At 39.2% G+C, this 288,358-nt stretch overlaps 13 protein-coding genes, 8 long non-coding RNA genes and 1 other non-coding gene across 34 annotated transcripts; 8 read left to right on the forward strand and 14 right to left on the reverse strand.

Annotated features, from left to right (window-relative positions):
- Positions 1-11,624: 11,624 nt before the first annotated feature.
- On the reverse strand, positions 11,625-36,118 carry LOC144192481 (uncharacterized). Its single transcript, XR_013325140.1, has 6 exons — positions 36,073-36,118; positions 35,898-35,952; positions 35,596-35,808; positions 32,113-32,166; positions 20,138-20,207; positions 11,625-11,748 (listed from the first exon to the last, which is right to left on the reverse strand). It is a non-coding gene; the product is annotated as an uncharacterized LOC144192481 (long non-coding RNA).
- Positions 36,119-37,777: 1,659 nt separating this feature from the next.
- smek1 (SMEK homolog 1, suppressor of mek1 (Dictyostelium)) lies at positions 37,778-46,147 on the reverse strand. Of its 5 annotated transcripts, none has more exons than XM_077711392.1 (16): positions 45,153-46,147; positions 44,992-45,047; positions 44,785-44,883; positions 44,009-44,626; positions 43,624-43,701; positions 43,434-43,550; positions 43,125-43,241; positions 42,841-42,972; positions 42,203-42,334; positions 41,200-41,302; positions 40,956-41,114; positions 40,711-40,880; positions 40,298-40,437; positions 39,838-40,028; positions 39,434-39,684; positions 37,778-38,912 (listed from the first exon to the last, which is right to left on the reverse strand). In XM_077711392.1, the coding sequence occupies exons 1-16, from the start codon at positions 45,292-45,294 to the stop codon at positions 38,787-38,789; spliced, it is 2,631 nt and encodes an 876-aa protein (XP_077567518.1). In that variant the 5' UTR covers positions 45,295-46,147; the 3' UTR covers positions 37,778-38,786. The 5 variants fall into 5 exon arrangements, with proteins under 5 accessions (XP_077567518.1, XP_077567519.1, XP_077567515.1 ...); XM_077711393.1 differs by having other exon boundaries at positions 39,473-39,684; positions 40,298-40,440; XM_077711389.1 differs by having other exon boundaries at positions 40,298-40,440.
- Positions 46,148-46,901: 754 nt separating this feature from the next.
- efhc1 (EF-hand domain (C-terminal) containing 1) lies at positions 46,902-52,713 on the forward strand. Its single transcript, XM_077711397.1, has 9 exons — positions 46,902-47,250; positions 47,763-48,041; positions 48,125-48,412; positions 48,517-48,666; positions 48,874-49,066; positions 49,258-49,484; positions 49,771-50,146; positions 50,231-50,374; positions 50,440-52,713. The coding sequence occupies exons 1-9, from the start codon at positions 47,185-47,187 to the stop codon at positions 50,451-50,453; spliced, it is 1,737 nt and encodes a 578-aa protein (XP_077567523.1). The 5' UTR covers positions 46,902-47,184; the 3' UTR covers positions 50,454-52,713.
- On the reverse strand, positions 50,985-54,936 carry tram2 (translocation associated membrane protein 2). The gene is made up of 11 exons (XM_077711398.1): positions 54,709-54,936; positions 53,725-53,788; positions 53,489-53,598; positions 52,835-52,951; positions 52,707-52,765; positions 52,536-52,620; positions 52,356-52,426; positions 52,168-52,272; positions 51,936-52,079; positions 51,690-51,847; positions 50,985-51,604 (listed from the first exon to the last, which is right to left on the reverse strand). Exons 1-11 carry the CDS (start codon positions 54,826-54,828, stop codon positions 51,528-51,530), a joined length of 1,110 nt encoding a protein of 369 aa, XP_077567524.1. The 5' UTR covers positions 54,829-54,936; the 3' UTR covers positions 50,985-51,527.
- Positions 53,967-60,702, forward strand: LOC144192360 (uncharacterized). 2 transcript variants are annotated; one of them, XR_013325106.1, is made up of 3 exons: positions 53,967-54,006; positions 58,558-58,758; positions 59,298-60,702. It is a non-coding gene; the product is annotated as an uncharacterized LOC144192360 (long non-coding RNA). The 2 variants fall into 2 exon arrangements; XR_013325105.1 differs by lacking the exon at positions 53,967-54,006 and adding an exon at positions 54,019-54,279.
- Positions 55,224-55,297, reverse strand: trnai-aau (transfer RNA isoleucine (anticodon AAU)). Its single transcript has one exon. It is a non-coding gene; the product is annotated as a tRNA-Ile (tRNA).
- Positions 55,949-61,007, reverse strand: xkr5a (XK related 5a). The gene is made up of 7 exons (XM_077711396.1): positions 60,774-61,007; positions 59,307-59,490; positions 58,840-59,024; positions 58,544-58,756; positions 58,202-58,371; positions 57,895-58,006; positions 55,949-57,810 (listed from the first exon to the last, which is right to left on the reverse strand). Exons 1-7 carry the CDS (start codon positions 60,904-60,906, stop codon positions 56,873-56,875), a joined length of 1,935 nt encoding a protein of 644 aa, XP_077567522.1. The 5' UTR covers positions 60,907-61,007; the 3' UTR covers positions 55,949-56,872.
- Positions 61,008-62,051: 1,044 nt separating this feature from the next.
- Positions 62,052-71,660, reverse strand: prdm1c (PR domain containing 1c, with ZNF domain). 3 transcript variants are annotated; one of them, XM_077711552.1, is made up of 7 exons: positions 71,573-71,660; positions 67,778-68,026; positions 66,522-66,641; positions 65,490-65,742; positions 63,276-64,234; positions 63,067-63,195; positions 62,052-62,980 (listed from the first exon to the last, which is right to left on the reverse strand). In XM_077711552.1, exons 2-7 carry the CDS (start codon positions 67,997-67,999, stop codon positions 62,402-62,404), a joined length of 2,262 nt encoding a protein of 753 aa, XP_077567678.1. In that variant the 5' UTR covers positions 68,000-68,026; positions 71,573-71,660; the 3' UTR covers positions 62,052-62,401. The 3 variants fall into 3 exon arrangements, with proteins under 3 accessions (XP_077567678.1, XP_077567677.1, XP_077567679.1); XM_077711551.1 differs by lacking the exon at positions 71,573-71,660 and adding an exon at positions 70,510-71,467; XM_077711553.1 differs by lacking the exon at positions 71,573-71,660 and adding an exon at positions 68,995-69,073.
- Positions 71,661-75,862: 4,202 nt separating this feature from the next.
- LOC144192462 (uncharacterized) lies at positions 75,863-77,938 on the reverse strand. The gene is made up of 3 exons (XR_013325132.1): positions 77,647-77,938; positions 77,447-77,563; positions 75,863-76,568 (listed from the first exon to the last, which is right to left on the reverse strand). It is a non-coding gene; the product is annotated as an uncharacterized LOC144192462 (long non-coding RNA).
- A 1,021-nt stretch (positions 77,939-78,959) lies between these two features.
- Positions 78,960-83,481, forward strand: prep (prolyl endopeptidase). Its single transcript, XM_077711589.1, has 14 exons — positions 78,960-79,140; positions 79,349-79,423; positions 79,615-79,748; positions 79,815-79,945; positions 80,013-80,222; positions 80,433-80,554; positions 80,631-80,736; positions 80,824-81,015; positions 81,094-81,291; positions 81,466-81,569; positions 81,642-81,873; positions 81,952-82,083; positions 82,164-82,320; positions 82,817-83,481. The coding sequence occupies exons 1-14, from the start codon at positions 79,099-79,101 to the stop codon at positions 83,109-83,111; spliced, it is 2,130 nt and encodes a 709-aa protein (XP_077567715.1). The 5' UTR covers positions 78,960-79,098; the 3' UTR covers positions 83,112-83,481.
- A 5,449-nt stretch (positions 83,482-88,930) lies between these two features.
- lin28b (lin-28 homolog B (C. elegans)) lies at positions 88,931-100,345 on the forward strand. The gene is made up of 4 exons (XM_077711520.1): positions 88,931-89,083; positions 89,480-89,646; positions 96,193-96,380; positions 98,008-100,345. Exons 1-4 carry the CDS (start codon positions 89,074-89,076, stop codon positions 98,330-98,332), a joined length of 690 nt encoding a protein of 229 aa, XP_077567646.1. The 5' UTR covers positions 88,931-89,073; the 3' UTR covers positions 98,333-100,345.
- A 10,199-nt stretch (positions 100,346-110,544) lies between these two features.
- On the forward strand, positions 110,545-112,951 carry LOC144192447 (uncharacterized). 2 transcript variants are annotated; one of them, XR_013325123.1, is made up of 6 exons: positions 110,545-110,663; positions 110,856-110,947; positions 111,973-112,257; positions 112,419-112,485; positions 112,550-112,706; positions 112,784-112,951. It is a non-coding gene; the product is annotated as an uncharacterized LOC144192447 (long non-coding RNA). The 2 variants fall into 2 exon arrangements; XR_013325124.1 differs by having other exon boundaries at positions 111,973-112,020.
- Positions 112,952-113,868: 917 nt separating this feature from the next.
- Positions 113,869-115,574, reverse strand: LOC144192355 (uncharacterized). The gene is made up of 3 exons (XR_013325104.1): positions 115,443-115,574; positions 114,119-114,196; positions 113,869-114,022 (listed from the first exon to the last, which is right to left on the reverse strand). It is a non-coding gene; the product is annotated as an uncharacterized LOC144192355 (long non-coding RNA).
- A 706-nt stretch (positions 115,575-116,280) lies between these two features.
- On the reverse strand, positions 116,281-182,989 carry LOC144192354 (glutamate receptor ionotropic, kainate 2). 2 transcript variants are annotated; one of them, XM_077711388.1, is made up of 16 exons: positions 182,375-182,989; positions 159,570-159,737; positions 159,080-159,337; positions 154,803-154,984; positions 152,517-152,570; positions 149,927-150,100; positions 136,993-137,136; positions 136,272-136,379; positions 135,666-135,779; positions 135,378-135,584; positions 134,373-134,596; positions 128,422-128,540; positions 127,478-127,695; positions 126,892-127,117; positions 119,554-119,804; positions 116,281-117,329 (listed from the first exon to the last, which is right to left on the reverse strand). In XM_077711388.1, exons 1-16 carry the CDS (start codon positions 182,496-182,498, stop codon positions 117,165-117,167), a joined length of 2,736 nt encoding a protein of 911 aa, XP_077567514.1. In that variant the 5' UTR covers positions 182,499-182,989; the 3' UTR covers positions 116,281-117,164. The 2 variants fall into 2 exon arrangements, with proteins under 2 accessions (XP_077567514.1, XP_077567513.1); XM_077711387.1 differs by having other exon boundaries at positions 159,074-159,337.
- A 6,276-nt stretch (positions 182,990-189,265) lies between these two features.
- LOC144192410 (uncharacterized) lies at positions 189,266-225,899 on the reverse strand. The gene is made up of 3 exons (XR_013325114.1): positions 225,752-225,899; positions 215,048-215,119; positions 189,266-189,346 (listed from the first exon to the last, which is right to left on the reverse strand). It is a non-coding gene; the product is annotated as an uncharacterized LOC144192410 (long non-coding RNA).
- On the forward strand, positions 224,527-233,871 carry LOC144192409 (single-minded homolog 1-like). 2 transcript variants are annotated; one of them, XM_077711494.1, is made up of 12 exons: positions 224,527-224,710; positions 225,604-226,051; positions 227,232-227,314; positions 227,397-227,486; positions 227,591-227,699; positions 228,159-228,244; positions 228,433-228,632; positions 228,803-228,909; positions 229,010-229,157; positions 231,236-231,392; positions 231,497-231,884; positions 232,239-233,871. In XM_077711494.1, exons 2-12 carry the CDS (start codon positions 225,877-225,879, stop codon positions 232,964-232,966), a joined length of 2,271 nt encoding a protein of 756 aa, XP_077567620.1. In that variant the 5' UTR covers positions 224,527-224,710; positions 225,604-225,876; the 3' UTR covers positions 232,967-233,871. The 2 variants fall into 2 exon arrangements, with proteins under 2 accessions (XP_077567620.1, XP_077567621.1); XM_077711495.1 differs by lacking the exons at positions 224,527-224,710; positions 225,604-226,051; positions 227,232-227,314 and having other exon boundaries at positions 227,435-227,486; positions 227,595-227,699.
- Positions 233,872-252,624: 18,753 nt separating this feature from the next.
- On the reverse strand, positions 252,625-253,452 carry LOC144192457 (protein ripply2-like). Its single transcript, XM_077711557.1, has 3 exons — positions 253,162-253,452; positions 253,020-253,075; positions 252,625-252,917 (listed from the first exon to the last, which is right to left on the reverse strand). Exons 1-3 carry the CDS (start codon positions 253,273-253,275, stop codon positions 252,713-252,715), a joined length of 375 nt encoding a protein of 124 aa, XP_077567683.1. The 5' UTR covers positions 253,276-253,452; the 3' UTR covers positions 252,625-252,712.
- A 2,341-nt stretch (positions 253,453-255,793) lies between these two features.
- LOC144192450 (melanocortin-2 receptor accessory protein 2A-like) lies at positions 255,794-257,559 on the forward strand. Of its 2 annotated transcripts, XM_077711550.1 has the most exons (5): positions 255,794-255,885; positions 255,956-256,022; positions 256,110-256,231; positions 256,454-256,553; positions 256,641-257,559. In XM_077711550.1, the coding sequence occupies exons 3-5, from the start codon at positions 256,120-256,122 to the stop codon at positions 257,098-257,100; spliced, it is 672 nt and encodes a 223-aa protein (XP_077567676.1). In that variant the 5' UTR covers positions 255,794-255,885; positions 255,956-256,022; positions 256,110-256,119; the 3' UTR covers positions 257,101-257,559. The 2 variants fall into 2 exon arrangements, with proteins under 2 accessions (XP_077567676.1, XP_077567675.1); XM_077711549.1 differs by having other exon boundaries at positions 255,828-256,022.
- Positions 257,560-258,134: 575 nt separating this feature from the next.
- LOC144192406 (uncharacterized) lies at positions 258,135-275,400 on the forward strand. Of its 2 annotated transcripts, none has more exons than XM_077711492.1 (22): positions 258,135-258,528; positions 260,358-261,700; positions 261,962-264,980; positions 265,111-265,284; positions 265,941-265,979; positions 266,191-266,309; positions 266,869-267,013; positions 267,243-267,382; positions 268,062-268,188; positions 268,375-268,410; positions 268,589-268,737; positions 268,828-268,951; positions 269,104-269,249; positions 269,669-269,795; positions 271,768-271,797; positions 271,900-272,012; positions 272,086-272,218; positions 272,706-272,845; positions 273,737-273,860; positions 273,982-274,140; positions 274,230-274,386; positions 275,018-275,400. In XM_077711492.1, the coding sequence occupies exons 1-22, from the start codon at positions 258,526-258,528 to the stop codon at positions 275,104-275,106; spliced, it is 6,636 nt and encodes a 2,211-aa protein (XP_077567618.1). In that variant the 5' UTR covers positions 258,135-258,525; the 3' UTR covers positions 275,107-275,400. The 2 variants fall into 2 exon arrangements, with proteins under 2 accessions (XP_077567618.1, XP_077567617.1); XM_077711491.1 differs by lacking the exon at positions 258,135-258,528 and adding an exon at positions 259,989-260,052.
- LOC144192408 (uncharacterized) lies at positions 266,327-270,350 on the reverse strand. The gene is made up of 3 exons (XR_013325113.1): positions 270,200-270,350; positions 267,698-267,788; positions 266,327-266,401 (listed from the first exon to the last, which is right to left on the reverse strand). It is a non-coding gene; the product is annotated as an uncharacterized LOC144192408 (long non-coding RNA).
- Positions 274,989-279,955, reverse strand: LOC144192407 (NAD(P)H oxidoreductase RTN4IP1, mitochondrial-like). Its single transcript, XM_077711493.1, has 9 exons — positions 279,388-279,955; positions 279,150-279,301; positions 278,728-278,796; positions 278,530-278,654; positions 278,293-278,341; positions 278,079-278,215; positions 277,702-277,885; positions 276,701-276,796; positions 274,989-276,048 (listed from the first exon to the last, which is right to left on the reverse strand). The coding sequence occupies exons 1-9, from the start codon at positions 279,656-279,658 to the stop codon at positions 275,875-275,877; spliced, it is 1,257 nt and encodes a 418-aa protein (XP_077567619.1). The 5' UTR covers positions 279,659-279,955; the 3' UTR covers positions 274,989-275,874.
- Positions 279,956-284,837: 4,882 nt separating this feature from the next.
- Positions 284,838-286,311, reverse strand: LOC144192430 (uncharacterized). Its single transcript, XR_013325119.1, has 2 exons — positions 286,138-286,311; positions 284,838-285,638 (listed from the first exon to the last, which is right to left on the reverse strand). It is a non-coding gene; the product is annotated as an uncharacterized LOC144192430 (long non-coding RNA).
- Positions 286,312-288,358: the final 2,047 nt, after the last annotated feature.

Consider the following 288,358-nt stretch of genomic DNA (forward strand, 5'->3'; position numbering starts at 1 on the left):
TGGCCTTCTTTGTCCGGTGCTGGAATGTCATGGCATTCCCAGATTTCCTGCTGATAAATCCAGGTGAGTGACAGGGATGACACAGGCTTATCCTGATGATTACTGCCAGCTAGCCCAAAAGCTTGGCTTCATTAAAGTATGATGGTTATTGATCTCTTTTAGTTTGTTTTTTTAACAGAAAACCTTTCTCGCAAAGGATATAGCTTTTTCTTGAAGTAATACCTTATTGCGGATGTTTTTCCTAAGTCATCTCAAAGTTCCATTGGTTCCAGACAAACCATATCACCACTAACACTAGTTCTGATACCAACATACTGAAACTATAGCATCAATTTGCGGATTTAAACAGCAATTAACAGAAAAAAATACTACTAAAAATTCACTGAATAGTATCATATTAGCCTACATTTTTACCATAAGTTCAGGAATAAAACTGATAGTGTTTCAAATGTGCACTAGATATTAAAACCCACTAAACTGAATTAATTTCCATTCAAGGCTGCAGGTGAGAAAGCAAAAGAGTCTCCATTTTGCGAGTGTCTTGCATGGTCAGTATTAAACCACAGTTTTGCTAAGGTGCAGAACATACATAGATGGAATGTCCCCTATTTAGCCTTTAAGAGACTCGGGATACCAATTGAAGAGGCTCCATCCCTGGGCCTACAGGTTGAGAGCTCTTTTGACCTCAAGAACAACAACAACAAGTAAATTCTCCCCCATCCGTACACTATTACTTATAGAAAATCCTCCTCCCGCCTTCACTTAGTCCTTACTAGCTTGCCTCCTTCTTCAGTGGCCCTCCTGCTGCGATACGCTTGGCCCCTTTGATCTGGCCCGGCGCTCTAATTAGAAGGAAGTGAAGTGTAGGCCAGGGAGGTCACCATTACCCACGACCCCTCTCATCGACCACTCCAAATGTCGTTAGGGAGCGAGACATTCTCACGGCGTTGACCCGCTGGCTGGGATGGCAGGGGGATCTGGATCACGTTAGGCACTCCCGTAAAAATCAGCCACAATTTACATCTAATTTGAGCCGCTTGAGAGGTCAGTGTGCGGCGACTCGTTAGTGTCCGACTGAGGGGACTAAAGCATCGCACAAAACTGGCTCAATCCTCGTTAAGACCCGCATGGCTGGCCTAAAGTTAGGAGATCAGCATTAAGAGAACTATAGGGACGATATGTCATAAAGGCAGTGTTAGGAAATAAAGGTTCATCATGAAAGGAATTAGGAAGGTCTGCAACCAACATGGCAGAGGAGTAAAACCATGAAAGCAAGTTGGAGTTAAAATAGTTTGAGACTTGTCATAAAATGCAATGATTGGCCTCATTTAGTGGATGAGAGTGATGAAACAACACGACTACTGCTTTTGATCATGACTATAAAGTAGCAGGGGCTTTACTGTGTGTACGTATGTGTGTGTGCGTTGAGGGATAATGTGTCATTACCTGAGCGATGTGAGTCACAAGAACAGGCCGGCACACATAAAACCAACAGACATCAGGAAAAAATGAACCCTAATCACATTTTGACTCTGCTTGTTAGGGGGTATTTCCTGTCCCAGACTGATCCAATCTCACAAAAGCGGCTGAATCCCAGACGCTACAGAACTCCAGGGTCGGTAAGCAAGGAAATGTCTGCCAACGAAGAGTAACAAAACCGGGCCCGGAAACAGAGTCTTCCTATGTATCAAAATGTCCAAGTTTGGTTCTAATATATGGTATGATAATGGAATGAATCTGTTGTGAAGACTATGGTAATTGATGATATACTATTACCCAAACATTTTTGAGTTGAGTATTTTTTATTTAATAAAAAGACAATATAAATTTATGTAAGATTATAGCCGCCTGCTATAATATATATAATGACTTCATCAATACTGTGAAAAGTGGTGGGATATTTTACTTCAAGTTGATTATCAGCACATCAAACATATAATATATATATAATAAACGCCTACATGAGCTACTTCAAAGATGTTGTCAAGGTATAAGGGCAGTGATTTAAAATGGAATGACATCTCTACCTACACCATCAATATCTATGTGCTTGGTCATTATTTTGCAGGGTAATATTATCAAATTGCTGGGTATGATTGCTTCAGGTGTTGACAGATGCTCAGGTGCATACAGTTGTGTAAGGGCGGAGGGTTGATTTATGGTGATAGGCATAAGTGAAAAGCCATTCCATGTAATTATCATGTCTTGACTTTTTTTCCCCGAAAGACTTCATAGGAAGCGCTCAAGGGGGAAGTGTTTAGGTTTAGTTCATCCGCAAAAACATTTGGGTTCATCTCACCTGGGCACTTGAGACCAAGATGGATTAATCCATATCATTGTGTGTTTGTGCTGATTTGACATCTGGCTACAGTGGTGGCCAACCTGACAAAAAATCTACATTTAAGTAACTAAATAAAGTGACATTCTGTATGGGCAATCTCACAACGATGAACGAGGTCCTGGATATGTCTTGCAGTTCTACATGCTCATCCTGATGGTTAGTATATGTAATCAGGTTTTCCATAAGAGTCTATATTCCAACACCTGATTGCTTCAGCAACGTAACAGCTTTCCATATCATAAAAAGGCCTGCATTTTTATATTGCATGTCCATCGTGAAGACACTTTTACAATGTTGCCTGGTAGTGAGTGCTGCCATGAAAGGAAAGCAATTCACACACTGATGAGACAGTCACTAGATACACCGGAGGGCTTGGCATCTTACCCGAGGATAAATCATGTGCTGTTATTTGATTCAAAGACAACTTGACTCATTGTTGGTGGTTGAAAACATTCCGCTATTTATCCAATAGGAAACAACTTGTGGAGTCCTCTGACCTAGTGGATTGTGAATCAACATTGCTCAAAAAGGTATATTTGAGATGATGAACCAACCTAAAAAACCCAAGAACGGAATAATATATCATTTATTAGTGCCATATTTTTGGTTGTCCAAGCCTATATGGTCTCCAGCAAGACTCAAACCCACAACTCAACAGCCTATGAGCCAAGCCTTGCCACCCTCAGCTACAAAGATGATATGCAATGGAACACCAATGTGGATTACGAGAGGTGGGTGGTTATGCTGGTGTTACCCAAGGAGCAATGAGGCAACCTGCCTCGAAGTGATTTGCATGAGTTTGCGTGGGCGAGTTCCCATTCTCAAATCCTCTTTGGCCTTGGTAGTTTTCCCTTGAACACACAGTCTTTCTGTATGAACACAATCGTTATCCCTCCAGCTGCCAATAAAAGAGCAGAGTCCTCTGTAGCCAATGCCCTCGCCGCTGTTTGATCCCGATAAAACAACACTGGGAAAACAAACATGCACACACCTCATACTGTGAAAGGTATTCTTTCATTCATTCATATTTTTTAATTACAGCTTCCTGCTCCTCCCATTTTGTGAAATGTGGCGGAAAGTTCAAGGGAGGTTGGAAAAAAAGAAAGTGTACAATTAAAAAGGGAGAGAAGGAGGCAAATTTTACAGTGCTGACAAGACTGTTAGGTTTTTTGCATTTTTTATTCAGACTATTTTCTTTTATTTATTGATTGGTGTGGTATTCAACGGCAAATCAAGATATGAGACGGGGAACTATTAAAAACAAGTTCTATAGGATGATCACTTTTGTCAAACACTTCTACCAATAGGACCCTTGTCCTATAGCTTTGGCTGGACTGTTTGAACCTCACCTGTCTCCTCAGCCTATCAGGTAGCTGCCCTAGGGTGGCTCCTTGCTAAGGACACCAGTCACCTGACAAGCGTGAAGCCAATCACTCCTGCACCCACGCTAGGTAGGCACCCATACAAAACACACACACACACACTTGTCCTCTCACCTTTAATTTCTGCTGCATAGGCAAACCTTAACACTTGATACTGTTGAGTCACAACTGTGCTGGTGTTTCATCTTTTAACTTTCCTTTCTCCCATGCATTCTTTTTTTGGTTGTTAAATGAGAAGCCTCAAGGGGCCCTGTGAGGAACATTTCGGCGAGACTTCTGACAGCTTGGGTGGGTGTCGTTAGACTTTTACGAGATATAAACATATGGGAAGGGCGCTGGGCTATTGTGACCTCGTGGAAACACACACGTGTGTAGAGGATACGTTTGATGTACACCGCTATGGCATCATAAAATACCTTAACTGTATAAAAGGTTACCCAACATCTATTACTCTATTATATAGATTACGACACCCATTGAAATACATTATTTTTTGACAGGGAGCAAAATTTTGTGAGCTTGTGTCGAGCAATGCGTTCAAACACAATAATGCAAAGAAACATGGTTCATTTCCGTGTTAATGATTAGGGGAAAAAGGTGATTTGTAAGCGATGGGAATGTGGGCAGTGGTTTCCTAAGTGGTGCTATCTGGGTCATAGGGCCAAGGCTACCATGTCGCTATCAGCTGGCTTGACACTCGCACTGGCTGCATATGGAAAAGATGATGATAGCATGTCCAAAAGCCAAGTATTTTGATCACATTTGGGATTTTTTCCAGCCTCTTGCTAAAATATTCACATAACAGAAGTACAAAGTAATGGAGCATCGATATTGCTGAACTTTTTATGCACGAAAATATTTTTTTTCCATAAGTTGAGGCACACAACTTGACAACAATACGATACAAAGACTGTGAGTTGGAAATAACAGAACAATAGAAACATTTACAGCCTCAAACTACACAAATCAAAGGATACTAAAATTCTAAACCACACATCCTCTGCCACATCCAATCTCAATTTATCCGAAACTGCTATACAAAATAAAGGTGTAACACTCTCCAGATCAATGACAATTTCAAGCGTCCATTTTTTTCTTTATATCCAAACCCTATTTTCCCAATCCAATTGAAAATATTTCCAAACAATTTCACCAAATGGGAGATGTAATGAATGACTCAAGCGACCCTTTTTTGAAATAAATCTTTTGACCCCGTCTCTCTGCGTTACGGTACTGCCTCCAATAACACAGGGTCACTGAGAGAATGAAATGAAAGAAAAGAGTTCCTTTGTCCTTTCTGGTGCTATGGTTTTTAAGTAGTCGAGGGGCTGCCAGTGGTCGTATGGCTCTGCCAGCAAAGCATATGTAAGCACATTCACACGCATGCAAGCGTAAGTGACGGCTGTGTCGGGACCTGCTGACAGGGACCTGTGGGACTGGCGAATTGTAGTGACAGTGCGCTGGGGATGAAGGAGTGCGATGGCTCCAGTGGATGAGCGACCCTTGACCTTTGATGTCAGGAACAAGGTCTCCCTAAACAATAGCATGAAGAGTTGCTGAAGCTAGAGAAGAATTTAGAAAGAAAGAAGGGGGTGCAGGGGCATCTTGGTTGTATTCCTTGATCCAGCGGCAGAGCCATATCACTGTGTCCATCTCTGACACTAATGCTGTCCTAATGAGCCTCACTGAAAATGCTGGCTTAAGCAAAGGGGATATGCCGGGAGGCGTGAGGTGACGGGGGTTAATGGGGAGGAGGGAGAAGAAATGAGGGGAACATCCACAAGATTGTAGGAAAGGTCGTTCAGAAAAGTGAAGACAAGTTGGAAGTACCTACAACCTGTAATCTTTTTTAATGGTCAACACAGGACCACTTGTGTCCGTTTTTATGTTCACTTTCCCCCTAGAAAAAAAAACTACATTGTGAGGATGGCCAGGAAGAGAAAGATGGTAAAAGCAGGAATGTATAGCCCATATAGAAATTTAACTGTAGTTATTAAATCAGCTTCCACATCTGTTGTTGAAAGCAATTCATTTTGTGTCAGTTTTTGCATGCACTAAACTAATTAAATCAGGCTTTTAAAAATTTCTAACATGTTCCTATAAAAAGAAAATGAAATTGAAGGACATTATGGACAAGTACCACTTAGAAGAAAATGGTTTGATGTGTCCTTTGTGAAAATGACAGCTAAAGCTGACCTGAAGTTCGTTGTTTGAATGATCCTCAACCTGTGAGGCAATTTTATGAGTTGGAGATTGCAATAAGTCTGCGTTGGGAACAGTTCACCTTGCAAAGAAAAGGAATAATGTGTCTTTCTGTCATTTCAAGACCGAATGCAAAGACGTGGTAAGGTAAAACTTGAGATGACATGCTTACAAAAATCGAAGTGAAGTAATTGGCAGCAATTGCGGACTTTACCACCAAAGACACCATTTAAAAGGTTTTTTTTCCACCTGTCTTTCTGTCTATCTGTTGTGTGCCTAAAGTAAACTCATTGCTTTGGCTTGGAATCTACTATGTCCACACCACAGTGCCTCTTTAAGCAGGGAGAGGCAGTCAAAGAACCAAAGGCTGGAATATTGACTCAACGGCAGGCACCTTATCACGGTGAGAAACTACACAGATGACGAACGGGTCTTTGGGTTTGCAGATAAGACAGGGCGGTAAACGGAAGGGTCTACCATAACTTATAAGTTCAATATAAAAAGCAAGTGCGCTCTGTCTCAATCTAGTTTAGACGGAGCTCAGACACGCCAGCCTGACAGGCAAGGAATGGAAGCTTTAACGGTTTAATCTCCATTTTAAGAGTCTGTTAAGCACATACAAGCTGTCAAAAACACATCCGGGCACTCTGCACCCGCACATGTGTAGATGAGGGGGAAAAAAGCACATAAACACACAGGTATGTGAATGCAGACATACATACACACACACTGAGTTCAAGGGGCCACTGAGTACAGGGCAGTAGGTGTTAGATTACAGGAGCAGGGCCATCCAAAGCACCGCCTGCTCCTATCTTTATTTAACTGCTGATTAGACGGGCCCTTTGAAGGCCCCTTTAATTGCCTGGGCGATGGAGCTCTTAAAACCGGGAAGCTTTTTGCACCTCTTTATTGATTTCTCCTCTCGTGACACCAATAAAAAACACCCACACTACCTTCTGTTTCTCTGTTGTTCACCCCTTTTTTCTGCTTTTTCTCACTTTCCACCACTTGGTCACCCCAAATTCCTTCCTTCAACTCTTGTCTACCTCTCTTTCCTGAGTCAGATTAAAGTGTTGAGGCCAAACTGGGCCGGACTGACGCATTGACGAGTTCAAGTGGCGCAGTAAAAGTCCAATTTTGAGCACTGCCATCAGGATCGGAGTAGGCTTGATGGTTTGGAAATCATATAAAATGTTGCCCTAAGCCAAACGATTATATGACCATTGACATCAATTTCATTATTCCAACATTTCTTACCAGTCAAGACGTATTACATTTTTTAAAGCTTTTAACATCAGTCCATTTGGCAACGTTTTACAGGCCAGTAAATAAAGAGAGCAGCTGGTGTCCCCTACAAATGTTTTATCTGAGTAAATTATGACTTAATTTAGCAGTTCATCGCAGTTCTTTTGCAATTATCTTCCATTTTACTCAACATGGACGGTAAGATTAACATGCGCATATGAAATGTTCACATATTATGTAGGAGGAGAAAATAAAATAATATTGCTTAGGTCAATTAAGAAATATAAAAGGTCTAATAGGTTTTATAGGAAGATTGGAGCTGTGAAAAAAAACCCTAATATGGAAGCTGTGAGATAATAGTTATAATAGTACTGCAACAATTGCACATGGTTTCTCATTTGGAATACAGACGCAAGACATGAGAAAATGTATGTAAAAAAAAATATAAAAAGTAATTAGTCAAACAAACAAAAGAGTGGTATTGAAATTATAAAATATGATACGTTAGGCTTTACAGTTGCACAATAACACTACATTGCATACTTAAATAATTGACTGATGAATCACCCAAACGTTATGTCAAATAAAACAAGTTGTTTTTTGTCCTGCTTTATGCAAACAGATAGACAAGTGGGATACATTCTTTGATGATGAGATGAATGGATTGAGTCAGCCAGCAAATATTAGCAAAGCAAATCAATTCAGACTGACGGATCAACGCTTTTAAAACTCCTGAATAAACATTCATTGACACCCACGTCTTACATTCCTGACAATTATTGGCATAAGTCATCCTCTTAACGAAGGCTAGCATGTCTGATTAACAGCATCGTGATGCTTCTTTTTTTTTCACCTTGCCATCCTTCCTCTTGATCGTGACCCCTTAGCTGAGTCAGCTGGTGTTCTCGCCTGGCTGCTCGATCATTTGCCCGTGACCTCAGTCACGGCTCAACGCCACGGCGTCCAGGAACTCCCTAAGCGTCTGCCCCGCTGCTCAACAAATAACATTTGCAGCGAATATTCGATGAAGCGTCAACGTCACGCACTGGCAACGCAGCAGCAGATGTGCTTAGTACATACTGAGCAAGGCCTTCTCTCCAGAAACCCTGACCTACATTTACTATATAACCTAAAACCTAAAAACCAATGGCATGTCAGTGTCTTTTATTTCATTCACACAGTATATTCAGTGTGACAGAAAAGGTTACTCATACATAAAAGAGCTACATCTTCTGAGATCAGCACTATGATTTCAAGCCTGTCTGGAGTAAGAGACATCTTTTCTTGTCTGGCAACGTCAGCGCTGGTATTTTATAGATTTCAGCTAAAATCGACAGACGTCAATGACACTCAGAGTATAAATGCGGGCCTGCAAGAAGTCAATACCAACTGCAAGTTAATGTTAATACTTTTTAAGGCACATTCAAATCAATCAATTCACAGTTCACTCACTGCTTATTCATTTTAAGGCTTAGGGCAAACCCATTGAACTGGAAACTGGAACCCTGACACAGATTAGAATTGTGTAATTAGGGATTTGCAATCAACTAATTTACAAGCCAATCCTTTGCATCTAACATGACCTCTGACCTGACCTAGAAAGCTACAAACTGGCAAGACGGCGACAAACTATTTAAGGAAAAGGAGCCTTGGGATGGCGTTAGTAAGCACTAAGGGCAAAGACAGACATTTTTGAGAGGTTGTTTAAAAAAAAGAAGGATTTAAAATATTTGAGAAGGAAGCGGTTATGTAAAGATGTGCAACATGTGCAATAAAGTATGAAACTAAAATACTATACAATTCAGACGTGGATATTCAAAATATTGTTTAAGAGTATTTACTCCACAAAATAACTGCACAAATGTTGATAGTAATACAGTATTCAACTGGGCATGATTTTTAGTCAATGTGGGTAGCCATTGTCAGGTTCGCCAGTGATTAAATAATCCCACTGACCTGTTTCATAAAGTCAAATAACGGCGAATGATGTTATGCCAACTGACTGTTTGAGCTACCCCCATGGCTTGTTGATACCATCAGCTGACCAGCCCACCCCACCTCTACTAAATCAGCTGAGGGGTGTCACCCCATACCACCTCCCTCCCCCCTCTATAAACCCTGACAGCTGACAGTCTGGGTCCTACCACCCCCACACCAACTGCTCGCCTGACACGACTTCCTCTCATTCACCACTTGGAAAAATGCAAAAACAACCCTAGGAGCATATTGGACGACAACTAAACAAGTCATGCATCTCCCGTCTGAGTCAGAATTGCACCTAAATGTTCATTTGGTGTCACGCCGAGCATGCAAAGTGGACATTCTTGCAGTGAAGATGAGATTAGAGAGGTAGAATCTGGGTTAAAGACATACACAGTCCATCTGTTGTTTTGTTTTTTCCCCATCGTTGATTATTGGTGCCCATCCTCGACCCCCCTCGCAATACTAAATCATTACAATCAATGCATTATTTATAGAGAAAAGAGTAAAATGTTTTTCAATCATCATAAAGCTTTACAAATCTACTTATTCTATATCTGAGGAACATAATGTCCTAATACTGTATGTTATGGGTAACTCTATTTTCCCTCTTTGTACACTTTATCTTGCCTGCTACAGTTTCCCAGGGTTCTAAAACTGATAGCCAAAGCAGAGCCATTCCCAACACTTAACTAGTGACTTTCATACACATATGTTACTGCCATTTTACTGCAGAAGGGGTAGGTAAGTTAAATTGCTTTACGGATTATTAAAAAGTTTGGTGTCTTCCATTTGTTACTGGCATTATTGCATGAGGATTTTCATACAAATATAACAAGAATATCCTTAGAACTGCTTAAAAGCCTATACATCCATTTAGTCGGGACTTTGGAAATGACATTAGGGGGAAAAAATGCCATAAAGTTCTAAACAATCCCAAATTAAACATGCCTGGAAGCATAATAGTCCTGAAATTAGTGGCTTCAACCTCATATGAAACAAACAAATCCTTTACATTCAACACCTTTACAACAAAGGCTGGTAGGTGATCTAAGTGTAAAATTGCTTACATCTGTCTGTTTAGGGCCTAAACAAGAACGAGCTAGGAAAAGAAAGCAAAGTGGCCCTTAAGCAACGTAACTCCCCCCACCCAAATGCATTCAAACTCCTAGGACCCAACACAGAGGCAATCTTATACCATTGAGCAAAAAAAAACATAAAACAGTGAGAAGAAAGGATAAATCAAGGTCGTAGAAAGACAAAAGCAACTGGCCGATGGGGCCCAGAGTGTCATCTTGCCTCCACTTTGGCTGAAAAGAAGGGCGGGCGTAAAGAAAAAAGGAAGTCTAGAATTTACCAGAGGAAAGTTCTCTTTCTTTTCCCGGACAGCTGAGCGTCTTATTATGGGATTAGATTTAACCAGTGCCCCCCTTGGAATGTGGAACAGAGGGGCTTGGTGGTAAAGGGTGTGCGTATGTAGTAAAGGAAGGGGGGGTTTGGGGTTGGGGTTTAGTCGACTGCTTAGGTGTAATAAGGGTGGCCCTGTATGCTTTGGGGTGCCACTTGGTTGCAGTGGTGGGACGGGTCAGGGACATAGCGTGCGGGAGGGCTTGGCAAAGTGCCCAAGGGAGGGGGCGTTTGGCGGTGGCTTGGGGCGGAGGGGTGTAAAGCCACAGCACCGGGGGCCCGCGTGGTGGAGTCATGCCAACAGTGCAATTACTCCTCATTCTGAACAGCTGGCACATAATGGCTATTCAGGTCCATGTGGTCTTCGAAGAGAACACGGAGCTCGCAGGTCGTCCCCCCTCGTGCCGTGACAGCCAAAGATCGGGCTTTTAAAGCGCCGCTTTGGCCGTCGTGCCAGTAGTGGCTCTCGACACGTCAAGGTGCGCAGGGTATTGTGGGCCTAACATAAGGGGCTGTTTATTTAATGGGCTTTTGTTATTTTTAGCAAAAAGAGGGTTGTTTTGGCGACTAATGAAAAGGAGTAGGGAAAGCCTTGTTGGCGCAAAAGTGGGCCGTTCCACGCTCTATGTTATTTTCAGCATTTCTACTATAACAATGATTGATTATCGTTGTCGCTCGTCCTCGTGGGGGTACCGTTTCAAACGTTAAGGCAAAATTAAAATACATTGAAAAAGGCGGAAACGTAAATTACAGAATTTCACAAAGGCTTGAATGAATAAGTAACAAACTTGTTATATTACACATGCACAGAGTTGAAATGTACACAGAGAACTTTTTTTTTTTAAATTGAGAAAAACATGTTGCATTACTTTTATCATTAAGGAGAAAACTGAGTATGTCTCAGACATAATTGATGTAATTTTGTCTTAAAACTAACTCAACTAACACAACTTTTTCACATAAATATCCTAAATTGAATTGGCTCACTATGCATGGTGGATATAAATTATTAATAGGTTATGTGAAATAAGTACCGCTACAATCTGGAGTAACCTTTAACCTTACATAAGGACATAAACACATACCTGTTGATTGCAGAGATAGCAGCAGAGAAGATAATGATGACTTTCATCAAGATCCTGTTCATCAACTTGACTGAAACCAACAAGTGGGAAATCTTCATTGTAGTCTCTGTAAAAATGAGGCACACATCACACCACCAATTAGTTTCATGAGTACATCAATCCTGAAGAGTTTCACATAATAGTCCTATTTTGCACTCACTTTCAAGCACTATACATTCTGAAATAGAAATAATGGGTGCAGATCTGTTTTAAAGTGGACTTCAAGAGCGCCATAGCTTGTGATTGGCACATTCTGCATGTAAACAATCATTAGGTTGTGCAGCTTTGACAGATTCCGAGATAGAAAGGCCGCTTGTAGACATGGCTTTATTTTTGTCTGACCCGCATTTGAGGACTAGATGATATGTTTTAACTCTTCACATACCCCCCCAAAAACATCTGTACACTTACATTACTGAATACTATTAGTAGTGTTTAGGTTCCCATTGCTAGAGTTTGTTTTACTTGGAGCTACACAACTCTTGTCAATGGCCTGTTGACTGCACACAGTGGCGTAGAGTGATTTGTCAGCCGGAACATGCACTTCAGCCCGCTGTTACGCATATATTTGTGACAAGACTAAAAACAGCATGTACGGTCTGTAATTTTTGAAGCATGGGGAATTTTGACAATCATTTTTAGACATTGGAGATCTGTAAAGACAAAAAACTATTCAGGAATACACACCACACCATCTAACTTTTTCCATACACAAAAGGATGGATAAACTTTGCTACTAACTAGAGTTACTAGACCATTGTCTTGAATCAGAGTGCAAAACATGATCAGTTCCGCTACTTTAAAAGCGGGAATGACGATAGGCGCAAACTCAAGGCAAGCAGACACGCATCAAAGTGCAAAGTTGAGCCTCGTCTGGGTTTGATCCAAAGTAATATGTGAGCAGTCAGTGAGTTAAGAGTGTGTGATGGGAGGAATGGGGGGTGTTTGGGTGGGGGGGGGACTGGGATTCTGTGTTTATAAGTTCACTCCGTTTGAAACTCGGTCCAAGTTTATAATCTACCCACTGTGCGGTAGCTTTGTGCTTTCCCCTCAAAGCACTCACATAATGTAAACACCACATTTAAAAAAGGGGAGATTTTTTTTCTCCCCCTTTTAAAATATACGCCCTAAAACAAAGGGAGCACAGGAAATGGACTCCATCTAAAAGGGGAAAACAAACAGACGGTCTGTCAGTCAAGCTCATATGGGGCCGTGATGTCATGAAGGACAAGATGCTGTGTGTGTGTGATCCTGGCCACCAGAAGCCTGCTCACACATGGCCAAGGCATGTGTGCTGTAAAGTCCGCAACATCCGTTAGCCATACAGCTGACTTCCTATGTACGACCGCTTCTGCTTAGCAGGTGCGGCCGATGATGGAGGAACTGATGCGCAGTGACGACCTGCCGCGTCAACTTCTACGATGCCTCGTCCTCCACTTGTTCCAGAAAATGCAGCCCATCTAACAGCAGCTTAGATTGTGCCACTAACATCAAAACACATTACGCCTGTACAGCTGTGTGGGGTGCAAAAACAGATGATCACCTTATGCGGAGCAATACTTGATAGTTTAAGTGGCAGTGTTCTCGTTACCTCTGCGTCCTGCGTCTGATACGCACAGCTTTTCTTCCAGACGCACAATTTCAAGTAATGTGCTTTTTTCGGACGCAAAGAAATTTTTATCAAAAAAAAAACCAAAACACATATATCCGATAGCAAACCAATTTATTCCACATAATCTTTGCGAAATAATTCTCGCGAGACTAGCAGACACTAGCAGACGAAGGAGAGAAAGCGATAGCAAGAGTTTCGTAATAGTGTAAGAAAGATAAAAAATGTTTCAGAAAAAGCAAAACAGTCTGGATAGTTATTTCGCAGTTAAAAATACAACTAGTAAGAAAAGAACTGCAGAAGATTCGATCGATGATCATGAAGCAAAACGGGGGAAGCAAGGAAAAATACGCACATTTCAAAAGACTTTTGGCTGCAAAGAGAGGAGGATCTACGAGCTGAAAGACTGGTACAATGATAAATAAACCCTAACCCTAAACCATATAATAAATAAATAAAATCTGAATGTTTATATATCGTTGTTTATGTTTTATTTGCATCCGTAGTATGTTGGGACTCGTGACAAGTTTCCTGGGACGCACAGTTTTCAGACAAGCGAATCCCTGGGACTCGCACTGTGCCAATTGTAAAATTATCACTGAAGTGGTGTCTTCCGCTTTACAGGGGCAAGGAAATAGCAAGCTCAAAGTGTTGCAAAGGCAATGCAATCTGGTTGTTTAGATATGACAGCCAGAAATGTTTGGGTGTTATGTATCTGCTCTGAATTATGGAGCAAAAATTAAATTGTGTCTGTGTTAATTTGTCCTTGAAATAGCCTGACAATTCTTAGGTCTAGTGAAGGCAAACTAAGGAGATGTAACAATAAATCGATCCAAAGCAATACTGATTCATTAAGCAATGATCAAATTGAATTAATCAAATAGCACGTTATCAATCAACATTGTCTATAGGATATGCCATTTGTCAAAATTACTTTAATACTTAAAAATACACATTTATGAAGTGTTTTAGCAGTGAAATGTACTGTGTTCAATGTGTACAAATACTATAGAAAACCAAATGAACCCCACCTATTCAAATAAAAAAACTAATCTGAATAATCTATAAATTGTAGTGTCATGAAATTGCTTATTCTACACTCATATCCAATATTAAAACTTGATAAAATGACCCAACGGACACTTAAAAAAGATGATATCCCCCCCCTCTCCAAAGATTAAAAAAGGACCATCATTCCATCACTGGGGCTTTGCAGGGCTGCGGAGTCAAAAGAGGCGTGTCAGAAGGGACCGTGCCAAGAACACGGGCTTTCGGCAGCTGACTGTAATATGATTAGCAGCCCACAACATAAGTCACCGCCAGCCTCGGAGAACAACCATGACTCCCGTGCTCGCAGGCAGGATTATGATAATGTTAGGCAATGTCGGGACTGAGGTAGTAGTGGTGGGATCTGTATTTGCAATTGGAAGGAGAGTATCATTACCATAGAGGGGGGGGGGAAGCCACAGAAGGATTTATTTTGGGCTTTTCCTTATCAGGAACATAAAATGGTGTTCTGTGATTACAATATGTTTTGATGCTAACAAGTACCATTCATTCTGCAGCAGATGCCCCCCCGCTTATGCATCTGCCCTTTTGGCGAGGGTGCCGGTTTATAATTGGCCACGCCCCTTACCAAACATGCCTGTATGTGTTGTTGAACGCATCTTGCCCCCGCAGCATTTCTCCAGTTAACACAATGTAAATATTTGAGAAAATGTGGCCAAACACATTTTGTTTGAGTATTGGGATGATCAGGACGTCTATATAAAATAATGATGGCTTTGAATTGTTGTTCAAATAATTGTTTTCCTGCTTATTTTTAACCGTTCCTTATATTCGGACAACTATTACAGCTTTAGCATGAAAAGACTATGTTTATGTTATAGACTATACAATAAAAAAGCTGTTTATATAGTTAACCCATATTAAAAATTGACATTTGTTCATACTGAAGATCATTAAAATTAACATTATAGCAGCTCACGACCATATTTCTAAATAAAAGGCACAATAAAACAAACTAACAGAAATGAGGCGACATAATCCAAATTTGTATCTGCACCACATTGTATTATATCATAGATGCGCATATATGCCAGATTTGGCTTCCCATTAAGATTCATGCATTAATCATCAGGGAAATCCGAGCTCCACCCTTTAATCCAGGCCATGCCAGAAATGAATTCATTCATTCTCCACTCCAAGTATAGTAGAAATAGCTTCAGGACATTTTGCATAATCTTTCAAACTAATGACAAAAACTTAATCTGCTCAACTGAAGATGTTCTACTCAAAGCGTATATTTTTCCATGAGAATTGATCATGACGTTGGCGTACATAGCGCATTCGTTCCAAGGAAATGACCCTGGAACTATGCAATCAAAAAAAGGTCCAACTTAAGGTCGGTATGTGGCATCAAGATGTTTCCAATGGGGCAATATTTACATAAATCAGTAATGATAATGGCTCATTTCCATTGAGGTTGATTAGTGTAACTCAAGGACACGTCTGCTTATTTAAGGTCGTGGGGACTCGCTTGGACGGGGTCAAGCTGTGAGTGCACGCACCGGCCCGCCACGGCACAGCTGCTCCCGTGCACACGCTCTCAGATATCAGCATCTAAAACAAAGCCCCGACGGGCTTTTAACACCCGACGTGACAAACAAAGACTGACCTCGGAAGCCATCTAACTACATTTCCAACTGCCCCGGAGACGTTGAACCCGGGGTCAATCGGGCCAAGCCCAAGACTGGCTCTCAGTGTCTGGGGACATTTATGACGTCTGGGTTCCCCCCTCCGAGTGGCTGCCGTGACCCACAACGCTAATCTCAGGGGTTATTCTAGACCTTGGAGTTTACGACGCCACAAGCTTTGATGTCCGATATTGTTATGGCATCTGACTGCTTTCTAAGGTGCGGGGAGACGTGATTGGATTGTGGTATCGGAGGGCACATCTGTGGGCTGCAACGGCTTGGATTATTGGATTGTTCAGTGGGACTTGAGTCTGGTGCTCTTCGGTTTTTGCACTAACCAATCGATTGTATGAATATCTGTCTGTTGCAGAACTAAAATTTATTTTTTTTTGTGCAGGGAGATGTCTAAGGTACAAAATCAACCCTATAAAACTACCCTATTTTCACGACTAGGCGCAATTAAAAGTGTGAATTTTTTCTCCAAAATAGACAGGGTGTTTTATAATCCAGTGTTCTTTATATATGGAAAAGAAATACAATGCGTCATTCGTTGAGGGTGCGCCTTACAATGCAGTGTGCCTTTTAATGCAGTGCGCCTTATAGTTGTCAAAATGTGGCATTTAAATTAACCAAAAAAAGGTTTTTAGACACTAGCATAAATGTCTTTGAACATTCATTTTTTTTAAATTTGAGTTCAACAATGCAGTAATGAACAAAAACATTTTGTAAAGATGGCAGAACAGATTTATTTTCTACAAAAACTGACAAGTTCAAAACTGTCAACTGTTTTTAACACTTTGATAATATTGTGTAATGTCATCAGGGTTTCTCACACTCCCAACCTCTCTCATTTCAGCACCTGGCCACTCGGAAAGTAGGAGCTCATTGCCATGTGACTCCCCGAGGAATTGTAATTAATTTTCATAATTACTTAGGGGAGCTTAACTGGGCCAAAACAATGAAGGGAAAGTAGGCTATTGTGTTCCTAAACGACGGCTGCGTTGGTGTGCGAGTCATTTTAGTTTTTTAGGTTTTAGAGAAGCAAAAGCAATTTTGCTCTCACTTCCCTTTCCTGTCAATTTTATTTGTACTCCCTCGCAGGCAAATAAACCCATTGATCTCAGGGAGTTCCCCTACTTTGCCGCATCCCTGGCGTTTCATTGCTCCCCATTGTGGGTACAATCTGCGGGTCAAAGTTCGTGACGGGAGGTCATTACGCAGTAAAGGGGTCCAGACAGCTCACTTTAATGCTATTTTATTGGGGGTCAAGGAGTCCTTACAAGACTTATGTTGGAAAAATGACGCATCATTTGTGGTCGCAATGGCTTTGTTATTGCCATTGACGCGGCTGGACTTTTATGGGCATGTGAAATGATACGTTAACATAAACTTGCTATGAAATTTTGACAGAAGTGTAGATTAACGGTTTGAAATACAGAATGAAAGACTACCTATTTTTTGAAGGGTTTTACAGATTCTCTTATTTTAGTTCTTTATTCTTTTTCATTATCTATTGACAATTTCCTCACATTTCAATTATATTCTTTTGACATTAAAACTTATTTCTAAAGTATTTTTTTAAATCCATTTTTCAACATATTTATTGATCAGATATGGGTTAGTTTTGATGCTAATGTGATCAATATTCTTCCAAATGAAATGTTATTTACAGAATACTATTTAATCACTTACTGAACAAATACACACATTTTTTCACAAATAGAAATGAAGAAAATGTACACTATTCAACATACTTTCATTTCATATGCCCAACAGTTAAAACAAAAAAAACTCAGCTCATCACACCCCTTTGAACGTTAAGATATTTATTGTTCCAGATAAGACCCGCCGTTGGATTAAAGATTGTGTAAATTACTAACCACCCGGAGTCCTGCTGCAGCTGGCGCCGCAGAGGTGCCAAATAGGGGAAGGGGAAGCACTGCAGCACTGGCACAGGTGGAACCCACCACTACCACCACCACCACCCCCTCCATTTCATTGAGGCCACAGCACCGAGGGAAGTGATATAATCCCCTGGACTTTGGCCAACGTTTTTCCACCGTGTACTTTGGGCATTGCGAATGAACACGAGTGAGTGTGCATCTGCCTGTGCCTTCCTCTTTGTGCAATAGATGCTGTTGTATTGTTAGGTCATAAAAGAGCCATGTGGTGTCATGGGGGGGGGGGGGGCACATGGCACGGGGGAACTGCTCAACTCAAGGGATGGAGAGGAATTCCAGCAGTTTTTTTTCCCTTTTCCCCCTAACGCTTTTCCTCTTATTCACAGGCGCCCGCCTACTCACTACACACACCCACACACACAAAACGCCAGCACACGACAGGTGCAGGCTTAAGTGGCGCTTTCCTTCCGCCGAAACGCTTTCACAATATAAACTACCGCAAGCCTTCGGAGCTGAGATTTTGGCACATGGATAAATACATAAAATAGTTGAAATAATGCCAAAAAATTGTGATTTTTAAGTCACAAGAGGGAAAATCCATCAAATTAAAAGAAATAAGCCAATTTTGCTAAAAGTGAGGCTTACTTATTCATCATATCACATTTATCTTTGGTCAAAACACCATTTTTTTTTCATTTTTACTTTTCAATGTGATCCAAACGCTCTTTTTCATAGAACTAGGTGTCCATCCTTAAAACCATATTCCAAATAATGCAGCCTAATTACCCCCTTATCTCGATTAACTCAGACACATAGAAGCAAATTTAGATGTAATCCTCTATGTGGGCCCTTTCATCCCTGTCTATTACATTCCCAGCACATCTGTCTTTAAATCAGTCCTGCTCTCTCTTTGTTGTTCTATATTTATCTCCTGGCTTTGTCTACTTTTTGCCTGGTCTGTGGTTTTCACTCATTTTCTCGAATCCCTTTCGAGCATCCTATTGTGTCCGTCTCCATCGTTGTCTCTCTTGCTACCATCGTTCCATAAATACCCTCCCTTCCTTTTCCTAATGTCTTTTCTTTGTCCTTTTTTTTTCTTTCTCCGAAGCTCTCATTCTCCTTCCCCTCCCTCCATTTCTCTCCTCTCTCGCTCCCACTCTTCTCTACCTCCCTGGTGTATCTTGTTGATGGTCGATGCCAGACTGTAGCGAGAGCTGTGTAGACTCCAGGCGCTTTCTGTTCCTGTCAGCCGTTAACACACACACACACACACACACACACACACATATATATACACACCCTAACTCGGAGTCAACGAGGACAATGTGTCTGGTTCTGGGGAGGACGTGCTTGCCTGGGCTGCCACCGCGAGGAAGCAGTCGGTACCGCAGAAACATTGGGTTGGGGGCTATTCATCGAGATTGTGAGGATGATGAAATACTGGCAGCTTTTCAGCAACGGCTGGATCTAAGTGGGCGTGGCAAGAGCCTGTGAGCTCACCGCTACAAGCTGGGAGCATCAGCAGCTATTATGCAACAGAAAAAGGGGGAGAGTAGGGTGGGTATAGTGGGCTTAGGGTGGGGGCGCCATGTGAACAACAGGAGGCTTAGGGGAGATGGAGCTGGGTGCGATGATGCGCCGAATGTCCAAAAAAATCGGCGCCTAATACGCGCTGCCACCTCTGTTTCTTTTGTTTCCAAAAAAAGAGGAGACACCTTGTTTTCGTCCTCATTTTGCTGTGAAAGACGATCATGCCAAGACAAATGTAAATGTCCGAAGACCCAGCAGGTAGCGTTGGCAGATAAATGGCTTTAATTAATCTCACCGAAAGGAGCTCCCAGATAGGCTACTTGATGAAATATGATCCTTGTTTAAATTGATATGCAAATCGTCGGGTAAATGTATTCAAAAATTTGGACTCTGGGACAAAGGCGATGGCGTGGGGTCGAGTCATTCCACGTGAGAAGGAAAACACAAGGTGACCCGGACGGCGGGGCAAGATTAATGCAGTGCTGAAAGGACGACGCAAGGAAAAAAATAGTCTATTTTGAGGGAGTCAGTGACAGTCGAGGGTGAGCGAGCGCCATTTGGTTGCCGTCACACAACATTGGAGACAGCGGGAAGATTTGTAGGCAACTGTAGCCTATAGAGCTGCTTCTCAAAGTCAGAGCCCAACTTACCTTACTCATAACTCAATTTAACTGTACATCAAATTCAGAAAAATAACACGGTAGTGTAAAATAGACATACCTTGATGTGGTGCCTTGATTTAGGAGAGCCTCGACTTATGGGGGTAACAAGCTGATGAAGTTTCACCATCCTGCAAGGGGAGAAAAAAAATTGAGCCGGTCATTTACAGTAATGCCTTGGCTTGGAGAGCCACATTTTAATACTGTTTATAACCTCATCTTTATAAAATTAGAGCTTCAACAAGAACATTTGTATTTATATTTATTAGCACTGTTTGAATTATTGATTCCTAAACCATCATATTCCCGTTTTCTATACAATCCTCCACAAGACTGGAGGAATATTACATGGTTGGTTGACTGTTACATTTCGGTTTTACGGAAATATGGTCAAAGGATTAACTTTGAAATTCTTAGCTCATGTCTATTCATGAATCTACTTTCTCTGTTTCAGTTCAGCTGGCTAGGGCATAAGTCCCAGCATAGAGAGGGGGGAAAAAGAAACATACACAGTGATGGAACCAAAACTCAAACCGAAACGTTGGTTCTATAAGCATGCCAACTGCGATTCCACTGTTCTGCCAATGTCACTTTGTGTCAAATCCAAAGTCTCGGTTTGTTTCTGTCCGCACCTTCCCAGATCCATCCAGCCAATCACTAGCATGGGAAAATCCCCAATGAATTTGAACCTCAAAGCGCCACCCATTAAAAGACAATCAAGGAGCGTGAGGACAAAAGGCTGAAAACTTAAAAAAAGGGAGAAACATTTTTCTTTTCACAGCCATTTCTAAGACGGTTTAGATGTTCCCGGTTTCTGGGAATTAAACCTGACAGGCTTCCTTGGGCCCAGTGGGGTACTTATAATTTGTTGGGGGATTGAGGGAGGGAGGGATTTAGGAGAACAATGGTATTGTCCTGGTTGTGCGAACCTCTGATCGGCCACCTCTGCTGGCAGATTGTTAACAGTAATTTGCTTTATGTGAAGTAGAAGGAGGGTCGGGGTTGAAGTGAGGCTTCCTCTACAAGGATCACATGCCCTTATCAGTCCCCAATCAAGGGGTTACATCACCCCATCATAGCGACCACCCAAGGATGTGTCTGTCAGCGGGCAAAATTCCAAGCAATTGGCATCTGCGGAAGCAACGTTTAAATCGGGGGCATACGTTTCAGATTAGTCGACGCTTCTTCCATCCAACACTCGTGTGACAGAAACATCTTTCGCAAAGCGGGGCATTTGCAAGATTGATTCGGGCTCGTGGCAATCAATAGCAGACAAACAAGCTTGGCGTGCCCTACACAAAGCCTTAATCCAACATTTCGTTAAGGGCAAATGAATCTGAATTTGCGTATTTTCCGGACTATAAGGCAGTTTTTTAAAAATCCTCCATGGTTTATTTCAACCTGCAACTACCAACTAACTCAACTTTTAAGTTTTTTCCATCTTAATTGCGCCTTTTTCGCCAGTATGGCCTCAGGTGAGTCTTCTAGTCCAAAGTTCACATAGTGTCAGATCCATAACTGACGGACTGACAACTCCCATTTAGCAAAATTATGAAAAAATAATGTTCCAGTAGCGCGCCAAGAGTGATACAAGGCAGAATGGAGAGTTGGAGCAAGTAAAAAGGAGAAAAATTAGGCACAACTAATGCAGCAGGACAGTAGCATTGTACTGGTCATTGTGTTGTCCCTCCCTTCTGATAGCTTCCCTCAGTTCTCGGCGCCCTTCGCTGGCTGTAATTTGCTATTGTCACATCGGGTTCATATCAAGTCTGAACTATAGACCATATGAAAAGACTTCCACGCTTTCCCTCAGCTGTCCCAGAGCTACCCGGTCAGAGGCCTTGTCGAGGAGTTCAATGGCTGAGGGTGACAGTTATCAGCTCGCCGTTTGAGGAGGGTGGCTTGGATGCTGTAGAGGTTCGCAAGCCATGACCTCAAGGTACTGTGGAACAGGCGGGGGGGGCGTAAGGGGAGCGTAACATTTTTGGGTGAAAGCGGTATTGTCACCAGCCATCATCTTTCATTGCCCCAACAAGAGTTGAGGAGCTCGCTCCGCATTTTTTCTTTTCAACTGCCTTCCGTGAACCCATGAAAGACACCGTTGTAGATCTAAAAGCGGTGAAATTGCTCCCGCAAATGCACGACTGGCGCTGGAATCAATCAAGGCGCATCCGCTTTATCTTCACGTCCACTCACGTCTCGGTTTCTACGTTGGCGATGCGATTGGATTGATATTCACTTCATCCTCCCTTCGGCTTTGATCTTCCATTTTCTCATCTGCCTGTGATTGATGTTTACATTACATTACCACTGATACACACGCCGGAGGGACCATATGCGCTTATATGCACACACCATCAGTGAGTGGTACTGACACCTCCCAGAGGGGTCCTAGCTGTGCAAGACATCCTGCTCATCAGACCACAGGGTCATTATTAGTGCACTCTGGCTACAGTAGTACTCATGTTCAAGCTGTCTCTTTAGAGGGATATGTGCTTGTCAAGAGAAAGTGGGGTTAAGGTGACACAAGTGGTGATGGGAGGGGTTTGCCTTAGAAGGAATAACATCAACTCAAGTATAAGGAAAAACACCATAGTGTACATAAAATGTTAAATGGTTTACTATTGTGGTTTGGGTCTCCAGTACAGAGTATTGTCAGGATGGAAGGTAAATGCCTGTTTTTTTCTGTGGTTGCTATTATAATAAATATTTTTAAAAGGGGAATTAAAAATCATTGTTCAAACCATTTGGGCAAATCAAGCTGGTATGCCAGACTGATTGTTCCATATATTTGGAACAAATATACATTAACAGTGATGACAAACTCATGCTCATCATAGACCACAGTTTAGTTATGGTGATCCAAATTGAATTGTATTGGAGTGACAGGAGGAGAAACAAGAGAGAAAAAAGCTGGACAAAGGAAGATGATCCACTCTCTACTTGTGGTACTTTGACAGTTACTGGAAAAGAAGATGTCTGGCATCCCCTCCCTTTAGAGAGTATACTGAGCTATTACAGTAATGAGTTCACCATCCAGAGCAACGTCATGCATCTATTCTGTAACATTACCGCATCTACTGATGTAAAGAACAAAGGATGAGGAGTAGAAGAATCAATGGGAGTCCCCCCCACCCCTAAAACCCTTCCCCCCAGTTGACTGCAGGTGTAACAATCACATCAGATATTAGATAACAGCAGTAGCCAGTTGCCCACCTCCCCCATTTGCCCAACGCATTCAATTTCCCTCCACGGTCCAATTGAGAGAGACAATAAAACGCTTATTGTGCATGTTTGGTGGCTCCTCCCCAAGACATGATTAGGATAATCAACAACAACGATAATTAACTGCATCTCCATGCATAATTGGCCAGAGATCACTATCACTCTCTTGCCGGATGCACAACAATGCACAATAATGCTTGCAATGGTGCAAGCACTTACAATTTGTAGGCAATTTAGTGCTTAAAGCCTTTTGCACTAATCACATGACTATTAAGACACTCGTATTCAAGAGCTGCACGAATGCCACACAGCATAACTCAGCTATTGTTGAATAGCAGAAGAGAAAGTGCTTAGATCAAGGACAAACTAATGGTTTCCTTCCAAACATGAGGAGATAAACACAACCCCTTGACGAAAACAGAAATTGCTAAATAGTGACTCATAGATTGATGTCATTATAAATTATTTACTTGTGATCAAGCAAGGACATGCCAGAGAAACTGGAAAGAATGGAACAAGTCATACATGTCCTTAACCTTCAAGTCTTAAGCAAGTCACAAGGTCAAAGTCGCCTTAGTAATGCAATCCTTGCTGCAGTTATTGAGCCCGTACTAATCAGTTTTGTATTACAGATTCTTACTAAAAGTCTCCATATGAACAAAAGTTGATCACAACAAAATAGCCAGAAAAAAATGAACACTTAAAATGGGGAATAATACTTGTAATAATACGAGTGAGTACAGAGGTTGATACAATGTTCAGAAAAACAATAGTTGCTGATATATTTACATAAACAGCTGGGTGTACATAAACAGAACACCTTTAAATCAATCTTTAACTGCAAATTATTTTTAAAAAGGAAAGGCATAACAACCATATGGTGCTCTAATGTGTCCTTCGTTTGCACCTCTAGTGTTAAGAACGGTGGTTGAGAGACCATCTAAAAGGCCTTGAAGCAACCCAGGCAACGCCCTTCCCTCCCCCACGCCAGTGCAAATGTCCCACATAAATACATTGTGATTTTGCTATTAAAACACTTTATCCATCCCCAAGGGGCACTTCGGAGGAAATGAACAGCAACAGTAAAGGACCAACAAAAGCATTAAAATAAAATGAACACCTTCCCCAATCTGTATATAGTGCTTATAAATAAAACAATAGGGCTTCAATTCAACATGTCACATAAACATTTTTTGATAAATCAAGTTGCTCGGGCATCTTTTACACATTCTTTTTGTGCAAATTTCATATAAATATGAAGTAACAGCCAATATAAATAAGTAATGACATGCAATTTTCAATGTAGATACTACATAGGTAAGTTAAATACGAAAAATAAGTGATAATTGCTATCTCAATCAGATGCAGATTAAACCAGGTTATCTTGATAAAATGTGATCTTTGTGGAATATCATATCTCGGGCGAATGGAGAGGGAAAAATGACGTATGAGAGAGAATCAATAGGATTGAAACGATTAGTGCAGATGCAAACAAAGCCCTCCTTGCATGTGCACCACAAAGGCCTCTGTTGCAAGCTGAAACACAAGCTACTTGACTGAAGTATATCACTAATGTTTCCAGAGCACAAAGACAGAGAGGCTCTTTATTTCCCCCACCCATGAAACTGGGGGGCCTCTTGAGCACGACCACCCCCAAAGACGGCCCGCTGTCAAGCGTTGACACCGTGAGAGGCACGCAGGAATTTACCTCGGAAACGGGTTCTCCTCAAGCGGACCTTCTGAGTAGCAGAGAGGGCACACACACATACACAAACACGCAATTCAGACCTTGGCGGTGAACCCTGCCAAAGCGGGCCGCCCCTTAGGCTTCCTTGGGGGAATGCTAGAAAAACATCAGCTTTTCCGCACCTTTTGATCTGTTGGATGTTCTCAGTTTGCCTTGCACGGGGAAACTTTCCAGGATTTGAGGCAAATCTCAATTTGGGACATTCATTTCAAAGTGTATGTTACTCAGAAGCGCAACAGTAATGAGTATTTTTTTTTTGTTTCTGCAAAATGGTCTACTATTAACTCATTAAATGATAAAGGCCACCTTTTCTATACATTAGTCCAGATGCAAGAAGAATATGAACAAGTATCTTGCTGGTATAGTCAGGCGTGTAAAGACTGGCAGTGAATCCATGCCTAGTTTTGATGAAATGGGTCTACTCCTATATCTCGACTACATAAAATTGCTCATCCAAACATGGTTTGAGACCGAGTGGAAACGCATCATTAATGCACAGAACTGCAGAACAAGTCTTTATTTCCGATCCAAATAAAACAAAGGTCGGCTAGTAAGAAAAGTGTAATCCCTGATGACCTAACAGGGATGAACACAACATAAATTGAAGGTTTACAGTGCAAGAATTTCCAGAGTTCCACCGAATTTACAGTAAAACCATAGATCAACTAAAAGCATGTCTCGTTATTCCCATCACGATTTGCACGTGTGCCCGTATGACATATGTGTATCAATATGGATCTGCATTTTAAATAAAACTAATGGGAAGCAGAGCAACAATAAATGAAGGAGGGGGTGGGCGAGACGGTATAGGTAGCGTTACGGTAGTGGAGAGCTCGGGGGTGCTACATTCCTGAGGCCTGATGTAGGAACGAAATTAAAAATACTCCCGGCTTCTTGGAGGAGCTCCAGCTTGGCGGATATTCCGCGCTTAGTCAGGAGGCTGGGCTGCTGATCCAGTAAGCGCTCACTCATGGCCAATTACGCTCCTTGTGATGTGTATTCCAACCCCCCCAAACCGCCGCCTTTGCCACCTTTTTACCCCTCCGGCGACACCGACAAGAGAGAAAGCCCCAAGAATCAAACTTCCAATCAAACGGCAGCTGTCACCCAGCCAGGTGATGATTAATGGCTGATATTCCTGACCCGGAGAAAGAAAGAAGAAGAAAAAGCTGCTACAGATGGGAGTTTTCAACTCATTACAAAAGCATTGTAACATGTGTTGGCGTCCTCCCCTGCGAACAACGTCAGGAGATGAAAGCTACCCGGCGATCACACAAAGGGCTTTGCCAAGGCGCTCTTTGCTCTCGGGCATATTAACAAATTAGATACAAGGGTGTATGCTATTCACCTGTGTCTCATTCGTCCATATTTACTTGAGAGCAAAGGTCCTAGAGCACGCACGCATAGAGGCACACACACACATATATTGAGAGAAAGTCTCGCCACTGGCGTCTGACCGAGCTCTGCGGTGGAAACCAAACACAGGCCTGTTTTGACTGGATGCGATCCCTGTTTCCGGGAGGAGCGCTGCCAGACGAGGATTAATGACTCTTACCCACACAAGAATGTTTACAGGAAAAGTGTTCACCTTGGAATTTAGTTTTTTTTTGTTGTCCTTTTAAAATAGCAGTACTTTGACTTACGAGTGCCGCAAAAAGACGATTTTCCGGCTACTAATTGTCATTCGACCATTATTTTTAACTGTTTTGTGAACTGTATATTGACTTTAGTATGAACAGTGTATATAGACTATATGAAACTCTTTTGAATGTTCTTTGTGTTCTTATTTGTAACCTAGAACAGATCATTGCATTTGACTGTTGTATTTATTTGTCCTTTTGTCATTTATATTTAATCCATTCCAAATAAAGAGCTTTCTGTGTCAGTGACGTGGTTAAATTGGAAGGAAAGTCAATTGCTCGCAAAAGAATGGCCAGGATTTTGAGGAATTTAATAATAGCTCAATCGAACAGATATTGGTCAAGAGGTTTTGGAATGAAGTTTATTCTCTTTCTTACAGTAGTGATAAATCAATTGGTGTTAATACAATTGCGCCTTTCTTATACTAGCTCAGCAGTAGTACGGTTGCTTGGGTTTGCTAATTTGAGGGGATATTGAGAGGAAAAGAAGAGTAAAAAAAATAGTGAAGAGGAGACAAGCCAAGGAAAAGAAGCCGACAGAGTGCCGAGGCAGGAAGACACGGAGACGGCAAGTGGTGACAGTGATCGAGAGCGAGCGGACTCCTGGGAACGCAGCGGAGGCCAGTCTATCGATCCAGTACAGAGAGCCCACTCTTATTTCACATCCTCAGCAGTAACACCAGCGCTCTACATTGGACCAATCTGGACAGGGTCACCTCTACTGAAAGCAAATGTAATTGTCGGTACTATTGAATTCTATTTATTTGTGAAGACTGTACAACACTGCAGATAACACATGGAAGGAATGTGGTCAATTTAATGGGTTTCCCTCATTCCGGAAGATTGTTTCTGTAATGTATCATTAGTAAAAAGAAATAGTGTGAGAAGCTTCTGGTTGAAAATAAAGGAGATTTATTTCAACCAGTTGAAGTGCTTAGTCATTAATTGTTTCACCATAGCTCTTTAAATTAGAACGTTGTATCTGATGACTGCAGTAATTTCCGTTTCTAATGTAGTACAGCCTTTTTGACTGATGAGTACTTAGGAGTAAATGGATTTCCACTTCATCCACTTGTTATTAGGAGGTCTTTTTTGACAAATGTATCAGTTATGCAACGTCTCACGACTATACAGTATCTTGAACTAACATCAAATTGCACATCACGGTGTAACATGGTTACATTTTGTCCACCTTTGGTGCATCCCCAACCAAACTGACGTGCCACTTTCCTCAAAACTTGAATGAATCCCACACATCCCTGAAGAGGCTTGAGCATTTTAGTGGGAGGTGCCACGTCCTGCCTCTCAAAGCCGTACACTGTCACCAGAGAGGGTCCGAGCATGTGACAGACGACCGAGCATGTGGCATCTCTCCGACCCCTGACCCAGAAACCTTTCCCCCTATCAGGCCCCTGCTGGGGCTAACGGATGGACCAGAACCCTTGGTGAACACAGACCACTGGCTCTCTTTTGTGCGAATGGTCAGTCACATCAGAGGAGGTCACGCGGGGGTCACATTAGAGACAGGCGAACTTTAACCTCCGTGCGCTGGCCTTAGGTTGCGGTATTTGGATAGCATGTGTAAGACCATTGATAAGATTGAGCCTCATGAAGGTGATGAAAGATAAGACAACAGTTGGTAAAGAACGTGGAGGGGGGAAAAAACAGCACGGACTCAGGCATGATCTACGACCAGAACTCAAGTATCCTGAAGCAGTTCTAGTCTCTTATTTCATGGATAATGATTCAACTTATCCACACACACACATTCACTTCCATTGGCCCTACCCCATTTCCTGCTCAGCACTAAAGTGTCTCACATTTTCCTTTATGAAACATACCAAGTGTGATTTAACTGGAGTAGAAGCCCCTCATGTGTCAAATAAAGTCAACTATTAATGGAGTGTCAAGGAAAATTAAACTCTGTATTTAGAGTATAAAAATGTCACCACCAGAGGGAAATAAACACCTGGGAAGTGATATTTATACGCAGAGCATCCAATCAATTGGCTATGACGGACAAGAATGTCACAAATTCTACATTGGCTGAGGATTGAATGTTGGACTTGAATCAAAAAATGTTCTCAGCAGCACTTGGGTTCATGCGCCACCTGATGAACATGACCACCCAGCGGGTCGCAGCGGAGCCGCTTTGGGCCGCATTAGCGTGCTGCGATACCTCGTGAGCGTCACGACTAACAGAAGGTGGATTTAAGAGAAGCCACGCCTTCTCATGCAGCTATTGGGAGAGTAGCACAAGCATGTTTTCTTGTTGCTTTTTTCTCCATCAGTAGTCTCTCCTAAACTCATGTGAAGTGAGCATATGACATTTGAATATATACAAGTCGGATCAGCGATACCTGGATGCATAAACTGGAACACAAATCTGAAAACACTAAAAAGCAAGGATTTTTTTTTCGTGTAAGTGTCTTATAACATTTTTTCTTTAATAATAAGGTTGTTTTGCTACTTTTCCAATATCAATCCTGATAAAATCTCCCCAAAAATGTAAGAAATGACTTTTATCCTGTGTCGACAAAATTGAGCGAAAGGCCCAAGTGCTTGACAAAGATGAGATTTCATCACTTATGTTTAGACTGCATCAGAGTTCACCTTCTACAACTGAAACCTTGAACTTCGGAACTGACACTAGCTGTAAAAACACAGAGTGTCGACAAACCTAACAGACCTCTTCTCGTCCCTGGAATCGGCCTCACAGCTCTAGGGACAGACGTACAGCAGTGCAAAAACCAACACTGTGCTGGTCGCGGGTCAGCTATCAAACACAAGAGGAAGGCAGTCTGTACAAAGACGATGTTAATTGGCAGCTTATTTTTGTTCAGGGCCTGAGGACATAACTACATTGCTAGGGAATATGGGCTTTTGCAGTAGCAGTACTTTTAGTTAAAACTGGCTTTAGATTTACAAGTAAGTGGGGGCATTAAGTGACTTTTCTATTCATAAACAGTGAGAATGTCACTTTGCCATGTACAGTCAACCTGGCTTAAAAATGTTTTTTTTTTCTGTAAAGATTGTCTTAATTTTTCTTGGATGGTTTCTATAGCTCTGTCAAAATGCCAATATCTGAAATAATAGTAAAGTAGAAATTAATTTATTACTAGGTTGCTTGTGGCTGGACATTGTGAACTATGTGCCAGATTTCAAAGTAATCTGCAAGGCATTTATTTAGAATAATAATGATCTGAGAGCCTGTTTGGTAGTCAAAGGTTGTGTTAAATATACATCTTAAAATATCAGTAGAGTAACATTGACTTACAAGGACCACAACCTTTTAAATTTTGACAGTTGTGAGCAATTGTATTGTATTGCTGCACAAAATTTGACTAGAGGGGAGGATTAAAGGCCATTACAAACATTTCAGTAAGGAGTCACGTTACCTTTTTGCTCTTTTACAGCTTGGACCAGTCCCCAGGCCCCTGTGACCCTCGTCAATACCCCTGCACTTACTGTATCTGTAATGTAAGACACTTTGCCAGACCGATCAGTTCAGGGGGGTGGACGAGTTCATGGAACTACTGCTATATTTGTCTTTCTATTTGTATGTGCCAATAGTGAGAGGGAGACAAACGGGGCGAGGTGAGATCGCCGCCACCGCGGTGCCCTTGAAATGTCGGGCGCATGAAGGGGCCCGAGTGTTTGAGTGCTGAATGAAAGGATAAGTGTGTCGCCTGACTGGGAACTATTACACCCGCAGCCCTTGACACACTGAGTGACTAACACAATGTATGCAGGAGCCTATAAAAAGCCTTGCTGGAATGGAAGTGAGGGGACTGTCCTTCTAGTAGTGTGCTACGATAGCCCAGCAAGATAATGATGAAACGCAGGAGACGGGTGGGGGCCAAGGAATCGGGCCTGTGAAATAGTCGGATAATAATAGCAAAATGAAGAGCGCTATTCCCAACACTGCCTGAAGACCATCTTAACACAGTGGGTAGATTCTCACCCCTCAATGATTTAAGCAGACTATTTCACCAAATGCCTTTGATTGGATAAAAATGAATCAACCGCAAGCAAACAAGAAATTCCTTTTTGCCTGAAATTCTTCAAGAGATATGTAGATGTAAAAGTATGATGAGCATCTGTGAAAGTGGGCAATAGAAAGTTCCATTGTCTTCTTTCATTCTTAAACTACTTTAACATTATACATGACTATAAACACAGGCCCCTGTAAAGTCAAATTTCAGACAAGACAAATTGGATTGAATTATCGGTTAACTCCTTGACATCAAATGGACCTGGATCTCATCCAAAGAATTGACATTGTATCATGTTGCCATGAAACTGTTGTTAACCAGTACTAAAAGGATGCATACCTCTGGATCAATACATCAGTGGGTCAAGCAAAGTCCCAATTACAATCAATCTATAAGTCAAGACTAGTTCTCATTCAATTATCTCAAATATCCCAGCAACAGAATTGTCAAAAACTCTAAATTGTGGCCAACATTATAATATCAACAAATGTCTCAACAGTTCCCAAAGACACCACCCAGTTCAAGAATGGAATTCCCCAATGTTCAAATTTGCACTCGATTGGAATTTCTATCATTTCAGCCCACGCCACAGTAACCCAAGCAATCAGGAATCAAAGACTACGTGCATGTGCATGCATGTGCCGTACAAATGTGAGAGTATGTGTCGAGGAAGCCGAAGATAAATGGAAGCAGAGTAGGGTGGAAACCACTTTTCTCTCCGCAAAAGTGAGCGGCAGTGCGTGGCCTCTGATGTACCCTACCAGAGAGGAAAAAGCCTCTTTCATTCCACAGAAGCAGCCGCCCTGCCTCTTCTATGTTCCCAGGGACCATCTGAAGCCCATTCCCTACCTCTCCTCCCCTCTTCGCCGTCACCCGCAAATATAACAGTGCCCCTTCTCCTAATTGTGCCCAGCCGTCAGCGAGACGGAAGAGGTGAGGAGCCGGGAAGAGGGTAACGCGAGGAAAAATAGCGGAGAAGAAAGAGCAGCAATGAAAGATGTGTTTGTTCAGTAGCACACACTGACACATTCCTCTTATCTTCTGCCCGGACTAACCATATGCCCTTGGCCCCGTGAGAAGGGGAGAAAGATGAGCTGAGAGTTTGTAAGAGTGGGTTAAATATATGACACCGGGTTTCCTAAGTTAGTGGCCGGAACCCAAAAAAAGAAAAGAAAAAAAGGGTACATTTTATTGGGCCTACAATTGTCAGATTAAAATCCTGTAAACATACAATTTCTTGGCAGGGGGAATTTGAATCATGTGTGCAGAATAATTAATCTTCATGTCTGAGGAAGTTAAATTGAAGACTTGGGGAGATTTCTTTTTTTTTTTTAGACCACTTTGATTAAATTTAAACACCACTTTGTCGTTAAATATGACCACTAGGAGAGACATGCTGTTTATCATGTATTGTATGTATACTACTTACCATGCTTTTTGTTGCCAGTCGTGACCTTCAGTTATGTTGCCGCTCAAGTGTGCTCTAAAAAAAAGCAGGGAAAAAGAAACAGAGTCACTTTTTTTGCCATTTAAAGAGTAGCCCAAACATTTTAACAATATTAAATGACATAACTCAAAGAGTTTTGTGTTAGGACGGAATATATTCCAGGAAATCACATTGATTTCAATTAAGAAATTTGATATGATACACAATGTGCAATTAGATTGGTCAATGTACATATTGATCACATAAATGAAGGCACTATTTTACTATGAAATTAATGTAGCACTTTTGTCTTGATTGGAAAAATCTAATGTAATGCAAACCCAAAAAAGTATACACTTACCTTTTCTTTTTTTAGTTCATGTTATATCATGACAATATGATGACATGGGTCAAAGTTAATTATTCTGTCTTATGTGTTGAGTTAAGAGCATTTTTTACATCCCAATAGGTATAAAAAAAATCACTATAGTCACTCAATCAATTACAAACCAATCAATCCAACATAAAATACCCAAGTCCAATGAATTGCATGTCTATGCCATTCAACATAATACAATTAAAAATATTTAAATCCAATCAATCGTTAAATTAGTTCTGTGTCATGGTTAAAAACTAAAATAATAATCATTCACATCCAATCAAATGAATTTGATGTTAACTGTCATCAATGGCAGAAAACCAGATGATAATCAAACCCTCAATAAGCACCCAGTATGGCATCGCCTTTAGGCCAAATGGACCATGATCCCATTCCCCTACAGCGCACCCGTCGCCTCTTGACCACACACGTTAACCAGTTCGCCGCGATAAAGCTGGCACGGCGCGCGCCATCGCCGCGTGACGCCCAGACACCATCAATAGTGTCAGACAGTCCAGCAGCAGGAGCCATCAAACCGAGCTGCAAAGACCAAAAAAACGAAGAGAAGGAAAAACATTTTTTTTGATTACAGAGCGATATCCACTCTGTCAAACAGAGCTTTGATTGCTACTGTATTTAAGCTGAACTTAATGTTTAGTTAGTTTTATGTTACCAGCCGTAAGCTAAGCATAAGTTTGATTTGTGTGACGGAATTGTAGCCTTAATGTACACATAGGTTTCCTGAAAAAGTGACCATAAGGCCAACGCACAAGTGACTGGACCCATATGTTCAACTTCCCCTGAACTAAGCATCCGAGCCGTGTGTTTATTGACGGTAAACCGACACCTTTAAGGACTTCATTCATGGCGGCAAGCGCGGTGACAAAGTGGATTTAATAGCTCGGGTGCTGGGCGGAATACCGATTTTGCGCTTGCTTGCATTGCCTGATTCTTCGAGGCTTTTCTTTGCAGGAGAGTTTCAATGTTTCTCTCAGATGAGCCCATTTTGAGTTAAGTTGGGTTCAAATCACAGAGCCTCTGGGACAGGGGTCGGGAACCTTTTTGACAAAGAGAGCCATAAACAATTCATATTTTTAAAGATTATTCCTTGAGAGCCATACTCCGAATTTAAAAGTCAAAATACATGAAAATGTGAGCATTTATTATTCATTTCACCAGTTTGAAAGTAAAAAAAAAGTCTAAATTCTTTTGAGAACATTATTTCACTGTTGCTAATCAATGAGTATCAATGAGAGAATGAGTCTAATGAATAAAAAAATATGATTTAAAAAGGCCACATATGGCTCCTTAGCCATAGGTTCCCTTCCCCTGCTCTAGGAAATGTGTGGCTTCACATTGCTGTGATTGAATAAGGCCGACACTAAAGTCAAATGCTACTCTCAACATACCATTTGTCAATGCATTTGTTGAGACATGAACATTTTAACTTAATTTTCACACTCTTTGTAATTCCTCCAGATCTTCCAGAAAAATCGAGCAATTGTGTGACCTTACTCGACCTTTTATCCCTGCAGCAGATTCAAATTCAAACTGTATTTTCTACAATAATCAAAGGAAAACATTATTGTAACTGACACATCACTGTTAAATATTTGAGGTACCACTTCAAAAGCCAAATCCAGGAAAACATGCTACTACTACTAGGAAGACATACATCTATAAATCATCTTTTTACAGCTGTTGCTGCTATCTGCAGTTCATAGTTTAGATTTATGGTGGGCCCCCATCAGTGTACTGTACTTCCGACCCAACTCCCATACATACAGTACATAACACACAGGGTGTGGAAGGTTCAGTCTTTATCGCTGTGACATTTCCATTTAACATGCAGCCTATAGACATCTGACACTCAAAACCTTGTTTCCTGTGCTCCCACACCAGAGCAAAATAAATAAAAAAAACTGTGAGACTTATCATTTAGTTACAGAATATCATTGCCAAATTATTCCACTTTTTAATCCTAAATTTGAAGGACAAGAGTAGTTTCCAGGTCAACAAAAACCACTATAACAAATTTATTTGACACTAACTACTGTCTTAATAGCCATGACTTTAGCGCCATCTTGCAGTAATACCAAATATGACAACAATAACCCTTTGCAAATATACAATGACTGCTTGCTGTCTATGTATTTTTGTTTTACCATGCAGGTTGAACTGTATTAGTACTCTATGCAACACTATGCAATGTCAAGCCAAAGAACACGTGACATACCAGACAGAATTGGACTCTATTTCTTTGAGAACACAACTCTTCAGGGATCTTAATATAATACTCCACCTTCCTTGTTGGTTAGGCTACTTGGAGCCAAATACAATCTTTCAACTCATTGCATATGTTCAAAGAATAGCTTATGGCTATGTTAAATAAAGCAGTACATAGTCAAGGATGTTTTTTTACTGTCTACTCAAAAATGTGTTTTGATGTGACCTATAGAAAAGTAACAATGACCATCTGTTCTGACTACGCTTCCAAACCCAACTTGGCCTGGAACCTTACATCAATGATTCCAGCCACTATACCAACTCAGTGGTTTGAGAAATGGTACGCTCTACTACATGGAATTGCTGAGTCTATCATTTCTAGCCTTTGTAGGATGCAAAGACTGCACTAATATAGAAATAGCATCCGCTGGACTGCATTTGACAAATTTGAGTGAGAAATTGGGCCAAATAATGTCATTTTGAGAGGATCGATAGAGCAGAAAAGTCCCTAAAATAAACCATTTTCAATATGCAAGTTCTTCAACAATTGATCATATTGCATGCTGCACAAAGCTGTCCATCAAATAACAATTTAAACACTTAAGTAAATAAGCACAGTGAAGTAAATTCAAAGAATCTACGACTTGAAACGGGTATGCATAATAATTACTTAACTACTAAGCTGCACCATTTTCCAAAATACCATTAGTGGGGTGTTTATTTTCAGCCAAATTGGATTTATTTGGGGAACAGGGAGAATAATAGCTTTTCTTGGCCTTTTGACTGCAAAATGTCAATTTCTTTAAGTAGTAGGCCACCACAACAGAGCATGAAGTGAAAAATGACTTGATCTTCTGTGTGCAACTGTACGTATAACTCACCTCATCTTAGATGAATAACAGATGGATTGGATGATGACTTTTCTCCTCTCTTTTGGCGGACTTTTGCCCCGGGGTCTTCCTCGGTCGACGCCCCCCACGTTCCCGGCCTCGGCTCACCGGGCGATCCGGCCAGCTTGGAGCCTCGAACGCGGTGATTAATCATGCGACGCGGCGGGCGTGCGGGACTGAAAACCCCCACGGCGCCCGGGGAAACTTTGATGGACACAGAGAAGACATTGTGTAGGAGAACGCGGGTTATTGTTGGCCACGATGCAGCGTAAAAGATGTTGGAAAAACCTCACCTGGGCTTCTGGAATGCCGATGGAAGGCCCGATCGTTGTTTCCCATCGTGAATCGCTGCAAAGATTACAAAATAAAACACTATCATCTTGAGCGGATGTTTTTGTTTTGTATATTATAACACATTTAATAGTTGTACAGTCAATTGATCATTGTTTTTGCTAAAAACAAACAAACCATGCTTGTGAAAATCGTCGACTCCAACAGGTGTCCATCCAGGAAGTACAATCAATAGATCGGAAAAGTAAAAAAAAATACAAAAGGAAAACATTAAGATCGTCATCATTTAGGTATTTTTTTTTAGTAATGCTCTGCATGCAATCGTTTGAAATGGGCCAGGAACAAATATAAAAATTGCTTAAATATGTAACATTGTAATATAATGTAACTTGTAATGTGCGTGTAAATGTTTGTTTGTGTCATTGCCTCCCTGTGATTGGCTGGCAACCAATACACGCACTATTGCCCCAAAAGGGCTGGGATAGGCTCCATCACCCCCAACCCTTGTGAGGATAAGCAGTATGGAAACTGAAAGATTGAGTGCGAATTTGTCAAACATAATCCTAAATGTGCACTGTTCTAATACAAAATAATAATAATAATAAATGAAAGGGTGCCTCAAAATATACAAACCTTTGACCCAAATAGGCAAACCACAGGATTTTTTAAAAGGTCTTCCTGTTGTAGTTCCTTAAATGCTTTAGATCAAATACATAGACATGGGCACAGCCATTTTGTCTATATTTTGCAAGCCCTCAGTCATGACAGATGATGGACAGACAAGGGACTGTTGTTTTACATGACAAGGCCAATGCCATGGAGTCAAGCTGATCAAAAAGAAGTGTCAAAGATGCTTTTCACAAGCCCAGCTGGAAGCGCCGCAACAGTGCCGTCTCTGATGGTGACCCTGCAGCCTGGCAGACATACAGGCGGGTCGGGACGGGTAACGGCGTCTTGGCGGCAGCGAGGTGGCAGCGGTTTGTGTTGGAACGGCGGCGAGAAGGAAGATCACACAAATGCATGCACGGCGGTAGGGAGGGAACTCTTCTTTTGTCCAATGATGCCTTTCAAATGGAAGGCATATGTCGGACGTCTGAGCAGTTTGTTGACTTTTAATTAATAAAACTTGGGTGAAGGCCATGAAGCACTTGAGCGTAAATACATTTGAACTGTAGAATGTGGCATCCTTTCCTAAAGACTTGGCATTTCTTCCAAAGTAACTGTCCCTTGTGTAAAACAGCACATGCAGTAAGTATGTAGTATTTCCCATTTTACTGGGTTCAAGTTTCAAAAGGTGCAGCAAGGTAGCATACTATGGAACAACTGGCATAAAATATCATAGAATTTCTGGATGATGGCACAACTTTTCTAATGGAAGACTGGCACGCCATAATATAAAAGCATTTATATTAGGTTAATGGGAAAAATAGTACAATAAGTTATGCATGTCCTCCACATTGCTGATTATACTAACTGAACATTGCAAAATACTTAATTTGCATAAAACAAACATACATGTCAGGGTAAAAAAACATGTTTTAGATCAAATTTTAGTGATTTGAATGGCAACTATGCTGAAATGCAAATGGTAGTGAATTATGGAAGGATGCACTCTATTAAGAGCAAGTTTGCCACCTAGCGGACAAGGATTGCACCTGACATCTCAACTTTTTATGTCTTAAAATGTATGTAAAATGCTCTAAATTTTTTAAAGGGTCATAAAAAAAATCCTGTGTCACCCGTGTCATCCATCAGCTATTTTAATACATTCTGGTTCAGTCAAAGGATTAATAAAAATATTTTTTTTTAAATCAAAGAAGCCTTCTTTGACAAACAGACTGTCACAACAAGGACACTTGAGGACAAAGGGTGGTAGGACAACTTACAGCAAAGTTAATTTTAATGGTCCCAAGAATTTCGGACAACTAAGTGTACAAGGAAACAAAGTGAGAAGATATGACAAAATCCATCACATCGAGAATTCCACTCAATCTTTAATCAAGACGGGATTACAAATTTCTCCAAAAAATCTGCAGTTTCAAAGGGCAAAATGGTAAAACTAGCTCACCTACTGAGGTCTTTAAAAACCTGTTCAAGTGTGACTGAAAACATCCTGAACATTTAAAGGCAGATATTTTTGTTGTCATTTACAAAAAAACGGAAAAAAGACAACGTCTTGCGAGACTAATTGAGAATGAAAATGAAATGATTAAAGAAAAAAAATGCTGGCTTTTTTCCAATCTCTTCTCAGAGAAACAAAACTCTGCAGAAGAAACGACAACACTAATGACATCATTGAACTAGAAAGAAAAAAAACAGCTCTTTGTCTGTCCTATATGCTAACTTAAAATAAAAAAGAGACAAAGCAACAGACGAGAAGAAGAAAAGAACAAAAAGTGGATTTTGGAGAGGGTTGAGTGTGTGTGGGTCTGAATTGGCTAAACCATTTGGCCAAATGATGTCCTTCCCTGAGTGGGGGGGCAGTGGGTGAGGGGCAGTGGGGTGCACAAGCTCTTGGGGGTCTCCAGTCTGCATATACAAGGTTTATTTGTTGATGTGGTCATTCCTCTTTCAGTGTTATCACAGTGAGAGCTATTTCTCTCCGCCCTGACGTGACTGACGTCCAAGTGTCTGTCCTATTGGACACGTCTCCTTATCCTCTAAATGATTGGCACTTGTTTGAATCCGGCTGGTCTTAAAAAAAAGGGGAGGAGGAGGAAAAATCCATTCAAGTTCATCTCCTCTCATGACCAGCCATTAGAGTGTGGCTTTCATTCATTGGATTTCTTTAAGGATTGATCATTCCCATGTGAAGTGGGAATTCCTGTCTTCAAAAAGAAAAAATGTCCTCAACGGGGCAAAGATGGAGGAGCAATTGACGCATGCGTCTTTTAGGAGTTCAGTTTGGACTTTTTCGCAGGCGGCAAATGCTCGTCTTTACTTTCTCCGTCCTCCTCGTCCTCGTCGTCCTCGTCTTCGTCGTCATCGGGATAGTCCACTAGTCCTACTAATCCTCCCTGTAGAATACAAGGGACACTCAATGCGTGCTATTAATTAGGACTGGGCGTGAAATGCTTTTATCAGTTAATTACATTTTTTTAATCACTTAATCCTATTTGATTATTCCTCGTTTTTTAAATCTAATTTTGTTAAAGATGTGTGATATGGAGAAAGTTTTACTAGATGGCAAATCAAATACCTTTGAGCGAAAATTGATTTTTAAAAATTCTACTTAATAATTTTGTTTCTGCGCATTAAGAATTCTTCAAAATAAAACTGCATATCCTATAGTTTACAACATTGATCTGTTTTATGTCTTAATTGACATTGATGAGATTTTTAACCAATATATCAATCCACATCAATGTATTGTTAGAGCCTGAGTAGTGATGTATTTTTTACCTGCCTCTTTTATAAGTAACAATCATATTTCTACATCTGTCAAAGTCTCAGCAGAAAAAAGGGAAACAAATTCTGCATTGGAAAACTGTCTATAACTTGATTTATATACAAACAAAATGTATGTCTTAGCACCAACCTTAAAATCAATTAAGCTTGAATCTCCCTTTTCCTGTACCTTTGTGGTTACTGCAGGGGCAGGACCCGAGCTCCGTGTTCCTGAGCTCGGAGACTCTGGGGAGCCAGGGGAACCGGGGTTCAGAGAAGGCGATGACGGGGGGCTTGAAAGGCTGCTTTTGATGGCGCCAGAGAAGGAGAGTTTGAAGCTTGGGTTCTGCCTGCCTGACAAGCTCGACTTCCCCAGAACTTCCTTATCATCTGCGTCTTTCACTGCAGGTAGAAAAGGAAAAAAAATTATGCTACTAAGCAACATAGCTCACCTCACAAGAAAAAGCATGCATTGACACTATTTGGCTGTGGTTAGGCAGTTTTTCATCTAAAACAACTAAGTTGGGGTTTAAAGAAGAAACAAAAATGACTTGCATTTTTTCCTCTCCATGAACTTGCTTATGGGCTCCATGAGGTCCTCTTCGGTTTTCATCTTTTCCGAAGGCCGTACTACGGCCTCGCCATCTTCCAGGTCCTCCTCGTCCGCGTTGAACCACATCTCCTCCTCGTCTTCAAGTGTTCGTGCGTCGCGGCGGAAGCGATGGTTCCTCAAGATGGAGCGCATACTACAAACCAAAGGTATAGCCTTTCTTAAATATTAGGAGCAAGACAAAGGTTTCCCATTTTTCCTACAGTGGCACAGAAAGGTTTCATCCACACTTAAATAAAATTGGTGCTATAAAATAGAGGCTATCTTTAATGAAGTAACCCAATGTACTAATCTGGAAACTTTTTTTTACCAATAGTTATTCCACTTAGAACAATGCATTGGGAAACACCCACTTTTCCCAGCATATTCATATTGGCGACTTTAAAACTGAAGCTGACACTTTACCTGTCTAATTTGGGGTTATCCTGCCTTTCACGTTGTTGTTCATAACGCAGCTTGAGACCCTTAAAGGTCTGAACATAGTCCACATCCTCCAGAGATTTCCAATAATTCTCAACTATGTGAGCAGTGAGAGATTTCACATCCTCCTAGGAGCAATGGAAAAGAGAAGAGGGAGGGTCGATGTGGGGAAGATGGGAGAGAAGAACATGGGAAGTGTGGAGTGCAATGTAATGAGGAGAAATGCAAAAGCAAAAAGGAGCAACAAAGAAGGAGGGGGGAAAAATACACCGAACAAATTAATATTGTATTATACCTCTTCAGCCCCTCTCAATTCTTGATGATTTTTTATTAGAGTAATTTAGATATGAATGGTTCTATGACTTAAATGTCAAAATACTATGGAACAAACTACTCACCACACGGACATACTCAAACATCTCAATGATGGCAGAATTCATAAGATTATATCGCGAGCCGTTTTTGAGGAAGGCCTTCACGACGGGCTCGAAAAGGAAATTTCTCATGATGTAGCGGTTGTAGAATTCATCTTTCAGACCGATGAGTCTCCTCATGAAGCGCAGGGCACCTAAATTGACAAAGGAATACATTTAAAGGGGGATAAATACATGTTAGATACATTTCCGCTATGCTTTTTACTCACATAGTGCTAAGAAGGCGTGTTGAGAAGCTGTGAGGACCAGGACTCTCCGAAGAATGTCCTTGTTGATAATGTAGTTCTTAATGTGATAAGTGTGCTGCTCCACGCAGAATGTTAGTAGTTCCAGAATGAGGGCTAACAACTGAGATGTTTGGAAATCATCTATGGGAGGGATAACATTTTTTTAGTTGGATGAAGAAGGAGAACATTGGCTCACTCATGTTGGTTTGTGCAAATGTTCAAATACCTTTGCTCGGCGTCTCCTCGGTGGTGTTGGCGAGGAGGGGCGCTGATAGAACATGCATACAGTGCTTGTAGAAGAAGCTGAGGAACTCGGTCTTTTCCGTTTTCTGCAGCAAATTATTTGCATGTTCAATTTAAGTGACACTCATCAAGTTTTGTTGTTTTGTTTGTGTTCTGACAGTATAAACAAATGTTTAATGTCACTTGTACAATTACTGTACTTAAGAAATAGAGTGGATTTAATGTTTGTGTCGTTTTTAAATTTTGATTTTCAAGTCAAAATCATTAGTTGCCGTTTTGTGCCTCAAATTGTATGAGTCACATTGTTAGTCAACTTCACACCATCTCACTACAGAAGCATCCACTGCTTATCCCGTTATGACAAAAACACACACAAATATGATGGGATATCTATGAGCAACTTAAGAAATAACCAATTAATAATGACAAAATATTGCCTAATAAACAATCGTGTCTCACTCCTTCCCTACCCTGAGTTCTGTACAGTGTTCAAGCCACAATACTAAATCTCAATCTTTCCTTCCTGACTCTTGACAACACCACAACAACAAACAGCACAGCATCTTGCCCTCAACTAGTAGAAAAGCAAGCGCACTGTACACTTAAAGACGTCAATTCGTCCCTGGGGCTGTCAAACAAAGACCACTTTTTCATTATGTGATTCGTATCCATTACCCATATATACATGTCCTAACAACTTGACATAACATATACGAATGGACCAGATTGTGTGTATGTAAACGTACCCATTGTTAGTCAACTTCACACCAACTGACTGCCTGAGCATCCACTGACCCATGGCTGTTGCTTATCCAGCTAAGATAAACATGACAGAAGGTGGAATATCTATGAGCAATTTAATGAATTACTAATAAACAAAAATAATGTCTTGTAAACTAATGCATGACACTCCTTCACTACCCTGAGTTCTTGATCCAGCTCATGTCAAAATACTCAATCTGGTGATCTTATTCTAACAACCTCACCTCTGAGTCTTCCGCCTCTCCATCTCCTTCTCTATCCCCTCCAGCTTCTCCTCCTCTACCTCCTACACCTTCTCCAGTCTCTCCTGTTCTACCTCCTGTAGTATCTCCTTCTGCATCTCTACTAGCCATGTCCTGACAAAAATATATTGATGCATGGCATAAACAGTGGGGCAATTTGTGCTCTAAAAATGATCTATTTTGATTTTGACATGGTTACAGAGAAAAAATCTCTGCATTGATGAGGTTCTTCTACACTAGTAGCACTTCCAAACTAAAATACAACTTGAAAATATTATTGAGGGCTTTGTAAATGATGAAGACAACTTTGCAGTGGATGCTGCAGTACTGGGAGGTGAAGTTAAAAGTATTGCCATATAGTTGTAAATTGAGGAGACCTGATTTCAATCTGAAGATGACATGAGCAAGGTTTTTGTTTTGATGCTATAAAACAGCCAAAGATGTTCCACACACAACTTATCCTATGAGTGTCTTCACAAACGTACTAAAAATAACAACTGTCCTTTTTCAGTTCTATATTGGAGCTTCTCGTAGCCTAAAAACTACAATATAAGTCTTACCCTCACTTCCTACATGAAGATAAGCTCTATTAGATAAACTTATGCGGCCTCCAAACTTACATTTGCAGTGGCTTGCATTGTTGTTGGATCCACCAAAGTTCGAAGCGGAGTCATCAGCTCGACTGCACCTGCTAACTCGGGGTCTGTGTCACAGATCATATGTTCTATGATGAGGTTGATCAGTAGAATGTCCTGGAAGGGCCCCCCGCCCAAAAAAAAAAAATAATAACATGAACATATTATGTTGAGACACAGCCCGTAAATAAAAATACTAATAATTTTCACAACTGCAGATTTTCTCTACTAAAGTTTAGACATAAACAAACTTGTGTTAAAATACTCACGTCATCATTTTGCTGAGACTCTTGCATGACAAATTCTCGTACCATGGAGGGGTTGGCGTCCACCACGTGAGAGAAAATAACCATGGCCGCGCCTCGCACCTGAACGTCATCCATTCCCTGTGCCACAAGTATACAGGTTGAGTCAGTGAGTGGAAAGAAGGTCAGCAAGAAAAATGCTCTCATCTTTTTCTTTTAATTGCCACTGAAAAACGGACAGGGGGGAAAAAGCATCTTTATATAATTGCTAATCACGCCATACTACAAGATTACAATAGTAAATTGTAGCACATGCACTAAATCTGTACTCACTAGTATGACCTCCAGTGCAGGAAGAATACCCATGTTTGACAGTGTCTTATAGAAGGCATCTTTGTTTTGAGGTTGTAATGTTCTTGAGAACACGCAGAATTCCTTCAAGAAGTTAACCTGCAGGGGAAAAAAATGAAGTGAGAAATTCAGGAAATATTTTGAACATACTCTAAATGGATCGCTTTAATACCAGCTCATGTCTTTTGTCGTCATCTGTGGCCTCATCTGTGAGCTGTGCAAAAAGATCAGTCAGGAACTTCTCATCATCCTGTCATTGAAAAAAGGGGGAGTGGTTAAGACCATGACATATGTTAAGATTCTTATTGTGTGAAATTGCTTGGTAGGAGAACATAATTGAAAAAAAAAATTGTGGCGTGCTTGATGTGTTTACTTTTGTCCTTTTTCCCAATTTGTACTAAATGTCACCTAAACCTCACATGCAAATGTCATTTTTTCCCCTTATCTCAGCATAACAGGTTTACGTAAGACTTTTTCGTCTCTATGGGGACAACTACACACACACATAATGTTGACCTAAAAGGACACCACTGATTAAATATGCGATTCAGGCTCACCTGAAGCATGCCCACAATCTCCACCTTGTTGAAAAAGATGAAGGAGTGCAGGGTGGACAACATGTTCTCCTCAAAAACAGAGGGAGTGGGCAGTACCATGTCCTGAATGTACTGCACCCGATACGTCTGGTGTATTTTCTGACGCAGTTCAGGGTCCGAGATGGGAATCACTTCCTTAAATCGGGCCGTCTTGGTGAGGAATTCTCGGTGCTGACGTGGTTGCTGGAGCGTCGGGTCGAACTCCAGACAACCAATAACGTCCATGATACACTCGTCGGAGAACATGACCTCGAAGAGAGCGGTGCGGTTGAGTAGAAAAATGCCTTTAATGATTTCGTAAAGATGGTGAAGTCCCTCCCGGTTCTCCAGATCTTCGCACACTCGGAACAGTTCCAGGAGCTTTCGGATGTAGCCCTCGTTCTCCACCGCCAGCGCCAGTTTCTCTCGCCGTAACGGCGACGGGAGCGAGGAGGCTACCAGCTCCGCCAAGTCCTCCAGTCGATTCAACTCGCACGGCGGGAGCTCCAACCCGGGAGACGACATGTCGTCAAAGCGCTCCTCTTCCAACTCATCGACCACATCTTGGGTAATATCAACTGATGGGTCTTTCCCTTGCACCTAGAGAATGGAGAAACATGTTGGATGCTCTTAGTGAAGAGTGGAATTTAACACAAAACCATCCATACAGTCCTAGTGTGCATCTTATTGTGCATTTTACCATTGATAGACTGATAAAAATGTCAAACCTAACAAACACATCAAGTGGTTTCATTCACCTGGCAAATTTTCTCCCAAATCTCATCACAGCCAGCTTTCTCCTGGAAGCTAAGAGCCAAATCGTAGTTTTCGGCCTCTGACCACACAATGAGCGTATCCTATCAAAAAAAAAGGAGGGGGGGGGGGGGGGGTAAACCATGCATGCACATGAATACATACTGTACATAACAATGGGACTGCACATGCACTATATATGAAGCACTGACCTGTTGTTTCTGGTATGCTGTGTTTGTGTTTATTTTGGACTCCAGTAGTAGAGAACCTTGAGGGTGACAATCAGAGAAAACAAATCATACTGGTGGATGATCACTGCACAGTTAGCTTGTGTATAACATGCAACAATGGTTATGGAGAAAAATGGACTTACCATCACTTTCAGCTCGCACCAGAAGAGATGTTCCTTTCACTCTGTCCACATATACAGATGAGACATGTCCAGTTCCGCGATCGTCCCACTGTCTGTCTTCGTTTAGAGTATAAACTTTAACTCGTCGTCGAGTGTCCGTCATCCTGGCGAGTGGTCGTCCACCCGACCCCTGCTGGGCTGTTACAGGGTACCTGCTTCACCTTAGTAACGCCACAACGCCCAACTAACCTCTCTCGGATCCGCTCCAAAAAAATCGAACAAGATAGTCGGGGGATCGCACTATTTTCTTTTATATTTACACTGTTATTTGGACCACGAGATTTCTATCAGAGGATCACTACTTATGCCATCAAACAAAACATGACAAATGTAACAACAAGAATGGTTGGGAACTTGAATCAAGTGCTACACTGCGCAATATGGGCATTAATTTAGAATCTATATGGGTGAGAAAAGATCGGAGGTAGAGTATTTCTCCCGCAAAGTGTCTTCGTTGTTAGTTGTTGTGCTTTGGCGGACACAACGTTAGCGAAAAGAAAAGCTAGCGAGTTGACTTGCCTTCATGTAAGCCCAACATCAGCGATTCACGTATATTCCGCGCAAAGACAAAATGACCAGATGTATAGATCGAAAGCATTTTTCTCACATTTGCGGCCAGTACTGATTGTGTGCCTGGATCCAAAACAACGTTTGTAAATAACATTGAGTAATGCGCCAGCTGGCTAGAGCTAGCTGCTATTTCTTCCCAAAGTGTACCGCCATGTTCTGGATCGGGGCCCCGGAGAGAAAACTCTCTCCTTTTGGATACTTATACATGCCAAAAATGACGCAAACAACAACCCGTGCGCGTCAAACTACTTCGATCCTTTTGTTTTACACCCGATCGCTAATGGTCATTCATTACCGATGTCTTGCACGGATATTTGCTAACAGCCCCCCGTGAGTATTCAGCCATCTTGGGCCCCAACAGACCGTACGGGGTTTCCAGCAGAAAAACAACAGGGCAGCCCGATACGTTTAAAGAGACAGTACATGACGCGTTCTACGCTCGCTTTATTACGACTGCGTAAAACGATGAATAATATGTAACAAGCAGAGTTAAAACTAACTATTTACCTAAGGTGTGTGTGTATTTTAACTTCTAGATACCAGTGCAGCTCAACATATTCTAAATATGAACATATGAATAAGCACACTGTTCTAAACAAATAACATTCATAGTATATTGGGCAAATTATTTTATTTACTAGTCCAAAAACACATTTTTGACATTGCAATATCAGTGTAATTGCATGCAGATTCTTAATTTTCATGTTGAAAGAGGGTTTTTGAAAACTAATTATGTAAAACGTTCCAATTGCTGCAAATATACCATTAGTACTTATTTGCTGTATACTTTATTTTTCCGGCAATCAGCTTTCTTATACTGTTATACTAGTAGTATATGCATAAATGTACAATGTATATAAGCGAAATATCTTATAATATCACGAGTATATAGTGTATGTAGATTATACATACGCTCTATACTATAGTGGTATTATAATATGTTTTACTAAATACCCTTGCATAATAATATGCATCAATTTTGTTGGATGTCAATATTACCTTGTCACGAGTGTATACACACTTTTGCAATATTTATTTTTATATTTAAACATGGTTTTAACAGAAAATAACTTTCGCCCTGTTCCTAGTTGACGTCGTTCAATGGCATCACGCAACAGATGACGGTTTGATTGCCGTCAACTTTCTGAAATAGCAATAGCATGTTTGAAATAAACGTTTTAAAACGTCTAAGGCGTCGCCCGTAGCTCAGTTTCTCTTCCCCTATTAGTACTGACATCATCGTCGTTTTGTAAACAAAGGTTGGATGGATTGGGAAAAAAAATGCACTGCATAGTTTTTGACAACAACAAATTATTATTATTATTATCAAATATTCACCGAATTCATATCCCGGAAACGATCAAAATATAAGCGACGTGGGGTTGTGTTATTAGATAATAATTGCTCGTCTATTCGAGTGAAAATGGCACGCAAGTTGGACAACAACGGCTTGCCGTTCTTACCAGGATTTTCCTTCCAGGATGTAACGGTAAGAAGTCTTTAGTCTTTACTCATCTAACATGGAAAAGTTATTTAATTAGTTGTCATTTTCAACATTGTTCATCTAAATCTAAAATGTACATAATTGTGTAGCCTTGAATTTAACTTTCGATGCCATTGACGGCTATAGACGTCCAAATGATGTGGCTCATTTCCTCCTTATGCTTTGACTTGAATTGAGTGTCACCAAGAGTCATCTGTCAAATATCTTATCTGCATAAAATTACAATTGCATGGTATTTTTGCACTAAGAATCCATATTTTAATGTTTGACATGTTAGAATAGATGTCATACAACTTGCATTGGTTAGATGCGTGCAATTTATAAACACAAATAACTCATAAAATACATTTGATATTTAATGTGTCATCCCTGCTAAGAAAACCAGTTTTGTGTTTTGGTACTGGTTTTGCTGGTCAATAAACTAACAGTGAAGCTGGTAGAGAAATGTATCAGTTCTAGGAATCATGTTTTCTCTTTTTATTTATTATTTTCTCCAGAAAACAGCCTTCCATCGTCCTCAGACGTTGTCATTTGCTAGAGGCCTGGCAATGGCCCAACCGCCCAGGTTGGGCATTGGACTGGAGCCTCTGTTAGCCGAGCAAATGTTGCAGGAGGAACTAAGTGGCATGGCCGATGACATGCCGGACTTCACATATGGCGCATTTGACACCAAATACATAAAAGACTTAGTTAATTTGTCCTACCACTCGGACCCTGATCCTGCCCAACCAGAAATCCAGCCCTTCATACCATCTTATGTCACTCTTGACAAGAAGGTATGCTCCAACAACTTTTGTCTCACTAAAAATAGTTCAACACTTGTACTACTATTGTATTTATAGTTTTGCTTATTTGGCAGGTGCTTTGCTTCAAAGCATACTTTAAGGAGGATATCATCAACAGCCGGGAGGAGAAGGACTGTGTCCGGCATGTAGTTATTTACTACTACCTTGAGGATGACACCATGAACATCTCAGAACCATGGATGCCAAATTCTGGGATGCTACAGGGTCAGAGACTTAAACGCCACCATTTTCCCAAAAAGGAACCTGGGAAGCTTTACCACTGGAAAGACCTCAACCTTGGCATTGACCTGGATGTCTATGGGGTCAAATATCACATTGCACAATGTGATATGTTTACTAAGGTATTACTACACACACAAAGCCAAATTTTTTTAATATTAAAAAGTGAAATGCTATTCTCAGAGTGACACAAACATGAATATATGCTTTTTTCCTCAATCTTTAGGACTTTATGCAGCGTCAGGGCATTATTCTCAATCCACCTGAAGATATGCCCGTGGATACTTACCTCATGAAGCGGAAAAAACCTACACCAACCTACACGACACCCTCTGAATTTGACAGCAGGTACCAGTTTCTTCACATGGATCGCAAGGTAAAGTCCATCTCTAAACCAAAGAGTAACATATATTCATTGAATCGGAATACAAACTGTTTCAAAGCCATCTTTCAAATGGAATATATTTTCCTTTACCTTAAAAAAAGAAAGATAGGATTAATGGTTGCCATTGAATGCTCTGAAATGTATCCTTTGTTATTAATTTGAGTTGAATCTACATAATGTAATTATTTTGCTGGCCAGGTGCTGCGTTTCTTTGCCCTATGGGACGATTCGTTGTCAGAACTTGGTGAAATCTTGCCTGTTACAATACACTACTTCCTGGTGGATGATACTGTGGAGATCAAGGAAGATCACAAGCCCAACAGTGGCCGCTTTCCTTTCCCTGTGCTGATGCAGCGACTAAGAATACCCAAGAAAATGAAGCCAGGCCACGGTAAGAAACAATAACGAGGTCCAGTCAACAGAACGATTCAGTTACACCCAAGCACAAGCATACTGAAGCAAGCCATGAGGAGCAGTTCCCTCACTAAAAAAGTACTGGACATTGTGTTAAAATGGTTCATTAAGATGGAACAATCATCCTATTTTAACTTAATTTTACCTTTGAGTCTATGGCCTTTCCAGAACAATTCCCCAGCTGCGTTATGGAAGACTCGGTGGAAGAAGTGGAAGAGTACTTCAGTCCGAAAGACTTCCAAGTTGGCGAAATGGTGAAAATACTGGGACGCCGTTTCCTATTGTACAACTGCGATGACTTCACTAAAGAATTCTACCATGAAAATTACCCTGAGATGACTATCAAAAGCATACAAGTACCCAAGAAGATGGGCAAATTTGAGGGCATGCAAAGGGTAAGATTTACAATAATCCTGTGATACATGTATTTTCATGGGGCAAGGTTCATGTACTTTTCAAAATATTGAAAAATACATGCAGCAAAGATTCCGATTTTTCACAACAAACTAGTCCAAACAATTCCCAGACATTTCTTGCCAAAGTTTTTATCACCTCAACATTCTTCAGGACATTGCATTATGTGGGTAGAAAACTATTCACAAATCGCAACGTACTAGTAAACTAGGATTGCATAATTTCAAGGTTTTTTTTTCACTATTATTTCTTCTTCTGCAATTCTAGGAAATTCCTCCCTACAATGGTTTTGGATCCCTGGAAGATTCTCTTCAGAGTTGTTTATCTCTATTGCCCACACCTCCAAGAAAGAATGTGGTAAAGATGCTGGAAAACGAACACAAAGTGTTGCGTTACGTCGCCGGGCTGGTCTCGCATAAGGACGCATCGGAGACCCAGAGACGCAAAGATGCGGATCGATGTTTCATTTTGTCCTACTTCTTATCCGATGACACAGTCTGTCTTTACGAGAATCCCAAACACAATTCCGGATTCAAGGGTGGCATGTTCTTGAAAAGGACACGTGTCCCCAAACCACACACATCTGTGGATAATCCCGTATTCTACTCACCATCCGACTTTTCCATTGGAGCAACTGTGGATGGTGGGTCTTGTTTAGCATTTTGGAGTTCCATTAAGGTCAAGGAACAACTACAATTTAAACCTTTTTGTTCCCTTGTCCTTGCAGTTTTTGGACATCGCTTCATCCTCAAAGACACAGACCTTTATGTGTTAAATTACATGGAGGACAACCCTGGGATGGTACCCATGGAGACTCTTGAAACCATCCGCCAAAAGTTTAAGGAATTCAACAAGAAAGCTGAACAAAATGGTAACTTTCAATAGGAGTTTAAAATGCACTAAAATGTGTCTGATTCTCAACTATTTGTTTTGCAGAGCTGCCATCATGATGTCAAGCAAACCGTGTTATCTTAACATCGGTTTCATGCTCATAGGACTAGGAGTTAAGAACCTGAGAGAGCTTCTTAACACAAGACTTTGGGAAGTATTTTTTACTATAGGCATAATTACCAAAAGCTTGACGAGGGCTTTGATAAAGATGAAGCAGAAGAGGACCTCATTAAGTTACACTTTAGGAGAAGAGTCACAAATATAAAATACCATTCCAATAGTTTCACTATTCCAAATCACGCTTGTACAAACACTGTTTGAATAGACATTACCAAGGTTGACACTTTTACAGAAACTTTGTATAGAGATTATTGCTATCATATGGCATATAATATAAAACGCTTCATTTTTAAAAAGTGCTTTGTGGTTTGATTACTCAGCATGAAATCTGAGTAGCTGATTAAAAAAAGATCTGATTTTTTACAGTAACAAAGTGATGAATCAACCCATTTTTGTTCAGAAAATTGCATTACTATTCATCAGTGATCAAAAAGACAATCAATGGAATGGCGTAGGGAAAGTACATGATGGAAGTGATGAATACAAGAAATGATTTACTTGAGGAAATAGAAAAAAAAAATCTCAAAGTAGTTCTCCTTGCCTTGCACAGTTGTATCAGGGCTACATTTCAAGGGCTTACAGTAAGCCTCTATCATGTTAGCATCAGTAACATTTGGCTACTCGCAATGGATCAGACTGGAAAAGAAGCAAAGCTGGCTCAACGGCAATCAGAAGAGCAATACAGTACTTGGTAATGAGGATTACATGACCACATTCAAGTTACTACACAGTAACATGTGCTACATACTGTGTTTTTTACACTTCTGGCATTTTGCACTCAACTGTGCTCATATAAAAAAAAAGCAGGATCAGGTATAAAGAAAAAAAAAGATAGTCCGAGTACATGTCTCTTAGGCTCAAGGAATTTTGTTGGATTTTATTTTCCAGGATTCAAGATGTAGTCACAGTCCCTGGAGCGGGTCAGGTTGGAACTCTACCAGGATACACCAGCAATTCCTGTTGTGTTCAGGGATCTCGGCTTAGCTACAGCACAGCTCAGTCTGATTGTTTTCTTAGTGAGATTTGAGTTTTTTGATCCTAGGAGAGGTTCCATTTTCTGCTTTTAGGACTCCATTTTCAAATTGCCCAACTAAAAAAAACAGTAAAATGGAGTTTTTTCATGAAATTTTTCTTGCAAAATCACAGCACTTATGAAAAGGAGATGTTCAACTTACGTGAGGTTCGCTTCATTGGCCGAACAGCTTGTTTGGAGGCAGCCTTCTTGCGGACAGCCTGCTCGTGTCTGAATTCTCGCCAACGCCGAAGTTGGAAGCGAATAAATTTCCAGAGGAGCCAAGATTGTGTCATACATACAAGTAGAAGAAAAGTCATCCTGAAAGATCAACAAAAAACACATAGATTAGGACCACTTTTGGGAAAATGTTCTCAATATACTAGTGATTCATTAGAGAATTTCTTACCTTATAAGCAAAGAGTTAAAATTCCCTGCCTCCCAGTCCAGCATCTGGTTATCGCTACGGGCCAAACCGAACCCAAAGACCAGAAACATGAGTGTTAGTGTCCACATACGAGTAGCCACAAAACTGACCGCCCATACGTCAAATCTAAAAGGAGAAGGACACAGTAAACACAGTCCATGGTCATTGGTTATGCTCCACTTTACACACGAGTAGTCAAATCGGGTAAACTTGCAATTTCTGGTTGTTTTCATCAGTAAAGTAGACCAGTCTGGCAATGTGGAACACCATCTCTGTCAAATACTGTAGCCCGAGCAGCAACAGACCCAATGGGGTCAAACTGAAGAGGTCCACAAACATTGTCTTTTTTAAGAGTTGTACATTTAGATGAGGAATAGTTTTTAAATTTATAGGTCAACTTACTTTAACAGATATGCTGCCAAAATGTGCAACAGATACAAGCCAATGTACTGGAGCTGACGAGAAATATCCTCCTGGAAAAGGCCCAAAATGCACTGTTAAAATTTCTATGGGTTTTCACGATGTATTTTTAACAATTCCTGGAATTTTGCAACATACAAGCGCAAATTCTTCCATACTGACCTTGCGCACTTTTTGAAAGTAGAGCTCAGGCAAAGCATGAAGCCAATAGGCTAGCTGAGTGAGGTAGAAAAACTTCACCTGGAACCTGAAACACATACAAATACATGGGAATAAGGCTTGTATACATAGTACAGTATTCTTGAGGAGAACAGGGATATGCATCCATCATACCTGAGATGTGAATGTGGATAGTTTTCCCAAACTCTGTTGAGATGCAGAATATATCCTTCCTGTGTTAAGATGAGAGAATAGTTATGATGTCTTCTAAAGAAGATATATTTAAAATCTACGTCACTCACACTTATGACAATGTAGAAGCTCCACACACTGGAAACCAGGTAAAACACACACAGTTGACCCGACTCATTAAACTTGGTGTTCTTGCTCTTGGAAAGATGAAGACGTCTGTTGACTTTCTGCGAGAAAAAATCACATGACACATTATACTACTGTGAATGCATACTCCCTAGGTGTGTCATAAAAACAACAGGGGCAAGAAAATGGTCTTCCTTTTATAGCACTTTAACAAGAAGTGGCACTTTAAAAAGGTTTCACATTGTGGTCATAGTACTAAAATTACAGCATTATTGGCATGCTTTTAAAAGAGCTGCATGATATTCAATTATGTCCTTTCCGACAGCTACTATTTTCAAAACCACAAAACTAGTCCTAAAAAGGAATTAAAATCTGCAGTCAAGTACAGGCCATCTCGGCTTGGAATAGAACATTGACATCAATTTTAAAATGTCAGCCATGTTTTTTATAGAGTGAAATCATAAAAATAAAGATCATGGGTACTAGTGAATAGCAGATTGGCCTCGCAGTTCTGAGATTTGGGGTTGAGCCCTCAGCTCCATTGTTTCTGTCAGTAAATTTTCATATTGCCCTAGTTTAACCTTTCAAAATAATGTGTTTTAAGGAGCCAGTAAACACATTCACTGGAAAGCACTCACATCCAAGAGATATTCCTGTACCAAGGCATGAAGGATGAGGGTAATAAAGAAATAGAAGAGTATGGTGGCACAGTCCTTCCATCCATAATGATACAATGTTACTTCTCCATCTAAAAAACAAAGTACAATGCATATCAGACATGTTTGCCCTTTGATACATTTCCTACTGCAAAACATAGTCTGATCAGATCATAGGCTTAAAATTTCCATCATGCCCTGCATGCAAGACTCTGTACCTGGTATCAGTGTGGTTACATTGTACTGGGGTTGAATAAACAATATGGCACTCTTTGCTGTTGCCTGAAAGGGAGAGCGGCATGTTTATTAATATATGGATCCACTTCAGCAAAGCTCATCAAGAGTTGTCATTTCTTTTAAAATAATGTATTCTACTAAATCAGAATAGGACACTCTGCAGGCAATAGTTAAGACACCTATATATATGACAGCGGTGGGGTCTTTTCAGGTGACACGTCAACTTCTACAATGAAAAAGACGAGGGAAATTCCCTCTTGCAGGTCAGCTGTCAGTCAGTACACACAGATTTTTTTGTACGAATGTCGTTTAGATTTCACGTATGAATACTTTATGAAGTAAACGTTAGAAAAAAGATAAAAGTGCATTGGAAGTCAAACATGTATTTTGTAAGGGGATTGAGACGTGGCAGTGAACATCTAATGTAGTCAAGTCAGCAGTGACAAAATGCATTTGGTTCTTTAATTAAAAAGGTTTACAAAGTAAAAGTTAAAACGTCACGACGTTTGCTCTGTTCAAAAGGAAAAGGCAGCGAGGTAAGTCTTAATTTGAAGGCTTCTGTCGCGTTGTTTCCGTCTAAATCCGGCTTCCTTGTATGAGTGACGTGATTGGTGTTATCAAAAATATAGCAGAGAACGCACTAATTTAAAGCTTTTGTTCAATTTGCGTTTAGGTGGATAAACTGCGACAGTAACCTGTGTCAAATCGCCAATAATTAATGTAATTGCCGTATTTATCTTCAATTTTAATTCCTATTGTTCCCGACTGCAAAGAACTGCAGGTTAAAGCAAAACCTATATAACAAGTCACTAAATTTGCAGAAAGTCCTGCGGTTGCATACGTCTATATTTCCACAAGAAAAAAGACATTTACAATCAATTCCTTCCATTATTTATATGCGTTCATGCCATTAGAAAGTAGCCGTCTGGTGCAAGAATAACGAAAGAGTCTTGAGTTCATCTCACCTCAAACATCAACCCAATCAAAATAAAAATCACCAAACTAAAGACGATGTCCGCATGGTTTTGGATCAGAAACTCTTGACTGAAAAACGGATAACTCTTGTTCCTTCGGCGAAATGCCATGGCAGATTCCTGCTGCTATATGTGATAATTCTAGAAAATCTGGTCCCTCTTCTCCTGACTACGAAGTTTAGTGAAACTTTCCCACTCAAATGCGCATGCGTGTCTTCATAAAGGGCGAGTGGTAGAAATACCTTACTTGGGGCCATTTACACGTTCAATTATTTTTGGCTTCTCATTTAGGATGGTGTCCTAGTTAATGTGATTAATATTGAATTTGCAGAATTAGATGTTGGATAAAAACATAACAGTGCAGTCTCTGCGCTATTTTAAACTAATGCAAAGTGTGCATTTGTCAAAATGAAAATGTATGAATGCATATTGTTCAGTCACATGTCAATTTGGATTGTGTTTATGTCATTCCTTAAAATGTACTAGTTTTGCAAAGAAAAACGAAGTGGCCCGTACGGGGATCGAACCCGCGACCTTGGCGTTATTAGCACCACGCTCTAACCAACTGAGCTAACCGGCCACGTTGGTCGAGTTCTGAAACACAGAATTTGAACGAACAGACAACATAATCTATATGTAAACATGAATATTGAATTATATCAAAACTACTATTAATGGCTCGCCAGAGTTAGATGGGATATGCTATATATATATATATGCTATATATATATATATATATATATATATATATATATATATATATATATATATATATATATATATATATATATATATATATATATATATATATATATATATATATATATATATATATATATATATATATATATATATATATATATATATATATATATATATATATATATATATATATATATATATATATATATATATATATATATATATATATATATATATATATATATATATATATATATATATATATATATATATATATATATATATATATATATATATATATATATAGTGTTGATAGTGTAGTATTATTATAATAATCATGAGAGGGTAGAACATTATGGTGTAGTAAGTGCCACTTTCCAAATTGATAATTGCAAATGACCTATCATGTTTTCAAGTATAGAAAATACTGAGATATCCGAGTTTCTGAGATAAGTGATCACCTAAGGGGCATCAGTTTCTTCTATATTTTTTCTGCAGAATAAATGTACATTCATCAAAACACAAGGTAAAAATTTTCAGCAGTACACCTTTATTTTACTCACTCAGTATCTGCATTTTATTGCTCATTTAAAGCCACATATGGCCTTGCAATTCACAGTTGAAATGTTATACAAGCCTTGAGTGCAAAAGAAATGTAAAATGTTAACTTTTTGTGGATTCCCACATTTTCACAGCAAACTAAAAAATAAATCACATTTTCTTTAGAAATAGCATATAACACGGACGAAAATCACAACAGGTTTTTAATTCCAAAGCCTCATTTCCAGGCTTACATGTCAATCCATCTCAACGCACAGCAAACTGATATGTTATATGCAACAACAAAAAAATACATATACAGTATGTTGAGGCTGAAGATTACTTTCTTTTCCCTTTTTTTAATGAACTGATTAAAAAAAACACACATACACACACGTTGTGCTTTGACAAAGTCTGTGAAGTGAAAGCTTGTGCTTAAAATTGTATTAAGATTTAGGTCTAATCTGGTTACTCTAATATCATTATGCTATAATTTAATCATTTTATATATCACATAAGTTACAAATTTTGACTTTGTGAAGGCTACGTGGCAACTGCATAAAATGTAATGTTAATTGGTATTCCCAAAGCATGTGAAATAAGAAATAATGTAACAGTGCATTTTACCACATTTCCTTAATAGTGCCATATATCTGTTAGACATATTTTCCAATTTTCTCTTTATCATAGCATCTACTTAAATTAATATAGATGTAAATTTAGCAATTGTGCAATATATAGCTATGTATTTGTAGCTATGATAATTGACTACCTCTTTAGTACAATTTAATTTGTGTATACAGTATTGTTTGCTTGCATTTTATTGCTCCATTTTGTATACATCGTATATTTTTAAAACAAGTTTAAAATGAATTGATACACTTAGCTTAAGTTACACTATCCCTTGGATTAATTAAAAATGTTCATCATCTCTTCGGGACAGTATGAGCTGCTTTCTAGGACCACTAAGATGAGGGACACTGGAGGGAGAATCCAGCACTCCCAACTCCAGTTTAGGGGTGGATGTATAGCGTGGCCCGACCCGGCCGATTAACCCTCGGATGTCCCTGTGAAGAGCCGGGTCACTTGGAATAGAATTGAGACGTGGGCCCTGTTCTGAAGCCCCAGGATCCCGGTCCAAACGGGGATTACTGGCGCTACTGGGAGACTGGGGATCAGCGCTGAAGTACAAGGTTGAACTGGACTCAGTGGGGCAAAAGTACGGCTCGGGACTGTCTCCAAATACAGACTTGCCCTCAGGTGAGCTGCGTTTGAAATCAGATACAGGTGACTCCATTGGACTCTCCATCTCCAGACTGTCATCCTCAGCTTGTTCGAAAGATGTGGGCTCACTCACGGTCTGGAATTCGTCTTTGCAGTCCGAAAGTGGCGCCAAGCCTTGGCCCTGAGACTCAGTGCTTGAGAGGCCCTCGCCGTTGCCCCCCGCTGAACTCGTGAGGCCATCGTTACTCTTGAACTCCTGGTTGTAATCTTCCAAGTCCAAAATAGCTGCTGCTCCACCTGCTCCATACGCTCGGTTGATCTTGCCCAAGTCGCCTGTTTTGAGGGCCAGCCTGATGAGGAGCCAGTGGTGATGGTAGCAGGGACAGGAGCTGTTTGGTCTCCCTCTGCACGAGCTGGGGTGCTCCAGCAGTGAACCAGCCACACCGGAGAGAGAGAAGCTACCGTGGTTTTGGACACTGCCAACCGGAAGACTTTTGTCCCCAAAAGAGAAAGAAGATTCCCCTCGTTCAATGCACGTACTACTCATGTGGTTGTGCTGGAGACCTTGGGCGATCTCTGTTGACTTTGGATGCAGAAACCGGTAGTAAACTGCCAGAGAGGTAGCGCCTGGTAGTCATGGAGACAGAAAATCAAGAGATTTTTTAAAACTCTGAATGCTATGCTTTTTCTCTGCTATTAGAAGGGACTCACCAAGGATAAAGCTACATAGGACAGTGATGGGCAGGGTGATGTTGTCCCAAGACGTTTCGCTGAATAAGTCAGAGGCAGCCAAGAGCAAAGTGGCGTTCTCAATGAGCATGAACTGAAAGACGAAGGGCAAGTCATATTATTCAGTTGATTGAACTGCAACATGCTTGCCATTAAGATTTATTACTTGTACACCGTGACTGTCCCCAAACTGAATCACATGATTTATTTGGCACACTTTAACTAACTAACTGCAGGTATAACAATACTCAAGAGTATCCGTAATGAAGGTTGAGTGAGTGTTTCTCACTGTATAAAAGCTGGCCATGCGAAAGCGTGACGGTCCATCTTTGACATTGAGAAAGAGGAAGACGTGAACTAGCCCCAGGAGGCCGTTAAAGGCACGCCAACACCAAGGCCCGGTGCAGATGTCTGGTTGTTGTGATACCAGCCAGAAAGAGGCAGTCAGCCAGTGAAAACCTGCAGGTCAGCATAAAAAGATGTGCAAACATAACAAGGAGTATTAACTTAGCACATTTCAAAAGTACGAATAAGACGGCTCATAAGACGACTCCGCAATCAGTTAATGTTGATTCAAAATAATTGAGTTTTTACAGTGGGAAATGATCTCAAAACTAATGTGTTTCCATACCTGCCACTCCACAGACCCACCAGTTGAACACCCTGGCAAAGAACATGAGACAGGTCACACGAGCACCCAGCATGCCCACTCTCCACACCAGCTGGCAGAGCAAAGCCGCCGGAGGCATAGCGAGGTGGCCCGGCCGGATGAGACAGCAGGCACGGCTGTACAGCACCAATGCCCAGGAAACCGACAGCATGCAAAGACCACAGCTACAGGCCACTGTAAGTAAAACAGAAATCCTACATTATATCTAACATGGAGGTGAGGTCCTAATCATGGAACCTGTGAGCTGGTACGCTTACCTGGGGACATGACACCCACATCAGTGGACACGACGATGTACGCTTGCAGAAGGCTCTGAGGTAGACTGACCACTAGTGCCTCCAAGAGCCAAAGGGCAGCAACGTCCGCCTGCAGCATGACGACAGCACCGAGCTCTGCAATCGAGCCATGCATGTGCGACACGTATCTCATGCAGTCCCATAGCCTACCAGCAGAGGAGAACATAGACTCTTTTTCATGTCTATGGAATAGACACTTCAGGTAGAACTAGGTGTATGAGGACGATGCAAAACGCACCATCTACAGTACAGACGACAAAAAGCAACGACTAGAGTGTATATTGGGATATTTTTTCACTATATTATCACTCATGGAGTTAAGATTTTAGACACTACATTCAGTCATGTGTAAAATGTACACATTACTACTACTAGAGTGATGCTATACTACCCTTAACACTTGTCATATTTTCTTAAAGGGGCCTTACCGTTTGAAGATACCCAAGTGAAGAATGTGTATCGTCGAGAGGTACCATCTCCTGTCATCACCGTCGTCGTAGTACCATTTGACACTTAGAAGCTGTACTGCAGTACCCGGGAGGAAAAGCCCAAGCGTGAAACCGGCCCACCGTGTCTCACCATTCCAAAGGTAAAACCCTATACAGTAGATCACTGTAAAAAAAATCATAATACATACTTGTGAGAAATGTCATGTATCATTGCCACTGCAGTTTATTTCAAAGTCTTAATCCAAAAACTGTCAGATTGACCCACATCTGGAACTCCTACATGGTTGATAACAATTTGTACATCTCTACCAGCCTATAACTTATTAGAGTACTCCAATACTTGAAAACAGCCTGACAGTTTAACCATTGTTCCAAATTTACGAGTACCCTTGTCAACTCAGCATATTTTTAAGCTTTTGAACAGAGCTCCAGTGCACCAAAGCACCTCTCTGAGGTACGCTGTCCTCTGATGTGGCAACTCTATTATGTAAGAATAGACTTGATAACATGGGGTTTTAATCATTTGCCTTTAGTCACAGCCGTCTGCTTGTCAAGGAGAATAGAATAGAGGACTCTCTTTATCATGATTAGAGTGATTGGAACTTGTGTGACACGTTGATGACCCCTGTGCAGCATTAGGTATTCGTGTTAAACCTTTGTGCCATTGACAGAAGTCACACTAACAACCACGCTCCATTTTCATGCACTGTCCTTGGCCCATTGATTTGCTTAGTCAGGGAGTCATCGGACCTGTTGTTAGCGCAGAATGATTGTTTTGACAGTAGGGCATGTTGGCATTCCTAAATATATACTAGCAAAAATACTAACTGGCCAGATAGACTCCCGATTTGTATACATTTTCCCTATTGGTTCAGTCCTTTTACTTTTTGAGATACACTCGCACACATTCACCCGCATGAACAGTTTACAGTCATCAATGAAACTATCTTGTATTTGGAATGGCACAAACACATGGCAACCACTTGATAATAATCATATTGTTAACAAATCAATACATCTAGTGGTTTCCATAGTATTTGAATGTATTTTGCTCTCGGAAAAGCAAAATGTGCAATAGATTCCATTCTTCATTTTTATTACATTATGATTCCAATGAATATTGTCTTGCAGAACAAAAATGAATGGGAACGATCATTCTGATAATACCAATGTGCTGTATGTTAAACATTCTATCTTTTCTATACTGAGCACCCCTTAAAGGTCAGCTCCTGGGATTCTAAACCAGGATCATATTTAGTTAGCATCACCATTGGCGTCGTGGTCAAAACGGCACCAGCCTTGCGACGTGTCGTCATTCATTGCAGCTCAATGTCAAATAGAAACATCAGAATCTAGCATCGTTTCGAGATGACTATTAAAGCAGAAGTATAGATCCGCGTCTCCCATGCATCCCGAGCGCGCGCCTCACGGGCATCGCACACTTACGAGCGCTCCTTTCGGCCGCGATGACCAGCGCCGACACGCCGAGAAGCGCGGCTTGGCACCAGGCGATCCATCGTTCGCTCCGCCGGGCGGACGACGGCCTCCTGCGGCCCACCGCCTCCGACGTGCTGATCATTGTGCCGGGCGGCGATGGGGGCTCCGCAGCGGCGACATTGTCCTTTGCATCCTTCACTCCCGTCACGTCCGCTCCTTTCTTCACCCGCTGCTTGTCTCCTGTCCAAAATACATGACGTCACTGCGCACTTTTTAAAGGGACACACGCATCCACGCTTCTACTTTTGTCTCTGTATCCTCATATCTTGCTCATCTTCTTATAACTCCCTCAGAACTCATGGAAACTTCATGTGTATCTCAACTTAGCATGTTCATGCTTTTTTTTGTAATCATTGAATGAAGTAATAGAAGGCTTTCATTCCATGCGCATCAATGTTCAGTCATACTCAAATTACAAGTTTAGAGGGTGTCAGTTGGCCTTTTGTCCAAGTAGGCTATCCAATGATATGTGATGGAGGGGCCTCCATCAATTCACTTACCGTGATGGTAAATACAATCTGCTAACAGATCCCCCACCTTCCATGCTTCTCCAAAAGTAATATACTCAGTGGTCACATTGTTGGATCCACTTGCACAATGTCCCGGTATTTGATACAAGAGTGTAATCAAGCATTTTGCTTTTGAAAACAATAGGTTTATTAATTCATCAATATGGTTATTATTGAGGATGTAATGTTTTTGTTATTAGCATCTCTATCTCACAGTTCTGGGATAAATACCAAGTAGATTGCACATAGTAAATGTCAGTGTTATCAAAAATAAATTCCTGTAACAATGGGGAAATTATTACAATATGTGGCTTTTCCCAAGTATTTGTCCATTCTATAAAATATATGGCGACAGCTAGATGTTATTCTCTGTATATTACTTTCCATAAACACTAACTCCCGTTGTAATTTTCATGAAAATTAGTCAGTTAAATAAATTCAACGCTGTATTTAAAAAAGAATATCCTCCTATATATTTCGTATATGTTTTATAATACCCATACTGACATAATTACAGTATGCATATTATAAAATGTATTTTTTAAAAATACCTTGAGTCTGAAGCTAGCTGCACATTCATACTGAAAGCTAGTTTGCAGACAGAAGGCTTGACGCATCTTGAATATGTCTCTGCACCCCATAACAGGAAGTTTTTCTATGTCTACAAGCCCTTACGTCAGCAGAGCTTGTTCACAAAAGGCCACCACTACACAAACAATGGGGTTTTCCTCTTCACACAGTCACACTTATGTTTTATTTTTATCTTTAATTGGAAGACATAGGAAAACATCCATCTCATTCCGTAACTGTTAAGAATAAAAGCTGTCTTTATGGGCAACCACACATTTGGCTGACATAACAGAACAGTGATGTTTAATGTCACAAAACCTTGTTCGTATACATGCGTAAGAACAATTTAATAACTTAGTAGCTTTATATACATTAAACTAACAAAGTCTTAGGCTGTGCTGGTGGAGTCTTGATTCTTCACGTGCAACAGTTCTTTGTAAATGAGGCTTTACCTCAAATAGGGCTTAGCCAGACAGCTGCTGACTTGACTTGTAAGGATTATATGGCTGGATTACCAAGGCCGTCTTCAGTCTCTGACATGCTGCCTGACTCACGCTTGATGGTGCTTAGATGTAGAGGTAAAGGAGATCCGTGGCGAATTTGCGTTCGTGAAACTCTCTTCACTGAATCAAATAGTTCAGAAACCCCTGTAGCCCTCTCCTGCCAACTGAAGGGCCGAGAATCCATCCTTTGTATGAGGTCAAGCACATCCCTTTTGTCCATTTTGGCCTCTGCTGCCATGGCCTCAAGATGCTCGGCCTCTTCGCTCACATCGAACCTTTCGATTTCTGAGTTGACTCTCTGGAGCTCCTCGGGGGAATTGAGGTGCGGAGAGGAAGGCGAGAGAGGGCAGAAACCCCGAAGATGTACCTGAAGGCTGCACTGGTGAAAATAGGCACTGGGGCAACAGGGACATCGGTATGGACGCTCTCCAGTGTGGAGGCGTTTGTGAAGCTTCAGGTGGATGAACTGAGTAAACCGGGCTGGGCACACCTTGCACTGGTATGGCCGCTCACCTGAGTGCAGCCTTTGGTGCGTCTTCAAATTACTGGTGCTACTGAATCGCTTGTGGCATACCTGGGTAAAAAGAAGGATGAGGTGATTTGATACCCTTCAATATTTATGCCATTCTTATCCACACATTGGATGAATAGAAAACTTACCTTGCATTCATGGGGCTTTTCTCCAGTGTGAACTAGATAGTGTTTCTGCAGATGAGCCAGTTGTGTAAAGTTCTTATTACAGGTCTGGCATCTGAAGGGGCGTTCTCCACTGTGCACTCGCAGGTGGACCTGAGGATGGCAGATGTTGATATTCTGGTCCTTCAAACCATACTAGTCTGCTCTAATTCATCATGTATAGTCAGTCATACCTTCAAGTTTGACAGTTGGCCAAAGACCTTTCTGCAGATATTGCACTCGTACCGGATCTTTCCATTCTGCCTGGTGAGTGGGTATGACAAGGTCTTGTAGCCACTTACATTATCCTCTTTTTTGCCCTTACTGAGGTCCATTGCATGTGTGGTGTTGCTTGGCAAGGTTGTCGTAGGTTTTGAGGGGGTGTGGTCGAAAGAAGCTGCCATACCCAATGGTGGTGAGCACTCATCAGGGATGAGAGTTTTGCATGGGTTGGTAAACAATGATGTAAGGGTGGATGTTGATGGTAAAGGGAGGTCAGCACCACCTGGATGCTTGCAGGGAATCTTGAGGTTGTCTGTTTTTTCAGATGTGAGGTTCTTTTCATTTGTGGTATCCCCATTTGGGGAAGGGATGAGGTCTTCTTTGGTATTTGATAGTGCAACTGTAAAGTTTTTGTTCCCTGAATGGTGTAGGTTTGCATAGCCATCAAAAGGCAGTAAATGAGTGGAGAGTGTCAGGTAGGATTTTAGTCGATCAGGGTAGGACAAGTAAGGGTGAGGTAGAATTCTGTCGGGGCAAGTTGTGTAGTGAGGAAGGTAATAGGGAGCGTGCCTAAAAGTAGGATAAACACGATCCTGGACTGAAAGTTCTGGGTAAGGTTTGGCTAGAACATGGCTTGGGTTGTGCTGGAAATTGAAGTGCAAATTAGAAGGAATATGATTACTCAAAGCGGACTTTTTGGCGACTGGAGGGCTACAAGATGGTAGAGGAGGCAGGGATGGATATCTATGGATGGATTCAGAATGTGGCTGAATTGGGTAGGCAATTGGCAAAATTGAGAAGTTACCCTGAGACGAAAAACTGTCCATTTGTTGGTGAATGTTAGTAAGAGGTTTTGATGGTTCTTCTCTGAGTATTTCTTTCACACTGTGTCCTCGTTTCTCTGTTGTCTTCCTTTGTAATTGATGTTGCTCTGTTGGCCAAAAGAAACAATGGGCAATATTATCTCTCTGTTTTAATTTAGCAAGGATTTTGGTAGAATAGCCCTGGATGTGTATTATAATGTTAACTGTTGTACTGCACGTTCATAATACTTTCCCACTCCAGTCCTGTAGATGGTAATACTGTTTGTCAATGTAGAAAACCTTCAAATTGTTTGTTGTACTTGAATCTCTGTCCCACTTGGTTCCATCAAGTAAACTCTAATCCCTCACATTTCCATCCTGAATCACACCACCAGGTGGCTTGGCTAAAATGTTTCAATATGCTCTGACAGATACTTGACAACTGGAAGCAAACTTAATCTGAACCAATACACCCTTTTCCATGTCAACACATAGGTTGCTGACAAGTAGTACTTTTTCAGCATCCTACCCTGCCTGTGTGTTTTACCTATTATTGTTTAACATATTTAGCACACACAAACACACAGTGCAACTCTTATCTACCATTTCCCCCTGGGTCACCCCCCTCCTTGCCTCCAACCCTGGGCAAATAAACAGCCGACACTCAGTGAGACATCATTCTGTCAACGGGTTGCCCAGTCAGGAAGTTCAAGTAGTCACTGGAGCGCTTCCTACTTCTCCTCCTCCTCCTCGAGAGCCGAATAAATAAGAAGAGTCGTGCCAGTATGCTGTCAACAACTCAGGGGACCCTACATTTGTCAATATGCTTGTGTGGGTTAGTGTATCATTGAGCATTTTGTATGGATGCCTTTCACTTCTTGAAGCACGTGCAGTCTTTGTGCTTGTGAATGGAGAAGCACATGCTTTGTGGGGTAATGAGATGACAGCTGTGTTTCTATATTGCGTTCAAGAAGAAACTGACACAAGACCAGAAATTGGTCTCGTCTTACTTATAAGGACTATGGCTACACCTGGGAACGGACCCTTCATTCAGGGGGTCTACTCTCTTTTTGTCCCCAGTTAACAAAGGGCTGTGGGCGTAACTAGTCACCTTTTAAAACATCCAAACAATAGCGCCTGTCAGTTGGTCACTTGTTTGATTGCAAGTATCCTATCTCACCAATAAGCACGAGATTAGTTCACAATTTAAACTGAGAATTTTGGAATGCTATTGTAGTGGCACCATTATATATAGAAAGGAGTCATTATTTTTCAGGGATTTCAGATTTTGAAGGGAGTTAACATAAATGTCTGTGTAAAAGTCTTAATGTAAAAGTACTCTTAACTAGATTATAACCGTAAAATTTGCAAACAGCTACTTACCAGCACAGTCCATATTTAGCTGCCCTAAGGGTGGGTAGTTACAACGCTGGGCAAGTTCTGAGCTGTACCACACCAACATCTCTTGGCCCGGAAGAAGAGGCTTAATGGTGTAGAAGTAGATGTCCAAACCACTCTGGCATGCAATCAAGTTCTGCTCATTGATGCAGCAAGCAGGGTTTACATATCGCATCCAGTTACTCTTTTCTTGGTTCAAACCATCCAGGATGTGGTGTAAAGTCCCATGGGAGAAGACCTGCAGAAGTCATACACATATTCAGTCGCTGATGACTAATCAGCTTTATGACGTGGTCTCAACCCGAAACTATGAAGTCACAGGCCACTAGATGCTCTTATGGTAAATGCGATAGAATCTCTCAGAGAGTCACCAACTGTCTTTACGGCAAAAAGTAGCGCAGGAATTTTTTTTAATGGTGTTTAGACCCCCATTTGCTTCGTCATAGATGAATCATCAATTCTCAATGTATTGACTTGTGAAAATTCAAAGTTGTCTTCACATTTTCTCACTCACAAAACATTTTAGTATTACACAATCAGGATTTGCTTTCACATTTGTCCAAAGGTGCACTTCCATGAACAGATGATTTAATTGATTCAGGCTTATTGAGTTTTACTTGTAACTTTCGAAAGAACGTGAGAAAGTGTCATGAAAGCTGTCCAAATGCTGCTATTTGGAAACACTCGGTTCTCAGGCTCAAAAGCCACTTCCTTTCACTGCGTCAGTAAGTAAGTGTTTGCTACTCTGGAAAAGCGCGGACAATAAGTACGACGTATTTACTGGCAGAGCCGACAGAGCGCAGTGAGAGTAGAAGTTCTGCGTCACTGAAACCAAACAGCTGTGCGCCTATTATTCTCCTACAGCCAGATACAGTGTGCATTCAAACCCCAGAGATGTCAGACTTCACAGGAGACAAAAGCCACAACAGCTAACCAGTCCCACCACACCACCACATAGATGTCTCAGCAAAAGGGTGTGAATAGTTTTCATAACAAACCACTTTCTCGCTCGCTTACCCTCCAAAAATACTTTCTATTGGCGTCTTTCAGCAGCATTTCGTTGGTGTATCTTTCCCCCACCAGAGGTCCAAATCGTGTCCCCTTTGGTATTAACTCCGTGCTGGTCACTCCAATCACCTGTCCAAAAGAGATGAATAGTAGTTAACAAATTGAAGGCCTGAGCAAAGCATCCAGATGAGTTGAAAAAACTCTAATTAGAGGGATGAACAACTAAAAAGATAGACATTAGTCCAGCTACTACCATGGCTTAAGGGTTTTTTCGACATTTTGGACTACTCATTGGTCATATGCCCTCAAGCCATCACGCCCCATTAAAATAATTACAATTTGCACAAACATGTGTTGATCTCTAATGGAATAGTCTGGTTAAGTTAGTGTGATTCTATTGAAATTGGACTTCTTGATTTTTTTCCACATAACTAGTGTAACATCATAACACTCCTAAAGCATTAAGACATCTCACAGAGAGTGACAGATTGCACTCCTCCCCTTACCCATGCTGAATATTTAAAAAAACAATCACACGTGTAGTCTTTCTTCTCTTTCCCTGCATTAAAATTTCACCTTCTACTCATGTTCTGTCACATCCAGGTGTAAAACGCACCACTCTGCGGCCTGCAGGGTGGAGACTAGAGATAAAGTTTCACGGGCATCCCCTTTTTTTTTACTATAGTCAACGGCACCTTGAGCTAGGCGCTCAAACCTCTGTAAGGCTGTAAGCTCCATAGCAGTTCTCTTGGATCACCGACTGTTGTAACAGATCCCACTCTTTGGTGTCAACTAGACCCCAGACAGACTTCACTAGAAAGGTCAATGTTGTATTATAGCATCTTGACTGCTTCCTCTAATCTTGTCTGACAAGATCTCTCTATACAACATCCAAGGGGTTAATCTTTTACCGTCATGATCTCGCGCCATGAGGTTAAACATAAACCGCCTCGAAACAAACACAATTGCAAATAAAATGATGTAGCTGTCCAACAAGGTGGAGCCTTGGTGCCTCTACTTTGCTTTATGGGGTAATTGAGTACTAGAACAAAAGGTCTGAGAATCTGAGGTAGCTAGTAATCACACAGACCCCAGGCAATGTGCTGAGAGGCTTGGCAATTGTCTCGTGCGTTACCTTGAGATAAAGAAGGCTGAAATTAGACAAGATGTCAAGTATTTCCCACCTGGAAATGGATGAGTGGATGCAGGAGTGACGCAAGGCAGTGCAAAACATATATGACTCAGTGATGGATGAATCGCCTTACCTGAATGGAGCCTGGGCGGCGTCTCAGCGCCAGATTCCTGGGCAAGGATCTCTCGGCTCTTGTCTTTCTGTCGTTTTTAGACACTTCTTCCAGTGGTTGGTCCTTCACAATGTATGTGCACTTCTCCTCAAAGTCGGTCTCGCTCCACGATGTCATTTCAGACTCTGCCATTGCAACCGCCATGACCTCTGTCCTGTGCGGTGACCCTTCAGAGGTTAACATGACTTGGCTGCTCTCAGAGGACGAGCCCTGCAGCAAAAGAAAGATTTAGACATGATTATTTTCTAAGACTTGAATTTGTGTGAGTGTGATTTGTAGATTTAAGACAACAACTAACAACAGAACAAGATTATGACTGAGGATAGAACGCCGTCAGAATTAGAGGAGATGGGATGGCGTGTATTATTTTAATAGCTTTCAACAATACAGAACAAGCTACAGGGCATTTTTGGTAAAAATACTATTAGGTTGTCATGTGCTTGACCCAATTCACCCGACTCATGTAAAACATACAACAATCTTACCATATAATGAATGTGACTACAACTATACTTTTTAAATTGATTTATAATTGGATTTAACTTAGTATGGGAAGAGTTTTTGATGAGATATCCAAGTTTGAAATGTATATATATATATATATATATATATATATATATATATATATATATATATATATATATATATATATATATATATATATATATATATATATATATATATATATATATATATATATATATATATAGTTGATAGTGTAGTATTATTATAATAATCATGTTTATTTATTTGATATCAATTCAGATTATTTTCTTACTTGATAGTTATTTATTGCTTAATCATTTAATATTTTGACCTCAACTCTTTCTTTGAAGCTCTTAGGGCTGATATAGGGCAATATAAATTGGTGACTGATTCATTATCCAATTGCCTCTTCAATCTTTCAGTCTTCATCATCCAGAGAGACACGATGGTGGGAATTTTAACAAGCCAATTGCGTGCAAAGTTATCAAGATAAATTCTTCAAATAAAATAAGCATTGACCACCATATAAAGAGCAGGATAGCAATGCAATAAACCAGCAAATAATGTCAATATTATCCAAAATAGATGGGAAAAAATGGTAAACAAATGTCCCATTAAACAGAGACCAAGAGAAGACATTTTACAAGATGTCACAAAGCTAAAATTACAGTGAGGAGGCAGCAGCCACTTACTTTCCCAGCCTCAGCTACTACCGGACAAACAAACTTCAAAGCGGACCCCTCATGCAGGCTGCCCCTCTGCCCCCACTGTCCCATGCATCCTGTGAAAATCCCACTCACAAACCCCGGAGCTGTAAAGGAGGTTCCTGTGCGCGTCATCCCCCCCCCCCCCCCCCCCCTGCAGCAACACCACTTTCACAAGGAAGCCAGCCGGCGTTCTCAGTGAATCAAGCAGACTTCCTTTAGACCAAATGAGTCTCTGTGCTCTCTTCCTCTCTTGTGTACTGTCTCTCCCTCCAGTTCACATGAAGATTGTAGACAGATATCTCAACCGCAACCCCACCCCCCACTTGCAACAAACCCACGACTGATGGGATGAAACAGTGAAGACAGAAGAGCTTTGATTAAAAAAAAAAAAATACAATGATGGGATATGCCCTCTCTAAAGTGCTTCCTCCTCAGGCTCATCAGGTTGCCTTTCAGATAGAGATAAGATAGTAAGGAAACTTTTCTTTTCATTTTGGACTGGTTTGTCTGAATGATGTATGTGTAATCAAATGTGTGTCAAATGTCACAGACACTATTTATAGTTTCGTCAAATTTTATAAAACACAACCCTTTCAGTCATCATCACACCAATAACTGCAATTAGTAAATTCCTATAATTTCGAAGTACAACTTTAACAAATTGTGCAACATTTAATAATCTTTAACAGTATGTATCCATCACTATTTTGAAGTAGTAAAATCGGACTACTTTTTGAACAAAACATATAAATGCATCATAGCTTTTTGCATCTCTCCATTCATTTTTATTTCAAATATATTTCAATTATTACAAAAAAATCATTGACTGTAAACCTTTATTAGCCATAATTGATTTTAATTTGGAAATAGTTACAACTTTAAGGCACTATTCACTAAACCATACAATTTCTTAGTCAATAAGTAAGATGATCATAAGGAAAAAGTTAAGCCTCTTTTTAAGTTACTCAAGGTAGGTTAAAAAAACCTTTAAAGTAAGAAGATGAATAAATGAATCATGCAGTACACAATGCCTGCGAATTGACATTAATCAATCTAATAAACATTGGCAATACAAAGCTTCATTTTATGTTAAATTAAGCAACTAATCTAACCAACTAAACCTACACAATTGATCAAACAATCTCAAACCATCAACCCACGCGCCATAATGTCAACAACCCTCTGATGGAATCAACTTTTTGTTATGCTGTCAAAAGCTTGCGCGTCGGAATTAGTTTCACATGCCAAACAGTTCAGTCCGAAACCTTGGGATGCCATCAGTGACACAGCACAAAACACCAGAAAAAAAATCAAGACATGAGTCAAATGCACTCAGCTGTGACGTGACCTTGCATGTAACGTCATGAAGATGCCCTTTGTCTATCTCTAAAAAGCTCAGGTGATGCCAAACCACAAATAGGAAAGAACAGGTCATTACTTCTGGAGAATGAACCTTGCATGATCTTCTGTATTAGATGGAAAAGGATGCTAGGCACTTACTGTGAAGCCTTGAGAGGAGCCACACATAAGTGAAGCTGAATGGCGAGCTTGAATAGATGTGAGCAACCAGTGGCTCTTGTCCTGTCCAATCCTCTCTCTCTTTCTCTCTTGTCTGTATCTGGCAGCCTCAGCCTACCTGTTTGTGACTAACTCTACACTCACTTTGCCACTGTGCAACCTCCTCCCCTTTCCCCATGACTCCTCCTTGCAGAGTGTGGAGTGTGTGTGTCACTCTCTTGCCTCGAGGCGTGAGGTTTTCTCTAAAGGTGGGGAGGACTGTGTGTGTGTGTTGGGGGGGCTGTCACCCAGCTATGTCCGGATCAGACAAATACGTCTTCATTCTTCTAAACATCTACTTCCACACGTCTCTGAGTGGAAGACAAGGCATGTGCGCTTTGTGTTCGGAAGTGAAGATTGCTAAAAGGACATGACATCATTTGGGGGCGCGATTGCATTGGGATAGCTGGCAGGCATGTGGGAAGGCATTACAGATAATATTTTACATACACTGTTAATGTCAATATCGAGATGTAGTTCATCTGTGGTGTCCTTTATGGCTATTCTTCCCTTTTGTAGTTATAGTCTTAAGTTGTGCACCAGTACTTCCCTATCATTGCCTGCTTTCTGGTCCTGGGTCTTACTTGGCTCTGCAGCCAAGGTGAAACGTAACATAATAGAAGACAGAAAACACTTCTACACAAACACGGGGTGTAAATACACAGACAGGAGTTGATGACAATAACAAACATCTGGGTCACATAAGGGAAAAAGAGCCAGAAAGGGCACAGTCGGTATATCTCATAAAATCACATGGACAGGACACACAAGAAAAAATAACCAAACACCATCAAAACAAAACATAGTAGCCTGATGTTGTCTTGAAATGAACTGACAAATAACACTGTACCTTCAGTGCTGATCATATGAGCAGAATTTACATCTCTTTGGTTCATTAACATTATGATTTGAAACTAATGTGAAGTTACATTATATATATCAATATCAAAAACATTGGAAAGATGAACATACATTCGATCACATTGATGAAATTAGCAATATTTACCTTAGGGATTTACAACAGATATTCCTAGACTTTGACTAATGAATCTTCCTTTTTCCAAAGGCACATGGAACTATTTTTTTTCTTTAGGACTTTTAAGTCTAATTCTATGTGACATCGGATTAAAAAATGTTGGCTACAAAAGCTTTATGACACCAGACAATTACCTAACAAAAGTGAATGGAAACTCTATTCATTATTTGTATGTAACATTCTTTTATTTCTATTTCCAGGATTAATTATACTGCCTATTATGAAATTAAATGGTGTCAGATAGCTGTCTGTTTTTTGTAGACTCATGGATAAATATATTCATATATAGTTGAATGTTCCAGCTATGTTTTTGGTCGTTTAAATCTATACCGTCTGTTTTGCCACTTTCTTTAGTCCTCCGGCACTACACTGTAACAATATGTGTGTTGTTCTCCATGTTGACATCTCATCCAGCTTTCACTCTCGTCTTCTTTCTTCTTGTCCTGCCGTCCAAAAGCAACATTTACCTTGGCACCTCGCCAGGCCATTCAAGAAGCATCTGGATTTCCACACACATCATTCTCGTGCTTGACACGCGACATGCTGCAAACAACCTGCCTTGTGTTTTCATTCAAACTAGTCTTAACATTTTGCTTTTCTTGCACCCGTCCGTGCGCCACACTTCATTCACATTCTACCTTTTGTGCTATTGTCCTCTTGTTTTCTTTTTTCGTTCATTTATTTTCTGACACATCCTGTCCTGCTCGCCACACCTGACTAAGCTACTAATTACAACTGCTGACATGAACCACCGTGTAATTTAGAATCCGCTTCTCCGTCTCACTATTTGGCTCTTACTCCTTGCCTTGGGTCATCTCATTCATCACCTTCTATTTATCTCCCCTCCTCTTCCTCTCTTAGGCTTCCCTATCCCCATCTTGTCTACTTTTAATAATCACATTCATTGTGTGAGTGTTCATATTTGTAGTTTTATTTTCATTGTACCTGCGTGCTAGATTTGGGAGTTGCCCCAGACGACATGATGCCTGATGATAAGTACTTTTATAGATATGTGACAAATCTTAGACGTAAAAAGTTCACGGGAATTTCATTCCAATCACGGAAAACAATTTAGTTGGCTACTGACCAAGTTGATAAAGTCATTTTTTTTTATGACAGTATAAAGACTATCAAGTGTACATAACAGTAGGGACAGACAGTTCTTTCACAGTCATGATTTTTTCATTAATTCTTAGCTTCATAAAAAGTCACAGGGGGTGCTTGAGCCTAGCCCTAATTCTGACTATAAGCAGGTGACAGGACACACCCTGAATTGGTTGCCAACAAATCGCAGGATGCATATAGGGCACCTGCTTCCACTTCCTATATGCTGAATTTGTGGATATCCACCCGCTATTCACCCCATCCTGATTGGAAAAACAATGGTGAAAGTACATCTTAGTCATCAGCTCTACTGCATATGAATGAAGCCAATTCTAATAATAAAATAGTAAACTTGGACACTTTTCATTGACATTTGTAGCTGTCCGTGGTTATGAATTTAGTCCAAACTGCAAAGTTTGACAGGTTTCCCAACAGGTTTGTTTTTGAGTTTCGTTGTCACTTTGACTTTGTAGCACTCATTCACTTTAAAGGTTAATTACCCTGTCCCCTATGTGAATGTGCTTCACTGATGTTACATTTGTTTACCAAAAATGTAGTCTGAGAATTACAAGAATTGCAACATACAGAGCAGTTAACCACTGTTACCGTTACCACTTGAATCTTTAATATTGACTTTTTTCCCTCTCATCTTATGTCTAGTATCCGTTTCCCTCCTAGTTCAATATTTGATTGGCTAACTTTTACATGTTATTTATCCCTATGTGTTTTCCGGAGGGTTCTGTAGATTGTAATGGTATCTTGACTACAATTTCCACGCTTGACTTTGTGACAGCCTAAGGTCATTTCTCGTCACTGAGATTGAAGGTGACCATCTTGTCACTGTCATCTCCCCTAAGGGTGAATCTGGTGATCTTCAGCAAGGATTCTGGTGCGTTAGCTCTCTTTTTGGACCCATGAACTGGTTGACACAAATTCCCTTTGACTTTTATGGATGACAAAAGAAATAGTTCATTTGTTATCACCTTTACAAACCATTTTTCCTATGGTTGTGTTTTTTTAAACAGTAGGACGCATATAGTAAATATATTCGAATCACCACTCACATTAGTACTACTACAAGTTCTCATTGACATTTTACTACTATTGATGATGCAGGAATGCAGTAAAAGGGTGACGGACACCTGTTTCTTTATCACGCAAATGTATTTTAAAGCTTTTATTTTGCCCATCAATTCTTTCAATTACCCTGGCTCTTTTATTCCTAATCTAATATAAAACATCCCAATATAAAAGCCATGGTGTGACTTTTTGTTCTCGTTCAAGACACCAAAACACCTCACATCATACCCCCCCACCCACCTGGATGTCCACCGACTGTCTTTTCTTCACTGGCGGATGATCTCCTGTTGACAGGTTATTATCATAGTTTGAGGCTAAGAGGAATGTCGCTGTTCTCCACATACACACGAATGCACGCACGCACACACAGTTTTAAATCTTGCCAACACCACCCACAGAGACAAGGCAAAAACATAGTGTCATAGTCCAAAAGTGAAACCTCTGTTAATGAGAGACAATGTCCAATAAAGATTTTGAGTACTTACATACTTTAATTGGCATCTATTTAAATCAATCATTCATCATCTCCAAGTTTGACTTACATCTGCCATTGACAAATTTATTTACTGTAGCTTGCCTTCCATTGAGACCAAATTAGTTTGTTGTTGGCTTTATTATTTATGAGCTGCTATGCTCATTGTTCTTCACTAAGACATTTAAAATAATGCAATAATCAGAGTTTGATGAATTATTTGCTGTGAAAAGTGAATTATGGCTATTCTACATAAGAATATTATGAAATGTGTCCAGGACTTAAAAATTATAATGATAAATTCGATTCAAATTGCATTTTTCATAATACTAAAAGATGGCTGACAGTAATACAGTAAAAACTAACATTTAAAATGAAAAACAATGATAAAAAATCCATGAAGATGCAAATTCATGCAGTTTAGGGCAGAAAGTTGCAAGGACTATTTAAAGCTGAATCGAGCAAATTCCCTTATTTTTTTTATTTTATATGGGAGTTAAATGTATTATTTTGACTTGATAGAGACTGAGATGTAAGGTCAAAAACACTGTAAAGTGTACAAAATTGGTGCATGGGCCTCAGTTTGCGCCACTATACTGTAGATAATAGCACGCCACATGGCTTCTTCCTGCAGACGGTTGTTTTTAAAGAGTTGGCGTGTGGCACTGTCATTTGTGGTTGAGCAAGAGTACAAGGGGAGAACAATGCAGTATGATTCAAGGCTTTACTGTTGGAATGGCGTGTGTTGTAAAAGGGGGAACTTTGAAGGCGCCCAGTGACAACACAGATGACATCACCAGGTGCCGCTGTGTCTGTCTGTGACACTTTTACACAATCACGTAGCGCAGACGTGCACTCTCCCTCTTCTCTCGGGAGCAGTCAGACGGCACTGCCCTCCACCTGTCTCCATGTCTTACCTGCCCTAGTCATTAACAGGGTCCTGGAGCCCCACTGTAAGTGCACATGTCAACAGCAAAATTACAGGGCGCACCTCGCCACACATATTTGTTTTGCCTTTAAAAGGGTAATATCCGTCTGCACGCAAGGCTTTATTCTCATTCTGCTCGCCGTCCAGTCCACCTTGTGATGTTCAAACGCATAAGAAAAGGGATGATGGACATATTGAAGAATATCAGGGGTCTTGTTTTGGGTCCTCATAGCTAAAGTGATTGTATATAAGTGGGAAATGTATAGGAAAATTATTGATTCATTATTGTTTAGGCTATTTTGCAAAGCCTTGTTAGACTTCCTAATGCTAATATTGAAGAAAATTTGAATAAAATATGGCAAAAGCATTTTTTGGAGGGGTGGTAAAACACTCTTTGTTCTCTATATATATATTTTAGTAAGGTAGTTCCTTGATTTATGGACCCATCTCATATTTTTTAGTTACATAACAGATCAAGGCAATACCTGTTATGTTCACAATAGTAAAACAGAAAGAAAATGTGACTTGTTACTCTTAACTATCGATATTACATTTCTATACATTCCCAAACTAACACAGAATGCCCTCAATGACAGTTTTTGCGTGGGCAGCCCGGCTGGTTTGTCGAGTAGGAAAGAATTGTACCCGAGTTGGAGATACAAATCACTCAGACGGCCATTGTCTTGCTCTTTTATTTCCAACCATGACGTAAATTGTTTCATTCCAACGTTTTAATGCAAGTGTAAATATCAATGATGCATTTGGCCCACACCTGTAAGTAAACATTCTATTTTGGAATGATGATATCTTTCAGCAGGCTGACTTTGAGTAACACGAGCACTATCTGACTTCCTTTCAACATTATCAGCACAAACAATGACAAACTTCCCTTCTACTCTGACTAATTGGCAGGTTCATCTTGTCGCTCTTGTAATGTTTTTTTTTTTTTTTTTTTAGTTCCGGCTGACTGAAATGACATTTACTGTTCCATCATTTTAACAACTTTTGGAGGCTATAAACATAACACAAAAACCAACCAATCAAGTCAGTCTAAATAAGTATTGCTGGTTAATCTAACTATTAATAGGTCAGGATCTAATTTTACCTCATAAGATCAAACATGTGCTGCTTATCAAAGCACACAATTGTGCTTTCGTTATTCTACCATTTCCTGTGGACATCCGATGGGGTGTGGGACAGGCCAGACTGACCGCATCACAAACAAACTTGACAGGACAGAAAGGAGACTATTGCACTGGGCCTTCTTTGGTGGCTAATGACAGCCGAATGCGGCAAACAGGCAGGAAGCCCTCCTCTGTGATTTCCACTTTTAAAAGCATCTTGAAGCATTGTTGTGTCGCCTTGGCATCCCCCTCAGACAACTGTTATTAGGATGAATGTTATTTTTGTCAGTCCTGTATGACTGACGCAAATATAGTGCAATACTTCTTTTTCAACGGCATATATTCATTCATTTCAATAGATATTAAAGTAATATGTACGTATTAGCAAATAGTTTTAACATGTTTTTTAGAAGTTTGGTGGAGGTTTTACAATTTTTAGAGCTGATTTTATGCACTAAAAGTTGTTATTTTAATTCTGTGTTTACTACACATGCCCTCAGTGACTACCTAGTCTTAAATATTGCTCGTTTAAGATAGATCACTGTTTGGTTTGTATTTTCATGTATTTCCTCTAAATCCTCAGAAAACATTACATACTGATGACACACATGTTGAACAAGATCCAAGGTAGTCTATTGTATTGGGTATGTATCCGGATACATACCCAATACAATAGACTACTTTGGATCTTGTTCAATATGTTTGTGTCATCAGTATGTAATGTTCATGAGTTGTTTTTTGCACGTAAACATTGGATTTTTGATTGAACATAGAATACTGATTCAAATATAGCTCATGCTCAATGGTACTATTTTAGATGTAATTTCCTTTTGCATGTGTCTTTGCAATTTCCTTTTCCTTTTGGCTCTGTATCTGTTCTCACGACCCTTTCGATTCTACCTACCAACAAGTGGCTACACAAAACATATAAAGCAATCAGGAAAGGCATCTGATTTAATTTGTTGTCCTATGTTGCTAAAATTATTACATAACTCCATTCATATTTACCATGATGTTAATTTTTATATTAATAGTGAATTTTTAGTTTTTTTTGCAAAATTTCACATATTTCAAGTGCAGTTTTTCAGTCAGTTAACAGATGCAAGTTAGTAGTAAACTCGTGGTGACCCCCTCACCCGTAACACAACAGGTGGTTGTCCTTCTTCATCCGCTACTACTTAGTCAGGTGCTTCCTCCGGTCGCCAGGCGTAGGGGGGTGCCGGGGTGGTCCCATCATTGTTGACTCCAGTTAACTGCATAAAAAACAGGGAAAGAGGAGCTTTAATTCCTACGCCTCCAGCTTATGTCAAAAGACGCGTAAATACACCCCACTTACTCACTGAATGAGAATAAAAGGTCAATTTTTCAACGCAAACACACTCATTCAAACTGTCAGTGATTGTCTCCCCCTAGTTAGAGGACAATGGTTCCCGTGAACCATATCCGACAGAGGCGGACAGGAAAACATCCTCTTTGCATAGTGGGGTATTCCTGATTTTGAGTAGGGCAAGAAGAATGGAAATGGGAGGGTCATTCTATGGCCCAAAAACACACATCTTCAAGTATTCCCATGAATAACCCCCTAACCAGAAGAAATAAATGTCTATAGGATTTTTCTGCTTAGGAATAAGAAGAGAAACATGTCTACTGCTCACTTGTCATATTTCAACAAGTCTTTTTATCCACTTTCGCTTTGCATATTTCAATACAAATTCCGACTAACATTTTTTTCATAAAAACAAGATAAATCTGAAAGTAAGAAGTGTGTACGGAATGTGCCACAAGACATCGGACTGTCTGATCAGTCGTGGTATCCCAGCAATGTGCTTTCTTTTCAATGCCGAGACACTACTGCGTCTATGGAACCTGTTTCCGAGTTCTTATCGACATAACTTCGAAGAAGCCAATGAGGCGCAGTGTAGCGTATTGAAACTGTCACTTATATGTCGCCGACAACAATATAGCCCACCTCTAGAAATGAGTCACTATAATTTTAGTGGCGAGAGCTCAACCAACTGTTTCCTTGAGGCTACCATTTTTATGTCACATCATTTTGCCTTATCTACTCACTATCGGTCTGGTGGAAGAATAGGCGCCAGTGATAATTATAGCTAAATCAAGATTGATTGATCAAGTCAGGCGAGGAAGGAAGGGACGGAAGGGAGGGGAGGGGCGGTGGAGATGAGCAAAAAGAAAGAGGAGTGAGAGGTGGAGGTCTCTCCTTGTCTGTCATGTAGATAAGAGTTGATGATGGAGATTCCCAGTGGACTCGCAATGCCTTTAGCTAGAGGTGTAAAGGTCAGCATTTACGACTGCACTCTTTATGTTGCATGGCCTAAACTAAATTAGTTCAAGCTATGTACTTGGGATTTTCACTCAAATTATATTTTAAAAAGTCTGACAAGTTTTATACTTAAAAAAATATTCCAGCACAAAATACAATTTATGGTTTGTTTGTGTATATTTATATTAATTCAGACACTTCTTCTTTTAATAATTATAGATACTTTTATATCTCATTTGGTTATTCATTTGTTTTGAATTTTGACAGCATTGGCCTCATTGTGACTTGCATTACCTTTTTATCACCGCCAGACGGCACTGTAACTTTCATTCACACTCAAGCAGACTGAACGTCACTTCTTGATAGTTCTCATTCGTGGGTGGAAAGCACATTGAAGGGAAACGATTTAGGAAGAAGAATTTGAACCTTGTCATACTACTCTCCTGACGGATCTTGGCACAACTTTTTTTCCCTTCACGCGATCTCCCGAAACTAAAGCTCAGAATGGCATTTCAGTACCCCGCTGCTTACCGCGACGATGCAGTTGTAAGTAATGCACTGTTAACCAAGCGATCGAATTCATTGAAAGCAGTGGCCTCTTTTGTTAGCTCTCCTATTAGCTTAGCTGGGTTAGCCAAGCGCCCCAATTGACAGCTTCTGCATTTCCGGATGAATAATGATCTATTCGTAGTTCCTGCTTATGATCCTGTTTATCTTCACATTAAATTATGACGATCTGTTTATCTATCCTAAGGTGGATGATTATCATGGCTCCAAAATACCAGATCCTTACAGCTGGCTGGAAGACCCTGACAGTGAAAAGACTCAGGTATATATATAGGTTATTACTATGTAGATATTTGGAGGAGATCATCTGAATAACATCCATGGATAATATAGTGCATCTATTGTTGTTGGTCCAAGTTGAACTGTTGTTAGATTATGCATGGATTGATCCATTCAGTTAAGTTGATCCTTAAAAAAATTAAGTAAATATAAAAATTTATTTCCCCATTTTAGGCCTTTGTCACTGCTCAGAATCAACTTACATTGCCATTTTTGGAGCGCTGCGACGTGCGGGATGTATTCAAGGAGCGTATGACTGAGCTGTACGACTATCCTAAATATAGCTGTCCATTTAGAAGGGGAAACAGGTAAAACAAGGCCGAATCAATGTCAGCCGAATTGTTGTTTTGATGCTCATCCATCTCCTCCTGCAGGTACTTTCACTTCTACAACACTGGTCTCCAGAATCAAAGTGTGATGTACGTACAGGAGAGCCTGGATGCAGAACCTGCTGTCTTTTTGGATCCAAACACATTTTCTGATGATGGAACAGTTGCATTACGAGGTACTGACTGAGACATACATTGAAAAGTATAACATTTATTGATGGATGTTACCTTATCTCCTCTAAGGCTACGCATTCTCAGAAGATGGAGAGTATCTGGCGTACGGCACGAGCGCCAGCGGTTCAGACTGGGTGGAAATGCACTTTTTGCGGGTGGAAGGCGCGGTGCTTCTGGAAGACCGTCTGAAACGAGTTAAATTTAGCTGCATGTCATGGACACATGATGGAAAAGGACTTTTCTACAATTCTTACCCTGAGCAAGAGGGCAAGAGTGATGGTAAGATTATTCCAAATTATCTTACAGTTTTCAAATATATAAATAATACAGTATTCAATTTATGTTAAACTTCCCACATCAACGCAAATGCAGTTAATGTTTCCCAATTCCATATACATAGGTTTTGCTAGTTATTTCCACAATGTAATTGTATTTATAGTACAGCATGAACAAAAGTATGGTCTAAAAAATTTTGTTTTGTTTTTTTAGGCACTGAAACTTCTACTAACTTGGACCAGAAGCTATACTTCCACGTTTTGGGAACACCACAGTCTAAGGATGTGCTCTGTGCAGAATTTCCCGATCACCCCAAATGGATGAGTGGAGCTGAGGTTATTTCACACCACCTAAATAAGATTAAACTTTTTTTTTGTTTTTGTTTCTGTCATTAATATTGGAACTCTGCAGGTTTCAGATGATGGCCGCTATGTCCTGCTGTCCATCAGGGAAGGCTGCGATCCTGTCAACAGATTGTGGTATTGTGACCTCAAGAAAACCTCTCAGGGAATTACAGGCATGTGTCAACTACTGTCATCTTTATTTTGCTTTAGTTTATCAGTATTCTTTTTAACCTCCATTTGCTGCATGTTTGTGACTGCAGGACTTTTGCCATGGGTCAAACTTATCGACAACTTTGATGCCGAGTACGAGTATGTTACCAATGAGGGCACAGTTTTCACATTCAAGACCAATCTGGAAGCGCCACGCTATCGTCTCATCAATATCGATTTTGCATCGCCGGCTCAAAGCGAATGGGCGGAGCTCATCCCTCAGCACGATAAGGACGTCATCGGTAAGCGGATACAGCAAGTGTGAGTTCTTAAGGTGAATTGGTTTGGTAACTCGGTGCACGTTCTGTTTACTTTTACAGTATTCGCCACCTGCTCGTACTCAAGCTACCTTTTTGTGTGCTTCCTCCACGATGTGAAGAATGTCTTGAAAATGTACAATCTCAGTTCTGGGATGGAACTCAGGACCTTTCCTCTGGATGTGGGCTCTGTGGTCGGTTTCACTGGAAGGAAGCGCGACTCGGAGATCTTTTACTATTTTACCTCTTTCCTCTCGCCAGGTAAAAATTTAAGTGTGTGATTTTAAATGGAATTTTTGCTGATCACGTTCTGTCATGACCAAAGTACAAATATGCTTTGAAAAACCTTTTAATGATGGAAAAAATCAGTTCATTATTTTTAATAGGAAATCAACTATCAAAGCAGTGTTCTTATTCCACTTTTTTTTATTCCAGCTATCATTTATCACTGCGACTTAACCAAGGAGCCTCTGCAGCCCCATGTCTTCAGAGAAGTTACTGTTAAAGGCTTTGACCCATCAGACTACCAAACAACCCAGGTAACCTCCCTAATTATTATTTACCTTCCTGCCTCTTCTACATCTTCCCCATCCTAAATTGTTCTTGTCCAGGTCTTCTACGCTTCCAAGGACGGCACTCAAATCCCCATGTTCATCGTGCACAAAAAAGGCATTAAGCTGGACGGCTCTCATCCGGGCTTCCTCTACGGCTATGGCGGTTTCAACATCTCCATCACGCCGAGCTACAGCGTTTCTCGGCTCATCTTTGTACGGCACCTCGGGGGAGTCTTGGCTGTGGCCAACATCCGGGGAGGCGGGGAATATGGCGAAACCTGGCATAAAGGTGACAATTAACACCCAAAAAATGTAACATACCCGCAATATGAGTCCATTTACACACTATATTTATTCCCTTTCTTAGCTGGCATGCTGGCCAACAAGCAAAACTGCTTCACAGACTTCCAATGCGCAGCCGAGTACCTCATCAAACAGGGTTACACCTCTCCGTCCAAGCTCACAATTAACGGAGGTTCAAATGGCGGCCTCCTCGTAGGTACATGTCACCTTCAGACAACCTCATTTTCCTATTACTGCTTCCGTTCCGTCATGTATGTTTTCGCTCTCTTTTCACAGCGGCTTGTGTAAATCAACGGCCTGATTTATTTGGATGCGCAGTCGCTCAGGTCGGCGTCATGGACATGCTCAAGTTTCACAAGTTCACTATTGGCCATGCCTGGACCACCGATTTCGGCTGTTCTGAAAAGAAAGAGCAGTTTGAGTGGCTCATCAAGTAAGTCAAACAAATTGTCGCCCTCATACGTTTCATCTTGAGATTATATTATTACTTCTAGTTAAGGCCATTATATTACTACTAGAGTAAAGGTATGGCACACAAAAATCAGCAAATAAGATGAGTAATGAGTTGAGACACAATAATAACCACGATTGACTAAAAAAGTAATCTCTATTTTGCATTAGGTAATATACCCAACTAATTTATAATTAGTTGTTAAATGTCACACCAGTTTAAATGTCATATATTATTTGTAGTGATGTTTTTTTGCTGTGGTTTAAAGAAATTTGATTAGAGTTTAATTCCTATTTATAAAATGCCCAGGCTTTTCAGGTGAATTTTCAATTGAGTTTCCTTTGTTAAGCTTCTTATCCATTTATCCTTTTTATGTATTTATTTGTTGACTAATATTAGAAATGACACTATGGCTAAAGCCAATTAACAAATATTCCCTTCCCCTCATCTCTCCCCATTTATAACCCACCCCTATTAGATACTCCCCTCTCCACAACATCCGAGATCCCGAGGACAACGGGGTCCAATACCCCGCCGTCCTCTTGCTCACGGGCGACCACGACGACCGGGTAGTCCCCCTGCACTCACTAAAATACATCGCCACCCTCCAGCACGTCATGGGCCGCAACAGCAAGCAATTCAACCCCTTGTTCATCCTCGTGGACACAAAGTCGGGCCACGGGGCCGGCAAACCCACTAGCAAGGTCATCCAGGAGGTGGCCGACACCTACGCCTTCATCGCTCGCTGTCTCAAAATTTCCTGGGTCAAATAACTCAAATTTACTATCCACTTATGAGTGTGTCCCATTTTCTCCCGCCTCCACAATATAAGGACTCCACCTGCTTCCAAGTGCAGTTGCCATAACACGACAAATGGGGGCAGGGTTACCATGATCAGCCAATCAGCTGCAGTCAGGAGAGCCAAGTGGTCACTCTTCATATGGTAGATGCGCCGCCTGAATATTATTTATTACCGATATATCAACTTGCACATTTCTCACAAGGCTGCACTGTATTCCTGTGTTGCAAAGTGAGAGCATGTTTTCATTTCCCCACTAATTCACTGATTTCTACCTCTTGAAGTAGGCTTATTGTTACCATTTGAATGGGTCAAAACACAATAAATAACATTTTCTTTTTTTAGCAGTGATACATCTGTTTAGTGGTTTTTATCCCAAATTTAAATGCAGCAAGTGACTTTATCATGGAAGAAATCAACCACTGGGAACATCATTCAACTACATTTGGTCTTCAAAAAGCTTTTGGTGAGTATAGTTAGATTAATGAAACACTTATAACAAACTTTGCTAATGTTACATATACAAAAATAACAAATAAACCTCAAGAGAAACATCTTTTGTTATAAAGTACAGTTTTAAGTAACCCAAAAAGCTGTTTTTTTACCATAGATTGAAGTTCTAAAACACAAATGTCTAAAATAATAGAGCAAATCTACTTTTTAACAAATCTATGAAATAATTCATGTCTACTTAATTTACTAAAACAATTGACATCATAATAATGTACATTTTCAGCCAGGTGGTGCTCTAGAGCAAATAATTGAATTCCTTGGATACCGCAGCATCAGCACCATTTCATATATAAAATCTGGATATCATTTATATTGGTATTCTACTTCAAGTGCATCAAATTTAGTTCACAAGACGAATAAATACTACTCAGCCCTTTTGTATTTATCCATATAACATGATATTTCCATCAAGAGTTTTCACAATGTTTTTTTTCTGCAAATCAAACAATGTGGCCAATATTTAGTTGTGGTGTATCACCATGTATTTTCTCTTATATTTCCCAATGTCCTTTGAAAGAAAGGGGGCGCTACTCTCTTAATTCCACACCAGAGCACACGATTTGTAAAATTATAAACCTGGAAGTAAATAACAACAAATCCTACACGCAAAGTATTGCTTTTCGTTAATGAGAGGAAGAATGAAGCATGCTTTTAATAAAATGTGTGGGGAAAAAAGTCCATAAATCCCAGAAAAAGCAGGGGAAAAGGCGTTTTAGGTGGCATGGGGGATTTATTTTGCAGCTCATTATCTCTTAAGTGCTCCTCCTTAAGGGACTGCATCACTGTTTAATGTTTTATCAAATTTAAAGATCTGCCATAAAAACAGGCATTGCATTTTTATTGAAACCAAACCACCACTTAATAATAATCTTAACAAATGACCCTGATGAGGCAAGCCGCTGCTCATCTTATGTTCCAAAGTAACGATTAAATATTAATGCATGGAAAATGTCTTTAATTGCAGACTGCTAACATAATGCAAACAGGGCTTCATGCACTTGTATTCATTCTGCAAAAAAAGCTGCAGGGAAGATGTCGGCACCATTTCTTGCAGGTAAGACCTTTAAATGATGAATTATAAGAAATAATTCCCCAGAAAACTGCACAGATGTGTGACGGGGCTCCCCATGAGGGCGCACTCTTGCGTGTTTACATTCTGAGGTTATTTTGAGTAACCTAATCCAACACCGGAAAAACCATTATCGATAATTTAAGGGGCTCTCCTTCGTTCCAAATAATTACAACAAAAATCATTAAAAGATGGAAATCAAGTTTAAGTTAAGCGCGTAATATTAGGAGGATGGAGTACTAAATATTAAAGAGCTAAATCTGAACGAAAATGTTTTTAGAGAGACGAAAGTGGTTATTTTGTGCAGCATTATGGCCATTCCCCCACCTAAACGCCCCTTCACCGTATATGACGTCACGTTATAGTGTTTGACCATTTAATCCTGTTAAAGCCTGCCATTACTATTTAATCTTGAAGAAAGGATTTTATCTCTGTTTTGGCCAATGTTGGTGAATTTAAATAAATCTCAGATGATGCCCAAAACTGTTAAATAACTTCTTTAATATCATTTATACTCCTATAAAACTAATTTAACTAAATGTATTGATTTCAATTGCCTATATTGGGTTGTTTTGGAAGTTATTCCCTAAATATTTCAAATTTGGGGGGATTAAATGCACTGTGCTCTTGTAAACATCCAAATAAAGCGCTTGCGTGTTCTCTAAACTGAAAACATGCCAATTTTTCGTTCAATCGAATTTGTACTAAACGACAAAACCAATGTGCAAAAATGCTGTCAATCATGATGGGAAAATTGCAAGGTCAACAAAATCATGCGTTAAGTGAGTGTTCAGCATTGTAAAGGCAAATTATCAGAGTTTTATGGTAAAACCAAGAAGATAATCCCATTTCTGTCTGGGAAAATGCTCAAATCAGATTAAGAAGTGTTTGTGTGAGAGAAGGCTACCTGCTTTGCCCCCCAACACTATCTACACATTTCATGCGATAAATGTGAGTATAGGTGGAGGGTTTGGTGACTGGAATGCATGAAATAAGTGACAAAAACAACCCCCCTACTCACTTAAAAAATGAAAAGAGAGAGACGAACCCACTGAACCCCTTTGAACTGCATTGACAGCAACTCGGGGTAGAAAAGACACATTTCCTTTGGGAGGCTAGATAGGCTTGCATGTATGCATGTGGGGGTTGGGTCGGGTTAACCAGGGTGAGGGAGTCCAAAGTTGGAATAGTAGTCAAGCAGCTCAGGAATCTCCATGTGTGCTCCAATACATAGCCACTATATATATTTTATGCATTTAAATGGCATATCTGAGGGTATTGTGGAGCACTGGAACTCACCTGGAGGAACTGGCCTTGGTGCTCGTATCATAGGAATTGGGATAAACTGAGTACATTTCCTATAAGTGGCTTTTCTTAGTAGAAAATGAAATGTGATTGTTCTTAATTTGTGAGCTCTACTTTCATTTTTACATTCAGATCCACTTCTCCATATATATTAAGGAGCAATTTTAATTATAAAAATCATATGATAAATTGCATTCTTTGTTATTAGTCTGATTCACCTATAGGATTAATATTCATTTTAATAGTAATTAAAATGTATGTTGAAATTCAGCTTTGAAGTTATTTTAAGTAATGCTTATAACCAAATCAAATTTGATTGTATTAATACAAATGAACTGTCTAGATTTCAATGTCAGTGTCATAAATTAATTACGTTAATTCACAAGTCTATTTAATTCAAGTAACACTTAAATAAAAATGAATCCAAACTATTAACATTTGTAAACATTTCACATTCTGCACTATTTGCTTCAACCACCATACATACCAATGCCTTGCCTTCTAATGTTAACCTTTTATAAGGAAAATGTTTCATAGACCTGTTCCATGCTCTATGTCACATCAAGTATGAACTTCTTGATCAAATATAGCTCGCACACCTAGTTTAAGTGTCCCCTGGTGTGTGTTTAGCCACATTTGTTAGAAGGCCCACCCAAAGTCCTCTTTTAATGACGCTTTGTCGTTAGCGTGATGATGAGGATGTGATCCCATGTGACACTGGCATCCAGCCCTGTGACCCACACCGTAATCGTCTGGCCTCCTCTACAAGCATCCTCAAAAACAGGCCTGCGCGTGCACAGGGGTCGGGTCGAGCCGGGCCGGGGCCGGGGCTGGCTGGGCCACACCAGGCCGAGCCGGGGGTGGGCCTAACCAGGCTCCGGCAGGGGCCTGAGACTATGTGTGTGGGTAGTTAGCTAGGGGGGATGAACTTGTGAATTCCGGGGGTTGGGCTTTGAGGTCTTTGGTGGGTGGAGATGGGCTTGTTGTTGTTCCACTCTCCATTCCTTGCAGGCTGTCCCACCCACTTCAGCCCTCTCATTCCTCCTCACACATCTTGGGAACGTTGCACCAATTTTAGATAACAGATAAGATTGTTTTCACAATCAGACCTCGATTTTCCGCATTGTGCTCATCCAATTTCCTGATTGACTTTCTTTCTGACAAAAAAAAGATTTAAAAAAACGCAGGTTTCTTGGATCCATTTCCCTCAGGAAGAAACACATTTTAAGGAATTTTAGGTATTTAAGTATGACTAATGTCACTAAATATATAGCTCTAAGCTACCGCTCCTCAACAAGTCTTTGCAAAATAGTTTATAAATGGGTTTTTCATAATGACATGAGTTATGGCTTGAATTTAATAGGCAGCCTAAAATGTATAATTGCTTATCATAACCAGTTTAGCATTTATAGAGGCAATATTGAATAGTTATTGTGATGTGCCAGTTTGACAGGTTTCTTTGTTTTTCCCCATCAAAGTTTTGACCAAGTTTGTTTTTCTGGGGTTTCTACTCACATTCCAATGTTGTGAGTTCAGCTTTCTACTGCAGTGCCCACTAAAAATGATACGAGGAGGTGACTTGAGCACGCTGAGCGAAAACATACGAGATATTTCAGGAAGACATTTCAAGAAAAATAAGCATTTGGTCATATTGGTTTTTTAGCCTTTCCTTCAAAACACTTTTAACCATAATAGTATAACTAACTTACATTTTCTTCCTTTACATCACATGGAAACAATAACATCTGCCTGATTTATTTTTTATTTCTTATAAGAATACTTTTAGTTGCAAGTTAGATCAAATACATTAAAGTATACTTTGTAGTAACCTATAGAGTAACCCTTTTTTTGCCAGGATTTTTATGTACTTGGGAATATAGTATCCCAATACTTTAGTACTTCAACAAAAAACTGGAATCTATTTGACCCTTAGTAAATTTGCACCAATAGAAAAAACATCTATTGTTTTTTTTAGTTGCTCCATAGATTATACATTTTCATGGCGTGAAGCTGTTTGACATTTTTTTTTTCTTAATCCCGTCATTTTTTTGTTGCGCTGACAGCCATTGTCCCATTCACCCCATTGGATTCATAGGAGAATACTGTAATCTAACAATCAGAGTTCACTACTGTGCATCAGAAATGGGTTTTATTCTTATATTTAATATAACACACAAAATATACTGTTGACATGCAAGTCCTGCATATTAAATAGTAGTGTGTAGAATCTGCATGTTGTATAATTGCTTATAGATTGTGCTTTTTATTTTATGAAAAGACCCTTCAAAAATGTAAATTTAAATACATAATATTAATTCATTTTTGATGAAATTGGCTCTAGGACACAAATCATACAAAAATCTATAATACACATGAATAATTAGTTGCATTTAATGTACTATTTGCATCATGTTACATGTTTATAATTTATGCAAGATGCAAATGTTTTAGTTATTTAAATTTAGTACTTAAAACTTTATCATATTTTTGCTGTCTTTTGCACAATGAAGCAAAAATAAATCATTTGTTGGAGTTTGATGGTATAAATTCAGTCATTTCCCACCACAACATCACCCTTTTAAGAATCTATAATTAAATTCACCCACCTCAACGAATATGTATCTCTAAAACCAAAAAAGGTTGCGAGTTAGATCTTTCTACTAGCAATTGCAATGGGCAAGGTCACATGTTTTGAGGACGTATACACCCACAGCCAGGTCCATAGCCAATCAGAACTCAGAAACTAGGTTGAAGCGGGCGGGTTCTGTCGAGAGAGAGGAAAGGAGAAGTGAGTAAGTGAGCGAGGGGGCGTGGTGGGGGGCTAGGCAGGCTTGAGAGCAGAGGTGCAGCTTGCTTAGGAGGAAAGCGGGGGCTCGAAGCCAAGCCAGAGGGGCGACATGAGACCGAACCCCGGCCGCGCCAAGCGAGCCCCACTGTGGAGCCGGGGCCATCCATGAAGACGTGGGATTCATGGTGACCGCCGCAGTGCTCGCTCGCTTAACAAGCTTCTCGACCGCAACTTGGCCGCAGAGGGTCCTCAGAGGGAAACATGGCTGAAGGTTCCCCCTCTACTTATTTTTTCTCTTTCTTAAACTGATTAAATGGAATGAGTGGGTTGAAATATTCCAAAATGCTCTCTCTTATTACTCTGTTTTGTTTTGTGTTTAAACGTGCTGTTTTTGTGTCCTACTAAGGCAAGTTCACTCTGTGTGTGTGTGTGTGTACACCTGCCTTTTGGATCAGTACCGCCCAGAAGGAGTGGGTTGTTGATCCACAACGTGTACAAACAAAACCAGATAGCAGCTTTTAACAGGCGTTCTAAAGATCCCGTAAAAGAAACATATATAAAATCAGACTAGGAATAGGAATTCCATACTTCTAATGGCAGGGATTCTCACTTGAACATTCTAATTTCAAGTGTTTTAACCACTTTGACGTTACTATTTGTTTCTCAGGAGGGCCCACTAGGACCACCGAGCAGGAGGAGCGGACTCGACCCCCCGTCCGGTCAGGAGAAGGATTCTGCAAATGGTTCAACGTCCGCATGGGCTTTGGATTTATCTCCATGACCAGCAGTGAGGGGACCCCTGTCGACCCCCCTCTGGATGTTTTTGTGCACCAAGTAGGTGGAAGCACACACACACACACTTACACACACACACACACACAAGTGCAAATTGCTGCCTTCAATTGCTTTCTGACCAACGTGCGCTCGGTGCAGCATTTGTTAGAAACTCAGATGTTTTGCATCAGGCTACGTGTGATGTGATCACGCGTTGGAGAAAAAAAAAAAAGGAGACAACACACGCATTATTTCCTTTCCCTGTCGGCCACATGCGTCGAGTTTCCTCCTCCTCCTCCTCCTCCCTCCTGCCTGCAGAGGGAGGAGAAATGTCTCCCACTTGGGCCCTGCTTGGTTCCCACGGGTACTTGAAATTCTTGGAAAATGCTTGAATTTCAATGTTGGGGAGACTATGATCTGAGCCCAGAGTTTTTTTTTAATTATTATAAAAGACTCAGTAGTCTGCTTGTTGGATGTCATACAACATTAATGTTTCTATAAAATCAATAGGGCTTCATTGAATTTGACATCCTCTTGAATTGAAAATGGTACACGTCATTTGTTATGCTTTTTTTTTGATGGAAAAAAAACAATCATTCAGCTCAGAGAATTGGTGAAAGGATGCTTAATGCATCTTAATGGTGCTTGAAACTTGGGAAATTGATTTTTTTCAGTGTGTGGTTACATCACATCTATATACACACTTAATGGGTGATTTTAACTGTTTTATTATTGTTAATGTGTTGGAAAAGCTGCAACATAACAGCCAAAAAAACTGTATGTGGAAGTGTTTGCTATTTGCCAGACACATTTTTGTTTAGTTTTTTTTAGAATATGTTAAGATAATTATTATGAGTTGGTATACAAATGAAAATATGACTTCTTATGGTGATGTGCTCAAATTATACATTTGACAGGTATGGACCATTTTTTTGTAGTTTACTATGTAATGAGCTACAGTCATATGGTAAAAAAGGGAGTAAAAGGGATACAATTACAGATAGCAGATAATTAGAATATTAGAGATAATATTCTTTGTTGTAATTGCAAGTAAAAGAAATGGCATTTAAAAAAATAACTTGTCAGTAAAATAATGTTATTTGTATGAAAATTTAATTCTATTCCATGACACAAGATTCTAGGAAAAAGGTTTTAAATGGGTGAACATTTTGTTCTAGTATTGCAATAAAAATGTATGGATTTTAGAAAAATCTAATTTTATGAAAACAAAAATATAGGTATGTATGTAAATATTTTCTCATATTCACCTCCTTTTTTATTTAGTTATTCTTTACTTTTCCTTCCTCTTATTTTAGTTTTTCTACATTGTCACCACAATTTTTTTCATCATTACACTGACTTTTCGCATGCTTGTTTTTTTCAGTGCAGCCCTTTTTCTAGAAAGATGTGGAAAAAGCTCCAAATTGATTGTGAAAATGCATGACATTTTAGAAAGGCATATGCTCATGATTGATTGGCATCCATTCAACTTCTACAACAGCACCTTGTCACGCTTCTCACCCATAGCATGTTTTTTTGTTCAAGTGCACATATGGTGTTCATCCTACTGCTCTCATCCTCCATTTATTTCCATTTATTTTTGCAGCCAATCTTACGACATCCTATTACCTCGGTTAAATTGCCCCTTTTATAGCCTTGTTTTTTAAGTGGAAATTGGAAAGCCAAAAGATGCTGAGCTAAGTTTCACCATTTACTTTTAATTCCCTTAACTTTTTATTTTATTTTTATTCCTGAAATCCCACCAAAAATCATCCCACCACACTCATGTTCCAATCAATATTATTCACATTGAGATTGCATGACTTTACTAGTTATATACTTGTTTTATACATGTGTATTCGAACTCAACATCTACGTGAACTTTGGCTGTACTTTGTGTGGGACGGCCATCTGCCTCGACCCCCCCTTACCCTATACATTCATGGTAATGCACCCCCCAGCACACACACACTTTCACGCCGTTGTCCTCTTAATGAACCGTGTGTCTAAAAATAGAAAGTGGACCCAGTGAGAGTTGCATGTCATTTGCGTTAATATATGCGATCTGCTTGATTTGCTTGCGTTGGAAAAAACGGTTTCCTTTTCCATTGCTGATTTATGAGTGTTTACACTAACTGTAGGTTTTTGGTTTTCAGGAATTTGCAATGTGTTATGGAGAAAGATGTTATTAAAATGAATATGTATTTTTGTGGAGGGATCATTAATTCCATTTGATTTTTAATACAGCGCTATAATTATGAAGTGATAAATATTGTAAACAAGGAACGTCATTCCACACATTTGCAGTAGTTCATTTATTTTTTAACAGTTTTTAGGCCTGTGTTGGCAAGTCTAAATGAATATGAAAATACGAGGCACGGATTAAAAAAAAGTATAATTTTGTGAGCATTTGTGTGCTATATTCTAGGGGTTCAATTCATTTAAAAAACAAACGGAATAGGTCACATCAAATGTTGCTTTCCAAAATAGAAGATAACATTGAGTAAAGAACTTATCAAAAATTCACAGTTAATGTTTTCATAATTATTAATTCTCTTTGTGTCTTTTTACATTTTTTTGGCTGTTTTATCTACATTCATATATATTTTGTTTGTTATTATTAGCAGACATGTATTATATATAACAGCTTCTACAGTGAGATGCTTAGTAATTGTTGAGTTGAGTATTGCTAATAGGGATGTGTGGGAAAAAGAAGCAAGGAAGAAAAGGTGTGTGTGCGTGTGTGTTTTGAGTCAGGAGAGGTTTCTTCATCAAGGTTCTTATATCTCTTCACTTCCCTTTAGGTGCATGTGTGTGTTTGAGCTCCCGTTGGGACATGAAGGGGGTGTCTGCTCTCCCTGGGAATTCTTTAGGGGGGGAAAAAAGACAGGAGGGTTGGCTGGGGTAAAGGGCTGGTTGAGATGAGGAAGTGTAGGGGGGCGCTTTGCCCTTAGTCGCTATATAATCAGTTTAAAATGTTCAACAGTGTGCGGGCCGCTCCTGCTCGAGCCTGCAGACTTTGTTCCGTTCGTCGCGCCTGCATGAGCACGCACGCTGACTCGGAACCAGGACGGGAACCGTTACGAGCCGTATCGGGGTTTTGAGCGTGCACGCAACTGTGTGTGTGCCACCGAAAAGGAGTAGAGTGTGTTTTGTGCACTGAGGTTAAAGTGGGCCCCTAGTGAGATTAACCTCTGGTCCATGTCATCGTTCGGCATGCAGGCCCCGCCCCCTTTCTGCTTCTAGATAGCCAGTGTCAGGCTTTGTCTCTTTGCTATATCACCCAGGGCCACGCCGCCCCTCTTCTTTGATGGGGAAAAAAAGGGCAAAGAAGAAGAAAAAGTGGGTCACGTGACGTCCTTTTGAGAGCACGGGGTGATAGGGAATCGGAGGTAGAAGTAGTAAGAGAGATTTTTTTTTTTTGGATGGGACTGTTATGAAGTTATCATGGTAGATATGCTTGTTTAAGCAGTGTCATGTGGATGTGAGTGTATAATTTCTATATTTTATTAATTCTAAATAATATTGGTCAGTGCAGGGTACTAAATGATCAATTAAATTCCCTTTAAATGTATTTGTATATACAGTATAGTTTGTATAGGTTAAGTATAGGTTTGTAAACGGGCTAGAGTATAACCAATGAAGTACTTGGTTGAATTGTATTGTAATAACAAAAATACTGCAATACTGCAAAAAATGGGTTGTTACAGCTTTTCTTTGCATAAATAAATATACATTTTCTACTAGTGCTATACCGTTGCAACCTTACAATCCAACCTTACTGGCAGGTGCTGTTAATTTGAGGCAGTGGAACATGAAGGCTTGGAAGTGTTGGGTAGGGGGTTGGTCCGAGTTCAAAGGTCATGGACACAAATGACAATATGCTGAGGCTTCTCAGGGTGGCTTTGTTGGTGGTTTTTCTAACGTCTGTGTGTGTGTGTGTGCTAAGTTCCCTTTCTCCTCTTTGCGTCATACATCTGCTTAGAGTGAAAAGTTATAAAACGTCAACCCCCAGTTCTACAAGTCAGGCATTGCTGCTATATGCAATTCAAAGTATCCCATAATTAGCCATGCCATAGCCTGTGGTCGCCATGGAAGGAGAGTGGTGGGGGCGTTGGGGGGAAATGGCGGTCATCTCCGCTTCTCCATCATTCCCTCACCTTACCGCTTCCTGTATTGATTGTCGGCTCTAGTGATGACGAGGACCAGGCTGGTGAAAAGGAAGGCTATTTCTAGGCAGCATGTATTGATTGTTACATGCTCCTTCCCACACACACACATGTACACATACAGGTCAAAACAGTGTATTTATTTTAGAATACGACAATGTACTGCAGGTATTCATAGCGTTGTTTTTTTCCCTCACTTATTTGGTCTTGGTTATCGAGGTTAGGCTTAGAGGCTTCTACCTCTGACCTCATGATCAAATGGAGGTTTTGTCCCCCAGGCTTAAGCACCCCCATCCCCCGCACTCTTACTACTACCGATCAGAAGTTGTTCCTCCACTGGAGCTGAACAGAATGCATTGGAGGTGTTTCATGACTGCCCTCCTCCACACTCCCTCATTCCTTCCTCCCCTACTGCTCCCGGGGCCACTCCTTCTTCCCTCCCTTTTTCCTTGCTCTGTCTTTCTCTTACTTCTTGTGCCCTTGCATGACCCCTGTACGTAAACTTCCAGAGGAGGTCAGGATACCCGCCAGGTCATTCCTTCTGGGGGACTGGGATCAGATTACAGGGTGGAATAAGTGAGGTCTTATTTAACAATTGTAGATTCCCTTCTCACTGTCCAACACAGGGCTACTAAAGAAGGCTGAGTGCATGCTATCTGCATTGATTTCTACCTTTAATGGATAAATTATCTTCTTATATAGATTAGATCAATTTTGATTAGATTTTTCCGCACAAAAATACAGTCCATTATGGCTAAAGACAAATTAATAGCATTTCAAGGTGGTGTTTATGGATGTATAGATTTAAAATACTCATATTAAGATGAGCCATAGCTACATTATAGAACGGAACAAGTTCCATACAATCAGGAAGACGAGATACCTCGCTTCCTGTATGGTGGCGCTGATGCATGTGTGCATCGCTGTAGAACAAAAGGGCTTGTGTGGGAAGTAGCTTGTGGTTTGGGGTGGGGGTTGTTGTTTTATGGGTGTTGCAGGGCAAACTACTCAACTCTGACCTGCAAAAATGAGCAACAATTATTAGTCGTCAATTAGTCAAAAGACTATATAAGCGTAAAGGGTGCTCATGCATGTGGAGCAACCATCAGTCAGTGGTGGTCAGGGTAGGTGGAACTTCCTCTGTGGTTGGGGTATTTCACAATTATAGCCTCGGTCACCAAACTGAACTAAATGTATTGTTATTCTTGACGGGAAGTGAGTTCGTTGTATGCAGTCTTCGCGCTCACTCATCAGTCTTTCATGCTTAGCCCTTTTCTTGTAAATCCAATGTGTGAAGAGTCCAAATGAATTAGTCCACTCCATTATTGATAATTCTTGGCTTAGCACTTATCCTCAAATCATAGGAAGAATTACAACAACTCAAATAGAGATTAAATGTATAAATGTTAATTGGGCTGTTCTTATATCAGTAATTTGTACAACTTTTTGAGGGTTGAACTTTTGATATGTTTTGATTATAATTTGAGGCGTACCTTAATAATTTTCTATGATATGGATTTTAATGAGCAATTCAATTAAAATAAAATTCCCAAATACACACAATTACAGATGATGAAAGATTATCTTTCATTTCAGATTAAAAGGCATTACAGCGGATTAGGTATGTCACCTTTTAGCATTCATTAAAACACATAACTATTAAGTAAGCCTTATAATAGAGGTTCTATTTTTTGTATCCTTCACCGGTGAGTCCATATGCGAACAGGCAGCATCTCGAGGACCCTTCACTTTATAGATGGCATACTGTCGTCATAGTAACGTCCATAGTGAAGAAACACCGCTGAGCATATTTTCTGTCTTTACATTTCATTCCACCTGCCCCCTAAGTACGTGTTCTACTCTCTCGACCTCACACACACACACACACACACACACACACACACACACACGTGCTCACAGCAGGCGCTTGCGGAGAGGCATCGGTCGCGTGTTCTCCACCGTTTTGCGTGTCGGCGTGGGCGCATGTTTACCTACGACACGGGCTCGTGAAGGTCACAGATCCAGGGCCCCTTTATCATCCGCCTGTTGTATGCCATCAAGAAGACATAATAATTGTTCAGCGGTTCAGCGGCAATTAAATTAGCTGCGGTGATCACGCAGATAGAATGGATGATGTATTTAACATACGTAGGCGCATTATTAAATGGCTGCAACATCCTTCTTCTGCTCCCAATGGGTGGAGGGATAGGAAGCAGTGTCTGTACTAATATCACATATACATTATGCTACAAGTTGCCAATCCATGTAGAATTACGGCATGGTGTCATAGTTACAGTAGTGGGTATTTTTTTTAAATAATTACTGGAAGGAATGCATTTTAAATGTGTATTGGAAGATAAGAGAATTTATGCTAAATGAATTATTGCAAGAAGCATCTTACATTAACACTAAAATGCTCTTTTGTTTCATCTATCAGAGTAAACTGGTGATGGAGGGCTTCCGAAGCTTAAAGGAAGGGGTGCCGGTGGAGTTCATGTACAAAAAGTCCTGCAAAGGCCTCGAGTCCTTGCGGGTGACAGGACCGGGTGGGGGTCCGTGCGCTGGCAGTGAGAGGAGGCCCAAAGGGAAGGTGCCACTCCAAAAGCGCAAACCAAAGGGAGATCGGTAAGTTTCATTCAATTGCATGTCTATGTGTGGATTTAGTTTTTGGAAATTAATATTGGGACACTGATGAGTTCACCTAAAGAAAGGAACATAGCAATATATTTTAACAGAATTATAATACAATTTTCCCAATTATTTTTTCAAATATGTTTGATAAGGGGCAGATTTTACCACCAAGACATCCAAGCATTTATTTAGCTTAACTTCCCTGTTCTCACTAAGTTGATGTCATGTCAATTTCAAAATGACAAATTGAAAAAGGTGCGTCCATAGGTTCATATTGCAAAGTCAATAAGTTCATATTGCGAAGTCTATAGGTTCATATTGCATACATTATCAACATGCAGCACCTGACTGTTGCCATGGTTATAATGATGGAATGGAACATCTTACCCTGACACGGCTGCTTCTTTAAGATCAATTTTTACCCTGTTAAGGTTGGGGGGCACTCAGAGTGATTTGCATCCCAATGCAGGACGGCACAATCAATGACATAAATCTAAATATGGGTCTCCTCGAGAGATCCTCTGAATTTGCGGGTTGGTTTCTTTCAGCCCTGGTAGTGGTTCTGACATAATGTATATATATAAATAGCATGCACATGGATAATTCATGCCCAATGCGACAAAAGTAGCATCACATCTTGTTCTGTGGGGAAAAACATGGTAAAACATCTTCTCAAAACCAGGGAGATCTGTCCAAAAGAAGGTCGTTTTACACAGTTGAATAATTCAGCCTTTTTTGGGACAAGGGATCCATTGTCAGTGGTCTAGTGTCCGTACCCCAGGTGAAGTCACATTGAGGACAGTGGGTGACCTCATCATGGTCTTCTTTGTCAAAGAAAAGCAGCAACTCTGATTATTGGATCACAAAGACGTCATGTTTTATATCGTGTCTCCACCAGGACCAAAAGGAACACAAGCATATCTATTTAGAGGAACTCTCAAGAAGTTCCATATGGAAACATATCAATGGGGTGTCTTTTATGTTTTATTATCTGAAAATAAAAGGACAATAGGCCAGGTTGGAGTTTGCAAGCCATCCGTTCACTTGTGTGGGTTTTCTCCGAGGCACTTCTGCTTCCTCCCACATTTCCACTACAAATACATAATATTTTTTGAAGTCTAAACTTCCCATAGGTGTGAACAGGAGTTCAAAAGGTGGTTCTAATGTGAATTGCTATTGGCTGGCGACCTGCCCAGTCTGTATCTCGCTCAATATTAGATAGGCCCCATTTTAGCTGCAGTTGACAAGCCCTATAGAAAATATATGTACATATGGAGGCTTAAAAGTCTTTAAAAAATCCTGTTGAGAAAATTATACTCCTAAAGGGAGCAGTTTGTTGCTGTTTTTTTACATCCAATATAAAATAAGTGATGCCTCTCAACCATATTTATGTCATACTGCCATCGAGTGGGGAATTGCAGTTGCTGCAGCTGCACATTATGATATCCAAATATATTAAATTTTACATTTGAAACTGCCTATATCACAATGACAACAAAAATAAGCATGCAGGGTCTTAGAAATGTTAGGACTTTAAATCCAATACAAATTCCCTTGCATATAATATTTCATTTTTACAGTATAAATACTTAATTTCACCATCGTGCATTTTCACCCTCAGCTGTTATAACTGTGGAGGCCTGGACCACCACGCTAAGGAGTGCAGCTTGCCCCCCCAACCAAAGAAATGCCACTTCTGTCAGAGCATCTCCCACATGGTGGCCCAATGCCCCCACAAGGCCACGGCGTCCTCGGCGGGGTCTCAGGACCAATACGCGTCTACCTCGGCCTATAGCCCGGGGTCATCGGCATACCTGGGCCACCCGGAGGAAGAAGAGCTATATGGCGCTTCTTCCCTGGGGGGTTCATCCTCATCCCCGGATGAGCCCCACCAGAGTCACCAGAGTCACCACGGCCCCCGGACCCAGAGGTGGAGGAAATACTAAAACTACGTGGGGTCTCCTCGCTTCATCTACCTCACACACCTGTGACAAAATGGGACGTTTCCATCTCCTCGACTTTTTATGGGTAGTATTTTCTTTTATTTCATTGTCTAACCATGCGGCGATGGCGACCATCACGTGTACAGTCGCTCGTGCGTGCTTTGCAGCAATGTGGCGGCGCCATAGCAACCGCCATGGGATGCCGACTGAGCTTTCATTGAATGAGCGCAGCTATGGAGGAATCAGGTATGGATCATAGTTTGAATTCCTATACTTCTGTGTTATTATTATCATTATTTTTTTTAATCATACTTTCTTCACAAATGTAATCGTACCCAATTACTCTTTTTTTTACGTTTTAAGAAGGCTTATAATGGATGTTTAAGTCACAACTCTAAAGCTATAATCCACAACTCTAAGACTGTTAAAAGCTGTCTTTAATAACACTGAAAGGATTTCAGAAGGAAGTATTATGACAAAAACAATGGCTGTATAAAAAGCACATTTTTTATTTGTATTTTTAACCAACCGTAATTTTTTCCTACACAGGCTACAACATTGCGTATGTACACTTGCACAATATAACAAGATGCAGTACAATTATAATGTTAATTTAGTTTTTTGTAGGCCAGCATTTGTGTGCGTACTTAATTGAAGAATTTTAACTAAAATTTCACTTTTCCACGCCATCAATTGGTGCAAACGACTTTAAAGTGACAAATTAAAAGCACATTACATACAATAATATGAAAATAATACCACTATGAACAATCATAATTTCTTTAAATACACAGTGTTCATACTGTTGATATTTTAGCAATTTTATTCAATTGTGCAAGTGTACCGCTATTGTTTAAATAGAAGAAAAAAAGTACAATGCAGAACAACCTTTACCAGCTTGCAAATGTCAACACAATTAACCATTTATTAATTTCATTAGATTTATTTAGACATCACATTACTTAATTAGCATAGACTCAAGCGTGATAAATCAGTAGAGTTAAGATAACCGAAATGGCTTGAAAATCATTAATATATATAAATGTAAAGTCTGGAATATATGGATATAAAAAGAGTCTATTAAGGAATGCAAATTTTATAAGGATGTAATTTAGGTTATAGCTCTGGGTGTATATGATAGGATATTTATGTTTTAAAAAAAGATAACAAATTAAGCAAGGTTATTTTGGTCATTTTCTGAAGCAATTTTTGCTTTAAAAAAACTTTCACATCACATATACATACAAATATGGAGGACATAAGCAGCCCATTTGTGATTGGCTGACACTTTGGGAGAATTTCTGACCTCACAGCTCTTCTCTGACCATATTGAATGTGAAATATGTGTACTATATGTACATTTGACTCCCTTTCAAGTCTGCTTTTGGAGTTATATCATAATGTTTTGACAGATCAAATTACTTTTGGCGTGTGCTTTTATGGTTGTTTTTTTCTAACCAATTTTTAAAACTACTTTGGAGTTATGTATTTCCTCAAATAGTGTAAATAGACACCATGCCCTAATTAATCGCAGGGTATCCCATCATTTAAATGTATTTAAATTGCCTCCCCATAAATTGAGATCTCATTTACTTATTATGAGGTAAAAAAATGTAAGTTCTACTGAACAAAGTCACATATTTTATCATTAAAAAAATCTCAGGGGACACCACAAACTAAAATATCATACATGGATTAATATACAGTATATGTTAGTAATGATTGTATTATATTAGATACACAGGTAGAAGAGTTATTATAGTAAGTTATACAGGCCTTATGAGAAAATGTGTTCTAACTAAGCTTGTTTATATATTAACATTTAAATTAGATGCAACACTAAGGGGAAAAAACATTACTATATGGGGAAATACATAATTTTCATCCCAAATATTATTTTTTTTGTCATAGAACAAATTTTCACTTGACATTATTGTTTAAGATGAGTGTTTTTATCTTTTATTTTGGAATGTATGCGTCTCTTACCACCATTGAATGACCAAATCTCACAAAAAAAACAGCTCACAATCATATTGGAAAACAACTATCCTATTTTATTATTTTTTTAAACACTTTCTTAAGCAGTGTTCTTCTCTCAGGATGATGACATGTTCTCAGGGAATTAACACCAAAAAAAAAACACTTTTTGGAGGTCATCCATTCAACAAATAGGAGAGATATATACAACCAGTTTATGTACTAATATATATTATCTACCTCTTGAGTTGGACATTTCTTTATTTTTGTCTTTTCTTTTCCCTGACCTGTTAGTTTCTATTGTATCGTGGCAGCCGAGGTTGGATTGCCACAAAACTCCCAAGGTCTTCCTTCCTTATTTTTATATTTGTTTGGTTTAGTTTACAGCAAAATACCTACCTCACATCTTCCAATTTTTATTTTCTCGCAACAATTTTCTGTCATCTCACATCTACCTCCTCTCCACAGTAGCTGGCTTTGACGCAGTGTCAAAAAGCCTTTTGGGAAATACACTTTTTGGTCTCATCCCATTTTGAGATGATGCCGTTTTATCAGAATTATATTGTATATATCTCAGGCTAGTGGCCAGCATAGAAAACTGAGGATGGCTTTCAATCACAAATTGGACATCAAACATGAGCCGTGAAAGCGCGCCCAAATAAAACTGCTTTTATAGGTATTGTTAATGTTTTTATTTGATGTTTTATTTGATTTCAATCAATGTAACTACTGACTGATTGCCACGTTAATGTCTTAAGCACAGTCCAGATAATGCATGGGAATATTGATTGCATTATACTTTCATTGTACTTGTAAATTTTCCTTCCAAAGTGCTATGCGCTTTTTTTGCGTGGTACTAATCAACAAGGACGTGGTCAGAATCAATGAAAATGAATCAGTCAATGAATGTACTTTTTTGTGGAGGTGATAACATCGTGTTGTGACATGTTTGGTTTTTATGTGCAGCGAAGTGGAGAAACACTTTTTTTTTTTGGTTTAAAGTAAGCAATAGTCCTTACTGGTCCATCAATACTTCCGCAGACCTCCCAATTCATAATAATTTATATTTTAGCATAAAAAAATCGGAATCCTTACAAATGGGTACTTGATAAAATAAGTCAACTAAAAAAAATTATTGAAAACTACACAAAATTCCAGTTTTCCATACTGTTTTTGTCCTTAAAATTAGTTCAAAACATTGACTTTCTCCTCTTATACAACTACAATTTTTATTCTTAATGCTGTTGGAGATACATGTATTACTTATGTTTTATTATTAATAATTCAAGAACATTTAAGAACCCCTATTGTGGACAAATGTAATATTTGGGGATGAGTATTCTCAGTGTCAATCATTCCAACAAATCAATCAAATTTCTTAAACAACTTTTGTGATGTCCAAATTTAGATTATTAAAACCATAGTTTTTGGTTACCTAATCTTAGCACAACTTTATATGTCATCTTAACGTTATAACTGTTGTTTTATATTCATGACAATATAAAAAAATGAATAGGGATTTTTACCTTCTAATATTTGCGGACAATGTACTGAACATAGTTTATTTCTCACTCAATAGCCTTATGTGTATTAATTTTGCAAGTACTCACCTTCAAATACCTCAACTCTGCTTTTACCTTTACAAAGAAGAATGCATTGTACGTGCAAAGTTGTTTTTTCATAGTCAAGGCCTAAATACGTACCTTTATATATGTACTACTTGCTCATAATCAGTGATGACTGCATATTTGTTAATTCTTTAATGTGACAATGTTGCCTGTTGGAGTCATGTGCACACTGTCTTTGGAAGACACATACGCTCTGATTAAGTGAGGAAATATTTTTCTTTAAGTGCAGCTCACTTCTTATTTTAACATTTAATAGAAGTGTACATCCTTTCTTGATTTCTGTAAATCTTGGATTTTTAAATATGTTCTAAATGTTTCATTATCTCGGAAAATCTGTTATTTTGTCATTAAAGTATATATAATTTCATAGAACTAAAGAGATTACCTTTTTTTTAAAAATACCTCAAGTGTTGAGTTAATTATTAATGAAAAACAACTTCCTCAAACACTATTGCTTTATGAATTATTACAATCCAAAAGCAGAAGTTGCATGACGATAGTCAACAGTAACTGTCATACATGTCATTCAGTCAATATTAAAACATGCCCTTTTTTATTTAGTTCACTGCAAATCTGCCAATTAATGTAATTTTTTTATATTTTGCACAAAAAAATAAAACTAGCATATATATTCATCATCTCCAAAATCCATTTTCATCCCTTTTCATCAGTACTGACCTCATTTTTTCATTGTCAATGATAAATAGTCCCCTTAAGAAACAAATATTTGAACACAATGCTTCAATACATAGAGACACAGAATCAATCAAAAAAATAAATCTATTAGGGGAAAGTATTGAGTCACTTGAAGGTATTTTTTTTCATTTGGCATAATACTGCTGCCAGGTGGCCAAGTTGGGACACCCGAAAGCGTAGCACTGAAGTAATAGTGATGCAAAATCTGATTCCCAGTATAACCTATTCACAAACTTTCCACAGGAGGGCAGCCTTTCGCCACATCCTCTCATCCCTTATGTCTGGAAAGGATGAGGAGTAATCACACTCTACTCACACAATCCTTTTCCTTTCTGGTTTCACATTCCCCATGGCAATTTATAACATCATTTCTAATCACTTTCCCACTCCAGTCTTCCATTTAACCATCTCTGTATGTAAAGTTCTCTTTGTTCCCCATGTACAGCTTTTTTCCCCTTCTTTTTTTTACACTGATAAAAGCATCAGTCGTCCAACCGTCAAGGTCAGATGCAAACACAGACAAGTGTGTGCTTGTTGTTTTTGTACCGCTCTGTGCATAGCGTCCTATCTCTCATTTCTAAACTGCACGTTGACCTTTGTTGTGCCGCCTGCGGGCTGTATACTGTAACCTTTTCTGCAGAAGAATTGAGAATACAAGGCGAAACATAGATGCGCTTTTTTGCAGGACACACACCGGTGCACAAACGCCCACGAGAAAAAGCGAGGGAGAAAAAAAAGAGAGTGAAACGCACGTAAACATGCAGATGGCTGCCTCTCCATCAAAGAGCCACCCTGGTTTGCAGGACTATTCCATCCAATATAGCATCTGAATTATTCATCTCTCATTAAAATGCACTAGGAGTAATGACAGCCAAGAGTCTGTTTTTTGGGGGGGCCTGTTCTTTCTCTAAAACAGAGGTCATTATGAGTCATTTTGTAGTCAATGTGCTGTGATCAAGTATACCCCTGAGTAAGACAAAAAAAGAGAGTCCATTTAGTCTTGATGCATTTTGGACGTTCATGTTTTTTAGGTAGATCAAACGTTACATCCTTTCCTGCCCAATTGGATAGCCCCAGAAAATGGGGGAGAAAATGACTTAGATGAAAGAAAAAATGGCCTGATGGAGTTGCGATGAGCGACAGGGGGGGGGGGGGGGGGGGAACTCAAAGGAACACTTGAGTAGAGAGTCTGGGGGGTGTAGTTGAGTGCTGTTTGACAGAAGCCAGCACAGCAGTCACTCAACATGTGTGAGGTGGAGGTAGTACACGTGAAAATGAAAAAAAAAAAAACGCAGTACAGGTATCGTCTTGAGAAGACTCACATATAAGGTACTTTTTTTGTATGTAACTATTTGCTTTATATGAGTACAAAACAGCATAGATGACAATATGATCATTTTGTAAAGTGTCATGTTTTGTTGGAGTTTGTGTGTGCTGAAAGAGTGAATGTTTTGGCCTCTTGTGTCCCTCCTGGTTTCCCTTTCTTCTCCTGGCCAGCTCTATTTTGTGAATTTCCGAGTATTTAAACGCAAGTAAGTGACCCCCCAAAGTGCCAAGACGCCCAAAGTTTTTCTACTAAATCCTAACATGATTTTAGACAGTCAGATGGGGTCTTTGGGCTTATACAGGGGAGAATATTTATGTTGAATTGCCTGGAACTGTTAGTAACAAAAGTCAAGGTGATGATGGCATCACCTGGACCAGACAAAAGAATGTGACAGGCTGATATGGATGTCTAAAGACCACCTGCAAGGGGGATAACAAGACCACCCAAGATGATTGATTCACACAGTCAGGCATTTGAGAAGCCACATCTTTAGAGTTTAGACATCTTTAGCTTAGTAGAAAACAGTTCTGATATTTTCCCTGTGATTTTGACTTTGCAGTAGTATGGCATTTTTAAAAAGTAACATGATGTGTCATCAGGTATTTTTTAAAACGTCATTACTATGGCATGTAAAAAATACTACCTGAGGGAAAAACAACATGAGCAAACCTATGAAAATTGCAGCCTGAGATGTAAAGTTTGACATTAATAATAATTCCAACAGACAGCCAGTGAATATTTTTGCTGTAAATGAAACGCGCATTTGCTAAGTGCATAGAGACCTAACCTAGTCCTTTTGGAGGTTACTTATCATCAATTGTTAAATATACATATATTTTTAATTATTTAGTATTTTACTATAAATATAAAATTCAACTTTTATGTCTTTGAGGGCCAATAATGGCATAGTGCTCTCACTTTATAACCCAGGCAAAGTTATAAATAAAGAGTTTTGCTCTGATTAATATGCCAGAACGGATTTTATCTAGGCTCCATATGTGTTTCTTATTCACAAGCTTCTTCTGTGATAATGAAACTATCACAGTATCCCTCCTTTTTCTGTCTTTATGTGGGAAGTGGGAGGTAGGTGGCAATATTATAGCAGGCAAAGACTCGTGGGGCAAAAATGACACCTGCAGAAGGAGGCAGAATTTCTTTCAAGAGTCTCTTTTCGACCATAGATCAGCACAGGGGGGGTTTATGGAAGGGAATGTACATTACCTTCAGACAAATTATGTACAATATAAATGAAGCATTTTATTAAAAGAGACTGGGGGTGCTATTTTTGTCCCTCATGACAAGAAAGCAAATATTGATACAAGGAAGCATTTTGTCACTAAATTTAAATGATTTAAAGTAAGATCTAAAATATGAACACTATTGTTGTTATGTTGTGTTGGAATTTGTTTGTCTGTGGGATTATTGTTGTTTTTGCCTCTTTTGTTCCTCTAGGCTTCCCTTACCTTGTGTGTACAGCTGCATTTATTTTCTAATCAGCCCATTTGTTTGTGTATTGAAATCCTTAAGTCCTAAGTTTCAATGGCTTTTTTTTTGTTAATTCTGATTAAAGCCTTTATTTTTGTGCATCCCTGCATTTTTGAGTTCCACTCCACGCTGCACCTGAGGATGGATCATAACAATTTTGTACAGTAAGACATTTTTGTAAAGTTATTATGTTACTTAATGCAACCCAAGGGAATATTTGCAATAAAAAGGCTCAAATGGATCAATCAGCTTGATCGGAAAAACTGTCAATTCATTCATTTATTAATTTTGTCAACTTAGGTTAAAGACATACCGGCCCACCTGATGAAACTACGGTGCATCCCACCACAAAACATGAGTTTGACACCCCTGCTCCAAATAAAGTAAGGCTTTTCCCCCCCACACTCACCACACCAACATGATTATTGTGAGGCTTTGAAAATGGTAAGCTTGTTTTATGTTGTACTGTATGTATTTATGTGTGGAAGTAACAATGTTGCTTTTGTTGGTGTGTGGGTTGCTATAGACACCCTCCACTACTGGAGGAAACAGTCCCCCCCACAGGCACACATGTTTGTGCACAATGGGGAACTGCAAATGCTCAAGGCGCTCTTAAGCCAGTTAGGCAAGTCGGGGGCGGCCTAACACACGTTGCCATGTTGTCCTACACGCACAAAATCCTCCATTTTCAATCATCTAACACACTGGTGTTAAAGTGCTGGCCTGCGAGCCAAATCTGGCCCACTGCATCATTTTGTGTGGCCCGAAAATGTATTCCAGTTGATGGAGGCCAGATTGAGGGCCAGCCAATTGAAGGGCAAAAATAAATGGACAATTATACACACTTACATCCATATGTAGTGGCAATTTAGAGTGATCAACTAGCCAACTATGCATGTTTTTGGAACGGGGGGGGGGGGGGGGGGGCGGCACTGGTGCATCCAGAGGAAACTCACACAGGCCCAGGGAAGTACATTGCAAACTTGGACCAACCTGGATTTGAACCCGGTACCCTAGAGCTGTGAGGCAGACACACTAACCACTGTTCCACTGTGTTTTCCTATGTAGGAAGTAAATATGCACTTATAATAACTAACAAATGATTATAGTTACTTGATGAGATGAATAATTGCTTTGAAACATCAGCTTTTTAATAGCATCTCCTTATTTTTTTCTCAATTAACCATTTTCCATTATTCATTTCTTCAATTATGCAGTTAAATGAGCATGAAATCCTTCTCCCATTTCCCCCACGTCAGGTGCTTTTTGTCCGACACACACTGCGTGTATACGCATGGCTCCCAAAGCAAAGTCACAGCCCGAAAGCCATTTTTAGCGTGGCGCATATTAATTGCCCGATGAACACGATGTTATCCAAGGCTAGTGTTCCGGGTAGCACTTAGGAAAAGGAGGAAGAGGACTTAATATGATGGAAATAAGTGTGACATACTTAACGATCGTCTGTGGGCGCGCTAACGCCCGCTTTGACCTTCCGTGTCAATCTGGAGGGCAGCCATTGGCCGCCATTACTGTAGTGGCTGCACAGCTGCGAGCGGCTCTCATCATGACTCGCACGCTAAATAAAAAAAATAAAAAAAGGAAAAACTCATCGCGGAGAGGCGGAGGTGTCTCGCCGCCTGCGGGTGCCAAATAACAATAAACAATAAAAGAAACTGCAGGAGTGGATGGAGCATTTCGGGCCTGACTGTCATTTGTCGTTAGTACGAAAGCCAAATAGTGTTGCTCATCTGGATTCGTGCAATCTTGATGGGATGTTTCAATAGTGATGCCAGGGAAATGCTAAATTGAACTCCTAATGCGTGTGTGGTGCATACATAGTAGCTTCAAAATGTGTTTTGCCACTATGTGAAAGCAATTTTCCCAGTCTCATCCCTTTTTCACTCATTAAAATTAATAAAATTCGCTTTGTTTAGAATGTTAACTTCTCTCTGGCAACAGATGCAATGCGTACACATTGGTTTGAGTTTTGAAAATATACACATTTAAATGCTCTGGTGTTGATAGGACATCAAATATATTAATTGAATTGGAAATTTTGGTAGGCTGGCGCCTTGGATTTGGGTGGTTAGTGTGTTGGCCTCACAGCTCTGAGGTTCTGGGTTCAAATCCTGGTCATGCACTTCTGTGTGGAATTTGCACGCCCATATTCCTTAAATGGGTATGCTAGGCTGATTGGACACTGAGTGAGTTGTCAGTCTGCTTTTGCCCTGTGATTGGCTGATGACTCTGGCTTGGAGTCAACTGGGATAGGTTCCAGCACCCCCTGCAACCCTAATGATGGTAAAGCAGTTCAGAAAATGAGATGAGAAGATTAATACTATGCCATATCTTACAGTTTTTGAATCATGTCTCTATCTTTGCTGTATTTTGCGGCCCTGTTTGACATTCAATTCTCGTATTAGTGTTGCCCGTTTTAATCCATGTGTTACCTCATGGCAATTTGCAGCATCGGACTTAATAGGTGCACAGCACATAACAAGCATCACTGGGTAAACACCAGTTTCAGCATCATGTTTGTCCCCCTCTCGCTTCTTTCAGAGGCAAGATATTGTCATGTGTGTGAGGTATGTAGTGTGTTTGTGCACATCCATAGAAGTGATTAGGTGAATAGTGTTGGATGGAAGGGGTGTGCGTATGTGTGTGTAGGTGTGTGAGAAGGAGAAACATAGTGCTTGTCATGTTACAGCATGGCACATAAACCACTTAGTGGGTTCTTTTGTGGGGGAGGATTGCGGTGTGCTGAAACATGGACACATTTTGCAAAGCAAGTGATTAATATTGAAGCCTTTTTTGGGGGTCACCCTTGAAAATCCACACATTTTAAAATATTTTAAATGTGTATTCAATTATAGCATAAATTAAGAGTTGCTTTGAATATGTGTACATACACTGTGCTGTTTTGATTGTATTTTTTGTTCTCATATTGATCTACATTTTTTTTCTTAGGAAATATTTGGCCCAGTGGAGTGAGTGGTTAGTGTGATGGCCTCGCAATGCTTGGGTCATGGGTTCAAATCCTGGTTATGTCCACATGTGTGGAGTTTGCATGTTCCGCATGACCAAAATAAGGAAGAAATAGTTCAGACAATAAGGTGAGAGCTTGAAACATTATTCAAAGTTTAATGCCTCTTACATTTTCTGGTACACTGTACGTCCCAGTTACTGATTTTACAATGAGACATGTCAGTAAACAAATGTTTTAGTCCGTGTTTTAAAAAAGAACACCATTTGAACATATGCAATGCAATATTGAGAACAAAGGAATCGTTTCAAGAACTAGGTCAGAAGAACTCTTGCCTCACCATTGAACAAGAATTCCTGAATATCTACAGCTTCTTTGAGAATGTGACTAATAGAGAGCTGAAATGACTCAAGATTCTAAGACAAGCTTTTTTTAAAAAACGGAAAGAGAACACGGATGTAAACTGTTAGTGGTTCCCCATAAGGTCTAGAATATTGATTGAAAATCAATATGTTTCTTTAGATGCAAGAGATTTAATCACTCATTCTGACTTTTAACGTCAGTGTCCTCTGTCATCTTGTGTTGGCTTCCAAAATCAATAGGCATTGACATTGAGAAATAATCATAGAAAGGTTGAAGAAGATTGTATTACGATAATGTGCGCTAGCGCGCTGACACAGGACTGACCTACAAGCACTGTATAATGTGTCTGAGAGGACTCCTGCCTTAATGCTGGCTGATTTTTAAAAGGGGAGAGACCCCATACGTGACCAAGAAAAACAATGCATGCTTACCGCTTTTATAGTGTGCGGTCAAGTCGCAATAACTAATAAAATATATTTCCCCTCAAAATTCTACATCACCTCACAAAGGCCTTTTTCTAAGTGACTATTGTTCCATTATATAATCCATTGAGATTTGACTCTTACTCCCATCCATCCTTTTTAGAACAAATACTACTCTGGCAACCTGTACAAAACCTTTAAAAGTGTCTGTTGGTCTTAGTTAATAAGACTTAGTCCTTTAGGTGTGTCCAATATCTGGCCCGTGGGCACGATGCGGCCCAGTGTCCATGTTTTTCTGGCCTGAACAACTGGCTAAATACTATTATGTACAGCATGGCTGGTGTATTCCCTAATTTTCTATTTTACAAAGATAGAGAGGTAGGAAACTGCTAGATATTCAGCCACGACACCTTGGAGATAACAGAGACAAAAGAGAAAACACAAGAATCACTTTGTTCATTTAGCATGAAACAAATGTGCCCAGGAGCTGAGAAATGTGCTCACAGGGACGCCTCTTCCACTTGAGTTTTTTGGGATGCTATAGATGAGGAACAGCAGCAGACATGCTGCACATTTTTGTGTAGTATTCCACTGGCCGTAAATATAGGGACAGTGGACCGTATATGGCCCTCAGACCAGACTTTGGAAACACTTCATGTGAAAGATTAGACTAAAGACCATTCCATGAAAACTTAGTCACCGTTACATAAAAACTTGAGACCTTTCTATACACGCTGTGAAAATTTGAGGTAATTCCAATGAATTTGGTAAAATTATTGACCTACAAAATGGGGTCAAACATTTTGGAACACCTTGTATTTGCAGGCCAAACTCAATGAAAAATGTGCACAAAACAGTTAAAAGTTTGCCTTTGCTAAGAAAATGGTAAAAACAATGTTTTTTTTTTTTTAAAGTAAGACTAATTTTCATTTAAAAATAGCTAGACTGTATAGTAAGGCTAAGTTTATTGTAAATGGAGTCAAGTTGTTATTAGTTACATTTTTTTATCATTTATTTGAATTGTTGTTAAAAAATAATTCATTATTTGTATATTTTAACGACCTATTTTGAAATAAAAATGTGTCTTACTATAAAAAGACATTGAGCCACAGGAGGGCGCTGTCTTTTTTTCTTACTGCTATGGACTTCCTGTCTCCAATCTCCATGTGGCTGCGTAAATTATTTAAAACAATTAATATTCAAAGAAAATGCTGTTTTTTTCAATAGTAGTTTACTAATACACTTTAGTATGAAAACTATTTTTTTTTCGTGTGTATATTTTTCGTGTCTATTTTTAATATGCATGACAGAGGTCATAGTTCAATTGACCGCCATTATTTAAGATGGAGGATGAAATACCATTCGGTTCGACAGGACGCCAGAGAGGCTCCGAAGTGACGAATTTCTGAAGAAAGACCTGATCAAGTTCATCATCAACAATGCAGTGCATGTGGTAACTTGTCATTTGGGGATTTTGAAGTTCCGATTCTCGTTTCAAGCTTGCATTTTGACCGGATAGGGCTTGGTTCGCGTGGTGTAGCCCCACGTCAATGGTGACTGCAAAATGTTTGCTGAACAATTGACTACATCGCGTTAACTATAGCTCTTTATGTTTCAAAAGTAATGATTCCTTTGTGTGTTTCAGTTGCTCATCAAGGACAGACTGCTGGGAAATCTCAAGAATGTGGCCATGAAGGAACATTGTGTTGACACCACATCGAGGTATTTGTCCGCCAAGTGAGTCATCTTTAAAATAGTTTATTTTCTCGATCCGTTTAATAATTGTCAGCGTTCAGTATTCATTGCGTCGCTCAATTAGCTTATTGTTCATTATGATCCAAATTTTAATGATAAAACTAATTGGTCTGGTAGTTGATAATTCCCACCCAGACAATGCCATTAGTGGGTTTGTAGGGAATAAACTACACTTAAAGAATGCATCCACATTTTTAATGATAAAACTAATTGGTCTGGTAGTTGTTAATTCACACCAGGACAATGCTAGTGGATTTGTAAGGAATAGACCGTATACTTAAAGAATACATCGAAGTTTTGAATGATAAAACTAATTGGTCTGGTAGTTGATAATTCGCAACCAGACAATGCCCTTAGTGGATTTGTAAGGAATAAACAGTACTCCCAAATTTTGAATGATAAAATTAATTGGTCTGGTAGTTGATAATTTGCACCCAGACAATGCCATCAGTGGATTTGTAAGGAATAAACAGTACACTTAAAACATATTTACCTTTACCCTGGACTGGTTTTCCCTTCAATTTCTTAAAAAAAGATGGAGCTTGGAGCTTTCCCCTTTTTAGTTTTTAATGTGGTTTTGACAAAATATAAGTGAGGCATTTATTCAACTATAGTGCAGGGGTCATTTTTGACTCATTTAAACATGGTAAAATAACTTTTTTTCTTGGCATAAGAAGAGAAAAACAAGCATGTAAGATAATTATTTTTTTAAGAACGAATAGATTTGAAATGATTGACTGAAACTCGAGGCAAAACTAGTAGGCCCCAAATGTTTTATTTTTTTTTCAAGATAAAAGATTTCCCCAATTCTCGTGAAACCTTCCTTGCGAGTGTATTTTTACTTGACCATTTGCAAGGTCTTACCTTCCATTTTTAAAAAAAATGCATAGATTGATTGTGGTGTAACATCCAGCACTGATCTATGCTCTTTTTCAAGATAAAAGTTGAGACCTTGCAAATGTTTTTTTTTACTTAACTTTGTATATTGATCCTTTTTTTGTTTCCAGAATTCCACCCAGGTCAAGATGGGCTACACCACATTCTTCTTGATTCTGGTAAAATAAAAAAAAGCACTTGCAAGGTCTTGCCTTTTATTTTGAAAAAAAAGTGTAGTTCAATTCTGGTGTAACATCCAGCACTGATCTATGAATCTTTTCAAGATAAAAGGTAAGACCTTGCGAATATATTTTTTACCTTACCATTTGTAAGTGAGGTTTTACCTGAATCGGGAAGATCTTTTATTTTGGAAAAATGTCACCCAGTAAAGTTCGGCTACAGCACCCCCAAGTCAGGTAAAACCTCATGTGCAAATATATTTGCAAGGTCTTGCCTTTTATTTTGAAAAAAATGCAAAGATTGGTCCTGGTGTAATAGCAGCACTGATCTATGCATTTTTCAAAATAAAAGTTAGGACTACTAAACTTGATGTATTGACCCCTTCTTTTTTTTACAGAATTCCACCATTGAACAGATAGGATCAGATGGATAGTCAACCAGTCTGACATTTTTCAAAATAAAAGGTAAGCCCTTCTCATTGGTTTTTTAACTAACTTTGTGCCTTAACCCCTTTTTTTTGTTTTCCAGAATTCCACCAGGGGGTGGAGAAGATTTGATTTTTTACGATGCTGGACCAACAATGGGAACCAATCTACAAACTTTTTCAAAATAAAAGCTGAGGCTTTTATTTTCTGGATTTCCTGCTGGTGACAGGAGGAACTGCTTCATCTTTTCAAAATAAAAGGTGAGCCCTTCTCATTGTTTTTTGAACTAACTGTGTACTAACCCGCCCTTTTTCATTTTTCGAATCTTTTCCACCAGAGGGTGGAGAAGATTCGATTTTTTACGATGCTGTAACACCAGTGGGAACCTATCTACAAACTTTTTCAAAATAAAAGCTGGAGCTTTTATTTCCTGTTTTTCCTGCTGGTGACTGGAGGAATTACTTCATTTTACTCAAGTTTTTCAAAATAAAAGCTTTTAAATGTATGCATGTGTTTTGTCTTTAAAAAAAGATGCAAGTGATAATCAAAGTTAAAATATTTTATTTACAAGTAAACATTTTAAATTTGGAAAAACACTTAGAAAAATTAAATATAAACACTTAGAAAAAAAATGAACAAAAAAAAAGGAAAATAAACACTTAGAAAAAAAATGAACAAAAAAAAGGAAAATAAACACTTAGAAAAAAATGAACAAAAAAAAGGAAAATAAACACTTAAAAAAAAAAAGAAAAAGAACAAAAACACTTAGAATATTTTTTTAAAAAGCTGAGGAAAGAATACTTAGTCAAAAAATTTAGGGGAACAAACACTTAGAAAAAAAAAACAAAATAAACACTTAGGAAAAAAAATTGAACAAAAAAAAGCTGGGGGAATGAACAGAATAAAAAAAAATTAGAACAAAAAAACTGGGAGAATATCCAAATATTAGGGGAATACATATTCAGCATATATTTTCTTTAAAAGCTGGGGGCATAAATATTTTAAAAAAGGTTGGAGAAAAAACATTTAGAATGTTTTTTTTAAAAAGCTGGAGAAATTTAATTTTTTTTTAAAACCAAGGGGAATTTAACATTTTTTTTAATAGCGCAAGGAATAAACCATATTTTTAAAGAAAGTTGGAGCAGTTAACTCTTAGAATATTTTTTTTAAAAGCTGGAGAAACAATATATTTAGGAGTTAATTTTTCTTTAAAAACCAAGGGGAGTAAACTTGGAAGAAAGAATAAACACTAGTCTTGCACTTGGGAAATTGACTTAGGAAAAATCTACTTCAACAAATGAATTTTCTAATCTTTAATAATATCCTTGTGGACTTTACCTATATAAGAAGTCACAACACCAAGTTAAGTTCAGTGAAACCTCACCATAAAGATCAGATATCACATCATTGAGTTCCACAAGATTATAACGTTTAAAGCTTTTATTTAGTTTGGATGAAGACTTGGATACTTTGCAATAAACAAATACATTAACCTTTGAGGAGCCTGCCAGTCATCTCTTAAGTGCAGATATGCCACAAGTGGGCAACCTGCAAGGAAGATCGTCTGAACGTGGACCTGATGTGTGCAAAGAAGAAAACAAAACTTAATATAAAGAATCAAGATTCAGCAAAAAGGCGGAATGTTTTTTTTTTTTTGCTAAATTAGTTTTACCTTGATCTGGCCCAGTCTCCTCTCCTTTACCCTCAAAGGTGTGCGTTCTGGGCACTCAGGAAGAGCTGCATCTGGATGCTAAAAAAGGGAGAACTTGATTTAACCAAACTAGTAGGGAGTTTCAAAACAATGATTGCAATGCAAAAAAACCATTGCCATGCAAAACAATTATTGCCATGCAAAACAATTATTGCCATGCAAAACAATTATTGCCATGCAAAACAATTATTGCCATGCAAAACAATTATTGCCATGCAAAACAAGTATTGCCATGCAAAACAAGTATTGCCATGCATAACAATTATTGCAATGCATAACAATTATTGCAATGCAAAACAATTATTGCAATGCAAAACAATTATTGCAATGCAAAACAATTATTGCAATGCAAAAGTTATTGCAAGATGGAGAAGTCTTGCAAGAAACTTGGTAATATACGATCAAGATAATGACTGAAAATAAGTTAGTGAGTGCCACCACGCTGTGCTATTCTTTTCCCTTTTCCAGACAAGCGATTAAATATGCAGTGGTGTTGACAGCTAGGAGAAAGTTACCCTAAAAATTTTTGTATCAATAATATTTAGTGTGAAATTAGAACAATTACAAATTTAAAAGATGTTTAGCACTCGTGTTGAAATCTATCTTTACATATAAAACACCAGTCGTATCACTGGATGCCGTTTTGTAGAGAGTATCTACCCATCAAACTAACTATACCAACGTTTATAAATCTTACAAAAAACTTGGTAATATACGATCAAGATAATGAATGAAAATAAGTTAATGAGTGCTCCGTGCTGTGCTATTCTTTTTGCCTTTAACATACAAGACGATTAAATAGAGATCTACCATCAAAGTAACTATACTAACGTTGACATCTCGACTTTGTTTGGCTAGATTAAAAGTGTTTCTACACGATGGAATAATGGACAGAAAACGGGAAATCTATCGTTTACATACAACACGTGCTAGTGGATGTCATTTTGGAGAGCATCGACCCATCAAACTAACTATACCAACGTTGATATCTCGACTTTGTTTGACTAGATTAAACATTTATCTACACGACTGAATAATGGACAGAAAACGGACAATGCGATTAAAGCCAGATGAAGAGCGTCGTCGTGTCGGTAATGCTAAAATAGTTAATCACATGCGGCACAAAACTGGGGAGGAAAGTGAGCTCTAACTTAAATTGTCGACGGTTTGTTGAACCTGGCATTAAACTAACAGATTCGTCGGCGTTTTGGGCTCAAGCGATCGTAAAAAGTCTCATGGTAGCGTAACAAAAATGCACTTATGCCAGTAAAACGCTAGAATTTACCTCGTTTGGGTGCACGTCGTTTGACAACCGGAAGAGAAGTGGCTTCTCGAAAGAATGAGGAGTCGCGGATGTGCGTAATTTAAACACCTGCGCGGAGCTCGACCATAACCACGCCCCTATTGAATGTGGAAAAGATGGTGGCTTGCTTACTGCGTTCCCTGAGGTTCTTTGTCTTGTCCTCTCAACTAATGTCTATGTTATGAAAATGACGTAGAATAGTGGAGGTTTTCTGGGTAGAAGGCACGCTGCATTGTCTTCGGGGTCTCAGTCTGAGCATCCTCTAATACGCAAAATGCCTTTTCATTTGAAGTGAACGGTATTTCTTAACCTGAAAAGATAGAAAATGTTACACACCAAAAATTGGACTGTTTCTACACAAGCTGTGCAAATCTGAGGTCATTTTAACTGACATTGTCAGAACTATGGACCTAGGTAAAATACGGTCCGCGGGCCACATTCGGCCCGCAGTTGTCCAAATGTTTTACCACAATATGGCGCCATCATGCGGAAGCCAGTGGCAATAGCTCTGTCCACTCTTATTTATTTTTCGTGTTTTACAGCCCCTCTATTTTTTTTAAATTACACTTTAATAGATCTTAATACATTCCTTTTTACTTGACTTTGTACTTTCTACTTTAATGAGTGAGTGATAAATATGTTAATACTTTAGTCCTTTTTTCTGTTTATGTTCCATATGTACTGTTAAAAGATGCAGTTTTTTTATATGTATCATATATTGTGCTGACCCGGCCCATCTGTCAAATTATTAAAGTCAATGTGGCCCCCAGGCCTAAAAGTTTGCCCACCCATGGCCTAGTCGGTTTAAATATAAGCACAATTGTGACGTCAAGCATTGCTTTATTACATAGCCATATTTTCTCCAAACACGCAAACACACAAAAAATGAAAAAACTGAAAGTGGGAATATGGTATAAGTGAGTGTGATGGATCCTACAGAGCAGCGTGCGAAAGCCCCCCCACCAGGCATCAGGAGTCTTGAGCAAGGGCTTCGTCTGCGTCTGCTACATGTCGTGTCCTCGGGAGGGGCTACCATGATACAAAGTCCTATAAAATGTCTTGATCTTGTACAAAAACAAACATTATAGATATATATTTTTTTGTAGAAATTCTGCATTAAAACAACAACTTTTGAGAGACATTAGAAGCGTATTACATTGAGGCTCTTGAACCAAAAAGCTTTGGCACGAAGAAAAAGACGGTACGATGGGTCGGCAAAGATGATTCCGAAATATACACATCAGTTCATAGTAAAAGTGTTTGGTGACGTCTACTCTTTCTTCTTCATGTGATTTATATCTTCATTTTTTTCATATTTTTTTTGTAATTTTTCAAATAATCCTAAAGAAACTAAGGGGGGGAAAAGGAGGTATATGGGGGGGTCACACAGAGACTTGAACATAAAAACTACATCCTGTGTCACTATGTGTGTGTACTAGTCCACTTCCATCATGTCCAGCTGCCTTCATAAAGTGACCATCACAGTGAGGTGACACTGCTCACTCAGCTAGCTTGATTTCCACAGGAAACATCTCTCCTTACATACTGCTTCAATGGGGTTCCTCCCAAAAACAAAAAAAAATACAGCCGCCGACGTCAAACGGCGGCGAGGTCGGCCATGATGTCACCCAGCTTCACCCATTGCGTCCATCCCTCCACCCGTGAAGGGATTGTTGTTGTTGTTGTTGTTGTTGTTTTGTCTTTTTAAGCCATGGTTTCCTTTCCAGGGAGTCTCCTGTCATTGAACGTATGCATGTTGATGACTTCCTCCGTCTTAACGATGACGGGCGGTTGCGGCTTCTGTTTGAGACGACGTTGGCACTTCAGAGACACCCGCAGCTCGTCCATCATGGCGCTGCAGAAAGATCTCTACGTAGAGTGGAGACAAGAAAGTAGATGAGTGTTTATGCCGCACTGCTCACATCACGGATGATTACACAGGCGGGATGAGATGGGAAAAATAAAGGGGGGATCGGGTCTTTCAGGCAATTCTGGGAATGCATTTATACCTTTGAGGGGAGATCTTGCCCTTTTTAGTGGACATTTTTTCTAAAGTATTTAGTTAAATCATCTCATGAAATTGTGAGGTAATACTTTAATATTTCATCAGAAAATAGCAGTTTTGGATCCTTTTTTTCAACAAAATAATGATCAACCTGCTCAATAGCAGAGAAGTAATGTTTTTTTTTTAAATTATGAGCTGTCAGGGTGCTTGGATAGGCTCCGGCACCCTTGTGAGCCTTGTGAGGATAAACCAAATGAATGCAGTTTTCATAAAGGATGACTTTAAGGCCTTTAGGATGTCCATGGAAACTTGTGGGATGTTTTTTTTAATCATGCTGGTGCAAAACGTTATTATTTTTATGCATTCAATCAATGGAGAGAACTAATTGAGTAGCAAAATAACTGTTATTTGCAATCTTAATTCCTAATTTGATCATTTTAAGGCCCAATAGAATCAATAGTGTGATTCCAATGTGAGTTTTTGAATATGTTACAAATGGAGGATTGAGTTAATTTAATTCAAATACGTCTTAACATTGTTCTTCATTAGAATTCTGAGTAAAGGGGCGAGTTCACCTTTAAAAGGTCACGCAAAGACAAGTTTGCTTTGAAAAAAAATGTTATGGAACATCAGCTATGTGAAGCAGCCTCTTCCTGACATTACATCCAAGCCATGAGCGCCTTTATAAAGTGTTCATTTTCTTCCCCGGGCAACCTTTTCCCCGAGCCAAATTCCTCTAAAATCACTCTGAGTTAATGCTGAATCCAATTTGAGCGTACGAGTGTGACATGGAGGCGGCTTGGACAACAGGTAATTTTCTTTCACTTATACACACAATTTGACTGGTGCACGACTGACATCTTGTTCCTTCTCTGAAAAAAAGTGATTATAGGGAAAGAAAAGCAGTGGAAATGTGTGGAGGCAAAAAAAAAAAAAAAAAAGAATACAGAGAAGAAGAGGCGGATAAAGAAAAAAAAATAGCAAAAAGCCATTGGTTTCTTGCGGGGGAAGGAAGGTGACAGGTAGAAAGAATAGAGAAGGCGGGAGGGAGGGAGGAAGGGAGGCCTGTAAATGAACAAACCATCTCGGTAGCGCCGATGTTGTGGCATTTGAAATTATTCCAACAATGCGAGCCACTATCTTGATTAATGATCGGCGAGATGTGCTCAGAACGTACGCAGCCCGTAACAAAAACACAAACTAATCAGCGGCGAGATGGCAGGTGAAAAGAAAACAAGGTAAAAAAACAAAAAGCAAATCCAGTGAGGCCATTTTTTAAGTAGCACTGCCTTCGGCACTGTATAAACACCACAATGAAAGTGTAAGTGTAAACTCGTTGGTTTTGGAAAAGTGAAATTTATGTCTATGCTGCAGAGGGATATTAAAGAAAAATGTATTTTTAAATGAGGATGGAGGGAAGGGTGTTGGTGGATTTCTTGATTTTGGGAAGATGACAACAATTCTATATGTTCATACTCATGATTTGTTTTGTTATTAGGAGGCTACTTTATACAATTGGACAATATTGTGTAAAGTAGATTCATTTTTAGATCCTCATTTTATGCTTTAATTCAATAGACATTGTGCTGCTCCTTTTAGTCACTTTACCCATGTTGACTACTACTTATATACTTATTTTGACCACTTATTAATGACTATTTATTGATGATGTATTTATCATGACTATTTATTGTTGATGTATTTATAATGACCATATATTGATGATGTATTTATCATGACTATTTATTGAAGATGTATTTATCATGACTATTTAATGATGGTATATATATCATGACTATTTATTGATGATGTATTTATCATGACTATTTATTGATGAAGTATTGATCCTGACTATTTATTGATGATGTATTTATCATGACTATATATTGATTATCTATGTGTTTTTTGTTGTGAAGTCCATAATCTCAAAATGACAATAAAAGCATTCAATTCAACATATTATCTTTAGCCTAATAGCATTAATGCCTAGGCTTTTTTCCCTGTTGCCAAATTGAGATTTCTGCAGCCCTGCAATTGATATCTACATATAAATTCATGCATTTTCCTGAGAATTGATAGCAAGTATACCTTCTCCAATTGGGCGTTCTGCTTGGACTTGTACAGAACCTCTCCCACAGCCACAAAGACAGACAGCACCAATCCGGCAGCCAATACTATAAAGATTCCTCCGATGTTCTGCACCCCTAAAGCACTGGCCTCTTTGCTCTCCTCCTCTGGGCAGCCGTTACCCCTCCACCATTTCTCCTTCATCATGTGGAGCTTTCCTTCCTCTTGCAGCTGTAGAATGGCAATCGTAATTTTGTCCCTGTATGGGGAGCCTAGAAAAAAAAACCCAAAAAAAAATAAATACCTTGATGTCATGGGCTTGACAGAAGCTTTATAGTAGGAACACGCCTATTGCTAGATATGTGGAAGTCATATATCCATGGCCATTTTGTTGTCAGTTGGATTTTCATGAGTAATATCAGCTTAAGTGTAACTGCAGATTTGACATCTTTGTTTGAAGCAGAAGAAGGCAACAATAAAAGTGTGAACAGTGCGTGCGAATGATGGCGTTATAGAAAGAGTAACAATGACATTTCATATTGCGTTATTTTTATCTGAGGAATCCCAAGAGACTGTTTAAATGTCGCTGGAAGTTGCATTTGTACTTTTTTGTTGTTGTTGCTTTCACTCTCTTTTGTTAGTGTTGATGCGGAACTTTTCCCTCTGGAGTTTCAGGTACAGCAAGCTCTTGGCTGTTCGTTATGCTTTTTACTCGAAACGCTTACTGACGCGTGTCTAAATAACATTTATTATTAATCGGCATCTGCAAAATTGCTGAGGGAGGCCATAACTAATTGTCAGTGATTTGAGTGAAATGACCCAGACAACAAAGATGAAAAAAAAACATCTTTTCTCATTCACATTCAACCTTGTTTAAGAAAATCAGTGCTAAAAATTCGGTAAAATTTTAAAAGTAAGCTTTCAAAACATCACTTTTTTGTGCCTCAAAGTTGAGATTCAGCACTTTTCTATGAGATCAATGTTCTATAAACATTAGTGACCATCATACGACTATCTTCCAGCATTTTGGAGCATTTCCTCAAGTACACAACAATGGTTTATGCAGCAAAAAAAGGCATATTTGTGAATAAAGAGCCACAAATATGCAGATAACAACAATGCCAATGAAAAGACGAACAACAGCAATTTTTGTCGGGCCGTGTCTGGGCCACGGGCCTTGACTTGTCACCATTCCTTAGCTGAAAGATTGTAAGTAAAAGAGCTAAGTAGCTCTTGGCAGTAACACAGCTATTTTTCCGTCCATTTCATCATGTAACCTGGCACGTTACATATGGCTGCACATTGGGAGTCCTCCTTTAAATGCCACTAATCCTGATAGTCACAGTGTGACTCCATTCACACCCCGCGTTCCCATTAACACAGAGGAAGTTGGCACCAAACTATTGACTTCAACAGCATTGAACGAGCTGCCGTTGGTGCACGTAAACAGTGACCCGGCTGGGTGTGGTGTGTACATTACACAGTAGTGGGGCTTATTTGTGTACCGTATTTTCCTGACTATAAGGCGCACTTAAAAGTCTTATATTTTCTCCAAAATAGACAGGGCGCCTTATAATCCAGTGTGCTTTATATATGGAAAAAAACAGTAGTGGGGTTTATATGTGCACTGTATTTTCAGGACTATAAGGCACACTTAAAAGTCTTATATTTTCTCCAAAATAGACAGGGCGCCTTATAGTCCAGTGTGCTTTACATATGGAAAAAAAAAACAGTAGTGGGGTTCATATGTGTGCCGTATTTTCAGGACTATAAGGCACACTTAAAAGTCTTATATTTTCCTCAAAATAGACAGGGCGCCTTATAATCCAGTGTGCTTTACATATGGAAAAAAAAAACAGTAGTGGGGTTCATGTGTGCCGTATTTTCAGGACTATAAGGCGCACTTATAAGTCTTATATTTCCTCCAAAATAGACAGGGTGCTTTGTAATCCAGTGTGCTTTATATATGAAAAAAAAAAAACAGTAGTGGGGTTCATATGTGTGCCGTATTTTCAGGACTATAAGGCGCACTTATAAGTCTTATATTTTCTCCAAAAACGGGAAGGGCCGCTTATAATCCAGTGTGCTTCATATATGAAAAAATAAAATAAAATGTGCCATTCATTGAGGGTGTGCCTTATAGTCCAGTGTGCTTTATATATGAAATAAAACAGTAGTGGGGTTTATATGTGTACCGTATTTTCACGACTATAAGGCGCACTTAAAAGTCTTAAATTTTTTCCAAAATACACAGGACGCCTTATAATGCAGTGCGCCTTATACTTGTGAAAATACGGTATATCTGAGATGGCGTTTTATTATTGGTATGTCGTTGAATGGCATCATGAGGAGGGGATTGGGGGCTTGTGGGCGGGGGGCGCTATTAGTGACACAGTAGGAGTTACTGGGGTGATCAAAGGAGTTATCGCCGTGGAGGAGCAAAACGGAATCTCGTTCCCGTTGCTTCCACAGAATAGTCCGCCACACACACACACATATATACACCACATACGTACACAAATACTTCCCAGGGAGAGATTAGCGTTCACGGAAAGCTTATATCATTCATTTATAAACCGTGCTAAATGCGTGTTAGGTTTATTTCTATTTCTGATGTAAAAAAAAAAAGATGGAAATTCCAATAATTAGTTTATGAAACGCATCAACGCATAGGCAGATTTTTTGCCTTTTGGACTCATTTCCATTTAGATGCGTTTGAAAAGTCATGACCATGGGTCATTGAAGGAGAAAATACCTGGAGTGCAATTAAAAAGTAAATCAATCTTTCGGCAATAATGTAGCACATAAATTAAAGTTTGAAGGTTTTGCTAAGCATTCTATTATGGTTAATAGTTTCCCGTCTGTTGCCGAATCACCGCTGCACAGAATCAGGTCTTTTTTTTTTCTCCCTGCAGTTTATTCTCAGTGTCATCCATCATTTTCTGTTATCATCCATCATCCTTTCATCTCACAGACTCCATTTATTTGGACACACAAAGGGCACAGCCAAACAATTACGCCAGCATTTTTTCCTTTTTTTTTTTAGAAGCACATACTGTACTGGTTTTGGTAATTTTTGGACACTGACACATTTTTGTGACATTATCTCTATATTTCAAATATTAAAAAAAATATCTATCCATCTGTTCCCTTTTTATTTATACACATTATGTTGAGGGTGACCTAGAGCTCTGGGCTAGTCTCTTTTTGAATGATGGGGGTTAGTTACTCCCCCGCGTATTAACCCTGGGTTTTATAGGCGTTGAGGTTTTTTTGTGTGTGAATATTGCAGAGCATCATGGGAAAACCAGCAGTTTAAACATATAAAATTTTGTCAGAATTGGTGGGTAAGCCTGGTGCGCATTATAATCCGAAAAATACGCTTTGTCTTGTTCCAAAATTTGATATATTTCAGACTATAAACCATTCATTTTTGATTTGTATTACTATTGCTTTTTCCTAGTTCTATTGGAAATGCATGTGTTTTATAATAGCTGATTTTGAGGCATATGGAAAAAACAATTCATTTTTTAATGTTGTTTATCATACAAAAATATAAATGAACCTCAATATTACATTTTATTTCACCTTGAGAAAAGTTTTTTGGCTCTTTTATATTGATATTTGTTTTACTTAGGTGTATATTTGTCACCCATTAGTCAGATATAAAGAAAAAATAGAAACACATTTATGTATATAAATCACAAATATTGAATAAAAAAATATGACAAAATTTAAGTATATGGCCTATTGGCTAATTAACTAAAACTCACAAACACTGCGACTATTAAACAATTCCCCCCCCCCTTTATACAAGCCTATGTAATATTTACACAAGCCTATACTACAGTACATGTTTAAGTATACCACAAACGGTCTATAAACACTGTATATTATTGAAGCCAATAGCCTATCTGCTTGCCTATTCAGATACATTACATAATATACATTTATAGTCCGCACTTAAGTGTACATGCATGCTTAAGTGTACATGCATGCTTAAGTACATATATATCTGCTCAGCTGGTACTCATTTGCATGGTCCCATGTTCAAGCATATGCTCTGATTGAAGAAGGGAAATCTCTCAAGTATCAGAGGCTCTTGATTGTGCCCCCCCCAACCACCACCCTTCCCTTCTCTCCACTAACTCCTCCATCATATTTCAAATGATAAATGATGGCCTAACAAAGGAGGCCTTGGATAAATGCTAATAGGATGAGTCTTTAGAGACAAGGATAGAGAGCTGGAGCCTCAGCAAATGGAAAAGTGTGATGCTTGACGCCGTGCGCATTCATAACTACCTTACAGATGTTGAAAAGCGCAAAGCATCCATCACTCCCACGCAAGCCGGGCGGCTGCTTGGCGCACGCTTTTGAGTCGATAGCGGCGCTTTTGGGAGAGGGGATTCAGAGGAACCGACAAGCACTTAAAGATTAAACGTGCTTTCGCACCTATAGGTCGCTTTCTCTGGGCCCAATTCATTGATGGGCTTGTACACTTGCTCTGCTGTTCTCTAGAGTTTTGCTTTCTCTTCACGTGGAGAGAAAAATCAAAGTGATGCAAAACGTGTGTTGATGTCAACTGCTTGAGATCTTTCACTTCTTTTATTGACCGTGAGATTGTAAACAGGATGAGGAAATAAGGGACGTGCACAAAAGTATTTACGCCGTTGAGAGGATTAGTCTGTGAGTTATTGAGCCGTCAAGATATTAAGGGGGGTTTGAATTTGTCTTTTGAGGATTGTTGACTAATAATATAAAGGAAAGGGATGAAAATGCAGATGCTGATGCCCCACCTCAGATTTTTAGAAGTAATATTTTGTACTTTAAGCAGTAAAATATACTGTTATGAGCAATGAATTCAAGTATTTTTTTTCAACCTATTTTACAAAGAAAAGATGAAAACATCAATCAACAACTATCTAATGTGGGTTTAGAAAAAGTGTCTTAAAGATTTTAGTGTATATTTGTGAATGTATGAATTTCATGATATGAAATATTACGCTATTTGCTGAGTATTAAATCAACAACAAATACAAGAACTACGATGACTTTGACAATTTTGAAGCTGAGGAACATTTAAAACACATCTAAAACATTTAAAAATATTATTTCGTAACAAAACGGCATATGTAATAGAAGAATATTGACCAAGGTTTTGACTTTTGATTTCATAATGGCTTAATGGAACCTCACTAAAGATGGATATATAATAATAAATAACTAATTTCTTAATCCACTATTGAGTATTTGGACAATGATGCCATATTTGCCAATTTTGCAAAGTTTTTCTTGCCTTAATTTGAATAAAAGAGATAATGAAACAAGTGAGCCAGCACTTTGATTATATAAGGTAAAAATTCCTTAACTAGCTTTTGGTGGGCCTCCAAGTTTGATTGTTATATTCACACCTGACCGAACAAATGTCTTTAAAGGGAGTAACAAACTAGATTTCGATTAAAAGGTACTAAACGACAAGGACACCCAAAGTCATTAAAAAAAAACGATTATTTTTGCCTCCACTGCGGCATTTTGTGATTAAAAGAGACATTTTCTATCACGCTGGAAACATTTGAGGGAGCGTAATCAGCTCTATTCCGGAATAGTACGTCATGAAAAGCTTTCCACGTGTGAGTGAAATGAATTAGTGAGATGTAATAACTCCTCCAGCAGACAACCTAATCAGTCCTTTTTTTTTTTTTTTTTTTGCATTTATGCATTTATCAGTGTAGCGCTTATCAGTCAAATGAAGGATTTGAAATATAGCCGCTAACGTTTGATACACTACGTGTTGGCGCTACTGAAAACCAAGCCAGAAGATCTGATGTCCATCTCAAGGACGTGGGTGTAAAGTCGGCGCCACAGTGGGGCGATACATCACATCGCCGCGCCGGCTTTGTTACAGCCGCCGTCGTCGTCGCAATCATCACATCTCTGCAGATCTATAACGGCGCCGTGCTCATCAGCACGAGGCAGCTCCAGATGTGGATGGCCAGAATTAATCATCCGTATTTTGATGGCCTTCGTATCGCCCCTGTGATGGATGCGGCTATTAGCCCCCTCCTACCCAACGCTACAGTCACGAGGACTCCCGTTGGCCTCGTGGCGAACACTTTAACCTTTATGGCAATTGGGACAGAAATCATCAGCAGCTTTCCACTCCGGCACCCCCGGGGATACATTTATCTACCCGGCGGCTGCTTTGCATACAACACAACACAATGTTCCCTAGAGTGAAGGATGAGGTAAAAAGTTTTGATGCTTTGAGAGTGTCTCATCATTACTGACAGGCGCAAACGTAGATTAGAAAAACAGACGCGCCAAAGCTAGGATTGTCGTCTGATTGTTTGGCGGGACCGAGTGTTTTGTTGAGATGCTTCAGAGCTTGCCTACAATTTACAGAGGAAGGGTGTGGGTCTGCGGTAAATTTACTTTTTGGCTGCTTTCTACAATTCCTCACCCAATAGGCATCACTCTTTTTGATAGGAAGCCTTTGGGGAGTAAATATGGCGTCCTATCTGCATCGCTTAACTAGAAATTATGGCTTTTAGCTACCTATAATATATTTATTTTGCGTGGTTAGAATTAAAGCAAGGGTGTCAGACTTGTTTTGGTTATTTTATATATAATATTTAATTTTTTAAATTTTATAAATGGATTAAAAGAACTAGATTAAAATCCCTGAATAATCAGTTTTTTTATAGATCTAAAACAATGTTTATTTTAGCTATCTTTATATATGTTTTTAGATTTTCAAAATGATTTTTGAACCTAAAACACAGAAAATGGATTAAAAAAATTACAATTATTGATTTAAAAGGGTTAAAAATCAGGATATTTAATATACATCTATACTCTTAATTCTAATTTTATCCTAAAACAGAAAATCAGCACTTATAATTTACTTTCCCGGGCCACACAAAATGATGCGGCGGGCCAGATTTGGCCCCCGCCCCACCACTTTGACACACGTGAATTAGAGTGTTCAAAAATGCAAAAAATATAGTTTAAAAAATGGGAAAAAAGCCTGTTTAACTGGATGATAGGCAGACACTTATTGACTCCCGCCACATTGGCAGTATCAAATGTCACCTAATAACAGTAAACCAGTCTTCCTTATGCCTCTTTATTGTCTCTCTCTTATAGGGGTCAAAAGTTTTTAAGTTTAACTATAAAGTGCTTAATATTGCTGGAGAGGTTTATGAGATTTCTATTGTTAAAGGGCACCCATAGACAATCCGTCAGAGGTTTCTTCTGGCATTCAACCAGCATCCCAGAACCGAATCCCTTCATTTTTTTCGGTTGATCTTTATATAGTCATGAGCTAAGTCAAGTTTAAGGTGAGGGTGGTTCTCTTACCCATTGGTGTTCCCACTCCATAGGCTTTAGAGTCAATGAGGCCTCCGATTTGTGTCAGGTTACAGTTGCGCTGAGTGACAAACTCGATAGTGGTGGACTCCATGAGGAAGGCGTACTCGGAAGTGAGGGCCCTCTGGATGCCCTCCTCCACATTTTTCACCATCACCGATTGCCTCCTGCTGTTCATAAACTCCCACATCTTGTCATAGGTGGAAATCTTTGTCTTCTGTATGTCAAAAATTGAGCAGCAAAATTAGAAAATCAAATCACTTGGATTCTAATTACAGATAATAACAACCTGTTGCCATATCAAAATTTTTACCTTCAAATGAAAACGAAGAGCGCCAAAGATGTATAGACTTAAAGAATTATATTTTCTCTGAAATAATGAAAGGAAAATGCAACCAAACTTGTTTTTTTTCATAATAACTAACATTAATTTATGGTCTACAGTACCCAAACCATTTCTTTGACGACTAAGAGGGTTTGATTATGAATATAACATTTGATGGATCACCTACAATCTTTCCCTTTAGAACAGCTAGAAATTAAAGAGCAAATTGAAACTGGAGTGTTTTTTTTGTACCTTGAAAAAAGTCATGGTCGCTCCATCCTCCACTACACCATAAAGAATCTTAGTTTGCTTAGCCAGGTCATCAGCCGAGTCAATTGGCGACTCCATCCTCTCTACGGTGAGAAAAGCGGCCAGGTTGGCCGTGTAGGAGGATATGATGATAAGGGTGAAGAACCACCAGATGCCTCCCACGATTCGCGTCGACAGGGCCTTGGGCATGAGCTCTGAGCCTGAGGTGAGGGAGGGAGGCGGCGGGAGTTAAGCCTGGAAATATATTCAACCCTACAGCCACTCATCTGGCATTCACTCGTCGAGCTCTATTTGCACCACGTAACAAAACACAACAAGATAACGCTGCTTGCACCAAAAACAGTCAAACAGTCAAGAACTCTCTTGAGGTTTTTTTTTCTCTCATTTTTCCCCCCCTCGTCTTTCTATTCAGCCGAAGCGGCGCTCTCTCCGAGATGAAATCACTTGGGAAAAAAAAAAAGCTCTCAGAAAAGATAATTGTTGGATTTCATATGCGCTTATCCCACACCAACCCCCCCACCTACCTCCCCCCTTTAGTCCCTGACACAAGTGAGCGCTTTGAATAATGCAAAAGGGGGGGAAAAAGTAGAACATGTCCTGCAGACAGGTTGTTTTCACGCATGGAATGTATTCAGCAGCGATGATTAAGCAAGAGTGTGGAGAAGTGACGGCCTGTTTTGGGCCAGAGAGTCATGTACCCAAGGTAACCTCACATCCTGACTCCACACCCCACTCGTCTCTAAGGCATTGACGGGCCCGGTAAAGACAGAGAGAAGACACTGGCTATCATAGAATTAACGTCCTGATACATGGGAAAGCCACATGTCTATTTCTCTGTCCCTGCCGGCTAGTATAGGAAGAAAAAAAGAAGCCCAACCCTAAGAGACGGTGGGATATAGAGAGGCTACACAGGCTGAGGTAAGTACCTTGCTGCATGAGAGCCCCAACTCCAAACCAGAAACTATTGAGAAGTGTAAAATTGTTTTCCACTACATCCGAGTCGGGGTTGCAAGGGTGCGGGTTGTACCACTCGTAGGGGCTAAACCTGTAAAGGGGAAAGGAGAAAGAAAAGAATGTTAGAAATAGATCAAATATTTAAAAAAAATGAAATAAATGTTCATTGGAATACTCCAAAGAATCATGTTATGAGTTTGGGAAGTCTATCATAGTAATAGAAGGATAAAGTCAGTTCATTTACGAGGAAAAAGTGGGGATTTTATGAGGATTAAGTCATAATGTTTTATGAGAAAAAAAGTCTAAAGTTTATGAGAACTGTGTGACTTTATGAGGGGAAAAAATAGTAGTGAGATTATGAGCATATAAAGGAAACATGTCAGAAAAACATAGTTAAGAAAGTTGTAAAGGCATATTTAAATGTTGGGGTAAATAGAAGCCGTTGGATGGAGACGGAATATTTTTATGTGGTTGTTTTTGTTTTAACAGTACAAATCAAATGTTTTTCTTGGAACAAAAAAATACAACGTTATTTTCCCTGGACTATGAGTTACCTGTTAAAATTACCCTTAATTCCTTGAAAACTATTTGAGTTTCTTTGTAGAATATCAAAAATTGAAAGAGTTACCATTCCAAATTTCTCAGAAGAGTACATTATCCAAAAAGAAACAAAGACTTACTTATCTCCCCTATGTAATAACAGCTCTAAACTAAATACAATGCAAATTCCCTTTGTATTTTAACACTGAGAAAAAGACTAGTGTGTGAATTTCAAGCCACGTGGCCCCGGGGTCAAAACATGTACCGAGACCAAATCATTCAGGCTTTCACCGAGATCAACTTATTGGCATTCTCAAATGCCTTCACTTTATTGTGAGCACGGATCAATAATGTGGAATAACACTGTCACTGGTGATAATGTCCTAGTGTGTGATGATCTTAGGAGCTCATTTGGATTCCCTGACTCAGGAGTTGTTGTCTTCCATGCACTAGCTATATTACTCACATATCCCATCCACCCATCCACACACACACACACACAAAATTTTTTTTTAGCACAACCTTCCAGAGCTGCTTTGGCTAGGGTGTCAGTGTCTTCAGGTCAATCGTAAGACATTTCTTATTAATTAGCTTGACTAAAAGTGGCATAGCATTAGTGTGAGGCGAATGGGAGAGTGTTAATCATCAAGGAGCTGATAGAGTTTGTGCTGAAGTGCTTGATACATGGCTTAAGCAAGGTTGAGAGGCCCTTCAGGTGTGTGCTAACAACTCTACAAATCCCACTAGTAAAATTTGTCTTGCTGAGATAAACTTTTGAAAAAAAGAAACATAATAAAAGAAGTTTTTTTTGAGCTGATATGCCCCCTGAAGCAGTTATTTCCAATTAAAATAATGTTTTCCGAATTGAAACTGAAAATGTATTATTGGTAATGATTTGGGCAAAAATATTTGACCAGAAAAGGCTTTTTTTCCCTTCCAAATTCCTGCCGCAAGCGACCGCAAAGTGCTGAAGAAATAGCGGCGCTCGATGAGGAGATTAAACCCGATTATCATAAGCTATATCATATCGCGCTTTCCCACACAATAAATGTTGCTCAGAGGACTTTAGAGCACTTGTAGTGTAAAAAGGTGAAGTGCGGGTCATAAAGTTGTGTGGCATCCAGTTTTTCTGTGCAAAAAAATGCAAATATTTGCTGTATATTGTCATTATATAACTTTCATTGCATTAAGTATACATCCTAATCAACATGATGACAAACTGTAAATAATACATTGCATTTTAATACTGAACTATGCGATGTCCAAACCTCTATGTGTAAGATGCATGATTAAAACTTCATATTTTGCAGAAGACAGTGAAATAAGTGAACTTAAGGCTTTAAATGTATCGCCTATACATCTTTTAAGCTTCTTTTTAAACATCCTCTAGTCTATTCAGCCTCAAAATGTTTATATATAAGTATATTTCGCCTGCCAAAATTCCTGGCCAATCATTTTTTTTTGCCTCCCAATCAAATGTGCCTGCAAGTATATGCCAACAAAGATCTTCCCATTGAAAGCTAGGTCTTTTCCACCATTTTTTTTGCATCTCTAGGCAATTTGAAGGCTTTTTACTTACCCCTCTTTACTGCTATTACTGCTCATCCCTATCCAAGGCTGTTATATACTTTATACTATTCAATGTTAAACTCTTGCATAGGGGCCAACGATGATTGAAGATGCTTTATTTTGTACAAGTTGACACCCAACCACCCTTTCAGTATCAGGAATGGAGTGGAACAATGTCACTTGGCAAACCAATCAGATGAACATGTTTAGGACGTTTCTCCCTTGGCAAGATTGCTCTTCAGTTTTACAATTTCCTTCATGTTCCCCTTGAAAAGCACATTTTCCGAAATGGCCGGCGCTCCACGCCGTAATTCTTCCTGTCAACGGCATCAACGGATACTGATTTGCTAGAATGCCAATGAGCTCTGTCTCCTTGGAGGCACCGTTAGGTGATACTGCCAAATGGCCTTGTGGCGTACGTAGTATGCATATCGGCTTGGTGCACAAGCCTTATCCGCCACCATAGATTTGTCCTGTGCTAAAACGGCAACTGATTTGAATGCAAGGTTAAATCTTTAGGGCAGGGGAAGGAAACCTATGGCTCAGGAGCCACATATGGCTCGTTTGATGGGTTCATATGCCTCTGTACTGACCTGTGAGGTGAACTATGGGGAAACTACTGGTGAGAAAGTGCAGGAATAGGAGCTTTACGTTGGTATTATGGCCTTATAATCATGTTTTTTTCATTACACTATTTTGTATGGATTTTCTCATTGATACTTATTGATTAGTAACAATGTTGACAAAAGAATACAGACATTTTGTACTTTAAAAGTGGTGAAGTGACCAAAAAAAGGCACATATGTTCATGTATGTTGACTTTTAAATTCACAGGATGGCTCTCAAGGATTAATATTTAAAAAAAATATTAATTGTCTATGGCTCTTTCCATCAAAAACGACCTCTGCTTTAAGGGATGCTTTCCTATATTAACTGTATGCATGCATAGAAGTTATTCTAATATAAATCTCAGCTCCTGGTAGGTAAACAAGAGCTGCGCTTAGAGCCGTATATAAAAGGTGTGGGTGTGAATCCATGTAACATGCGCTCGATCGGATTGGGTTTCTCTAGTTCGCTCAGCACTCTCTAGATGTGTATTCAGCCAGGGTATTGCTCCGTTGTATGACCTTTGCCTGAAGCCAGCCTATATTCCCGCAAGCTGTGTTCGGCACGCTAGGAAGAAGCGCATGAAGAACACGCTGGACATTAGGTCACCTCCACGCATCGGGCGCATGTCAACTTGCACACGGAATGCTAAAAGGATTCTCTGGAGCCGCCTCCTCTCTTCTACTTCGCACAATATCACAACGGCACTCCTTTTAACTGTCCCCTGGATTCAATTACTCTGCCTGGCTTTATAGATCTGTTGACTGGCTCACAGGCCAAGTGAGGACTTAATGTTCAGGGTGTTGAATCGCCACTCAGTTGACTTGAAAGCTCGCACTAGTTGCAACTAAGGATGCCATTTAAATCATCCACTCTCCTGGGCGGGATGACATTTTCTACCTTGAAAGCGACTTGTGATGTGAGAAAATATCATTTGTTGCCGTTAATAAAGAGAGAAATACGTTCAAGCGTAGACAGCTCTGGAAGGATCCGTTGGGAGAAGAGTGTTTGTCTCCCGCTTCAGATAGGATAACGCATTCAGGCAAGGAGAGAAAGAAAAGATATATATGTGAGTGTGTGTGTGTGTGTGTGTGGGAAGTGCTTCAAAGATGTCAATCCCCAGCAGGAGACTGGAGTGTTTTGTGTTTTATTGTGCAAGAGCACAATTCCATGAACTCCAATCGGTTTATTTGCAAAGAAAGGAGGACTAAGGTCGCAAACAACATAATATTACAAGAGAAAAGTTCAAAGGTGCTTGGAATAAAACCAGAATATTATATGAAGATCCGTGTAAGGTCGATAAAGTCAGTTTAGTAGAAGAAAAAAGTCAAAAGATCGGAATAAAATAAGGAAGATAACTGTAAGGTTATTGGAATTTGATTACATTTATCGTAGTAGAAAAGAAGAGATGGAAATTGAGTTGGCTAATGTTAAATTGTTGTGTTGATACTTAAAACTGTCGATTTTTAAGAGAAATGATTCACAATTTTGGGAAAAAAACATTATACTGTAAAAGAGGTTGTCAATTTAGAAGTGTGTAATGTTGCAAGACAAATAGGAATTGCATCAAGAAAAAATAAGAGGCAATGGCAACCTCATTTTAAAAGGAAACATTCATAAAATGAGAGGATAAAGTTGAGATTTTATAGGACCAAAGCTGCATGATTAAAAATAAATAAATAAATAAAAGAAGCTATAAACTCCATCTCCAAAAGTCTTGTGTATAATTATGCGTTATAATGTTATTTACTTTTTTTTGAGGGGGCGTAATGATTTCTTTATTTTCTCATAATTCCAACCTTATTTTCCCTCCTGTCATCCAGTTCTCCCAAAAGCGCAACTCTATTTTTGTTAAGTATTTTTTCCTTGTAAATCCCAATACTCTTTCCTGGCAAAGGATTAAAGAAAAGTATGTTTTTTTTGTTTGTTTTTTGGATTCAACTAGATGACTTTGCCTGGCTTTTGTTGAGCATTTTTCCACACTCCGAATAGTGTACAAACAAGGTCCTGATTTAATATTTTTCACTGTAGTTTGCAATTAAAATCACGATGCATATACAATTAGATCAAAGCACCCGAGCAATTTCATGAGTTGAATATCAAAATAATTGCATGTTCATCACTTACCCAGCCGTGGTTACTAAATACTTTTTGCATATTCTGAACTAACTTAGGTGACAGTTGCTGCTTTTCTTTTCGTGTGATCATTTTGCAGGTAACATTTTATAAAATGAGAGTTAAACCCAAAAATGGAGGGTTTAATTTTCACGATTTTTGTTCCGGGGTGTTTATTTTTGTGGGTTTTTACAAGGATAACTTTACTTTTGAACAATTTCAGCAATTTATTGTGCATGTTTACAAGCGCTGATGAAGTACTTTGACTTGTTTTTTTACGCATTTTACTGCAAGGAAATCAAGCATCAGTTATTTGTCTTGAGTTTTCCCTTCAAAGCGTCCCTGACCCTCCATTAAAATTGTGCTTACACTTGGAGTTTTACCATCAGCCGCCTTGTGTTTTTGGGCATTATATATTTATTTGTTTGTGTGTTAGCAAGATTACGCAAATAAAACACATAAATAATTTCTATATAAATTGTGGGGTGAACTGGAATTGGATAAAAAGCCCAAAAACGTTTTCCTTCTAAAGTGTTTCTTAACTGAATTTTTGGAATAAGGATTTACTGAATTGTAAATGATAAGATTAAATCATAAATGTATCCCTTCATAAAAACACAATAGATATTAGTTCTAAAAAACAGCCATGCATATTCCTCTAGTTAAGTTTTGTTAACTGGCCGAAAAAAGTCTCACATTATTATTCAAGGAAGAAAAAAGAGGGCAAACTAACATTTACAAATGGCAGCATTAGGTTAATTTGTTTTCGTTTATCTGGTATAGAATGGCAGAGATGGAAAGTACTAATTTAATTAAAAAGAGCAAAGTTGGTAGATTCCATTTTATAGCTGTAAATAGTAGAAACTAAAGTGTTTACTTTACAACATTTATTTAAAAGTGTTGAAATACATGTTATGTGTTTTCTCCAACTAATTGCACTGAAACTATTTTGTTTTTGTTGTTGTTTTACTGATCTACGAACAAAATAAGTGCCATCTTGCACATTTTACCTTGTGGTGCGTTTAGGAACTGGTAGAAAAAAATGGTGACATTTCCAAGGGAAAGGGGATATGGGGGAAAAGTGTCATGTTACCTGGCTATGACAAACAGCACGCAACTGACACCCAAGCAAGCCAGCAGAATATACATCCAGATATCAGGAGAGAGAGGATTTAGGAAGGAGAAGACCCCCGGGTTGGTGCCATTGGGTTTGCGGTACAGGATACTTATCCCCAGCGTCATGAAGGGCTTGGAGAAGTCGATGACCTTCTCCCGAACGTAGGTGATGGCCAGAGGAGCGACCGCCAAGTCGACTTTCTGCAGCGACACCAAAGGAGCAAAGTGGATGAGGCCGGTGGGGTGACCTCGCCGAAGAAAAATCAGCAGAGTGGACAAATCAAATTAGCATTTGATTCCTGTCCACAGCCGGCGAGGTCAACGCGTACGGGGCGGAAAAAAGCCGGGACGACGGAAGAGGGAAAATAATCAGGGTCGTTAGTTCACTTAGATTACTGACATTTCTATTTATTTTTAATGGAAATTACATCTCGGGGTTTATGTTTGAACTTTCCTAAATGGTGTCACAGGTGAGTCAGAAAGGCAACACTCTTAGGATTAGATTAATCTGTCAGGAAGGGCATCTTCCTCTACAGGGCGAAGAGATCACACCAAGGGTTTATTAGAGGGGAAAAAAGTTAATTATGCCCAGCTAGTAACGGCCATCTTTGGTTTTTTTCGTTAACTCGTTGCCTGCCAGTTGTTGCTTTTGTATAATTACATGGCTAAACCAAAAAGTCAAGACCTGAAGAAATCTTAAAAGAGAATTGTAGTGGGTTTAACTCATGGGCAAACTACGGCCCGCGGGCCACATCCAGCCCGCAAGGCCTTTTAATCCGGCCCACCGAGGTTGTCCAAATAATGTTTTAGTTTTTTTTCTTAATACATTCCTTATTACTTTACTTTTTACTTTATACTTTAATGATGAATGATGAGTATGTTAATACTTTAGTTCTTGTTTTCTGTTTATGTTTCATATGTACCGTTAACGGATGCACTTTTTTATATGTATCATATCTTGCCCACCCCTGGTTTAACTCACGTGATCCATAAGCTCGCGAACCATGCCGTTCCACTGGCCCGTGCTCTCATCCAGAGCGCCGTATTTCCCGTCTTCGACCAGTCGGACTTCGTACTGGAAGCCCAGAATTCCAGAAAGTTCCCTCAGCAGGTCAATGCAATACCCCTCGAAGCGGTCGTTCCCATACAGAGGCTTATCGGACTTCTTGAACATGACATATGGTTCCTCCTGTTGGAGCAACGTGTGGAAAAGGTTAACTCGTGGAATTATGACTTGGTGCTCAGTTTTATAGCTGACTTATTAGTCTACCAGAATGGTGGATACACGCAGAGATTTGTTAGCCAGTGAGTCAGTGATGTTCGACGTCTTGCTTTTGTGAGCCTCCGACATATTCAGACCGCTGGGAGGATCCCATGTCCCGATCTGTGGAGACAGCTCAGCATCACACTTTGTCTCATCCACTCAACGCGCTCTCACACCAATTTATTAGGAAGTGGTAGAAAGTGTTTGGACAGAACAATGGAGAAATATTCCAGAAATGCAACACATTTTGGCAAAAATGCTGGCAATTCTCCACTTAGAAATTGTTTGTCTTTTTAAGGTCCCCTTTTTAAGATGGACTTGTAGTTACATTTTTTGGGGGTCATTCTGCATGACAACATTTGGATGTACATGCCGTTTTTTTTTGTTATTTTGTCCCAAAAAAACATGTACCCAAAAGAAAAATTCTGTTTCAAATGAGAAAAATAAACCAAAATAAAAAATAATCACTTGTACAATAACAGCAAATTGTCACATAGTTCTTTTATCATTTGGGAATAAAATTTATATATTTTTTACAGGTTAAAAAAACATATTTCAAATAAAAATGACTTAATTGACTTCAATACCAACATATGAAGCAGGTTACTGCACCTTTTCCAAACCTTCCTCCTTCAAGCTGATAACATCCAGATCAAAATCCGTCCTTAGTCCATTGGTCTTGTTAAAGAGGACTCGTCCAGTCAGGCCATCCCAGTGAGCCTATAAACATAATGTTGATAATGATAATGAAAATCCACAGCCACTCAGCGCGGCCGTTTCATCAGAATGAACTGCCGTCTTTCTCCACAATATCAATCTAACCTCTAACCACCTCATTTTATTTCCGAATCATGCACTGCGCCGAGCTCTCCTCTCTCTCTGTCTGCCGCAGTAATTTAGCGGGAGACGGCAAAGCTGCTAAAAGGCAAAAAAAACGAGGCGAGTTCCGCTTTGAAGCAACAGACAGAGACATGGAGAGACTCAGAAGCATGGCGAGACCATGAGCTGAGGGTATCGTGCCAGTATTACTAAGTACTCATTGATGATCATGAAAATGACCTGCAATGATAACGTCCCCGGAATGAAAAAGCGACAAGAACAAAGCCAGCGAGCTGCTGACCCAAGCTAGAATCCCCATGTTTTGATATCGACACGGCGACAGATGCGCATTGAAGAAATAAAGGTAATGAAAGGGTTTAAGATGTGTTCACAAGGGCTATCAGACAGAAGAGGAGGGTCTAGAAAATCAGTGATTCCCCACAACGCCTGGCTCTCATCAAAGTAACACGGCTCAGCAGTAACTGGGTCAAAGGTGGACGATGTGCTACGTTACCTCTTTGATGAGGCCGATGAAGCGTCCGCCGAAACGCCACGGCTTGTGGCGATTGCACTGTAGGGAGCTGACGGTGATCTGCTGCGACTGCTGGACCGCCACCGCCACGACGTGCACGGCGTCGTACATCAGGGCCGCGTCCGTCTGCCAGGGAGAAAAAAGAGGATACATTGAAGCTTTCACATTGACCATTTTGTATCAGGAGTAAGCCGGGTAGATCTGGAAGATGGAGTGATGGTTAAAATGATGTTGATATTTCTTCTTTTTCATTTAAATGAAGATATCTTATCTTTTTTGGCCACCAAATATTTTTTTTCTGCAGTGTATGGCGTTATTTTGCTCAATTCCATAAAACAAATACATATTTTAAAATGAATATAGGGTAGTTTGGAGGAAATTTGCTTATTCCCATTAATAAGCAATCCCAGAATCGGCCAAGCAAGGATAAAAAAAAAGAATGAGCAATTATCTATCTAGGGCAGTTCCCCCGCTTGACTTCAGATATGCTCCAGCACCCTCTGTGACCCTTCGTGTGCGGAAGATAAATGTAATATCTACAGTGGAATAAAGTATGCTTGATGAAAAGAATACATCCATTCAATGCAATACTCATAAAAGAGAAATCCAAATTATACAAAAACACAATGCAGTATTTCTTTTTATGATATGTGAAACCTTTTAGGATAACAAAAATAGCCCTCCATCAAATCTCAAAACAACATCTGATCACACCAATTCCATTTCCAAGCCACTGTTGGCTGCACTGAGAAAGCTGCAGCAAGGAGTCCCTAGCCTGTCGTCGTGGAAACTAATGACTCCTGATGGGTGTTCCCGTCCCCCAAAGAGATGGCAATGGAAGCCGAGCAACCAGTCCAGACGGGATGTCTCTGGGTGGTCCAGACCCCATGCAAAGTACCGTAGTCTACATTATAAAAAAGGGGGAAGGGCGATATGTAAACTGACAATATTGATAACTATTCACAACTGAGCCCCTGGCTTCGGTATCAATAAAAAAAACAAAATAAGTACAACGTCAACACTATCCTAATATTTGCCCAAATAATACAGTGTCTCAAAAACATCCAGTCGTTCAGTTATTGGTTTTTCCAACAAAGGCATGCAACTGGGCTCCTAACTCAGCGTTCAATATATAATTGCAGTTATTGACTCAATGCATTTACTCTAGAACTGGAGCTCCATTCCAAAATATCATGCTGCAAATGACGTAATTGTAGGTCTTTATCAAATGTTATGATACTGATTTTCAGCTTTGATGAACAGTGATTGGGGTTTTCAGTATTAAAATTTGATAAAAAAAGGTATATTTACATTTTAAATACATATAAGACATGTTCTATTGAGAATCTTAACATTTGACAACACATCATCACCCAAGTTGGCAGGAAATGTTCAATTTTCAGGTCTTGGTTCGACCTCATGTTATTACTATAAAAACCTGGTTTGATTGACAGAGTCATGTCGAAACTACACGAGTTTTGAAAGATGTAGCTCATTAGAGTAAATGCCTCAGAGGGACAAAAGGCAGCAATGTGTTCATCAGTCTTACAGCTCCCCAACGTCTCTTGCACCATTGTTAATTGTTTAAATCAGTTCTGCTTGCCGCTGTGTAAGTTTCAAAATCTTGGCATATTTTACAAGCAGGCAAATTTGTCATATTTCCGCTCTTTCAAAATCTTGGCATATATTTTATGAGCAGGCAAATTTGTTATATTTCACCTATTTTGTGGTCCCTGGAGAAGAGCAATTCCCCAATGCATTGGCTTGTGATGGAAACAAGCGGCTGGTGGCACCAAGTGAAAAAGGGACAGATCAAGGGAGCAAACATGTGAAATGATGGCTTACATCTCTGGCAGATTGCCTTCCATCTCAAAACAATCCAAGTGTGATCTGGATATTTGTTTCAGAGCCAAGCTCCAATGCCGAGAGCCGTTTTAAGTGCTTTAAGTGAAACCAATCTCCAGCAAACAGGGACACTCGGAGCCGAGGGGGAAAGGTTTCAAGCAAGATGGTTGGCTCTTGTGCCTGCTCATAGAAAAAAAAAACCCAGACTATGCATGTTACAACTATAAGATGACACACTTTCTTGTAATTTCTTTCGTTTTTTGAATGATAAGTGTGTTATCAAAAGTTTAATCTTAACCCAAAAAAATATGGGCCTGAATTACAATTGATTTTCAAGTTAAAATTCAATGCATAAAGGCTCTATGACATGATAAAAATCAAGAAGCAGTATTAGTTTGGCAGCTGGTGGACCAAATATTAAAAAAAAAGGCTGTTTTTCCATTTTAAATTGACATTCAGCTGATGTTTACGGTCAAAGTGAACCCGAAACAAAAATAATTAACCTTCCTTCATTTAAAATGACAGCGTAGCTTTAATTATGCATGGCTTAAGGCAAATAAACAATGTAAAATATGATGGACGTGCTAACGGATATCATCGATGTCAAGGTGTTATAACCCTTCAATTGACAGCTATTTTAACACAAGTGACGGGGGCAACGCATGAAAAGAAATGACAACAAAAGCCTCAGGCATCTATTCTTTATCCTCTACATATGAATACAAGCCTTAAATGTGTTAAATCAAATTATTCCTGTATATATTTTTTTTAAATCAGAGTACCATTTTTTATTTTGGCTGGCATTGAATTCTGGCTTCTTGTATTAATTTCAATGGGAAAATATGATTGGAGTTTTTAGTGTGGTCTCAGAACTCATTAAAAAAGTATCTCAAGGTACCGCTGTGGTTTATGGTGAGATTCCCGTTGGAGAATTTTGAACTTAACAGAGCCAGGGTTGATGTCTAAGTGCGTGGGTTTTCTCTGGGTACCCCGGTTTACTTTCAAATCCCCAAAACATGCATGATAGACTGGTTGAACCCTAAATTTGTATGAATTCGAGTGTAAATGGTTGACCTTTGCCCCCTAGTGCTCTTCAATTGGCTGTCCACCAAATCAGGGTGTCCTCTGCCTGGTGCCAAAAGTCACCTAAGATAGGCTCCAGCACCCCCCGAAAAATGATTGAATAATTGTATTGAGGAAGATAATTTTTTGAGCATCGCATAGTAATTTTTTTTAAACACATCTTACAGTGGTTTTCCATTTTCAAGACATGTGTGGCCATCGTTTTTCCGACATGAAAACACGGGTGCATATGTGAGAAAGAAAAACAGTAGCAAGATAAAAGTGTGAATGCCGCATGCGCACACATTCACTCGGTGACAAAATCAAACTCCCCCGAGACACGCCTCATTTACTGAAGGTGCACCCGGCTTCTTCATTTGGAACAGGAGGAGTGAAAATGCTGCCGTGTGAACATTTATACAAATATATTCCTTCCCCCCCCTGCATCAGTATTCACGCCATCCATCCACCTGTGCATAATTCCATAATTCCTCTGATAATGTAGCACTCTGAAAAATGACATCCCCCTTTCTCATTTCAGCTCGACACACAGAAACAAGCGCACACAAACTAGATACAAAATACACACACGGCTGGTCCAGTGATGGACGGGAAGTGCAGCTGCAGTGGTTTCTACATATCATATACATCTGATTAGCCCTAACGAGATTAAGCCTGACCTGTTATTCACCATGCATCATTGCTCTACAGCTGCCAGGCACATAGCAATAAGAGAGACGGGGCGCGCCAACGCCATCCGTCGGTGGCGGCGACGAGGAACCTGGCTGGATTTCTCGGCGCCGCAGCCGCCCAGACGTTCCCGTGGGACTTGATGATTTACTAGACGAGTAGGCTAATTATTCATTTCATTACCAAGTTCATATGCATGTGCGTCGCTCTACTAAGCACTGGATGCGGGCGTTTAATTCACAAACACCGCTGTCGTTTTTTCAAATGTATGACTTACACGCTGGCATTTGTCAAGCGGGGTTTTGTGTATGAAAAGGGGCAATGATTAATGCGGGAAAAGTGTAAGCATGCTTTGGACTGGTGGATGAGGCTGTTTACATGCTGTGAAAAGTCTGCACACAATTACAATTTGGCAAGAATATGGACTCCTGTCGAGGAGCTAATCAGACTCCTGCACATGTGCTAAAGCGACTCCTTAGCAAATCTAAAGAGTGAATTAACACGCTATTAATAAATGTTAAATGCAATAAAGGAACACTTGTTATTATTGCCGTTAGCATTTTGTTCTGTTTTGGTGAGATTCAAACTTCATTAATTCAGAGACATCAGGCTTGTTTTCATTTGGCCTTTGAGCTCATTTTATATTAGTAAATGACTATACTATTACTAATTCCAAATTAGGATGCCAAAAAAGATAAGAGTAATATGTTAATGAGCCAAGGCACACATTTAACAGAGAACTACAAATCCCATATCATATTCATTTGATTAACGGTACATCTTGTTTCTTGTTAATCAGAACAATTAGTAAGTAACTTGTTATTTTACAGTGTTGGGGTATTTAGCTATTTTACGACCTATAAGGTGCACCATCAAAGTTTATTTTCATGCAAAAAGAGCAAGAAATGATACTGCCAATTAGTATATCAAAAGACTTTGTCTTGTTTTTTAGCAGTTTCTTTTATTGATAAATAACTGTTCTACTTTAACTTCCTAGTATGTTAACTGCAATATTTGTAATTTTATTTTCCTGCAAAAAGAGCAAGAAATTATACTCCCAATTAGTACATCAATAGACTGTCTTGTTTTTTTTATCAGTTTTTTTAAATTAATAAATACATGTTCTACTTTAACTTCGTAGTATGTTAACTGCAATAATATTTGTCATTTGACTACTATTTGCAGCATGGAAAATACAATTGAAGTCAGTATTCATATATGAGACATATTTAGAATTTTGGAGGCAAAAAATAAAGGACTTAAAGAGCACTTAATACTCCAAGAAAATACAGCAATATAAATTGATAGTGACCATAAAATACCAATTGTTTTTCCTTTCTCTCCAAGATAAACAAATGGAAAAAGGTAAACGAACAATTGCCCAGTACTTTGCAATTTGCAGCGTAAAACTATTTTATACAGTTAACACTTGTGTTAACATTATTTCCAGCACCCAGTCATATTGTTTGTTGTTTTTTTTGGCCCCGTTCCATTATCGATGTAGCCATTCAGCCGTTGAGTGTCGTACTGTGTGACTCACATTTGGCCATAAAAGTGAATTGCTGCATTGCAAGGTGCACAAAGCAGAGATAGAATGCGTGGAAAAAGCTGAAATGTGAGAAAGAGAGGTGATTTATAAGGCATATTCTGGCTTCTAAGCAGGCACTTGTCGGATGATTTAGGTGAGTAATGCTGCATCATGCCGTTTCATCTCGCCCTCTCTCATTCTTTCCCTTCTCTCTGTCAATATCTTCTTTTATTCTCTTCATTTTTCCTTTCACATCCATCCCTCTCGTACACATTTTCATTACATTATCAAAGTGAGAGGCGGTACCATTATCAGCCCTGCTATTTTGTCTTCTTTTGTGGCTTTTGTCTCTCACTATCTCCTGTCGCAATTCGACATTCAAAGCAACACTACTGTCTTTATTTATTCATGCGTACCTTTTTTTTATCACAAGAAAATAAAACTTTTTCTATCCAGGAAACCGTGAGTAATAGATGTAGTGATGGTGCCAAATTTATGTGAAAGTACATTCTATCCTACTCAAGATGTAGGAAATGCTTGAAAGAATATAAAGCCCTAAAAGTTTTTTTTGTCTAAAGAGAAAGCTTGTGGTGATAGAGGGAATAAAATACATGTAATTTTTTGTGTGTATTGTTACCATGCAATAAATACATGCATAATTAGCCTGACTCTATGACTTTCCATGCAATTCTTATTGATTCCTTCATAGTTTTGCAACACCTTTCCTCTTCTCTAACCTTTGGTGGCTTTTCTGTTTCCCTGCCAGCAAAAACATATCCAGAGAAGAAATTTACAACTGTCTGGAAAACAAAACTGAAAGCTAAACGTCCTTGTAAGTTTGCTGAAACACCATGTAACTTTTTTAATTTGATGGAGTCATTAAAAGCTGCGGTGCAGAGTTATCCAAGTAGATCCTTCAAGTGACAGCTGGCTTCCCACTTTTCACCAATTAGCAGCATGTCACGGACTGGTATGTCTTATCAAAACAGGGTTTAACATGAGGACCTTTCCCTTCAGCTTTAAACTGCCTCCGGGCTTGCTTAGCTAGAAGACTACAGGAGGCTACAGGCTACCCTTTAAAAGAAGCCAATTTGGCTATTTGTGTTTACATGTGATGTTTTTCTGCACTTATGTGCAGCATGCGTGACGATGGCTGTCCATTTTAAGTGGGAGAAGATTTATCATAACATGAGAGTCCAAATATTTTCCCTAGAGGAAAATATGGAAACAGAATTAATGGCTCTCAGAGTCAATTTGTCGCAATTGACGATTGTAACCATCCCATAAGTGGAAAAACAAAGTTAACACTGTCAATAACATGTAAAAAATATAGTTGAAGAGATCTTGACGATATGGAAATGCACTGAATTCACTTTCATTTGAACTTTTCACTTTTATAGCCAAATAAAAGTTATCCAATCCAATCCAAGTCCCAAATCTGTTAACATAGAACAGGAATCAGGAATCTTTTCTACAGAGAGAGCATTAAACAATTCATATTTTCAAATATTATGCCTTGAGAGCCATACACAGAATTTAAAAGTAAACAAACATGAAAATATGTGCATTTTAAAAATGAATTTCACCACTTTTAAAGTAGAAAAGGTCTCCTATTGGTGCAGTTTCCATATTTTAAGCTCACAAGTTATCAGACAGCCATATGCACCTATCAAAAGAGCCGCATATGGCTCCTGAGCCATAGTCTCCTTACCCCTGACATTTAAGCATTAACAGACTTAATAAACAATCAACTAAATTATATAATTTAACCAAGCTGGTACACAGCCATAAAGAAAAAAACATCCTCTCATCCTCCTTTTCATCGCATCCCCAAATAAAATACACAAATTATAATACACAAAAAGCCAAAGGCGGAAAAAAACATTCTTTATGTAACGCCATTAGATATTTGCTGAGCTACCGAGATTAGACGTAGGACATTTTCAAAGTTTTTGTCCAAGGTTTGAGGCATTACTTACAGCTTGTCATTGCTTTGATTTGCTCACTCATCCTTCCTTTTTCTTTGTGTGTGATGTTGTGTTCTTGTATTTTTTTTTCTCATGATAACGCTCTATATTCTGCACAGTGTGACGCCTGTCTTTATGAGTAGGTGGGAGGGCCGCTTCCACCAGCGCTGATGGCTTGTCACTATCACCCCCTCCTCCCCCAAGGCCAGGCAATATTCCTGAGCACTAGTGTGACCGTGACACACATGCCCCCCCGCTGCCTCAACTCATGATGGCCGTGCAGCCTTCTAAGGTACTTCTATATCTTAGCAACACTGCAGAACATTTCCAATGTAATGACTTAGATCTTTGCGCATTACATTGTGCAACATAACTGCTGCTGATGTGTGCTACACTCATACAAATATTTAACATTTAAAATGTTTTTTTTTCTCAAAACGCATGAGGCAAGTATGTGTTGAGCTTTTAGTGAGTTATGGCACGTATATCATGATATCAATGCAGTCATAAGTATGCGCCTTAAGCCATATGTGGCTCATAATAACAAGAGTGACCTAAGCGGGAATATAAAGAAAATATAAGGCAATTGTGGAATAAGTAGAGGCGGTTATATTTGGTAAACTCAACAGTTTGGATGTGTAGAATAATTTAGGAGGTACTTTAAGGACTTTTTTGATGGTCAATGACAACACACAAGGTTTTGTAATAATAAATATTTAAGTAGGTTAAAAACGTAATCAATTCTCTGCTTTTTATGGTGAAATAAACAAATCAAATGGGTTTTAATTGCAACTAATCCTGACAAAAACCACCAAAATCCTTTAGCAATGTTCCTTGTACTTTTTGCCATCTAGATTCACTGATAGCCTTTGGATAATGTTAAGTATTCTTAGTAAACAAAGAAGAAAATTTATATTAAAACAACCCATTGACACTTTTAGATAACAAGAAATCCAATTTAATTGGGAGTGGCTGACAACAGCAAGCCAAGAACTACTAAAAAATAAAAAAGACCAATTAAAACCAATCGGAAAGACACTATTCTGCATTTCCACACTCCCTATTGGAACTATTCTAGCCAACAAAAGGGCAATAAGTATCATCCTGAAGCTTTTATTTCAAATAAAATCTGTCACATAGGGTGTCTTTAGGATGACCAACAGACACAGCATGACTACACAAGGCAATCTTCCTTGTAGACTATCTTCCTGCCACTTTCCCCCCCCAGCCCCCTCCCACAAAAAGGCTTCTATGGGCCAAGGGAGCACGATGGCTAATGATGTTGATGCTGTGCCAAGCCCAGCTGGTGGTGGCCGGCACAGGCCACCGAGTGTCCGCTCTCCACAGTCGTGGTCTTTAAAAAGCTTCTTTCTCTCCTTGGCCTACTGGGAACACAGCCTCGATCCAACCTTCACCTCCTAGAAATTAAAGCGGCATTTCTTTCCCTATGTTGTTGCCAATAAACAAGGTACGGTTGACTTTGATGGCACATTAACTACACCATTGGAACTGTAAATAATAATCACCTGTATGTGTATTTACGGATGCATTTTTGCTAACTAAGACCCGCCGTGCAATGTATGTTTAGCCGCTGGCAGGGTGCAATGAGTGATAAGCTTATACGCTGACTGATAACAGTGCTGAGCTGTCAGTCAAAGCTTCCGCTCCTTAATGGTTGCGGAATTATATTAGGTGTGGATGCTTGACGTGAGCACACCCGGTGCTGTGTAAAACTTAATTTAGGCTGCAAAGCTTTGAACAAATAAAATAAATCCGCAGTAAATGCTGAATCTAATATCCAGTAAATCCTATTTGTGCATTGATTCATTTTGGACAAAATTGTAGAATATGTCTGTCGTCTGACCAGAGGGGCTTGGATGGGAAAGCACTAAACTGCCCACAGAGGACTATGATTTGCTTGAAATGTCGTTTGAATGGAGCCAATGGGAATATGGGCGGATCGTGTAGTGTGGTTGTTAGACCTATGTAGCTCCCTGACAAAATGGAATCAGACAATAGAACAAAATGAATAGAGCACTCAATTTGGTTGAGATACCATAATTTCCGAAATCCTCTTTTTTTTTGCCTGAACATAAAAGCCAAGATTTTGCTAGATCAATACTCTAATGTAATATGAAAATCTCCAGTTTTTTTTTAATGCAAATTAGCATATACTTCCATTAGGAACAAAAAAGAAAATCATAATAATAGAATTATTTTCCATTCATTCAATTTCTGAACTACTTATCCCTGCAAGGTTTCTTAGGGGGTGCTGGAGCCTATCCCGGTCAACTATGGGGAGTAGGGGAAAGACACCCTGAATTCCATAGCACACATTAATGTACACAATTTAGAGTCTTCAAAAGGCTACTCTAGATGTGTGAAGAAAACGGAGTACCCGGATTTAACACACGCAAGCCTGGGGAAAACATTCAAACGCCACACAGTGAGGACCGACCTTGGGATTGAACCCTCACTCACACTCAGTCTAAATACATATGTATCTAAATAAATAAATCCTAAAATCCCCAAACACAAAAAAAAAAATAAGGTAAGCCCTCAGATTCAATGCATGCATGCTCCTTGTCACAATGTAACATCTCGGGGTCCTATTTTGATCAATTATTTTGCAAAAAGTGCTTACACATAGAATGCAAATGATGGCCCTGTCAAGTCTTTAACAAATCATAATAGAAAAAAATTATCTGGCTGCTAATTACACATAAATCTGCATGTATCCCAAGCATGAAAGAACGCGTTGTCCAATAAGAGTGGGAGGGCAAATGAATGTATGTTACAGACTTGGTGCAATGGGACATCACGAGTGCATGCATCATTTCCTGAGGATCCCTTGTAAGCAGGAAGCAATTTGTTTCCTATGGAGGCACACAGCTTTTAACAACGACTGAGAGAGGCAGGCGCATTACTGGATGGAATTGTGTTCACTAAAAACATTTTGGCTGTAAACTGCATCAAATTTTTGAGTGAAACAACTGTAGATGCCTCAAAACTATTTGATAACCTCAATTACATTATGTCATATAGATATTTATGCTTGGAAATGTGGTCACACAAAAGAAAAAGATGATTCTAATGGACTAACTCACAAATCTAGGCAACTAAAATATTAGAAACTGCACTTCCAAACCTTTAAAAATCACAAGAACAATTATTCTCAAATTGACATTAAGGAAATATGAAGGCAAATGTTTTATAACACCAATGAATTCATAAATATGAAGCATTAACAAGAAAAAATAGGTACAATGACAACAATTTGACTGAAAAACAAACTTCCCAAACGTCCTCTCACGTCGTACTTTCTACACTAATTCAAAAAGTGTGTAAAATCTTTCAGCGTTCTCGTTTAACAGCATCCCATAGGAAAAAAAGCCCCATCATGTCATATTTATTATTCAAATAACTGATCTCAATTAATGAGCCAGTCATTATAACGAGCTATTACAGCAGAATTTCCTATTGTGCGGATGACACCGGAGAACACTGATCCCGATGGGTAATTATAGCTCAATGAAACCGACATAAGTGAAATGATGCAGATGAAGAAAATGGTCGGGCTTTAATCCTTAGCGAGGCACACATCTGGGAATCTGTTTTTTTTTCTCTCCCTCCTTCAATTAAATCCGAGTACGTTCTGAGCTCTGTGAACGGGGATTTAAAAGGATCCGAATAGCAAAAAAGAAGAAGAATCTTATTAGCTAAAGGCAACAATTATAAGCAGAGGAGAAAATAATTATCAAGAATAGATCCATCCATACATCCGTCTGCAGCTTGTGGCTTTTTAATGGTGTTTAATTTACTTTTGATTGGCTTCCCCCTTGGGGAAACTCTCTTCAAAAAAAAAAAAAAATCCACAAACGAAGCTGACTAATCAAGTATCTTTAGTCTAAGCAGAGTTTCGACGCAACGGCACAGCTTGTTCATGGCTTCGAGGCCAAAAATGGCCTTCTCATTATGCGTCCTTGCCAAAGACAACGCTTCACATCACCTAAGGCGCAGTGTGTCACCGAGATTATCCACCCCTCCGCATTAACGACAGCATAAAGGTGGAGGAATGAAACACCCCACGTTGCCTTTTAATGCTTGCGGCGTACCCGCCCCCCCCCATCAATGACTGCCCTCTTCTAAGTCAATCAATCCAATCCTGGAAAAAATCACAAGGTGACACGGACAGTGGTTGCCGCGGTAACCACTGCCACACAACTGTTGCCTACCTCCAAAAGCCCACTGCGGCTTTATTATTTATTTTTTTCTCTCAAGTAGAGGGTAAGAACAAAGCGCAAAGGGAGAGGAAATAAAGAAGGGGGGGGGGTGGGCAAGGGTGAAAGGTCACTTTGTGCCTGCTGCAGTCTCCATTTTGCTTTTAATTGAACGATAGCCTCCGGGGTGATGCTGACACTCACCACAAGATACATGAAAAAAAAAAGAAGAGATATCTAAATACACGTGAGAAAACATTGAATTAAAAACATGATTATTCTTTTGCCTTCACCCCCAACCCTTTGCATTTATTATACTATAAAAGTGGCTTTTTATATTCACGCTCTTATCTTTGCAGTCACTCAATATGAAGAGTGGAACACTCTAAAGAATAAAATACATGAGCGCCAGGATTTATAAATAGTCGGCGCTAATGAAATACTCAATTGGGAGCCTCTGGATTTATGATTATTTAAAAGAGCCCCCCACTGAGCCTATAGTCTTTAGAGATGTGCCAATTTGTGACAAGCAAATGATTGAAGCAAACATTTATATGTACTTATTTCAAATGCAATTATAACATTTTCATTTAGCATGAGTTTGTTTGTCGACCACAAAAACAGAATATGGTTCATTACATGATGAATACCATAGAGTGGATTGGAAGCATAATTAGCAATTATCACCTTAAAATTTGGGGGTTATTCAATAAATAAATAAATAAAAACAGGACGTAGAAGTTAAAATTGGTTTGCAAGTGCACACTGAACAATAGAAACTACCGTATCTTCTGGACTATAAGTTGCATTGACGTATCAGGCGCATTTTTTAAATTTCTATTATAAACCAAGAATAAACATGTTAGACGACAACAAAATCTAAAAAAGTTAGGGATCAATATAAACCTTTTGTTATTTAAAAAAAATCCTTTCAAATCAGTTGTTTGACCTTTATTGTTCCTCTAAGTTGTTCTCTGATACTGGATCTTAAATATGTCAAGATGAAGGCTAGACCTGTTGATAGATGCTTGCGCTTTGAAGGTTGGCTGAGTAAATCGACTGTTTCCAACAACAAAAGCCAGGAAAGGACCTTGATTGTTCCTGACGAGCTCCGTATCTCCCTTTTCACTTTCAAATCACCTTATCCCACGCACTCTTGGACAGCAGCCCAAAAAAAACAAGGCCATTATTTACATCCAATCCGCTCCCCCCCTGGCAACCCGACCCAGTCGGTTCCCTTCCGTTCTACTCTCCCAGTGTCTCTGCATGAACATTGACAGATTGTCATATTTTGGCCACACTCCCAGAGGAGAGATGAGAGAGGCAGGAGGGCAGATAAATGCCTATTACCATCCACACCAGCTCATTACCGAACATCTGAGCACCAACAAAAAGCGCCGGGTAGAAGACCGTCATGCTATGATCACACACCATAAACAGCATCACTGCAGATCATAACATCAAACTTACGAGGAAAATGTGTAAAAAAAATACTTGGAGGCTGCCAACCTTTATGTAGCGGAACCACAATGCTTCAAACCTCATCGGCTATGGATGAATTTTACTGTGTTTAAAGTGGACAAATAATGTTTTTTTGGCCTTACCGTCATGAATCCATCCAGGAGGCCTGAATCCGGCTTGGGCGGAGCTTGTAGCCGTTCCATGGACCACTTCTCGATAATGGACGACACCTGAGAATTTTCAGTGTTGAGGATGCGAAAACCAGTCATGTTCACTCCACTGAAACGGTAGGGTTCCATGTCCAAGGCGAAAAGGTCCTAAAAGCACATAATTTACATGTTGTTTTCTCATATATTTTATAGAAAAATAGTAAAAAAAAAAAAAAAAAAAAAAAAAAAAATATATATATATATATATATATATATATATATATATATATATATATATATATATATATATATATATATATATATATATATATATATATATGCAGTTATATATATGCCATTGATGTTTTTTTCTGTGATGCTACTGCTGGCTAAAGCGTTATATTTTTTCCCGTTTATTTTTCAATTTTGTCAAGGTTACAGGTAGGCGTTTGGTGTGCTGCCATTTGTCACACAAGCACGTAGAAGGACAACCCAATTGTCCTGCATTTTGGCACTCGTGGCCGACACAGTAGTGTTGACACAGCAGCCGGAAATGAAGCGACACTGTCGCTGTTTGCTGCCTGGACCTGAAAGTGGTGTGCTATGTTGGCAGGTTACCAACATACAGCCAGGAGAGTTGGACTTCAAGTCTGACAGAGTGCTTGATGATAAAGTCGCCTGGCAAGCAGCATGCAGTCAAAGTCCACAGACAGTACACAAAATTAATATACAGACTAATGTGTAGTGACTTGTGACATTTTTCCTTCAAAATATTGGTGTGGGTACCATATTGTCTGGACTATAAGTCGCCGAACCTGCGACAACAACTCAAATGCAACTAATGTAAGTTTCTCTCTGACCAAAACAGCCTTTTATTTTTAATTTTAGGTTATATTAATCTGAAAAAAATGTTATATTCAAAGGAATATGTTGAATTTTCCAATTAAGCCTGTAATAATAATAGTATATTTTTAGTCTATCCTTCTAATGAGAACACATTTGTTCTATAAAAAGTACTTTTTGACCAGATCATTGCATTTTTATTTGTCTTCCATATATTAACTTGGTGTCATAACAATTTGTCCTTTTTTTCCCCTTGAAAATATGCAAGGTTTTAATTCCTATGGCCTTAAGACATACAACTGCTAGTTATCTTTAATTGGCATTAGAAGCTTGAGGGTGTCTTTTGAAAACATTCTCCAAGGGTTCCTGGACCCAAAAAAAAAGTACGAGACCCCCAGCATTAATGAATTTTGCCTGGGGCGGGTGCTGTGGCATCTTGCTCAGTACATTTCCACACATACATTAGTTAGACTAGTGAAATATTTTGACAGCTCGTGTTATTTAGACATTTCTCCTTGTCCGTCCTAGTTAGCATGACAAAGTAAGATTGGAATAATCTCAGTGGCTATATATAAACCGCATCTGCTGTCAATGGCTTCATCTTCTTTGTCTTTTGGATAAAAGCACCCGTGGAGAAGGAAGGCATGGGCAGACAGCCCGATCTGTAGCTTGATCTGAATCTATACATGCAAGACACATTTGACTTCAAACACAATTTCCAGTCGCTTGCAAAAAAAAAAACGCGACAGTGATCATTCTGTCCATTTAGCGTTTTCCCAAGGCAATGACTGCAAGAAAAAAACTAAATATAAAACATAATCCTATGTGTAATCTTGTCTTTTCATATACCATAATGCATTCACACTTCATGCAAATAAAGAAACGGGTCTTGAAAAGGTTGCAAAAAGGACGACAACAAATATTCACCAGTATTTGTGTCTATTTTCAATCAATGCCATGCATTCAAATGCAAATTTTTTTGCTCAGAATGTTTCGGAAAAAGGAACAATTTACACCGAATGGCGCATAAGGTTCTCGTCAAACCTGGTACAGAATTTAATGGGGTGTGTCCCCAAACCTTTACGTGTGGTAGTAATTAGTTTGGATGGTCAAGCTTGTCACATGTCATTTCCAAGTCAGTCTTGTTCAAGCGCTGTCATTTAGTGCCAAGGTAACAAAGTGTCACATGTTTATTAGGGCCATAATGGACTTAATAGCTGACAGTACATCCTCGTCAGGGCTATTAGCCCAGCTAGAAGACCTCCAATTTTCACTCGAGTTCAGCCAATGTGTGTGCCTTGTTTCATCTACGTCTCTCTTTGTAGAGTCTTGATCAAACAACAAATGCTGTCAGAGGCACGCTACAATATTTCCAAACTGCTTTTGCTTTCACCGCTTATGATTCAGGATGGCAAATTTTGGGTGCATAAGGTTGGTCTGGGATTTGTGAAATCAATTGAAGTTGAATGTGATGAAATTTCAAAGGGTGTATTTATAGTTAGCTGTCTGCAAAGTTCAACCTTGTCAATCACAACAAAGTCAGCTGATAGTTTAAATAATGGGGAGTTGTTTTTGAACTGGATGAGTTATTCTCAGAGACCAAAGACACAGCAGGTAAACAGCGGAGAATTGGACAAGCAATTCGACTAATGGAGCCGAGCAAAAAAAATAAATAAAAAATAACAATGACAACACATCATTTAATCAAGGCAATATAAAAAAAAAATGGCAGTTGACTCACCAGGGTGGTAAAAATATAGTGATAGTACTCTGTCATCATCCCCATGGCCAGTGCCTGCAGGTCAAAAGAGCAATCAAAATGAATGACCTAATGGTTTTGGAGCTTTTCATTTTTTCCTTTTTTCATTTTTCACTTTCATTTACTCTTTATTCATGAAGTGCATCCCCGTTTCATTAAATCGCTGCCATTTCAGAATGCCACCCATGAGACAATGATGGTGCATTTCGATCTATTAAAACAAGAATTAGAAATGGCTTTCTGTTTGAGAGTGCCATCACGTCTCAGTCGCCTCTCGTCAGTCAAACAAGTTTCATTTTTTGGTGACTAAATGAAAATATGACATTCAGGGCGACAGATGAAAAAGAGATTAAAAACTCCAGAACGGAAATGATCTTTAAACTAAAAAATGTGTTTACTTGGGCCAAAAGCTCCCTTTCTCATTTTCAATTTTTGAAAGTGACATTATCTGTGAACTCATCAATCATTTTATTTTGCATACACACAAATAACTTCATTTTCACGGTATATTTGAGTCCGTCTAACATACCGTCACAGACAAAAAGTACAAAAGGTACAGCTATGCCTCATTCTACTGTGTATTTGAACTGTGCATTGCCTTTTCAGGACCATGGACAGCTCTAGAAAAAGTCATTTAGTGGTAATCAACCAGTACATCAATTTTCAAAAAAATGATTACCAATAAATGACTTTTTTCTAGAGCTGTCCATGGTCCTGAAAAGCCAATGCACAGTTTAAATACACAGTAGAATGAGGCATAACTGTACCTTTTGTATTTGTATCTTATAAGGCTGCCAGGATTGTTCTGAAATGCCTCGACTTTTTCTTTTCTCTTTGAAAATATTATCGTGTGAGCTAATGTTTCGTCAATTATAACTTCCGCCTCTTTAACTATTATGCTCGTATCCCTGTCAATGGTTGTTTAGCAGGAAATATTATAATTCACAACAGTTGGGGGAGCCCCTGAGCAAAAATGTTCCTAACTGCTGCTTTAATTCTTCGATAAATAATCATTCTTGTTGTTTCCCGTCGAGACGCAGCTGTAAAGGCAATTCAGCCAACAATATGCTGCCGGGACAACGTCCATTCATTAAGACGCCCCGCGGTTCCCATAAAGAATGTGCTTCTATTAAACGAATTTAGCATGCATGTGTGTGAGATTAGATATTCTAATTAAAACCCTCTATTGTGTCATGAAGACCGGTGGGTTCGCCGCAAAGATCTCATATTTTATAAAGCGATTACAGATGCATGGAGCAAGACACTATCTTAATCATTTTCATCAGTTTTTCCAAGAGTAATAACTAGAGCTAAGGGGTAGATAGGCTAGGTTTGGATGATAATGACTTTATTAAAATTTTAAACTTTTTTCCTTGCAATAGTCAACTCAAAATGCCATTTTTCACTAAAAATTGATTCTTTTTCTATGTTGTTAAAATGTGCTATAGCTGCAAAGAGTGTAATTCAAAATAAATACATATTGGGAATAATTTCTCACTGGTTTACGGGAGGGAAAAAAAGGGTCACTTCAAGGTTTCATTATTAAAATTGTAGTCCATAAAAATACTCCACGGTTGCTTATTTGTGCAGTTTTCACACGTGAGCTGAAAAATGCAATACCTGCATTGCCAGGGATTTGGCACAATAAGACTAGATGAAAATCTCATTATTAATACTTGTTCCGAGTCACTGGTTTCAAAGAAATAGCTCAAATACATTCCAGACGAAAGATATGGACTATCTAGCATTCCTAGATACCTATAACTAGTCCAGTATACCATCTTTTCCTTCCCTGTTGTCTTGGAATGAATGTTATTTATGTTATGTTTACTATTTTAGACCATGGACTAAATTAAATCTGTATATTTATTATTTGTGTTTATTTCTGCTGCAAGTATTTATGTGAAAATCTCTAATTGTGTTTGTCCTGTCATTTCAAAACCATTTATTCCCCAATTTGTTGTGTACTCTATATGACATGTAATGTAATATGATAAGGGTATATTGTTCCATTTTTCATTTTCATATTCACTCCGACCACAATGTGGCTAGTGATAAAAATGAATTTGACAACCATGAACTAATAACCATTCACACAGATGCCCACCATTAGAAAAGTTTTCACAAAAGAAAAACAGATGATAACTGCTGTCACTTTCTGTTTGGACACATTATGTAAATTGCACTTTTAATTGGATTCAGAAAGCAGCTGGATAAAATGACTTGCTTCTTCCTTATGGCTGTTGAATGTTAATGAAGCAACGATACCTGTTTTAGTATCCAAGCAGCCATCTCATGTCCGCAATCGAAGATGACGTGGAACTCTTTTGCTTTCTTCATCTCTTTGAGGAGTGGCTTGGCGTCCTTGGTCTCGGTGGGCAGCTGTCGAATCTTCAAACGAATGTTGTATCGTGACGGAGCCTTGATCAGCTCCTGCAGTCGAATGAGTCCTGGAGACAAAGTAGACGCAACAACGGCAGGCTGTTTAAAAAGACGCCGTCGGTATGTGCATTGTTTGATGCACCGCCATTTTTAAGTCATTGTTAAAGATGCCATAAAACCTGCACGCTTCCCTAATCCATACTTTTGATTCTCCTACTCATAAAAAGTACACAAATATACTAATATGGAAGTATCAAGAGAATTTTCCAGTGTACACTACAGTCGAAATGAGGACAGAGAGTTGAGTTTTCATGAGTCAGGATCTGTTTATCTTGCTCCCACCTTTGTCCGCATGCTTGTGTTGAAGGACGCTTGGGTGGAAAGATCACAACGAGTTACCCCCCCAGGAAAGAGAACTCCAGAGTTCAGCGATGAAAACGCTGGGATTGATAGGAGAGATGATTACTTGTCATGGTTATAAAAATGGATGGAGGGCCGAGGGTATTTTGAGAATTGAAGAGAGATAGGATTTTCTCTCTCTCTCCCCCCCTTTTTTTTATGGAACCACTTTAAAATAGCTGAGCCTATTTCTTACGTTGAAATGAACTGCCGTGTGAGCACTTTAATGGGGTCCCCGGGAGTGAGACTGGATCACTGGATGGGGTGTGAAATGGGAACATGGATGTCTTGTTGTGAAAAATAAAAGCATCGTAGGGAAGGATGGTGAAACTCCAAAAAGCTCTCCCGGGGTGAATTCTAATGGCTCCCCATATGTTACGACCAGACTCTGTTTTTGCAGAAAACTTAAAGAAAAGGCGACATGACTTGAACATATTTCATTGACTTCAAGTCTACAGTACTCTTGGCTTGAAGAAAACACAAAAATGGATGACCTTGAGTGATGACCATCAATTTTTCTTACAATTGGAAGGCCACCATTGCTATCAATAAGGTTACCATACCTCTTCATTTAATTCAGATGGGATCGGTTCCTTAAGACCCATGACCCTAGTGCGGTATTGAAAATCAATGGATGGATTAACCCTAGATACTGACAAATGAACCACAAACCTTAAGGGTGTGTTTTTTTTAAGCTGAAGGTCAATTAGTTGGCAGTATTGCTGCGCCAACACTTTGTAGGACATCCCATAGAAGTTTCCAAGTTTCACTGTCAATTCCATGGCATAATCATGGTAAAAATCGACCAGAAACTTAAAAAAATGCAGTAGAATCACCTAAGAAAGAGACCAAAGGCCTTCTCTACTCAACTGAGTATATATCGATTACCAAAAGTGGGATGTCTGAGGAACGATACAGAAAAAAAGTCATCTCTATTGTTCATACTGTCACTCAATGAGGTGTTGGGCTTTAAATAATAAAAAAAAAAAAAAAGTGTCAAGGGAGTTGAACGTTTGCGAAACACTGTCAGTGTAGATATTTGTGGGTTCGAACTAATGCCTTCAGACATTCCCCCTGGATCTTCTAACGGCTTTGTGTGAATATTTTATCCCCTCCGATAGTCTTTCCCGCCAGCCGTCAGATAGGCTCCAAATCAGTAGCTAAGGGCCCTGGAGCATGAAGCTGTGTGATTTGTGAGCCTGGGGCCAGGTGGAGGCAGTGGTGGCAGCAAAAAGAGTGGTGGGGGGTGGGGGATGATGCGAAGGCAACACAGCTGTCACACTGAGTACCAGGTGGGTTCTATGTAGGTACTCCCTGGCCTCAATCACCATTTGGGGCCGGTCTTGGAGAAGGATTGTAGGGGCTGAGATGTCACCTTTCAGCACCACACTGGGGCGATTTGCTGGACAACATGCTGAGGAAGTCAGGATGAGGTCAGGGGGAGTATACAGATGGATTCGGCCAATTGGGAAGGGATATCATTTGAGGTTAACGTGCAAAGGGCGAGCACGCTGGGATGTGACATCAAATCACTAAGAGTTATCGAGTGTAATCCAATAATAAGCACTGTGACCAATATGTAGCTAGTAGTATACGGAGGGAAGTAGAAAGGCATTCGTATTTGCTAAGTTTGGGAAAAACTGGAGAAAATACTGAGGGAAGACACATAGTTATTTGTTGGTCCTGTTGTTGTGATAATGGAGGATAAAGAAAGGTAATGGAGGGATGGTGTTTAACTCAATTATACTTTTAGGCATTGCTTCCATGGAAATGCGGATGTTGAGAAGTAAAAGTCTGGTTTAAATTGTGGTTTTTGTTATGCTATTTTCTTTGTTAGTCGGGTAAGCATCCTTGTTATTTGTCAGGAAAGAAGAAAAAACAAAGTAGGAAGCAACTGCTCCATTTTCCGAATGGCAAAAAAAGAGAAAATGATTTCTAGCTCGGCACCCCACCATTTTTAAGATGACTTTTTCTGGTGTAAATCTGCAGAGAAAATCTGATCAACCACAGTGGAGATCAAAAGCTGCTCAAGCCACATCCTTGGGTTGTTATGGTCGAATAAAATGAACAACACTGGAGATTCAGTTGATGAGTACAAAGGGGAGCTGGATTCGTAACCCACGCACGAAAAAACAAAACTACTACAAGAACTAAGAAAGCCTTAACACTGAGCCCACAGGATAAACAAAACAAAAGAAGAAACAAAATATTCCCAGCGATGGGAACTGAGAAGGGTCTAAAGTGGAACCAGCTAGTGAAAGTAGTCTAAGATGGACAACACATTTAAACAGTGGCCTGTGATTTTTAGAGCGCGGACCACCACCAGGGCTGAACAATGCTAATCATTTCCAGCATACTCATTCAAGTAAACAAAATCTCAACATGGATTCAACTTGAACTCTGCATGTGGCCGTTAATTACATAGATGACAAATAAGTAGCCTTGCTGTATATATTATTATTGAATTTTGATCAAATATTATTAGGTAAATACAGATATTTCCTGAATGATATCTTCATGCATTCTACATAATTGATTATAAACCAGACATGGGCAAACTACAGCCCACCACAGGCCCTATATCATTTTTAAAATTACATTTTAATATTTCTTAATACATTCCTTTTGACTTGACTTTGTACTTTATACTTTTAACTTTAAGGATGAGTGATGAGTATGTTAATACTTTAGTCCTTTTTTTCTGTTTATGTTTCATATGTACTGTTAACAGATGCACTTTTTTATATGTATCATATCTTGTGCTGACCAGGCCCATTTGTCAAATTTTTAAAGACAATGTGGCCCCCAGGCCTAAAAGTTTGCCCACCCGTGTACTAAACCCATATGATTTTTAGATGAATACTTTTTGGGGGTTATTTAGACATTAGTTTCAATAAATATTATCTAATAATTCCCCAAATTTAAATTGACTTAAGTTTCTAAGAATGTGTGCAGTAGCACCTTTTCTAATATTCAAATCATCCTATTGAGCCACCCGGAAAGAGACTAAGTCGATAACTAATATTATACAAGGAGGTGGCAATAAAAAAGACGTGAAAAAGGCCGAGCGGCAGAAATGTGAATGTTTCTATTGGTGTCACTCGTCAGTATTTCAAACCTCCTCATAACTTGGTCTATTTTCCTTGCATTAAGCTGCCATCTCCTCCTAAAGCTCATAAATCGTCAAGTATTTGAATGTCGTTACCTTCGGCAGGGCAATTACCTTTTAGCTCATAAAGATATCAAACCGCTAAAATACAACTGGTCTCTTAAAAGGCGCATTATGAGACCCTTCACAAAGCGTAAGGGGGCACAAAATGGCTCATAGCCCCCCACCCCCCTGGAGATCAAGCGTCTGTGTGTTATTAATGGCGGCTGTCAGAGCACACATACTAGCACACTGCGGAATTGCATTAATCTGAAGAGACAATGGGTCATTCTGGGTAATGTGGTCCTTTTTTTTTTTAGTTCTCTTTTTACTCTTTTGTGCCTCTGCCGTCTTTGCGGGTAGACTGACACGAGCTGCACCTGGAGGACTGAGGTAGAACAGTAAGCTATTGATTTTTGAATTAGTTTGACAGGTTGCAAAGCACTCGGCGAACTCGCAGTGCCTCTTTTGTCGTTTCCATCTGGTGCCTCTCGCTATCCCGAAGGCACGGAGATTAGCACGTTTAAACATCATAAAGTACAACAACCCCCTGTGATTTGGCGGAAATGGCTTTTGGACTTGAGAAAAGAAGTGGAACAGCAGCTGTTACCTGTACCTGTGCTGTCGTCATAGACCACGGTGACGGTTCTCCATTTGAAGAAGTGCACCAGGTCCAGAATCGCTCGGCTGAGAGAGGAGAAGTCCGGGTACAGGCTGACATAGTAGGAGTCTCTATTGTCCGACACCTGATGTTTCCACTTGGTCTGGACGTGAGGCACCCCCAGAGCATTGCAGATGGATTGGACAGCATTGGCCGATGAGCTGTGTGAAGGTCCAAATATGGCAGCCACCCCGAGGGACAGCTGGTCACATGCTGGGGTGAGGATGAGAAAAGAGGAGCCGTGAGGCATGAAAGCGGGACATTTCATGACTATGCCATTATCTAGAGAAGCCCATTTTAATGGGATCCAATTAACACATTGGAGAAAATAAAGTCTGACTTTGCAAAGATGTAGTATGCTTTAATGGAAAACTCCATTGTGTTTCCAATTATTTTCCAACAAAAGTGTTTAAACATTGACAAAACTTTCTAAATGTCTACATACCTTTGCGGGATGCTTCAAAGCTGTCAAATATATTTATTCTCTGGATGTCATAGGTCAGCGTGGTATTGGGGAGCAATGTGCGGTTCCTGTTGATTGTGTTCAAGGCAAATTTGAAGGCTAGTTCTTCTGCTCCTGATGGGCCACTCTCGATGGATTCAAATATTCCTCCTGAAGACACAAAAAAAAACTTAGATTAAAATCCAGTGACATGCAAAAAAACTAGTCTTATTAAATAAAATGAAGAATAAAATAACTAATCAAGATTTTCAAGATCAATACATATTTTTGTGAAGTTCTCTCATTCAATCACTTGAAGCCTGTTTGCCTCAATGACCATAAATATTTCTAGTCAATCCAGTAACCCAAAACAAATGCACACGAAAAAACTATTTGTATGCTGAGGGCTGCTGCTAAACACAGAAACCAGGAAATGAGGACGTTGCGGTCAATCTTCCCAAAATGAGCTTGAACAGAGTCAAATCCCACTTTCAAAATGCTTAGGGATTTCTCTCAAAATAAAGCATTGCCTGTCGCCAACACATCACACCATCCATCCCTTATAGACTCCCTAACCTTGAGAGGAGAATTCACACAGGCTTTTGTGCTCATCGGGCCCACTCGGAGGCCTCTAATTGCCTAAAAAGATGGGAATGCCATGTTTTCACACTGCATATAAACATTAAATATAATGAAGATATAACCCGCTAAAAAAAAAAAAAACAATCACGCAGTACCGTCTCTGGATTTTCATTTCCAACTATGTAACCGAGGAGTGTACCAGTGATGGGAAATAAATAACCGTTTTTTGATCCCTGGAGGGGGTATATTTCGTTATTCCATTAATTATACTCATTATAATCTCTGGAGGCGAAATGTGAACTCAAACTCCGCTGTATATTATTGTTTTGCGGAGAAGCTGAAGACGCAAATGCTGTCATGCAAGGAGACTAGATTAAAAGACAGGGTGCGAGTCGCTTGTTGGGGGGTTTCTGTGGTGGTTGCAGAAACTAGTTATAGAGAGTGATGATACCATAAGGCCGAAAATGAAAGTATGGTTGCAGTAGAAGAGTGACAGAAGTGGTACATCTCTCTGAGTCCTGGCTTCACGGTATAATATTGGAAAAGGAGCCCATGCAATAAAGTGAACTCTTTTTCGTTGAAGTGATATCTATTTGCTACAGGTGGAAATCACCCATGTAGATATGAAATTATAATATATCATTTTACGTGACGGGACTATTGGTCGCCGGTCTTTTGGTTTATTTTAATATCTAAGTACTGTTTAATATCCAAGTACTGTTTAATACACAAGTCCTATTTAATATCTAAGTACTGTTAAATATCTAAGTACTGTTTACTATCAAAGTACTGTTAAATGTCCAAGTACTGTTTAATATCTAAGTACTGTTTAATATCTAAGTACTGTTTAATATCTAAGTACTGTTTAATATCGAAGCACTGTTTAATATCGAAGTACTGTTTAATATCGAAGTACTGTTGAAACCAGCTCTCAAAAATATACACGAGAGAGAGTTTAGTATCTAAATATGCTCATTTTGTTATACTGCATGGGCGTTAGGAATGTTAACATTATGCTACAAAAGATGGAATGGAACAGTAATTATGATGAAGACAGTTTGACCCTGGAATGTATTAATTCAATTTCCATTCTTTCCTATCAGAATAAATTGTGATGGATACTGCAAATGGCGCGTGAAGGTACGGAGTGGTACATTGACAGGCAACATAAGCGCATTTGGCTACCAGAAGACTCTAGTATAATTAATGACGTGCGGGTGAAATGTTGAGTTCAGTGGTGGGCGACCTTCTTCAACCGCCACTCTCAGCTTTGATGGGAATGGGAAGGGCTCCCTTTTCTATTTCCTTCTATTGATTCCCATCAATCATCAAATGAGAGAGAAAAAACATGCCCAAAATAGCAGATCGGCGCGTGATTTTAACCAAAACATCTTTCTCAAATGTCACTATTGTGTGGAAGTTCCTTTTTCATTCTTAGTTAATTAACGTCTGATCATAGACAAGCATTCCAGGTTGCGCCGTAACTCATTAATCGACGAGGTACGAGCTCAGCAATAATAAACGACAACCAATACACGCTATCTTCGACTAAATTACCCCCACTGAGGTGCAATTCATTTTAAAACAACTCCCCTTGGACGCGTTTATTATTTTGAGCTGAACAAAAGCCACTAAAGCTCCAAACAGTCCCTTCACTGCCGTTTGCGATGTTAAATAAAGGAAAGATATACTTGCATTGATTTGCCTCAGTTTTTCATTATTCTAAGAAACACCTGTTATATAAATCATTAATTTTTTCGTTGATTTTACTGCCAAAAAGCTTTTTCTTTAGGTCACTGTATATGTCCATCTTGTATAGGGAAAACCAGGGTAGTGAATGGGGGTTAAACTCAATGGAAAAAGATGAAATGTGACAGCGTATAAATTTCAAGTCATCAAGTCACATAAGTACAGGCTTTTTTGTAATGCTGTCACCGAGCGAGCTGTCATAATGGAATTCTTTTAGTTCATGTGATCCATCTCATCTCGCATTCATTTGATGGAAAATAAAAGACGAAGAAGACCTGAAAGTTGCCATGCTAGATGATTGGAATCACGTCAGTCCCAGCTAATAGACAATGATTACGCTATTGCCTCATGGCCTCTTGGGAGCAGACAGCGCGCTCGGTGTATTCAACCAGACTTCAAATGAGCATTAGAGGTGACACTCTCTCTATCTTTGCTTCTCCCTTCTCCATTGCTTGGACACAAAAGTCGGACTACAATAGCTGGAAAATGAATAGTTCATCTTTTTCTATGGGATAAACCCAGGGAATTTGACAACTTTTAAAATGATCCTATTTTTTTACAGTATATATGACTTAGTTAGACATAGAGGGAACACTTATTATTGTACAAGAACCACCAGAACTCTTTTCATGAATCTTTTCCTAAAAGTACATTTTCTACATCTTGACAAACTATCATCAAATAGCTTTACGCCAGGCTGCACAACTTTGAAAACATGTTATTTTTCTTTTCCTACTATTTTTTTTAAAGAGTCAGAGTTTAGTCTCATGTTCTTATCTACTGAATGCCTTCAGAACCACTACCAGAAATGTAACTTCAACTATATTCGTTACACTGTTTCTTTAGCCAATACGTTTTTAAATTGATGTTTTTCTAGCCTGTAATTGGTTGGTCAAAGCAAAACACAAAGACGTAGAAATCCGCATTTATGGACTGCATTATTTTTAAAGTATGATGGTTTCCACAGCTTCCAACTAACAGTCCAATAGGCGCAGAATGTATGTTCAATTTGTGCTGTGGGGCTGTTCAAACTCCTCATTAGAAATAATGTGGGTGTTAAAATAAGGACATAAACTGTGGGTAGGGTAGAATACAAACTATACTGGAAATTTCCAAGCTTTTTCCAAAAGAGGCCTGATACAACACCCCTGATCTATGCTATACTAGACAGAAAACACAAGAGAAAATACCTAAAGTCATAAGCTGGCTATATTTTTACACCATTGCACAAACGGGTTCATGTCCGCTCCGTTTATGGCAGCGGAAATGTCAGGACAGCCGTAACTGACTAAACTCTGAAAACTTTAAATGAGAATTTCTCCTATTATCTTTTCCGGTCAAGTCATAAATTTGCGTGACAGTGGTGATTTTTATATTTTTCCTCCTAAACTTGATTTATTTCATCAAACTATGAAGTACAAACTAAACTATGCTTGTTTTGTCTACTGCAGTATGATAGAAAAAAATAGAAAAAAATAGAGAATTGGCAACGACCCGGTCCACCAAGCACGTAAGAACCAAATGACTCCACAACAACACTAATAGAATTCTAATTAGAAATAACAATTTTGGTTCTAAGATTGAATCACGAGTCTTTAGGAAGAAAAAAAAGACACTCCTGTGTGTGGGAAAAGCCTAATGCAACATCGTTTAAGATTACACCAGTGTGGGGAAAATTCATTTAAGCATGTCTTGAGAGTCGAAAATTAAATTACTTGGCGAAATGATCTGATAATAACTTGCTAATTCAATTCTAAAAAGACTCCTACATGTTGCGCTCCACCTTTCAAAGAAACAGATGCGGGATTGTCCCAATTTGCCTAATTTATGCAATGTTTTTGTCATGGTGTTTTTATTATTATATTTTTTACGCTTTTGTAATTAAGGAAAAATCGCCTCTGAACTGTAATATCCGTTCACAACATAGTATTAGTCCAAAAATACTGTTGTTGGAGGTATTACAGCAGAAAGTAGCGATGTGTGTGTGTGTGTTTAAGTGTAAATGGCAGCAATACCATCATTGGGATGTGTGTGAATTATGGGTGCAAATGAAAGCTCGGCGTGAATTACGAGCGAGATAATCACCCATACGAGAAAACAGGCCTGCCTATTTGAGTGTTTGGCTATGTGTGTATATGCGATCTCCTGTTTTCAAGAGCAAGTGTGTGTGCACGGGCTTGTTTGAGTGTAAAAGTGTGAGTGGCGAGTGGAAATGAAAGTGATGCGTGGGAGGGTGTTTTCATATGTGTTTTACTCTTTTATATGTGCACAGCGGATTGAGTGCCTTGTGTTGCAGAGAAAATAGGCTTTTTTTCTTTTAAATGTATTTTTTTTTGGGGGGGGGGGTTGTGTTGGAGTATAACTGTAGTTAACAGAAAAGAGTAATACTCTATTAACATTCTTTTGAATAGATCTGTATGTGTGACTTGAAGCGAGGACAGAGGACGGAATGGTTAACCGGTACACAATGCATGAAAGTACAATTACTAGCTTTCTTTACTCAAGGATGCTGACGGAGATTGAGTCAGATATGTTGCCATGGCGACTCACGCATCTACGCCACGGGTGAAAAGCAGCGGCAGTTTGCGCACGCTAGCGGCTGATTGGTAGAGGAAGGACGTTAAGATAGTGCGGATGGCCTGTCTCCGCCTGCCTCGGTGACTAATGACCGGCAGTGTAGCTGCAGGATGGCGGCAGGGCCTACGCTACCATGGCAACCGGAGAGCAAAAGCATCGTTAGGGTAAGTGGCCCAGGTAAGCCTACTCAGGCTAGGACGTGAAAGCGCCTCTACCACCGCCACCCAGATTTGTTCTGATGGGGTCTCGCTACATTCTGCATAAGTGATGGAACCCCCCCATAAATACCCTTGTGAAATTCCCAATGGGAAGGCTCCCCGTATGCTTGCCTGTAAATGCGACGTGAAGCATGAAAGCCAGGAGAAAGGCGCCATTCCCGCTCATTAATCTGACGATCCCACCGCAATGGGTTGACCTTCATATACTACATTGCAAGGGCCTGTTTCGTCTCCTGGAAGACCACCTACGAATGTGACCGGGACACTGCCTACATCAGCCAACTTGGAGACCGGCCAGGGATGTGATGTCATACAAACAAGTTCAAGTGTCTAAAAAAAAACAACAAAAAAACATGCTTTCAAGAGCAAAAATATCAAAGTATGGTGTGTTTTGCTTGATGTTGAATGAACTATACTGTATTGGATGGGATAAAAATTAAATATTACATAGTAAATACAGTAAGTTAGATATGTTTTACATAGTTTTGCAACCACTTCTCAGATGTGACTAAGGTTTTTTTTTACCACAATGTAGTAAGAAGGGCTTTCTAGACTTGCCCTTTACACTTTGAGTAGTTCAGAAATTATACTTAGATAAACACTTTTATAGAATTAGTAGTAATTTACCCTAGAATGGAAAGTTTGGTGAAAAAAAAAGTATAAATTTGAATTTTGATATGTCAATCATGTAGGCTGAAATCCACCAGGACAAGCCCGGAGAAGAATGGATGGATATACCAAATAATATTCAAGAAACATTGTTTTTCTAACTTGTACTGGTGTGTAGGTGCAATGCCAAAAACTAAATGGGAAAAAAAATAAAGTGTTTGTGTTTTAGATCAATCCCAGCCATTACCTGCACCTGCTAAAATATTAATTTTCTGCTTTGGTCCAGAATTATTCTAAGTGAGCATCACGGTTTGAGAGAGAACACAATCCCTCCTGTCAGTCCTGAGCGTTTTGACACCGAGCTCAACTGTCCCCTGACACTCGGGGGCCGCTAAGCCTCCAGCTGACTCACACACTTGAAGCGACGCATGCGAGCACACACAATCACGCACTGGCGGGATTGAGCCTAAACCGAGCTGTCAGTCACAAAACAAGCCAGTCTGGGGAAAAGGTTGAAGTTTGGAGCCCACACCTGTGTGGCAGTCAACAACATTTAAATCCAATCTCCAAATCTTACCCAACACAAACACTTCATTAATGCACTCATGTCGACTTGTCAATAACCCCTTTACTTTGTTATTCGGCAAAATCCCTTCTGACTCAAGGTAAATAACTTGTTCTTGACCAATGATTGTTGTTAGGTAGGGTTATAAAAGCCTGCTTTAATTTCCAATCAGTCGGGGCCCACAACAAACTTGACTTTTTTGCCAAACGACCCATCTCATCAATTCCCTATTAGAACTGTGCACACTTCAATTAAAAAATGCATTGCCAAGCTGACCTGATTCCAACAAGAGGCACCAGTGATCGTATAACATGTATTCATGGGGAGCGCCTGCAACAGATGTGCTCATTTGCACGCGTTCTCGCCGCTCTCAATAATGTGCCAGCTAACTCCGCTAAATACGTGCTAATTTGCAAGACCTCGCCGTGGCGACGCTAAACTACCAGCTGACATTTTGTGTGCTAATTTGTCAAGGAGGGAGCCCTTTTGGTGCTAATTGTGCCAAATTGCGAGTACACTTTTCCGGGCCCCCGCATGCCAGACTCCCAAAGGAGTTCTCGTAACGCTTGCAACCTCTTCAAATTCTAAATGTCGCGGAAAAATAAAAACAGTCAAGATGTTGAAGCCGACATATACCTTAAAATACCCAAAAAGACATGGATGGCAACACATTTCTACAAATGGCGCTATGCAATATGTTAGGACCGACCCCCTTTGGCTTTGGTCTGCAAAATTGGTGTGGTTCTGCTGCTTTATACTCAGGGAATATTTGATAATGAAGTGTTTCACGGCATAATGTGGTAATAACAGCTTTCGTTAATTTTTATGAGGCCAGATTGTGATCTGGGTGACCTTTACATTAACATTTTGCAGATGGATACACTCTTGTGCTTTGGATGACATGACAGGGTACTTTTTTGTCTCTTTTGTGAAGCAAAGGGGCATTAAAGTGGGGGTCCTTTAGTTGGTACATATATACATAAGTCTTGTATAAATATCCACATCATCAAATTCTGGTCCCTCTGACCTTGTCTCCAAAGCATCTAACCTTAACTGTCCCTCTTATTATCTCTTTTCTAATCCAACTCCATCACTTCTACAGAGAACCTCAGCATCTTCATCTCCACTATTTCTCACTCCGGCTCCTGTCTTTTCCTCAGAGCTAATCTTCTACCTTCTTTACATGTAACATCTCTGTTCCCTCTGGAATCTCCTAATTTACACACATGTATTCAGTTTTAATCCTTCATTCCTTTTATTCAAGAAAAGACCACCACTTTTCTACATTTTCCTCTAACTGCTCACCTCAGATCACAAAAAGTCTGCACCCTAGTGTTCAGATTCATGCACCACATCACTAAAATGGACAAAGTCATGTTTTTTCAATAAAAAAAACATTTTTATCTCTCTAGCATTGAAAAAAAAATCCATCAAAATCTTCTTTCTGAGGCTCACCATAATGAAATGATAAAACATGTAGTTAACAGTCAATAAACCACATTTCCTATCATAATCAAATTCCCTTGTCACATTCAAATGTATATAACTATTACTGATTGTTGTTGTCATACAAAGATGAACATGTTGTATACTAAATATCATATTCTTCACACTGGTGCCAAATACGCAAATTTGCATTTTAGTGCCTTTCCTCCACAATGCTTAATCATGTTTGCAACGGCAACATGATATGCAAATTAATCGTGTACTTTTCATACAAAGTAACAACTACATAAAGGAAGGAACACCAGGCAAGCATTTGATGGTGTGCAATATATCGTACAATTTACCTTGAGGCGGATGTTTTGGAGTACTTTACAAAGAAAGAACTTCCTAATAAAGGAAAAGCACAAAAAAGACTGTAAAAAGCATGCCGTGTTTTAGTACATGTGGCTTATTCCTTGCAGGTGAGAGCACAGAATATCAAACAGGAGTCCAAATAAATCCCAAATCAATGGCTGGTTTCATCGCCAGTGAAATGAGGCAAAGGGTACGGGGCGAAGGAGTAGAGTGGGATGATTGAATACGGAGTTGCACTGGAACATTCCATGTATAAAAATGAGAATTTCCAATGCCACAGCCTTAAGGTTACAAAGTTCAAGTACATATCCTCATACCAATGCTATTACTCGTCTACTTGGAAGATGCCAAAGCAGCATATCATATAAATGAGGGTTTCAATACAGAAACCATAGAAGAAGAATCGGAAAAACCACTGTGTTGCACTTAACTGTTATTTTTTTACATATTTTTTTAAATGCCTCTTGTGTATGTCTTATCAAATGCTTGCATATGGTGCATACAAAGACACATGCTGCCCCCCAACCTGAATAAAGTATGTTTCCTGATGGCCTCTGCAGGTGACAGATGGCGACCTCACAGCACGGCCTGTAGTAAACTCGCTTTTAATCAAGAGCGATATGCTAATTGTGCGCCACCACCACTCGAGAGAGAGAGAGAGCTGGGTGTCCATCCTTGAGAATGCTGTTTTTATTCCTTTTTTTTATCATGGCGGCCCCCCGCCGTTATGATGCCATCAGGGCGCTATGAAGTATTTACGGTGATGTGAGATGAGCTCCCAGCGTCACTGGATTTAACCTCGGACAACATAAGACATACAACGGCATGGTTGACTTGGAGTAAAGCTTGAGGTTTGAAGACAAAGGGAAATGTTAGGCGGTGGGATTCTAAAGGGATTTTCTGTGTTAGGAAGTCGTGGGGAAGGCTCTATGTTATGCTATCTTTTGTTTTCTGGGTGGAAATGTTTTGTCTGGTGGTAATTTGTCTTTTTATTTAAAGTCATATTTTTAGTTTTTCATTTATTAACATTAGATGTTTATGTGCAATCTGATTGGGTCTCCATTAAAATTTCAGGAATGAATTGGCAAGTTGCAAAAATCATTTGTGCTGACTTTAAATTCAAATCAATGACATATTCATGGTATTGATTAGTTGAATAGAGAGTACTTAATGGTAGTATTGTAGAGGTTTGAAAGCAATTCTAGATTTAAAAAAGCAGTTTTTGCAGTTGCTATTAAAATGTGTTTCTTTTAAATTTTAGGGTCATTATTAAAATGATTTTTAAGCTATTTACTGAAATTTGGTCATTCATTGTCAACCCAGATCAAAAGTACTGACACTAAATAATATACAATCATCAAGTTTCATCATTTTTCTCAGACAATTCACTTACATTTCTTGTAACACAACTACATTTTTTCTTTATAAATATATTTTTTTATTTACTAACAATTAAAGAATGAAGAAAATCCAATTAATAGATTTCCCAGTCCACCCATCATTTTAACTTTTATAGCTCAGAAGGTGTAAAGAAAAAAAAAACCTCCATTTATGTTGCAATTAAGTGACTCGATTATCCTCCCTTTACTTTATTCTAATAGTCACCGTTCCCCTGCTCATCAAACTGCCCATGTTCTGTTCTCCCTCACATTGTAAAATGAACAAAATGACTGTAAAATTACACTTTCTTTCTTGTCGAGAGGCAGATGTTATCTACCAGCGGAGCCAAGAGGTCACAAATTAATTCAGTAGGAAGCTCTTTAACACTCACAGCTGGTTTTGGCAAAAAAGGGGGGGCATCGCCGACATGGTGCATTTTTCACAAGTTCATCCTTACATAATCTCGATAATAACTCATGCATTTAGCCTACACACACACAAAAAAAGGTTTCCATTCACACTCTTAGCAAGACATTAATTTAACAACATGTTATTACAATGCTGTGGGGCACTTATTAAAGATAAACAGACTAACCAAGGTATTAGAAAACCTCTCAGTGTGTGATTCTATGCACACCGGTACCTTCGAACTCACACAGGAATACAAAATGATGCCAGGAAGTACAAAGAAATGAGGGACCAGAAAAAGAGAATTGAGATAAAGAAGGCTCACAGACAAAGGACACTGAAGGACAAATAAAAAAGAAAACAATGGCGATGCAGAAAAACACCTTGGAAAAACAGGTGAGAAGATTTCATAAAGTTATTTTGCAACACTTTGAAGTGAAAGTGTCAAGGAGTGAATGGCATCAATAGATGTACTATAGGGGCATGTGCTGTATTGACTTTAGATGGAAGGAAAGCAAAGTCGCCAGCTTGCAAACAATAAAGATATACAAGGAAGATTTTGCCATTGTAGCATTCAATCATAAAAAGGATAAGAAGAAAATCTATTCACTCTTCCCACCCATCCCCCAAGAGCCTTGAGAATACGCTTGTCAATCTAAATGCCTTGGGACATATAAAGTAAGGAAAATCTGATTCAAAAATCGAAACAAATCAGGCGTAGAACACAGATTTTTCACCCTTGTAATTTCGACTACTGCTCGATGGATCTTGGTAACACAACAGTCCTAAAAAAAAGTCTACCATCGTCTCTCAGATATGTATTTTGTTAAAAATAATGTTTTTCAAACATCTTAAATGCACTTTCAAGGCCCTTGAATGGAATTGAAATCAAATTCTGCAAAATATCAAGTCAGTCAGTTTATACTGAACCACATTTTCAGCTTCTCCCACAAAATCAGATTTTAACACCAGTAAAGTACTGAGATTTCCTGGAAAATCAATTAAAAGTCAGAAAATCCTTGCTTTTACACGCTGTCATAAGGTGATGGCCAAAGTGTGAGAAAGCTGTTAAGGGCAATATAGACTCCTCCAAAAAAAAAAAAATCTATTAAAGAGTGTTAAAAAAAAAGCAGAAGGGGACCCAATCTAGAATGGATGAAAATGTGGGCGGGGTAATGGGGGCTATTAAAATGGACACAAAGGGGTCACTTTAAAGATACTCAATTAAAAGATTGAATGCACGCTCCATTAGAGTTCAACAGACTTCGATACAAACACACACAAGTCCACACACTTTTTTTTACACACTTGTGCCTCAGCCTCAGGGCAGGAAATTGTGAGTTCTTTTTTTGTAGTGGTTATCTGGCAACCCTGGCAGTTCTGCACGCCATACCTGACAAACACAACTACAGGTGCGAGTCGATAAGCCTGCACTTTGCTGCAAGGGTGTGTCCATTCCTCTTTCTTCGCAACAACAAAAGGCCAATTGCGGCAATCCGCAGTGGTGACGTGCGAGTCGAAATGAAAGAGTCGCAGCCACTGATTTAATAAAGGGAAATAAGCCAGAGGCTAAGGGAATCCGAAAAAAAGGAATGGAAGATAAACGAAAACAGTGAAATTGGTGGAAAATTAAAAGATTTTTCAGCTCAAATGCGGCGGCTTTTTGTCTTCAATTTGGGGAAAGATGAGCAGTCGGTGTTTAAATGCATCACGCTTTTCTCCAAATATTAAAAATAGAGCATGCGGAATGGGGGGAAAAAAATCAAATCAAAAGCATCAGATGTGATGGCAGGACGGAATTAGCATAAAAGGTCTTTTGAGAGCATTTTACTCGTGATAACATCAAACTTTGTAAAGGTTAGATGCGTCAATAAAAGTACGTCTTAGGAAGAGTCGCATTTGTTACAGAAGGCTAATAAATAATACTTAAGAATAGCAAATAGAAATAAGAAGATATCTGAGGAAATAATGCCATTCTATATTTACTTCTAATAATCACAGCACCAAAAACAAGTCCATCACTTAGTTTTCAGTATTATTTTTCCCTATGAAACTTTCTTAATAAAGATAGTTTAGTTTCTGCCAGCATTGAAAGCAAATAACAAAGTTGCCAAGATAGTTTGCCAACACGAACATAAACTTTAATGAGCCTAACCTTCACATGTGAAGAATATATAGAAGGAAGTGAGAACAGCCATTGAAAAACCCACACAATCAACCTTCACAGAATTCTTCATCCTATTCACAGAACTGATTATTAGACTGTATGCATTCCAATGTTATAGCAAAGAACAGGATCATAACAGCGGGCATTCTTCCATGGAGATGCTTGACATTGAATGGTGAATGTTGGACAAAAGACGCGGATATTGATTGAAAGAAGATGACGCAAGTGAAGCTGACTGAATAGCTGCTCCTCCAGGTGTCCTTGGTTGACTATTCAAACTGGTCGTGCTGTCAACTCTAAAATTTCCTTCTTCGTTCTGGCCAAAGATGAAGAAAAAACTGGCTCACGGTTCATGGCAACCGAGCGGCTCAGCTTTTTTTTACCCAATCGGTTGACCTCTGTTGCTTTCATTTACGGTGCCCTTTCTTGTTTTTTTTTTGCTACCTGGATGCCACGTAATTGCCTAGGTTTTTAAAGGCCGGCTTCTAAACATCATGACGTCAGCCATGACCAGCAATCAATGTCACTTGTGAGGTGTTTTAATCACCATGGAAGTGCAGAGCAAACATTTAGCCCTGGGACCAATTAGCACAATTGCCAGTGTTCATCATGAACTACTGTCAAGCTATGTTTGTTTCCCCCCATCTGTCCTTGAGGGATGGAAAAATAAAAGTGGTGCAATTCGGACATTTTAGCATTTTGGATTATGTACTATTGCAGTATAAATGATCAGTTAAGAGTATGTAGGCTTCAAAGTTTAGTATCAAAGTGGGTAATAATGCAGTAGCTGAACTTTTATAATCCATATCGCCCTGCAAGGTACACACAGCAGCAGGAGTTGGCTATATAACGTGATGTGAAACAGATGAGGTGCATTTAAGGTTTAGAATTGCCTGGGGATATTTAGCTTGGGTAAATGCTACAAAAGTTGCTTGACTATGTAAAAGGTTTTAGATGTAAAAAAAAAAAGGTATACTGTGAAATGCTACACTAGTAATGCTCAACACAGAATATCGATTTAGGCTGCTACATTTTTAAGTATTTCAATTTGGCTTATTTTCATTTATATAGACTTATAATTACTTGTTGAATGTTTGGATGTGTTTTCATTGATGAAATAATTATTTCATTAAAATATGTTAGTTGTTGTTATGTACTTATTTAGATTTTACCCCTGACAAATGCAAGGATTTTTATTTGTTCTCTTTGCAGTATTATAGACTATTTTTGAGCAAATAAAAACATTGGCAAGTATTTTTATTTGCACAAAATATTCCACAATTTGACTGGCAATAACCAACACAAAATTTGCTAAAATGCTGACAAAAATGTATTTGAAATTGTTTTTTTAAATAATAAGAACCACTAACTATTCTGATTACCTAAACTACAGTGCCTCTAATTTATTTTTAAAAGTTAGTATGAAGTACTTCTTAGATAATATACTTAACTTTTAACTCTTCCATGAACACTTCATAATTTTCCTTCTGAACTTTCCATAAGAATGTACAATAACATTATAAAAACCCTTAGTATTGATATTTTTGTTCATCATATTAAATAATCCAAGTCCTCGTACCATTGTGTTTGGGTTTTTCCAATAGATATCACAATTAAAAATAATAATAAAGCTAAGATGTTGCAGCTGGCGGCAAGATACAAGACGCACTCTGTTTTTATCTATTCTTTAACGCTCTCGCATTCCTCAACGCGTTCACATTCTCACAGATGGTAACCTGTGATAGATGCGCACAAGCGTCGCCATCCGGGACTTGGCGCCGTTAACTCGCCGCGGCTGCCAGTTTTCTCTTTTTTTTCCTCATTAATTCCTCTTAGCAATACAAACATTGATTTTTTTTCTCTTCCGATTCCTAACGTCTCACAGTTGAGTGGAAGTGGAGACAGCCAAATGTGCCATCATTCACCATAGAGGACCATGTGGGAGGATAGTAAAGGATAAACGTTGAATTTAGCGTTTTTAATCATCTGGATTTCTTATACTTATGGTATAAGTACATTGAGGAGACCCCAAAAAGTGGTTGAAAATGGAAAATAGGCCAAAAATGCCGGAGGAAAATCAGTCAAAAGTTCAAACCTGCATTAAGCAAATCTTATGTTAGTTCAGCTCAGGAAAGGTTATTTCACACCATACGCTTTAGACAAATTCAATTATTGTGTATGTTGTGAAGCAGAAAGCGCCGTTATTTGCACATAAGAGTGTTTCTGGGTGTTTTAGATGTGTTGTAGATGTAGTGAATTGATGCAGACGGAAGGAAGCACTTATATAAACATCTAAAAGAAAGCCATGCTGTTTAAATGCTGTAGTTTTGCAAAAAGTATATCATCACATCCAGATTTGGTTATGCTGAGAAGAAGGGTGTCGCTTATCGCTGTGTATTTCCACCGCACCCTTTTGCGCTGGTGTGAAAAGGCCTTAGGCATCTGAGGGATGAGCTTGAGAAGTGCGTTTTTCTTAGTCTTTTCATACAGGTTGTTTTCTTTGTGATGCCACTACCTAAAAAAAAAAAAAACTGAAAATTGCACGTTTACCTTTAAGCTTGGTTTAAAACGCAGGAAGCCAAAATGATTCATATTCCTTCCTTCACATTTTTTTTTTGTTTTAAAACCCAATTGTAAGTTGTGCTGGCAAAGTGAGTGAACCTTCAACCAAGGCTTTTCTTTCTTCCTCTACTCCAAATTTCCACCCTCTCTTATGGCTTCCCCTTTTTCCCTGTCAGCCCAGCGTGACATCAAATTTCTCTCCTCATGCTCATTTTCCCCGGGTAGGACTATGGAGCCGGACAGATCCACGTGCCCTCCATTCCCTTCCATGTGAGTGATCTCGGCTTTGACCTTCAGTCAGCGCTGAGCTGGACGGGCGACTGAGCGAGAAATGCAAGCACGGGGCTCCCCTCTCGAGGGGCGCTCTCTTAGAACAATCGCATACATAACCCCTCACCCTACCAAAAGCCATGAAAATACTTGATTCACCAACCACCTCCATTGGAAAGGTTAAGAATAAGAAAAAAATGGACGTCTTTGGGCCTTGGCTTGATTGGATTAGCCAGTTTAAACCAAGGCCACATCCCAATCGTGTATATATATATAAAAAAAAAAACCATATAAAACAGGCTTGGGTAATGATTCCTTTTTGGAAGTCTGTACCATGAATCTGTCATCAATGCAGCGTTTGAGGCAAGACCTTCAAAGACGGTAAACACATTTGAGAAATCCATCCATATAATATCCGCTGCTTCAGGTCCATGTGTGCCGCTGCATGCTAATGTCAGCGCAATCTCCTCTTTGTTCTTGAAACCCACAGTAGATATTTTTAAACCGTGGAAATCATTTGCCAGCAGAGAGAGGAGAGATGGTTTCATATTTCTATAAGCTACGCCACGCAGGGCCATCTGACACATGAATATTCTAAGCAGCTTTGTGCCTCTTTAAATGTATTTGCGGTGAATGTGCTGGCAGTGGGCCGGGGCCGCGGCCGGGGCGAAGGGTGTTATCTCTAATTCTTGCAATCCTAAACTAAATTCCGCCATGGTGATAATTCAGCTTGGCACAGAGCAAAAAAAAAAGCTGAGTTAATTAACTACAACTACTCCCTTCGCATTTGCTTCTTCCCTTTTGCATGTCCTCGGAACACCCTGCTTTTTCACATACACACTCACACACACACACACACACACTTTTCACTGAATTTTATCGACACATAGCTTGTAACTCATTGACCACATTTCTCAGACATGGTCAGCTAGGGAGCTCACCTTTAAAGGCAAGACATTTTTTTTAAATGAGCTCAAAAAGTGAGCATACTATAGTATAAGCTCCTTTGGGTTCTGATGTCAATATTTTATCCACAATGATGCCTTGACATATAAGTTGTTTTTTCTTATTAATTTTAAATGTGTTTTGCGGATTAAATAATAAGAAAAAAATAGAAAATAACGATTTAAACATTTTCATTTGGCGTCCTTTAGGGAGGACTCTACTCCAAACGGATGGCCTTTTGATTCATTTAAACCCAAAAAAAAATGCAGTCACGTTGAGTTACAAGCTTGGTCAGGGAGCAAAATTTCCATTTTTAATGTCACGACTGTAGTATTCCTTGCAACTAATCTGAAAAGTCATAAAACATCCCTGCCAGCTATAAAAAGCCTAAAGTCGATACAACATATCAATTTTTCATACAAGAGTGCTTAATCTTCAAAGAAGTGATGACTGAATTGGAAACCAATCCATCTAATTACAGGAAAGACAAACGATAGACCATTTGAGACATAACAGACTACATTTACATAAACAACCATTCTAACTCACATACACAAAACAGCACATATTAACCTATAATAAAAAATTACACAAATGCTAAAAGAAGATAAATCCTGAAATTCTTACCACCAGAGTTCTCAACTGGTTCCCTGCATAAGATCAACCAGGTGCTAAGAATAAAAGTGTACATCACCAATGAAGTGCATGCAGGTAGAATAATGTTATTAGTTACCGCTGACACAATTGGAGCAGCACACATTATGCCTGCGGACCTTGCTTTTGGTCTCGCTACGTCCCCCCCTGCATGCTAACATGAGCATCCCTTGTTGCTTTTCCTTAACTCTTGACGCTACAATATTTCTTTACGCTGTAGTCTCCACTTTACCGATCACTATCTAACTCCTCTCTACTTGAATAAGTCATGCCTACAAGTTACAACTCGCCCAAAATACATGTCGCCCGAGGTGTTTCTGTTTTTTTGTTGTTATTTGGGCTTTGTGCAATAATGCACAAATGCACAGCCTGACAAAACACAAACACACCAAAGAAATCATTAAGTGCCGTCAGAAATCCTTAGAGCCGAGCAATGTATCGTGCAGAATTGGTCATGCTCGGCTGCAGTTGCGCCAAGGGCCCGCTGAATTAACACAAAGGCAGATTCTGGTTTAATCGAAGGTGGCTGGCCACCAGACAAGTGTATTTATATCTGTATTTTATGACATGACACTTCTAATAATCACAATAATCTCACAATGAGCACGCAAACTACACCTAAAAATGTAGTGTTACTTACATAGAGTAATTTCAACCTCTTGCGAAACCACTCTAACATAAAAAAAATGACTGGGTAAGTATGGGGAAACAAGCTAAACTATTCAGCATCTATTTTTTTTTACATTGGAACAAGTACATTAGACACGATTGACTACTGACAGAAAGGCCTTATTTTTCTCCATTTAGAAGCCATATTACAAGTAAAGTCTATTTTTTTCAAACTTCAAATTCACAAGGCTTGTTAACAATTCATTTTTTTGGCCCCTAATAATTTATTGATGTTGACTTCAATTTTACAAGACCTTTAGAGTGGAAAAGTGACGACAAGGTGAGTACAACAAAGCTCTATTTGTCAGTAGCAATATTGCGTACATTGATTTCCTTTCCAAGTTATGGTTTAATACAGTAATTCCAACACAAGGTGACACAAAGCAACATAAACATGGTCAGGAAATAAGCAAGCAAAATGTGCTTGGACCACTGTTTGAAGATGATGCTATCAGTCTAGCTCCCGGACCTCCATCTCCTTTGGTCATTGGAATAACAAAAAAAAAAAAAAAACATCTCATTCCACTGTTGACTTTTCTGTCTTTTTCCTTATCTTCCAGAGGCATTTTGTGAATAACAAGTCTGCATGACCCTTGGTGAAATTAGATCACATCTTCCACCATGACTCATTTGCTTATGTGAATGAATAAATGAGCTCTCTTCTTTTTTTTGCCCACCAGTAAACTGCGGCATGACGCCACTCCTTGCTGCATTTCCCGCCTCATTTCACCCGTACCAGCCCAAAATAAGCGAAAGGTTAAAACGGCACCTTCTAATTTCTATGATTTCGCCGTTTTTCCAAAGTGGACAATTTTTTTTACTTTCTTTTTCCTCGGGAAGAAAGCGGAAACGAAACGGCTAAATATTTACTTGAGCGGCTCGGAGACGTCCTTGCCGTATCCATGACGACAACATCCCGTTTAGTGCCCTCCGTAAGCACGAGTGAGCAGGATATAAAGGCACAAGTGTGTTTTATTAGGGTGAGTAAAAAGGCTGCAGCGGTTCCTATAAAAATGCATGTATCTTCAGCTGATGACTATAAAAACTCGTCAAGCATTTTGTGTTACAAGGTGAGGCCACCGCTACAAGAATTGACACGAAATGCCACTGTTTTGTTGCATGTTGGAACATGCCTGCGTGTGTTAGTGGGGACGGCTGTCTGACAGGAGAACAATACTACAGGCAGCCTGTCTTGGCAAAGCACAAGTGGGTACCGGAAGGAAACGGACAGGCCCAGGGGAGCTGACCTCCACATTTCGGACTCCTTTTTTTTTTGGCATTATTTGATGAGTCAGCATATCCCACAGGACAGGGCATGCAATGGAAAAGACCATTTATGCTAGGTTTTTTCCTTAAATGATGCAGTCCATCCCGTGGATGTCATCTAGATTTGCCTGTTTTGTTTTTGTGACTATTCCTTCAAAAAGAGCCTTTTTGATGTATAACGTTATCAGGTCAAAATAACTTGGGGAGATGTGTAGGGCTTTTAATTTCTGAAATTATGACAAACTAGTAAATCTACATATGTTGCAGTTGATCGAAACAATGGGATTTACAAAGTAATGAAATTACATAATAGACAATCAGGTGACTGTTTTGGAAAATTAATTGCCCACCCCTGCTCTAAGTGATTGTTAAAAAAAATAAATAAACATGCATCTTATTTCAGATTTCTTTCTAATCCAAAATGTCATTAACAAATAAGTCATGGCAGTGTAAGCAGGGGACAAAACGCGTGTAATTGGATATTCTCAGATCCGTATCAGGACTTAATTACTAGCCATTTTCTACAGTATACATTCTGATCAAGGTCGCAGGTCGTCCATCTCAACTAACTTTTGTGGGAAATTTAACTCCATCCATGATTGGTCACCAGTCAATCACAAAACCACACCAATATCAGTGACCAGCTTAGGTATACATGATTAAACTGGTATGAAAGAGATATATGCCAATGTGAATCTATCATAGCTGAGTTGTGCTTTTTTTGTGACACTTATTCCAAAATAGGAAACAGTCTCAACAAAGAGTGTTAGAAAGAATGTGAGAAGAGAAGAATATACAATAGAAGTATTGATATTCAATGAAGTGAGACTAAATCATCATTTGTTGGCAAAACAAATGTGTTTTCTTTTATGCTTCCAACATATTCAAAAGTTGTTAAATTCATTTAACACTTGGGCGACAGATAAGAATCTAAAAATTGTGAAAAACAGAACGTGGGACGCAATTCAACTTTACTTTTCATTGAATAATTACCATTTCCAGAATTTAAATACATTAAAGAGCAGTCCAATTGCTTCTATTCAACCTTAAGAATTGGATATAAATTATGACCATAACTATATTAATTGACACTCTTGTCATTTACAGGAAGATTAATGATAAAGTATTTGTCTCAGTATTTCAATGAGCATCCTTTAAACAGTTAAAAGTGCAAGATTCTAAATCCAGCAAACAAGAATGTTCAACAGCAGATCACTGTCCAGTGCTGCCAAGAAAGCAAAATCTCTGTCCAGGGTGCTGAATAAAAAAAGTCTCTCTCACAGACATCAGCCTGACATTTTTTAGCAGGTTTTACGGTCTGGCATCAGAAAAGGGCTGTGGAGGAAAACGATTATCAGATTTATCCTGCAGCAAAATGTCTCGGTGACACGAATCACCTCTTATCTGCCGTGAATATTGACTCTGATGCCTGTCTGATGCAGCCTCCACACGGCCCGCATGCTTCTAATCAAAATGCACAGCGCAACAAAAGTAAGACTAGATCATATCTATTGTAATTACACATCCCGCACACCCTAATAAATCCAAACCAGTACAAAGATTCTACGGAGATCTATTGCCTTTAAAATTATCCTAAGATCTCTTTGGAATGACATTGGATCAATTTTGGGTTTTATGATATTTGTGATTGGACTGCAGCCATCCATCTATTTTCTATACTGCTAGTATGTCCTTGTCCTAATTAGGGTCACAGCTGAGCTACACCATCTCCAAGCTGAGTCACAACATTAAAAATGGACTGGTCACAAGCAGGTTTCCCATCATACAAAAGCACCAGTCATATCTGCGCATATTATTTCTGCAATGCAGGAAAAATCCAGACCAAAAAAAACAACAATAATTTAAAACTTGCATATTTCCACAACAGTAGACCCACTTTGAAATCTATAAAATTATGGCTAAATTGAAATCAGATGTATGCATGTATGTGTGTATATATGTGTATATAAGTGTATATGTCTATATGTATGTATGTGTATATATATATATATATATATATATATATATATATATATATATATATATATATATATATATATATATATATATATATATATATATATATATATATATATATATATATATATATATATATATATATATATATATATATATATATATATATATATATATATATATATATATATATATATATATATATATATATATATATATATATATATATATATATATATATATATATATATATGATTTTAATTTAGGCATGAATTAACCTTGTGTGAAACCTGTTTAATTGAACAAAAAACGCTATGACAGTATTCTGTTTGATAAATTGCAGCAGGTGGATACAAAGGGTAATTGTACCATCTGCATACACTTGAATAAACAATTAAATGTTCCCCTACCACTATGTGCCGCAGGCATAGAAAGATAGAAAGACACGCAAAAAACACTTTTTGCACATTCCTCTTCCATACTGCTTATCCCCACAATAAGCTGGCGCCTATCCCAGGTAAGTATGGGCAGAAGGCGGGGTACGTCCTGAACTGGTCGCCAGCCAATTGCAGGCAGCATGGACAAACAACCCACTCATACCAACACTCACACTATAGTGAATTTAGAGTTTCAAAAGAATACCGTGCATGTTTTTTTATGTGGAAGGAAGCCGGACTATACCTATAAAATACATGCAAACTCCACACTGAAGGCAAGAGCCTGGGATTGAACCTTGAATCTCAGAACTGCGAGGCAGAGTAAATTCTGTTGACTATACATTTTGTTTCAGATCTAATTAAAACATTTCTAAGGTGAAATAATACTATTTAAAAACTTCAAACTTTGCACTGCGGCTTTTTCCCTCCATTTAACTGTGGTACAATACGGATACTGCAACCTATGTCCTTGCAGGACGCGTGAAACTCAGAAGCCCCCCCCATCAAATTGGGGGTGCATTGGGGAGACAAACAGAACTCGTTGTCATTGCGGTGTCTCTTGCAGAATTCGCCTGACTTTCAAATCGGACCCCCAGGGTGAAGGGGTATTGCAAGGACATGTTGTCAACACTGGCTGATACCCCTGTCACTCTTTAAATGCACTCTGTCCACCGTGCTGTGTGCTAGCAACAAACACAGTTAAGATTCGAACACAGTCAAGACGGCGAGACACAAAACATACCAACCAATGCTTGATCTGCATAAATGATATAACCCTTCCATATAGATGCACCATGTGATTACTTTCAAGTGTGGCACTTTTACAACACCTTCCAATTTAGCCAATTAACTCCAAAGGGATGTCGATGCCAATAACATTAAGTAGTGGAGGGGGATGCAGAGGGGAGATTGAGTTTGCTAAGCCCATTGATTGCGTAGATGCGCACCTGGCCTTCTTGTTTACACATAACTGTGTACTGTGACAAAATATTACAGTGATGTCTTTTTCTGCTGGCCTGTCATACTTCAATTATAGTTTAAGTATGAATACAGTGACTTGACTACAGTGGCCAAAAGGGTTATAGTTCCTGTCAATTACTTTTTTTTCACAAAGAGATAAATGAGTCCTAATGAGAAATGTTCGGGGCTTACAATGTTAATGAACTTGCAAACTAAATACTGCACACATTTTCAGCACGGATAAATATTTTAAAGGCTCATTCCTGCATAATTGCCAGTTGGGTTTAAGTGTGGAACAGAAGTCTCTAAGCAGCGTAAAACATCTGAATATTGATCACAAATGCAGGCATAAATGAAAAATTACAAAGACTTTACCTAAGTGCCCTGCATATTTTTCCTTAAATACAACATATTCTGTTTTTGATCAACTGAACAGAAAGCGCCACCCTTTTATGTGCAATAGGTGACACCGTGCAGTCACGGCAAAGTCGAAGACCAGCGGCTTCCAACCGAGTTTAATTTTGAGACCCCCGTTTGTGAGCTTCTCCATTAGACAGTTGAAGCTTATCGCCTACAACATTGAGTCAAGGACAGAAATATGGGCTGCTTGCATGTCCATCAATGTAAAAATAACTATTCATATATTTAAAATCATGCAACATGTAAAGTTTTTAATGAATCTAACATAGATTTCTTTTAATTTGGGATAAAATCCAAAAACGAGATTTGACCCCAGTACTCCAAAGCACTATAACAGATGTATGGAATAACCATGGAACCATTTCCAAAACTTCTATACCTATAGCCTATATTGTCACATTATAACAGACACGCACACACACATGTAGTCAATGCAAGAGAAAGTAAAGCAGCAGCAACAGGGTTTCGACAACTCTGAGCGAAGGGGAAAATGAGTCTCAACAAATCCATTTCACCAGCTCAATGTCATTTCAATGTGGACCCCCACACTCACATTGTGTTTCCAAGGGAGCCGTCAATAAAAGCAATCTTACCGAATCTTAAAACGTGCGGCATCCCGCGAGAGTGACCGAGAAAGAGCAGCAGAAGCGAAATGAGGCTGAGCTTGGACCTGAAAACGACACTGCTTATCATCAGTGGACGGGAGGTAATCTTCATGTTGTTTGCGAAAAAATGAACAAAAACACTGTGGTTTTTAAATCCCGCCGGCGCGTGGCTTTGAGTCCCGGTTCCTTCCGACTCAAAACAAGGATTTTCTTTTTTTTTAGGGGGGGGTAAATGGCCGTGTGAGGATCACGGCATGGTCACTCGCGTTCTCCCAAAATCCATTAGCAGTCCCGGCATGGTCGGTCCTCGTTTTGTTCACTGCACCAACGCGCCACAATCCTTCAGCTCCAGAGACGACGGGACATCCATGTCGAGGGGGTCCGCGTGAGGAGAGGAGGCGTGTGCGTGTGTTAGTGGCAGGGGAGACAGAGCCCGAGCATGGGCTTGTTGAGGTGAGGATGCGGGAGCGGGGATGACGAGCGCCAAGCAGAGGACACGGCAGCGATGTGCAGCACCCCCTCCTCTCTTGCTACTCTCCCTATTCGCTCTCTCTCTTTCTCTCCTCCGATGTGGCTCTATAGGTTGCATGCACTCCCGTTCTACTGCACTGCCGCACAGCCAGTGACGTGGTGCCAAGGTTAGTGGAGGAGAGAGAGAGAGACTGAGCGAGAGAGAGAGCGGAAGAGAGAGAGAGAGAGCGAAAGAGAGAGAGAACGATGGGGGACGCAAAATTGTTCAGTTTTGTTTATCAAATAACGAAAAGATTGTTTTTCTTCCTTACTATCTATATACTATGCATGCTTATATATATATATATATATATATATATATATATATATATATATATATATATATATATATATATATATATATATATATATATATATATATATATATATATACATGTATATACATACATGTATATACATACTTATATATACATACATGTATATACATACTTATATATACATGTATATACATACTTATATATATACATAAATACATGTATATACACACATATATACATACTTGTATATACATATATATATATATATATATATATATATATATATATATATATATATATATATATATATATATATATATATATATATATATATATATATATATATATATATATATATATATATATATATATATATATATATATATATATATATATATATATATATATATATATATATATATATATATATATATATATATATATATATATATATATATATATATATATATATATATATATACATAGGTATAAAGCAGTCTTTAAAATGTTCCTACAGTGACGCAAAGAGTATTTACAACCTTCTCAAAATCGCATTTTTCTATGCATAGTTTGCAAGATTAGTTAGACCTCACTTGGATCTAAACGGTGACAGAGCAAAAGTGAACAAACATATTTTAAAACTTCAACACGATTATAGAGCTGCACATAATTTTAGTTTATACTGCTCCCCTCACCCAACCACACCGCCATCACCCCCACAAACAGACTCTTGGAGCAGTCACAACCCAAGCACCCCCTCAGATCCATCCTTGGACCAGTACAATCAAGAAATAACTTAAATAGATGCTGTCTGACAAAATCAAGTGGACAGAAGCTCTAAAAAAAGGTACGACAAAACGCTATTATTAAGAGAAACTAAAAAAAAACTGTAGTCATCAACATCTATCAGTTTGGAAAGGGTTATAGAGCTATTTCTAATGTTTTAGAACTCCCATGAGAGACATTTTCCACAAATAGACCAAAGATGGAACATCAACTACAAAAAATGATTTCATGAACTAAGTGAAGAATCATCCTGGATAACACAAAGGAACCCAAGAACAAAATACCTTCTTTGCCCCAGTTAAGGTCAATGTTCATGACTCAATAATACGGAAAGAGACTGGGCAATCAAGACAGTCATGGCAGAGGTCCAAGGTGAAAACCAAATAAAAATAAGCCTCATCTTAGTGATGGCTATGACTTTTATTTGGGATATTTTATGAACAGATGTCAAAAGAGTTTAATTTAACAAAACGGGAGGAGAGAGGTGCAGTGTGGACCATAACTGACGTCAAACATAGGATTTAAGGGTCTGAATTACTGTAATTGATGGCGTGAATTCTGATTGTTGCCATAAAATCCTTAAGGAGAAACTAAAATCCATTATTACTTGGTTATCATGAATTATTATTATTCATTCATTCACTTAACTGTGATATCTATGATTACATATGAGAACTGCAGACGGAGTAAGTACTTTTTCACAGCACTGCATGCAAAATTACTCTCTGAATCAAGTAATGAGGCATGTAAACATTAAACGACTCTATGAAATGTGTACGGATGAACATGCAAATAGATACTACATGTATACTCGTGTCTGTATCATGAGAGTATGAGAAAAATAGCAAGCCAAGTCAGCAAAACCGTGACAAATGTTGTGTTGCAATGAAATGATGATCCCAGGAGACAGCAAGTCAATTTTGACAAGATTAACTCAACCAGAAGTTGACATGCTTTTGTTCCTTTTTTTTCTTTTAGCTGATTCACTGCAATTGCCAACAATAGACATCCACTCTATTTTAGTTGTAATAAATAGCTCGCATTAAAATTCAGATTCTGGCTCTTAAAGGCAATGAGTTCACCTCAACCAAGTGTTTTGCACTAACTGTCGTTACAAAGTTGACAATTTGACGCTAGAATAATCAGGTATTAAATAAACTGCATCTGAAATTCAATTTTCATTAAGAAAAAATGTCAAGACTGCTAAACAAACCACAGGAAATGAAAGAATAAAGTCCATCAGTCCTCATAAAAACTTTGAAGAAAGGGACTGTTTTAAGGCTAAGGCATAATGGTTTATGTTTGAAGAAACATGGGAAGTCGCGAGTGGCCTTATCACCCTGATTAACAACTTCAAAGCGGCCGTATCCACCGGATATGTCCCACAAAGATGCATATCTGCAATTCTGGAATGGGCTACATGTTATTGATTTAACACCACCCACATCTTATCAGCATCCACCTCCAATGAACATCTCCTAGTGGGTCGATGGGGCAACACAAGCTTTATGCTCAGCAGGCCTGCTATCAAAGATAGACATTGTATTTTATCCCAATAAATAAGTCAAAGCTTTGACCAGCAGGAAAAACTTATTATTGAAACTGTGGGGGAAATCTCTTAACTTAATATTTCACCTCTCTGGATAATTATCAATTATGGGTGAGGAGTCATGATAGGGTATGATATTTAAATATGCATGCATCACAAGATAACATAACACAACAATTAATGATAAAAAAAACTATTTTGATAGGGTTATTCAAATGTTGCTTTGGATTTAATTAAAGTTAACTAAACGAAATGAGCTGTGGTCCTCAATTGCAATTTAGTGTGTGTTACTTTTCCTCAATTCAATAAAAGTGCTAATGTGCACACAATTTTGCAATTTAGGTAAACTTTCCCAAATAAACAAATACATATTTTCCACCAAAAACTGCAAAATCCTAGATTCTAAGTAAGTGATGAACAATTCTGCTTTTTACATGTGGATGCTAAGTATTCTACCATTTCAGATGATGCTGACTATTTCTAGTTAATTGACACACTCTCACCCACTAAAAAATGTCTGCACATAAATTAGAAAGCACATCCAAATTTAGCATTGTAATTATCAATGCTTGTCTCTCCCCATGAGCACACCAAGATGACTAAATGTGTCAATAAGGACATCCTGCTAACGCCTACTCTTATTTTTACTAGAAAAGCTGCATGACTGGCAATAAAAAAAGACAAAAATCACATTTTGGTAGTAGTGATGCCTGTGTTGCATATGCAAATGAGATTCCCTTGCAAAGGAACCCCAAGTTTTGCGTGAACATTGACTTTGAGCGAGTGTCACTTTGCGTGGGTCTGCACGGCGGCCATCTGCAGCGTCAGAAAATCAAAAGAGAATGGGAGCCATCGTGTCGCCATCTGGGCCATTTGCATAATTACGCTGAAGTTGAGGATTTAGGCACAAGTCGGCAGATCCTCACAACGCATGAAAGAAATACCCCACGCTAGCAGGAACTAGAACTTGACCTTTTACAGGCACGTGTTTTAACATTAAAAAGCTACACTACAATAAATCACCTACTGTAGGTCAGATACAGGTCAAATATTCTATTCTCTCATATATTTTAAATATAGCTCTCGTGGTAGATCTCATCCAAAATGCTATTATGGCCAATTCGGGAACAGTAATTGACAGCCGGACCGAGTTCTTGATTATCCTTCAGTGAATTTCAACACCAGGCTTTCAGATTGTCTTGTCAAGTAAACAGATGGCACCGGAGATGCTTTATGAATACACAGATTCCACCGGCTTTACATCTCCCGGAGTTGGCTCGCAGCAGAGTGGATCCACTTATCCCAAATAGGAAGGATGAGGCCAGCGTCTCAGTGAAACTTAGCACGGAATACTCGCATATTTCACAAGGGCGCTTTGCCTGCTGGAGGCTGGGTCTTTATGCTCAGCTAGCACCAGTCTAAATATGATAGATGAGAGCCAAAGACTTGTGTACTCAGGTGGCTACGGCATAATGCGCCTAAATTTCGCAGCTCATTATTTTCACAGTCGTTATATGCATACTCTGTGCTTGTAGTTTGGTCAGTGGATGGCTAACTTATGATAGGATATATGTAAGGGTGGTCTAGGGGAGCTCCCAAATGGCACAGTCAAATCAGTTATTTTACGTAGCGAACAAGGGTGATGTAGAATTGAAAAGGGAGTACAGAATTGTTCCGGTAGAATAAGCAGAAGCTTTATCCGTGCAGAAATCCTGTGTTTCCTAATAAAACAGCGGTAGATCTCTAGGGAGTCTGCAGGAGCAGGAAAACTTTGTTTATATAGGCCCAAAGAAGAACTTTTCTTTGTTCCTGCAAACGCGCCAATAAATTGAAGGGTGGACCTCAAACTCGAAGAGGTGGAGGAGCTTCTGCTGTGCGGACTCACGGCGCCACCGGCTGGTTGCCCCATGCGGTGTATTTAACTCATCGTTAACTTGCCAGATATTTAATCCTAGTTAAAAAAAAAAAAAACTACAGAAGTGAGTTTATCTTATGATGATGACAAAAGACAACAATTAAATCCTATATATTTCCAAGACTTAAAACGTGACAGTTCTACACTATTTGTTACAAACAGATGGGCCTAATGTATTTCCGAGGGTAATTATTGTGGATTTATGTCACTCATATTTTTTTCTATAGAACTTATAATGTTAGCAAATTGGTTATTTCAGAAGTTTATATGAAAAGAGTGTTTCTTTCTAGGGACAAGCTGTCATTTCTGTCAGCACTTGAATCAGTCAATGGGTAATAATGATTTACATTCTTTCCATCCGTGTTCAACATGGCATTTGAAAAAAAAGAAATGCGAATTGACGCCAAAGTATCGTGTCTGATGTGCTACCAGTTGTTTACAGCACAGTGGCTCACGGGGATGTTGTCCCGCTGATTGACTTAGTTACATTGATTGGCGCTCTCTGAAATCGTCTTGACTCGCCGGGAAGCACTCCTGCGCCATTCCAGAGAGTGTATCCCATTTGCATCCCTGATCAAACCGTGTCATTTTTGAAGGAGACTGCAAATGAGTTGAGTTTATCCACAAGACTACATGAGTTGTACACACATAGCCACACTTCTTTACCAATTGCCTAGTGTCTTTTCACTAAAGCATTCTCACACTGCAGAAAGCAAAAGGGGACTTTATGCAAAGGAGAGATAACCACTACTAAAAGCCTTTAGCCTCACTCTACGCGAGCGTCTCTCACACTCTCTAGCCTTCTCCATCATCCCTCCATCCTCCCTCCCTCCCTCCCTCCCTCTCTCACTTGCCCAGACGTACTGGTGGTGGAAACATAGCACTGGCACACACAGAGAGGTGGGTGCCATGGAAACGAGAAGCTGATGCGCTTTGAATGGTAAAGCCTGACAGAGAGGACTTTCATTCACTTCAATTGCCCCACGCTAACGGCTACTGCATTATTCAGTATGTCACAATTGCATTTTAACATGACAAGGTCCGCCAAAGCTAACAACCGTTCCCCTCACCTGCCTGTTATTGTGAAATAGCTGTGGCTAAAGATGGCTTCGCTTTGTGACAGGCTGAATAGGAGCTTTATACAAAGCTGACATTGGCCTGTTGCATACACACATTTACAGGGTTTGGTGATTTTGAACTCTTGGGGTTAACTGGAGTATTCCTGAGTATTTATGGTTCACTTTTTTTTGACCTACTGTAAATATGACAGGGTTTTAACTGTAGAGTACAACAGGAGTGAAAAGGTTTCTTATCTTACATTTGACATTGGTTGAGAAAGATGGCAAAGACATCAATTTTTTTGTGAGTTTCTCCATAAAACACAATAATATCTACTCTTATAATTGTGTGCCTTCTCTGTAAATCAACTATTTTTTCTATTGGTTTACGATGGTCAGATTGAAATTGTTATTCTGGCAAATGCCTTGCTTATCAGTTCCCTTTTTAGTGTTTGGAACCATTGATTGGTTAATGTTGCGACCTGTGAACGTCCATTCTGCCAATAGGACTTGTGATATATACAACAGGGTTAACTTTTACAATCTTTGACCCCAACCATTTTGTGAGTAGATGGGTGAGGAAAAAGCACTGTTAACACAACCACAGTGTACTGCTAATCTGTCTTTTACACAGAAAGTCAAAATGCTTACACACACGCTTTGTTTATCACCACGCCTGTAATTTGCTTACCCTTACAAGACAACACAAATCAGTCACTAAAAATAAATCAACCTGCAATAACAGACAACTAACAAATAGAAAAATGAAGTATCAAAACCTTACCATCAGGCATTTGGAGCTCCGAAGGCAACTTCAAAATGAACCAAGACCATCCAGCTCTCTCTAGTTAACTTGGTCAGAGTCTGCAATTAATAAAGTAATTCATTAGAAAGTAAACAAGAAGTAGGACTCCAAATAATCAATCTGTAGACATCCCTAAAATCTATCCCCCAAATTTCCATCTGATGCTCCTGATTGCTCCCAATACAGAGAAACCTTATCAGGTAATGTGTATACACCTTTAATTGAGTTGACTTTTAAAGACAAGATCGTAAAAAGTCAGACAAGCTAAAGAAATGCTTCCAATGATATCTAAAGGACCTCTATGGGAATACATTCCACAGCAACAACAATTAGTCAAGTGAGACAGTTATTAGGACGTCTCTGCAAACTGTCACTTGCTGTTAGTGCTGACAAATGTCTGTAAAGCTGCTCATCACCCCTACTCATCATCCCCCCCAACCCACTAACACCCCTTTACCCCTTGGCATCAACAGCAAGGCAAACTTGCAACTGGAATTGCGTCATTATTTTTGGATGTGGCAGCTGCTGCAAAGTACATGGATGAATGTAGGCAAAGATATACAGTAGAACAGACATTTAAAAAAAATAGTAGAGAATAGAAAAATACAGACATAATACATAATTCAATGTATTATTGACCCATTTTGTAAAATACAGTACAACACACATATTGCACCATAATGTGCAGCAGGCTGTCTTGGTAAAGTGACAAGGAGTGCAAGGAGGAAATTAATGGCTAATAAATAAGCCATTAGTCATTCTGGCAACAGGTGGATATGGGTTTATTGTTACTTCTCAAATCTGACGCAAGTGTATTACACTGTTCTTCCATTTGGTCACTATGGTACTTCCATTAGATGAAAGAAATAGCAAAATGTGGTATGATATTGTATGGTAATGATTCTACCATAAAATATAATTCAGTATATTACATGATATAACTTTGTATTGAAATACGGAGTACTATAATGGTTCATATAGTGCTTTGTACTGCTAATAGATAGGTGTTCACTGAGTAATGATATATAATGATAATTATATAGTACAGTTAATCATCATACAAGTATTATATTTTAAAGTACAGTATGCTGTTGGCTGTGTGCACTATAAAATTATTTAGTAATTAAGTAATTCAGTATGCAATAATAATATAAACAATGCAGTAAATGTATGTTGTTTATCGTGGATATTTTGTTTAAATACGTATAACTCCAGATACTTTTCTATGTAGAGTACTACGTACTAGTGAATAGGAATACTGAGTGCCGTGTCCAAGTCCCTGTTTCATTTGAACACATTTAGACAACTGTTAAATGAAAGTCAATTATTCATAACAAGCATACAGCATCCATGGCATCTTGAAAGACATCTTTATTGCCAAGTGGTGTATACAAGTCAGTGTGTCTGTTTTGCTGAGTATTGCAATCAATATTTGCAATTACCTTGGCATTTCCGAAGCTTCTGACCTCCGCAAGGGTTCGTAAAGCAAAATAGAGCGCAAACACTTTTCTTCAACCATAATATTTATATTTAATTCATGGCAAATATGCCTACAGGCCTAAGCAGATATTAGAAATAAATAGAGCTAAGAGCTGCCTTGCAAGACTTCGGCACTATAGTCAACATTCCAATGGGTTTATTGTACAAAATGTATCTAGGAAAACATATTGGAACAGATGTAATTCAGTTTCATTACTTAAATTGAAGTCTGAATATTAATATTTGCCTCTGTTCTTGTCAACTCATCTTTTCTCACACTTGCAGTTTCTGATCCCTGGTAAACATGCACACACAAACACACCTACTCAGCAGAAAAGCAGCTTGATTTGGGAAAGGATGGCTGATGTTGGACCACAGCAGCGCACCCAGCACACTCTGGAATGCAGGATAAGGATGTCCTTACCAGGCAAGACTCTGTGTGAATAATGAGGCAAGTGTGTGGGTGTCGGTGCATGTATGTGTGTGTGTGAGAGAGGGCAATAGAGAGAGTCTGAAATTGAACCAGACGTGAAGTGTAAATAATATGAGGGCATTTATCCATCTGCCTAACATAACGTGGCCATAAAATTGTAACTTAGATAGATGACTAGATCAATAAAGATACAATTGACTGCATGACTCTGAATGTTGATTGTGTCTTGAAGCAACATTGAGCGTAGAATGAGCCAACTGAGCTTTCAACAGCAATTATGCACACACCAATTGTCAATAAAGCCTACCTGGATGACAGCAATAGATGTCAAATACATTTTTAACTAATGATATTTAAATTTTCCACTCAGTAAAATAATAACATCATATGAGGAATGTAGTACTTTCAGGTATTCTATCGTATTTTCATATGGAATAATAATAATTATTAGTTGACTAATTTGTATATAGATTAACATAATGTAATTCTGTGTTGATGGTATAGAGATCCTTGCTTGACTCTAGCATATTCATCCGTACGCAAAAGCAGAAAGATTTGCTGAACAGATGGTTTTGAATATTAATGGATCCAAAATGCGCGTGATGCATAAATCCAGTACCCACATGCCCTGCATGGATGGGTATTGATGTGTTGACAACAATATTGTCATCATCCGTTGCTACACTCATATGTGCACTTCATTAAAACTAAAAATTAAAAAAACTGTGACTTTTTAGGCCTTGTGAGGAACACTTTCCGTGTTTTTTTTTTTTAATGTGAATACCTACTGGCTAAAACAACTGTACTTTCAATTAAGACCACAAATAAGCATTAATATTAAAAGCCGAATTATCACACAGGTGTTTTGTCAACATTGAATAGGGTTCCCTGTTGTCATGATAAATGGTATTTAGCATTTTGGGTTAAAAAATACACAAGGTAGAAAGAATTACACCAAATTTAACATGCAATAAATAAACTCTAGAGTCTAGAGGCAAATTCTGTCTCATGCAAATGCCCAATACGGCTTTCATCTCCATGACGACCAGTGTGTGATCAAATGAGCTACTTTTGTTTATTTCAACCCTAATGCCACTATTAAAGTACTGATTGCTTAAAAAATGAATAAAACAATTTAAAAATGACATTAATTTACTAATTCTTAAACTAATCAGTGCTAATACTACATTGCAACTTATGTTTTGGACATGATGGAGCTCTAATGTATTTTCCTAGCAGACTCTGGAAACCTTGTGTGAGTTGCAACTGTTATGGAAATTGACCTAAGTGTTGTATAACTAACAGTGGTGCATAAGTCCAGAACTTTTTTGGAATTAAACAGGTCAAGAGTTATCTGTTCTTTTAATTTCACGCTTGATACGTAAGTGGGCAGGCACTATGGACCACAACTATGCACAAATAATAAAAAGTCAATTTGCATATGTCATCTTTAAATTGGAAACAAGCCAAAGCTCACAAACAGCTCGACACCAACGATTGTCTTTGTCCCTTATGGCTCTTGAGGGAACAAAACAAACAAAGTTACCATATTAAGGGAGTCAACTCAGCAAAGATGTCGCTGTAAACAGCTGACCAAAGATGGGTAGGGACATTAAATAACCATTGAATTTTTTTTACACTGGTCTGTGATGGCTATTTTTGGATGTATCAGTAGTTGAAGGATAGTGAGACCAAATAATTGACGCAATAGAACGTGCATTGAACATCAGGGTGCTGGATAACATGCTGAAGTAGGCGTAATATTTGCGAAATGTGCCTTTTCCTTTAATCAAAGCGAATACCAGGCTTTGACAGAGACTGTCAACAGACCAAAGTCCTAGTGAGCGCTTGATTATCGACAACAATGTTGATCGAGACACAGAGCGAGGAGGGAGGAGGTATGGGGATTAAAACAAAACACTCGTCTCATCACACTCAAGCTAAAAGGATTGCAAATAACAAAACAGCCTTTACAAACAGACGTGACCCTGATGGATGGGTCTGTCCATACAATGAAATAAATCACTAAATTAGCCTTCAGATGGTGTTACAGTGAACTGCCATTTATAGCGGGGGAAACATTCTAGTTCCACCCACAATAGTCCAAACCGAGGCTATAATGATCAAATAACAATGCATTTTTAAACAATAATAATCAAAAACTGACCATGTATAACTGCAAAATTAGACTTGCATAAATAGTGAAAAATCCCATTCAGAGAATGACTGCCTTAACATACTTAATGCTGTTTTGGGCATTTTTTTCTATTGCATTTAAAAGAAATGGACTATCATAGAGGGCTCAAATATGCCGTAAACTGTTAAAAGGTCACTTCACACACAACTTTATGGTACTGCACGGAAAATGGATGGCCGAAACCTTTATAACTAACCATGAGAGCGAACGGCATTTAGTAATATGATTAAACAATTGTAATGATAGCACCTTCACATCCACTACTACTACCTCCCGCTTTCAGAAGCAAGCCCATGTTCCACATAAGTGCCCCATTCATCATCCTACTAGATCACCTCATCTCAAGGGTACACTGAGGTTTACTCCATGGATGGCTTGGTCACTAACACTCCCATTTCTGAGCTCATTCTAGGAGGAACCTCAATCCTAATTTTGGGATTATTCAGTAGAAAATCCGGTAACCAACCATGTCACCTTCAACTGGGGGAGCCAGATTGCATCAGCCAACCATAAAGGTAGAAAAGTCTATCTCAGGTTCATTGTCCAATGCAAAAAAAGCCTAAAAACAACGGATTGCTGACTTAAAATGAATAATTTAGTTGATGACTGCCAACTTCGACATTTTCTCAATATTAGACATAATAACAGAGTAACTGATTTTTCCCCCAGACATCATCACTCCTCATCCTGCATTTTTTCAAATGTCTAACCCTAATTCTTACAGTTTTTTCTCCGTCATTGTTAGATAATAGTGTAAATCCACACAGTATGAAATCCCATCAAAGCCTTATTATAATGAAAGGTTAAAATGTCAGAGTAATCAGACATAAAAGGTTTCTTCATGAGAAAATCATTTTCACTTGTTGGAAACACTATGTTGGAGATGTTCACAGCTTCACATCCCCAATGCTTTCCTGTATTTTCCTGTATCCTAACAATAGTACATAGAAGGGTTACACAAGGTGTGTGTTCATCTTGCACCTCTCTGCAGTAAACCAATGCACTAGCTCCCAGATCCATTGTTACGTGAACAGTTGGGAGCACCCAGCAGTGGCTTCAGACATTGAAGTTGTACAGATTACAGCCAGCATGTTTCCATGAAAGAGGTCAGCTACAGTGACTGCAGTTATTATATTTCAGACAGCTGGAGAGGGGCCAGAGAAAGAAAAACGGGTCTGACTAATATGACTTATCAGAGGGAAAATAGTCTTCCATTGTGCTCACTCGCTTTAATGGTTCAGGGGAAAACATCTCAGGGGTTCTGCTCTTTAAGCTCCTCAACCTCACATTTTCCTTGGTCTAATAGTAGAGGTGAACAACAGGGTGGGAGCTTTTTAATTCAATGTAAATGTAGCAATTGCATGTGAGACTTTGGATTTTTGGGTTATTGTACAAAAGTGATACATTTTTTGCAGCAGGGATTGAACCCTCAGTCTTCAAATTGTGAGGCAGAAATGCGAACCATTCATTCACCGTGCCACTGCTATTTTATTTCATTTTATTAAATAGACGATCCAACAATGATGCAATATACTAAAGTGCATTTATGTTAATATGCAAAGCCCTGCAGGCTTCTGAAACGCGTGCATATTTCCTGAAAAATTAGTCTTACATTGTGTTAGAAATGCAAAAAGACTAAAAAGACAAGTCCTGCTTAGGGTTTCAAAGAGGCAGAATAATAACGAGTGCAATTAAAAGCGAGAAAAAAAAACCAGAGAAATAGTAACTGTTTCATAGAAAATGAATCAGTAGCAAGCTTACACAGAAATGACCGGATTTTTTTTGTATAGTAATTTTGCTCATTAATCCGTCTAAAAGCTAACTTATGAAATAGTGACTTACTGTTTCCTATTCCAACCTATGCCAAGAAAATAGGGTATTTTTCTACTAAAACTCTTGGGGCTGTGACTTTTTCCGCATCCTACTTAAAACCCAAGAAAATACAGGTCCCACAAAAAAGAAAAAGCAATACCTATTAGAACCTATTGCCTGCATTCATTAGCGATAAAGCATCAGCCACATAAACACTTTCTGACAAAACCGGTCACTGAAGCACATTTATTGTCTTCTTAATTAGTTTCCTCGGCATCCTGCATTCTAAGTCCTCCAGGAAAATGGAGCCACCGAAGCGTCCTTTAAAACAACCCAGAAATATCTGAGGGTTCATTTATTGGACTTCTTTCCTCTTCCATTAATCATTAGTGTACACATGGAAATGAGCTTAGTCCTTTCTTTCCCCCGCGCCGTTCCACATTCACTCAAGGACGACTTGCAGTAGAATGTAAGTAAGTCGGATGGCGTGTTATATTTCCATCCTCTTTGTCCACTAATAGGTACCCTTCGAGTTTATTTTGATACCAGAGGAGAGATAACCATTAGCATTTGCTTAAGGCCTCTGTAAAGGCAGTTGCATAAAGTGAAAAGATATACGTATCTGAGTTAAGAGAAGAAGAAGAAGAAAAAAAAGACTCGGCCAGAGGAGGGAGGGGAAAGCCTGAATAAAGAAGAGAGGAAGAATAAAATGAGCTTGGGTCCCTTTGTGGCACTTGCGCGTCTCCACTTAATCATCCCCTGGCCTATAAATAGGCCTTCGCTGCCGTGGAATATTGGGAAATTAATGGATGAGAGCAGAATGCCATAATGCCCTCAAGCTGTTGTACTTAGTGGAGAAGAATTCCTATAAAGCCACTTCGCTTAACAAGTGTTATTCTGTCCGAAAAAGAGTGACTTTACCGATTGCTTACAACATTTAGTCTATTTTACTTTATTTCCTCTCACTTAATGAAGCAAAGTTAATGTTAAAAATGACTATATGGTTCCATATTCTCCTTACTTCCTCAGGCTAACACCTAAAAGGAAAAATATCAAGACAGAGACACTGATATAGACTTGCAAGCTCTTCCAAGCATAAAAAGAAGGGAAAGTTTCCTCTTCTCATTTTTAATTCCGTACCAGGCGCTACATAGATTGTGTTCTGCTCGATAACACCCCATCTCTGGCAACATGTAAATGAGTTTAAGGACTCAAATGAAACAGAGGTCCTGGCGAGCCACTGATAGTTTATTTGTCCAACGGCAAAGCCAAACAATCACTGAAGAAAAGGCACAGTCAAACAAAAACTCACTAGGTTGAATCCCAAAAGCATATTTCTCTGCAAAAGACACGGATTGACAGTATTATTATCATTATGTATGAAGACACGGACCAGCGTACAACTATTCCTTTAGTCGTGTCTACCCTGCGCTATGCTTGAGTGTGTGTATAAGGCACATGAATTAATTGCCCTTTGAGAAGCATTGCCTGCTCTCTCTGTCTCTTCATACATCAGCATTAAACTTTGTCATGTGGAGTGGCCCGTGTAATATTTTACACTAAATTGTGCCTTTGACTGGATGCCAAAGCACAAGTGACAGAAGCGTATAGAGTCATTTATCACAGCCCCACAACGTGCTTCTTGTTGTCTCCATCACCTTGTGGTCGGGGCTGACTGTTGTCATTTTATTGACCTTTGCTCATATTTAGACGCAGACAAGTCACTGACAGACATATTTCAGCTGCCTCTACGACAGCTTCACATCATATTCCTTTTATTTTTGATCCCCTGCTTCACCTTAAGCAGGTTCCTGACACACCAAATGATTGGATCTAAAACCTATCAGCCATACAAATGCAAGTCCCTCCCCCACTTGAGGAAAAATCTGATTTTTCTACTTCACAGGTTTTGTTTTGCATATAACAAAACATTACACTGATAATTGTGATACAACCCTCTTGATATCAATACTAATAACCTGTTAGGGAGCTGCAGGGATTTGAGTCTAGCTGTTGGTAAATATAAAAAGGAGTACCGAATTATCCGGACTATACTGTGGACTTATAATATAATTTTCAATGATATATTCATATTATAATGGTTGAAGATAGCAAGTACGTATACGCCTTATAATCACATGCGAAAAATATGATGGTGGTAATAAGAGTAATGTTAACGGAAGGGTTTCTTATGCATTTTGGATGGCAAAATTTAGTTAAATGACTTGTGAGACACTGAAGAAAACCTACAGCCGTTTTTGTTTGTGTCTGGTGAGTTTCAGAAGACTTTTTAATTGCCTCTCATTTTGTTTCATGTGACAATCAGACTCTGTGGTTTAGTTAAAGAATTTCACACAGAAAAAAAAGATCAACTTTCCTCATATATTAGATTAAGAGCCTCAACTGTTTAGCAAGCAGAGGAGGAATAATACCCTCATAGAATCAGGAATTCGGTGATGGGGAAAAAAATGAACAAATTAAGCTCCTTGAAATTAAACTTCTCTAGCGTATCTTTGATTCCTACTATTTAACATAAAAGCTGTATCCTTCTTAAAACCTCCTTCACCTTATAATTTGTGCTTTCAACATCATCTTAAAACTACCTCACTTGAAAACCAACTTTTTATAAAACATATGCTATTACTTTTTCCTTTTATAAATGAGAACACTAAGAGTCTTTTTTATTCAAAGACAGTGAGCTCAACCTTGTGAAAACAGACAATTTTTCATTAATAAATCTGCCAACGTGACATTTCTTACACGAGAGGACATTGATAATAGTATGTGCACTGTTCTGAAGAGCAAAACAAACACATTTAAAGTCACACGTGGGTACCCTTCCAATATTCTCTCGACACTGTGATAAAGTGGTCTGTATTGGGAGTCATAAATGAAGTAATAACATTAGTGAATCACTGCAGTCTCTCCCACTCACTTACTGATATTGGATTTTATTTGAAATGACTATTGGATTGTTACGATTCTTCTGTTCTCACATGCGCATATACCATTGTAAGGCATCAAGATGTAATGGTAGCAGGTGTCTTGTTTTAAAATAATAAAATACAACTGTACATGGAGTCAGTCATTTTAAATTGGGTTAAAATCTCCTCATAGCTTAAGCAATAAACTCCATAATATAGCCTAATGAGTCAAATTTTTGATTAAGGCTCTACTCTTTAAAGTCTACTTTCTTCCATTTGAGAGTAGTTTTGTCTTTTGGACCTTGCTATGTGACTACCTTATACAATAGATAGTTGGCTTAAGGCTAATTATGTAAAGTAGAAGTATATGAAAAAGTAGTGAGGGCTTAATTATCACAAGAAATGAACTGGTGGAGGGGACAAAGAGCACTTAGGAGACAGATTTGGTATAATCTGACATTTAAATGTGTCTCTCTCCATGGCTTTTCTTAAGGTTGCATCAAATGGTGAGCACATTGTTGCTTATATATATTTTATATTCATTATTAATGAGTGTGCATGCAAAGCTTTTGGAAGAAACTGCCGGATAATTGAAGCCATTTTACAGGAATGACAAGCATCTTTTCCCAGTGGTTTTTATGAACCTTTGCACTTTCTTGTCAACAAGTCGTAGTGTGTGTGTGTGTGTGTGTGTGTGTGTGTGTGTGTGTGTGTGTGTGTGTGTGTGTGTGTGTGCTGGAAATGCAAATTATTATAACTGCTCAAATATTATAACACACAAACTGCTGTGGGGGGTATTTATCTACATTAAAGCATAAAATCATTCGAAGGAAATACATGTTATAAATTATGCATGCAACTTTGAGGTCAGATTAAAACCACACCAACGCTTATAATTGTCCTTTTCTACAGTTTGGAATCAAAATAACACAATGCAATGTTTTTCTTGTCAATAATCATAGTGTAGTAAATAGCTATAATATGTGAAAAGTCAGTAAACATGTTAGGTTAGGAAAGGATGGTTAAGAGAAGACAATTACCTTCCTCCTACTACAATATTTATTTTTGTACTCATTACTGAGTCAGAATAAATATTTTATACTGAGTATGACCTGCTCTAATTAAGTCACTTTTTAATCAATGTAGAAAATGAGAATGAATATATGTCTTGGTCTATTCAGTATTTTCCATGTTTATAGTTAGAATGCGAGAGCTATTTGTTAGAGGTGAATGATCTTAGGTAAAGACATAAATAAAGCCTAGTTATTGTGTCCCTAGGGTGCAATATATTATCCACACACACAAAACAAGCAGACACACACACATACACAGACTCCTAAGTTATTTTGTAGGTTTAGTTTGACAGCAAACTTTAATTGGGACTTTACTTTTTGAAAGAATGGTGCTCACAAGTTTGTATTTGCAGGTCCAGGCAAAAAAATAAGGGTGAAAAAAGTGTCAAATCGTGAAAATATAAATAAGGAATATAGATAAATAGATTCTGGCTTTGTTCTAATGTTTTCTTGCAAATCGTTTTTAAGATTTCTTTTACATTATAAAGTCATTCAATGGCGACTCTTGGGGGTAGTAAGGACATTTACTTCCATTTTTGGCGATGCTGTGAGTCTAGACACTTTGTCGAAGCAAAATAATGGAGTAGCTAAGAGCGTAAAATCCATTTAATAAGAGTAATAGGTACACAGCGTTTGTAGTTACACAGGCTTGGCCACTGAGATTAATTTCCTATTAAAAAGATGGACAAGCTTTAACAAGTGAGCAACTGAACCAGTTGTTGGATGCATATCAATATTTACACCAGACCCTTCACAGTACAGAATCAACAAATCGTTATCAAATATTGATATTGTCGCTGTCTGCTGCAGACTCGATTTTCGTTGCTTTAAAAGGGGCATTTTGTCACTGTTTCTTAGTCGGGTGAATATTATAGTGTGTAGTGATGTTTTCCACCAATAATATCAATAAATACATTATGAATATAGTGAAAAAATAGCAAATAGCAAATCAATATATCGCAATATTGCTATTTTGTCTAAGTAAAAGACTCGCATTGTTCATAGTTTAAAAGCTTTTGTACTTTAGTGTGTGTGTGTGTCAGTGCAACCTGCCATACGTCATCATTTGTCTTGCATCCTGACAACAGTTCCATCAAATGCCAAGCCTCGTGGGATTCGACTGGAACCCTTTTCCATTGGGACACTTGTTACCATGGCAACTGCGAGAGGTATATGACCTGCCAGTAAGCCAGTGATGTTTTTTTTTTTTTTTTTTGATATTTAAAGTTGGAGGACATACTCTCACACACACACACACATACACAGTAAATTGTAAAACATTATGGGTAATTTAGTTGTTAGTTTTTCCAAGTACTATACTATAATCCATCTCTCATCATTGGTTGGTTTGTAAATTCCTTCATGTACGTTTCCTACACATGGAAAAAAGCTAGCGTCCGCTTTGATGATAAATAGGGGCACATGTAGCAAAAAAAAGCTGCCTGAGTCTGTGTGTTTTCCAAAATTAGACATTTGTGTATGTGCTTTTTTATTTTTTTTATTCTGGCCTATACTGTAATTATACTCTCAAAGTTGAAGGCAGTGTTCTGTGATGGATTGCATGCGCAAAGAATTATTTCCAGAAAGTCGGCTGGCCCACAGCAGCAATCATCCAGTGCTTCTTGCTAGGAAGGAGCCTACTTGCTATTTTTATTTGACATCCTCTTTTTCTCAGCGAGTAATTAAAGGGAGCGTTTGGGCAGAGGCAATGACAGGAGGTCCACTGAGATAGCCAGTGGTCTAATTAGTAGCGCATATCCCCATTCTTCTCTATGAAAACATTAGTCACTATGGTGCTTTTACACCAGCTGTGATTTAAGCATCCTGCTGCGGGATTTGTCTTTATTGGGCGCCGCAAGAGTTGGGCGGCGTGCAGACAGCAAACAAGACATCACTCAAGAGAATTAAGGTGTTTCTACTCTTCAGCGTTGTTTCCAAAATGATGATGAATTGCAGCCGAGGAGAGGAAAAACAAGCTAGGCGTCACACCGCCAAGAAATGCGCAAAAGCATATGGTCAGCGCTCAAAAAAAACGGATGCTGCTTCATCATATTGTGGCGTTTCACCCAGACGCTAGGAGAGCAATGAAATATTAACTGGGGAGGATAATTATGCATGCGTTTTCATTTATACCCAACAGGCTTCTGTTGTCAAGGAAGTGCCATGAACTGATTCATTACGCCGGAGGATGCTGTTTACTCGGCTTAGCTGGGTTGTTATTTCTCATTCGCGGCCCCAACGGTGTGGATGCTCGCTCGCCTTGAACGATGCCGCCTCCCGCTGACAATCTGCACAGCGATTGAGTCCGAGGAGACCATTTAGAAGGAGTAAGGTAGACAGCCATGTGGTGGAACAGCTCACTTTTCAGAAACTACAGTCAAGTCTTGCCACTCACAAAATTGATACGCCTATTCTATAACCATACAGACATATACAGTATAAGGTCAAAGTAGACCACATCACCACTGCCTTGAGTAAGCTGTCATGCAAATTGATCTGCTGACGGTTTGAACCTGTAAGCAATTTAAAGGCTTACACCCAGATTGATTTTTATACTTGGCTGGTTAATTATTCAGGTCAAAACTGTTGAGTCTGGTTGAGATTCAAAGGATGTACGAGCTCGCAAAGGATCAAACATAACCCTGATGTTTGAATCTCCAGCCCGAAAATGGATGCATGCAGATTGCATACGTTTGCAATGTTCACGGGGAGTGAGGAAGTAAACACTATTGGGTTGGAGTGGCTAATTTTAAAGAGGGACACATCATGGGAAAACTTTTTTTTTATTGCTTGTGTACACAAACTTGGGTCCCTCAAGTGCCTCCCTACCAATCAAGTGTGAAATTGAACAACAAAGTCAATCTTTTGTTCGCTGCCTGTCTCGGAAAATGCGTCTGGGAGTGCTTTGGCGTTTACTATCTGAAACAGTTGCATGCACAGAGTGACAACACAAATGTGCGGGTGTTGGTAGGTTTAGTGACGGTTCACTGGTCTGTTGTTATAAATTTGCCAAAACTATCTTTAGGCAAAAGGAGCTATTGGCGCCATAAGCCAGAGGAACAGTTCTGTCCATCCCATTGTCAATCATAACTCTAGCACGGATGCTTTAGGGTTTCTCATTGAATTTGTGAGAGTACATATTGTGTTGTTTTTGGTAGGGATAACTAAGGGTGAAAAACAACAACATTTCTATTATGATATAAAGCAATATTGATCATTTCAAAATTATTCACACATATCTGCCACTATTTGATTGTACTCCAAGGCCTAATAGTCAATATAACACTAAGAATACATTTAATACAATTAAAATGTCCTCTTAATCATTTAAAAAAACAAAGGCAGCCACAATAGTAAAATACCAGTAGTCGATTTATCTCAAGATTACTTAGAATTAAATTTAATTGAATCCCTTTATTGTCATTATACATTATATCATGTCCCAGGCTTAGTATTTAAATGGCCATTAGAATTCCAAACTTCAAGTAGATCCAAAACGTATTCACTTCCAAGTTTTTATCCCACACTGCTGGTTTCTACCACAAGTAGGGGCGTCCAAACCAAACCACATAGCAAAGTCACCCAAAGTTAACTTCTCCCTCCGAGAATCAAGTGTCAGGAAAAAAAAAATTTTACCAATAATTTTTTGAGACAGCTCTTTTGTGAGTGTGTATGTGTGTGTGTGTGCGTATGGCACATCCCGCAGCAAGGACTCCGAGTACTGCGCGTTGAACTTAATAAGGCTGCTCCGTTCTCACACTGCACACTAACAATCGCTTGACTGTAAACATCCTGCGGTACTGCTCCCAATTTAGTGCTAAAAAAGTGCAATGAAAAGCATTGTCTAATACTACTCTATCCTGGAAAGCAAATACACTGTAATAAAAGCAAAGTGAATGTTTTATTACGGCCCTTTCTATCATTTGAGCACATATGTGCACAGGGACACTCGCTTAGGTTTTTAGTACCTTTTCTCAATGGTGTCTCAACTCAATGACAGGACGAATGTCTCACTCCAGGGATGCAGAATTGCATTGTCAGAGCTGTGTGATATATGTAATGTCATGGAGTAGCATGATGGATGGAATTCCTGTGTGATGTTGCGTTCTATCTCCGGCTCTGTCTCTCACGACTCGGCACGACTCCGACAGCACTTTAATGAGCTCTGGAAGCATCCGTATCCTCTGACAGCCTTTCCCTTAACGGGCGCTTTGTCGGAAAGCGCTCCACTGGGTACTGACACCCTCCGAGGTGGAGCGGCCAGGGTTGGGTTTGGGTCAAAACCGAGGTATTAGCCGTTTTTAAACGTGAAATCCTCAGTTGTAAATGACCGCTGTGCCATTACGTATAATTACACGTGAAATGAAAGGGCAGATGAGCTCTGCTTATTCATATTTCAGCACATGGACTCATGTAAATACCATGAGAAAATGAATCATGAGCTCCTCAACTCATGTTTTTTAAGTTTTAGCTTTCACTTGCTTTGAGTGAGAAGCATTCTTCAGACACGCCGCTTTTCGAGTGGAAAAAAATGGAGCAATTGAGATTCTAAAATGCAGCCACACTTATGAAAGTGAAGGCATATATAGTGAGCCTGCAATGTAGTTAGTGAGACAAACGATTCAAAAAAGGATAGCTGTGGGCCACCAACTCACAGCAGACATTCACAAAGACTAACTGGCCAATTTGACTCTTTGCAGTCACTGCCAGATTTAGTGATTACATTGTTAAAAGTGGGATGTCAACTCAATAATGCTTACAGGTGATTTGGTTCCCTTCCACACATGACTAACATTCCTTACACAATTTCCATACCCTATCACACTCTCCTTACCCTTCTGATTACTCGGTGCTCCCTAGGTTGCAATGCTATTTACAATCAAGTAGCATAGATATTCAATCATGTTTTTCTATCTCTATCACCAGAGACCTCCTTCTCTGCTAAATAAATAATCCAGAATAACCATAAAGAACCACCAGAAAGTACCATAATAACACTACTTAAAGCAAAAAGCCTATTATCCATATATATGTTTCATAGAACTTCATTTATAATAAGAAAATTGCATCCAAGCTGCCATAACAATATATATTTTTTTAATTTCTGATAAATTCCAATTGACCATTACAATAAATACATCCACCACATGTAATCATATGCTTATCATATCATAGTGCAGCTATAGTGCAGTTTTCCCGGGGATGAAGGGTTAGTGGGATGATTCCTGACTACAACTACCCACTGTTGAAGTGCCCTTGGGCAAGGCAATGAACTCTAATTTGCCCCTTGTGGGTTAGCAGCGCCTTGCATGACAGCAGCACCACTGGTGTGTGAACGTGTACGGGAATGTGAGCTAATGTAAAGCGCTTTAGGCACGGTAAAAAACATGTAGATAAATGCACTATATAAGTACTCTCCATTTACCATATCCACCAACGACCCTGGTTTTATAAATTCACACATCACAGGGTAATTGCTCGGAATGATATTTCAAGAGACATTCGACAATCGTGCCTTTGCTGACACAGATTGAGTCTAATCATTTTAATATCACATTTTTTTGATTTCATATCCTACTCTTGTGAGTTGTCTGAAGGCCATTAAAGCTTTTGGAGGGTAGATGGAAGGATGGATGATGGGTGGATGGATGTAGAGAGGAATGTAGTAGGCATGTATAGATGGACAGCGAGATAATCAAATGACGGAGTACATCTCATTATGCTGATCATGATTGCACACCTAATGATGACGGGGATATATGAGAGTTCATTAAACCAGATGAGAATAGATTGATGAATATCGCAATGTTAATATCAATCGACGCCATCCTCGGGCTCATTAAAAGGATGCGTACTATTACATTTGACACAATCTTCCTTACTGCTGCTTAATAGAGTTGGTACTTTTAAAATAAATGTGATTTTGGTTAATGTATTGATTTTGATTGACTTTCTCAAGATGCCAGAGTCAGGTGTTTCAATACTTGTGTTCTTCCAACTGCTTTGTCTCGCCATCATTTATGATTTTGTAATCTTGCCACCCACTTCTCATCATTTCCTGTGTCTTCTTGATATTCATGTCAAATCGTCTTCTTCTTCTCTCATTCAACCTGCAAGTACTGTCTCTACTTTTTGTGTATCATGTTGATGAGGTTTTCAAAATAAATTTCAGTTCTGGAATCCTTTTTAAATTGCTTTGCAGGGACAACTTCCATACATACCCCAGTCTACTTCTTAAATAATTACTATTCAAAACTGCAATACGGAATATTTTATATACATCTTTAAATTTAAATTTAAAATAAAGAACCCTATTTTTTCTGTCTAGTGTAAAGAAATTGCAATGAATAAATTAGTGGCAAAAAGTATTTCTGTGAACCTGTACTGACATCTAGAGGTTTGTTTAATTACCTACAGGCAGTTGAACTAATAGTTTTGTAATACTGTAAGAAATAACAGTGTTCACTGATGATTGTTTATCTTAATACTATATACATTGTGTAATTTTTAGTTCTGGTGATTTGTCACTGTGTGGCAGCCAAAATATTATAAACTGCTCTCGATATGACTGGACATATATACTAAATCATTAAACATGAATTATTAAAACACTGGTAGATCAAATGTACACAATAGGAAATTATCATGCAATTAATTACATTAATACTGCTTGGCAGTAAATGCAATAAACTATGCAAAATGTCTACAGACTATTGAGGAACATTTATGGTGCTTCCACAAATATAAACCATAGTAAAGACACAAGATGGCACTATTGCACAAATGTCTGCATCTTATCCTGAGCAACAGCTGAGGCCTTCAGTGCCTCTTTCCAGAGAACAAAGCAGTTGAAAAACTTGATTTTGTTGAGCAACTATTACAAATACAGTCCAAGAAGTCACACCTGTTCCCTCACCGATGTTCAGAATTAAAAATTCCGATGCCAACTTGAGGATAGCCTATAGCTAGTTGGAGGTCAACACAACACAGAGCTATTTCCTTTTGTGCAGGATCTCAACACATGCCAGTCCATCCGCCTCACGCACGCCAAACCCTCTACTTCCTGCGAGTGCCCTCGCCCGGCGCCTTATTGTTCATCTCCGATGTGCGGCGGCGTTCTTCTCACGACGCCTCAGCTTTCTGCCTGACCCGACTGTCAAACATGCACATATTTACGCCAGACTGCATTCAATTGGAATAAAAAAAAAAGATCTTAATGGCGACAATGGAGGGAGTGGAATATTTGTTGAGTTGGGTAAGAGGGCTTCAGGAAGGCAAAGCGACCATTTCAAATAGGGTGGCAATACACCAATAGAAAAGACCAATATGTGGATATTGCTGTGATTTCTAGAACCAGATTGATTTGTTTGAACACTGTAAACCAGCATCTGTGAAGAGATGAGACTCTAAATAATTTGGTTGAGCTCTTAAATTTCTCCTCAAACAAAAGAAGTCACTTAATCTAACAGTTGTCCTAATTTACACAATCTCCACACTACGTTTCTATATAAATATCAGGCCGGGATGTATGGATATCCACCTCCACTTTTAAGTACTGGACTACACTATCTCAATATCATTATATATCATCATAAAAACATAGTTTTGGGGTATTTTATCAAAAATTTGAAGGTCTATGAAACCAGACGTTCCCTTTCTTCACTATTGGATCATCACTCCTTCCGTTTAGAACCAAAAGGAAGGTCCATGCAGGAGAAAAAACGGAAAAAGGCTCCAGGTGCTGGAAGCAGGAGGGGTAAATATTTGTTTTGTGGTTCCTCCTCGGTAAGAAAACTGTCTCCCACCCCAGAGCGGGACAAACAAACAAGAGCGCATCACGCCGTCTGTCTGGCTCCTGAACCCCGAAAGGCTTTGTTTGTTCAGACAGACGCCACGACAAACGCAAGGAACGGCGAGAAGACTGATGAAGGGCAGAGAGGGAAGAGTTGAAGAAGAAAAAGAGGAGGAGGTGGAGGAGGAGGAGGGTGCGCTTTCATGAGATAGAGGATGGATGGAGGACTACACCTCACAGATGGTACGCTTGTCCAATTCCCCAAGCTTTGCTCTGTGCAGACACGGGTCAAACAGTATTTAAAGCTAATCTGTAGCACATGTCGTAACCCGCTTCACAAACAAAATGCACCGCACAGGACAATGTGTGGGAGGGAGACTCCACACTTTCACACACATTTGAAGAATGTACTTCCAAATGGGAAAATGTTTATGTTCAGCTTTCAATTTACACTAACCGCAAAATGAGGCCCTTTTGGTTACAAAGTTTAATCTCTTTACCGGCTATGGGACGCTTGTTTTCACAGTACAAATTCTGTCTGAATTGTTCAGTTTTTGAACTTTATTCTCCATTGTAAAGTTCCAATAGCAAGATTAAATGTCAAGATGTAGGTTGTTTGCATTAAAGTCAACTACCACAACATAGTTTTTTTGTTTTAGGATCCATTGTTAAGTTAGGATACACAATGCCCAAATTTCCATTAGACTAGGTAAAAGGAAACAAGAAATTGTTACAACAACCCTATAAATAATGCAATTGGAATAGTGCCATCGACCATAAATCCATGTACAAGGAGAAAACAATAAAAGTGTATTCTCAATTGTTATACTAATTTTACATTCTGCATCATGACTGAGTAACCACTCCATAAATTGGCATAAAAAAGAGGCATTTGTATTGGATGGACTTGAAACGTACTAGCATGTACTAATTCATAACTTCTTGTAAAAATACGGGCAAATATATTATGCGATGATATTGACATTAGAATCTACATTAAACTTCATTCTTTTATTTAAAAATGAATAAAAAAAACACTGAACTCCACCATTTGACTTAAGTATTTCAGAAAAATCAACTTAATTCTTGTTTTGGATTCTATTAGGACCTTATTCCCTTATATTTTTTCTTTCTTTTTCCACCTAGTAGTTAAAAAGTAATACAACATAGCAAGCGACCATTGATTTGTAATCCTGCCGACTACACATATTTGTATTTTTTTTTGGATACGTGTGTGTGTACGTGTGCGGCAGAGGGGCTTGAAGGAGCCCATCTAAGTATGCTGAAGAGGCTCTCTGAGCACTGGGGTAAGATTAAGCTCGCTCACAGAGAAATCAAACTGACCTGGGAGGCATGCCATCAGAAGGACAGATGGATAAGAACTATTGACCTGCTGACCTGCATCACATTCTCGCTCGCTCATGCTAATTCTCATGCAAATTGCTACAAATACCCACTTTGCCTTTTCTTATTTATTTATTTCTCTTTCTTGTCTTTTTTCCCCCCTTAACGTCTAACCGAGGGTGTTTTGTTTTGGCTATCATTCATGTATTTACGCATCACACGCAAACCCACGACGGTTCTTTTGGGTGAAAGACATAAACACGCTAGTACTAGTACATTGGCTCCCTCGTGGCGTGCCCTCATGGTGGTCGGCTGCACTTCTAAAAGCTTAATCTGTCCGTCCCACCTCCCTGGTTAGGAGAACAAAGGCCTCTCTCCCCCTGATACAAAGGCGGCTCACACAACTCAACACACACACACGTCCAGACGGACCACCCATCCTTGAAGACCACTGAATCCCACCGCGAAACAACTGACAAGGCGTGTATCAATGACAAGAGTTGGTCGGCTGATCCACTCACGCCGCCGGGCACATTAAAATCTCCTTTTCCCATTATCTAGTTCACACACCCTTTGGGGAGAGGGGGCATTTTGTTCCTGTAGTTGTAGGGGGCATTGGAGGGGCGCCATGTTGGCAAGGCTTTGATCCACAGCTTCTCTTGAGATCAGATTATCACACTGACCACATTGAGTGTAGTGAAAGGCAACAGAGAACCAATTTGCGGAGAACACTTTAGGTCAGTTCAGACTACAGAGGATGTCATGTCACGCTGGAAAGTTTGCATTTCGCAGTCATTCAACTGGTTAATCCAAACCTGGCCTAGGATTGGTTTTACACTATCGACAAGGCATGTTAAGTGCTCGAGATGTTATGTACGTTTTTTGGGGGAGCAAATGATGCGTCGGGTATGGGACAACGTGGTGATTTAGTTGAGAAAGTGCCCAGTGGGTTTTAATAGTCATTCAGGCTGTACACATCAGACCTGCCCACTCTTTGCTACGTTAACTGGTGGAAGCGATTTATTAGGCCATTAAAGCAACATTATCAGTCGACATCTGCCGTATACATTTGAAGGGAGGATTCCTCTCGGCGATTTATAATGAGTTCACAAACGGCCCTTTGACTTCAATAATTTGTCTTTGGACTATGCACGTTTTAGTAAATTTGGGGAACTTTCCTCAAAAGTTTTTCTTAGAGTCTTAGAGCTTAATCATGGCACAGTATTTTTCTTTTGTCTGATTAAGAGCCTACCAACTGAGACCTACACTACAGCTTATTGTTTCATATTTTTTCATTCAAAAACATGCCTGTCCAATTCTTTAGAATGCCCACAGGTGTCAGAATTTGTGTGAATTGTTGTTTGCACGACCTGGGATGGGCTTTCTGACTTACTTGTGACCCAAATGAGGAAAAAAAATGGCTATGTGCAACTATGTGCAACAATTTATGAAAACATCTCAACTCCAACCATGATCTTCATATACGCTTGTATGACTTTGACATTTCTATGTCCGTATGATCATGCTTGTCCTAACGATTCAAACGACCTTTTCGGCAGGGGCCTTTGGGGTGGGGGGGCGGCCGGGTATCCCCCCACGGATCACGTCGTGGTGTGTGCCATCGAGCTTACGGCTCCAATGGTGGAGTGAGTGCATTTGTTTGAGCTGAGCTTTCTTCCCGTTTACTCACAGCCTCTGCTGAGTCGCCAGACAGATCTCCATAATCCGCAAACAATTATCATATTTGCCTCGGTGGACGCTGCCGCTTTTTTGTTTACTGATTCAAAATTAACAATTTACACAGCTGGGTTTTGTAGCGAACACCATAGTTGTCAGGCATAACTCCATCTGGAACATGGACAGGCTGATGGAAAAACATGTCTTTGATTGGGTTTTGATCAAGTCAAATCAAATTTTAGAATCCAGGAATTCCTTAAAAATTACCTCCACTATGTGCCTCATTTCATTCACTCAGTGCCAGTTCAGATACAAACACATTATATTTCTTCAAAGACTTTATCAAATTATGTGCATTAACCCGACTACACACAAAAGAGAAGCTAAAAACTGCTATTCAGTTATAATTGTGGACCCTGCAATTATCATTATTTGGTGATGTATTGGGCTTGATTCAGTCTAAAATAAATAAGCAACTGGGAAAATGAATGAATAAATTATTTTGAACAACAAAATCTTTTAAGTCAACTGTTCAATGAATTAAGATGTCATACAGAGTGCATTATAGCAATAGTACAGATACAAGTATGCCCAAAGGAAACAAAATTATCCCTAAAAAACAAACAACAACATCTTTTTAACTTGCTCCCATCGGCACAACTAAAAGCAACATATCTCACGCCCCAGTTGTCCTCAGAGCACCAAAAAAAAAAAAATTAGCATTTGCACCTTAACACTCCTCATTGCCTTCTAATTGCATCTGGAAAAGTGAAATTCCAAATGAGTCCCCCTTGGATCTGCTTGGTAACTGCACCTGAGAGCTCACTCAACCTAAACCTGTTCATGACCGCTCATTTGAAATGGCCACTTGTTCCTTACATTGTCACACATTATGTCCTCGCTATAATCTGCCCCTAAGACCTCGTTCTGTATTCTCACCCTCACACTCTTAGCACAAGTAGAGAAGTCTCTCAAAACGCCCCATAAATTTCATTTGAGTTTATTGGCTGGATCATACCGAGTGGCTACATGAAGAAGCACCCATCCGTTCGTTAACTTTTGCTTCCCAGCATGCACTGAATTCGATTCAGAATACTTTTAGTCTTCATAATCACCACAGAAACCAATTAATGGAAGGAATACAGAAATGAAACAATCTATAACCTGTTAAGTCAAACCAAATTAGATCAAAAATTGCTGTTAACATCTTCTAATCAAGGAATATCTGTAGTGTTTTTGTTCTAAAATGCTGTCATCCTCTATTTACATACATTTTTTATATGATTTTGTCAACACATTACATGACACTGCATGAAAGGATTGTCACACAAATTGGTGGATGGATAAATAAAGATTTTAAAGACGGTTGAATTTGGTCTCACATGCTGCTTCTTGGCTGTGCCTGCACATGCAGAGATTGATTATGGAGGCTTCTGTGGGTGTCTCATATAAATACACTCTACGTCTTCATCACAGCCTTAGCTCAATCCAAAGCAGCAAGCTGCACTTCTCACCTAGAGTGAAGTCTATTATTTCCTGGGAGCAATTGCATATTTTGTTGTTTTCTTTTTGGGGCATTCGAAGAAACAATGAGGCGATACTGTGACATGCCATTAAGATTATAAAACATGGTGTCAAAATACATGATAATGGCTAATCATCATGGCAGCATAAGATAGAGACTCACTTATCTTTACTGAGGTTGCAACTGTGCTGCAAAAATCATCCACATTTAATTCAAATTCAACTTATTTAGAAAGCTATAAGACATACACAACATTCTGGAGTCTCAACTATGTCAATTTTATACTTTAGGAACTAAATTAAAATGTATTCCTTTACATAAAATGACTATTTATACAACATTCTCACGACAAAATCATCAATTGTTATATTAAAGTGGTCAGAATACAAGAAAACAAGGCATAATGATGTATTTTCTCATTAATACTACTGCATGTCTATTATATATGATTCTGATCAAGTGTAATCATGAATAGAAACGAAAAAGGGGTTAAAATTGATAATTAACATACATTCCAATAGAGCCGTCTGACTTACACTTAAATATGAAGCGATTTGATGATGATACGATGCGTTAATTACACCAGCTATTTATCTAGAGGCACTCGAGAGTGTAGTTTTTTTGGCTGTCAAGTCTCGTAGTGACACCAGCGTGTGAACTTAATTAAGTGTGTAATGTCAGCTGTCTGCAGACCTGCAAGTGTAACAAGAGGGCAGGTCTGGACTTTGTCTAACAAATAGTGAGCTGGACTTTGTGTGTGTTCCAGTGATTTATTCAGCTCCCATGCTGCTGAATGCCATGTAGTGGCTGGACACCCCGCTGCTCGCAATGACAGGCTCCATAGCAAACTGCCAGACACACAGCAGGAGAACACAAGCGCCCCGCTTCCATTCTGGGCCAAAGCGCTGATATCCATCATATTGCTTTTCTCGTGAGCATCCTCCATCTCTTTGGCTGGCTTACTCGCTCTCGCGGATTTTTGGCATTTACATCTGTTATGGCTCACCGTTGCACAGTTGCGGCATGTGATTGTTCAAACAGCTATGATCGGAGTAGTCATGTTTTTTTTCCCCCGAAAAGGAGGGACAGGGGGATTTGTTTACAAATTGGGTCTTGGTTTGACTTTTGCTTCCAATTGGTAGTACTAACTACATGGAATGGAATTTGGGTTTTAGAGCGTGAATTAGTCTGGTAGAATAAAACCAAAGGAGATGTTTAATGGTTGTCGGAAAACTATTTTTGGAATTAGTACGTTGTTAATAGGATCATTTTTGTTTATCAAAAGACGAATGAGTCCCTCTGCATGCATTCTCGGTTATTATACACAAATTGAAAAATTCAAATTAATTTAAAAATCAATGACAAAAGGAAAATAGATTCATATCTCAGTATGTTTTAAAACACATTTACTCTCCCATCTATTATCAACCCACTATTTCTAAACATGCTGAGTAATGAAGCCTAACCAAGCAATCTTGGCATCCCTTGTAAACTAATGGGCAAATTGACAAATGACTGGCATATGCGTGATAATAAAAAATAATCTATGCAAAACATGCCCTATTAAATGAGATACTTTAGTGAAACTGTCAAGTGTTAAGGAGCTTTATGTGAGTAAAGAAAGATGCTAAAGCGCATAAACCTTCCATTTTTGCCTACAACGAAACACTTTGAAACAAGCACAATTACACATTTGGCTGTATGTGTTTTTGGTGTGGAAAACATGATGCCTTGTTCCTCTAAGCATTCTCCATTCTTACCATTCACCCAACCTTCCCTCCTCTATAATGACAGATCAATCACAGTGGCCATATGTGGTGATGTCATATGCCAGAGTGAGAAAAGAGTGGAAGGGAGGGGCTTACAAAATCCATCTGTTCCAGTTTGGGAGAACATTCCAGTGCTTGAACATTTGCATGGCTGTCAGACGGACGATAAAACCTCACTTTTAACCAAGGGTGTGAAAGAAACTAATAAAAGCTGTGAATGACATTTTTAAAAGCACTGTGCGGTTTTTAAAGCGAGAGAAAAGTATTCAAGATTGGTGTATTTTGCACAAGGGAAAAAAATCAATTTTGCTACACACTACACCACAAGTCAATGGCTAAACAATGCAATGTAATGTAAAATAACGTTTTAAACACAAACATCCAGACATACACTACATAAGTATCCCATGGGATGTATCAATAGAAGAGTAGGACAACCCCCAGTAAAAGACTTCTGCCCATGTTCCACGTGCCACAAAGCTATTACCGCCATTAAACTACTTGCCACCTGTTAACTGCCATGTAAATATTCATCTGCAAAGCGGGGACAGTATGCGAGCCGCTGGGCTGCATGGAAATGACCGATTCACTAAATCACCCCGGTGACAAGTCAATGCGAAAGGCCTCGGCAAAAAGGTTAGCAAGCTCATGAAATGTAAATGCTATTGTCCTGCTGGAAAAACCAAGCCTGAAGAACTGAGTTAAACTCTCACCAATTTGCATGGCACATGGGAAAGCTTGTTATTGTTGCCAATGCTGCTTATAGTGGGATGGTGACTATAAATGAATCTCAAATAACAACATATCTTTCAAGAAAAGCTATAAATAAATCAGCTGCCGACAACATGTGACACAGCCTCCCTCCTGGCGTAATCTCACATGGAAGCGTTTAACCGTATAGTGGGATAAAATGGAAATGGATTACATACTTGGTGTAGCACCTTGCATGCTTGAGTACTTTGTACTTGGCCTTTTAGTGGGCCTTAAAAAGGTAGCAAAGTCAGGAGGAGAGCCAATGGAATAGAATTTCAGCTTTTCTCATTGGAGAATTGAAAGTACAATAGAATATACATTATATACACATTTATAGGAATAAAAAAAAGTGGAGAAATGCAATTTTAAGAAAAGTGGTTATTGAAAATAGCAAGATTTATCTGAATCTAATCCTTATGAAATCATTATAGCTCATGAACAATTGTCTATTTTTGTTGAATTTAAACATAATTACTATTGTAGCCAAAGAGCATTGATCCAAGGAAAAGACCTACCCCCAAAAAATCTAATTTTAGCCACAAGACATTAACCAGAATAAACTAACAAGTAAAACATTCCCTGTAGTCCAAACACTGCATTATTGTAATTCTACTAATCAGCATGTGAAGACGATTAGATGGCAACCACTAAAAGCACAAAACAACAACAGCAGGAAGATTGTTGTCTTGATTTTTACAAATAGAAACAATTTCCCAATTAGTGTCTTTTACTAAACGAAACATTCCGCGCTGATGCCGTTGATAGCTGTTTTTGTGTTATATATACAAAATATATGTGACTAATGTTAAGGTCTAGGTATATCATTTACATTTACTCCGTGACCCTGTAATTCAAATAATTTGCATCTCAAATCAATTTTCTTCAATGAAATGAACAGAAACATGATTAATTTGTTCTAGAGCGCCCATTATTTTTAAATAATAACATCATTTGATAGCATTTAAAATGAAAAATGTCCTACCTTGCATATATTCAATGGCTTGTGTTGTATTGTCAGCCTTGGAAAACTCTGTATACATCTCATATACAGCACCTACAGAATAAAAATGATACATATATGACATTTATGCAATATACATATATATATAAGTACAGTTAATTTTGAAACTCAAATATTGGGATCTATGATTTGTAAAAAAAAAAAATCCCTGCAATTGTACAGGGAACTTTAACCAGGAGTGGTATTAAATAGTGCAAGGCCTGTTGTTATTTTTCAACAATTATTCATTGTTTGCTTTCAAAAATCAAGCCAGTCTATTCAAAAACATACGAACAAAAATATATATATATGTAAGGCCACCACAACATACTAGTACTAGAGCTTCAAACAACTTCTATTGTTTAATCTGATGCTACAGTCTAGACACAAGGATACCTAAAACCAGTTCCTACAGGGCTCAAACTTTCCCTTAGCCGTGCACTGACTGTTTGAGAAGCCTGTGTGATCCTTTACGGTCTCAACATAACGACCCATGACCGGTCGGTGTTTTAACGTGCGGTTTGTAAATCAATATTACATTAAAAGGAACTCCTTTTCTGCCTCCCACAACTCTGCAGCTCATGTTTTATGGCGTGTGTGTGCGGTGTTTAAAACCGTGGGTATAACGCTTGTACCATGAAGAAGATTGGATGAACCATTCAGATTTGATTTCACATAGTAGAACTGGACAAATACCACTCAATTGAAAAAAAAAAACATCTAATGCCTTACATGCATTGATTTTATAATATGAAAACGGCTAGAAACAATTATTAGCATTCATCCCAATTGGGTCTTTAATACCATTGAGACCACATATGTCTGGGTTCACTATAAACACGCTTTTACACCATAAAGCACACCCTGTTACACACTCATCCCCCACGTACACACACCCTGGGCGAATCTCATGCCTAATTCAAACCTGCCTTATGAGTCCCCTGACACATTCACACAGAGTCGACTCGACACATGCACACAGACATTCAATCACCGCCAGGCAGAGCGGTCCACATATAAATCCATCCCAGGAAGCATCTTCCGGACCGTTCCCCCATGCGAATGAGACGTAGCCCACCCTTATGGTGTTGTCTGGTCACCTCGGATGCGGGAATGTGATCTATGCCACCCTAATTGTGGCAGGAGGATGTTTTAGAAGCACATGAGGGATAGGGCAAATGGACCTATAAATCCTCAGTCTCATTTCCTCTAAGCGGAATAACAACAAGTGAAAGATAAAATGTAATTGGTTGATTTGATGGAATGGCCACTGTAGTATTGGGGTAAAACAATGCTAAGGGTTGGCTGCAGGGAATTGGCATTTACTCTTTTGGTGTGTATTTCTTCTAGGGGGGGGGGGGGGGGTCTTGTGTTACACTGGGCATAGTTCACGTGCAGTGCAAGTGAACCTGGAAAGAGTGTGATACATATTTGACTGTGGTTTAAGCTTTTGTCTCACATAAGCCTGCTACTGATACAATTGGCTTTGTTGAATGCAATCTTAAGTAAACTATATGATATAACTAGAATTTGGAGGAAAACAAAGTTTACATTTTACACTGTGGTGTTGGGATAAGAGTTTTATGCATTATTCCAATTCAAGATTTGATTTTAGTTTCACTTAAAAATCTCAATTTGTTTTTTAATACATAAAACAGTAGAACTGGATGGTTTATAAACATAGACTAACAGATTAATTGATGTCAAATTAATAGATAAACAGAGATGGTCAAACTCCTCCAATAAAGTGCAATAATATTAAATCATATTTTGCTGATGATAAAAAAAAAATTGGGTTACAGTTATGGGGAAAATGTTAATGTTTTGGGAGTAGTTTTAATTCATTTTACTGTTAAAGGTGTGCCATTAGACTCACTGAAGAATATAATTTTTAAGTTATATAAAAATGATGTGTCTATAAATCACATGCTACTGCATACAAAGCCTATCACATTGTATTAATCAATTTTAAGTGGACTTATCAACTAGTGTAAATAAAATCTTTCACTACATGTATTGCTGAGTGTCAGTCTGAAAGGGTGACCCTGTCCATCCCTCCACCACAGGCTGCTGACCTCTGGCTGACCCCTGCACCAGTGGCTGGGTGTTAATGTTCACCCTGACCAGGGTCGCACCCTGCATGTTTGTTTTATGGACGCAGAAGACTCGGCCCCAGAAGTGGGGGGGTGGTCTGGGCACAATGACCCCGACAAAGCCATTAGAAAGACATCAATGATCAGTTTCAGTAGAATGCATGCGATTTTTAAAGATATGCTTCATTTCAATAGGATTCAAATGTTTAATGCAGTGCGGCAGAGATTTGGTTTGCAAGCCATGTTTTGGGCACACACAGCAAACCACAACATTTCATGCATGCAAACAAGCATACAAAACAACGTAGCCGAGCTGAGGTGCAATGCACTGCCGTTTTGCATTTTCTTTTTCATGCTCCGTGACGCTCAATGAGGCGTCAGCTCAAATGGACCTTCAACAGGCTTTGTTGGGTGGAACCAACCAAATCATAACTGACACTAAAAGTGTTTTTGCAGATGCAATTGCCCATTTTGACATTGACTGGCATGAATTTCCTATTGGAAAACTGATGTACGACATGGGATTCCATAAGCATATTATGTCAACTAAATATAATGCTTATATATTTGAAATATTTCTCTGTTATTGTTTGTTGTCACTCATTGATTCAATGATGTTGAAGTTATATGAGCAGTAACAATACTATTATATATGTTTATATATCAGAATTGTAAATATCAGTGCATATACAAGTTCCACTTGTCATGTTTCATTTAACAATGACGCTACATAAAAACATGTGACAGCACAACAGTAACCCACTAATGAGATCAACAATGAAGGGGATGTGCCAGTGTAAACAAAGAACAACAATGCATTTTTTCTATCTTCTTGGCATGCGACTACTTGTTAGAAAGCAAAAACAAGAGTGGTGTTTCTTGCTTTCTTATTGTTTGGTTGAAGTGACAATATGCTGTCAAACAATTGACTCAATCCACATTTTTCAAATTTCTAATTGTCCCTTCCTAAAAAAAATATCAATAGATTACTTGACCATTTTCCTCTACAACCTTTAATCATTTAAACAGCAAAAACAAATGGACCAAACCAAGCATCACAGCTTGATGGAAACCAGGCTTAACCGTGAGTCACGGCGCGTCAGCCTTGTGCACACACATCGCCAGCACGAGCCTCCGTCCCCATTTCCAATTCTGCTCAATTTCTGCAAGAATCTCTCATAATCCCACTGAAGAGCTGCGGTTTTCCCACAGTGACATCCCATAATGGCACTAACACCAAAGTGGCGGGCACCTAGTTATGACTCTCGGGCTCCATTCGGCGCACGTTCACCAATCCCCAGCGCCACCCTCCCACCTACCCCGACCAAGCTGTCTGTATGCAAACAGAGCCCCTCTCAGAGGAGAACAGTGATCTGGCAGCCTTTCACTGAGCCCTGTGTAGACATATTTAATGCCTCAATAACCACTGCTTAAGACTGAGTGATGAACGTCAGGGGTTTCATTACCGCTAGAACTTCACGCGTGTGCTTTGTCTTCGTATGCATGCGAGCGAGCCAGCGTGTGTGACTACAGTACATATGCAAATAACAAGTCCTCTGTCATTTGCCCATCGGGAATGTCAAGCTGTTGTTGTTTTAACACAAATGCATATGGCGCCCTCCTTCGCCGTAGCCGGAACATATGGCGCGATGATTGGCTCTCAAGAATTAATACGCAGTCGGCCAGACAGATGATACTAATCTGCCTTTCAGCATTACAAATGTATTTTGTGGTTAACATTTCACAGCCTGTTGACAGGAGAGACGCGTAAAATGTACTCGTATGTTTTTATAATCTAATGTAGGAGAAAATTATCAAATATTTGGGGTTTTGTCTGCCTATACGTTGGAATGAGTTCTCATATATGCACTGTGCTAAAAATGTTTAGCCTTTACAAAGATGTGAATGAATGCTTTAGCTGGTGTAGTTTGTCGTGCATCGTGTTCGACTATGAATACTATTTTATTCATTCGTTCTGCATTTTATAGGGAGTCCTATTATTTGTATTGTGATTTCTTATTATTTTATTTTATTCCTGGAGAAGTCACATTGAACTAAAATAAAAGTGTCAATTGGGTCCTCAGTGTGCTGACATCTGAAAACTTTGACTGTTTATTATATTGCTACTTACTAGAATGTGGGGAAAAATAAAAAATACCCAAAGATAACCCACAAAAGCATAGGGAGCATGTGCAAACTCCACATAGATGGGCCAAGTCTAATATTTCAACAACATTTATAAACCTCTGAACTCTAAGAGTGATATGCTAACCATGAATATAAAATTGTGGATTTATGTTAAAGTCCCTCTAAAGTAAAAATGAATAGAAAAATACCCCCCTCCCAATACAATCAGATAGCATGAAAAAACATTTGATACAGTACCACCAGAATACAGAATTAAATAAATCCCAGTCAACAATTATCTAGAATATTCAATAATCTCTAAATATATAATTTATACTCCAAAGTATTTATAGCATTTTTTGGGCAAGTGGGACTTCTACTCATGTGCGACTTATAGTCCAAAAAATACGATAAATAGACGACTCCAAAACAAGAACGGCGTGGCAACACTTTGGCAACACAATCGTTCCTCTCAACCAATTAGCTCTAAGCATCACATGGATGTTTTCCTTACACTTAAAGCAATGAGCACAAGAGCCTCCACGCGGGAAGGCTCTCCTTCTTTTCTCTCGACACCATCCACCCACAGAAGGAGAGAGTTCATAGAGGGAGTCGTTTGTCCGCAGAGAAAGGAAACTGTTTAATGTTAATCACAACTTTAATTTGGGCCAAATTAGCATTTTGATGAACTTGCTCATCTGACTCGTGCACTTTAGGCAACTTCAAACGGGGGCTGCATGGAGGAAATAGCAGTGCGCTTAATTATCGCTCACACGCAACAGATGGGCTCAATGGAGGACCTGACACACACACACACACACACACACACACACACACACACACACACACACACACACACTCAGAAGTGATGGTTGAAAGTGACTACAAATGTGGAGAAAAGAAAACATTAGTGGACGTTTCCAAACAAGACTCCCCAAATAAAATGGCTGGAGTGAAATCAATTGGTTCTGGATAACATTTGAGCCTTTTGTCAAAAAAAACAGAACGCCAAAGAGGCTGTAATGATGTTCAGAACACAAGTGTAAAATCTTGGTCAAGCAGGCAGCCTGTTTACATATTCCCAACTGTTCCAATCTCGGAGCACAGAGTGTAACTCAACATGGTGCTTTCCTCTCATTCTCTTCTCATTTGGATTGATTTAAAATGGAATGTGGAGTTCTTTTTTTTTTTTCTTTTCATCCCCAACATCCAAAACAGATTTTGGTATTCAACATGACATGGCATGACATGTTACATCCAATTAGCTTATCTCAACCTACTGAGGATGAGGTTACAAGTGGGCGTATAGAATGGAATAAATAAGAAGAACGCCAGGAACCGGTGGAAATGTTCAAAACGTTGAACATTTCCATGACAAAAAAAGGTCAACAGATGTATTCATTTGCATGAGGCCTTACGTGAGCTGAATGATCTTGCTAGAATTTTTTCGCAAATGTACTAAAAATTACCAGACGTGGACAAGCTGCAATTATTAGTATTGTCATAAAAAAAAAGCTCAAAGGAGGAATTGAACACTTCCTCAGTTCTTGTTCATTTAAGAAATACAATTAACATTTTTTTTCAACTACAGACCACTTTTAAACTCTACTGAGCCAATTGATTTAAAAAAAATTAGCAAAGTTTTAGGATGTAATTTACCCATTTTTTAGTGTTCCTTTTCAAGTGTAGAAATATAGTGGTATACAAATATTTACGCTCAATAAAAAACAATGATTACGCACCTCAGTGCAAGAAATATGTATAATGACATTTCTGTTCCATTTTGTCTTTTATATTCAGATACTTATTCTTCATCGCATGTTTTTATGGTAAATATTTTTTTCAGAATTGTGACATTGCACCAGAACAAGTAGCCTATATTTATATTACCACACTGTATTTCCATAATGATGATCATCAAATGTAGTAAAAGAAGAAGGTACAGCAGTAGATTGGCACTTTAGTCCCTCATTAGTTATTACTACTGTAAGCAAGCAGACATCATAAATAAAAAGCACTTAGGAAAGCTCATCTGTACCAGAACGACTGCACCATCTTTCAACTCCCACCACTTCTTCCTCCACCTTTTCTTTCCATAAATAACCTTCCTGCACTCACCCCCCCTACCATAGCATAGCTCCTCTCACATGCTGTGGAGAATCTCAGGCCTGCTCGCCTGCTGAGAAGTACAATTTGAAAAAAATACAATCAAAATGGAGAGATGGGTGCAGTGAGGGTGGGCAGATGCAGGGGCTGGGGGCATGAGGTTGGATAAGTAGGCTGGCTCCCCTACTGTGGAACACTAACAGGACATCCAAGGTGGGTGAATCCCATAACCTCAGAAAATGTTCCAATTCCTGACAGGCCTAATGGTTCCATTCATTCTATTGTTTGAATTAGACAGTTAATACCTCATACGAAAATGAACTAGTGGGGATATCAGAGCAGTAGTAGGGAGAAAGAGAGATGTATTTGATTGGTTCATATTGAAAGCGAAAAAAATACATTACTATATTTCACATTGATTTTTTGTTGGTTTTTGAAGTACAGAATTGTCACCTATGAGGTAACTGCACAACTTGTTTCACTTATTTTAGTTATTTTAACTGTTGACTTGCTGATTAATCACAAAAAAAGATAGCATTAACGTGAATAAATTTCTTTAATGGTCTAATTTATGAAATGTTTCAGCTGAAAGTGTCAAAATTGTTGGTATATTTTATTAACTATGTTAACTGTGTACATCATATCGAATTAAGTTGATTAAATGTTCTTGAATCAAACTGGTGGATTATAACATTGGCAAATATGGTATCATTATTGATTTAGTTTTGTCATATATTTGATGTTTCATATCCCTACAACTGATCCAAACATTTACATGTGTATTATTTTCCCATATTTTTTCCTCAAAATGGAAAACAATGTGAATCCTCACGCAACTGATTCCTGATTCTAAACAATTATATAATATAACACCATCAATGAGTTCACGGATGTGGTCCACTTAGAATAGCATCTAGGGGACATTTTCTAATTTCCAATTTATTATCTTTTCTATGTGTCAGAAATGAGGAAATAATAAAGCGGCGAAACCTTGCGAGGCTAATCCCGAGTCCGGTAAAAGCAATTTAACGAGGCCCTCCTGCACATGCGCGCTGTGGACAGAGAGTAGGAAGGAGAAATCTCCAATTATGGCACAATGCAGCATCAATTTCAGGGCTAATTATGTGCGTAATGAGCTCACCATCATGCGTCCGGGCCCCCCGTCACAGAGCCCACCCCATCACTTCTCCCACTCCCCTTCACCATGCTCACCAGCAGCTCTCCATCTGAGCTCCAGCTAGCTAATTAAAAATGTCCATGCGCAGCGGCGCGCTCATCTGATTCCCGCCGTGGAAATTAATCCCCCCCCCATAAATGTGTTTGACAGAGACCCAACTAGTGCAGGAGATCCAGACCTAGCCCATACTGGTCTGCTCTCCATGTTGCTGGCTGCTTTTTTTGCATTTCATTTTAAAATGTATGGGTGTGGGTGTGCTTGTCCGTGTGTGTGTGTGTGTGTGTGTGTGTGTGTGTGTGTGTGTGTGTGTGTGTGTGTGTGTGTGTGTGTGTGTGTGTGTGTGTGTGTGTGTGTGTGTGTGTGTGTGTGTGTGTGTGTGTGTGTGTGTGTGTGTGTTAGATGAAAGAAAAAGTTAATTAATAAAGTATCATTAAAATAAGGGGTTTAACTGTCGAAATTCAAACATTAATTGTGTCTATGTGGTGTATCGGGAGAGTAGTTTGAAACTTGAAGATTTACACTAGAATTGCTGGTTTGATTGGGAATATCATTTATCGCACTAAAATCTGTACGTATGTGGATTTAAACTAGCTGTATTTTTATCGGAGGAAGAATAGTTTGAATTTTAGAAAGAAATATTGAACTAGTGCAAGGGGATTTTCTGAGTCAGAATTAATACAATTAGGTGTCTATGAGACTGCTGTTAAAAGTTGAAGTTGAGGTGCCACCTAGAACTTTATTATTGTGAGTATATACTTTGGACTTAGATATAGGTGTAGGGCTCACATTTTTATTTATTTAATTTAAAATATGACTGCAAGTGATGGATATACATGACTTTTTTTTCTCTAAGTTCAGGTTTTTGATTGTGGGGCTGTTTTCAGCAACATGATTTAAAAAAAATTCATTTGTCAGTGAAAATAGAAAATTTGGTTTTGCAACATACAGTTAAACTAAAGATGGTGAAAATTAAGTGTACGTCAAATTGTCTGTCGTCATCCATGGCAGCCAATGAATTAAAGAGGAACTGGTACGGTAAGTATAACTTTAGGGATTTGAAATACTAAATAGTTTTGTCAAATCATTTTCTGTGGACAATAAAACTATGAATTTTGAAATTCCTAGTTTGAGCAACATGGTAAAACCAATGTGCACTGAAAACATTTTTTCAATAAAGAAAACACATTAAGCCCAATATAGTACTGATACACAAAAACAAAAAGAACAACCTTATTTAGAACTATATTAAATATATGTGATTTGTATTACACACAATTAAAATGTGAGCAAACTAACAACCCCTTCCGAATTTTCCTTTAAAAATAATGTACATCAGTTTATCAAACTTTAATATTTACAACTGACTATGCATTCTCTTATTTTTGCACCATCAAATTCTACACTGAATTGTAATTTCACATTTATTTCTTTGTTGCCTGCTGAGCTTATTTCCACTAATTCCCTAGTTTAAAAAGCTTTTCTATGCGTAACTAAAATACAAGGTTAGTAAGATATTGCCTTTTATTCTGCTTCCACTGAGACTAATTCACATCTTAAACATATGAATAGTAATAAACTCATTAAACAGGGCACAAATCCTTTGCCATTGATTCAAAAAAATCTTATTCATCTATTTAGTTGTAAAACAAAATAATTTCTTGAATAACCCTCTTCACATACCTCCCACACACGCACTACTGCAATTTTAATCGAGGATTTGTGTCCACAATAACGCAACAAAATCGTCAGCTCAACTCACTCGTGTCTCGAGACGTGTGACGCAAGTGTGTTGGACGCGCATCGGATGACGAAAGCCACGCCCACCAGACAGGCACCCAATGAAAAAAAGACGCTCTAGGGATGCGAGCCAATCGGAGGCTTGTGCGGGCGTGAGCTTGAGCGCTCCTGTGAGGCGCGTTGAGGAAGAGGAGAGGAGAGGAGAAAAGAGGAGAGGAGGCTTGTCGGGGCCGCGAATGCCACTCGTTGCGCGTCCCGGTAATTTGGGGAGCTGTATGCAGCGCACGGCCCCGTGTTCGCCTTTCCAGGTGGAACTCCGCGAAGAGCTGAGAAAGGAGAACTTCACCGGGACCACTCGGCCACGCCAGTTCAGGACAGGTGAAATTCCCAGCAGGCTGAGCGGGGGTAAGATCGATTGGCACGACCAGGGGGGAGGGGGGCGCGGCTCATGTCGAGCGAGGGTCTGCATTGAGGGACCACGCCACGTGCAATTCATGCAATTACTGTAAATACTTGGGAGTCATTTTTTAATTTAAATGGGCGTTTTAAAAGCGAGTGTCTAGCTAGGGGATGCAATGCTAAAATAATGTGGAGCGTTTATTATTTGGTCAAGCTTGACATTCACTATTATAAAATTATTATTACAAAATAAAGGTAATTAAAAAGCACTTAAATGATGCAAATGTAAATAATATACGATGTCAATTTGTAATCTGTTTTTTTCCAGGCATTGAACAAAAATATTAGTGTATGTAAAATGCAAATGCATTAAATAAAACATACTTGTATTGTGATTGTTTTTTACAATGTATTTTTAGTTCACCTTATTTAAATTAAAACATGATGTGCTATATTAGTGATTTTGATTATTTTACATACAGATATTTGAGAACAATTTAAAATGAAAAGGGAATATTTTTAAGGCCATATTTTTACACAAATGAATAATATATAGCCAAAATGTATTGTGTAATTTTATACTGAGCCAAAATTTATATTTATGTGATTTTATATTTCTGTAATGTCAACTACAACAATTTCAATAGTTCAATGTGTATTCCAAAACAGAGTTGTTATTTGATGGTTTTAGAATATTATTATTGTCTATAAATTATCTTCAAAATGTTCACTTAAAATAAAGCAGCATACATTCATTCATTCTAAATTCTGAATTGTGATTTCTCATTACAGTTGAAGATTTGAAATGACAGATAAGAATTTCACATATGAATTAAAAATATATATGTGTAGTTTAAATGTGTTCCCATTAATTTACACATTCTATTTCTATTCCACAGGTAATGGAAGAAACCCAGCACATTGGATGCACGACAACAACCAACCCGAGGAATACGAAGGATATCTAAACACACAAACTGGATAACCAACATTTCAAGTGCATTTTCCCTTGTGATAAAAAAAGACCAAATAGAATTATTCACTGACCATGAGAAGGAGACACGGCACGTTGCTGATGTGACGGAGAGCAGCAGGCCGCGTATGCAAGCTTGGATCCACGTCATCATTCTCATCATCCCCAGCGGCAGCATCGGCGGCCAACCGTCACCGATATGAAGGAAAAGTCCAAAACGGCGGCAAGGACTAGACGGGAAAAGGAGAACAGTGAATTTTATGAACTGGCTAAAATGTTGCCTTTACCGTCGGCCATTACGTCGCAGTTGGACAAAGCATCAATTATTCGACTGACAACAAGCTACCTAAAAATGAGAATAGTCTTCCCACAAGGTAAGCACGAAATAATATGTATATACTAAAATATAGAGACATACATTTAGATATATATATATGTGCAACATAATAAAAATATACATACTATTCTACTTATAATACTATAATAAAATAAAATTACCTAAAATCTACATCCCCAAATTACAAATTTAATAAACAATTGTACGTGCAAAATCTGACATCAATTAGAACCATTAAAATGAATAAAATAGTCATTTTAATCTACACTGTATCCAATATATTCACATGTTTATCATTCTACTCGAGAGATTTTTTTTACATAGCTTGTCCTTTAAAAAAAAGCAGAATGCGAGAAGCACGCCTCACAAAGACAATCACAAATGAATATCTCCGTGACAGCGTGGATGAAAATGTAACCGTGTTCCATGTAGCTCTTGTGTCGGAGAGTAGAGCCTCTAAAGCCCGCCGCTGTAATGCCGATACAAGGAGATTTGGCCAATGAATTAAATCACTGCAGTCGAGGACTGGGCTAAAGTGTATGTGACATTGATCGAGCTTGCAGGTTTGCAGATGAAGCAAAGAAAAGACCTCCATCTTCATCTTTTTTCCCCCTTCCCTATAGTATTTAAGCAGCTCTCTGCAGGCTGCATTACCGGCTGCGTGACTGCGAACGAGACGCAGCTATTATGGCGAGGGCCCTGCAGGGCTTGTAATCACCTTAAGCCATGTGAGCGCGAGGAAACTCGCCAGCCATTCTATAGAAGAGCGGCACATGCAAGCTACATGCAAAACAGAACTATCTCTCTCTCTCTCTTTTTTTCTCGCCTTTTTTAAAAATCCGTTACACATGAAAACCGATGCAGGCATTTTTTTAGAATAGAAGCTCTCACTTGTTATTTCTGTCGTGGCTCTAGAAGTATTTCAATCCAAATATCTTAACTACAGATGATACAATAATTGCTGCTTGTTATTTTTTTCATTGAATTAAGGGAAAAAATTCCATATAATGCAAAAACAATTGTTTTCACAATATATTTTAGCTTAATTTTCAATATCTTAGACACAAATCCCATTCCATTTTGATGTAAAATAGTCTCACATGAAAGTTAAATGCACAACAATAAAAATAACATGCTTTATATTCAGTATTATCTATTCATTATCTATTATGTTTTAAATACTACGTGTTTTTATTTTTTTAATCCTTTTGGGGCAGGTTTAGGTGAAGCTTGGGGTCATACAAATCGAACAAGACCGATAGACAATCTTGGACGCGAGCTTGGCTCTCATCTACTGCAGGTTTACATTGTTACTTTTATCTGTGCACTCTTAATGAAAAGTGAATGATTTCTAACTAATCCTGGTCTTTAATTATTTACAGACATTGGATGGCTTTATATTCGTTGTTGCCCCAGATGGGAAAATTATGTACATTTCAGAAACAGCGTCGGTGCATTTAGGACTATCCCAGGTCTTTTTTTTCATTTCCAATTCCATGCCTTTAATTCCTACTATTTTACATTACAAACAAATCACTTCCATTCTCTCTTATATTAACTCAGTTGTTCTCCACAGGTAGAGTTGACCGGAAACAGTATTTATGAATATGTGCATCCTGCAGACCACGACGAAATGACAGCTGTACTGACACCACATCAGCCCTACCATTCACATTTTGTACAAGGTAAAAAAAAACAACAAAAACACTAATCACTCTGGCCCCGGGATAAGGCCATTTATATTCCGTCTCGGTTTAAAACTCATTATTCTTGTCTATTTGCTATGGCATGAGCGTGTCGAACGGCAATCATTGGAACAGACGCGTCAGTGTTGTTAAAGGGCCGCATGATGGACGCGCCGTGTGCGTAAATGTCACCAAAGTATACACCTGGAAGTATTTAGTTCATTTTCTTTATCCCCTGTATTGCTTACTTTAGTAATTTGTGCTAAATTCAACACAGGCCTGAATACATTGCATTTCATTTGTTCTGGGTTTTTTGTTGGGGGGTTGTAAAGTTTTTATTTGTTGTACATTTATTTACATGTGTTCACATAATTCTGCAGTATCCAAATAAATAATTACTATGAATTATTTGGTGAAATTATATTATATTAAAATTAAAATGATTGTTTTTTCTTTTAGAGTACGAAGTGGAGCGTTCTTTTTTCCTAAGAATGAAATGTGTGTTGGCGAAAAGAAATGCAGGCCTAACCAGCGGTGGATATAAGGTCAGTTTTATAAAATTTTAATTCAATTTTGGGAAATAATTTAACTAAGAATGACCTACAAATATAGTATTGTATTTTATGCATTGTTTGGGCACAAATACAGTTCTTGTTATTCTGATTGAGTGAATAAAATAATGCATTTGATCAAATTTAAGAATTACTGACATGCTTTTATGTCCCATAAATAGGTGATCCACTGCAGTGGCTACCTAAAAATCCGCCAGTACAGTTTGGACATGGCACCCTTTGAGGGTTGCTACCAAAATGTGGGCCTGGTAGCTGTGGGGCACTCTCTACCCCCCAGCGCAGTGACCGAAATCAAACTCCACAGCAACATGTTCATGTTTAGAGCCAGTTTGGACATGAAGCTTATCTTCCTTGACTCCAGGTGAGCACATGTTGCCAATTGAGCATCATTAAGTGAGTTTGCAAATGCCACCTGACAATTGCAACCATATTTCTCATGCTTGGTAATAGCGGCGATCTTGTTAAAACATGTAAATACGGGCAGATGTATTTATGTATTTATTTTAATCGCCTGCAATCATTTCTCTGCAGGGTAGCCGAACTGACGGGTTATGAGCCGCAGGATTTGATTGAGAAAACTCTGTACCATCACGTACACGGCTGTGACATCTTCCACCTCCGCTGTGCCCACCATCTTTGTGAGTCTGCTTACACATGCTGACCATTACAGCAGTACAAACACACGCACGCAAACACGCTAATCTCTGACATCTGTGTGATTCTTTTTATCTCCCCCAGTGTTGGTAAAGGGCCAAGTCACCACTAAATATTACCGTTTCTTGGCCAAGCACGGAGGATGGGTTTGGGTGCAGAGTTATGCCACCATCGTCCACAATAGCAGGTCATCCCGACCCCACTGTATTGTCAGCGTCAACTACGTCCTCACGTGAGTCTATCTTATAAGTTTGTATGCTCTTAAAGTTAAGGTTTACGGAGTTCTTGGTTATGCATTTGTTCCTATAGCTCACCTTTGTACTATGGCTCAACACTCTTAGACTTATTATTACAGTTAGGGTATTACAGTCTTGATGTAGATTTCAAATACTTGAGAAAAATGTGCTATAGAAGTTTAATTGACGTTGTTAAATACCGTCTGGGCGAGATGCCTCAATTTCTAGCCTCTCTCGCCAAATCCACCCAACACTGCAGCAACAGGGCTCGGGGGAAGTTGTTGTTATGAGAGCACAAATACACTCAGACCCTCGGAGACGGCAAGACAAACATGGGGGTTGAACCCCATCAAAAAACCTCTACTGCTGCATCGATCGTCAGTGTAAAGAAAGCAAAGTCGATCGAACAGGAGACTCGGGATCAATAGCCATCTCCCAGCTAGTACACATGTTGGATTCGTTGAGTTTTGGCTCATCTACGAGTAACTTTTATGTGCAACGGCTATACTACAAGACCAGGCATTCATGTTAATGTTTAGCTCCAGGAAAGAACATGAGCGTATTATCTTAAAAACAATTACGAACAAGCGCACAACAAGAAGCCATTAATAAAACATGTCAAGAGCCACACTGGTGGTGAATTTCTGGCGTGAGGTGGTCTGACATTGACCCCGAGGTGGAATTCGGCTAACACAGCTGAGTTTGCACAATGGGCCGACATTATTGGTTCAGCCACCAGTCGGCAGGGTGCAGATAGGATGCAGCCCCCGAAAGCAGCGCAACTATACCTTGCTAAAGCAAATAAGACTCACTCGCTGGTGGCTATCCAAACACAGCCTTTCTCCTGAGGTGTTGTACATAAAGAATGGGTCATATTTAGAGTCCTATTAAAGAGGCTGGCTACGTGGGGTCAGGGATGGGGCACAGGGTTTAAAATGCCAGGCAGCTGCTATTACATACTGTCGATGTGATAAGTTATAATAGGCTCATGTTTGCTGAGCATTTGACACAGGAGCCTTGTTGCTCTGTCTGTACGGACACTTGCCTTGACTTTAGTACCAGGACGCTATGTTAAATTGTCCAAAGCGAAGCATATGTTTCTACAGGAATCTACAATTTCTGTGGCAAAGTCCAATCTGGTGCAAAAAAGGCCCTAAATGTGGGGTTTCACTTGTTGCATGACAGAAAAGAATTGTGAAGTTAGTCAAGTTGAAACTTTGATGTGGGGAAATTAATACAGTTTTTAGACTCATTTGCACAGACCCATTGTTTTGGACAAGCCACATCTTCAAGAGTTCTTTCTTTGACAAAAAGAGAACTATAATCTCAAGGGAAGACTGGTGAAAATTGATGCTCTGGTGACACTAAGTTGCATGGCTTTCAACTTAGAAACATCTGGTATTGGATGGGATTCAAATTTCCTAATTTTCTGACAGTGTAATATTACCAAAAGTGTAGTTGGTTGAAAATGTTTGGCCAAAGAGCTCTGATCAAACAAGTCATTTTTAACTACACATTTTTAATCATTTATATATTATTAGAATGATGCTTGGAATAGCTTTTGCGCCTTGGCCTCACATCTAGAGAGCTCTTGCCAGTCACTATATTTTTTGCCAGTTATTATGTTCATAGTCACGGGGAGCTGGAGCCTGTCCTAGATGGCTGCGGCAAAAGGCAGGCTTGAATATGGAAAATCAGCAGGCGTCTTGATTTGAAATTGAACAATAGTCCCACTATATATACACTGAATAAAATACTGTGTAAAGTGTATGCCATGTGTATGAGTGTTTGTATAAAAAGTGTCAATGGTATTGCCTTGCAAAAAAGACCAGAATATCCTAGAACTTGACTTATCCTAGTTTAAGAATGTGTGTTTAAAGCTTGAAATTGGAAATATATTATTTGTAAATTTTTCACTTCTACACAAAGACAATGATAGTAGATGGAAAATCACAGGCTAAATCCTGCTATCCCATCAATTCACTGGGTCAATCCATGGCAGGATATTAAGATAAATATTAGCTTGGGCTTTATATCTTTGCGTCTAACAGTATTTTGTGTTTATGTGTAAAAGGGACACGGAATACAAGGGAATGCAGCTGTCCCTCGACCAGATGAGCCCCAGCAAGCCGGCTTTCCCTTACACTGACAGTCTCAGCGAGGACAGGAAAAGCACAAAGTCCCGTCTTACCCAGTCAAAGGCTAAAGCCAGAGTGTCGCCCTACCCACAGGTGATAAACAGTGTCTTTTATAGAAGCAAATAGCATAAACTGGCCAGGCTAATCGTCGTCGAGAGCTTCCAATCATATCTTGTTTTATGTTTGTATCTCTGCAGCAATTTTCAGCATTCAATCCAGAACGTTCTGAGTCAGACCAAGACAGTCAATGGGGAGGGAGCCCCCTGACAGAGGCGGCCTCCCCCCAGCTGTTGGATCCGACTGAGACCGCCGAGGCTTCGTGTGCCTACCGATTGTATCCAGACTCGGGCTCCCTGTGCTATGGCCTGGGACTATTGGAAGAGGATCTAGCTCACGCCCAATCCCGTCCTCACACTACTGCCTGCGATCGGGTTCGTTGTCCAAGTGGACGCTACTTCTTAGGTGCACCACAGTCAGGAAGAGAAGTGTGGTGGGATGCCACCCGCTCCGTGCTGGCTCTACCGAAAGCATCTGCGGACAGCAGCGAGAGCTACGAAATCACGTCCTACCACGCTGCTTTTCATGGTGAGGTGTTAGGGTTAAGGCCACAACCATCTGTCTCTGGAAATTGTTCTTGCTTTGCTGCCCCTGGTAGTTGTTTTCCCAAATGTTATTATGGGACACACTAAGTTGTTTATGCCGTTTCTTGCCAGTGTGTCGATTGCTACCATCTGTTCAAAAATTGCCTCAAATTGAAAGCCAAGTAATTTCACAATTCACAGCCCCAAACCACTATTATGTGCCAAGATGTTGTATGATTCCATATGCACGTTGAGGACAGAAAACATTCTTTCTTGTGAAATATATGGGAGGTAAATACAGGCAGGGAGCGTAAAATCTGTTCCTTATACACTATCTTTTTCTCTCTGATTGAAATAGGACGAGGCCACTGGGACGAAGACAGCATCATGAGTTCACCGGATGGCGGGGGGTCTACGAGTGATTCTGGTGAACGCTACCACGGGGACCAATACCAGACCAGTCCTCGGGAGCCCAGTAAGATGGAAACTCTAATTAGGGCCACGCAGCAAATGATCAAAGAAGAAGAAAGTCGTCTTCAGCAGCACAAACCACCGCTTGATGTCGCTAAGAATCACAGTCCGTGTTTCAACTCGTCAGTACCCCACCACTCGCAGCTCAACATGCCCAGCGTGGTGTGCCGAGGCCCAGGAGCTCCGAGCATTGACCTCCCTTCCGAACGGCTCCACCACCGAGTGAAAGTGGCCGGTCCCTTGGACAATGACGAAAACACAACCAGTCCCGGATCCCTGTCTCGTCTCAGCAGCCCCAGCTCTGACGTCATCCCCAGGTCCGCTCATCCCCTCACCAAAGACTACATGCAGACGGATCTGTCACCCCACCCGACACAACCACAAAGCAGCCCTCTGCTCTACCAATCGCACGAGAGGCCCACGCTGGACAGGCAAGCGGCCTATGCGTTGACTGGCTACTCCTTGGAACACCTGTATGACCCGGAGAGCCTAAGAAGTTACTCTGGACTGGCTTGCGCGGGGGTGCAGTACGACATGGCCTCACACATGAGGATGCAGGCTGAACAGATGCAAGGACACAAGGCCACGTCTGTGATTATAACAAACGGGAGCTGACAATATCTGATGCCGATGGATCTTGTCCACTAACTGAGGATGTTGCAACATTGACAATAAAGCATTGAAAGGTGATCTGCTTGGAAAACTGTTGTGCTCGACATTGGAGCCCAAGAATGTTCATGAATCCATTTTCACAAGCCCAACAGGGAAAGGCCACCACTTTTTGTTTCACTGTAAAGGAAACAAGTGTTGTTTTAATGGTGGTGAACTGAATTCCCTTCTTCCTGTAGAGGCGACAAAGCCTCTCTGTCTTGGTTAAACATCAAGCCAATGTTTGCAGTCGAAATGTCTCACGCGCAGTTGGCTTTGTTGGTTAATCTGTCTTGGATTTCCACTGGTGTATGAGAATGTGTTGCTTCAGTGCCCCTTCCCCTGAGGAATCCAGTACAGGGAGACATAGGAATAACGGTTGACGCAACTGCAAGATTTTCACTTGTGTATAATATCAATGGTTCTTTGTATTTATTTGTCAGTGGGCTGTTTTCACTAGTTACCATCTATTTTATTTCCCAACAAAAAAAGAGTAGTTTTGGTGTTTGAATGACGGTGAAAGCAAAGCTAGCTGAGTACTTTTATTTGTATAGCTGTTAAAACCCATGCAGTACATTTTTCCCCCTGGATGTATTACTTAAAAAAACAAAACAACAACAAAAAAAATAATGTTTACATATCAGGATAAAAATGTCCTCATGTTTTTACCTCATGTAGCAAAAGTACAAAATGCTTTAAAACCGGCTTTCACATGCAATTTGTTTGTCATATCTAAAAAAAAATATGCTGAATGTTTTTCTCTTATTTAATTTATAATGTAAATATCTTACAATGAATCTTCGGCAAAGAAGTCATCAGATTATTTATTGTTTTAAAAGGTCGCGTTAATCTGAATACAGTTTTAAACCAAACTCTTTGTCTGTGTTTATTTTATTGAACTAACTATAGACTTAATTTACCCCTTTCGTGCAATTTTCTGAAGAAAAGTAGAGAATATTCTAAAACCAATATAATTAAATCATTGCTGAACCACATCACTTGTAGAACACAGCAAATTACACATCCAAATCTACTTATAGTATATTAATAACAGCTCATGATCATTGATTTCCTGTAACTATTAGACAACACGCCTGGCTCGTTTCACTCTCATCATTTCCATAACATCTAGCACATTGATATGCATAAACATAAGCAATGTTTGGCTCACCGCAAGCATTGCTCACAACATGTCAGCAAGTAGAAGCCAAAGTAAGATGTGGTAGCAGTCAGAAAGCTGACGTATTTGTCTTCACATTTACTTTCCATGCCGAGAACATGCTGGTGAAGTTCTCTTTTGTGGCCAGTAAGACTGGTTTTAACGTTCTTTATGGATAAAATAATGGACCGTCTACATCATTTCCATTTGATTTGTAAATATACACAATTGAAGAGATCCATTTACGGACTATATTCTTATTGGAGTGATATTAAATTATTCCTTTTGTTTTGGAATAGTTGAACCCAAAATCCCACTAATAATACAATGGTAAATATGCAAATTATAACATTGGGTATAATGCAAGAACCTTTAGCAGAGTTATAGTTGAGTGGTTGACATTGTAAGTGTCAACAGTATGAATGACACTTTTATGTATTTGGTCCTTTCAGGGATGTTTGCGAACAGTAAAAAGAATATATTGGAAAGTTTAACTTGACAGGTGCTTTAAAAAAAAGAGAATTTTATCTTATACGGTATATTTGAATGAAAGTACATACGCTTCCTTCATAAACATTTGCCCAAGTGAGTTCCAAACCAGTTAAACTTTCACATTATGCCTGCTCTTTGCATTTCTATAAATATGTGGAAATTATGGTTGAGTCTGGACATGGACAAAGTCTAGGTGAAAAACTCCCATCAGTCACGCCTGACATGACCATGTGAAGTTCTGCCAGACATCACCGCGGCTATGAATCCAGGAGCAGGATCACAGATGCTAAAGGATGGCGGAAAATTGTATCTATATGTGCATGTGTATAGTACGTGAGTATTTAGAGCTGATTTCTTTCAATATTACAAAAGGCCTTCTTTTTTTCTATTTTCTTTTATCTTTTTTGCGTCTGAGTGATGTGCCCTGTGGGCTTTTTACACTTAAAGTCACATGGGGCTAAATATGGGCAATTTGCCTGGACTCACATGCATGCAGACCCCCAATAGCCCCTCTTTCTGCACACCCCATAGAGTACTACACTTAAAAGTCTTGTATTGTATTACAATAAATGTTGATATATTGTGTAGCAAAAAAAAAATACCACTATTAACGCACAATTTATCCTCCCAGAGTGAAAGTACTAAAATATTCACGTTTAATTATACAAGAACATTAACGTGTGAAAGCAAAAATATGGAGTACCATAATTTCTCAAGTGCAATACGTTCTCATGTAAAATAGTATAATCACCCTTCAAATAATTTCCCCCCTCTGCACTCCTATTTATTGCAGACTAATTTATATTTTATTACATTTTTCAAATTAATGCTCTTTTTTTCCATCCATAAAGAATCTCATGCAGCATACTAATTTTTCCAAACCCATTAACAAGACAGAATTGCATGCCACAAGCCACTAGATTAGGATTTTAAAAAAAGATGCAGTTTACACTTGAGAAAAGACGGTAATTGTCCTATAATATAATATTTTTCAAACAACAGATCTGAAGAAGGAAGAAATCTTGACCCATGGCCTTATTAAAGAGAATTATTTGATGAAGTCGAAAAACTACAAATGTGCACACAGGTGGCAGGCCTCAAAGTAGCCCCCAATGTCGAGTTGATTGATTTCAGGTCGCAAATTGAGAGATGATTGCATATTCATAAATAAATTGACTAGATCCTGCCTGGTGCTCGGTTATTACTAGTCTGTATGAAGCAGAATATATTTTGAGTCAATTTTAAGCATCTGTGAGCGAAAACCTCTGATTGTTTGATTCCCTTAAATGCATCTTTGTACATAGCACAAGTGCACAGAGGAAAAAATGAATCCAATGTGCATCCAATTATTCCCCATGCAGTCACACACATGTTCACCTCTGGTGGTCAGCCGCTGGTAAACGAATCAAGTGAGCGGGACTTGAATAAACATTCAATCGGGGTAGATGGTGACACCTCGGCTGCAGGCCTCGCTGCACGCCGGCTGGTTTAGATGTTCTGATTGGTTGGAGCAGGATATTGAGGTCATGCGGTCGATCTAATTGGCTGAGCCAGGAAACTGGGGGTCATTTTGCAAAGTGGGGAGGAAATAAGGTTCCTCGCCTAGGCAATAATATACTCAATATTATTGAGAGAACATTAAACAACCTGCATGTACAGGTATGTGCTTCATTTGATTTTTTTTAAATACATTTTACATTTTAGGAATTGTCATTTACATTTTTGGATGAATTTCTTATCAAGGCTCGCTTATACACAAAGTGCTGTACTCATTTCACACTTAACACTAAAGTTCAAGTGCTCCCACATCTCAGCACAGGGACAGAAATTAGAGGGGGTGCTGAAGGCCCGGTCTTAGGGTATTAGCAGGGGCCTTCGCATTAGGATTAGGAAGGCAGGCCCACAATAAAAGAAAAAAATTAAAAACTAAAAGTAAAAGGGCTTTTTGAAAATCCTCACCCACACCTTGTACAAATTTGTTCCACCACAAAAAAAGAAAAAAAAGAACAGTTACCAAAAAGCTGTAAACTGCTGGTTCAACTGATGAATATACTACTCTTTTCCATATACTACAATAGTGCCTTGAGCAACAAGTTGATTTGTTTCCATGACCATGCACAAGATGACGGCAATAGTCCAGTACTGCAGTATAAATAAAAGTACTTTATGTCAAGTCCTTCCATGACGTTGCTGCACTTTTGTTCCCATTACAATGACCTCTGGCAAAGCAATGTGGGTAATACAGACACACATCCAATTCAATGAACTTCAACTGGCACCAGATGAATGATTAACTGCCAGACTGTTGGTTGTAGTGAAGTGAGTCGAGTTGCATTGACTGCCACCAAACACATTTCTATGTCAACAGTTTGCTCACCAGCAAAAGAAAACAACCAAGCTCATATTTTCTTTTATCGCAAAGCACGTACATATAAAAAATGTGCACTAATTTTAAAAGCTTTCTAGAGCCAAACTAGCAATGTAGCCGCATCTGTTGCTCCTTGGCGACATCTTGGTATGCTACTATGCATACTATTATACTGCACCACTTTCAACACCTCAAAACCTTGAATGAGGACCACCTATAAAGTTATTTGTTGTTGCCATTTTCCCCTTGAAAACCCTTTTATGAACGCATTAGTAGACCAGCTTGATTTAAAAACGAAATAAATCCTTCACATGAGGTTATTAAAGAAAGACTACAATATCTTTAGGCACACGCACGGACACCCACACATCCACACACCCACAGGAACCCCAGCAGGGCTCAAAAAGTGTGAATCTAATGCCCTGCAATCCTGTGAATCCCTTTGTTCCTGATTTCATGCTTGATTTGCCCACAGCTTGAGTCTGGCTGCCAGCAGCGTTTCTCTCTGCCTTCACTTGCCAAATTCAAAGAACCGCACTGGTTCCGTGCCGCATCCCTTTGAAAAGCTCCCCGACACATGTCGCAGAACTGTTTGTTTATTTGTTTGGTTCGTCGGTGGGTCTGTTCGCATCTCACCCGCCACTCTCTCTCTCTCTGCCAACATGTCAACAACATGTGCAATGAAATGTAAGCACGATAAACCCACCGGTCGTACTTGAGGAGGATAAAAATAGAGTATGATTAAATGACTATAAGAAGAATCCCGTGGTACTGCAACAATGCGTGTGAAAGAAATCTTCTCCTAATAGTTGTTATGGGAGACCTTGGAGACGTTTGCTTTGAAAAATATTCTGATAGCGTCACGTCGGTCAGGCTCTTGTTACCGCTTCCTGAGCTCCCCACCGGATCTGCTGGAAATTGTGACAGCTGTGTGATGGGGGCCAAGAGGGAGTGGAGCGGGAGACCGACAAGGAGAACGGAGGAGAGCCAGGAGAGCGGTCCCTGGAGAGCCAGGGAGCCGGGGCTCCGCAGCTCCGACCGCCGCCTGCATGCCAATGAGGAGATTCCCCTGCAGTGACAGCAGCGGTAGAGGAGGAGGAGGAGGAAGAGGATGTAGGGCTAGGGGGGAGGGAATATCAGCACCAATGCTGACATTGGACCACTATATGCGCTTTGATTGTCTCCCAGAAAGATCAAGATCATCACTGCGGGCAAATGATGAACAAATGACTAATTCAAGGTGAATGGGAGGGCTTTGCATATAAGATAATGCAACTTGACAATTTGCTGACTAGAGTTGGGCAGATACCAAAGGTGGGGCGCTAAGGCCAAAAATGTGTAACAAAAATGATTCACCTGAGATGGGAAGACTTGCCATTATTTTGATCATTAACAAAAGTGTGTAAGCAACGCTCCCAACTGGAGTTGACGAATATGTAAATAAGTAATGACATGGGTTTGACCTTTAAAGCATTACTCATAGTCTTGCTGGAAAAGGATTTTATAAGATTTGAAACAAAAAAAGGCAAATTTTAGGGGGATTAAAGCTGTTATTTAGGTTGTACATTTATGTTAGTTTTAGCATGATTTTTTTAATTCCAGTGAGAACTTAATTTAATGTAACCCTGATAATAACTAAAATGATTAAATAATTAAATTGTTAAATATATATTTATAAATATATTATTAGGACCTCAACATTTAGTGTAGTATTTTTCCATCAATTATGTGGGTCTTTGTTCTCATTAAAAGTACAAATATATTGAACACTACATGTAATATTTCCTATTTTATATTGTGGTACTGATGCTAAATACAGCCATGCAGGTAAAAGCATTGGCCGAATGAAAGCTCCTCCCCTCACATCCTACTGCAGAAGAATTAATAACTAATTATGTCAGGTCACTCGTCCAGATGGTCTGCTCAGATGGGCTCGCAGTCTGGACCTCACCTCCAACAAGCACCTCTGACCCGTAGCTTGCATCACCCGTGGCAACATGATTCGGGAGGCCTACGGAATCAGGGGGTGCGTAGCGATTGGGGTGCGCATAAAAAAGTAGAGATAGAAAGGATGGTTATTTTGAAGGAGGGGTTGGATGGGGCGTGGCAGATCAGTTCTGGATGGCTGCCTTCAAAGCTCTATGAATACAAGCCTCCCTGCCAGGGGCTCTGATCTCCACGTTCATGGTTCTGCTATTACCCGCCACGTTTCTTGTAACGGGCAGATGGCTCGGAGGTTCCGCACGCACACACACATTCATTCAACACACGTCGCATCAATGGACACAACCTGAGACTCCCCTTTCTTGTCTCATTAGGAGGCTATAGAAACATAAGAACATAATAGGGGGGGAATTAAGTGCCCGCGTGGAAGTCAAAGGGGATGCGCCAAACGATTGGGACGAGGGCTAACAAGCGTACGCCGCACACCCTCAGCTTTGCGGCTGATTAGCGCTTTCAACGAGCCTGATGGGTAAAAGATAAGTCCTCTGGGACAGAGTTTTTTTTTTTTTTTTTTTACGGACACTTAAACAGTGAAGCGGCGAGGAAACGGGGTAACAAAGCGTCAGGTTGATAGGATACAAAACACAGTGCAGATGTGAAAAAGGAGAGCCGGGTTTTTGCATATAGATATGGGAATACAGAGCGTGTAATTCTACATGTCAGCCTTGAGGGGCTTGTGGAAGGATACTATAAGAAATATGTAACTCAAGATGCTTCTATTGTGCCATCACAGTCCTAATCCTGATGTAGAGCGGACACTCAGAGATCGAACCTAATCTGTTATTAGAGTCTCACAACTTGTTCAGATCTGAAATGGATTATTATTAACAGACTAAATGCAATCCAAGATTGTTGATTCTTACAAAAGGTTCCTATGATAAGGCAACTATGTTAAAACATTGTTTTTTTTGTTTAACATAACCTTGAATCTGATGGAAAAAAATATTTTAATTCATGAAATTGAATAGAATTTGTTATCACAATACACATCTGTTTTGTACTACAGTTAATTGGCTTTGTGATCTGTAATAACTCAAAACAAACATTGCCTGTCTCAAAATAGCTTTCTTCTCAAATGATAAATACTAATTATTTCAGTGTTATTGAAAAACTGCCACACGTAATATTTAGTTCATAGCATATAAGTACATATATATTGCTTCAGAGACAAACTAGACCTTGGAAAGACTAAAAAGTTCAAATGGATTTAAACTGCTTGTAATGCTATAAAGAAAATGTTGATAAATAAAGACTAAGAGAAAGATTGCAATGAAGGGGACCCATTTTTTTGTGCATTTATACTCTAGTTAGTCAATTAAGACGGAATACTCTAAATTTCACGCCCCCGCCTTATAAATTGAATTAAACTTCATTTTTTGGGTGTTGTCATATCCAATTTGAGGACTCAAGTCAATGAAAAGATTCCTAATTTGTCTAAAACATTTCACCCTGCACCAACTCCGTGCACATGACTGCTTTTCTTCTCGTCTGTTTTGCCTTTTCATTACGCTCCATAAAAGCTCTTTTACAATTTGTCACATGGAAGCCCCCCTAAACTCTTCAGCAAACAGGAACTATAGTAAAGCTCCTCAGTGAGAGCCTGGCAGGACCAGATGATGTCTCGGGCTGGTGTTTGAGCAAGAGATACGGGACAAAGCAGCTAAGAAGAAGCCAAACAAAGACACCTTAAAAAGGATTTGAGATGTTTAACCACATCTCATTCAGTCAGCCACTTTCTCCTCCGTCTCCAAGAATAAAGATGGATAAAGAGGTGGAACAAAAGCACTACTCCTTCCAAAGCCTCAGAGGCAGTCGTTCCTACGCTGTTGATATAATTTTAGCAAATTACAAATGGCAGCGAGAAAGATCGAAGGATATCGCTCGCCCGGTTGCCGTAAAAGTGTAAATGGCGTGACGGCGGGTTGTTAAACACCGATAATTACTCATGAAAGGGTTCATCATTATAATTACACTATTACCTTATTGCCTTTCTGCTGCTAAGAGTTTAACAAGATTAGCCTGCCAGTCACGTTTTTCCTCTTGGATGAGCAAGACAATAGACAAGTTCGGCAGCTGTTGGCTCTATTGGAACGTAAGAATTCTTGCCCCATGCAAAGCTTTTTTTTTTAAATAGTCTAATGTTTTTTAAGAATCCCGCTCATAATTGGAAATGTGTGTTGTTTGGTCCTTCGTGTCTTTTAGTGAAACGTTCAGTATGATTTATAAGTACATTTTAAGAGCAACAATATTGTTCTTTCGCTCCAATTTCAACTATTCCACTTGTTGTGTTACTTTTAAGAATGTCGAGAGTAAATGAATATGGTGTTAAAAGTTTTCTTAAACCGATGCACATGTTGAAATACTTATTTGCAAGATGTAGCATACTTGATATTCACGCAAGTAAAGGCCGTACTACAGTTAAATGCTGAAATAACAACAACAACAACAAACTATGCCACTAGGTGGCAGGGACTGAACTCAATGGTAAATTGCATAAAAATATTCAGAACTGCCTCTCCCCAAAACTCTTGAGCATTACTTTCAACTCATTAAAGCTCTCAAATGAAAAAACGGAATATCTGGATTCGTGCAATGTATTTACTCTAAATACACGTATACACCTTTACCCAAAATGGTATGTTATAATTAAAAGCATATTTTCCTGCATTCACTCTGACACAAAGTCCATAATGTGCTGCAGCACTGACTGCATGATTGCCACTATTATGGCAAGAACCTGATGATGGCTTCTTCTAAGAAAGCTATCATACAACATCTGGTTGTCTTCAGCTGCTTGAAGAATCATCAAAGAATTAGCAAGCAAAGCCCCCCCTAGACCCCCAATCCACCACATCACGAATGTACACATGTGACACGCAACTACGTACACATACATACTAGTTAGTAACTGTGAGGTTTCATCGAAAATGCCCACTTTTGGAGTGTGATGTCCTTAACGCTCTCCGAGGCCTCCCATTAGCTAGTGCTCTGTAATCACTCTGGTGATATATTAGCACAATGCATTGATTAACCGATAATCCAATCACTCGCCTGCTATTGATCTTTTATAAAGCTCCCCCCGACAATAAAGCTGCAAGCCACAGACTGTGGGTCAATAGGCGCACAGGGAGAGAAGTATCCTTGCACCTAATTGGCTTATGAAATAATACAAACATTTTGCTTTGCCTGCACCAGCAGAAATCAATGCAGAGCTAAGCTGCTGCATTCAAATCGATTGTCTCGAGCCACACCGCTTGCTTTTTGCTGGAAAATCACTTCGACTTAATGCCTCTTTGTTTCTTTAGCACTGTCAGATCTGTGTTTTTTTAATCCTTCTTCTTGAGCTCAATTTTCTTGCCTCGCTATCACTTTCATCTTCTCATTTTTTTTTGTTACCCTACTCCTATCCTCCTCCTCCTCCTCCTCCCCCACACCGATCCGTCTGGTCACTCCATCTTCCTCCCACTCGGTCTTCTCTCCTCTTTTACCCCTTTTTTCGACTGATGTTGGGTTGCCAGATAAGTTTCTGCTTACAAGGGAGACCACATCTGACACCCAGCTGTGTGGGTCACGGGCTGCAAAAGCAGCTGCTGGTCATAAATCACTCGAGCCGGAGGAGTTCTGGCACTTCTTCTGTCAGCCGTGAAACAAAGATGTAGAGGTAGCGGGGCTGGCTAGAGGTGGAGGTGGGAAGGGAGGAGGGTAGGTGGGGGGTTGAGGGTACAGCCAACCTGACGAACAACAGGAGACCCGGGCAGCACCTCTGTCATGTGGTACCTCCTATTTGAAAAGTCTACTGTAAGCCGCTTATTAAAGCCACTGAGGGAGCCATGCAAATGCCGAGTCAAGAGGTGGTGTAGCGTGGTATGTAAGCAATTATCCTTAAACAGGCCTCGCAGATTGTGAGCGGCAAGGTCAGAGGACAGACGACCCCTTGCTGAGTTACTGTAGCGGAGGAAATGCAAATAATTCTAGCTGCAGAAAGCACTTTTTCTTTCTTTTTGCCACTATATGCAGTCAATTAATGTTCAAATTTAAACTCTGGATATTGCTTCTAAACCCTTTAATTAAAAAAAAAATGGAAACCACTTGGAGTGCATTGGAGACGCACTCAATTTAACTTTAGTTGAACTTTTAATTTCGGAGGACTTTGAGCTTTTTGGACAGTGTTTTTTTTATGTGGTAAATACTACTCAACTTGCCACCAAATTCTTCAAGAGCTCATAAAATATTGAATACTATAATATTATATTTTTTTTTAAACTTGTACCTGATCAGAAATGATTGATTACCTTCTCTACTTTTTTTTCCTTTAGTAAATTCAGCACAAAACAAGAATAGCAATAGGGGAATTAAATAGAAAAGCTCCCATTTTCAATATACTTCTAGTAGAGTATCTTCATCGGAGGACTACAATATGTCACCTGTCTTCCTTTGCTAAGATCTTTTGAGCTTCATGACAACTGCAACCAACATGATCAACCTTCTCCATCTCCAAACGTGCCACAATAATTCCCTAAAACAGGTTCAGAAGTCTTTTTTTTTTGTCCGTCCATGTGTTAACTGCATCTGCATGAAACATGCGGCCTGCTGCACTAGGAAATGTTGTAATTCAACACCTGCTTTTTCTCTGAAAGCCACCGCCACTGTGTTTATACTTCAGCCCACACACGGCTGGCCACTATAGAGATTTGGATAATAAATTGGGTCTTATTATATGAAGCGCAAAATCACCGGCAATAGATGGGATAAAAGCAAAGTGAAGAGTCGGACTGCAGGGGATGGATGAGTGGGAAGGGGAGATTTGATTTCAATATTTCGTTGAAATCGCCTTTTTGGAATTGTACACTACATGTGATGACTTTATAGTGAAGGGAAATAAAACTTCAAAATACACATTTCCCTGTTTGATATTTATATTCACTAAATTATATCTTGAAGATCCATTATGAGAGCTATTAGTTATCAATGGATTCATTCGTTAAGAGTTTTATGAGGTCTTCAGAATTTGATTGTTCTATTGTGAATCCAATAATGCCCCAATTGGCAAGGAAAGAAAAGGACATAGAATTCTTCTCTTCATCTCCCTCAAACAGGTTATCAGAGAAGAAAAAGGTCCAATTGTCGATGATGAAACGATCCGAAGAAAGCAAGGAAAGGAGAACTTCTTTTGCCTTCTTGCGGTGCACCGAGAAGCGATCGATAGCAATGTAATGAGCCTGGTATTAGCTGGGGTGATGAGGGACCGGAGCAGGGCAGAAGGAGGGCAGGGAGGGAGGGAGGGACATTTGAGGGGGCTGTGGTGGGGCTTGCAGGGTCAGGGCCAGACTCTGATTCCCCATAGCAAATAATAGTGTAGCTGCAGACAGGAGGGCTAACACCTGAGAAGGCCTATTTAGATGACAAGAAAGTCACGCTGATATGCGCGCTTGGACTTTGTGTTTTATCAAAATTACAGCCTATCACAGTTTGTACAATTGCACAAACAAAATGACATGTCTCATTTGACCTTTTCAATTTTCCCTGACAATTAAAATAGGTTATGGGAGGGGGGGGAATCCAACAAGTTATTTGTTAAAGTCAGCTTACTACGATGCACTATGCTATGGAACTATTAACATTTTATGTGACAACGAGTAGAATGCACTGTTTTGGGCTGAAATACATTATTTGAAAACAATTTCATCTGACAAACAAAAACTATGGACAGATGAATTAATTAAAGGAATGAAGTTACAGTCAACAGATAAAAGAAATTGTAATTGTACTCCTTAAGATAAAACTGCTGGTCATGAAAACCAAACCAAGTAGTAAAAAATCCCTTTATTTCTCCACTCTTCATATTTTAGATCTAATTTTAAAAATTCAGTTGGGAAAACTGAAGCATTTTGCCCACTGTTTATTAGATTGAAAAGGGAAAAAAATCACTTCTCAATTCTTTTAATCTATGTGTACCAAGTAAATATGGAAATAACAAATACACGGCTTAAAATGCATCCTCCAAGGAAAGCAGTGTGCCGAGCGAAACCGAGCCTAATCCCAGCTAAAAAAAAAGGACGGCACTCAACATCGCTGCTCCCTTTTGATACAGATTGGCAAACAATGGCTTCTGCCACTCTCCTAAATCCACTACCAACTGGCAATTTGTATGAGAATGACATAGACACTGGGATTGTCTTTGGATGCTTGCAAGAGGACGAGAAGGGGGCTAGTAGAAGGGAGAAGTGGGGGTGGATAACCATCAGGTACACTCAAAGGCAATCTGTTGCCTTGTCAATGGGCTCATTCTACTGGAGTGCCATGTGCGCGGTGACCAAATTCAGCCACCAGCTACTGACTAGGGGGGGCGCAGTAGTAACAGTGAGGGTGGGCTTCTAGAGAGAGGGGTCCTTTCATTGGAGGGATCAAAGTAGGGATATAGAGAGATGGGCCCCATCTCTTTGTGCTGTCGTGTCTCCCAAAACAAACGCGTTTTCCTCTTGTTAGAGACAAGCTGCAGAGGTGGATTCCGGTTTTTAGAACAGATGGTGTTGAGGAGCCGCATCGGGGTACTTGGGTAAACTCAGAAAAGTGTCGCCACCGACACATCTGCATGTGTGCTTGAGAACGAGAGTCATTCAATAAGAAGAAACTTTGAATGTGTCTCATGTAAAGTACACAAATGGAAGGAGCCAGAATCTGTTAAGAGTCCTTCCCATAAGAGTGGGAGGTCAAAAATAGAGGTCACTCAACAGCCTTGGCTTCTACACATAAAATGACTTGGCCACGCCCACAACTTCTGCAAACAGTCATTTTTTTCAATGATTCTTCCTCTTATAAAACTCGTTTCAGGGGATCTTGGAAACTGGCATTGGTTATAGGAATTACTTGATTCAGTTTTTGGTCAAATAACAAAAAAGGGTGACATTATTGGTCCGCCTGGCTTTATCTTATCATATATTTTGCCTTCCCTACTCGATATTTATCATCATTCATTTCAGCTCAATTTAATATTTTCATTTAGAGGAAAATGGATGAAAGATCATTTTGAATGATCCATCCACGGTAACCCATGCTATTCTAATTGCATGCTAATCACAGTTAACACCATCTTAGGGTCCGATATTTCAGATGAATGTATCTGTCACATATTCACGTATTCATTAGCATAAATTAGGCTCACCCTGTCCTTGTAATTAGTGTTTTCATGTGAATGCTAATATGATATGGTGATTAGATGGGCCTACTAGAATGAAAATGACTCACTGGATAAGTCGGCTTCAAAAAGCATCCCCCCCACTTCCCACTATTAATATGTGATCTTAGCAGAAACAGTGACTGATGCTGAAATACGATATCTTAAGCATTAATCAGATTTCTGATGTGGTTCTCTATCACATAGTTATTTTTTCATCAAAGACCTAATTGAAAAGGACTTTTTGAACCTCAGAGCATGTTTTCTTGTTGATTTACTATTGCCACTCCATGTTTGGGGTAACTTAAATGCAATCCTTTCATTTGTGGCAATAAAAAGAACAGACTAATACATAGCAAAAAAAAATTATGTAATTTAATCAATCGGTTTTTGTTTTCTGTTATCTTTGGAAAACAAGAAACTAATCTATCAGCAAGCGCAAAATCATGAGAACTGATATTTTAATACACCATATTTTTAACTTCAATATCAAGATATTATGTAGAAAAAAGTCACTTTGTGGATACCCACTAACATACAAAGTCCCACCTGTGCCCCCACTAATCAAATATTAACCATATGCATGCTCCTATACAAATTACACCTGCGTACATTGATGGAGAACACCACACGTGCATCAACAATTAAGCCGAAATGTTGGTTTCGAGTCCCAGGGGACCTCTATCGCACTTCTGACATGGGGCATTCCTCTCAGACCGCTGACCCTCCGTGATGGACGGCAACCTCCATGCCTATAAGCCAAGACTGAAACCCCTTCATACCCTCCCTCCTCATTTTGAGACACAAAGGGTTTTGATGAAGGAATGCGAAGGGAGTCCAAAGAGACCGAACAAGCAAAGACTTCGAAGGTAATAGTAGTTGATTCCAAGTGGGAATAACTAATCTTCAAGGCAAAAAGAAGAAAACTACACCTTAGGGCTACTATGTGTTTTCCCCCTTGGAACTACTAGTGTTATTTTCCTACTTTCAACCTGATTCTTGGGTAATTTGCGAGGCTTGACCTGTGAATTCAAACATGTCAAAACCCACTGCCTTCCTCAGGGGGATTCTAAGCACTTGTTTAAATGTTTTTGGGGGGGCGCTGCATCCTGGGCAAGCTCCAAAAGAAACTGGGATGAAATTATCCCAAAGAAAATACCAGCAAGTTATGGCAATGTGGTTTCAGTTCCCACTCACTGAGTCAAAATGATTTTCTGTCACTATACGTGTCCTACATCTTTCCTGGAAGTATGTGTGTATTATTTATTTCAAATTACAATGAATACATTACGTATTATTGTAAATGGATAAAGAAGGCAAATTATGGGGAGTATTTCGGTGTATTTACAAATCTGTGAGTTGTCAGTTGTCATCAACTCATATAAATTAAATACAAATGTATCACTATTTTTGAAAAATTGGAAAGATAATAAAAGTCACCAGAAAAATAGACATACAAGCAAAGAATCCTACTTACTATGAATAAGCTAATGTTACATCTCCTACAAGTGGTATATTGCATAGGAATGTAAGACTATGTGGTTTAGGAGTAGAAAACACACTGCAAATTGGGTCACTCGTATGTCATAGCCTTACTGGCGTGAAAGCTGACTTTTGACGATATAAGAAACAGAATAGACAAGGTAGCATCCATTTTTCACATCATAACAAGGTAGATGATCAACATATGATACTTGTGGGGGCGCATAGTTTGACACACTGGTCCCTTCTGAGATTGACAGGCCAGGTTTGTTTTTACCGATTTCGAAACTTCATTAGATATACTATGCATTTCTATAGTTCAAATTTAAGAGGCTAATTGACAAGTCTTTTTAGGGAGGGCATGTCAAATAGTTGACTGATATTTACTTCCATTTTGCAGGATTTAAAAGAATCTTTCTAAAAAAGAATACTACTTATTCCAATATTTTGTTGAGAACCTAAGAGATTTCAATGCACGTCTTCATGAAGAAGCGATGACATACGGTATGCCTAATGTCTACAGGGAGGAATCGCCTTCTTTTCCTCCAATCCCATTAGAGTGAAGACTTTGCCTCATGTGGCTTCTCCCGGCAGAGTGAAAAGCCGAATGAGAGATAGTCAAACAAGGGCCAGTAATTTGCAGTGTGTTTCTAAGTTATTCCAGCTCCTGGCAGCCCAGCAGCGGCTGACCCCTCTCCCCTCCTGTCTGCTAAGAGGCCTACGGGGAAGAATCAGACCAAATTATCTTTTATTGATCCAGAGACGCAGGTGAATACAAAACAGGCCTCATCTCTCCCCTTCTGTCTTTGCCGTTTTTTTTTTATCATTCCATCCCTCCCTGTTGCCTGCTTTGCAACAAGACTGCCATTAAAAAGATAAATAAATAAAAAAGGGAGACGCTTTTTTGTATAAGAGGGGCTATTCCAACTGACAACACGCGTCAGTTTATCGGCAGTGATTTACTGTTTGGGTGCGGGCCGCTTTGATTAAAGCTGGTCTTTCATTGCTAACTGAGTGGAAGGCAATGGCGAGCGTCTGTTATTCTGCCTTCAATCCGCCGTTGCCCCAGCATACAAATCACAATGGCGTTGCACAAGCTTCTCCATTAGCTTCAACTCACAGTTAAATCAATGCGTGACTTATCAAAAGAAATTGGGGATTATGAGGTAATCACCTACAAATGTTGCTGAAATTGTAATTATCTCCAGTCGACGCATCTCAAAGAGACTAACTCTTTAAATGGAGGCTATGTCTGTATAACAAACTCCTTTGCAACTGTAATTGGGCTTCAGGCATTGGAGGTGGCCATTGGGAAACATAAGTACTTTGCAAAAAAAAAAAACTATGTGGATAAAATATTTTAGAACAAGTATCACATATCTCTCATTCATTCCTGGTTCTAAATAAATAATAAAACATTCTGTTTTGTGTTAGCCCATAGTTAGGTGAAGAAGGAAAACCCTAGAAAAAAATATAGAAGCGCAATACTACCTCCCAGTGGAAATACTTTAAAGTTACATCACCCATTCCCACAATAGCCATCCTTTGATTATTCTATGCAACCATCAATCAACATGCTCTTCAGTTTTCACAAAATGTACAAGTAGTATTTCCTCAAAGGCAGCTCATCCAAAAACAACAAACTGTAATCCTTTTAGATGACATAAAAGTCAATAATTCATGCTTCTCTTGCTACAAGTCCTTCTTCAGCATTCACCCTTGACCCTGACCCTCCAAAAACTGAACAATTGACAAAGCAAAATGGCACACTGGCCTCATGCATTTGTGCAAACAATCCAAACCAACTCAAAAGGATAACCAAAAGTGTGACTTTGAAGAGCATCTCCACTAGCACTGGCCTTCAGCTCAACTGGGTCACACTACAGCACCTCTGAGGGTGTCACTGCTCGCACCAATGAGCTCGGTCACAGAGTTCACCACAGCAATTCATACTTTTCTCAATGTATTTGAACACTTGGTGCACAATTGCATTATAGTTTGTACTATAATTGTAGTTATACTGCTTGATAGACATTAGTTATAGAACTAAAACAAACAGGGGTGAGGGTATTTAGAGCTGGCAGCCATGGCGCATGCACAAGTTCCCAGGGGTCAAGCAAGAGCAACAGTAGTGGGGGGTCTGTGCACCTTTAAAGGAGTGGCTTCCTCGCACCTTCCTAATTTACACCCATCCCTGAGAAAGGGCAGCATGTGCCGCAAGGATTAGAATGGTGCAAAGTTCATTCGGACTCTCAATGTCACTCACATCATTCTGGAAGGTTGGACTGCAATCATTAGAATTGTATTTACATTCTGTTTCTATTTAATTCATCTTTTGCTTTTACCAAAAATTGCTACACACAACAGACTTTGGGGATAATAAAATGCAATTGACATGAGCTTTCAAAGAGAACAATAGGGAGGAGAAAGCATGACTGATATGCATACCAGTCTTTTACTCAACTGTGTTTTTTATTGTCTACTCTGTGTATGTTTTGGCTGGGAAACAGAGTAATTTGACCTCACCGCTAGTAATTATGTACACTTCACTGGAAAAGAGTTATCAGGGTCAATGCCCAAGATCATTGTGTGTGTACACACACACACACACACACACACACACACACACACACACACATCATTCAGAAATGTGCCTTACTTGCATAAGCTCACATCATTAGTTTTCTTAGTTTAGAAATGAACAAAAATTACTTTCAAAAGCATCAGTTTGCATGGATAACACTTGAAAATTACATGTGATATACAAGATAGTTTTCCATTTATAAATTGAAGAATGTAAAATTTTGCAACAAAATTGCTGCACTTGGGTGCATTGAAGGACTTAAAGTTCATCAGTAAGAGCATCAGTGCTTGGTTTTATATTTAACTGTGGAGGTGAGCACATTTCACACCCAAGTAGGTGACACCACTGATAGCATTAAGTCTGACACCCAAGCCTGGGAAAGTTCCAAGCAGGCACCCTTGAGTTGAAAAGGTTATCAGAACATCATCATTGAATCTCATTTTAAAAAGTTCTAAAAGGGCTCTTTTGTCTAAATGTTCCTTTAAGTTTGCTATCCATCAACGCATCCTTGCAAGTAGATGTCAACATTATGTAGAGGTGGGTTGTTTCAGAGTTAAATAAACTACACTATGCTCAAAAGTGTGTTCAAAAGAACACAAGAGAGAAGATATCATCAGATAATTTGTGCGATAATAATCGCATCCATGCATCATTGGAGGTCATTGCTCCATTAGTAACGGTGCCTTCAGGGGCCACCGAGTCTCCCGGCTAGGTGTGCCGAGTTTGCACCTTCCCAAACATGTCGACTTGATCTCAAGAGTTCCCACGGCACGCCTCACAGAATGCCAACAAGAGTCCAGGTCAAGAGGGCACAACTGAGTTGCATTGTGGGAACAAAACTATGTGCTGTTGTTATACCACAAGGAAATAGTTTTACCCAATATAAGACAACTGTGGGGGAACTTAAGCACAAATGTGAAAGGGTGACAAATATTTCTTCAGTCAGTGAACATTTGTAATGGTCGGTCATGCTAAACGTGTTAACTTTGTAAGTCCATATGGGTTGAAAAACAAAAGTGTACTTAAAATAAAAACAATTTTCCTTTTGTTATAAACTACATTAGCTCATTTAATTTCAAACTGGAAACCTCGATCACAACACAGTCTCCTGGCATATTAAGCACGGGGAGGGAAAATGAATGCAAATGTGTCAGAGGATTCATGTTAATAATCCGACTTGAGTGTCCTATGCACAATATCGTTGGCATGGCGACAATTAAGACAAGTTGACCTAACAGGTTCAACTACGCACAACACTTGTCTTGCTAAGCCTCGGTGGCAACACCATGGAGGCCCATTCACAATAAATAGTGAGGGCCAGGATTGGCCAGTCAGCATACTGTCTTTGGGCCTACTGCTGTTTACTTTTTAGATTGGTTTTTAGAGCAAAACTGATCATTCATTAACCTAAGTTATCGCCTGAGCCGAACATACACAAGCTGGTTAATATATGGTAGAGTCATGGTGCATTTGTCTGACTATGACTAAGGTGACGTGGCTTTAATTGCAATTCAGTGGTGGTGCAATTATTGTCCATACAAATAACTGCCAACCAGATTCAGTGTGGACTGCCTTACACCCAAGTTCAGATGGATAGGCTCAAGCACCCTCTAACCTTGATATGCGATTTTGATTATTAATGGGTGGCATAAATGGATCTATAAAGTATTACAAATATTTTTTCTCAGATTTTCCATAGTATCCAATGCCAATGTCTGTTAATGTAATCTTCAAGTGTTTTCCATGAATATCCATTATAATATATATCCTAATAACCATTACGTTTTTGAACAAACATCCTCATTACAACAAAGAGTAAAGAATTGAAACTAGTCCTTTGCAAAAGTAGGTCTAAAAAGGCATACTATGGGTCGAGTTCCATTTTTTCATATAAAACTACGTAATAGCAGTTTTTTGTACTATATTGTCCTTTATCCAGACTTTCTCATCATGAAAGCATTAAAGCATATACTATGAGGTATTAGAGTGTAGCTCTACACTAGTCCACATGTTGAAGTTTTCCTGTGAAGGCTGACACCTCCGTTTTGTCACGCACCATGCGCACCTCAGGCGACTTGCAGAGGAAGTGGTACGTTTACGACCTTGCACTTATCGGTGGGAAAGAGATTTGTATGGCACTAAGATTACAGAAGTAAAAAAAATATGTGCACTAATCTCCAACACTGTACTGTTAACGTGCTAGACTTGCAGAAATGCTACATTTATATAGTACGAATTCAAATGGTATTCACAACACGGAAAACCTATAAAGTCAATTCAAAGTAATTTATTGCAGACTGCACAAAATACACATGCACCAACGAGGTAGAAATGTTGACAAAATAATTTAAAAGGGTATAAAAAATGACAATTGGTCTTTTTACAGTTATTTACAGCAATAAATAAGAATATGAAATAATATATAAATATATCATGGACATTATTGGAGACTAATTGAGCTCTTGTGTCTCCTCTTGGTCATCTTCATCATTATTATCATCATAGTAGTCCTCCTCTTCGTCTTCCTCAGTGTCTTCTTCACTGGATGAAGAGTCTTCATAAGGACAGATGGTGGCTTGAACCGGATAGTTCCGCAATAGAACCTCAGCTTCCCGGTATAGATAGTCAAAACATTTGGTTTTGGGCCAGTACAACCTTTGAAAGCCATTTAGAGAGACGGGAATGATAAATCAATAAATGAAAATTAAGAAATTAAGAGTTAAATTAAAAGAAATAATGGTATAAAATGCTATTTACTTGACTGGATGGACAAAAAGAGCTGGTTTGGGTATTTCAGCAGGATTGAAAGGAGCCTGAAAATTGAAGATGGTCATTAGACTTTTTTTCTTCCCATGCACGTGCATTTGTTTTGAAGGAAAAGCAATGCAGTCGCATTCACCGTAATGGCAGTTGTAGTCGTCTCGGTTGTAATCCATGGTCTCCACATATGCGAGGGTCGAACTGCGTCGTTGTCTCGGGGTAGCAAAACGTTACATCCACTGCGAGCGTTCATGTTTGCAAAAGGGCCAAAGTCGCTCCCGAGTCCTCCTCCGATGAGATCGCGTGCTTGCAAATGTGAGTGCTGACGTTGGGGATGCGGCTATATAACGGGAGGACTCCGTGCCGAGCGCCAAATTGGACATTTGACGCGTCGCCAAGTGTCTCCATGCGCCACGATGCGGAGGTGCCAAGTCACACGTGAGCAAACCCCGACCATATGGACCAAACTTGCGTCACTTTTGGTAGAACATCTTTCACTGTTTTTGCATTGCACTCGTCGTCAAACTTCATTCTTCCAGTATATCCATCCATCTTCTGTGCAAATGTTGCGATTTCTTTGCGAAATATTTCACGATTCGATCCATTTTTGTTTTCTTTGTTGCAAACAATGAATTTGAAAGCAATAATCACGGATCAGAAATGCTGACTAACTCACAAACTAAAAGTGTACTTGCAACTATATTTTTTCATGTATTTCAATCTATTAGGAGCTCCCATAATAACACATGAAACCGTTTGGGTGGGAGGTGCGAAGACACACGCTTTGACAGCCCCCCGCAGTTAGGATGATGATGAGAGGAGGAGTGGGGGGGGGCTGAGGTCGACACGCGTCAGCCTTTTAGCAGTAGTTTGAATCCCCCAACAACAACAAAAAAATGATTAATTGTATTAGATGGTAAATAAACAGGGGAGAGTTCTTTAACAGGTCATAAATATTGCTTAAGGATTTTAGTCACCATGGTAGTTAGTATTACATGCAATGTGTATTTTCATACCAAGACTAACCTGACTTCTATGAAGTAATTCTATTTTATTAAAAAAGTGTGAACTACAAGAGAATTAAGTTAATGCAAAATAACAATGTAAACTGACATCAAATGTCATTATAGAGTAATAAAGTAAGTTTATGTGACAAAAACATACCTTATTACTCTATAATGACATTTCAAATGTATACTAAGCCATTTGACAAATAAAAACAATCTACTGATTTAATTAAGTAGTCCCATTTGGAGTTAAATAGTACTAGTGCTCTCTCTCTGTGCTTATCTGCAGGGGGCAGTGCAAAGATGCATGCTGGGATTTTAGTTGATTGATGGGGGGTGGGTGTGTGATTGCTTTGCATTTGTGTTTGGGGGACCTGATTAGGATTTGGGCGTTACATAATTGTTGCCACATTTGTCAAAATACCTGTGGTGCAGAGATGTTGTGTTTAAGGGTGACTAATGCCAACTTGTAGCAACAGGGAATGAATGATTGGAATAATACACAAGGCCCCTTATCATTATTGTTGTCACTTAATGCATATAAATGAACGTCTTATTCATGTAAGTTTGACAAAGCATGAAATAGTACAGCTAGTAAAAAGAAAGACCACCGGTTTCAGAATAAAGAGTTTGATCATTCACTCAAATTACATTGCATAATTGTACTGTATGTTCGTCACTGTAGCCTGCGTAATTGGCCCTATGATGACCCAAGTTCAACTACCGGTTGTGGGTTGTGTCTGGAAATGTTTGTGACATCATTAGTTTAATTAAGATGATCCCTGAGTGGAAAGGGCCAACATTTCTATGTTAGTTTACCATTGCATTTATTTACATGTATTTTAGCAGTACTGCTTTGGCAGTTTAATGTGATCTGCATTGTTTGTAAAAAGCTGCAAACAATAATAAAATATCCTTAATGAAAACCTGAAAGGACATATCTTCTAGCGTATTTGTGCGCATGTGTGTGTCCTCTTTTTGCTTGTGATGAATGAGTCATAGGTGACCATTTATAATGGGATGGAATAAACAGAAGCAAGTATTCATCTTTGGGTTTATGTGGAAATTAAAGAGTACAAAGAGACCAATGGAAGGATGGATGGATAGACAGGCAACCATTTGAGTGTTGGATGTGGGTATGAAGACAAGCATGTCTTCCTGACAGCTCCTGCTGTTTGAATGATGGAAGAATAAGTAGGGGGTAATGGCATGTGTCAGCTTTATGTACACAAAGCAAGGTTTGCAGGGTGTTGGGACAAAGGGGCTCATAAGTAAACAAGAGCAGATGCAGGCAAACCCAAATGTGACTTCATTCATTCTTACATGCTGGGGTTGGCCATTGGTTTGGTGCATATTTGCTTATTTTTGAGATCATTAAATTAACTAGTAAAAAAACAGCTAAACAATTAGAACTAAAGTACGAAGTACATTAAACTAGGCAGCCAATTAACTAAATAAAGGATAAAGTAATATAATGTCAGCCCAAAGTGTGGTGATGGCAACATTTACTGATACTAAAGTTGAAAATCTAGCCAGCTACAAAACCAATATTATTAGGATACTACTACATTTTTGTTATCGCTCATATACAACAACAACAACATGTGAGCATTATCAAAACAACTATAACTTCCTTAAGTTTTAAATCAACTAATTGAGTAAATGATGAACATCAGCACCATCAAGCCATTTACTTCAGATGGAAAAAGGTTACAGATTACTGTCACTAGAGGGCAGGTTTGTTCTATAGTTGAGGATTTCTATGATTTGCACTGTATAACACCCATCTTGCAGTGCATTGCTCAATTCATTTCTATCTTTGGGGCTCAGCTGACTGACATCCCCCATCATATTAGGTAAATGCACCTGCAAATGACTTATCTGTTCAAGTGGCCTCTTAAATCATTTGCCTTATGCCCTAAATAGGATCGCATAGAATATTTCTGGCAACAACAACAACAACAGGCAAAATTACAAGCGGATCCCACAGCAGGTAGGTAAAATTCATTTTGATTTCTCATTATAATCCACTAAGCATGTTGATGCAACCATTGTTATTGTGTTTATTGCATGTGCCAAGGCTGGGTGACATGAGCTCGCTTAACCGGAGTCAAAGTGGCGTGCGGCGTGGCGACTATGTGTGGCAATATGAATACTACGACGAGGAGCCTGTCTCTTTTGAGGGACTCAAAGCGCACAGATGTAAGTTTAAAATGACAATTGGACAACATTACATTTCATTAAATGGGCCAAAAGAGCACAAAGGCAGATCATGTGTTTTTCTATGCACAGAGCATCAAACTAAATTAGAAGCCCTAATTATCCTTTGGATGAAAGGAGCAATTTGCCCATTCAAAAATGCAAATGTCATGGCCACAGAAAGACAAGTCAAGTCCATATTTGCCTGTTTTTCTCACATTGCAGACTCCATCGTAATTGGATTCTGGGTTGGACTTGCAGTATTCGTCATTTTTATGTTTTTTGTTCTCACCCTGCTCTCCAAGACAGGATCGCCAATTCAAGAGTGAGTAGAATTAATTAAAGGGCAAACTTATCCATAGCCAATTCGTATTCATGAAATTTAAACCGCTTTTTTATATTTTCTTGCTAGGAATCCAGATACTGAAAACCTTCCCAATGCAGGAAACGGCCTTGTGAACATCACTGATCCAAAAGAGGATGAGGATGACTCAGATGATGATAAAACTGTTTCTCGTCCCTTCCTGGCAGACCCCCGTCCCTACTTTCATTTCTACATTAGTGAGGATGAAGAAGGTACGCGACGGCAAAAGCCCGAAGCAAGGCAAAGTGCACCATTGGGGACTTTGTCTCAGTCGGGAATTACTACGCCGGCTCTAGTGATTCAACAACAAGAAGAAGAAGACTTAAGGGTCCCCTATCAAGATTTACCTATCAACGGACTACGGGTAGATGAAAAGAAGACAGAAACAGACAATGCCTTCTTGACTCACTTGACCATCCCAAATTTTGTCAACTTTGAGCAAAACTCACTTGGAGAAGATGACCTTCTGTGTGAGCCACACATCACATTGGACCAAAGCATAAAATAATTTGTCAGGTTTTTTGTCTGTGCGAGTAGCCCTTGCTGTTATCTGCTTGACTTTATTAGTAACGGCGGTTTTGATGGTTTTAACTGTTTTTTTTAATCTCTTATATCTGTTTAAAGTCAATTCACGGGGAAAAATGTCCTATACAAATAGGGATTATACATGGATATTAGAAATATTGTTAACAGAAACTGTTTGGCCTTGGTAAGGAACTGAATTTTGATGTGAGGTTGAGTATTCTTGATCTGAAAAGAATGACTAACTCAACAGAGTGACAGAAGGAAGGGAATGACAAAATGCATGAACTACATGAAAACGAAGTGTAGAAAAACGAAAGAAAAGAAACCACCTTCAAAGATTATTCAATGCTTGAAAGACTCAATAAATACAAAGATTTTGCGCGTTCCTGGGGAAAAATAAGAGTTTTCTTGAATATTTTTCTTCTCAATTATAAAAGGTTAATTACCAAGTTCATAATATTTCAAGTATTGTAAAGGAATTGCTTGATTAAACGTAGCTCCAATATTAATATGATCCTTTTTCTATCTGCTCTTGACAACTTTGACTATTTGATGTAATATGTATTGATAATTCTAAATAGTTTTTCTCTAGCAAAGAAAATAAAACATATCTTTGGTGCAAGTGAGAACGATTTAAATGTTTAATTAGGTGTAAAATGAGTCAGGGTTCAGTTGCTCATGAATAAGTCATTAAGGGTAAACATGAGAAACATACAAGTAAATTCATCTAATGCAGGAGTGAGGAACACAGCCTGGGGGTCTTACACATACCTAAAATTACAGTGCACATAAATTTAAAAGTTTCTTTCTGATACTCAAGTCAAGTTTACATTAAGGATTCCTATTAGAGGTAATCCTATAGTGCTTAGTGTCATTATATTTGCAAGTAGTATACTATACTAACTTGATGTTCATTCCTGCAGAGGGAGCCGTTACTGATGTTTTAGTCTCTCTCTCCCTCACAACAATGTCCTTTTTTTAAACAGCATTCACACTTTGTCACATGATTGATCATCTCCTGTCCGAATACAGACAAGATTAAGATACCAAGCCCAAAAGTAAGTGTCTGAAAGGACACGTCGTTGTATTTTGGTGAAACAAAAAACTGTCCGCATGTTTGTGTATGTACTATGCGCTCAATAAAACGCCTGGGGCTGTTCTGTTTCAAGCTGGGCCGTCCAGATTCCATCGACAGTCGTGTTCCCTCATTGCCACGGAAGATGAGTTGCACTTCTCAAGAAAAAAACAAACTTTGATAGACTCCTCATGACTTATAACAGCATTGTGCGGCGATCTGCAGCAGCTTAAAGCCGAGGCGATCTTTGTAGGGAGGCGCACTAAATATTCATCAGACATAACCAGAACCAGGCTTCTCTACAAGGGGGACTAGCTGGAGACCACTGTGATCATGGTAAGATTGTTAAATTCACTAAATTGGAAGGGATTCTGTGTATTGGGGTTGTACTGCAGGCATTGTGCAAGCATGACTGGTTTTGCCAAAATCTTTTCCCGTTTGAGAAACTTCTTTTTATTACTTGGATAACGCATGTGATCGCAGTCCTTTTATAGCCTCGCCAAAGTGCGAGTTTAAACTGTAAACACGACTCGCTGTGCATAATAATTAACAGACCCTGTTCAAAGCCGTGAGCCATAGTGTTACGACTTGTTAAATATTCAATTTAAGGCACACATGAGCCTTGATCTGCTTTGTTTACTTGATTAACAAATATGCTTGGTGGTTGAGGGGTTAAAAATGTGCTTCTTCTAAAAGACAGACATAGTCAAACTGCCAAATGAAACAAGCGCACGCACATTTTAGGGGGGTTTCTGGAGCGTCATTTCCCCCGTGCGATAGAGCTCAGCCTTCTTGCTGCGTTTAAATGCTGGGGAAGAAAATTTGGATTCTTAAAAAAGTACTGTAGTACTGTGTGGTATTCTCCACAAAGAACTAGATAGTTTCAGGGGAACTATTTGTTACCAACATGCTGTTTATATCTCAACAGATACTTTGTATAAGCATTAAAGGTCAATATTTCACTTTCATTGTTATCACTTGTAATGCAAAGTATGTTTAAATGACAGTATTAGTTTTAAAAAGTCATCTGCAAGTAGGTATTGTAGTAATACTACAATATACTATATATTCACTTCACAGGGTTCAAACTAATTGCATTAATGGCAATATGCATGTCAGATATCAATAAGGTTAAAGGAAAATAGATTTTTAGTTGAAAATGTTGCTTTAATTTATTTCTATTCATATGTAACCTTAAAAAAGTACAAGTATTTAGTAAGTAAGACACTGATGTACATCCCACATTGATACCATCCTTTCAAGCAACTATTAGTTATTTCGCCGAAGTGAACGACACGCTATACTAAGACTTGATGTGCCAAAGTTGCCAATCACTGGCAGAATTGACTGGTAAATAATTTGTTACCCATCCAGTTTGGTTCCAGGAAGCCGTTATAACAAGGCTCACTGAAGGCATCACGCAAACCACACAGCTGCATTTGCTGGGAGGGGGGGGGGGGGGGGGGGGGGCAGAATTTAGAGCAGCAGCACATTTCTCACATGCCACTCTACACTGTTCTTGTACAGTTGTGGATGGTCTTTAGCTGATGGACTAAAACACCAAAAGCTCATCGCTCAATTATGCCTGCGTGTGTAGAACTCACAGTGGTGCTAGCTCATTTTTTTCGGGTGGAAGAACAAGTTTAGATCTCAAGTTTGATAGAAAGGTGAGTTGCACTTGGCTACAAAATTATAGATCGATCTGTCACTTGGCTCAGGCAAAATGTCCTCTATGGGGATATTTTCTCCTTTTTTATCATTTCTGTTGTCATGTCTTTGTTTCATGGTCTGTAGGAAATTTTGCTCTAAAGCAAAATGTTCAACACCTACATAAAGACTCTGAATGATATGGTATTTACGGTAAGCTTACAGGTTATGCTCTACTGCATGTCAATACAATGCCAAGAGATGCATGGCCATTTAAAGAAAATAGAAATAAAATATCCGAAAATAAGGTATCTGGATGTCATTTAAAAAAGAACAAAAATTTTTAAACCTGCACGCTCTCATTTGTGTGTAGACAATGCACTGTATTTATAACCCTGGATGCGCTTATACTCTCTAAACAATGCAAAATAAGTGCATGGGTTCTGGAGGTCGATTTAAAAAAGATATGTTTTTTATTGCAATGCAATTTAAGTAAGTCATCTGCTTTTTTGTCATAGTCTGAGAAGCCAGAGGAACCACTGAGTCCTAGTGTCCTGGGCCGAATCGGGAGCTGGCTATCTCCATGGAGGGGAAGAAGTCCCAAAAGTCCTACAGAAAATTCTTCTCCCACCCCTGATCGAGCAGTCAAGTCGGAGGGAGAATGTTGTGAAAAATCCACACAAGATGCTGCACTGAAACACAAGCAGGAGGAGAAAGAAAAAATCTCCAATTACAATCCACTGAATCCCTCAAGAGACACTTTTCGCTTTGAAGAAGTGGACGCCACACAGTCTAGCCACAGAAAAGGCTCTGTTGTAAGCAGCAAAAAGACTCCTCCTAAAGAGGAGGAGTTTTTATTTGGCGAAAAGAAGCGAATAGGGAAGACCAAGGAGAGCTGTCATGGCACTTTGGCAAGTGGGAATTCTGACAGAACTGCCTGTCATTTAACGGATCCCTCCATTGACTCCTCCTCTGAGCAGGGTGCGGTATGGAATTGTGACCAAGTCAACAATCAGCCTTTTGCCCATAAACCAACACAGGCCCAGGCAGGAAAAAGGCTCCATGTGTATGTGGAGGACACAAGTGTGACTCATTGCGGGAAAGATTCTCTGACACAAAAAAAAGTGGTCTGCACAAGGTTTGAGAAAAATCTACCAGTCTCATCGAAACCACCAAATTCTCCAGCTTTTCCAAGCCTTGGTGAAAATACAAATGCAGATTTGAAACCGGTGGTTGTGCCACAGGAGGGAGTGTCACAGAAATTATCTGAAGACTGCCAGTTGGTCCTTGAGATAGACAACATGGGCCGTAAAAACTCTGGCAAGAAGAAAACAAAGAAAAACTTTCATGGAGATGACACATCTGGCATTCAGGAAAAAACAACAGCTCCTGAAGTCCCACCTGGGGCAGAAGGAATCCCGTCTGAAAGCTCAATGTTCTTACAACAGAGTGAATGTCCAAATAGTCATGGAGAAAAGCAGCCATTAGACTCCTCCTCCAAGGACAGCCTCACCTCGCTGGCCTCACCTGGAGGTGGGGAAAATGAGACATCCTGTCCCAAGTATTCAGACACATTCCAGGGCTCAGGATCAGTCACTGAAACCAGTTTAACATGCAACGTTGAGGGCAGAACAGACATGGAAGAGGATGACAGCTTTTACAAAGTGGAGAGGAAGACAGAGACCCCAGAGGCCAAGCGGAGAAGTATCAAGGTTTCTCGGAATGAAGTTAAACTTTTTACCAAAAATGTGCCTTTGGGCTTCAAAAAAAGTATACCAGAGGAGGACATTAAATCTAAATTGCAACAGGACTATGGCAAAAAGGAAGACAAGAAAGAGCTCAAAAAACAAGCCGATGGAAGGTATTTGTCTTATTTTCTAAATTATTGATAAATAATATTGAAGTACTCATAGCATTTACATAATAATAAAATATTTAGACACTGTTTACGGGTGATAAGCCTTATAAATAATGGGTGTGGAAACAATTTAACCTACCCATCTAGTTTTTAAATACTGCATTGTTTTAGAAAGCCTAACTCAACTCTACACCACTTGAGCAACTAAAAAAATATTCACCTAAAGTTTGTTATTATATCTTCATTTTTTTTCTTCTTACACAGGCAACAAGACAAGAAACCAGAGGAGAAAACAGTCCCTGGCCGAATTGCAGATAAGATCAACTTATTTGAGTTCCAGGGAACAGTGACAGGCCTAAAAAGACCCTTCAAAAATCCTAGGAGTGCTGATGTTTCCCCTGCTAGGAAAGCCACCGAGAAGCTCCAACCAGAATTTTTGTCAAGGTCAAAATCAGCCGAGCGATATGGCATTGGCAGTTCCAGCCCTTTGCCAGCCCAAAATGACGTTCCAATGACAGTTAAAGAGCGAGCGAGGAACTTTACAGCAGAATCTGGATACAATTCAAAATCAATGCTGCCTCAAAAATCATCCAAGACAGCAACTACAAAAAAATCCACTACATCTGTGGCATTAAAGTCGTCAAAACCCGACTATCAGGGTAAACTGGATACTAAAGCAGTGACTGGGATAACAGTAAAACCAGATGGACAGGATACCACTGCTGGGGGGGTGACAGGTTCCGCACCTCTAAAACAACATGGAGCACTGACCTCAAAGGTGGTAAATCAGGGTAAAAAATTGAACAGCCTAGAATTAAGTGATTCAACGAAAGGCACAACTGATCATGCAGAACAGATCAGCCCACGGTCCAAAGCCCCAAACAGATCTGGATCTCGGTCCAAGCGAAAAAAAAGCAAGGAGGTAACAAGTCCAATTAGCGAAAATCGTGAAAGCAAGCCAAGTTTGAGTGAGCAAGAGGCCACTTCTTTAAATACACAAGAAGATGAGCCAGTTTTTTTCCCAACCAATGAAGTCGAAGGAATTATTTCTCATAAACCAATGTTTGCAAAAGAGACACCCAATTCTGATAAACAGTCAAAGTATATTCACAGTAAAAATATTGATAAACTGGTCAACAAAGTTGAGATAATTACCAAACCGACATCCGTCAACAAAGACGATCTTGATACAGTTGCTTCTAACAGGAGCACAAAGAAACCTATTGACAAGGTTTCTGTTAGTTCATCCCAAAAGGAGGAAAAGGGCCCACCTGCTGAATGTCCGAAAATACAAGTGGAACCACCATCTCAGGGTTTACCAATAAGTACACTGAAAACAAAAGAGCCATGTAAAAAAGACACAGAAAAGGGACAGCCCCTCCAAAGCATTGGAGTAAAGAAAACAGGTCAGAGTGAGGCTAAAAATGATAATGAATCAAAGACACAACAAGTCAAAGAAACTCCACAAACGATTATCCAAACAGATAAAAAACAAACTGAAATGCCAACCACAACTTTGGGGAGTTTACAAGACAATTCCAGGAAGGCGGAATGTGTCACGACAGATAGGCCTAAAAGTCAAGCCGAGGAAGAAACAAGTTCTTTGAAAAATATCAAAAAAGCAGAGTTAGGAAAAGCTGAAGGAGCCTCAAACTTACCCACTTCAACACTAACTGTCAATCAAACGGCTACTAAAAATACAGAGACGGATAAGGTCGATATGGTTAAACAGAAGACTGGAAAAAAGAGTGTTTGGGGGTCTTCCAAGGAGGAAACAGCAACAAATGTGTCTGAGGTAGCAACAAAATCTTTAGATGGGGTCAAAAGAGAATCTAAGCCGTCAATAACTATAACAGAACAACATCATGAATTTGAACCAGTGAAAAAACTTGAAGGATCTCTTGATCTGTCCTCCAAAGAACATAAAGACAATGCTGCTGACTCAAACCGAGTGACTGTAAGAGTCTCTCATGATTTTCCAGTGCTTATAAGTGAAGAGAGTAACAATAAGGCAACTGTTAAAGAGTCTACTCGTATATCCACTCAGGGCAGTGATGCAGAAAGCCAGGGCGATGAAACTCAGCATTCGAAAGCCTCAGTTCCGGCCTCAAAAACTAAACCCTATCCCCTTCCATTTGAGGAAAGAAATAATACAATGCAAACAAGTAAGCCTATTTACTTCAAGGACTCTGACAAAAAACAGCAAAGCTCTTCTGAAAGTACCCAAACTAGAACCACAGTTATTGTAAAAGATAATAAAGAGATTGAACTCCCCCCAGTTGCGAGTGGTGCTCTTTCTTCACAATTCAACAGAGTCCAAAGCAAGGAGAGTCCAACTCCGAAAGACTCAACTCCCCCCAACACCAAAAAGATGAACTCAGACCAGTTCTCGCCTCCTAAGAGACTGCATTCTCCACGTGGACTAAGCAGAGATGATTCTTCGATTCAACAGGATGCTCCATCAAGTTGGCTGGATGTGGACTTTCCTAAACAGAGACTTAAATTCCCAAACCCAAAGCTGAGTGCTTCTGTTAGCGAAAGCAATCTTCTGGACAATGATGACCTCAATGATGAAGACTTTGTTGAGAGGATCAAGAAACTTTGCGCTCCCTTTTCCCTACCACCTCGTAAGCACAGCACACAACGGACGCCACAACCTCCATTTGCAATGCCAGCCATCAGGGAAGACTTTGAAAAGACATTCGACCCCGAGGAGTTTCAATTTGGCCTGAGGAAGAAAAATCGGTCCTTTGATACAGGCCCAAGTTTATTAGCAAAGCTCCAAAACCCCGAAAAGAAAACTCCTGTAAAGCCCACCCGGGGGAGTATTACTGATAGGTGTCTTTTGATCAGTAGTCTGGAAACGTCTCATCTAAAAGACAAGACTAATACGAAAGAAGAGGAGGGCATCAAAGAGGAGAGAGATGACCATATTGTTGTGAAATCTCGCTTACAAGGAAGCTGTGTCCTTAACAGTCTAACTTCCCCCAGTGCCAGGGCGAGAAGAAATGGCGTTCAGACCCTGCCAGAGAGAACCAACTCAACAAATGGATCATCAGATCCAACCACGCCTATTCAGACTACCACCAGTTCATTCGCTGAAAATTCCACCATGCAAATCAAAGACCAAATCCAGCCAACAGAAGCCGTGGTCAGTGACTCAGGTCCTCCATTTCCCTCCTTTAACGACATCAAGCTGCCTGACTATTTAGAGAAGTACCTCCCTCGGGATCCCTTAAAAACAGAGCAGAAAACGCAAGAACAGCTGCATATGAGAGCAGAGGTTGGTTTTTCTATGTTATTCTCATACGTGTAGATGGAAATCTTTGTCCACGTAACACACATTTTAAAGCTAAAGTATGTTTATTATACTGACATTTTTTTGTTGTTGTTTGTTTTTGTTAATTCATTAGGTTACAGCTAAAATGCCAACTCCAGCTACTGGCCCCAAAGTGGATCTAAGTGCAAAACCAAGCATGAACCTATCCAATACTGTGCCTCCTTTTGGAAATGGAAACACATCTCAAATATACCCAACAAATCCAGAGCTAAAGCAGCATCTGAGTCAGAGAATGCCTACTAATCATGTAAGAATGTCACGCACACACGCCATGTTGTTGTTTTTTAACTAAACACTAAAACATTGACAGTTCAGAGGAAATCTGACTCTGTAACGTGATCTCCTTTCAACATTGTAGTAAGATGATCATAAAAAAAAACTATGACAATTTGTACATTGAAAAGCTACATGATTTCACCCTTCCGCTCTTGTGCCAAAAATCCTCATTAGTTGAAACATAAGCCTCTCTATTTACACAAACAGTGAATCTTTTGTCAAAAAAGGTTGCCTTTGGGTAATCACAAAGACCAGACTGTCGCCTACAGCTCACAGTCATTTGTTTCACGATTTCTATGATAATGTGGAAACCCTCATTGAATGTTGCAGTTTTGGTTTTGACCAAACAATACTGAATAATATCCTCAATGGCTATCTATACTTCCATTGCTCTAAACGCGGCGTTATATGATCGGAATAGTGCTTTCGAGAAATGACCTAAACTGAGAGAATCATTTATATATATATAAAAAAAACTATAGTAAAGGCATTTGTGTCCCAGGCAGCAGAACGAAAAGGTTAGGATAATCAGTGGTGCATTAGAAATGCAGACTGGCCTCTCTTGCAGATATTTGTCATTCTCCACATAGTGTGTCATGGTAATTTCTATGTACTTCTGCCTTCTAGGCGAGGACTGCCAAAGGTTTTCATAAGAGACCTGGAAAGGTACAGTACTTACCTTGCTTCACACAGACAATTATATTTAGAGTGGATGGCACTTTGTAAAATCAGAGTTGCTGTGCAGTGAAAACATCTGTTTTTCATATGTTGTACTATGTGGTTTCAATACTATATTTAGACAATATTTTGGGCCCAGGCCTGGTATGACTACTGTCATGAATTTCATTTTGTTCCATCTCCCCATATGATTTTACAGATAATGTTGTTCCAAAAAGCTGAGTTCAGTGGGGAAGTATATGAGATCTATCGCGATGTAGAGGATGCGACTCACCTGCAGTTTTCAAACGTCATATCAGTGAAGGTCGTACGAGGATGGTGAGTTGTAAACATCTCAGGTTTTTTTTGCAAAAAACTCAAGTGCTTCTCCATTTAGTAGTGTTGGACACTCTTTATGTGCCAATGTTGCCCTGAAGGATAAGAGGCTCAGATTAATTACATTTTAATGAGTTAATAATATTGTTGTTTTTCTTAACTATTAGAATTTAGTTTTCTCCTATTTCTTTTACATGCTTTCAGTCAAAGTCAAAACATATTTTTCTAAAAAATGATATTTGCTGACTACAGTAAGAAGAATAAAGATTAGTCCTTAAAAATGCATTGTTAAAGTTTAACAGTGTAAATTAGAAAAAACAACCAAAGTGGCAAATGCCTTGTTTAGCAAATGCCTTGTTTAGCAAACTGCGGTGAGCCAACCAATAAAGAAAGCAGCCAAGTCAAACCAGTAAACCAATTGTTGTTACAAAACAAAGAGCCAGTTTAGCTCTCCTCACTATCTTCAAAAAATGTCTTGTGCCTGTATTTTATAACACTCCAAAAGACTATAAAATCATGCATTTCTTTTTCAATTAATTTAAGAATTGTTCTTTTACCACAGCTGGATTCTCTACGAGAAACCAAATTTTCAAGGACGCTGTATTGCTTTGGAAGAGGGTGGGCTCGAGTTGGGAAACGAGTGGGCAGAACCCGAGTCAAACAACACCTCACCAATGCTGATTGGGTCCATTCGTCTTGCTGTCCGTGTGAGTGTGTCTTCCGAATGACTTCAACTCTTTTGACCTTTTCGATACGTTATCATGAGCAAACACTGTATGCCATCTCACAAATAGACAGTATTATCACATTTGTATTCACGGTAAGCTCCTGGACAGCTACATTTAAAATCACTTTGTTCCAGTTCCAAGGAATGATTTAAAGTCGGATCATGCCTCACTGCTAATAAATGCCATTTTGTCCCATTTCCTTCTGCAGGATTACAGCACCCCTCAAATTGATCTGTTCGCCGAACCCGAGGGCCACGGTAGAGTGACATCTTACCATGACGACGCCATAGAGATTGGCTCGTTTGGCATCCCGCTGAGCACTGCTTCTATCCAAGTTCACTCTGGGGTGTAAGTAACTCATAGATATAAGTACCGTATTTTCCGGACTATAAGTCGCACTTTTTTCATAGTTTGGCCAGGCCTATGACTAATAATCAAGTTATTTTTTTCTCTCTGACCAATGACAGCTTGTGATGCTGTTTTTTAGGCTATAGTTATCTGAAAAACAGTTATATGCTTCTAGCAAGCAAATACACTTAAATAGTCCTCATCTTGGGATAGACACATAATAGAAATAGTGTTTTCCAAGGGATAATCTATTCTAGATTTTTTAACATTAAGGATGTTGGATGATTTGTACGCTGTGATCAATTGGATACTTACAGTTTGAAGCACATGGATTCTGTCATCACTTGCTTCCTCATTGTTTGTGGTGACTCAAGTGATTGCGGAGGAATGTCTGTCGTGCTGATGCCTGTTAGAAGACACGAGGTGGTAAATGAGAGGTTACTTAGAAAGTGAAGAGAGAATGTGAGTCTCAGACAAAAGGTGTGGCAGAGAAAGGAGAAAATGTAACGCCCCTTGAATGAATCAGACAGGGGACGTGTTTTTTTTTTGCCCAAGGCCTTGCAGTAATAACTTTGGAAATAAGATTTTGTAGATTATCGAATCTTGTGTTTCACATCATGGATGTTAATGGATCATCCATACAAATGATTTAAACGTATTTTTTTTCCCTTGCCCTAAGGTGGCTGGTGTTCAGTGATCCAGGCTTCGAGGGTATGCTTGCTGTTTTAGAAACAGGAGTGTACCCCTTTCCTGAGGCTTGGGGCTTCCCATCGCCTTTTGTGGGATCTCTCAAACCACTAAAAATGGTTTGTAGCATTTCCAATAAAGCATTTTGCATTACCAGTATTATAGAACTGCCAAAGTAATGGACATAAAACACAACTCTTGTGACAATAACCTTTGGAAAAAAAGGGAAATCTTGGCTAAGTTTTGTCAAAATTCCTACAAATATGGCCAAGGTCTGTGCTGACATTGTTCATCTTTTTTTTCAGGGAGGTTTTAAAGTGGAAAATCCAAACGAAGTTAAGGTAAGGAATTTAAGTTCAATACACTTGGGTGTTTTAAGTTTGAAGTCCTGACTTATTGTGTGCTAATTTCTTCCAACCCACACTCTATAAGAATAAATAATAAAAATGACTAATATTATAAACATAATAGCAACATATGAACTTTGCTGAAAAGGTTTTCCTTACTGCTTTTTTCCAGGCTTTGGTTTACGAAAAGCCTGGACTAGAAGGTTCCTTTTTGGAAATCGACAGTGACATTTTCAACCTCTGTGACAATGAAGGAGACGAAACAAACCCTGATACCCTCAAGCTCAAGTCTGTGGGTTCTCTGAAGATAATCGGAGGATTGTGAGTTGTTGCTCTTTTGGCGGTATTTTGGTCAAGGTGGTCTCCATCTTCACTTATGAAGGCATCAACCGAAAATCAATTGTTTTCCAGCTGGGTCGGCTATAGTGAGGAAGGGTTTGAGGGACAACAGTACATGCTGGAGGAAGGAGAGTACCTGGACTGTAATGACTGGGGAGGTTCGGGGCAGATACTCTCATTACGCCCTACTCTGTCTGTAAGTGAAGTTTATTCAGGCTTCTGAACCCCAAAAACACGTATCAATTAATTGTGGCACTTGTAATAAGAACTAAAAACGTTTTGAAAGTTTCTCTGGATGATGAGGTTTTCTAGGAATAAAAACAATATTTTTGTTTACATTTGCTGCAGGATTTCCTTTCGCCACACCTAAAAATGTTCAGCAACCAAGATTTCAGTGACCGAGGCAGCAATATCGACCTTATCGTGCCTGTCATGAATATGGATGACACAGGTTACGGCACCAAGACGGAGTCTGTTGATGTCAGCAGTGGAATGTAAGAATGGGCTCCAACTAAACAATTATGTGACAACTACTGTGAATTGTTGTGTATTCGGCCATACAGTGGGAGGGCAGTGCAGGCGTGTGGGTAGCATTAAAGTTACCACACCCATGCAGACATGTCAACACAAGTAGGTTAGCAACAGTCTGCCACACCTTAACCAATGATAACTTATTGCCAGGGGGAATAAACAAACAGAGAAGGCAGAGCCAATGGGTGCCCATGATTCAACTGTTATGTGGACATAAAGCCTATATTATTCATTCTAAAAATACATATTTTATTATGTAACAGTCTCTGCAGTTGCATTATTTACTATGGATTTTGATCAAGGAAATTTAGTCATTTAACCATGCAGTGACCACACTATAATTAAGAACATAAAATATTAACAGTTTATGTTTTCTCCTTAGCTGGGTTGTGTTTGAAGAACCTGGTTTTTGTGGGGAGTCTTACATCTTGGAAAAAGGATTGTATGGAAATCCGGAAGACTGGGGGTCACTGCAACATCGGATTGGCTCAGTGATGCCTGTTGTACTGGTAATGCAAACCTTTTCATTTTTACTTACTGGTTCCAAGCTACAAATAAAAAATATCAATTTGTATAGCACAGTGAAAGCACACATACAGTAAATAATAATTTAAATACTAATACTGATATCTGTATCCATAAAAACATTACAGGAGTATAATTCGGATGCACTTTACGTCTGACATTTACTGTATTGTCATGAAGTATAATGAGATTTGTATTTCTTTAGGAAATGTGGCATATTTTCATGACGTATGCAAGACAAAAACATATTGAGTACTCATTCTGGGTACAAATGTGTCATCAGTAAATCCCTATTATATAATAATCAGGTCACCGAGACAAACAATCATTCAGTCATAGTGGAAAAAAATTAATAAATTAAACAAGACGGAATGTTGAATCAACTTACCAGGCATGTTTTTTGGGATGTTTGAGGAAATCAGGGCTGGTGTAGAAAAACCACACAAGCACAGGGAAATCACACAACAGGGCCAGTATGGTCGAACCCTTGATCTCAGAATTGCGTGGCGTCATCCTATCCACTCATCCACCGTGCCACTTGTGTAACAATTAAAGGAAGTTTAATTTCATGATTATAAAGATGTATAAAATTAATATTGAAAATATTCAAGGGATCATGATGTTTTCCAAAATATTCAAACAATTCTAAGACACGTGATGAAAAAATAGGGTTACTTCGAAATATATTGAGATCAAATCCAACAGGTGTGCGTAATTATGCACGCGATGTTATTTAAAGTTTAAATCAATAAATATTTATTACAAACATCATCGCCAATGAAATATATTCTACATTTTGTCAAGGAAAACCGCGTATTCGATACACAATTATTCTGTTGGACTCAACAGGTGATGGAATTTAGTGTTGGGTACATTGTTTTTGCTCTGCTTTAAACTCCAACAAAAATAAACAGATTAGGGCAGGATATTATTCCTGCAGAAGTTAACTTTCTTACTATTTTGTGGGCCATCGCTGTATATTGATGAGATCGTTGTTTAATCGTGATTTCGTGTACCAAATATTCAAACGTGCGCCCCTGTGCGCCACAAACACCGAACTTCCGCGTTTGTGGTGCATTCAATGACTTCATCTTTCACGGAAATTCCAAACCTTAGTGATTATCAATGTACGCTCAAATATTATTTGAATATTAACCTATATATGTCATATCGTGTGTCTCATATAGCCTGGCAGGGTGTTTCTTTCATACTTATGAAAGGTTTGTCTGTCACCTTTGCATATAATAAACCCTCCTTGTTGAGAATGTGTTGCAATTATAAGTTAAGTAAATTATTGATTATCATTATATTTGCTATATATTTTATTGTTTCACCAAGTTGTGGCTACTAATACTATTATTTTCTTTCCCTAATTTTAATTGTAGTGTATGAGATTTAGATATCTGTTTATTTCCATGGAGTTCTGTAACAAATTTTCTAAATGTGGGCAGAAACAATTGCAGTAGTAACTTCATGCAAGTGAAAGGTAGTTTTTAATTTTACATGTTTTTCTAACCAAAAAAAGCAGTACTAAATGTGCATTTGGCAATGTTTACGATTAAACTACAATTAGGGTAATGCATACAAGGTCTACAGTATAAAAGGAATACTGTGTGTGATAGTGGAATCCTAATAGTCGGCATGTTCAATGACATTGACTTTCATTCATGTGACAAGTCACATTACCCCTGTGCGTGTCCTCACTTGATACAGAGAACTGACAAGTTTTCATAATGTTGAGCCTCTTTCCAACATGTGACCGAAAAATCCAGAGCGAATGAAATGCCCACTAAATGAGGAAAATATTTGTCAGATGCTCGTGGTGACTCATAGAGGGTTTTTTCCTGTTCCAAAACCACATGATTATGAGTCTCCATTGTTTTGCACTGAAAAGTACCCAAAAAGTTATACGACTGCAAAGGGGAAAAAAAATAACTCTTTGTTATTGTGTTTCAGGACAATTTTGAGAACACAGCTAAATTCATAGTAAGTGATAATTGTACATTTAACTTGGAATCCTTACAAGAACTCACAATGGCTATTCATGGCAAGTTATAATGTTCCATGTGCTTTGCGTTGTGTCCGTAGGTGCAACTTTTCTCCCAGCCAAGTTTTCAAGGCACTGCTCTTACTTTAGAGTCCAGTATGGCGACCTTCCAAGAAGGCTTCTCAGTGGCTTCCTGCAAAGTTTTGGTGGGCAGGTGAGCAAGTTTCTTTTTTCAATGTCAACCTAATGTTGTTGATTTGAGCTTACTCTGTGTTTACATCCCATAGCTGGCTCGCATTTGAAGGCACGGACTATGCTGGTAGGATGTATCTACTGGAGGAAGGGAACTACCAGGATGTGAGGGCAATGGGTTATAGCAATGCAAATGCAACTATCCGCTCTGTACAGACTGTGGGCTTTGTAAGTTGATTATCTCTCACATGATGGACAACAAAATTAGATAAAAAATGAAATCTCATTTTAAAAAAAAAAAGTGTGCATAATGATTCTCTAGCATGATTAACTTAGTCCCCAATTGAGGTAACTAAGAATACTTCTACGAACATGTCCCAAAGGAATGTAAATATACACAAACTATCATCTTACCATAAATAATATACAGCTTAGAAGTGACACTCTACAAAATCTACACACAAATTGTATAATAACTTTTTTTGTTTGGAAAAAAAAAATCTTTTCTATTGATTTAATCCCCAAATGTTCTATTACAAGGCTTTTAGCCAACACCGTGCCCAGCAAAACTATGGCGAGTAGGTACAAAGGTTAAGTGTTGTCTGTTTCCATGTTTCCATGGTTACACTACAAAAATCTCCATTTGACTTTACATGGCATGCCGCACTCCACCCACTGCTTGTAGTATTTTAAAAGCTTCTCTGTCCTCTGGCAGGAGTTCTCCCAGCCTTCCATCATTCTTTTCGAACGAAGTGGTCTGCGTGGAAAGCGGGTGGTGCTGACGGATGGGTGTGTCAACCTTCAGCTGGCTGAAGGGTGTGCTCGGATCCAGTCCTTGCTAGTAGAGGGGGGCATGTGAGTACATTCATTACTGCACTGGTCGTCTAGGCTGCGATCGAATTGCCTACAAATTGACTACTTTCTGCAAATATGACATCTTACTGTAGTGCAGGCCCGTTTTTGTCACGTATTACCTATTCAGAACCACAAAAAGTACATCATAGGTCTTTACCCTACATCTAACTCAGTCCAACATAAGAAAAAAAAAATCAATAGAAGAGAATAACTGGCAAATAAGTCTGAATCCTAACAGAAATATACTGTACATAATAGTCAGCAAACACAGCTGTGACTTTCAAGGTAAACATGCAGAAGAAAGAATTTTCAATACAAGTCCTATACAATGTAAGACATAGTGAAACCTTGAAGATTGAACACAACCAAGGACATTGGTAGTCTTGAAAAAGAAAAAATAATGGAAATGGTTAAAAAACAATGTTTATACAATGTAGTATATGATTTTGGTTACACAAAAAGTAAAGGGAAATCAAGTTTATTCTGTAAAAAGATGGAGTTTGAGTGCGAAAAAAACAATGTCGGTGCTTCTTTTAGAGCATTATAACACTGGCTGACATGGATGACCAGGGAAATCTGCTTCTGATGTGTTACATTCAAACCACCGGTGTGAGCCTGAATGGAGGAAATATAAAGCATACTGTGTGAGAGAAAACACTAGCAGTAGAACTCCAGCTGCTCACAACCTGAAAGGCAGACAAATTTAAGCTAAAAGGGTTTAATTTTGCATCATGTGTCTCTTAGTGGCGGTACCATAGCACTTGAGTGGGTAGAATGTTGCAAAACAAGTAGTGTTGTATTGTTTGATTCGGGTATTTTGGTACTTTCCAAAACCTCTTAAAAGCAGACTGGTACATCATATGTGTGTCTGTTTGCTTTCTGTTTTGTCAGGTGGATATTATATGAGGGCATCAATTTCCGGGGGGCTCAGATTTTAATCAAACCCGGTGAGGTACCTGACTGGCTCCAGTTTAGCAAGTGGAATAAAATTGGATCCCTCCGACCCCTTTTACAGGTACATAAGAAAAGCCTACTTTCATAAAGCTGAATGTATGACAGTAATGTTAACTCAGTACTTGAAAACTGATCATTATAACCGCAACACTTTTACTTTTGATTTCATGTTCTCTATATAGAGGCATGTACATTTCAGGTTAAGAAACAGACAAACGGGACTGATGATTTCATTGACCGGTGATCTGGAAGAGGTCAAACTGCTACGGATTCAAGAAGCCGAGGCAACTGACGGCCTTGAGCAGATCTGGGTCTACCGTGGCGGCCATCTCCATTGCAAGGTACCAGGGTGACAGCGTTGTTTCCACTAAAAAAGGAACAATAAAAAAGAGAATGTACTAACTTTGTGGGTGGTGATTGCATATTCCAGCTCCTTGAAGAGTGCTGCCTCAGTCCCAGTGGGAGTGTGATCATTGCAGGAAGCCGGGTGGGCCTCACATCAGAGGGAGACAACCACGTGTGGAGCATAACCCCTGAGGGTTTTATTCGCTATTTGCCCAACCCTGATCTAGTCTTGGAAGTGAAAGGTGAGCTTCTAATGGTATAAAAATACAGATAATGATTTATTTTGTTTCTTTTTAACCAATGTGTCACTGTGAGGGATCATCCGGTGGCAAAATTATCCAAATTTTGGAAGTAGTGACCTAAGAAACTATTTAAATGTACCTATTACACCTTATATCTTGTCATTAGACTTCACTTGATGCCATCTATACAACAGAACGATATGTTCCAGGCTCAGTTCTGAGAATGCAAATTAGTTGAACATTCACTAGGAATTATTATTTCCGTTTATGCATCATGCCCTGGTTATTCCAGTCCAGATTTCTGCATCCTTGTCCACACTGACACCTTGTGGAATAAAAGCAAGAGTGGAATGTGAATCTGGGTTAATAAACAACTGCATTTGTGGTTTTATGGACAATTCAATTTGTCCTGTTAAAACATTCATAATAATAGTTTGGGGATTTATGGCACCACTTTCAATATCCCACAGGGAAACTGTTCTAGAATAGGAATCATTTGGAAGATAAATTATTCCCTATTTGGTGATTCTACTCCATGTGGTTATATCCTGAATTTATATGTAGTATTAAACATGTTTAAATATTTAGACTATCACAAAATGTTGCATTTATGTGTTGTATTTTATTGCAGGGGGGCTTCATTATGACAAAAACCAAGTCATTCTCAACTCTCTGGATCCACATAAAGCACAACAAAAGTGGGATGTAGAAATTATTTAAGACTCTTGTGTGTATTAAGACAATTGTTTGAGGACTATGCTGCAATGTTTGTTGTCATTGAAAGACCTGTTTAAGAATGTATTACTACCCAAGTCAAAATACAAGCGTTAGATTGGAATGTATTAGTAAATCTTCCAATACTACAGCTAATGTTATTGTTTTGCTTTTTCAATGATTGAATAAATCAGTTCACGTTTTGTAATTAACTTAAACAGTGTTATTACAGCTCATCTATTTTTATTGCTAGATATATTATCTTTTATTCAACATTAAAAAAAAAAAGTACTTTCCCTGGCTTGGTCGGTGGTGTTTAATTATATGCATGCCTACACGATGACACTCCAAGATGATGAATATAAATTGCTTATCACAAGAAAAGATGCATGCATTTTAATGAATACTCATTAAAATCATCCTGAGGGATTTGCAGTGTTGAGATAATACATTTTTCCACAAATCCTCAAAAATCAATCCATAATTTATATATTTTTTGACTTAAAATCCTTTATCACACTCCACCAATAACCATCACAACTTGTCAAAAAGAAGCTGATAAAGCATATAAATATACATTCAGATGTTTTTAGGTACAACATGAACAAAAGCTATTTAATTGTTCTTGTAATAGTCATAGTGGGAAACATCACCATGATGTAAAAGGTCACTTTTAAGGTACCTTGTGATGATTTTTTCAAGCTATTTTGTCCCACTTTCTCGTCCTGTGTCATTTAGAGGACGGCCTAAAAATTGCACAGCATCCATTCTCGTTTAGATTTGTGTTGTTGTTTCCTGAGCAATATCCTGCCCTATTTCTTGCTCCTCTCCATCTTTCTCCTCTATTACCCTGATGACTGTCTTGCCTCGGGCATGGCCGTGCTCCAACTTCTGAAAAGCCTGAGGTACCTGGCTGAATGGAAATTGAGCTTCCACCACTGGTAAGACCTATCCATAAAACATAGCAAAGAAAAACAACAAAAAATGTTGTAATCAAATCAGAAAAATGAGTAAAATCATCTTTATAAAGACCAGTGCACCTGGATATTTGATTTTACTGAATATACCTGGTTACCAACTGAACAATTATGTATGTCTACTGTAAATACTGTATATCCAATGAACAATTAGAATTCCTGAGCTGCCAATGTGGAAAATGTGAGGGCAGGGTATAGAATGTGATGAGGCTGGACAATCCTGCACAGCTCTAGCCAGTTATTCTGGTCAGCATCTCTCGTTATTAACAATGAATAGTGAGAGCCGGCTGTCACACTGAAAAAAAAAACTTTTGACTGAGTGTAATACTTTGTGGGGTGTGGGGAGGTGGATGAGTGTCCCCATAGCTTCCCACCACAGGTCTAAATCAGCTGCTTGTTCTAAGCCCCCCTGGACAAAAGGTCCAATGCGACTGTGCGAATAGTTGCTCAGCATAATGTAAAAATCCACTCAGCATCCCAACACTGATTCAATCGGACGATACCCGACTAGCACAACAAGAATGTTATGTTTACTTCAGGACAAATTGCAGGGGGAATGTAAGGAATTCATGATAAGCAATCTTAAATTTCATCACATTATCAGTAGTAAGTTAATACAGTACCTTTCCGGCATCTATAAGTCTGCTGACCTCATCCAGACCATATCCATCTGGAGCATAGAATCCCCAACGGTAAAATACTCCATTTGAAACCATATTCTAGAAAGGAGAACAAATTTAAGGTAATAATTAGAAAGCAAGTTATTACCATTCCAAGTCACATCATATTATTTCTATTGTATGATACAAAGACTATGATAATTTAATTAGGGACTCTTATGACCTCTTTTTTTAACTATCTAAAAAGTATGATAATAGCATTGCTTTAAGGAAAATGTTCAGGAGTTCCTTTCCAATAGAATCCCATTTATCAAGGCAAAATGTTTTAATGTTCCTTCAACCTTGAATAGTAAAAAAAAAAAAAAGTTCAATGAATGAATTCCACACAGAGAAAAGGGACTGGCCTTCTCTTTTGGGTTTTCAATGTCAAGCAGGCAAATCAAAATAGTGAACGGAAGTAATAACTATGTGTGAAATGATTTTGTTTTCAGAAGCACCCCTGCAAAAAAAGGTTTTTAAACTTTTCAACACTCATTGATTCTTTCCGAGAATTAATTTCAGCCTTGACCTGCCTCCATTTGAATACATGAAGAAGCCATATTCTTCTCTCTAATTACAGTTTTGACACCAACAAGTTTTGGATCCTCACTCTATTCGATTTATGAGGATGTTAAACAGTAGAGGGCTCAGTTGAGCTATAATGTTACTGTAACAGAGGCACTCTGAGGGCGAGACCACTGACCAGCTGCCTGCTGCCATGGACAAAAGAGGCTGGTAGGCTTGGCAAGAAACATACAAACACTGCTATTTGCTGGGTGTGGAGGGGGCAATTGGCTACAATCTGCACAAACACTACATACTGCTGTTTCAGCAACAGGTGTACGCTTGGCACACGCAGGCGAATGCCACCCCTTACAACTCATATCTATCCTGCTACTAGACCTGATCAACTGATTGCGTAGACCCCACATGCATTGATTCCGTGGGATGTTTGAATGTGTTACCTGTATGACTTTTGTACTTAAGGTGGAGCCGGCATGAAGGAATCCATCCAGCAGACCACGGGAATCAGTTTGGAAGAGCAATGGTGATACCAGTGTGACGTACTTTGCCCCAGACCAGGGTTTTAGCAAGCCCACTACCCACTCCTCAGTGTCACCACCCACACAGTCCAATACGACGTCGAATCTGGCAATTAAAAGGCATACATGTAATTCGCTCTATTGGGATATTACTACATTGTTAATCTCACTTGTTTGGTGTGCAATAATTGTGTACGCTGATCTTCAGTCATGGAAACTAGACTTATTACTTAATGAAAGATTTAATCAGAAATCAATGTAATATGTATAAAAATAAATTCCACAATCATTGCACTCACTTTTCCATCATTTCTAGCTGGTCTATTGCATCTTCCGCAGTGTAATCCACAACCTCATCAGCTCCAAGTCCTCTGACCAGGCCCACTGCATTTGGAGAACATGTGACTGTAATATGGGAACCCCAGACTTTTGCCAACTAGCAGGACATAGGGAGAAAAAAATTATATAAACACGATAGTAGGACAGAAGGCTAAACTTGGATCTTAGGCTCACCTGAATAGCAATGGTCCCAACACCTCCTGATCCTCCAGTGATCAAAACTCTATGAAATCACATTCAATTAGTGTCCCACCTTGGCAAACATGGTGTGCAGTTAAAGAATATTGGATTTAAAGAGGAGTGTGTTCTTTTGTTTTACAAACAGTCAAAGAATTACACAGTTTATATAGTGTTCTGTGTGTGAATGATGAGGGAATGGAGCTAAGTGTTCACTATCAGGTGGATTCTTGCCTTTTATCGGGGGCACTCTCTTTGCAAAGACCACCCGCATGAACAAGTGCAGAGAGAGCAGTGCTGGCTGCATATGGGATGGATGCCGCCTCCATGTGACTCAAAGTTTTAGGTCTGGGGGAAACCTGCAAGAGACACTCATACATCAACTGTTGCCATTCTAAATGACTTCAAAATATAGCATCGCTAAATACTCACCTCGTACTCTGATAGATTGACAAACTCTGCCAGAGTGCCCTGTTTCCATGGGGGCACTGCAGCCCAAACCTGGAGCATATTATGAGATATCAGATCAAGGTTCTTTTAAATATCATTAATCAGTTCATTGTGAGAGTCATTTGTTGTCCATAGAGATAGTGTACAATGTTATAAGTAGATTAGAGAAAGAACATTTGCACATAATTATATTGTACATTCACTGCATGGAATTCTTATAAGTCAATTACTTTCTAGGCAGAGATGCTAATGTTAGTCTTTGTATAAAATTATGATGTCATTATTGAATCTATGTTACAGAAGGGCAGAATACAGAATATAGAATCTGATGCACACATATTGATCATCAAATTTTAACAGGAGCAATTCTTTGTTTATGTCAAGTCTTGGACATTTCAAAGTACCTCATCTCCTGGTTCAAAATGTGTAACCTCAGATCCACACTCCACCACAACACCAGACACATCTCGACCCAGGATCAGAGGAAAACCTTCATCGTTGTTCATAATTGAAAATGGGTCCTTACGTAGCTTAAGAATCTTAGCTCCATATCCTCCTAGAATTGGGAATGAAAATATGAACATTACAAAAAGTAGCCAGACTTGGGTGCATGTAAATTCATTAAGGGAGCATCCCACTCACCCCTCATGGCCAGATCCAAAGGGTTGAGACTTGCAGCGTGCACTTGGACGATCACTTGGCTGGACGAGGTAACCGTGGGCATTGGCATGTCGTCTGAGTACCTGAGTACTTCATTCGTGCCAAAGTCATCGATAACCCAGGCTGACATTTGGCTCTGGGCTCTCCAAGCTGAAGTACTGACATGTTTTCGGAAAGATCGTCCACCCCCTGCGGTTCGTGTTGGTGTCAAAGTTGCAGCTCTGAGTAAGTGAAGTAACCTTGTGTATGCCATTGATCAGGATACAAACTTAAACCCGTCTTCTAAATGTCAGTGCCAACAAGGACAGTTTTAGATGCATAACCCTGAGAGCTGCATGGAGAAATATGGAAGTTCCTCGCGATCGTGCAACAAAATCCCGACGCGATTACTATAGAAGATCATAAAGATTAAGCAGGCTATACTTAGGTGCATGCAATAATAATAATTTGGGCTAGATTCTGAGTAAAATGTGAAGACAAGCAGTGCTATGGCTGGCTATCTTGGTGGCTACATAACATGCAAACCTTTCACCTCTCAGCAGCAGCCAATCACATTTCCTGTTACTGACATTGTGACCAATGGCGTTTTGGTGCGCTATAGACGTCACCCTTGTGTCAAATGCAATGTTTTGGTTTTCCTTGAGCGTGTTGAGTCACTTATGAGAGGATAACAGCAATATTAGGCTTACAATATAATAAGAATAGGAAACAACAATATAATGTTGGCTAATTGAACAAAACTAAATGTTTCATTCCACCAACTGTGAATGAGATGTCTTGATTCTAATATTAATTATAACCACTATAATTAAAGTGATGTCATTTATTATTTTCATGACTACTTATGAATAACTTTAACTTTTTGGGTCCCTGATTGAGCAATTTATTAAAATGAGCTGATTCAGCATGTAACCAGGCAGCACACAGTGCTGTCATTATGATCACAGCTCACAAGGGGGAAAAGGACACACTGGAAACTAGGTGCTTTGTCTGCACAGGCTCATTACAGTGGGCCTGCCTAATGAATTATTACCCCTGACTGATGCTCACATAAATAGAATCCTGTTTTACTGATGGTTCCATTCTAAGAGAAGCCCTTAGACAGGTTGGAGCATTAAATCGACTGGTTACATTGAAAAACTCACATATGCTTATCTCAACATTTTTTGTGCCCAAATAAATTGATTAAGATGGCATCCATTCATGCATGGATGGAGCGCTATGCTAAAACAAATTCTGGGTTGAACTTTTCCTCAGTGAAAATCATGGGTTAGTATTTTAACATAGTTATTAAAGTATCAAACTTAAGTCCTTATTCAAGCCAATTTAATCTGCATCAAATCACAACTAAAGTTCTGTAATTACTCGAGCAAACATGAATATCAGCCACATCCATTATAGAAATGTCAGTCCCTGCTGCTGAAGTGGAGAAAGGATCAGAGGGGATCTGTCAGGTGGGCAGTGAGTCAAGCTGCAAATGAGATAAGGCCAATTCTGACCATTTTAGAACGACTTTGAAAAGCTTACTACAGCAGTCAGGCTAGTAAGGATGCAAAATGAAATATGGATTAGAGGAAATATTAGTGAGGAACAAAGGAAGGTCTGGCAGGAAAGATGAAAAAGTATGATGTAAGTAAGTAAAAGAATGAAATAAACATTTATCAAACTTGACTAGTATTGGCTACAGATAAAAAGAGCTAAAAACCATAAAAGGTGGTTGATCTAGCAGATGGTGCCACAGACTCACTCGTTCTCACGCAATATTTAACAGTCATTGTGTGCATGATTATTCATGTACACCGTAGAGTCCTGCTTTCTAATGTTGCCATCTTTTTAGCACTCCCCCACGCAGACGCAGGTTATTGCCATGCAGCAAACAGGTGCAGATGAACAGCATCAGGTGTCCTTCCTAAAGGTTAGACAGGGATGGAAGGATTCTAGGAAGGAGAGGCCAGAGGGTGTTCTAGTTTTGTAGTTACTCTCTACGGATCCTTAGTTTTAGTTGCTATGGACAGCAAGAGGGATATGGGTGCTCTAAATCTGGGCTCCAACTTGATTTCCTTATGAAATCATGTCAGCTTTCTAGGCTCATGTTAAATGTCTGTGTCAACCAGACCGAACAAAATTATCATCAAGTAAAGTAAATATATATTAAACATACTTCTTCTATCTATCAGAGAAAGAGGTTAATGTGCCTTAGCATTCTCATAAAAAGAATACAATTCACACTGCCTTAACAAGGAGTATTTTCCATGCGGTGCATTTGCCTTTGCTTGGTTGGGTTCCCATGGCAACCCAAATTAGAACCACCGCAACAGAGGCTGGTAAATGAGAAAAACTGATTGCATTATTTTTGTCAAGCTCCTTATGATAAGTGAAAGCAACTAAAGATCTTATTGTATGTCATCCGCTTAAGCTCTCTGTTGATACAGCAACGTGAAGCCTCGATTGGTCCACAATAGAAGAAAAAAATGGACAAGTGGCCATCTGGCAGGAAAGACCTTTCAAGTAACTGTCCTTAGGCAACGCTGTTATTCAATCCTCACCTCTAGTTTTGTAACCAAGTGATCATGAAACTCCCTCTGCAAAAATTATATATACTATACAGTTCATGTGAAAACTCTCATTTGTAGGACATAAAGTGGCAATTAATTTCAGTAAAAAAAATAGCAATGGGCTAATTTGGAACAATTTTAGTTAAAAAAAACAACAACAAGGAAATACGTAAATGGGCGGAAATGATCTTTGACAAAAAACGGGAAATGGTCCACAATTTGGTTTGTGGTGTGTCACAACAATTTATTTGTGCTCATCATGTGAATCCAAAGTACATATGACATTTTGTTGTAAAGTAAAATTATATTTTAACGGGTAATTTTGGGTAATGATGATAAGTATGTCAGAGAAAAAACTATAGAGTTAAAGTGTGTAGTGTTATGTTTACCTACAATGCTGGCCTTGTAACTGTGCAAATTATTTGGTTTGCCAGGATTTAAATGTGTGTAAATAACCACAGTCCTACTGTAGGCGCCATAAGGCATTTGAAATCATTTGTGTCTATTGAGTATAGATTTAAATGGGTTTTCCCTTTTGGAAATTAGACACTTATCTTTACATTTGGGAATTATGAGTCACCTTAGACATGTGACACTGAGGCCTGAATTATTCACAAAACTCACGAGCAAACTTGTATCTAAAGTCTAGCGCCTGAATACCGCAAATTCAATGTATGAATCATCTTGAATTTGGACTACATGAAGTTACCTATATTATATGAACTAAAAAGGTAATTTTAACTGAAAATGTTAGGTGAATATAGCCCAAATTGTAAGAAATAAAATTACCATAGCCTATGAGATCATAGGTATGTTGTTGTTATTATACACATTGTTATGGTCCCCTGGCATTCTTATGGCATTTTGGTATGTATATATGGGGACTAAAGTTTATGTTTGGACATACACAGGACACTTAGTTGGATTCCTTGGCAACAGCCTGAATAATTCATAACGGCACTCAATGATTAAAGGTTTTTTTGGGGGTGATGACTGTATGTTAGTCACCCTGGTCGATGATCATATAATGTCAAATGTTAGTCAGTGAGGCAAGAAAAGCAGAACTTGCAAGGGAGATTCACATCTTTTGAAACTGAAAATGTCTTCATATGCTGGAATACACGTAAAGGGATTTATGTAGTTGAAACTGTAGTGGTCAAGTCTAACTGAGGTAGAATTTTTCAAACCACAACATGAGGTTCACTTCCTACTTCAGTTAATGTTTTTTAAATGAATACTGCTCGCTTTGTTATTACTTTGTGGTCATAAAGCAATACATTTTGAAAGGTCCATAATAGTATTTTTCAAACTGTTGACCCCAAATAATTACATCACCAATTATATTCCATTGCATTTCATTGCAAGTCTTTGTCCTTAAAACATATTTAAAAATCACGCTGAAAGCCTAATCTTATTATTATGATTTTAGAACCCTATATATACAAAAATACCAGGAATCAAGACGAGAACCAATGAATTTTTTACTTTAACAGGAAAACTGCAAGATCACTTGAAGTTGCCACAATAGTCGAATAATGAAGACAATAAACTGTTATTTTTTTCAATAGAATCCCACAGAACTAATACTTGTAATAGGATGGATCTGGAATGGGGTTGTTTAATAGACTAGGGGTGTAGAGCAGAGGTGAATAGTGCATAGAGGATTGACAGACAATAGGTCGGGATAATGAGTCATGAGGCTGGCTTTACTGGCACTGAGGCATTTCCGAGCAGCACGCTACTCGGCGTGCCATGGCAGCATCCGCATCTGACTTTTTTTCTTCATTTCTTTAAAAAATACACAAGCCTTATGAATGGCTTCCATCAAATTTGATTGGCATTTTTCATTGAATTCATCTCTCCATCTTTGAATTGTATCATGCCAGTACCAATAATTTTATATATGCTTTGTTCCAACATGTTTCTGAGATATTTTATCTGTTTGCAAAATTATTACAGAAGCTGTATGGCCAAAAAAGTTACTTTATCGGTATATGCAATGGTTGATAAAAAACAATGAGTATTTGGGTTTGTTTACTATTTATAGTACACTTCCTGGTCTTACTAAAACAGCAACATTTGCATCAAAAGTGTGAGCTAAGCTTGACCAGCTGGCTCCTTGTCTGTCTATATTTTAGCTAACAGGTTTATTTACATTTTGTGTTGTAATAATGTAAACAGAACAGGCACGTGACACTTTGCTTAGACTTTGCATGCATGGCCAGAATGCCATCCCGAGTGTAGCATGAATTCTGGCTCTGATCCAGATGAGATCAATGGTGCTATCTGGGAATGTTGAGTCCATTTCTGGCCTTATAGTCCACCAGCTGCCAGTCTAGACTGCCTGGCAGCTCCTTTAATGACAGCCAAGAGAGCTCAACAACTCACAAAGGCAGCTGTGACACCATCATTTTTTTGATATGGGCTCAGATTGATCCAATACTACGAAGGACTATTATCATTTGTGGAATGGATCTTAAGATAGGGAGTCAGAACAAAATAGTACTAATCAGGAATCCAATCCTTCTGCAATCCTTTTTTATATACTGCTGATTCTTATTAGGATGAGCGAAAAAATATCTTGTTTATTTGTATGTTTGGAGAGTTAAATATAGGAATGTGAAGACAATATTAGAATTTTTGCCAAGCCCTGCATATTGTCTTTATATAAGGAAAACTTGGGTACAACTGGGATTTTATTTTATTCATTTAAAAACCAAAAAAAAGTTTTAAATATACTTATGGCTTAATGATTATGTATATGGTTTTAAGACATTGACCAAAGGATAGCATGCATGCATATTAGTTTTTTTCCATAGCTTTGTAGGTGACAAAAAGTTATAATTATTTGACAAAAAGACCAGAAAAATGAGTCAATTGTTTTTTTGTCAACAATTTATTACACATAACCCATGAATGAAACTACTGCAATACACAACACGTTCTTTTGTACAAAATAACAGTAAAGGGGGTAACTAAGACAAAACCGTCCCCATCTGGTCCGTCATTTCCTGGTTCGGCCTGTTAAAGGAGTGGTAAGGTAACTCTTTATATTCCATAAAACAATAAGGCCAAAAAGAAGACAGACTAATTCCTACAGACTGTACAATTTACATTATATAGAGCCACTTTAAAGGGGAAACAACCATTTTGGCTCACACTGTTATTAAATACTATACTCTGAGATTTCAGAGCTCAAAAATCATTTGTCGTATTGATAGTCTGATGTAGTTGAAGCCAAAAAAAATGTAGCAAGTGGTTCCCAATTTTAACATTTGATATTTAAATGTAGCCCAGAGCAATGTTGCAATGGAAAGGCCAAATCAGGCTCATTTTGACATTCCATGCAAAAAAAAAAAAAAACGACCCTTAACTTGGGTTTATAACGTCCATATTTGCTACTCTGATGTTATTTTGTGAGCCTGGTTGGTGGGGCCACTTGGATTCTTTGAAAATGGGGAGCTTTCAAGAGAGGCTCTGCAGGAAAGGGGCCACCGTGACAAGGAGGGGAAACAGGGTAGAGGATGATATGGCAAAGGTGTGCAGTGACAGGCCTGCTCCTGTGGGAGAGGAGGTTGAGTTGGTAGAGCTGAAGGTGTCTGTGGCCATGGTGGGCATGCTGCTGTTGTAGGTGTAGTTCATCCCTGTGCTGGGGCCTGTGGTGTTTTGGGAGAACACCTGCATTGGGGGAGGTAAGATGAAGACATACTTAAATGAGATGAATTGTTTATTACCCTGAAATTTGATGAGTAAGTCAAAAAAAAATTCAAAGCATACTGATAAAAGCCCCAAAACAAAGCTGCCACACCCTTTGCTATGAGGAATCGGCAGCATTCAAGAAATAAAAGGACACCAGATGCTGGGGCAGGACAATTGCATGAAAATTATAAAGGAGCCAATCACCAAGGGGGAGAAAAAAGAAGAGCCAAACATGCTTGAGTCAAGTTTCTTTTGAATCCCAGAGTAACTTTAGACAGGGTGTGTTGGTGTCATATCATCAAGTCTCAATTGAATCAACATATATAATGCAACTACATACATTCTACATTTACCAATATAAAATCTATATAATTACAGTTAAAAACCATCCACCATCTTCTTAAATTGTGTATTCTAAATATAAACATGCTGACAATATTGTAATGTGTATGAATATAATGTATTATAAGCAGTTTACCTGTGCTGATAGACAGATGGTGTAGAAAATCACTCCCAAGTGGACGATGGTCATTTTGCACATTTTGGACTTTGTTGGAGGGGAAAAAAAGCAGTGATGTTGTTTTAGTGAGGCGTTGAAATAATTTCCCCCGTCCTTCGATCAGTGCCCGTGTGTCCAATGGTGTCAGCTGTCTCTGAGGCACCGTTTTATACCGGGGCTCAGCCTCAGTGACGTCACCCACCCGGTCGGTTGGAGGCAAATAGATTGACGTAACTGATTTTGGAATACGTTTTAACACAACATGGGAAGGCAGCTAAGCATATAAACGATTTTCTTTCATTCATTTAGCCAGCTGGGTGAAAATTATAGTGATAAAGAAATCATCAGGTGCGATGCTCACATTATCCTCCGGATTAACATCATTACGTTGTCATGGTAACCGCCAAGATGCTCGAATGAAACAAATGAGATGGTCAATTGAAATATATCAATTTGCTTCAATAACATTGCCGAAAGAGAACAATGGTCTGTGTATCGTAAGCTATAATGTTTCAACTTGTTGAGCTTCAGCTATGGAGGCATTAAAAGAATATTGACACTGACATCTAGTGTCCACGACTAAAACATTGCATATTTTTCTTTAAATCCACTGAATGACACTTAAAAACAGAATATTATGCTTGCTTGTTGAATGACAATAACAATTATTATTATTGCACTGATGTGAGTTCAGGGCATTAAATCACATGATATATAACACTATGATTATTATCATTTTATTTGGTTTAACTTGTTTTAACCTTAGAACATACAATACAGTCGTTTTTATTTTTTGTATTCCAATTTTCATCATTCTATTCATTTGTAATCACCTTACTGGAGACAATTTTTTTTGATTTAATTGAGTTATCATAATTCTTGAAATGTCTAGAGAACTAGGCTATGTACATATGCTAGTTCCCTTATTCGTGTGATTTAAAATCACCTTTATACACATTTATTTGAACAATTTATACACAACTATTTGATGTAATATTCATCCTTTTAAAAATATAATTGAATCATACGCTTTACAGACCTAAAATGATGAAAAAACACACATTTCCACACATTCAAATAAACACACTGACAGCGTTGGGTAATTTCTTTGGAGCAGACACCAGCATTTGGTCGACATTGCTCTCTATTGGCCACAACTTGTTACTGTAAGCCAGGCCTTATTACAGCATGTTGGCGTTCATGTCGAGGACAGACTCCACAAGATGTTCCAGATCGGATCCAGAGAATGTCCAGGGATATGTGATAGCACTGAGTTTACTTTCTCAATTTGGAGGATCTGATCCTCCAAATTGAGAAAGTAAACTCAGTGCTATCACATATCCCTGGACATTCTCTAACTCATTCCAGATGTTAGGGGACTGAAACTTTAGCCCCCTTTGGACAGCCTCACGTCCCCTGTCATTTGTGTAAGTGGATGGTTGAGGAAATAGTGCTTCACTGCTTTAACCCCCACCCCTTTGGCTCTCTTTCTCACTCCGAAAGGACCATCGTTCCCTGCAGAGGCACCAGATGTGCGCTGTTATGGAGATGTGGAGAAAGAGGGGCCCTTTTGTGAGGCATCAGATAAGCCTCTGTTCCCAAAGCAGGGCCGGATCGAGTGTCATCAGCGGGTCTACGAGGAGGGCGAAACCTAAACCCTGCACACCGGCTCGTATTTCTGTTTACATGAGCGTGCTGCCCGGATTCCTCCAACCAGAGCAAACTGGGCAACAGTGGAGACAGCGGAGAAAGCTCTCGTCTCCACTTACTAAAAATTACACCAGAAGTTAATTTCTAAGTACAATTTTAGAGCAATTGAAACATAAATCCTGTGTTTACTTTCTAGTACCGTACTGTGAGAATTTGAAAGTATACAGCAGTTTTTCCGAGAGGATGTTGAATTTTGTTGCAGTGATAAAAGTTAAAGTGTAAAAACGATGGTTTAAAGTGACATGTTTTACCTTCACGTGATGTTCAAAGTAAAAACAAATAAGCGAATGATATCTAGACTTTGAGACGTGCCAAGGCAATGTTTGAATAGTATATGACAATGAATTTAAATGATCTGGGTTATTTTGCCTGCTCAGTTATGCAACATTAGATTTTCCACTATAACAGCATCACCCTTAAAAGTATACAATGTCTACATGTATTGCATGTCAAATGTACAAATTCCAGAGAACTTTTAAGGAAGAAAAAC

Source organism: Stigmatopora nigra, unplaced genomic scaffold, assembly GCF_051989575.1.
Source record: "Stigmatopora nigra isolate UIUO_SnigA unplaced genomic scaffold, RoL_Snig_1.1 HiC_scaffold_26, whole genome shotgun sequence".
NCBI classification, from domain to species: Eukaryota; Metazoa; Chordata; class Actinopteri; order Syngnathiformes; family Syngnathidae; genus Stigmatopora; species Stigmatopora nigra.

Bases quoted from the DNA above. Each gene is read 5' to 3' on its own strand.
- smek1 (XM_077711389.1), bottom strand. From the start codon at position 45,294: ATGACGGACACTCGACGACGAGTTAAAGTTTATACTCTAAACGAAGAC. The intron at 43,702-44,008 runs GTGAGCCTGAAT...TTTCAATGACAG, and splicing joins AGATTGTGGGCATGCTTCAG to GATGATGAGAAGTTCCTGAC. The intron at 41,115-41,199 runs GTATTTGAACAT...TCCCTCCCATAG, and splicing joins CGAGGAGACGCCGAGCAAAG to ATGATTTCCAAACATCTCAG.
- efhc1 (XM_077711397.1), top strand. From the start codon at position 47,185: ATGGCACGCAAGTTGGACAACAACGGCTTGCCGTTCTTACCAGGATTT. The intron at 47,251-47,762 runs GTAAGAAGTCTT...TATTTTCTCCAG, and splicing joins TTTCCTTCCAGGATGTAACG to AAAACAGCCTTCCATCGTCC. The intron at 48,413-48,516 runs GTATTACTACAC...CTCAATCTTTAG, and splicing joins AATGTGATATGTTTACTAAG to GACTTTATGCAGCGTCAGGG.
- tram2 (XM_077711398.1), bottom strand. From the start codon at position 54,828: ATGGCATTTCGCCGAAGGAACAAGAGTTATCCGTTTTTCAGTCAAGAG. The intron at 52,273-52,355 runs GTAAGTTGACCT...GGACCTCTTCAG, and splicing joins TTGGCAGCATATCTGTTAAA to TTTGACCCCATTGGGTCTGT. The intron at 51,848-51,935 runs GTAAGAAATTCT...TTGATCTTTCAG, and splicing joins TTTAACTCTTTGCTTATAAG to GATGACTTTTCTTCTACTTG.
- xkr5a (XM_077711396.1), bottom strand. From the start codon at position 60,906: ATGATCAGCACGTCGGAGGCGGTGGGCCGCAGGAGGCCGTCGTCCGCC. The intron at 59,025-59,306 runs GTAAGGCCCCTT...CTCTGCTGGTAG, and splicing joins CACTTGGGTATCTTCAAACG to GCTATGGGACTGCATGAGAT. The intron at 57,811-57,894 runs GTGAGTCCCTTC...CATGACTACCAG, and splicing joins CCTATGTAGCTTTATCCTTG to GCGCTACCTCTCTGGCAGTT.
- prdm1c (XM_077711551.1), bottom strand. From the start codon at position 70,536: ATGTGTGGCTCCTCTCAAGGCTTCACA. The intron at 68,027-70,509 runs GTAAGTGCCTAG...CTTTTGCTGCAG, and splicing joins GCTCCTCTCAAGGCTTCACA to GGCTCGTCCTCTGAGAGCAG. The intron at 65,743-66,521 runs GTAAGCGAGCGA...TGACTTCTGCAG, and splicing joins ATAGAAAGTATTTTTGGAGG to GTCTTCTCCCATGGGACTTT.
- prep (XM_077711589.1), top strand. From the start codon at position 79,099: ATGGCATTTCAGTACCCCGCTGCTTACCGCGACGATGCAGTT. The intron at 80,555-80,630 runs GTTATTTCACAC...GGAACTCTGCAG, and splicing joins AATGGATGAGTGGAGCTGAG to GTTTCAGATGATGGCCGCTA. The intron at 81,874-81,951 runs GTGACAATTAAC...TCCCTTTCTTAG, and splicing joins TGGCGAAACCTGGCATAAAG to CTGGCATGCTGGCCAACAAG.
- lin28b (XM_077711520.1), top strand. The intron at 89,647-96,192 runs GTAGGTGGAAGC...TTCATCTATCAG, and splicing joins TGGATGTTTTTGTGCACCAA to AGTAAACTGGTGATGGAGGG. The intron at 96,381-98,007 runs GTAAGTTTCATT...TTTCACCCTCAG, and splicing joins CGCAAACCAAAGGGAGATCG to CTGTTATAACTGTGGAGGCC.
- LOC144192354 (XM_077711387.1), bottom strand. From the start codon at position 182,498: ATGAAGATTACCTCCCGTCCACTGATGATAAGCAGTGTCGTTTTCAGG. The intron at 152,571-154,802 runs GTATCGTTGCTT...TTTGACCTGCAG, and splicing joins CTGCTTGGATACTAAAACAG to GCACTGGCCATGGGGATGAT. The intron at 128,541-134,372 runs GTAACATGACAC...TCCCCTTTACAG, and splicing joins GTGCTGTTTGTCATAGCCAG to GTTTAGCCCCTACGAGTGGT.
- LOC144192409 (XM_077711494.1), top strand. From the start codon at position 225,877: ATGAAGGAAAAGTCCAAAACGGCGGCAAGGACTAGACGGGAAAAGGAG. The intron at 227,487-227,590 runs GTCTTTTTTTTC...TGTTCTCCACAG, and splicing joins TGCATTTAGGACTATCCCAG to GTAGAGTTGACCGGAAACAG. The intron at 229,158-231,235 runs GTGAGTCTATCT...TATGTGTAAAAG, and splicing joins AGCGTCAACTACGTCCTCAC to GGACACGGAATACAAGGGAA.
- LOC144192457 (XM_077711557.1), bottom strand. From the start codon at position 253,275: ATGAACGCTCGCAGTGGATGTAACGTTTTGCTACCCCGAGACAACGAC. The intron at 253,076-253,161 runs GTGAATGCGACT...TTCAATTTTCAG, and splicing joins CGACTACAACTGCCATTACG to GCTCCTTTCAATCCTGCTGA. The intron at 252,918-253,019 runs GTAAATAGCATT...TGGCTTTCAAAG, and splicing joins CTTTTTGTCCATCCAGTCAA to GTTGTACTGGCCCAAAACCA.
- LOC144192450 (XM_077711550.1), top strand. From the start codon at position 256,120: ATGAGCTCGCTTAACCGGAGTCAAAGTGGCGTGCGGCGTGGCGACTAT. The intron at 256,232-256,453 runs GTAAGTTTAAAA...CTCACATTGCAG, and splicing joins GGGACTCAAAGCGCACAGAT to ACTCCATCGTAATTGGATTC. The intron at 256,554-256,640 runs GTGAGTAGAATT...TTTTCTTGCTAG, and splicing joins ACAGGATCGCCAATTCAAGA to GAATCCAGATACTGAAAACC.
- LOC144192406 (XM_077711491.1), top strand. From the start codon at position 260,008: ATGTTCAACACCTACATAAAGACTCTGAATGATATGGTATTTACG. The intron at 272,013-272,085 runs GTGAGCAAGTTT...TACATCCCATAG, and splicing joins TGCAAAGTTTTGGTGGGCAG to CTGGCTCGCATTTGAAGGCA. The intron at 273,861-273,981 runs GTACATAAGAAA...TTCTCTATATAG, and splicing joins CCCTCCGACCCCTTTTACAG to AGGCATGTACATTTCAGGTT.
- LOC144192407 (XM_077711493.1), bottom strand. From the start codon at position 279,658: ATGGCATACACAAGGTTACTTCACTTACTCAGAGCTGCAACTTTGACA. The intron at 279,302-279,387 runs GTGAGTGGGATG...TCCCAATTCTAG, and splicing joins TTTGGATCTGGCCATGAGGG to GAGGATATGGAGCTAAGATT. The intron at 278,655-278,727 runs GTGAGTATTTAG...TGTCTCTTGCAG, and splicing joins TCAATCTATCAGAGTACGAG to GTTTCCCCCAGACCTAAAAC.